At 38.9% G+C, this 273,076-nt stretch overlaps 1 protein-coding gene across 8 annotated transcripts; it reads right to left on the reverse strand.

Annotated features, from left to right (window-relative positions):
• Positions 1–62,778: 62,778 nt before the first annotated feature.
• On the reverse strand, positions 62,779–222,542 carry DMXL2 (Dmx like 2; the record flags this gene model as incomplete). Of its 8 annotated transcripts, none has more annotated exons than XM_082647534.1 (44): positions 62,779–63,161; positions 63,888–64,105; positions 65,418–65,470; positions 66,176–66,267; positions 67,061–67,138; positions 67,693–67,820; positions 67,954–68,014; positions 68,675–68,813; positions 69,952–70,073; positions 70,158–70,244; positions 71,362–71,424; positions 74,716–74,833; positions 75,901–76,102; positions 76,533–76,618; positions 77,112–77,242; positions 80,941–81,119; positions 84,041–84,289; positions 86,128–86,255; positions 88,013–88,089; positions 90,099–90,290; positions 90,698–91,776; positions 102,406–102,670; positions 103,994–104,159; positions 104,598–104,695; positions 109,852–110,021; positions 120,485–120,595; positions 123,574–125,250; positions 127,402–127,629; positions 130,894–131,013; positions 135,368–135,485; positions 137,851–137,940; positions 154,281–154,402; positions 154,740–155,436; positions 156,076–156,347; positions 156,899–157,135; positions 158,796–158,970; positions 161,652–161,835; positions 163,569–163,747; positions 178,236–178,302; positions 178,968–179,103; positions 179,938–180,016; positions 184,393–184,464; positions 187,254–187,379; positions 222,456–222,542. In XM_082647534.1, 44 exons carry the CDS (start codon positions 222,540–222,542, stop codon positions 62,952–62,954), a joined length of 9,168 nt encoding a protein of 3,055 aa, XP_082503660.1. The 8 variants fall into 8 exon arrangements, with proteins under 8 accessions (XP_082503660.1, XP_082503659.1, XP_082503662.1 ...); XM_082647533.1 differs by having other exon boundaries at positions 86,128–86,258; XM_082647536.1 differs by lacking the exon at positions 71,362–71,424.
• Positions 222,543–273,076: the final 50,534 nt, after the last annotated feature.

Here is a 273,076-nt window from a genome sequence, read left to right on the forward strand (position 1 = left end):
GACTCCAATCTACCTGGTGAAACCTGTTTGCTGCAATTCTGCCTTGGTTTCAACTCTTCTTCGTTGCCTTACCTCAATATATTTTTCGACGAAAGTTGTCCTTTTTAACTCTGCAGGTTTGTGAACTGCAGTGCCCCTGAGCTCCATTTTTCAACTCGCTCTTTTGTGAACTGACCGCAAAACCGCAGGATTGCTTCAGGCCCTATTCTGGTTCCGGGGCGGCGGGCTGAGGCTTTGGTTAATTCTTCCTCCTGATGGGAAATTAGAGGTGCATGTGCCCGTCCGAACACCTACAGCTGTTCTCTCATCGGTTCTCCGTCATCCCGTTCATCCTCCGCACTAATTGCAGACTGTGCGAAACAGGAGGTTTAAGGCGCTGACTCTCCAAATGGGGAGATTGTTAGTAAAGCGGCTGGAATGGCGAACCCGAGCACCAGGAGAGGAAAAGTGAGGTACGTTTTAGAAACCTTTCCCGATCACACGGTGTACCATCCTCTGGGTTTCCCATGCGTGTTTTAGCTGTAGGAAGATACCCTTAAACCTGGAGAGTTGGGGCCCATGGAATGGGTAGCGCGCAGTACTGCTTTAAAGGGTCTGCATTTGCTCACCCAACCTCACCAATCCTCTCAGCCCCAAGTGTCCAGCCTCATGTGTCATCCAGCTGTAGGGGGTAGGTAAGGTCAATCCAGGGTGCATCACAGCCCCTGGACGAATTTTGTAAGAATTTCTCTCTCTTTCACTCTCTTTGTGTTTTGTTTGTTTTTCGAACTTTATTTTTATAATGGGCTTCAGCTGAATTTCACTGCAGTATTTCTGCCGCCCTACACACACTTGATTCCCTTACGGAGACATATCAATACATAGGTTTTAAGATTCTGACTTGTCACATATATTTCTCTGCGGTGCATAGCGGGTGTTGAGTCCAGTTCACTGAGCAAAGAGTAGGTCTTCTCTATTACATATTTGGTTTATGGAACGGGATCCGTGCTAAGTTTAAACTCTGGTTTTATGCATCACCCCTCCTCACCTCTCCCCTTAAGCAGGCATAAGTGCGTCTTCTACATGTGTGACTGTGTTCTGTTTTGTAATTCAGTTCATGTGTAGCCATGTTTACATTCCGTCTGTGAGTGATATCTTATGATAAGTTTCTTTTTCTGTGTGACTTCTTTCACTTAGAATCATCGTACGTAAATCCACTCATTATGCTGCTGCTGGCCTTATGACAGTGATTTCAAGGCTGAGTGACATTCCATTGTACATAAGTACCACAACTTCTTTATCCATTTTTCTCTTTCCTGGGGTGTTTAAGTTGTACCCAAGTGGAGGATTTTGTAAACAGAGGAGCCCTAAGCTTTGGGGTGGCTGTGTCTTGTTGATTTTTATATTTCCCAAGATATATGCCCACGAGTGGAAGTGCCCTATGCTCTGTAGCTCTGTTTTTCACATGTTTCCGGAAACACCGTACACTTCTCCAGAGTGGCTGTTGGCAATTAAATTCCGGCCAATCAGGGTAACAAGGCTCCCTGGTCTGCATGGCCTGTCCTGCCTCTCTGGTTCTTACACTTTTTTCGGATGGCCCTTTGGACCGGTTGAAGAGAGACTTCTTTGCTGTGCGGATTTCCATTGCCCGCTTCCTCGATTGGCCAAGAAGGGCGTATGCGTTTTTGCCTGAATATATTCAGGCAAAAACGCATACGCCCTTTTTGGGCAACTGCGTCATCGTCGAAGTTCGGCCGCTTTTCATGTGCTTTAAAGGAGACTCCAATCTACCTGGTGAAACCTGTTTGCTGCAATTCTGCCTTGGTTTCAACTCCTCTTCGTTGCCTTACCTCAATATATTTTTCGACGAAAGTTGTCCTTTTTAACTCTGCAGGTTTGTGAACTGCAGTGCCCCTGAGCTCCATTTTTCAACTCGCTCTTTTGTGAACTGACCGCAAAACCGCAGGATTGCTTCAGGCCCTACTCTGGTTCCGGGGCGGCAGGCTGAGGCTTTGGTTAATTCTTCCTCCTGATGGGAAATTAGAGGTGCATGTGCCCGTCCGAACACCTACAGCTGTTCTCTCATTGGTTCTTCGTCATCCCGTTCATCCTCCGCACTAATTGCAGACTGTGCGAAACAGGAGGTTTAAGGCCCTGACTCTCCAAATGGGGAGATTGTTAGTAAAGCGGCTGGAATGGCGAACCCGAGCACCAGGAGAGGAAAAGTGAGGTACGTTTTAGAAACCTTTCCCGATCACACGGTGTACCATCCTCTGGGTTTCCCATGCGTGTTTTAGCTGTAGGAAGATACCCTTAAACCTGGAGAGTTGGGGCCCATGGAATGGGTAGCGCGCAGTACTGCTTTAAAGGGTCTGCATTTGCTCACCCACCCTCACCAATCCTCTCAGCCCCAAGTGTCCAGCCTCATGTGTCATCCAGCTGTAGGGGGTAGCTAAGGTCAATCCAGGGTGCATCACAGCCCCTGGACGAATTTTGTAAGAATTTCTCTCTCTTTCACTCTCTTTGTATTTTTTTTGTTTTTCGAAATTTATTTTTATAATGGGCTTCAGCTGAATTTCACTGCAGTATTTCTGCCGCCCTACACACACTTGATTCCCTTACGGAGACATATCAATACATAGGTTTTAAGATTCTGACTTGTCACATATATTCCTCTGCGGTGCATAGCGGGTGTTGAGTCCAGTTCACTGAGCAAAGAGTAGGTCTTCTCTATTACATATTTGGTTTATGGAACGGGATCCGTGCTAAGTTTAAACTCTGGTTTTATGCATCACCCCTCCTCACCTCTCCCCTTAAGCAGGCATAAGTGCGTCTTCTACATGTGTGACTGTGTTCTGTTTTGTAATTCAGTTCATGTGTAGCCATGTTTACATTCCGTCTGTGAGTGATATCTTATGATAAGTTTCTTTTTCTGTGTGACTTCTTTCACTTAGAATCATCGTACCTAAATCCACTCATTATGCTGCTGCTGGCCTTATGACAGTGATTTCAAGGCTGAGTGACATTCCATTGTACATAAGTACCACAACTTCTTTATCCATTTTTCTCTTTCCTGGGGTGTTTAAGTTGTACCCAAGTGGAGGATTTTGTAAACAGAGGAGCCCTAGGCTTTGGGGTGGCTGTGTCTTGTTGATTTTTATATTTCCCAAGATATATGCCCACGAGTGGAAGTGCCCTATGCTCTGTAGCTCTGTTTTTCACATGTTTCCGGAAACACCGTACACTTCTCCAGAGTGGCTGTTGGCAATTAAATTCCGGCCAATCAGGGTAACAAGGCTCCCTGGTCTGCATGGCCTGTCCTGCCTCTCTGGTTCTTACACTTTTTTCGGATGGCCCTTTGGACCGGTTGAAGAGAGACTTCTTTGCTGTGCGGATTTCCATTGCCCGCTTCCTCGATTGGCCAAGAAGGGCGTATGCGTTTTTGCCTGAATATATTCAGGCAAAAACGCATACGCCCTTTTTGGGCAACTGCGTCATCGTCGAAGTTCGGCCGCTTTTCATGTGCTTTAAAGGAGACTCCAATCTACCTGGTGAAACCTGTTTGCTGCAATTCTGCCTTGGTTTCAACTCCTCTTCGTTGCCTTACCTCAATATATTTTTCGACGAAAGTTGTCCTTTTTAACTCTGCAGGTTTGTGAACTGCAGTGCCCCTGAGCTCCATTTTTCAACTCGCTCTTTTGTGAACTGACCGCAAAACCGCAGGATTGCTTCAGGCCCTACTCTGGTTCCGGGGCGGCAGGCTGAGGCTTTGGTTAATTCTTCCTCCTGATGGGAAATTAGAGGTGCATGTGCCCGTCCGAACACCTACAGCTGTTCTCTCATCGGTTCTCCGTCATCCCGTTCATCCTCCGCACTAATTGCAGACTGTGCGAAACAGGAGGTTTAAGGCCCTGACTCTCCAAATGGGGAGATTGTTAGTAAAGCGGCTGGAATGGCGAACCCGAGCACCAGGAGAGGAAAAGTGAGGTACGTTTTAGAAACCTTTCCCGATCACACGGTGTACCATCCTCTGGGTTTCCCATGCGTGTTTTAGCTGTAGGAAGATACCCTTAAACCTGGAGAGTTGGGGCCCATGGAATGGGTAGCGCGCAGTACTGCTTTAAAGGGTCTGCATTTGCTCACCCACCCTCACCAATCCTCTCAGCCCCAAGTGTCCAGCCTCATGTGTCATCCAGCTGTAGGGGGTAGCTAAGGTCAATCCAGGGTGCATCACAGCCCCTGGACGAATTTTGTAAGAATTTCTCTCTCTTTCACTCTCTTTGTGTTTTGTTTGTTTTTCGAACTTTATTTTTATAATGGGCTTCAGCTGAATTTCACTGCAGTATTTCTGCCGCCCTACACACACTTGATTCCCTTACGGAGACATATCAATACATAGGTTTTAAGATTCTGACTTGTCACATATATTCCTCTGCGGTGCATAGCGGGTGTTGAGTCCAGTTCACTGAGCAAAGAGTAGGTCTTCTCTATTACATATTTGGTTTATGGAACGGGATCCGTGCTAAGTTTAAACTCTGGTTTTATGCATCACCCCTCCTCACCTCTCCCCTTAAGCAGGCATAAGTGCGTCTTCTACATGTGTGACTGTGTTCTGTTTTGTAATTCAGTTCATGTGTAGCCATGTTTACATTCCGTCTGTGAGTGATATCTTATGATAAGTTTCTTTTTCTGTGTGACTTCTTTCACTTAGAATCATCGTACCTAAATCCACTCATTATGCTGCTGCTGGCCTTATGACAGTGATTTCAAGGCTGAGTGACATTCCATTGTACATAAGTACCACAACTTCTTTATCCATTTTTCTCTTTCCTGGGGTGTTTAAGTTGTACCCAAGTGGAGGATTTTGTAAACAGAGGAGCCCTAAGCTTTGGGGTGGCTGTGTCTTGTTGATTTTTATATTTCCCAAGATATATGCCCACGAGTGGAAGTGCCCTATGCTCTGTAGCTCTGTTTTTCACATGTTTCCGGAAACACCGTACACTTCTCCAGAGTGGCTGTTGGCAATTAAATTCCGGCCAATCAGGGTAACAAGGCTCCCTGGTCTGCATGGCCTGTCCTGCCTCTCTGGTTCTTACACTTTTTTCGGATGGCCCTTTGGACCGGTTGAAGAGAGACTTCTTTGCTGTGCGGATTTCCATTGCCCGCTTCCTCGATTGGCCAAGAAGGGCGTATGCGTTTTTGCCTGAATATATTCAGGCAAAAACGCATACGCCCTTTTTGGGCAACTGCGTCATCGTCGAAGTTCGGCCGCTTTTCATGTGCTTTAAAGGAGACTCCAATCTACCTGGTGAAACCTGTTTGCTGCAATTCTGCCTTGGTTTCAACTCCTCTTCGTTGCCTTACCTCAATATATTTTTCGACGAAAGTTGTCCTTTTTAACTCTGCAGGTTTGTGAACTGCAGTGCCCCTGAGCTCCATTTTTCAACTCGCTCTTTTGTGAACTGACCGCAAAACCGCAGGATTGCTTCAGGCCCTATTCTGGTTCCGGGGCGGCAGGCTGAGGCTTTGGTTAATTCTTCCTCCTGATGGGAAATTAGAGGTGCATGTGCCCGTCCGAACACCTACAGCTGTTCTCTCATTGGTTCTTCGTCATCCCGTTCATCCTCCGCACTAATTGCAGACTGTGCGAAACAGGAGGTTTAAGGCGCTGACTCTCCAAATGGGGAGATTGTTAGTAAAGCGGCTGGAATGGCGAACCCGAGCACCAGGAGAGGAAAAGTGAGGTACGTTTTAGAAACCTTTCCCGATCACACGGTGTACCATCCTCTGGGTTTCCCATGCGTGTTTTAGCTGTAGGAAGATACCCTTAAACCTGGAGAGTTGGGGCCCATGGAATGGGTAGCGCGCAGTACTGCTTTAAAGGGTCTGCATTTGCTCACCCAACCTCACCAATCCTCTCAGCCCCAAGTGTCCAGCCTCATGTGTCATCCAGCTGTAGGGGGTAGCTAAGGTCAATCCAGGGTGCATCACAGCCCCTGGACGAATTTTGTAAAAATTTCTCTCTCTTTCACTCTCTTTGTGTTTTGTTTGTTTTTCGAACTTTATTTTTATAATGGGCTTCAGCTGAATTTCACTGCAGTATTTCTGCCGCCCTACACACACTTGATTCCCTTACGGAGACATATCAATACATAGGTTTTAAGATTCTGACTTGTCACATATATTTCTCTGCGGTGCATAGCGGGTGTTGAGTCCAGTTCACTGAGCAAAGAGTAGGTCTTCTCTATTACATATTTGGTTTATGGAACGGGATCCGTGCTAAGTTTAAACTCTGGTTTTATGCATCACCCCTCCTCACCTCTCCCCTTAAGCAGGCATAAGTGCGTCTTCTACATGTGTGACTGTGTTCTGTTTTGTAATTCAGTTCATGTGTAGCCATGTTTACATTCCGTCTGTGAGTGATATCTTATGATAAGTTTCTTTTTCTGTGTGACTTCTTTCACTTAGAATCATCGTACCTAAATCCACTCATTATGCTGCTGCTGGCCTTATGACAGTGATTTCAAGGCTGAGTGACATTCCATTATACATAAGTACCACAACTTCTTTATCCATTTTTCTCTTTCCTGGGGTGTTTAAGTTGTACCCAAGTGGAGGATTTTGTAAACAGAGGAGCCCTAGGCTTTGGGGTGGCTGTGTCTTGTTGATTTTTATATTTCCCAAGATATATGCCCACGAGTGGAAGTGCCCTATGCTCTGTAGCTCTGTTTTTCACATGTTTCCGGAAACACCGTACACTTCTCCAGAGTGGCTGTTGGCAATTAAATTCCGGCCAATCAGGGTAACAAGGCTCCCTGGTCTGCATGGCCTGTCCTGCCTCTCTGGTTCTTACACTTTTTTCGGATGGCCCTTTGGACCGGTTGAAGAGAGACTTCTTTGCTGTGCGGATTTCCATTGCCCGCTTCCTCGATTGGCCAAGAAGGGCGTATGCGTTTTTGCCTGAATATATTCAGGCAAAAACGCATACGCCCTTTTTGGGCAACTGCGTCATCGTCGAAGTTCGGCCGCTTTTCATGTGCTTTAAAGGAGACTCCAATCTACCTGGTGAAACCTGTTTGCTGCAATTCTGCCTTGGTTTCAACTCTTCTTCGTTGCCTTACCTCAATATATTTTTCGACGAAAGTTGTCCTTTTTAACTCTGCAGGTTTGTGAACTGCAGTGCCCCTGAGCTCCATTTTTCAACTCGCTCTTTTGTGAACTGACCGCAAAACCGCAGGATTGCTTCAGGCCCTATTCTGGTTCCGGGGCGGCGGGCTGAGGCTTTGGTTAATTCTTCCTCCTGATGGGAAATTAGAGGTGCATGTGCCCGTCCGAACACCTACAGCTGTTCTCTCATTGGTTCTTCGTCATCCCGTTCATCCTCCGCACTAATTGCAGACTGTGCGAAACAGGAGGTTTAAGGCGCTGACTCTCCAAATGGGGAGATTGTTAGTAAAGCGGCTGGAATGGCGAACCCGAGCACCAGGAGAGGAAAAGTGAGGTACGTTTTAGAAACCTTTCCCGATCACACGGTGTACCATCCTCTGGGTTTCCCATGCGTGTTTTAGCTGTAGGAAGATACCCTTAAACCTGGAGAGTTGGGGCCCATGGAATGGGTAGCGCGCAGTACTGCTTTAAAGGGTCTGCATTTGCTCACCCACCCTCACCAATCCTCTCAGCCCCAAGTGTCCAGCCTCATGTGTCATCCAGCTGTAGGGGGTAGCTAAGGTCAATCCAGGGTGCATCACAGCCCCTGGACGAATTTTGTAAGAATTTCTCTCTCTTTCACTCTCTTTGTATTTTTTTTGTTTTTCGAAATTTATTTTTATAATGGGCTTCAGCTGAATTTCACTGCAGTATTTCTGCCGCCCTACACACACTTGATTCCCTTACGGAGACATATCAATACATAGGTTTTAAGATTCTGACTTGTCACATATATTCCTCTGCGGTGCATAGCGGGTGTTGAGTCCAGTTCACTGAGCAAAGAGTAGGTCTTCTCTATTACATATTTGGTTTATGGAACGGGATCCGTGCTAAGTTTAAACTCTGGTTTTATGCATCACCCCTCCTCACCTCTCCCCTTAAGCAGGCATAAGTGCGTCTTCTACATGTGTGACTGTGTTCTGTTTTGTAATTCAGTTCATGTGTAGCCATGTTTACATTCCGTCTGTGAGTGATATCTTATGATAAGTTTCTTTTTCTGTGTGACTTCTTTCACTTAGAATCATCGTACCTAAATCCACTCATTATGCTGCTGCTGGCCTTATGACAGTGATTTCAAGGCTGAGTGACATTCCATTGTACATAAGTACCACAACTTCTTTATCCATTTTTCTCTTTCCTGGGGTGTTTAAGTTGTACCCAAGTGGAGGATTTTGTAAACAGAGGAGCCCTAGGCTTTGGGGTGGCTGTGTCTTGTTGATTTTTATATTTCCCAAGATATATGCCCACGAGTGGAAGTGCCCTATGCTCTGTAGCTCTGTTTTTCACATGTTTCCGGAAACACCGTACACTTCTCCAGAGTGGCTGTTGGCAATTAAATTCCGGCCAATCAGGGTAACAAGGCTCCCTGGTCTGCATGGCCTGTCCTGCCTCTCTGGTTCTTACACTTTTTTCGGATGGCCCTTTGGACCGGTTGAAGAGAGACTTCTTTGCTGTGCGGATTTCCATTGCCCGCTTCCTCGATTGGCCAAGAAGGGCGTATGCGTTTTTGCCTGAATATATTCAGGCAAAAACGCATACGCCCTTTTTGGGCAACTGCGTCATCGTCGAAGTTCGGCCGCTTTTCATGTGCTTTAAAGGAGACTCCAATCTACCTGGTGAAACCTGTTTGCTGCAATTCTGCCTTGGTTTCAACTCCTCTTCGTTGCCTTACCTCAATATATTTTTCGACGAAAGTTGTCCTTTTTAACTCTGCAGGTTTGTGAACTGCAGTGCCCCTGAGCTCCATTTTTCAACTCGCTCTTTTGTGAACTGACCGCAAAACCGCAGGATTGCTTCAGGCCCTACTCTGGTTCCGGGGCGGCAGGCTGAGGCTTTGGTTAATTCTTCCTCCTGATGGGAAATTAGAGGTGCATGTGCCCGTCCGAACACCTACAGCTGTTCTCTCATCGGTTCTCCGTCATCCCGTTCATCCTCCGCACTAATTGCAGACTGTGCGAAACAGGAGGTTTAAGGCCCTGACTCTCCAAATGGGGAGATTGTTAGTAAAGCGGCTGGAATGGCGAACCCGAGCACCAGGAGAGGAAAAGTGAGGTACGTTTTAGAAACCTTTCCCGATCACACGGTGTACCATCCTCTGGGTTTCCCATGCGTGTTTTAGCTGTAGGAAGATACCCTTAAACCTGGAGAGTTGGGGCCCATGGAATGGGTAGCGCGCAGTACTGCTTTAAAGGGTCTGCATTTGCTCACCCACCCTCACCAATCCTCTCAGCCCCAAGTGTCCAGCCTCATGTGTCATCCAGCTGTAGGGGGTAGCTAAGGTCAATCCAGGGTGCATCACAGCCCCTGGACGAATTTTGTAAGAATTTCTCTCTCTTTCACTCTCTTTGTGTTTTGTTTGTTTTTCGAACTTTATTTTTATAATGGGCTTCAGCTGAATTTCACTGCAGTATTTCTGCCGCCCTACACACACTTGATTCCCTTACGGAGACATATCAATACATAGGTTTTAAGATTCTGACTTGTCACATATATTCCTCTGCGGTGCATAGCGGGTGTTGAGTCCAGTTCACTGAGCAAAGAGTAGGTCTTCTCTATTACATATTTGGTTTATGGAACGGGATCCGTGCTAAGTTTAAACTCTGGTTTTATGCATCACCCCTCCTCACCTCTCCCCTTAAGCAGGCATAAGTGCGTCTTCTACATGTGTGACTGTGTTCTGTTTTGTAATTCAGTTCATGTGTAGCCATGTTTACATTCCGTCTGTGAGTGATATCTTATGATAAGTTTCTTTTTCTGTGTGACTTCTTTCACTTAGAATCATCGTACCTAAATCCACTCATTATGCTGCTGCTGGCCTTATGACAGTGATTTCAAGGCTGAGTGACATTCCATTGTACATAAGTACCACAACTTCTTTATCCATTTTTCTCTTTCCTGGGGTGTTTAAGTTGTACCCAAGTGGAGGATTTTGTAAACAGAGGAGCCCTAAGCTTTGGGGTGGCTGTGTCTTGTTGATTTTTATATTTCCCAAGATATATGCCCACGAGTGGAAGTGCCCTATGCTCTGTAGCTCTGTTTTTCACATGTTTCCGGAAACACCGTACACTTCTCCAGAGTGGCTGTTGGCAATTAAATTCCGGCCAATCAGGGTAACAAGGCTCCCTGGTCTGCATGGCCTGTCCTGCCTCTCTGGTTCTTACACTTTTTTCGGATGGCCCTTTGGACCGGTTGAAGAGAGACTTCTTTGCTGTGCGGATTTCCATTGCCCGCTTCCTCGATTGGCCAAGAAGGGCGTATGCGTTTTTGCCTGAATATATTCAGGCAAAAACGCATACGCCCTTTTTGGGCAACTGCGTCATCGTCGAAGTTCGGCCGCTTTTCATGTGCTTTAAAGGAGACTCCAATCTACCTGGTGAAACCTGTTTGCTGCAATTCTGCCTTGGTTTCAACTCCTCTTCGTTGCCTTACCTCAATATATTTTTCGACGAAAGTTGTCCTTTTTAACTCTGCAGGTTTGTGAACTGCAGTGCCCCTGAGCTCCATTTTTCAACTCGCTCTTTTGTGAACTGACCGCAAAACCGCAGGATTGCTTCAGGCCCTACTCTGGTTCCGGGGCGGCGGGCTGAGGCTTTGGTTAATTCTTCCTCCTGATGGGAAATTAGAGGTGCATGTGCCCGTCCGAACACCTACAGCTGTTCTCTCATCGGTTCCCCGTCATCCCGTTCATCCTCCGCACTGATTGCAGACTGCGCGAAACAGGAGGTTTAAGGCGCTGACTCTCCAAATGGGGAGATTGTTAGTAAAGCGGCTGGAATGGCGAACCCGAGCACCAGGAGAGGAAAAGTGAGGTACGTTTTAGAAACCTTTCCCGATCACACGGTGTACCATCCTCTGGGTTTCCCATGCGTGTTTTAGCTGTAGGAAGATACCCTTAAACCTGGAGAGTTGGGGCCCATGGAATGGGTAGCGCGCAGTACTGCTTTAAAGGGTCTGCATTTGCTCACCCACCCTCACCAATCCTCTCAGCCCCAAGTGTCCAGCCTCATGTGTCATCCAGCTGTAGGGGGTAGCTAAGGTCAATCCAGGGTGCATCACAGCCCCTGGACGAATTTTGTAAGAATTTCTCTCTCTTTCACTCTCTTTGTATTTTGTTTGTTTTTCGAAATTTATTTTTATAATGGGCTTCAGCTGAATTTCACTGCAGTATTTCTGCCGCCCTACACACACTTGATTCCCTTACGGAGACATATCAATACATAGGTTTTAAGATTCTGACTTGTCACATATATTCCTCTGCGGTGCATAGCGGGTGTTGAGTCCAGTTCACTGAGCAAAGAGTAGGTCTTCTCTATTACATATTTGGTTTATGGAACGGGATCCGTGCTAAGTTTAAACTCTGGTTTTATGCATCACCCCTCCTCACCTCTCCCCTTAAGCAGGCATAAGTGCGTCTTCTACATGTGTGACTGTGTTCTGTTTTGTAATTCAGTTCATGTGTAGCCATGTTTACATTCCGTCTGTGAGTGATATCTTATGATAAGTTTCTTTTTCTGTGTGACTTCTTTCACTTAGAATCATCGTACCTAAATCCACTCATTATGCTGCTGCTGGCCTTATGACAGTGATTTCAAGGCTGAGTGACATTCCATTGTACATAAGTACCACAACTTCTTTATCCATTTTTCTCTTTCCTGGGGTGTTTAAGTTGTACCCAAGTGGAGGATTTTGTAAACAGAGGAGCCCTAAGCTTTGGGGTGGCTGTGTCTTGTTGATTTTTATATTTCCCAAGATATATGCCCACGAGTGGAAGTGCCCTATGCTCTGTAGCTCTGTTTTTCACATGTTTCCGGAAACACCGTACACTTCTCCAGAGTGGCTGTTGGCAATTAAATTCCGGCCAATCAGGGTAACAAGGCTCCCTGGTCTGCATGGCCTGTCCTGCCTCTCTGGTTCTTACACTTTTTTCGGATGGCCCTTTGGACCGGTTGAAGAGAGACTTCTTTGCTGTGCGGATTTCCATTGCCCGCTTCCTCGATTGGCCAAGAAGGGCGTATGCGTTTTTGCCTGAATATATTCAGGCAAAAACGCATACGCCCTTTTTGGGCAACTGCGTCATCGTCGAAGTTCGGCCGCTTTTCATGTGCTTTAAAGGAGACTCCAATCTACCTGGTGAAACCTGTTTGCTGCAATTCTGCCTTGGTTTCAACTCCTCTTCGTTGCCTTACCTCAATATATTTTTCGACGAAAGTTGTCCTTTTTAACTCTGCAGGTTTGTGAACTGCAGTGCCCCTGAGCTCCATTTTTCAACTCGCTCTTTTGTGAACTGACCGCAAAACCGCAGGATTGCTTCAGGCCCTATTCTGGTTCCGGGGCGGCGGGCTGAGGCTTTGGTTAATTCTTCCTCCTGATGGGAAATTAGAGGTGCATGTGCCCGTCCGAACACCTACAGCTGTTCTCTCATTGGTTCTCCGTCATCCCGTTCATCCTCCGCACTGATTGCAGACTGTGCGAAACAGGAGGTTTAAGGCGCTGACTCTCCAAATCGGGAGATTGTTAGTAAAGCGGCTGGAATGGCGAACCCGAGCACCAGGAGAGGAAAAGTGAGGTACGTTTTAGAAACCTTTCCCGATCACACGGTGTACCATCCTCTGGGTTTCCCATGCGTGTTTTAGCTGTAGGAAGATACCCTTAAACCTGGAGAGTTGGGGCCCATGGAATGGGTAGCGCGCAGTACTGCTTTAAAGGGTCTGCATTTGCTCACCCACCCTCACCAATCCTCTCAGCCCCAAGTGTCCAGCCTCATGTGTCATCCAGCTGTAGGGGGTAGCTAAGGTCAATCCAGGGTGCATCACAGCCCCTGGACGAATTTTGTAAGAATTTCTCTCTCTTTCACTCTCTTTGTATTTTTTTTGTTTTTCGAAATTTATTTTTATAATGGGCTTCAGCTGAATTTCACTGCAGTATTTCTGCCGCCCTACACACACTTGATTCCCTTACGGAGACATATCAATACATAGGTTTTAAGATTCTGACTTGTCACATATATTCCTCTGCGGTGCATAGCGGGTGTTGAGTCCAGTTCACTGAGCAAAGAGTAGGTCTTCTCTATTACATATTTGGTTTATGGAACGGGATCCGTGCTAAGTTTAAACTCTGGTTTTATGCATCACCCCTCCTCACCTCTCCCCTTAAGCAGGCATAAGTGCGTCTTCTACATGTGTGACTGTGTTCTGTTTTGTAATTCAGTTCATGTGTAGCCATGTTTACATTCCGTCTGTGAGTGATATCTTATGATAAGTTTCTTTTTCTGTGTGACTTCTTTCACTTAGAATCATCGTACCTAAATCCACTCATTATGCTGCTGCTGGCCTTATGACAGTGATTTCAAGGCTGAGTGACATTCCATTGTACATAAGTACCACAACTTCTTTATCCATTTTTCTCTTTCCTGGGGTGTTTAAGTTGTACCCAAGTGGAGGATTTTGTAAACAGAGGAGCCCTAGGCTTTGGGGTGGCTGTGTCTTGTTGATTTTTATATTTCCCAAGATATATGCCCACGAGTGGAAGTGCCCTATGCTCTGTAGCTCTGTTTTTCACATGTTTCCGGAAACACCGTACACTTCTCCAGAGTGGCTGTTGGCAATTAAATTCCGGCCAATCAGGGTAACAAGGCTCCCTGGTCTGCATGGCCTGTCCTGCCTCTCTGGTTCTTACACTTTTTTCGGATGGCCCTTTGGACCGGTTGAAGAGAGACTTCTTTGCTGTGCGGATTTCCATTGCCCGCTTCCTCGATTGGCCAAGAAGGGCGTATGCGTTTTTGCCTGAATATATTCAGGCAAAAACGCATACGCCCTTTTTGGGCAACTGCGTCATCGTCGAAGTTCGGCCGCTTTTCATGTGCTTTAAAGGAGACTCCAATCTACCTGGTGAAACCTGTTTGCTGCAATTCTGCCTTGGTTTCAACTCCTCTTCGTTGCCTTACCTCAATATATTTTTCGACGAAAGTTGTCCTTTTTAACTCTGCAGGTTTGTGAACTGCAGTGCCCCTGAGCTCCATTTTTCAACTCGCTCTTTTGTGAACTGACCGCAAAACCGCAGGATTGCTTCAGGCCCTATTCTGGTTCCGGGGCGGCGGGCTGAGGCTTTGGTTAATTCTTCCTCCTGATGGGAAATTAGAGGTGCATGTGCCCGTCCGAACACCTACAGCTGTTCTCTCATCGGTTCCCCGTCATCCCGTTCATCCTCCGCACTGATTGCAGACTGCGCGAAACAGGAGGTTTAAGGCGCTGACTCTCCAAATGGGGAGATTGTTAGTAAAGCGGCTGGAATGGCGAACCCGAGCACCAGGAGAGGAAAAGTGAGGTACGTTTTAGAAACCTTTCCCGATCACACGGTGTACCATCCTCTGGGTTTCCCATGCGTGTTTTAGCTGTAGGAAGATACCCTTAAACCTGGAGAGTTGGGGCCCATGGAATGGGTAGCGCGCAGTACTGCTTTAAAGGGTCTGCATTTGCTCACCCACCCTCACCAATCCTCTCAGCCCCAAGTGTCCAGCCTCATGTGTCATCCAGCTGTAGGGGGTAGCTAAGGTCAATCCAGGGTGCATCACAGCCCCTGGACGAATTTTGTAAGAATTTCTCTCTCTTTCACTCTCTTTGTGTTTTGTTTGTTTTTCGAACTTTATTTTTATAATGGGCTTCAGCTGAATTTCACTGCAGTATTTCTGCCGCCCTACACACACTTGATTCCCTTACGGAGACATATCAATACATAGGTTTTAAGATTCTGACTTGTCACATATATTTCTCTGCGGTGCATAGCGGGTGTTGAGTCCAGTTCACTGAGCAAAGAGTAGGTCTTCTCTATTACATATTTGGTTTATGGAACGGGATCCGTGCTAAGTTTAAACTCTGGTTTTATGCATCACCCCTCCTCACCTCTCCCCTTAAGCAGGCATAAGTGCGTCTTCTACATGTGTGACTGTGTTCTGTTTTGTAATTCAGTTCATGTGTAGCCATGTTTACATTCCGTCTGTGAGTGATATCTTATGATAAGTTTCTTTTTCTGTGTGACTTCTTTCACTTAGAATCATCGTACCTAAATCCACTCATTATGCTGCTGCTGGCCTTATGACAGTGATTTCAAGGCTGAGTGACATTCCATTGTACATAAGTACCACAACTTCTTTATCCATTTTTCTCTTTCCTGGGGTGTTTAAGTTGTACCCAAGTGGAGGATTTTGTAAACAGAGGAGCCCTAGGCTTTGGGGTGGCTGTGTCTTGTTGATTTTTATATTTCCCAAGATATATGCCCACGAGTGGAAGTGCCCTATGCTCTGTAGCTCTGTTTTTCACATGTTTCCGGAAACACCGTACACTTCTCCAGAGTGGCTGTTGGCAATTAAATTCCGGCCAATCAGGGTAACAAGGCTCCCTGGTCTGCATGGCCTGTCCTGCCTCTCTGGTTCTTACACTTTTTTCGGATGGCCCTTTGGACCGGTTGAAGAGAGACTTCTTTGCTGTGCGGATTTCCATTGCCCGCTTCCTCGATTGGCCAAGAAGGGCGTATGCGTTTTTGCCTGAATATATTCAGGCAAAAACGCATACGCCCTTTTTGGGCAACTGCGTCATCGTCGAAGTTCGGCCGCTTTTCATGTGCTTTAAAGGAGACTCCAATCTACCTGGTGAAACCTGTTTGCTGCAATTCTGCCTTGGTTTCAACTCTTCTTCGTTGCCTTACCTCAATATATTTTTCGACGAAAGTTGTCCTTTTTAACTCTGCAGGTTTGTGAACTGCAGTGCCCCTGAGCTCCATTTTTCAACTCGCTCTTTTGTGAACTGACCGCAAAACCGCAGGATTGCTTCAGGCCCTATTCTGGTTCCGGGGCGGCGGGCTGAGGCTTTGGTTAATTCTTCCTCCTGATGGGAAATTAGAGGTGCATGTGCCCGTCCGAACACCTACAGCTGTTCTCTCATTGGTTCTCCGTCATCCCGTTCATCCTCCGCACTGATTGCAGACTGTGCGAAACAGGAGGTTTAAGGCGCTGACTCTCCAAATGGGGAGATTGTTAGTAAAGCGGCTGGAATGGCGAACCCGAGCACCAGGAGAGGAAAAGTGAGGTACGTTTTAGAAACCTTTCCCGATCACACGGTGTACCATCCTCTGGGTTTCCCATGCGTGTTTTAGCTGTAGGAAGATACCCTTAAACCTGGAGAGTTGGGGCCCATGGAATGGGTAGCGCGCAGTACTGCTTTAAAGGGTCTGCATTTGCTCACCCACCCTCACCAATCCTCTCAGCCCCAAGTGTCCAGCCTCATGTGTCATCCAGCTGTAGGGGGTAGCTAAGGTCAATCCAGGGTGCATCACAGCCCCTGGACGAATTTTGTAAGAATTTCTCTCTCTTTCACTCTCTTTGTATTTTTTTTGTTTTTCGAAATTTATTTTTATAATGGGCTTCAGCTGAATTTCACTGCAGTATTTCTGCCGCCCTACACACACTTGATTCCCTTACGGAGACATATCAATACATAGGTTTTAAGATTCTGACTTGTCACATATATTCCTCTGCGGTGCATAGCGGGTGTTGAGTCCAGTTCACTGAGCAAAGAGTAGGTCTTCTCTATTACATATTTGGTTTATGGAACGGGATCCGTGCTAAGTTTAAACTCTGGTTTTATGCATCACCCCTCCTCACCTCTCCCCTTAAGCAGGCATAAGTGCGTCTTCTACATGTGTGACTGTGTTCTGTTTTGTAATTCAGTTCATGTGTAGCCATGTTTACATTCCGTCTGTGAGTGATATCTTATGATAAGTTTCTTTTTCTGTGTGACTTCTTTCACTTAGAATCATCGTACCTAAATCCACTCATTATGCTGCTGCTGGCCTTATGACAGTGATTTCAAGGCTGAGTGACATTCCATTGTACATAAGTACCACAACTTCTTTATCCATTTTTCTCTTTCCTGGGGTGTTTAAGTTGTACCCAAGTGGAGGATTTTGTAAACAGAGGAGCCCTAGGCTTTGGGGTGGCTGTGTCTTGTTGATTTTTATATTTCCCAAGATATATGCCCACGAGTGGAAGTGCCCTATGCTCTGTAGCTCTGTTTTTCACATGTTTCCGGAAACACCGTACACTTCTCCAGAGTGGCTGTTGGCAATTAAATTCCGGCCAATCAGGGTAACAAGGCTCCCTGGTCTGCATGGCCTGTCCTGCCTCTCTGGTTCTTACACTTTTTTCGGATGGCCCTTTGGACCGGTTGAAGAGAGACTTCTTTGCTGTGCGGATTTCCATTGCCCGCTTCCTCGATTGGCCAAGAAGGGCGTATGCGTTTTTGCCTGAATATATTCAGGCAAAAACGCATACGCCCTTTTTGGGCAACTGCGTCATCGTCGAAGTTCGGCCGCTTTTCATGTGCTTTAAAGGAGACTCCAATCTACCTGGTGAAACCTGTTTGCTGCAATTCTGCCTTGGTTTCAACTCCTCTTCGTTGCCTTACCTCAATATATTTTTCGACGAAAGTTGTCCTTTTTAACTCTGCAGGTTTGTGAACTGCAGTGCCCCTGAGCTCCATTTTTCAACTCGCTCTTTTGTGAACTGACCGCAAAACCGCAGGATTGCTTCAGGCCCTACTCTGGTTCCGGGGCGGCGGGCTGAGGCTTTGGTTAATTCTTCCTCCTGATGGGAAATTAGAGGTGCATGTGCCCGTCCGAACACCTACAGCTGTTCTCTCATCGGTTCTCCGTCATCCCGTTCATCCTCCGCACTGATTGCAGACTGTGCGAAACAGGAGGTTTAAGGCGCTGACTCTCCAAATGGGGAGATTGTTAGTAAAGCGGCTGGAATGGCGAACCCGAGCACCAGGAGAGGAAAAGTGAGGTACGTTTTAGAAACCTTTCCCGATCACACGGTGTACCATCCTCTGGGTTTCCCATGCGTGTTTTAGCTGTAGGAAGATACCCTTAAACCTGGAGAGTTGGGGCCCATGGAATGGGTAGCGCGCAGTACTGCTTTAAAGGGTCTGCATTTGCTCACCCACCCTCACCAATCCTCTCAGCCCCAAGTGTCCAGCCTCATGTGTCATCCAGCTGTAGGGGGTAGCTAAGGTCAATCCAGGGTGCATCACAGCCCCTGGACGAATTTTGTAAGAATTTCTCTCTCTTTCACTCTCTTTGTATTTTTTTTGTTTTTCGAAATTTATTTTTATAATGGGCTTCAGCTGAATTTCACTGCAGTATTTCTGCCGCCCTACACACACTTGATTCCCTTACGGAGACATATCAATACATAGGTTTTAAGATTCTGACTTGTCACATATATTCCTCTGCGGTGCATAGCGGGTGTTGAGTCCAGTTCACTGAGCAAAGAGTAGGTCTTCTCTATTACATATTTGGTTTATGGAACGGGATCCGTGCTAAGTTTAAACTCTGGTTTTATGCATCACCCCTCCTCACCTCTCCCCTTAAGCAGGCATAAGTGCGTCTTCTACATGTGTGACTGTGTTCTGTTTTGTAATTCAGTTCATGTGTAGCCATGTTTACATTCCGTCTGTGAGTGATATCTTATGATAAGTTTCTTTTTCTGTGTGACTTCTTTCACTTAGAATCATCGTACCTAAATCCACTCATTATGCTGCTGCTGGCCTTATGACAGTGATTTCAAGGCTGAGTGACATTCCATTGTACATAAGTACCACAACTTCTTTATCCATTTTTCTCTTTCCTGGGGTGTTTAAGTTGTACCCAAGTGGAGGATTTTGTAAACAGAGGAGCCCTAAGCTTTGGGGTGGCTGTGTCTTGTTGATTTTTATATTTCCCAAGATATATGCCCACGAGTGGAAGTGCCCTATGCTCTGTAGCTCTGTTTTTCACATGTTTCCGGAAACACCGTACACTTCTCCAGAGTGGCTGTTGGCAATTAAATTCCGGCCAATCAGGGTAACAAGGCTCCCTGGTCTGCATGGCCTGTCCTGCCTCTCTGGTTCTTACACTTTTTTCGGATGGCCCTTTGGACCGGTTGAAGAGAGACTTCTTTGCTGTGCGGATTTCCATTGCCCGCTTCCTCGATTGGCCAAGAAGGGCGTATGCGTTTTTGCCTGAATATATTCAGGCAAAAACGCATACGCCCTTTTTGGGCAACTGCGTCATCGTCGAAGTTCGGCCGCTTTTCATGTGCTTTAAAGGAGACTCCAATCTACCTGGTGAAACCTGTTTGCTGCAATTCTGCCTTGGTTTCAACTCCTCTTCGTTGCCTTACCTCAATATATTTTTCGACGAAAGTTGTCCTTTTTAACTCTGCAGGTTTGTGAACTGCAGTGCCCCTGAGCTCCATTTTTCAACTCGCTCTTTTGTGAACTGACCGCAAAACCGCAGGATTGCTTCAGGCCCTATTCTGGTTCCGGGGCGGCGGGCTGAGGCTTTGGTTAATTCTTCCTCCTGATGGGAAATTAGAGGTGCATGTGCCCGTCCGAACACCTACAGCTGTTCTCTCATTGGTTCTCCGTCATCCCGTTCATCCTCCGCACTAATTGCAGACTGTGCGAAACAGGAGGTTTAAGGCGCTGACTCTCCAAATGGGGAGATTGTTAGTAAAGCGGCTGGAATGGCGAACCCGAGCACCAGGAGAGGAAAAGTGAGGTACGTTTTAGAAACCTTTCCCGATCACACGGTGTACCATCCTCTGGGTTTCCCATGCGTGTTTTAGCTGTAGGAAGATACCCTTAAACCTGGAGAGTTGGGGCCCATGGAATGGGTAGCGCGCAGTACTGCTTTAAAGGGTCTGCATTTGCTCACCCACCCTCACCAATCCTCTCAGCCCCAAGTGTCCAGCCTCATGTGTCATCCAGCTGTAGGGGGTAGCTAAGGTCAATCCAGGGTGCATCACAGCCCCTGGACGAATTTTGTAAGAATTTCTCTCTCTTTCACTCTCTTTGTATTTTGTTTGTTTTTCGAAATTTATTTTTATAATGGGCTTCAGCTGAATTTCACTGCAGTATTTCTGCCGCCCTACACACACTTGATTCCCTTACGGAGACATATCAATACATAGGTTTTAAGATTCTGACTTGTCACATATATTCCTCTGCGGTGCATAGCGGGTGTTGAGTCCAGTTCACTGAGCAAAGAGTAGGTCTTCTCTATTACATATTTGGTTTATGGAACGGGATCCGTGCTAAGTTTAAACTCTGGTTTTATGCATCACCCCTCCTCACCTCTCCCCTTAAGCAGGCATAAGTGCGTCTTCTACATGTGTGACTGTGTTCTGTTTTGTAATTCAGTTCATGTGTAGCCATGTTTACATTCCGTCTGTGAGTGATATCTTATGATAAGTTTCTTTTTCTGTGTGACTTCTTTCACTTAGAATCATCGTACCTAAATCCACTCATTATGCTGCTGCTGGCCTTATGACAGTGATTTCAAGGCTGAGTGACATTCCATTGTACATAAGTACCACAACTTCTTTATCCATTTTTCTCTTTCCTGGGGTGTTTAAGTTGTACCCAAGTGGAGGATTTTGTAAACAGAGGAGCCCTAGGCTTTGGGGTGGCTGTGTCTTGTTGATTTTTATATTTCCCAAGATATATGCCCACGAGTGGAAGTGCCCTATGCTCTGTAGCTCTGTTTTTCACATGTTTCCGGAAACACCGTACACTTCTCCAGAGTGGCTGTTGGCAATTAAATTCCGGCCAATCAGGGTAACAAGGCTCCCTGGTCTGCATGGCCTGTCCTGCCTCTCTGGTTCTTACACTTTTTTCGGATGGCCCTTTGGACCGGTTGAAGAGAGACTTCTTTGCTGTGCGGATTTCCATTGCCCGCTTCCTCGATTGGCCAAGAAGGGCGTATGCGTTTTTGCCTGAATATATTCAGGCAAAAACGCATACGCCCTTTTTGGGCAACTGCGTCATCGTCGAAGTTCGGCCGCTTTTCATGTGCTTTAAAGGAGACTCCAATCTACCTGGTGAAACCTGTTTGCTGCAATTCTGCCTTGGTTTCAACTCCTCTTCGTTGCCTTACCTCAATATATTTTTCGACGAAAGTTGTCCTTTTTAACTCTGCAGGTTTGTGAACTGCAGTGCCCCTGAGCTCCATTTTTCAACTCGCTCTTTTGTGAACTGACCGCAAAACCGCAGGATTGCTTCAGGCCCTACTCTGGTTCCGGGGCGGCAGGCTGAGGCTTTGGTTAATTCTTCCTCCTGATGGGAAATTAGAGGTGCATGTGCCCGTCCGAACACCTACAGCTGTTCTCTCATCGGTTCTCCGTCATCCCGTTCATCCTCCGCACTAATTGCAGACTGTGCGAAACAGGAGGTTTAAGGCCCTGACTCTCCAAATGGGGAGATTGTTAGTAAAGCGGCTGGAATGGCGAACCCGAGCACCAGGAGAGGAAAAGTGAGGTACGTTTTAGAAACCTTTCCCGATCACACGGTGTACCATCCTCTGGGTTTCCCATGCGTGTTTTAGCTGTAGGAAGATACCCTTAAACCTGGAGAGTTGGGGCCCATGGAATGGGTAGCGCGCAGTACTGCTTTAAAGGGTCTGCATTTGCTCACCCACCCTCACCAATCCTCTCAGCCCCAAGTGTCCAGCCTCATGTGTCATCCAGCTGTAGGGGGTAGCTAAGGTCAATCCAGGGTGCATCACAGCCCCTGGACGAATTTTGTAAGAATTTCTCTCTCTTTCACTCTCTTTGTATTTTGTTTGTTTTTCGAACTTTATTTTTATAATGGGCTTCAGCTGAATTTCACTGCAGTATTTCTGCCGCCCTACACACACTTGATTCCCTTACGGAGACATATCAATACATAGGTTTTAAGATTCTGACTTGTCACATATATTCCTCTGCGGTGCATAGCGGGTGTTGAGTCCAGTTCACTGAGCAAAGAGTAGGTCTTCTCTATTACATATTTGGTTTATGGAACGGGATCCGTGCTAAGTTTAAACTCTGGTTTTATGCATCACCCCTCCTCACCTCTCCCCTTAAGCAGGCATAAGTGCGTCTTCTACATGTGTGACTGTGTTCTGTTTTGTAATTCAGTTCATGTGTAGCCATGTTTACATTCCGTCTGTGAGTGATATCTTATGATAAGTTTCTTTTTCTGTGTGACTTCTTTCACTTAGAATCATCGTACCTAAATCCACTCATTATGCTGCTGCTGGCCTTATGACAGTGATTTCAAGGCTGAGTGACATTCCATTGTACATAAGTACCACAACTTCTTTATCCATTTTTCTCTTTCCTGGGGTGTTTAAGTTGTACCCAAGTGGAGGATTTTGTAAACAGAGGAGCCCTAAGCTTTGGGGTGGCTGTGTCTTGTTGATTTTTATATTTCCCAAGATATATGCCCACGAGTGGAAGTGCCCTATGCTCTGTAGCTCTGTTTTTCACATGTTTCCGGAAACACCGTACACTTCTCCAGAGTGGCTGTTGGCAATTAAATTCCGGCCAATCAGGGTAACAAGGCTCCCTGGTCTGCATGGCCTGTCCTGCCTCTCTGGTTCTTACACTTTTTTCGGATGGCCCTTTGGACCGGTTGAAGAGAGACTTCTTTGCTGTGCGGATTTCCATTGCCCGCTTCCTCGATTGGCCAAGAAGGGCGTATGCGTTTTTGCCTGAATATATTCAGGCAAAAACGCATACGCCCTTTTTGGGCAACTGCGTCATCGTCGAAGTTCGGCCGCTTTTCATGTGCTTTAAAGGAGACTCCAATCTACCTGGTGAAACCTGTTTGCTGCAATTCTGCCTTGGTTTCAACTCCTCTTCGTTGCCTTACCTCAATATATTTTTCGACGAAAGTTGTCCTTTTTAACTCTGCAGGTTTGTGAACTGCAGTGCCCCTGAGCTCCATTTTTCAACTCGCTCTTTTGTGAACTGACCGCAAAACCGCAGGATTGCTTCAGGCCCTATTCTGGTTCCGGGGCGGCGGGCTGAGGCTTTGGTTAATTCTTCCTCCTGATGGGAAATTAGAGGTGCATGTGCCCGTCCGAACACCTACAGCTGTTCTCTCATCGGTTCCCCGTCATCCCGTTCATCCTCCGCACTGATTGCAGACTGCGCGAAACAGGAGGTTTAAGGCGCTGACTCTCCAAATGGGGAGATTGTTAGTAAAGCGGCTGGAATGGCGAACCCGAGCACCAGGAGAGGAAAAGTGAGGTACGTTTTAGAAACCTTTCCCGATCACACGGTGTACCATCCTCTGGGTTTCCCATGCGTGTTTTAGCTGTAGGAAGATACCCTTAAACCTGGAGAGTTGGGGCCCATGGAATGGGTAGCGCGCAGTACTGCTTTAAAGGGTCTGCATTTGCTCACCCACCCTCACCAATCCTCTCAGCCCCAAGTGTCCAGCCTCATGTGTCATCCAGCTGTAGGGGGTAGCTAAGGTCAATCCAGGGTGCATCACAGCCCCTGGACGAATTTTGTAAGAATTTCTCTCTCTTTCACTCTCTTTGTATTTTGTTTGTTTTTCGAAATTTATTTTTATAATGGGCTTCAGCTGAATTTCACTGCAGTATTTCTGCCGCCCTACACACACTTGATTCCCTTACGGAGACATATCAATACATAGGTTTTAAGATTCTGACTTGTCACATATATTCCTCTGCGGTGCATAGCGGGTGTTGAGTCCAGTTCACTGAGCAAAGAGTAGGTCTTCTCTATTACATATTTGGTTTATGGAACGGGATCCGTGCTAAGTTTAAACTCTGGTTTTATGCATCACCCCTCCTCACCTCTCCCCTTAAGCAGGCATAAGTGCGTCTTCTACATGTGTGACTGTGTTCTGTTTTGTAATTCAGTTCATGTGTAGCCATGTTTACATTCCGTCTGTGAGTGATATCTTATGATAAGTTTCTTTTTCTGTGTGACTTCTTTCACTTAGAATCATCGTACCTAAATCCACTCATTATGCTGCTGCTGGCCTTATGACAGTGATTTCAAGGCTGAGTGACATTCCATTGTACATAAGTACCACAACTTCTTTATCCATTTTTCTCTTTCCTGGGGTGTTTAAGTTGTACCCAAGTGGAGGATTTTGTAAACAGAGGAGCCCTAGGCTTTGGGGTGGCTGTGTCTTGTTGATTTTTATATTTCCCAAGATATATGCCCACGAGTGGAAGTGCCCTATGCTCTGTAGCTCTGTTTTTCACATGTTTCCGGAAACACCGTACACTTCTCCAGAGTGGCTGTTGGCAATTAAATTCCGGCCAATCAGGGTAACAAGGCTCCCTGGTCTGCATGGCCTGTCCTGCCTCTCTGGTTCTTACACTTTTTTCGGATGGCCCTTTGGACCGGTTGAAGAGAGACTTCTTTGCTGTGCGGATTTCCATTGCCCGCTTCCTCGATTGGCCAAGAAGGGCGTATGCGTTTTTGCCTGAATATATTCAGGCAAAAACGCATACGCCCTTTTTGGGCAACTGCGTCATCGTCGAAGTTCGGCCGCTTTTCATGTGCTTTAAAGGAGACTCCAATCTACCTGGTGAAACCTGTTTGCTGCAATTCTGCCTTGGTTTCAACTCCTCTTCGTTGCCTTACCTCAATATATTTTTCGACGAAAGTTGTCCTTTTTAACTCTGCAGGTTTGTGAACTGCAGTGCCCCTGAGCTCCATTTTTCAACTCGCTCTTTTGTGAACTGACCGCAAAACCGCAGGATTGCTTCAGGCCCTACTCTGGTTCCGGGGCGGCAGGCTGAGGCTTTGGTTAATTCTTCCTCCTGATGGGAAATTAGAGGTGCATGTGCCCGTCCGAACACCTACAGCTGTTCTCTCATCGGTTCCCCGTCATCCCGTTCATCCTCCGCACTAATTGCAGACTGTGCGAAACAGGAGGTTTAAGGCCCTGACTCTCCAAATGGGGAGATTGTTAGTAAAGCGGCTGGAATGGCGAACCCGAGCACCAGGAGAGGAAAAGTGAGGTACGTTTTAGAAACCTTTCCCGATCACACGGTGTACCATCCTCTGGGTTTCCCATGCGTGTTTTAGCTGTAGGAAGATACCCTTAAACCTGGAGAGTTGGGGCCCATGGAATGGGTAGCGCGCAGTACTGCTTTAAAGGGTCTGCATTTGCTCACCCACCCTCACCAATCCTCTCAGCCCCAAGTGTCCAGCCTCATGTGTCATCCAGCTGTAGGGGGTAGCTAAGGTCAATCCAGGGTGCATCACAGCCCCTGGACGAATTTTGTAAGAATTTCTCTCTCTTTCACTCTCTTTGTATTTTGTTTGTTTTTCGAACTTTATTTTTATAATGGGCTTCAGCTGAATTTCACTGCAGTATTTCTGCCGCCCTACACACACTTGATTCCCTTACGGAGACATATCAATACATAGGTTTTAAGATTCTGACTTGTCACATATATTCCTCTGCGGTGCATAGCGGGTGTTGAGTCCAGTTCACTGAGCAAAGAGTAGGTCTTCTCTATTACATATTTGGTTTATGGAACGGGATCCGTGCTAAGTTTAAACTCTGGTTTTATGCATCACCCCTCCTCACCTCTCCCCTTAAGCAGGCATAAGTGCGTCTTCTACATGTGTGACTGTGTTCTGTTTTGTAATTCAGTTCATGTGTAGCCATGTTTACATTCCGTCTGTGAGTGATATCTTATGATAAGTTTCTTTTTCTGTGTGACTTCTTTCACTTAGAATCATCGTACCTAAATCCACTCATTATGCTGCTGCTGGCCTTATGACAGTGATTTCAAGGCTGAGTGACATTCCATTGTACATAAGTACCACAACTTCTTTATCCATTTTTCTCTTTCCTGGGGTGTTTAAGTTGTACCCAAGTGGAGGATTTTGTAAACAGAGGAGCCCTAAGCTTTGGGGTGGCTGTGTCTTGTTGATTTTTATATTTCCCAAGATATATGCCCACGAGTGGAAGTGCCCTATGCTCTGTAGCTCTGTTTTTCACATGTTTCCGGAAACACCGTACACTTCTCCAGAGTGGCTGTTGGCAATTAAATTCCGGCCAATCAGGGTAACAAGGCTCCCTGGTCTGCATGGCCTGTCCTGCCTCTCTGGTTCTTACACTTTTTTCGGATGGCCCTTTGGACCGGTTGAAGAGAGACTTCTTTGCTGTGCGGATTTCCATTGCCCGCTTCCTCGATTGGCCAAGAAGGGCGTATGCGTTTTTGCCTGAATATATTCAGGCAAAAACGCATACGCCCTTTTTGGGCAACTGCGTCATCGTCGAAGTTCGGCCGCTTTTCATGTGCTTTAAAGGAGACTCCAATCTACCTGGTGAAACCTGTTTGCTGCAATTCTGCCTTGGTTTCAACTCCTCTTCGTTGCCTTACCTCAATATATTTTTCGACGAAAGTTGTCCTTTTTAACTCTGCAGGTTTGTGAACTGCAGTGCCCCTGAGCTCCATTTTTCAACTCGCTCTTTTGTGAACTGACCGCAAAACCGCAGGATTGCTTCAGGCCCTACTCTGGTTCCGGGGCGGCAGGCTGAGGCTTTGGTTAATTCTTCCTCCTGATGGGAAATTAGAGGTGCATGTGCCCGTCCGAACACCTACAGCTGTTCTCTCATCGGTTCTCCGTCATCCCGTTCATCCTCCGCACTAATTGCAGACTGTGCGAAACAGGAGGTTTAAGGCCCTGACTCTCCAAATGGGGAGATTGTTAGTAAAGCGGCTGGAATGGCGAACCCGAGCACCAGGAGAGGAAAAGTGAGGTACGTTTTAGAAACCTTTCCCGATCACACGGTGTACCATCCTCTGGGTTTCCCATGCGTGTTTTAGCTGTAGGAAGATACCCTTAAACCTGGAGAGTTGGGGCCCATGGAATGGGTAGCGCGCAGTACTGCTTTAAAGGGTCTGCATTTGCTCACCCACCCTCACCAATCCTCTCAGCCCCAAGTGTCCAGCCTCATGTGTCATCCAGCTGTAGGGGGTAGCTAAGGTCAATCCAGGGTGCATCACAGCCCCTGGACGAATTTTGTAAGAATTTCTCTCTCTTTCACTCTCTTTGTATTTTTTTTGTTTTTCGAAATTTATTTTTATAATGGGCTTCAGCTGAATTTCACTGCAGTATTTCTGCCGCCCTACACACACTTGATTCCCTTACGGAGACATATCAATACATAGGTTTTAAGATTCTGACTTGTCACATATATTCCTCTGCGGTGCATAGCGGGTGTTGAGTCCAGTTCACTGAGCAAAGAGTAGGTCTTCTCTATTACATATTTGGTTTATGGAACGGGATCCGTGCTAAGTTTAAACTCTGGTTTTATGCATCACCCCTCCTCACCTCTCCCCTTAAGCAGGCATAAGTGCGTCTTCTACATGTGTGACTGTGTTCTGTTTTGTAATTCAGTTCATGTGTAGCCATGTTTACATTCCGTCTGTGAGTGATATCTTATGATAAGTTTCTTTTTCTGTGTGACTTCTTTCACTTAGAATCATCGTACCTAAATCCACTCATTATGCTGCTGCTGGCCTTATGACAGTGATTTCAAGGCTGAGTGACATTCCATTGTACATAAGTACCACAACTTCTTTTTCCAGTGTTCTGTTTCCTGTGATATTTAAGGTGAACTGAAATTTAGGTTCTTCAACACGGAGCAGCCCTATACTTTGTGGTGCCTGTGTCTTGTTTATTTTTAGTCTTCCCAAGATATTCACCCTTGAGTGGAAGTGCCCTATGCTCTGTCGCTCTGTTTTTTAAATATTTTTGAAAACACCATCCACTTCTCCAGAATAGCTCTTGGCATTTTACACCGCGCACATCCCCGTAATAAGGCTCTCTGTTCTCCAATGGCCTGTCCTACATTTGTGTCTTTTACACACTTTTCTGATGGCCCTTTTGAGTGGTGGCCAATGAGATTTGTTTGTCGTGCGGATTTGCTTTGCCCGCTTGCTTGATTGGCCAAAAAGGGCGTTTGCGTTTTTTCTCCAAGTGCATCATTGTCGAAGTTCTGACACTTTTCATGTGCTTTAAAGGCTAGACCAATCTACCGCCTGAAATCTGTTTCCTGCAGTTCTGCCTTGCATTCAGAGCCTCTTCGTTGCCTTACCTCAGTATATTTTTGGACGTTAGGTGTCATTTATAACTCTGCTGCTTTGTGAATTGCACTGCCCCTGAGCTCCATTTTTCAACTCGCTCTTGTGAACTGGCTGCAAAACCGCAGGATTGCTTCAGGCCCTATTCTGGTTCCGGGCTGGCAGGTTGAGCCTTTGGTTAGTTCTTCTTCACGATGGGAAATTAAACTGACATGTGTCTTTCGAAACACCCACAGCTAGTGTCTCATTGGGTCCCCTTCTTTCTGTTCATCCTCTGCACAAATTGGAAACTGCGAAACAGGAGTTTAAAGGCTCTGATTCTGCAAGTGGGGAGATTTTTAGTAAACTGGCTGGAATGGCGTACCCGAACACCAGTAGATGAAGAATGAGGTGCATTTTAGACACATTTCCCGTTCACACGGTGTACAGTCCTCTGGATTTCCCATGTATGTTTTACCTGTAGGCAGTTCCCTTGAACCTGCAGATTTGGGACCCATGGAATGGGTACCAGGCAGTACTCCTTTAAAGGGTCTGCATTTCCTCACCCAACCTCAGTAATTCTGTTAGCGCGAACAGTTTCCAGCGTTATGTCTCATCCTGTTGTGGGTCTGTATGTGTACAGTGCATGTTGATTAACAGCCCCTGAGCAAAAGGTGTAAGAATTTTCCTGTCTCAGTGCCTTTTTCTTAAATTTATTATTATATTGATTACAGGTGATTTTCAGTGGTCTGTTTCTCGCTGTACTGTACATGCACTTGATTCACCTATAGAGAGACATCAATAAATTCTTCTTCAGATTCTTACCAGTCGTATATATTCTTTTCCGGTGACTTGAGTGTGCTGAGTGCGGTTGTTTGAGGTACCGTGTAGGCCTTTTCGATTATTAATTTGGTATTTGAAACCGTATATTTGCTAATTTCAACCTCCTGGATAATGCCTCACCCCTCCCCACCTTTCCCCTTTAGCAGCCTTATGTGTGTTTTCTACATATTTGACTATGTTTATCTTTTGTAATTTATTTCATGTGTAACCATTTTTGATTCCACCTTTAAGTGATATCTTATGATATGTGTCTTTTCCTTTTGACTTATGTCACTTAGAATGATCGTACGTAACTCCTTTGGAGTTGTTGCAAGTGGCCTTATTTCATTGATTTCCAGGCTGAGTAATATTCCACTCTACATAAGTACCACATCTCTTTTATCCATTTTTTCCTTCCAGAGACATTTAAGTTATATCCTAGTCGAGGATCTTTTAAACAGAGAGGCAGTAAACATTGGGGTGCCTGTGTCCTCTCGATTTTTGTTTTTCCCAAGATATACGCCCATGAGTGCAAGTGCCCTATGCTCTGTAGCTTATTTTTTAGATGCTTTAGTAAACACAATACACTTCTCCAGAATGGCCGTTGGCAATATACATTTCCACTATAAGCCTCACAGGGCTCCCTCTTCTCCTTGCCCTGTCCTGCATTTCTGGTGTTTACACTTTATGAGGATGGCTCTTCTGACTGATGCGAAGTGATACATTTTGTAGTATTGTTTTCCAGTGCCCACCTGTTCGGTTCGCTAAAAAGGGCGTATGCCCTTTTCTTGAATATATTCAGAAAATACGCATACGCCTTTGTTGGCCAACTGCATTGTTGGCGATGTTCAGCCCCTCGTGCTTAATGGCGAGTCCTTTCTACCTCCTCAAATCCCTTTCCTGCCATTCTCCCTTGCTTACAAGTCCTTTTCGGTGACTTACCTCAAGACATTTTTCGACGATAGATACTTTCAGCTCTTCAGTTTCGTGAATTTTAGTGCCCCTGAGTTCCATTTTTCAACTTGTGCTTTTGGGAACTGGCCACAAAACAGTGGGATTTCCTCAAGCCCTATTCTGTTTCCGTGGGTAATCTTAGCCTTTGGTCAATACGTCTTCCTGATTGGAAATTAGAGTGACATGTGCCTGTCCGAATACCTAGGACTTGTCTCTCATTGTTCCTCATCCTTCCGCTTCATCCTCTGGACAGATTCGAAACTGTGTGCAACAGGATGTTGACGGTGCTGACATCCCCAAGTGGGGAGTTGTTAGGAAAGACGCTGGAGGGGTGAACCCGACTACCAAGAGATGAGCAGATGAGATGCCTTTTCCAAACTCTTCCCGATCAGACGGTGTACCATCCTCTGGGTGTGACAGGCATATTTTAGCAGTAGCAAGGGTTCCGTGCATGTAAGGAGAACACCGGGGATTTTTTCAAATCAGTGTCTCCCCGAACCCAAAACTGGGGAATTTTTAAGCTACGGCTACACATATGTTCATTAAGGGCCTTGGGAAGTAGGCAGAGTCCAAACTTTAGATGATTGAAGTCTTCAGGGTCAGAAGCGCTCACCATCGGCTTCCCTTAGGTTACATTTTATCTGTCGTTGATAGATGATGTTGATAAAAATATCTATTCTTTTTCAGATTATTTCCCCTTATAGGTTATTGCAAAATATTGAGTGTAGTTCCCTGTGCTATACAGTAGTTCCTTGTTGATGATCTGTTTTATACATAGCAGTGTGTATGTGTTAATCCCAAACTGTTAATTTATCCCTCCTCCCACCTTTCCCCTTTAGTAATAATAAATTATAAGATTTCATACTTCTCAGAAATGGGGTAGCTGAAAGAGAGGTAGCACTTTCAGTGGAAAAGCATTTAAAACAAGATTGAAGCTTCAGCCAAGATTATTAGATGTACATCCTTGGAAAGAAATCACTTCGTTTCTCTAATATTGACCTGACAAATAGGACAAACATCTTCACTGAACTTGCTTATAATAAAGTGATGGAAATATCAAATGGAAGTGTTAGAAACATCTTATTTTACCCGAGCCTTATAAACTGTTCTATGTTAACTACAGTTTGGCTCACACATCTGTTCATTGAAGTTACAATGTTCTCAATTTCGGTTACTGATCCTCCAGAGTGGGCCCCAACAAGTGTCCCCCTGCCCAGTGTCATTGGGGCCAACAGATCGAGACTGAGTTTGGTTCACAAGCAAAGGAAACTTTATATTTTGATCAGAGAATGGAGAGGTGAGAGCATGCACTACCCCGTGGGCTGTGGGCTGGGCTGCTGTGTAGAGATCCTGTCAGAGTCAGTGGGAGGGAGGGGGCGGAGCTCTCGAGGGCCGGGTTGGCTGCAGCTCAGGCTCTATATCTCGGAGTCTGCACTGGGCCCCAGGAGCTGAGGTGTCGACCCAGCCATTCTGCACTAGGAAATCTGGTCTGAAGTGCCGGGTGTGGAACCTCTGCATGCGGGACCCTAGGAGCACGTGAAATTAGACAAAGCACAAAGGATAAAAAAGGTCAGACTTGACTTTATTGCCCAGATTCTATTTTTATCTCCCAGGGATTTTTCATGGGCTTTGCTGGAGACAAACCCCTCCTCTGCCTTTTGTCCCGTTCCTCATTCTTGGAGTGCTGAGGGTGCAGACCCTTCTTCTGTAACTGCTGAGTGCTGAGTTGGGAGCCCTCATACCCGGGGACGAGAGTCAGAACTTCTCCCCAGCAGCCTCCAGGTGACGTTGATTGTCCCCAGGCCCCCTGCCTCCGTGCTCGTCCGCCTGAGCACCAGCATTGGAAGTGTTATAGATTCTAATGACTTTTAAGGGTCCAGGAAAGAGATGTGCAGAGACGCTGTGGGGGCCGGTTTCACCCCGCCCCACATTTGTTCGGCCACCTTAGGCTGACCGTTTCTGCCAGCCTAGATGCTCTGACCAGTAGTCTGCTCTTTCTTCAATTAGGCCCCTGAATTAACGTACAAACAGCACCAGGTGTCAGAGCCCTGCCCGCTCAACTCCCAGACAGTCCAGCGTCCGTGGTGATCCAGGACCATGACGGCCACTGAGTCAACGGCCTTTTGAAGTAGCCAGGAGTCCAGCCGGTCTTATTGGCCACCATCATCACGGTGTCTGTAGGCTTTTCTATGGTGACAGCGTGATATACGGTTCCCCCGCCAAGATTATTAGCTCCCCTCCGGGTGCAGTAAGTGCTGCAAGCAGTAGTCTGCTTTTTTGGGGTACACACTTGTTTTCTGAGGGAAGCTCCAGGTCAAGTGATGTTCACACGAGTCGTCATGGTGCCCCGTTGCCCCCGGTTGTCTCTCTGGATGTTGGAGTTGGAGGGCCTCCTCACTCGAGGTCGGTGTGCCCACGGAGCGAACCCTGCAACTTCAGGGCATGGTTGGTGATTAGGATCACCACGTGGGGTCCTTTTCCCTTAGGAGAGAGGTGGCCTTTTGGGCTGCTGATTTCCAGGTTTTTAGATACCGCCAGTATCTTGGCCAGATGTGGCAGTGGGCCAAGCCCCTTGGTGACCGTAGTTTATCCTACCTGGATGGCATTCTTGCGTTGTTCCATTTCAAGTGGTCCCAGGTTTTGCACTAATTCTCCAATGGCGATTCACCTTTCACCGGGAATGTAAAGGTCAAAGGGTTTAGCTCAATTAGGGAGTTCCAGGGCAAGGGTCTGAATTGACTGCTCTTTCCATTCTTGAAAGACCACTTCTGGATTCTATTCAAAAGGATCATCATCTTTTCCTTTCAGTGTTTCATATAGAGGCCCAGCTAGTAGACTGTAGTTAGGGATCCAGAAGCAGCAAACCCTGGCCTCCCCAGGAACCCCTAAGCTGTCTTCTAGTTTTAGAAAGGGGTAAGGCTGCAAATGGTTTCTTCCCTTTCCTGGGATGGGCTTCTCCGAGCTTCTGTGAGAATGAAGCCCAGGCAGGTCACCGCAGTCTGTGATATTTGAGCTTTTTCTTGGACAACTTCTATCCTTTATTGGATTGGTAGTTCAGAGGCCTCCTTAGTAGGGCTGGCGATCAGAATGTCGTCTGCATATTGAAGGAGGGTTTCCTTTTCCAGAGGTAGAACTTTTCGGTCTTTAGCTAAGCTTTCCCCAAAGATGGTGTGGGAATTTTTGAACCCTTGGGGCAAGACGGCCCGGAAGTATTGTTTTAGTTGTATGTTGAGTCCTGCCACTCACAAGCCAAAATTTCTTGTGACTCTGGGACTAATGGAATACAAAAGAAGGCATCATTGAAGACTAATACAGAATACCATGTCCTGGTGGTTGGTAGAATGACCAGCAGGGTGTAGGAATTAGGAGCAACTGGAGGTATATCCTCGGTGGCTTCACTGACTGTCCTGACATCCTTTACCAGGTCCCCAGCAGCCCATGGGGCTCTCGTGGTCAGGCCAATCCCAGGATATGGAGCTCTCCTGGGCAGGTACGCCACCCCCAACCCAGCCCACGGGGCTCTCGTGGTCAGGCCCCTCCCAGGATACAGAGCTACCCTTGCAGGTACCGTGGCAGGGCTGGGCACACAGGAACCGTGCACATAGCCCTCATTGAAGAGCACCCCCAGCTCACCTGTCGCTCAGAGCTGACACAGAGCACCTCAGAGCAGGACTTGAACTAACAAACAGCAGCTCCGACAGGTCTGTGACCCTGGGCATCACTCTGTGTGGCCTCCCTCCACCTGGTCTTCCAGAGACTTCCACTGCACCCGGGGCACCAGGCCTCTGTCTCCAACCAACACCCACCCCTCCTCTCCCTGACTCCTGGGTTCCTCTCGTTAGGAGAGGGTTTTCTTGAAGTTGTCTCCCACTCATGGGTCAGATAAAATGATTAGAAAACAAGCCAAAGCTGCAGCCCCTTGTCTATCCTGACTCTCAGGAGCCCACATCTGTTCCTTGGACCTGGCCGGTTCAGCAAGTTCCATTTTCTGCAACTGTGAGCCCCTGAGGGGTGATGATTGGCTGACCTGGGCAGCCTTACCGTGCCGGCCAGCCCTCCCCAGGTGTGCCTGGGTTGAGATCAATATAAATACCACTCCAGGCAGCAAGAGCCCCTGCAGCTGTGCCTGACGCCATTTTCTCTGCCCTGTCAGCAGTCTCGGGGCTGGGCTGGTGGGAGGGAGTGAGAGGCCACGGCTTTGTGGGTGGCCCAGTGTGAGTGGGGCTCTGCTGGACTTTCTGCAGCAGTTGCCAGGCTGCCACCTGCTGAAGAAGAGGATGTGTCACCCATACCTGCTGCTGGAATTTCTCCCTGGGCAGAGGTGAGGAAGGAAAAAAGCAGTGGGGGCAGGGACAGGACGGGTATCTCAGGCAGGGAAATGGAAATCTTCCAGAAGAGCACCCAGGGCCAGGACCATCCTGGCTGGCCTGCAGGCACCAAGTCGGCCGGCATGCTGTCGCTGGTGTGGCTCCTCGGCCCTTCTTCTAGGCTTTCCAGTCCTTGCACACATTCAGGTGTTTTACCTGGGAAGGGTGGGAACAGTTCAGCAGCAGGTGGCCTGGGCTCAGCTCACGTTTACTCAGAGACGCCTCCTCAAGGTTCCCCAGCTTTGCAATGAGGACGCTCCTTGCAGGGGGGCTGCTGGCTGCATGGGAGACGATTCCCCACCTCTGACCAGCTTCAGAATTGTTTACCACTGGAGCAAGTGCTCTGATAGGGTTTTCCTCTGTATGACTGGTGGGTTCTGGTTTTTTTCCCCTTTTTTTTTCTTTTTTTGGTTCAAGATAGGTTTTATTCCTTTTTTTCGTATTTATAGATGTTAGCATAGAAATCATTCATATAAATATGTCTATGGCAAGGGAAGAACTTTTTCTTTCTGTTTTATTGCTTTTTAATTTTTTAATTTTATTTTTTATACAGCAGGTTCTTATTACTTATCTATTTTATACATATTAGTGTATATATGTCTATCCCAGTCTCCTAATTCATCCCACACCCCCAGCCACTTTCCCCCCTTGGTGTCCATACGTTTGTTCTCTACGTCTGTGTCTCTATTTCTGCCCTGCATACTGGTTCATCAATACCATTTTTCTCGGTTCCACATTAATGCGTTAATATACGATATTTGTTTTTCTCTTCCTGAATTACTTCAGTCTGTATGACAGTTTCTGTATACATACATGTCTCTACAAATGACCCAATTTTCCTCCTTTTTATGCCTGAGTAATATTCCATTTGTATATATGTACCACATCTTCTTTATCCATTCGTTTGTCTATGGGCATTTAGGTTGTTTCCATGACCTGGCTACTGTGAATTGTGCTGCAGTGAACATTGCGGTGAATGTGTCTTTTTGAATTATGGTGTTCTCTGGGTATATGCAGGATTGCTGGGTCACATGGTATTTATATTTTTAGTTTTTTAAGGAACCTCCATACTGTTCTCCATAGTGACTCTATCAATTTACATTCCCACCAACAGTGCAAGAGAGTTCCCTTTTCTCCACACCCTCTCCAGCATTAGTTGTTTGTAGATTTTCTAATGATGCCCATTCTAAGAGGTGCGAGGTGATACCTCATTGTAGTTTTGATTTGCATTTCTCTAATAATTAGTGATGTTGAGCAGCTTTTCATGTGCTTCTTGGCCATCAGTATGTCTTCTTTGGAGAAATGTCTATTAAGGTCTTTTGCCCATTTTTGGATGGGGTTTTTGTTTTTCTAATATTGAGCTGCATGAGCTGTTTATATATTTTGGAGATTAATCCTTTGTCCATTGATTCGTTTGCAAATATTTTCTCCCATTCTGAGGGTTGCCTTTTTGTCTTGTTTATGTTTTCCTTTGCTGTGCAAAAGCTTTTAAGTTTCATTAGGTCCCATTTGTATATTTTCATTTTTATTTCCATTACTCTATGAGGTGGATCAAAAAATATCTTGTGGGCTTCTGTGGTGGCGAAGTGGTTGAGAGTCTGCCTGCTGATGCAGGGGACACTGGTTCGTGCCCCAGTCCGGGAAGATCCCACATGCCGTGGAGCGGCTGGACCCGTGACCCATGGCCACTGAGCCTTCGTGTCCGGAGCCTGCACTCCGCAGTGAGAGAGGCCACAACAGTGAGAGGCCCACGTACCGCAAAAAAAAAAAAAAAAAAAAAATCTTGCTGTGATTTATGTCAGAGTGTTCTTCCTATGTTTTCCTCTAACAGTTTTATAGTGTCCAGTGTTACATTTAGGTCTCTAATCCATTTTGAGTTTATTTTTGTTTATGGTGTTAGAGAGTGTTCTAATTCCATTCTTTTACATGTAGTTGTGCAGTTTTACCAGCACCAATTATTGAAAAGACTATCTTTTCTCCATTGTATATCCTTGCTTCTTTTCTCATAGATTAGCTGACCTTAGGTGCATGGGTTTATCTCTGGGCTTTCTATCTTGTTCCATTGATCTATATTTCTGTTTTTGTGCCAGTACCATATTGTCTTGATTACTGTGGCTTTGTAGTATAGTCTGAAGTCAGGGAGCCTGATTCCTCCAGCTCCATTTTTCGTTCTCAAGATTTCTTTGGCTGTTCGGGGTCTTTTGTGTTTCCATACAAATTGTGAAATTTTTTATTCTAGTTCTGTGAAAAATGCCATTGGTAGTTTGATAGGGATTGCATTGAATCTGTAGATTGCTTTGGATAGTACAGTCATTTTCCCAGTATTTATTCCTCCAGTCCAAGAACATGGTATATCTCTCCACCTGTTGGTATCATTTTTAATTTTTCATCAGTGTCTTATAGTTTTCTGCGTAGAGGTCTTTTGTCTCCCTAGGTAGGATTATTCCAAGGTATTTTATTCTTTTTGTTGCAATGGTAAATGGGAGTGTTTCCTTAATTTCCCTTACAGATTTTTCATCATTAGTGTATTGGAATGCAAGAGATTTCTGTGAATTTATTTTGTATCCTGCTACTTTACCAGATCCACTGATTAGTTCTAATAGTTTTCTGGTAGCATCTTTAGGATTCTCTATGTATAGTATCATCTCATCTGCAAACAGTGAGTTTTACTTTTTCTTTTCCAATTTGTATTCCTCTTATTCCTTTTTCTTCTCTGATTGCTGTGGCTAGATCTTCAAAACTATCTTGAATAATAGAGGTAAGAGTGGACATTTTTGTCTTGTTCCTGATCTTACAGGAAATGCTTTCAGTTTCTCACCATTGAGAATGTTGTTTGCTGTGGGTTTGTTGTATATGACCTTTATTATGTTGAGGTAGTTTCCCTCTATGCCCACTTTCTGGAGAGTTTTTATCATAAATCGGTGTTGAATTTTGTCAAAAGCTTTTTCTGCATCTATTGAGATGATAATATGGTTTTTCTTCTTCAGTTTGTTAATATGGTATATCACACTGAATGATATTGCGTATATTGAAGAATCCTTGCATACCTGAGATAAATCCCACTTGATCATGGTGTATGATCCTTTTAATGTGTTGTTGAATTCTGTTTGCTAGTATTTTGTTCAGGATTTTTGCATCTATATTCATCAGTGATATTGGTCTGTAATTTTCTTTTTTTGTAGTATCTTTGTCTGGTTTTGGTATCAGGGTGATGGTGGCCTCATAGAATGAGTTTGGGAGTATTCCTTCCTCTGCAGTTTTTTGGAAGAGTTTGAGAAGGATGGGTGTTAGCTCTTCTCTAATTGTTTGATAGAATTCACCTGTGAAGCCATCCGGTCCAGGACTTTTGTTTGTTGGAATATTTTTAATCATAGTTTCCATTTCATTACTTGTGATTGGTGTGTTTGTATTTTGTATTTCTTTCTGATTTAGTCTTGGAAGGTTATACCTTTCTAGGAATTTGTCCGTTTCTTCCAGGTTGTCCATTTCATTGGCATAGAGTTGCTTGTAGTAGTCTCTTAGGATGCTTTGTATTTCTGTGGTGTCCCTTGTAACTTCTCCTTTTTCGTTTTTAACTTTTTTGATTTGAGTCCTCTCCCTCTTTTTCTTGATGAGTCTAGCTAATGGTTTTCAATATTGTTTATCTTCTCAAAGAAGCAGCTTTTAGTTTTATTGATCTTTTCTATTGTTTTCTTCATTTCTATTTCATTTATTTCTGCTGTGATTTTTATGATTTGTTTCCTTTTGCTAACTTTGGGGGTTTTTTTTATCCTCTAGTTTCTTTAGGTGTAAGGTTAGATTGTTTATTTGAGACTTTTCTTTTTTCTTGAGGTAGGCTTGTAGAGTTATAAACGTCCCTCTTAGAACTGCTTTTGCTGCATCCCATAGGTTTTGGATCATCATGTTTTCATTGTCATTTGTCTCTAGGTATTTTTTTGATTTCCTCTTTGATTTCTTCAGTTATCTCTTGGTTATCTAGTAACGTATTGTTTAGCCTCCATGTGTTTGTGTTTTTGACATTTTTTTCCCTGTAATTAATTTCTAATCTCGTAGCGTTGTGGTCAGAAAAGATGCTTGATATGATGTCGACTTTCTTAAATTTACTGAGGCTTGATTTGTGAGCCAAGATGTGATCTATACTGGAGAATGTACCGTGCGCAGTTGAGAAGATATATTATCTGCTGTTTTTGGATGGAATGTTCTATAAATATCAATTAACTCTATCTGGTCTATTGTGTCTTTTAAAGCTTCTGTTTCCTTATTTATTTTTCATTTTGAATGATATGTCCATTGGTGTAAGTGAGGTGTTAAGTTCCCCCTCTATTATTGTGTTACTGTCACTTTCTTCATTTATAGATGTTAGCAGTTGCCTTATGTATTGAGGTGCTCCTATGTTGGGTGCATATATGTTTATAATTGTTATATCTTCTTCTTGGATTGATCCCTTGATCATTATTTGGTGTCCTTCCTTGTCTATTGTAACATTCTTTATTTTAAAGTCTATTTAAATCTATTAAAATCTATATATTTAAATCTAAGTCTATTTTTAAAAATAACTTATTTATTTATTTTTGGCTGCATTGGGTCTTCGTTGGTGTGCGTGGGCCTTCTCTAGTTGTGGAGAGTGTGGGCTACTCTTTGTTGCGGTGCACATGCTTATTGTGGTGGCTTCTCTTGTTGCGGAGCACAGGCTCTAGGCTCACAGGCTTCATTAGTTGTGGCATGCGGGCTCAGTAGTTATGACACATGGGCTTAGTTGCTCTGGGTCATGTGGGATCTTCCCGGACCAGGGCTCGAACCCATGTTTCCTGCATTGGCAGGCAGATTCTTAACCACTGTGCCACCAGCGTTTAAAATCTGATGAGTATTGCTACACCAGTTTTCTTTTGATTTCCATTTGCATGGAATATCTTTTTCCATCCCCTCACTTTCAGTCTGTATGTGTCCGTACGTCTGAAGTGGGTCTCTCGTAGACAGCATATATATGGGTCTTGTTTCTGTATCAATTCCGCCAATCTGTGTCTTTTCGTTGGAGCATGTAATCTATTCACGTTTAAGGTAATATCAATATGTATGTTCCCATTACCATTTTCTTAATTGTTACAGGTTTATTTTTGTAGGTCCTTTTCCTCTCTTGTGTTTCCCACATAGAGAAGTTCTTTTAGCATGTGTTGTAGAGCTGGTTTGGTGGTGCTGAACTCTCATAGCTTTTGCTTGTCTGTAAAGCTTTTGATTTCTCTGTTGAATCTGAATGAGATCCTTGCTGGGTAGAGTACTCTTGGTGTAGGTTCTTCCCTTTCATCATTTTAAGTATAACGTGCCAGTCCCTTCTGTCTTGTAGAGTTTCTGCTGAGAAATCAGCTGTTCCCTTGTCTTTTATTTGTCATTTTTCCCTTGTTGCTTTCAGTAATTTTTCGTTGTCTTTAATTTTTGTCAATTTGATTATTATGTGTCTCAGCATGTTTCTCCTTGGGTTTATACTGTATGGGACTTGCTGTCCTTCCTGGACTTGGATGGCTATTTCCTTTCCCATGTTAGGGAAGTTTTCGAAGATAATCCCTTCAAATATTTTCTCATGTCCTTTCTCTCTCTCTTCTCTTTCTGGGACCCCTATAATGCGAATGTTATTGTGCTTAATATAGTCCCAGAGGTCTCTTAGGCTGTCTTCATTTCTTTTCATTCTTTTTTCTTTTTTCTGTTCCGTGGAAGTGAATTCCACCATTCTGCCTCCAGGTCACTTACCCATTCTTCTGCCTCAGTTATTCTGAGGTTGATTCCGTCTTGTGTATTTTTCATTTCAGTTATTGTATTCTTCATGTCTGTTTGTTTGTTCTTTAAATCTTCTAGGTGTTTCTTTCTTAATTCTTCTAGGTGTTTGTTAAACATTTCTTGCATCTTCTCGATCTTTGCCCTCATTCTTTTTCCAAGGCCCTGGATCACTGTCACTATCATTGTTCTGAATTCTGAAACGTTTCCTTCTTTTGAATTTTTGGTCGATTTTCGACCTTTGATTTTTTTTTAGGGCAGGTGTCGTTTAGGGGCCTGAAATTATTGTTAATATTAAGTGAGCATTAGCGCTGGGTTTAAAGCTGCAGTTGTGGGAATCGGTGGGAGCGTTTCTCCATTCCCAAATCTGGTTACGAGGGCAGTAGATCTTTCCTGGAAGTCGTGTTTCTAGGTTGTAAATTAGAATGGAATTTGTCAGGAAAAACCCCCATAAGTTTATGTCTCAGTGCTTATTGTTCGTTGTTTTAATGTATTTTTTCTAATCAGGGTAATGATTAGCATATTATTTGTTCTAAGTGTCCACAGTCTGGTTCATTTGTACATTATATATATCTATTCAAGTACAGATCCTCTTTTCATGTAAATTAATACAGAGTGTTCAGTAGCCCTGCCTTGATATATGGTCGGTCTTTTTGATATATGTATTTTATATGTATTGGTATAGGTATGGTAATCATAATCTTTATTTATCCTTTCCTCCCACCTTTCCTTTTAGATAACCAGATTTGTTTTCTAAGTCTGTGAGTGTCTTCTCTGTGGAAATAAGTTCATTTGTGTCAGTTGTTAGATAACACCTATAAGTGATATGATATTTGTCTTTTCCTTTCCTCATGTTCTGTGATTATCTCTATGCCCATTTTATGGTGCTGCAAAGAGCAGTGTTTCACTGTTTTCAATTGTTAATATTCCATTGTGTACATGGATCACTTCTTCTTGTGCATTCATCTGTTGAGGGACATTTTGGTTGCTTCCGTTTCTTGGCTATTGTGAATATGGTTGCAGTGCAGTTTTGCCAGCCTGTGTCTTGTCATTTCTGGTCTTCTCAGGTGATAGGCCCAGCAGTGGGCCAGATGGATCGAATGATAGCTCAATTTTTACTTTAAAACGCAGCTTCTTTCTGTTCTCATTATTGGCTGTTACCACTTTACATCTCACCAGCAGCTAGAAGGTACACAGTTCTCTAAAACCTCTTCAGCATAGTTTTTGTAGACTTTTTGCTGATGGTCATTCGACTGGTGTGTGTTGAAACCTTTTTGTAGATTAGATTTGCACAAGTCTAATAATTCCTGATGTGGAGCTTTTAGCCATTTTCCTTTTTTAATTTTAAAATAGTGAGTAAAACTTAATTTTTCATATGATTTTCTTGAAAAATTTGCACTGTTTTGAGTTTTTTTGGCCATTCCCTCCCTCAGGACATTTTTTGAGGGCAAATGTCCTTTACAGCCCTGAGTCCTTGTGAATATTAAGTGACCCTTAGCTGTGGGTTTAAAGCCGCTGTTGCTGGAAATGGCCACAAGGCGGCAGCATTTCTACATTTACAACTCTGGGTACATGGGCAAGAGAGCCTTTCTGGAAATCGTGTTAGTAGGCTGCAAATTAGAGTGGAATGTACCAAGTCAAACCTCCAACAGCTTATATCTCCTTACTTCTTGTTTGTTTTTTAAATTTAATTTTTACTTTTTGTCAGAGCAAATTTGATAAAATATTGTGTTCTTTCTGGATGTACAGAATCTGGTTCATTATATCTATGTATCTATCTATTTATCTTTGTATCCTTTACCATGTAGGTTATTACAGAGTGTTGAGTAGACCTCTCTTGGTATTCCATAGGTCTTTGGTGATTATATGTTTCATATGTATTAGTATAGGGCTGTCACCCCCATATCCTAATTTATCCATTCCTCACACCTTTCCATTTGGTTAAACGTAATTTTGTTTTCTTAATCTACGAGTGTCCTTCTCTAGGAAATAAGTTCATGGGTATCAAGTTTTAGGTAACACCTATAAGTGATATCATAGGCTATCTGTATTTCGGTTTTTTTCTTCAAGTTGTGTGATTTGACCCTTCTTTGTTGGTGAAAACGGCAGTGTTTCATTCTTTTCCATGGTTAATATTCCATTGTGTACATGGACCACTTCTTCTTTGTGCATTCATTTGTTGATGGAGATTTTGGTTGCTTCCAAGTTTTGGCTATGGTAAATATTGCTGCAGTGTAGGATTGTCAGCGTGTGTCTTTTTGATACTGGCCTTCTCAGGTGAGCCCAGCCGTGAGCTAACCAGAACATAGGGTAGCTCAATTTTTACCTTTAAACGCACGTCCATTTTGTTCTCACTACTGGCTCTTACCATTTTACATCCCACCAGCAGGTAGAGGGTACACAGTTCTCTACAACCCTTTCAGAATTTATTGTTTATAGTCTTTTTTGCTAATGATCATTTTGACTGTTGTGAGGTGTACGTTTTTGTAGATTGGATTTTCATGTCTTTATTACTTTTTGATGTTGAGCATTTTTCCCTGCCCCTTTTTGGTTAAAGAACAAAAAAAGAAAAGAAAAAATATGAGTAAAATATGCCTCTTGAAATTGTGTTCTTGAAAGTTTTCCCTCTTTTGCATTTTTTGGTGTGTTTTCGACCCCAGGAATTTTTTTGAGGGCAGGTGTGATTTACAGACCTGCAATCATTTTGACTCTTAAGTGACCATTCGCACTGGGTTTAAACCTGCTGTTGCAGGAAACGGCTAAAACAGTGCAGCATTTCTCCATTCCCAAATCTGCTTACTAGGGCAACACAGCCTTCCTGGAAGCCTTGTTCCAAGGCTGTAAGTTAGAATGCAGTGTGGAGAAAGAACCCTCATCATTTTTTGCCTCATCACTTTTTGTTTGTTTTTTTTAATTTAATTTTTATTTTTTATCACAGCATATTTGATTACAATATTTTGTTCTATGTGTGCAAGATGTATTTCTTTTACACATATACATGTATGTATTCATTCTTGGATCCATTTTCCATGTAGGTTATGAGACAATGTTGAGTAGTAATCTTCTCTTGGTATTCCGTAGGTCTTTGGTGATTGTAAATTTCACATGTGTTTGTATATCTTTGTTAACCCAAATATCCTAATGTATCCAGTCCTCACACCTTTCCATTTGGTTAACCATGTGTTTGTTTATTGAATCTGTGATTGCCTTTCTGTTTGGATATATCTTCATTGGTATCAATTCTTTGGTAATGCCTATAATTGATATCATAGGGTATGTGTCCTTCACTTTCTGACTTACTTCAAGTTGTGTGATTACCTCTAGACTCATCTGTGGTGCTGCAAACGGTATTGTTTCATTTTCTTCCTTGGCTAATATTACATCTGTACACGTACAAGTTGTTCTTTGTACATTGATTGGTTGATGGACTTTTTGGTCGGTTCAATGTCTTGGCTTTTGTAATTCTGCTGCAGTGCAGTATTGTTGCCTGTGTCTTTCCAATTCTGTCCTCTTAGGTTAAAGGGCCAAGAGTGGTACTGCTGAATCATATGGTAACTCAATTGTTTACCTTCTAAAGGCACCCCAATTCTGTTGTCCTTAGTGGCTCTTACCAGTTTACGACCCACTTAAATTTGAGGGTATGCATTTCTCTACACCCCTTCAGCATTTATTGTTTTTAATTTTTTACTGATGGTCATTCTGACCATTGTGAGCTGATACCTTTTTGTGGTTGCATTTGCATATGTCTAATAATTACTTATATCAAGCTTCTTGTCATGTCCTTTTTTTTTTAAGAGTACAACTTACCTATACAAATTGTCTTTTTGAAGTATGTGCCATATTTTGAATTTTTGGGGCCCTTACCTCTCTCAAGACATTTTGAGGGCAGGTGTCATTTATAGCCCTGCAGTAATTGTGAATATGAACTGACCTTTAGCACAGTTTTTAAAGGTGCTTTTGTGGGTAACGGCCACAGGGCATCAGCATTTCCACATTCCCCACTCTGGTGGCTAGGGAAACAGACGCTTCTTGGAAGTAGTGTTCCTTGGTTGTAAATTAGAGTGGAATGTGTCCGAATAAACCCCCAAAGCTTATGTCTCCTTACTTATGTTTGTTTTTTGTATTTAATTCATATTTTTATCAGAGTAATATTCCATTGTGTACATGGACCACTTCTTCTCTGTGGATTCATCTGTTGATGGACATTTTGGGTGTTCCAAGTCTTGCCTAGGGTAAATAGTGCTGCAGTGTAGGATTGTCAGCCTGTGGCTTTTCATTCTGGTCTTCTCAGGTGATAGGGCCAGTAGTGGGCCTGCCAGGTCATATGGTAGCTCAGTTTTACCTCTAAACGCACCTCCTTTCTGTTCTCACTACTGGCTGTTACCAGTCGACATCCCACCAGCAGCTAGAGGGTACACAGTTCACTAAAACCCCTTGAGCATTTGTTGTTTAGAGATTTTTGCTTATGATCATTCTGACTATTGTCAGGTAAAAGTTTTTGTACATTGGATTTGCATGTCTTTATTAATTCCTGACGTTGAGCTTTCTCCATGGCCTTTTTTGTTAAACAAAAAAAAAAGGAAAGAAAAAATGTGAGTTAAATATGCCTCTTGAAATTGTCTTCTTGAAAGGTTGCCCTCTTTTGAATTTTTTCGTCAATATTTGAACCCAGGTTTTTTTTTGAGGGCAGGTGTCATTTACAGAGCTGCAATTCTTGTGAATATTAAGTGACCCTTAGCAGTGTGATTAAAGCTGCTTTTTCAGGAAACGGTCAGCAGGCTGTGGCATTTCTCCATTTCTCCCCTCGCCTGTCCTTAAGTCCAGTCTCTACGTCTGCATCTTTATTCCTGTCCTGCCTCTACGTTCTTAATAAACTTTTTTTTTTTTTTTAGATTCCACATATACGTGTTAGCATACAGTATTTGTTTTACTCTTTCTGATTACTTCACTCTGTATGACAGACTCTAGGTCCATCCACCCCACTACAAATAACTCAGTTTCATTTCTTTTTATGGCTGAGTAATATTCCATTGTATATATGTGCCACATCTTCTTTCTCCGTTCATCTGTCGATGGACACTTAGGTTGCTTCCATGCCCTGGCTATTGTAAATAGAGCTGCAATGAACATTGTGGTACATGACTCTTTTTGAGTTATGGTTTTCTCCAGGTATATGTCCAGTAGTGGGATTGCTGTGTTGTACAGTAGTTCTATTTTTAGTTTTTTTTCAGGAACCTCTATACTGTTCTCCATAGTGGCTCTATCAATTTACATTTCCACCAACAGTGCAATAGGGTTCCCTTTTCTCTACACCCTCTCCAGCATTTATTGTTTGTACATTTTTTCATGATCTCCATTCTGACTGGTGTGGGGAGATACCTAGTAGTTTTGATTTGCATTTCTGTAATGGTTAGTGCTGTTGAACATCCATTCATGTGTTTGTTGGCAATCTGTATATCTTCTTTGGAGAAATGTCTATTTAGATCTTCTGCCCATTTTTGGATTGGGTTTTCTGTTTTTTTGATATTGAGCAGCATGAGCTGCTTGTAAGTTTTGGAGATTAATCCTTTGTCAGTTGCTTCATTGGCAAATATTTTATCCCATTGTGAGGGTTGTCTTTTCATCTAGTTTATGATTTCCTTTGTTGTGCAAAAGCTTTTACGTTTCATTAGGTCCCATTTGTCTATTTTTGTTTTTATTTCCATTTCTCTAGGAGGTGGGTCAAAAAGGATCTTGATGTGATTTATGTCATAGAATGATATGCCTATGTTTTCCTCTAAGAGTTTTATAGTGTCTGATCTTACATTTAGATCTTGAATCCATTTTGAGTTTATTTTTGTGTATGGTGTTATGGAGTGTTCTAATTTCACTCTTTTACATGTGGCTGTCCAGTTTTCCCAGCCCCAGTTATTGAAGAGGCTGTCTTTCTCCATTGTATATTCTTGCCTCCTTTACCAAAAATAAGGTGACCGGGCTTCCCTGGTGGCGCAGTGGTTGAGAGTCCACCTGGCCTGCCGATGCAGGGGACACGGGTTCGTGCCCCAGTCCGGTAAGATCCCACATGCCGCGGAGTGGCTGGGCCCGTGAGCCATGGCCGCTGAGCCTGTGTGTCTGGAGCCTGTGCTTCACAACAGGAGAGGCCACAACAGTGAGAGGCCCATGTGCCACAAATAATAATAATAAGGTGACTATATGTGTGTGGGTTTATCTCTGGGCTATCTATCCTGTTCCATTGATCTGCATTTCTGTTTTTGTGCCAGTACCATACTGTCTTGATTGTAGTAGCTTTGTAGTATAGTTGGAAGTCAGGGAGGCTGATTCGTCTAGTTCTGTTTTTCTTTCTCAAGATTGCTTTGGTTATTCAGGGCGTTTCTTGTTTCCATACAAATTTTTAAAAATTTTGTTCTCGTTCTGTGCACAATGTCATTGGTAATTTGATAGGGATTGCATTGAATCTGTACATTGCCTTTGGTGAAGTAGTCATTTTGACAAGATTGATTCTTTCAGTCCAAGAACATAGTATATCTTTCCATCTGTTTGTGTCGTATTTGATTTCTTTCATCAGTATCTTACAGTTTTTGGAGTACAGGTTTTTGCCTTCTTAGTTAGGTGTATTCCTAGGTATTTTATTATTTTTGATGTAATGATAAATGGCATTGTTTCTTTAATTTCTTTTCCTGATATTTCATCATTAGTGTATAGAAATACAACAGATCTCTGTACTTTTTTGTATCCTTCAACTTTACCAAATGCATTGATGAGCTGTAGCATTTCTCTGGTAGCAACTTTAGGATTTTCTATGTATAGTATCATGTCATCTATAAACAGTGACAGTTTTACTTCTTTTCTGATTTGTATTCCTTTTATTTCTTTTTCTTATCTGATTGCCAAGGATACGATTTCCAAAAATATGTTGAATAATAGTGGAAAGGGTGGACATCTATGTCTTGTTCCTGATCTTAGAGGAAATGCTTTCAGTTTTTGAGAATGATGTTAGCTGTGGGTTTGTCATACATGACCTTTATTATGTTGAGGTAGGTTCCTTCTATGCCCGCTTTCAGGAGAGTTTTTATCATAAATGGGTGTTGAATTTTGTCAAAAGCTTTTTCTGCATCTATTGAGATGATCACATGGTTTTTATTCTTCAGTTTGTTGATGTAGTGAATCATGCTGAGTGATTTGCAGGTATTGAATAATATTTGCATCCCTGGGATAAATCCCACTTGGTCATGGTGTATGATCCTTTACATGTATTATTGGATTCAGTTTCCTAGTATTTTGTTGCACATTTTTGTATTTATGTTCATCAGTGATATTGGCTGATAATTTTCTTTTTCTTGAGGAATCTTTGTCCGGTTTTGGTATCAGAGTGTTGGTGGCCTCATAGAATGAGGTTGGGAGTGTTCCTTCATCTGCGGTTTTTTAGAATAGTTTCAGAAGGACAGGTGTTAGCTCTTCTCTAAATTTTTTTTGAATTTTATTTTATTTATTTTTTTATACAGCAGGTCCTTATTAGTCATCAATTTTATACACATCAGTGTATACATGTCAATCCCAATTGCCCAATTCGTCCCACCACCACCCCTACCCCACCACCGCTTTTCCCCCTTGGTGTCCATACATTTTTTCTCTACATCTGTGTCTCAATTTCTGCCCTGCAAACCGGTTCATCTGTACCATTTTTCTAGGTTCCACACATATGTGTTAATATATGGTATTTGTTTTTTCTCTTTCTAACTTACTTCACTCTGTATGACAGTCTCTAGATCCATCCACGTCTCTACCCATGACCCAATTTTGTTCCTTTTTATGTCTGAGTAATATTCCATTGTATATACATACCACTTCTTCTTTATTCATTCATCTGTCGATGGGCGTTTTGGCTGCTTCCATGACCTGACTATTGTAAAAAGTGCTGCAATGAACATTGAGGTGCCTGTGTCTTTTTGAACTATGGTTTTCTCTGGGTATATGCCCAGTAGTGGGGTTGCTGGATCTCATATGGTTATTCAATTTTTAGTTTTTTAAGGAACCTCCTACTGTTCTCCATATTGGCTGTATCAGTTTACATTCCCACCAACAGTGCAAGAGGGTTCCCTTTTCTCCACACTCCCACCAACATTTGTTGTTTGTACAGTTTCTGATGATGCCCATTCTAACTGGTGTGAGGTGATACCTCATTGTAGTTTTGATTTGCATTTCTCTAATAATTAGTGATGTTGGGCAGCTTTTTGTGTGCTTCTTGGCCACCTATATGACTTCTTTGGAGAAATGTTTATTTAGGTCTGCCCTTTTTTGGATTCGGTTGTTTGTTTTTATAATATTGAGCTGCATGAGCTGTTTATATATTTTGGAGATTAATCCTTTGTCGGTTGATTTGTTTGCAAATATTTTCTCCCATTCTGAGGGTTGTCTTTTCATCTTGTTTATGGTTTCCTTTGCTGGGCAAAAGCTTTTAAGTTTCATTAGGTCCCATTTGTTTATTTTTGTTTTTATTTCCATTACTCTAAGAGGTGGATCAAAAAATATCTTGCTGTGATTTATGTCAAAGTGTGTTCTTCCTATGTTTTCCTCTAAGAGTTTTATAGTGTCCGGTCTTACATTTAGGTCTCGAATCCATGTTGAGTTTATTTTTGTGTATGGTGTTAGGGAGTGTTCTAATTTCATTCTTTTACATGTAGCTGTCCAGTTTTCCCAGCACCACTTATTGAAGAGACTATCTTTTCTCCATTGTATATGTTTGCCTCCTTTGTCATAGATTCATTGACCATAGGTGCGTGGGTTTAACTCTGGGCTTTCTATCTTGTTCCATTGATCTATATTTCTGTTTTTGTGCCAGTACCATATTGTCTTGATTACTGTAGCTTTTAGTGTAGTCTGAAGTCAGGGAGCCTGATTCCTCCAGCTCCGTTTTTTTCCCTTAAGACTGCTTTGTCTATTCGGGGTCTTTTGTGTCTCCATACAAATTTTAAGATGATTTGTTCTAGTTCCATAAAAAATGCCATTGGTAATTTGATAGGGATTGCATTGAACCTGTAGATTGCTTTGGGTAGTATATTCATTTTCACAATATTGATTCGTCCAATCCAGGAACATGGTATATCTCTCCATCTGTTGGTATCATCTTTAATTTCGTTCATCAGTGTCTTACAGTTTTCTTCATACAGGCCTTTTGTCTCCCTAGGTAGGTTTATTCCTAGGTATTTTATTCTTTCCATTGCAATGGTAAATGGGAATGTTTCCATAATTTCTCTTTCAGATTTTTCATCATTAGTGTATAAGAATGCAAGAGATTTCTGCGCATTAATTTTGTTCCTGCAACTTTACCAAATCCATTGATTAGCTCTAGTAGTTTTCTGGTGGCATTTTTAGGATTCTCTATGTATAGTATCATGTCATCTGCAAGCAGTGAGTTTTACTTCTTCTTTTCCAATTTGTATTCCTTTTATTCCTTTTTCTTCTCTGATTGCCATGGCTAGGACTTCCAAAACTAAGTTGAATAATAGTAGTGAGAGTGGACATCCTTGTCTCGTTCCTGATCTTGGAGGAAATGCTTTCAGTTTTTCACCATTGAGAATGTTTGCTGTGGATTTGTCCTATATGACCTTAATTATGTTGAGGTAGGTTCCTTCTATCCCACTTTCTGGAGAGTTTTTATCATAAATGGGTGTTGAATTTTGTCAAAAACTTTTTCTGTGTCTATTGAGATGAACATATGGGTTTTATTCTTCAATTTGTTAATATGGTGTATCATATTGATTGATTTGCGTATATTGAAGAATCCTTGCATCTCTGGGATAAATCCCACTTGATCATGGTGTATGATCCTTTTGATGTGTTGTTGGATTCTGTTTGCTAGTGTTTTGTTGAGGATTTTTGCATCTGTATTCATCAGTGATATTGGTCTGTAATTTTCTTTTTTGTATTATGTTTGTCTGGTTTTGGTATCAGGGTGATGGTGGCCTCATAGAATGAGTTTGGGAGTGTTCCTTCCTCTGCAATTTTTTGGAAGAGTTTGAGAAGGATGGGTGTTAGCTCTTCTCTAAATGTTTGATAGAATTCACCTGTGAAGCCATCTGGTCCAGGACTTTTGTTTCTTGGACGATTTTTAATCACAGTTTCAATTTCATTACTTGTGATTGGTCTGTTCATATTTTCTGTTTCTTCCTGGTTCAGTCTTGGAAGGTTATACCTTTCTAAGAATTTGTCCATTTCTTCCAGGCTGTCCACTTTATTGGCATAGAGTTGATTGTAGTTGTCTCTTAGTGTGCTTTTTATTTCTGCGTTTTCTGTTGTAACTTCTCCTTTTTCATTTTTAACTTTATTGATTTGAGTCCTCTCCCTCTTTTTCTTGTTGAGTCTGGCTAATGGTTTATCAATATTGTTTATCTTCTCAAAGAAGCATCTTTAATTTTATTGACCTTTGCTATTGTTTTCTTTGTTTCTATTTCATTTATTTCTGGTCTGATTTTTATGATTTCTTTCCTTCTGCTAACTTTGGGGTTTTTTTTTTGTTCTTGTTTCTCTAGTTCCTTTAGGTTTAAGGTTAGATTGTTTATTTGAGATTTTTCTTGTTTCTTGAGGTAGGCTTGTGTAGCTATAAACTTCCCTCTTAGAACTGCTTTTGCTGCATCCCATAGGTTTTGGATCATTGTGAAAAAAATTGTCATTTTTCTCTAGGTATTTTTAAATTTCCCCTTTGATTTCTTCAGTGATCCCTTGGTTATTTAGTAATGTATTGTTTACCCTCCATGTGTTTGTGTTTTTTACGTTTTTCTCCCTGTAATTCATTTCTAATCTCATAGTGTTTTGGTCAGAAAAGATGTTTGATATGATTTCCATTTTCTTAAATTTACTGAGGGTTGATTTGTGACCCAAGATGTGATCTATCATGGAGAATGTTCCGTGCACACTTGAGCAGCAAGTGTAATCTGCTGTTTTTGGATGTAATGTCCTATAAATGTCAATTAAATCTATCTGGTCTATTGTGTCATTTAAAGCTTCTGTTTCCTTATTTATTTTCATTTTGGATGTCTGTCTATTGTTGTAAGTGAGGTGTTAAAGTCCCCCACTATTATTGTGTTACTGTCCATTTCACCTTTTATGGCTGTTAGTATTTGCCTTATGTATTGAGGTGCTCCTGTGTTGGATGCATATATATTTCCAATTGTTGTATCTTCTTCTTGGATTGATCCCCTGATCGTGATGTAGGGTACTTCTTTGTCTCTTGTAACAGTCTTTATTTTAAAGTCTATTTTGTCTGATATGAGTATTGCTACTCCAGCTTTTTTTTGATTTCCATTTGTATGGAATACCTTCTTTCCATCCCCTCACTTTTAGTCTGTGTGTGTCCCTGGATCTAAAGTAGATAGCATATATACGGGTCTTATTTTTGTATCCATTTCAGCCAGTCTGTGTCTTTTGGTTGAAGCATTTAATCCATTTATGTTTAAGGAAATTATCAGTATGTATGTTCTTATTGCCATTTTGTTAATTGTTTTGGATTTGTTTTTGCAGGTGTTTTTTCCTCCCTTCCTAATTTTTTCTCTTGTTTTGTGATTTGTTGACTAACTTTAGTGTTTGGATTCCTTTTTCTTTTGTGTGTGTGTATCTCTTGTTGATTTTTGGTTTGCAGTTGCTATGAGGTTTTGATATAGCAGTGTATATATATAAACCAGATTCTTTTAAGTTGCTGGTCTTTTTATTTCAAGTGCATTTCCAGTATCCTGCATTTGCAGTCTCCTCTTCTTAAAATTGCTGGTTTTAATATCAGATTTGTGTGCAGATGATTTCCCACCTTTACTGTATGGTTGCCTTTACCAGAGAGCTTTTCCATTTGTAATTTTCTTGTTTTTAGTTGTGGCCTCTTCTTTTCCACCTAGAGAAGTTCCTTTAGCATTTGTTGGAAAGCTAGTCTGATGCTGCTGAATTCTCTTAGCTTTTGCTTCTCTGAAGCTTTTGATTTCTCCATTGAATCTGAATGAGAGCCTTGCTGGGTAGAGTATTTTTGGTTATAGTTTCTTTCCTTTCATCACTTTAAATATATTATGTATCTCCCTGCTGGCCTGCAGAGTTTCTGCTGAAAAATCAGCTGATAAACTTATGGGAGTTCCCTTGTATGTTATTTGCTATTTTTCTCTTTTTGCTTTTAATATTTTTTTTGTCTTTAATTTTTGTCAATTTGATTACTGTGTCTTGGCATGTTCTTCCTTGGATTTATCTTGCTTAGAACTCTGCACTTCCTGGACTTGGATGACTGTTTCCTTCACATATTAGGGAAATTTTCAACTATTATCTCATCACATATTTTCTCAGGTCCTTTCTCTCTTCTTCTGGGACCCCTATAATGTGAATGCTGGTGAGTTTAATGTTGTCCCAGAGGTCTCTTAGATTATCCTCATTTCTTTTCATTCTTTTTTCTTTATTCTGTTCCATGGCAGTTATTTCCAGCATTCTGTTTTTCAGTTCACTTATCTATTCTTCTGCCTCAGTTATTATGCTATTAATTACTTCTAGTGTATTTTTCATTTCAGTTATTGTATTGCTCATCTCTGTTTGTTTGTTCTTTAGTTCTTCTAGGTCTTTGTTAAACATTTCTTCTATCTTCTCCATCTGTGCCTCCATTCTTTTTCCAAGATCTTGGATCATCTTTACTATCATTACTCAGAATTCTTTTTCAGGTAGATGGCCTGTCTCCACTTCAGTTATTTATTCTTCTGGGGTTTTATCTTGTTCCTTCATCTGAGACATATTCCTCTGCCATCTCATTTTGCCTAACTTTCTGTGATTGTGATTTCTGTTCTGCAGGCTGTGGGGTTGTAGTTCTTCTTGTTTCTGCTGTCTGCCCTTTGGTGGATGAGGTGGTCTGAGAGGTTTCTGCAGGCTTCCTGGTGGGAGGGACTGGTACCTGCCCACTGGTGGGTGGAGCTAGGTCTTATCCCTCTGGTGGGCAGGGCTGTATCAGGGGGTGTCACTTATTGGGCAGCTGTGTGCTCAGGAAAACTTTAAACAGCCTGTCTACTGATGGGTGGGGCTGTGTTCCTGCCTTGTTGCTTGTTTGGCCTGAGGTGTCCCAGCACTGAGCCTACAGACTGTTGGGTGGGGCCAGGTCTTGGTGAGAAAATTGCACCCTCCCAAAGGGCTCACACCAATGACTATACCCCAGAACTGCTGCCACCAGTGTCCTTGTCCCCACAGTAAGCCATAGCTACCCCCTGCATCCATAGGACTCCCTCCAATACTAGCAGGTAGCTCTTGCCCAGTCTCTTGTGAGGTCACCACTTTTTTTCCTGGGCCCTGGTACACATGAAACCCTGTGTGCAAACTCCACGAATGGTGTTTCTGTTTCCTCCAGTCCTGTGGGATTCCTGTGATCAAACCTCACTGGCCTTCAAAGACAGATTTTCTAGGGGCTTCTCCCATTGCCAGAACCCAAGCTAGGGAGCCTGAGACAGGGCTCAGAACATTCACTTCTGTGAGAGGACTTCTGCTGTATAATTATTTTCCAGTATTGGGGTCACCCACCTGGCATGTATGGGGTTTGATTTTATTGCAGTTGTGCCCCTCCTACCATCTTGTTGTGGCTTCTTTGCCTTTGGATGTAGAGTATCCTTTTTGGTAGGTTCCAGCATTTTTTTTTGTCAGTGGTTGTTCAGCAGTTAGTTTTGATTTTGGTGTTTCCATAAGAAGTCGTGAGCTCACATCCTTCTATTCTGCCATCCTGTCTCCATTACTGTGTTGAATAAAAGTGGTGAGAGTGGCCATCCTTGTCCTGTTCCTCATCTTAGAGAAGCTTTCAGCTTTTCACCTTTGAGTATGATATTAGCTGTGGGCTTGTCATATATGGCCTTTATTTTTTGTTTTTTTATTGGTAGAATATAGTTTTCTATTGAAGTATATTTGATTTACAATATTGTGTTAGTTTCTGCTGTACAGCAAAGGGATTCACTTATATACAGACACACATATATATGTATACATATGTATATATACATATATATATGCATATATATATTCTTTTTCATATTCTTTTCCATTATGCCTTATTACAGGATATTGAATATAGTTTCCTGTGCTATACAATAGGATTTTGTTTATCCATTCTATATATAATATTTTGCATCTGCTAATCCCAAACTCCTAATCCTACCATCCCCCAGTCCCCCCTCCCCCTTGGTAACCACAAGTCTGTTCTCTGTGTGTCTGTTTCTGTTTCATAGATAAGTTCATTTGTGTCATATTTTAGATTTCAGATATAAGTGATATCATATGGTATTAGTCTTTCTCTTTCTGATTTACTTTGCTTAGCATGATAATCTCTAAGTCCATCCATGTAGCTGCAAATGGCATTATTTCATTCTTTTTTATGGCTGACTAATATTCCATTGTGTGTGGATATAAATACATACATATATATATATATATCACATCTTTATCCATTCATCATTATTCATTATTGAGAAATAATGCTGCTATGAACATCGGGGTGCAAGTATGTCTTTGAATTATACTTTTGTCCTGATATATGCCTAGGAGTGGGATTGCTGGATCATATGGCAACTATAGTTTTAGTATTTTGAGGAACCTCCATACTATTCTTTACAGTGGCTATACCAATTTACACTCCCACCCTGGTGTAGGAGGGTTCCCTTTTCTCCACACCCCCTCCAGCATTTTTAATGACTTTTTAAATGATGGCCATTCTGACAGGTGTGAGGTGGTATCTCACTGTAGTTTTGATTGCATTTCTCTAATATTTAGCAATGTTGATCATCTTTTCATGTGCCTATTTGCCATCAGTATATCTTCTTTGGAGAAATGTCTATTTATGTCTTCTGCCCATGTTTTGATTGGGTTGTTCATTTGTTTGTTTGTTGATATTGTTGTATGAGCTGTTTGTATGTTTTGGAAATTAAACCCTTGTCAGTCACATGGTTTGAAAATATTTTCTCCCAGTCTGTTTGTTGTCTTTTCATTTTGCTTATGGTCTCCTTTGCTGTGCAAAATCTTATAAGTTTGATTAGGTTCCATTTGTTTATTTTTGCTTTTATTTCCATTGTCTTTATAGACTGATCTAAGAAAACATTGGTACCGTTAACGTCAGAGAATGTTTTGCTTAAGTTCTCTTCTAGGAGTTTTATGCTCTCTTGCCTTATATTTAAGTCTTTAAGACATTTTGAGTTTATTTTTGAGCATGGTGTGAGGGTGTGTTCCAACTTCAATGATTTACATGCATCTGTCCAACTTTCCAAACACCACTTGCTGAAGAGACTGTCTTTTCCCCATTTTATATTCCTGCTTCTTTTGTCGAAGTTTAATTGACCATAGGTGTGTGGGTTTATTTCTGGGCTCTCTATTCTGTTCCTTTGATCCATATGTCTGTTTTTATGCCAATACCATGATGTTTTGATTACTGTAGCTTTGTAGTATTGTGTGAAGTCTTGGAGGTTATGCCTCTTGCTTTGTTCTTCTTCCCAGACTGCTTTGGCAAGTCTGGGTCTTATATGGTTCCATATAAATTTTAGGATTATTTGTTCTAGTTCTGTGAAAAATGTCATGGGTAATGAATGTGATAGGAATTGCAATGAAACTGTAGATTTCTTTGGGTACTGTGGCCATTTTAACAATATTAATTCTTCCAATCCAAGAGCATGGGATATTTTTTCATTTCTTTAAATCATCTTCAATTTCCTTTATCAATATTTTATACTTCTCAGCATATAAATCTTCTATCTCCTTGGTCAGGCTTATTCCTGTTTGTTTGGTTTTTTTTGATGTGACTTTATTTCTTTTACTATTTTTTTTTAATTTTTTGCTGCATCAGGTCTTAGTTGCAGCGTGTGGAATCTTTCGTTGCAGCGCAGAGGCTCTTGCGGCACATGGGCTTCTCTCTAATTGTGGCACATGGGCTCAGTAGTTGCAGCCCGTGGGCTCAGTTGCCCAATGGCACTTGGGCAGATCTTAGTTCCCTGACCAGGGATCAGTTCCCTGACCAGGGATCAAACCGACGTCCCCTGCATTGGAAGGTGGTTTGTTAACCACTGGACCACCAGGGAAATCCCTTGATGTGACTTTAAAAGGGATTGTTTTTTCTGATATTTCATTGTTAGTGTAAACAAATGCAACCAATTTCTGTATGTTAATCTTGTATCCTGCTAAGTTGCTGAATTTGTTTTTATCAGTTATAGTAGTTTTTGTGTGGAGTCTCTAAGGTTTTTTTATGTTTAATATCATGTCATGCTATAATGACAATTCTTCCCTTCCAATTTGGATACTTTTTATTTCTTCTTCCTGTCTGATTGCTGTGGCTAGGACTTCCAGTACTATGTTGAATAGAAGGGGTGAGAATTGGCATCCTTTATCTTCTTCCAGAATTAGCAGGAAGGCTTTCAGCTCTTCACTGTTGAATATTATGTTGGCTCTGGGTTTGTCATAAATAGCTTTTATTATGTTGACAGATGTTCCCTCTATGCCCACTTCAGTAAGAGTTTTTATCATGAGTGGATGTGAATTTTATCCAGTGATTTTTCTGCATCTATTGAGGTGATCATGTGATTTTTATCTTTTCTTTTGTTGATGTGATGTATCACATTGATTTGCATATGTTGAACCATCCTTGAAACCCTGCAATGAATCCAGCTTGATCATGGTATATGATCCTTTTTATGTGTCGTTGGATTTGGTTTGCTAATATTTGTTGAGGACTTTTACATAAATATTCACCAAAGATACTGGCCTGTAATTTTCTTTTTTGTCAGTGTCTTTGTCTGGTTTTGGTATCAGGGTGATGGTGGCTTCATAGAATGCCTTTGGGAGTGTTCCCTCCTCTTCAGCCTTTTGGAAGATTTTGAGAAGGATTGGTGTAAGTTCTTTGTATATTTGGTAGAATTCCCCAGTAAAGCCATCTGGTCCTGGACTTTGTTCTCAGGGAGAGTTTTTTTGTTTGTTTGTGTAAATTACAGATTCTGTTTCACTTCTAGTGATTGGTCTGTTCAAATGGTCTATTTCTTCTTGATTCAGCTTTGGTGGGCTGTATGTTTCTAGAAACTTGTCCTTTTCTACTAGGTTGTCCAATTTGTTGACATATAATTGTTCATAGTATTCTTTTATGGTTTTTTGTATTTCTGTGGTATTGGTTGTAATTTCTCCTCTGTCATTTCTTATATTGTTTATTTGGGTCCTCTCTCTCCTACTTGGTGAGCCTGGCCAGAGGTTTGTGGATATTGTTTAACCCTTTTAAAGAACCAACTCTTGGTTTTTATTGGTTTTTTAAATCTCTATCTTATTTATTTCTTCTCTGATCTTTATTATTTCCTTCCTTCTGCTGACTTTAGGGCTTGACTGTTCTCTTTTTTGTAGTTCTTTTAGGTGGCAGTTTACGTTGTTTGAGTTTTTTTCTTTCTTTTGAGGAAGGCCTGTATCTCTCTGAACTTCCCTCTTAGGACTGCTTTTGCTGTATCCCATAGATTCTGTATGGTTGTGTTTTCATTGCCATTTGTCTCAAGGTATTTTTAAAATTTCCTCTTTGATTGCATTGTTGGCCCATTGGTTGTTTGGTAGCATGTTATTTCATCTCCATGTAATCTTTTTTCCCTTCTTTTCCTTGTTTGATTTCTAGTTTCATGCTGTTTTGGTCAGAAAAGCTTGAAATAATTTCCTCTTAAATTTGTTGAGGCTTGTTTTGTGCCCTAGTATGTGGTCAATCCTAGAGAATGTTCCATGTGCACTTGAAAAGAATGTGTATTCTGCTTTAATTGGATATAATGTGCTGAAAATATCAATTAAGTCTAACTGTTCTATTGTATCCTTTAAGATTTCTGTTGACTATTGATTTTTCTGTCTAGAAGATCTGTCCATTGATGTGAGTGGAGTGTTAAAACCTCCTAATGAGTGGAGTGTTAAAGCCTCCTAATATTATTTTATTCCTGTCAATTTCTCCCTTTATATCTGTTAGTATTTATGTATTTGGGTGCTCCTATATTGGGTGCATATATATTAACAAGTGTAATATCCTCTTCTTGATCCTTTTATCATTATATAGTGTCCTTCTATATCTTTCTTTGAGGCCTTTGTTTTTAACTCTGTCTTGTCTAATATGACCATTGCTACCCCACTTTCTTGTCATTTCCATTTGCATGAAATATCTTTTTTCCATACCCTCACTTTCAGTCTGTGTGTGTCCTTTGCCCTAAAGTGGGTCTCTTGTAGGCAGCATATTGTAGGCTCTTATTTTATTATACAGTATGCAACTCTGTGTCTTTTGACTGGTGTATTTAGTCCATTGACATATAAGGTAATTCTTGATAAATATGTATTTATTGTCATCTTAAAACTTGTTTTCCAGTTGATTTTGTATTTTTTCTTTGTTCCTTTTTCTTTCTGATTTTCCTATTGTGGTTTGATGGTTTTCTTTTGTATTAGGCTTGAGTACCTTTCTTTTTGGTTTTTGTGAATGTTTTTGATTTGTGGTTACTTTGGTTTTCAAGTATATTAACCCAAAACTCTATTTGCTTTAGACTGGTAGTCATATAGACTCAAACACATTCTAAAAAGATCTGTATTTTCTTACTCTCCTCCCCCATATTTTATTATTTTGATATCCTTTTTATATCTTCATGTTTATCCTTTTGCTGTTCATTGTGGTTATCATCACTTTCACAAAAAAATTTTTTTATCTGTGTACTGGCTCTTTTAAGTGATTTACTTTCCAGTTGTGACTTTCTTTCCTATAGATTCTTGATTCATTTCTATTTAGAGAAAACATTTCTATATTTATTTCAGGATAGGTTTAGTATTGCTGTACACTTTTAGTTTTTCTTGTCTGAGATTCTTTCTCTCTCCTTCTATTCTAAATGATAATCTTGCAGGGTAGAGTATCCTAGATTGCAGGTTTTTCCCTTCCAGGACTTTGAATATATCTTGCTACTCCCTTCTGGCCTGCAGTGGTTCTGTAGAGAAATAAGCTGATAGCCTTATGGGGGTTCCCTTGTAATTAACTCTTTGCTTTTCTCTTACCGCCTTTAGAATTCTCTCTTTAACGGTTGCCATTTTAATTATGTCTTCATGTAGGTCTGTTTGGATTCATCTTCTTTGGGACCCTCTGTGCTTCCTGTATCTGGATATATGTTTCCTTCTTTAGCTTTGGGAATTTTTCAGCCATAATTTCTTCAAATGCATTTTTGATCCCCTTTTATCTTTGTTCTGCTTCTGAGATCCCTATTATGCATAGATTGGCACACTTTCTGTTATCCCATAGGTCTCTTACATTGCTTTCATTTTTTTTCTTTTGTCTTTATTTCTGCTGTTCTGATTGGTTGGTTTCCATTATTCTATCTTCCAGATTACTTATTTGTTCTTCTGCATTATTCAATCTGCTATTCATTGCCTTTAGCTCAGCTTTCATTTCAGCAAATGAGTTTTCTTATTTTTCTTGTTAGTTCTTTATAGTTTCTAGTTCCTTTTTACAGTAATCTGCATTTCTATCAATAGCCTTTCTTAATTCCTTTTTTTTTTATTTAGTTTTTATTTTGGCCACGCCACAAGGTTTGTGGAATCTCAGTTCCCCAACCAGGGATTGAACCTGGGCCATGGCAGTGAAAGTGCCAAATCCTAACAACTAGACCACCAGGGAACTCCCTCCTTGAGTATTTTCATTATCTCCTTTTTGAACTTGATGTCTATTAGACTGAAAATATCTGTTTAATTGTTTGTTCTTTCACAGAAATTCTCTTGATCTTTTAATTGGGAATGGTTCCTCTGCTTCTTCATTTTGTATCTCTTTCTCTGACTCTATGACTTTAGGAGAAAGTTATCTACTGTAGTCTTGAAGGGCTGTTATTTGTGGGAGCATCCCTGTGTAGCCTGTGTGAGTTTAATATTTTTGGTGTGAGGGCTGTTTTTAGTATGGATGCCTGCCATGTCTTTCCTCAGTGTGTGCTGGCTGTTATCCCCTTGATAGGGGGTGAGACTGCTGTTGTGATGACCAGAGACTGCACTGGCTATTGAGCAGGGACTCCTCTTTCCTCTGTGGTTATCACAGCCCTGTTGGGAGCAGGGTCTGCTCCCTAGTTGTTGGAGTAGATGCCCCTAGATCCATTTCTGAGCTTCAGTATAAGGTAGGTGGGATCACAGTGCTCATGCTGGGAGAGGAGTCACTGAGTATTCCTCATATATGGTCTTTATTATGTTGAGGTTCATTTCCTCCATACCCACTATGTTGGGAGTTTTTATCATAAATGGATGTTGAATTTTGTTAAATGATTTTTCTGTATCTATTGAGATGATCATATGGTTTTTATCCTTTATTTTGTCAATGTGCTATATCACATTGACTGATTTGTGGATGTTGAACAATCCTTGCATTCCTGAAGTAGATTCTACCTGATCATGTTGTACGATCCTTTAATGTATTGTTGAATTCAGTTTGTTAACATTTTGTTGAGGATTTTTGCAAGTAAGTTCATTAGGGATATTGACCTTTTAATATCCCTTTAATTTTCTTTTTCTTTGACATCCTTGTCTGGTTTTGGTATCAGGGTAATAATGCTGTCCTCATAAAATGAGTTTGGGAGAGTTCCTTCTTATTTTTTGCAAGAGTTTAAGAAATTGCTATTAATTCTTCCTTGGATATTTGGTGGAATTCACCCATGAAGCCATCTGGCCATAGGTTCTGGTTTGTTGTGAGGTTTCTGATAATTGATTCAACCTTGTTTCTAGTAATTGGTCTGTTCACATTTCCTAGTTCATCATAATTCAGTCTTTGTAGGTTGAATGTTTCTAGGAATTTCTCCATTTCTTCTAGGATGTCTAATTTTTCTTAGTGGTCTCTTTTGTTCCTTTGTAATTCTGTTACCAGTTGTAACTTCTCTTTTATTTCTGATTTTGAGACATTTTTTTTTCTGATGAGTCTAGCTAAAGTTTTGTTGTATTTTATTTATATTTTGAAAGAGCCAGGTTTTAGTTTCATTGATCTTCTCTACTGTCTTTTTAGTCCCTATTTCATCTATTTCTCTTCTGATTATTTCCTTTCTTCTATTAACTTGAGGCTTCATTTGTTCTTTTTTTCTACTTTCTTAAGGTGTAAAGTTAGGTTGTTTATTTGAGATTTTTTTGTTTGTTTGCTTCTTGATGTAGGCATTTATTGCTATGAAATTCTTAGAAATGCTTTTTCTATACCCCTTTTTTGTAGGTTGTATTATTACATAGAATGATGGAGAGAATGCCACATCTATAGATTACTGTATACAGAGCTGTGGTAAGTGTATATATTTACAATTTTTGTCTAACTTGTGTTCCTATGTATTCAGGCATCCTCCCTCCTCCTCTTTTCTTCACCATTCCACATAAGCACCATTCCCAGCTCAGCTCCTTCACCAGTGTGGGTGCCAAAATCCACTCTCAGTTCAATAAACAAGAAGGTACAGTGGAGTTAGTTAGTTCTTACCCAGCTAAATCCCAACATTGTGTACCTTCTGTCTGGTCACCCCTGTATCCCGTTTCCTTGAAGGGCTTCTGATACAGAAGGCACTCAAATATTTGAGTAAATGAATGAACTGCCTAATACCTTAAGAATTCTCTCACAGTTAAGCATTTTATCAAAGTTAAAATTATCTCAACTGTTAAAAATATTATCAAAGAATGCCAGACCAAACTGAGGTAAAACTCTAACAAATAACATTTATTTTTCTTTTACATATGTATTTCACAGCCCAAACATCACATTGCCTTCAGAGAAAGGTGCTCTTATGCCATTATATTTTACTATATACTGCACAGGCATTAAACATTCTCATTAACGTGATGAGACAATTTGCTGGTAAACATTTAAACACAGACATTGGTTTCAATATTTCAAGAACATATTTTTGGTCATAACCAAGAAGTACATCAAAATATGACAACACTGGCTAACACTTTTCAAGCAAATAATATTTAACTCTGCATAGTTTATACAATAGGCTGTGGTAATAAATAATATCACCAATCTCATCAACTATTAACTGGCCACAGAAAGCCTAACATTCATTTTAATTATGATATGAAATGCTCTACTGGTGTAGGTTCAACATAGCCTTAAAATATTGTGGGTGTTTAACCTTGAATACATGAAAAGAAAAAGTACTAAACTGGACTAAAAAAGAAGTACTAACTTGGTATGTTTTGGTTAACTACCAATATGTCATGTCCACATTTTACATTCCTAACATGAAGGCAAATATTTAAATAGAAAATCTAGCAGTCCAAAAAACGTGAATGTGCAAATTGTGAGGAAAACATTGCATTTAAATTTGCACTCATTTGCAAATTACAGTACTAGATCAGTATAAACACTAACAGGAAAAATATTCAGCAGGAAAGAATGGGAACGACCTCTCACAGCAGAGAACTAGTCACTATGCGCTGCTTCAAAGTGTGCTTACACGCTGCTTACAGTGTGTTTCTGGTGTCCTGAAGCTTCTAACTCCTTATGACTATTCCTCATTCAACAAAGGAGACTGCAGGCATGCTTCAATCAGTGGTAAGAATAGGAAGAAAAACCTGAAACAGCAACATTTTCTTCCTTGATTTGGTGTAAAGGTCCTTCTCATTATTATAACTAACTTACTTATATGCTAACTTCTAACCTCAAATGTTTTCTGAATCAGGTTTGCTAAATGCTGTAAAGAATAGCTACCCTTCATACAGTACTAGGTTTTGTTTTATTTAAGTATGTCGGCATGATAAAAGGTACACATGCACAGTCATTCTACCAGCCCATATACGCAAAACTCAGCCTAAAACTCAGCTTGGATCAGATTCAAATTCTACACAGAGATTCTCTGTATTGTTTTCAATGGGTTAACAACTGCTTGGAAAGCAGAAATGCCTAATAATTTCTGCAGTGTGTTTTTTAATTGAAATGTTTATAAAAATAAAGCCCCAATCTTAAGTCTATAGAATGTCACGAATGCTATGAGGGATGTTAAAAGCACTGGGCAAAACCCTCGTCTTCAGCGTCCCATCTGCCCCACAGGAGAAGATGCGGTTGCCCTGGGTGATGTCGATCTGCATGACTCCAGCCCCAAGGTTTCTGAATATGGACTGTTTAGCGTGTTCATTTTTAAATGAATGAAGTAGGCCATGGCCTGTCAACCTCCAAACCTAGTTTAAAGAAAAAGTGAAAACATAAAGTGTAAGTCATTTAAAAAATAGATAAAGAGACGAAAAACTTTTAAAAACGTGGCCTTCACCTCTGTTCTCCCAGCCCAACTGATCTCATTAAAGCCCAACTTTCCTGTCCACTACCTCTTTTCTAACAGTTTACCTAATTGGAAATAATACCATTCACAGGGCTCATTTACCATCCTTACACTTCCCTGTACCTTCTTTCAAATTCCTCTCTTCACATCCTCTTGTTTCATATTAACCATATATACCTCATCTCTAATTCAATTAAATATTTCAGTTAATTCAGTTAAATACATTCCTAACGCTAAGTTAGGTCCTGGGACAATATAAAAGGCTTCTTTGGAGACCTCAACTGTACAAAACAGAGTCAGGTACTGGAGGCAGGGGTGGGAAGAGGGGAGGGGGATGATGTGAGAAACCAAATTCATGTCATCAAAAACTCAATGCATTAATTAAAAACTCATACACTTCTCAAAGAGAGTTCTTTAAAGCTTTTTAATGACCTGAGAGTATACTGAGATTGATTATCTGGTTTTCTAGATCCTAACAATTTAGAAAGAACCACACAGAAGTAAGGGAGGAAGCAATATTTGCACGAAGAGGGTGGTGAGTTTTTTGGTCTGGTTCCCCCTCCCCGATCAATCCTGACAGCAGGTAAAGATAATATTTAGCACATTCCAGCCTCTTGTACTGACTCACCTTTATGTTACCTTCTGCTGAACCTGTAGTAAAATATTCCTCACAGGGATCAAGAGCCAGCGCCTTAACTGCAGAGTCATGTGCCTGGAATGTGTGAATTAGCTGTCTCTGCCTGATGTCAAAAATGCAGATGTAGCCTTTCCTGCCCCCAGATATTAGGAGTTGCTGTTTTGGCGCGTACTGAAGTACCGTGGCACCATGATCATGGCATGTGAAACCTGAAGAAAAACATCAAGAGCCTTTCCCAAATGATGTCTACCTTAGCACTTCTGGTAATATTTAAATGCACATTTAAGTAATACAGAAATTACTGTCACATTTTCCCTTCTAATTTCTATAATCATGATCAAAGAAGATGGCAAGCAATAACAGAAAAAAACATACATAATCTCAGTATGAAAACACACACCCATATACACAGGAAGTTTAAACTTTATGCCCAAACTAAGTTATACTGTCTCATAAGAATGTAGAAGCAAAAGTGCAGAGGAGAACAAGTTTCTCAATGATACTCAATGTCTTCATTAATACCCACCAATAACAAGTATTTACCCTTTCCCAGTTCCTGCCCATACATAAAACCTCATCAAAAGTTCTTCACAGGGAAATATATTTAATATCCTGAGATAAACCATAATGGAAAAGAATATGAAAAAGAATATATGTATAACTGAATCACTTTGCTATAAAGCAGAAATTAACACAGCATTGTAAATCAACTATACTTCAATAAAATATATATATTTTTAAAGTCTTTCTCAGCTAAGTAAATGAAACTACACTAGTGTGAAAATTACCAGCCCCAAGTTAAGGAGTTAACCTTCCCAGGACTCTCTGCATTCTAATGTGATTAACACCTTAAACTAATATATGGCAAATCTTTAAGAGATGTTAATAATTATTCGCCAAAAACAAAGAATTTTGCAATCAAAACTGGGAAATAACTACACCTTTCAAAATACACGTCAGCATAGTAAAAGACTCAAATCTGTTTTGGTTTTTTTTGTTTTTTTTGTAACAAAGTCCTCCTAGCTATGTTTAACCCAAACTTACTAGAGCTTTGAGCACTTGGTGGCATTATGTGAAAGAGTGATCTTTAGGACAGCGATGTGGAAGACACTGTCTTAAAAGGAATAATGTTTAAACGGCATTATTCAGATTTCTAATCATAAGGCTGACTTTTAGTTTACAGTCAGATTTAATTCTCTGAAATACCACCTCATTTCTGTTGAGCTCAAGGAATACTTTGCAACTGATTTCTTCAGCAGCCTTGTTAGTAGTGCCACTCTCCATACCATATTTTCTGAATGGAATACAACACAAAGATTATTCTAGGCTAGCTGGGTTTCTGTGACCATATATATTTACCTCAGCAAGGTAGCCAGATATTCTAGTTAACTTTTAGAATTTTATTCACTCTATCTCCATTTTTAACCCGTGAATAAACACGCACTGGATTTACTGGTTAAAATAAAACCAGGAAAGCATTCTTTCACAGTGTACTGAAAATCAAAGACTTAGCTCACTTACCATGAATGAGGCTGTTTCCGGGTGATATCAATGTGTCCCAGAGGCATACATTTCTAATAAAGAAACAATAACAAAAACACATCATAAACAAATTGTTCTAAGTCATCACTGGGATAAACTGTGTCTTTACATCAAATATTTTTACTGATTGAATCTTATGTTGTTTTGTTCACTCACATTTATAAAGCAGTGATTCTCAACTAGGATGAGGGTAGAGGTTGGGACTGGGGATATATCTCTTCCAAGAGTTTATCATTTTCAAACTACAGGGTCTGTCTCACATGGTCCCACCTGACTCTGCTCCATCTCATCCCCCGGCCCTATCTCTTTTCCATTATCACTCCACGGAAAATGAGACATGATTTCCTGAGTAGAAGAGATGCTTCTATATCCTTGGGGGTAAACACTGCAGGGAAATGAGAGGTGTTATTCATGGGCACATGTTGCCAATGAAAACAATCTGAGGCAAAGAAAATGTTGAGAATGATGGCTACAGAGCCTCAAAAACTTGACAGTATTAACAGCAATAAAAAAAATAGCTTTAACATAAAAATTCCACATACTTTTTAGTAGATTACATTAGGAGTAATTCTGGTCTTTCTCTTTTTGGTAAGGAAAACTACTTGAAGAATTATGTAACAAAGTTTTTGTATTCCTGAGGTGGAAAAACCTGACTAAACAGAAATCCATACTTTCTAGCAAGAATACCTTTCTGCCTAAAATATGCTTATTTCTTTTTTGCATCTCTGTTAACCTACCTATTGTCATTGGACTGTCCAGATGTGGCAACTAGACTTGAAGAGGTAACAAATGCAAAGTCACTTGTGGCTTTACTGTGGCACTGCCAACTCTATGGGAACAAAGTGCAAGCTGATGTTATCTCAAAATCCAGTAAAATGTGGTACAGTACACACACCCAGCTCTGCTAATCATATACTACATGCATGACCTAAGAACACTTTTTAAAATCTAGAATAAAGAATAAGTGATAAGAGGATTAGCTGTCATATGCATGTTACTTGGCTAATACCCAATAATTTTTTAAAACTGGAAGAGTTGGCAGAAACATGGAATTAAAGATTATGTAACAAAGGAATAAAACACGAAGTACATGAACTTAACCTTCCAGCGTCACCGTGCCCCCGACCCTCCAAGTGCAGACATGCTTTTCTGCATCACCACGTGTTCTAACATGATTTGGATTAATGGATGAAGTGGCCTATTGGGATTGGTTATTTTATAATCTAATAAGAAACATTCTGGAGCAAACTGGCATACATGGAACCTGTCTGGTTCTTAATACAGTACCTAAAACGAATCACTATAAAACTCTATCACTAAGAAGTCAGAGATTTCAAAACAGATAAAAGTGTAATAAAAATGTATCCTGAATAAGACCACACACAGAGAAGGCCCCTAAAAATTTCAAATATAATGGTCACCCTTCAAGCTGTGAAAAGCAAGTTTTTTGCGTTTTAGTCATTTCAGTCTAAAACTAGGGCAATGATGGTGCTGGGCCGTGGCTGCTGGACAGAGTGGTCCCTTTCCCAACAGATCCACCAATGGGACTCGCTGTCTGAAACAAACACTTCACAAACAAAGTGGCCTCCATATGTGCTCTGCGAATGCTGAGTGATACTTACCATGTAAGGTTTGGGATTTGATGCAGTTTGGTTTACTTGCCAGATACTCAGAAAACCCTCTCCGTCTGCGACACCACACTGTAAGAATGGCGTAAATATTAAACACAGCTTCTGAGTAGCCATATCGAAGGTAAAATCATTTATGAAATGGAGAGTCACTCAGTCCCCACTTAACCAACATTCTGCCTATACCTATGCTCCTGCTGCTGTAGTTCTCAAGAAAGCCCAAGTACTGTAAATAACCTGCCACCTTTTAAATTCTTTTCCATGCCTATTTCACTGTTTTCCTCCAAACATCTGTAGCAGAACTTAGTAAGAAATTGGAAGGTTGCTCTTAGGTGCCTGACTCTGCACACAGGCACCATCAATGCACTCAACAGAAACAGAATTCTTTACCCTCACAGAATACGTAGTATCTGTAAGTAGATGATTAATTAATCCACACAAAATTCTGTGGATTTATGCTTTTCTTGAGAGCCAAGGGGCTATATAAACAGACACCATCAGACTGCCTGCTCAACTCAAATCCAGAGCGACTGAATTTGTTTTTAAGTCTAGTTTTACTAGCTATTTACTCATAAATATCTGCAGTTCTTTTCGGACAAGTTTAGCAGTAACCCCCAGGAACTAACCTTGTTGCCTTGTGAATTGAAATATAATCTGGTAACTCTTGCATTGCCAGCTTGGCGGAAACAGACAAGCTGCTGAGGTCTTGTCCATTCAAACATTCGTACACTGCCATCCTGAGCACCTGTAAGATCTGAGACGCAAAAGGAAAAGCAAAAAATAAGAAACAAAGCTGAAGAAAGAGTTCCAACATTTCCCATTCTATAAGCCAACTTCAAAATGATAGAGATCACTTGCAGTCCTTTGATCATAAATAAAATACTCACAGTATTGATGGACTGGGTGGGAGGTCATTCTCTTAACATTATGTAGATTCCTTTTCATAAGCTTTAAAAGAAGATAAAAATGAATTTCTTTTGCATCACAGAAGACATAAGGAAGGATATGATTCAGGCCAACTCTAATTCTGATAACAGTTATTCTCTTACACTGGATTATTACTAAAATAAACCCTGTTGTGGATTTTCTGACCCACTAAATATACGGCGCTTGTCTAACAGTCTGGGAAAGCACAGTCACTTACTGGCGTGCCCTGGTCTGTGTGGACTGTGAAGATACCAAGCTGCTTCATCTAGTTGTAAAGGGAGCTCTCCTCCAAGTGCCCCTCCCTAAGGACAGTCAGGAGTATCTCCAGATTCTTCAGAGCAGAACATGAGAATGGGACCCCTTTAACTACAGTGACTAACAACAATGTTATTGATGGCATTTTTCAAACACTTAGAGTAGACATGAATTCCTCTCTAGCTCTGCTTTACCACTTTGTGCCTCTCAGTTTGCTCATCTATAAAATGAAAACCACTTAGTGTTGTTATAAGAAAAAGCATGCACCTGACATAAAGAAACCCACAGCATGCTAGCTATCGTTATTATGGTATACTAACTGGTCACTGCCTCTGATCTTCAGCATCATTCCTATGTCAAAGTGATTTCAACCTATTTTTGAGCGAGTCCATATCCAGAAACCATACCTAATAGTAAATAACATACCACACTAGCTCCAATGCTAGTCTGTCCACTGCCCAGCCACGGCAGAGATGAAGATGGATGCACCTGACTTGCTGAATGGGATGTTGCACTGGGTTGATAAAGAGTTGTAGTGGAACCACGATAATCAATATCATCTGAACTGTGGAAAACATTCATGTGTTACTGTGACAGTTCCATTTTCTCAACACATATTCCAATTACAGAGCTTTTTATCTATCTGAAGGACAGTCTTTATTTTTTAAAAAAAGTATCAATATCCATAATAAAAACGTAGGTACAAGTCCTAATCATCACCAGTTTTAGTACTGGTTAACTTTTTCCCCTTAGGCAAAATATAAGTTTAGTCTAATGTTCGGGAGAATTTTATTGCTGCACAAATTAGAACAAATGTTTGAAGTATTTAACACAGATTTTCTTTTTATCCTGTATAGAAAAAGACTGTATGTTCTCTTCAAGTACAGAGACCCCATTTATAAAATTCAAACATTTTAAAGAAACTGGAGTTAAAAGTTTTCTTAAACTTAGGTGCTAATTATCACATTAAGTGTTAAAGTAATTTTTATGATGGGCCATATCATATTACATGGTTACATCTACTCTGAAGTGTGACTGAAACCTAGTTGTATTATATACCAATGAGACAGAAACAGAAATGAGGGAGGCCATCATGGCACCACTCCCAGAACATAAAATTTCCGAGAGTCTGGAGAAAAGCAAGAGGGACGGAAAACATGGAGGAGAAACCCCCAAATAGGAAAGCATTACTGCACTCTTGGTGCAGTGTCCATAGTTTTACTGAAAAGTAAAGTTGGCTACATTTTTATCTGAAAAATAGGTGTGCTTATAGAGAGATAATCAAGAAGAAACACTGAAAATTACTCAGTAGATGTGACTCATCAATCAGTCTAATTAATATATTAGTGTATTCTGCTTTTTATGGTAATTATCCAGATCAGCTGAATTTATTGAATATTGTGTAACTTCTGACATTTCTTTGGGGTTAAATGTCAAAGTGGCAGTTGTTAGCATTAGGCTCTGGTGTCGGGGATTATTCTGACTCAAACATTATGAATAATTCAGGGTCTAATGGAAGAAGTAGGAGTAATTTGTACACTGATGTAAGCAGAGCCCTTTATTGGCAGCTAAACCAATTATGTTTGTCTCCTCACCAAAGAAATACATAGTTTTCAAGACAACTGAAATCAAGTGCATAACCACTTAATAGGTTCTTTTTGAAGAAAACTACATTTAAAATTGATTACATAAGGCAAGCAAACCTTTTGGATTCTCTGTCATATTCTTCTCCAATCCATATGTATGACTGACAGGCCAGAAGAGAAGTAATATCGAGTTCTTGTACATCATGCGTTGAAGCCAAAACAATTTCATTACAGTTTGCCTGTAAAGCAAACGCAAAGTCAATAATTTAAGCAATTTCACTAAAACAAAGTACTACATTCTTTATAATTACTGAAGATTTTACCTTATTAACAGAAAATGCCATGATCATATCTGACTCCTTATGAATGATTTTTGCCTTTCCTCCTGGATAGCCCAGATCTGCTTCAACCTACAAGACATTTGTCAGCAGTTTTAGTTGTCGCAGCACAGCTCCATACAGATATATGTACATCCCACAAAACTTAAAAGAAGAAGAAAATGTAGCAGTAGCAGCAGCAGCAAGAAAAGAAGTACCAGTAATTTTAGTGTGTTGAAAATTAGCTGTGGAATTAGCTTAGATTCTCTGATGCCCTGTAATCACCCCAATTACAAAAATTTCCATTGTGATTACAGGATACTGAGTAACTGTCACAAAAGATAGCTAACATAATTTTCATTAGTATTTATAACAGTAATGTCTCTTATCTCTTCCAAAAGTGCACAAAGATACAGCAGTAAGAATGTGAGAGAAAAAGACACAATCAGAAAGACAGGAGTCACATAAGAAGTTAAATATTTTTAAATAAGGGTGATGAGATAGGAATAAGAAGTTGGATACAAGAACAGTTAGAAAGTAATGAAAGAGGGCTTCCCTGGTGGCGCAGTGGTTAAGAATCCACCTGCCAATGCAGGGGACACGGGTTCACGCCCCAGTCCGGGAAGATCCCACACGCCGTGGAGCACCTAAGCCCGTGCACCACAACTACTAAGCTTGTGCTCTAGAGCCTGCAAGCCACAACTACTAAGCCCGCGTGCCTAGAGCCCGTTCTCTGCAACAAGAGAAGCCACCACAATGAGAAGCCTGCGCACCGCGACTAGAGAAAGCCCGCACGCAGCAACTAAGACCCAATGCAGCCATAAATAAATAAATATTTTTAATTAAAAAAAAAAAGTAATGAAGGAGATTGATGAGAGGAAGGTGTAATGCTCAGAGTTGAAGGTGATGGGGAGAAAAGAAGAGGCAGAATCAAGAAAGAGGCAAGATAAAACAATCATGTTTAAGAACAGATGGGGAAAAGGGACAGAACTGAAGATCGAAAAGGAAGCAAGAAAGAGAAGAACCAATGGCAAGAAAGATCAAGCTGGACACAGTGGAGCATCTCCTACCCTGTGCCAGTGAGGTGTGTGGGAGCAGTGAGCACTCTGACTAGTTAGCCAGCTGGGCAGGTCATGGTTAGTATCAGAGATGAGAGGTTAGCTCCTTGAATTTTAAAGAATGAGCTAAATTCGAGAGCATGGAATACTACCTTGATGTGGCAATCTTCTGCTATGCAGTTTTGTTTGACCTGCTCCACATGTTCTTCTATAAACTAAACACCACCACACCGTCACAAACACAAAACACATGCATGAAACGGAATTATAAAAGAAATGAAAGTTTTCAAACTGAAATGGTTGCTCCATCACTTAAAGATGGTAAAAATGAATTTGCAAGCTTTAAAATAAATTTAAAAGCACATCAAGAAAAAAATTAAACTGAGTAAAATGTGATGTCATCAGAAAAAACAACACAAAGCAAAACAGGCAAAATTAATGTATTACATATATAAAAGCAATTTCAAAATAAAAATTCATTATTTGTATGTCAGTTATGTAACTTGGAAGTTCTAACTTAAACTCTAGTCTCTACAAATAAAACCTACTTGTATAAGCAGATGTATCCTCTACTACATAGATTCCTAACCTATAGGGGTTTATTTCAAATAAATAAAAACTATTTTTTTCTAAACACAGATTAAAAGTACTGATAATTATTTCACTCTTACTCATAAGGAATATATCCATGAAGAGACAGTCAAGGGTTAAAATTCACATCAACCATTACACTATACATAATCTTATGATTTTCTCCTTATAAGTAAATGTTTGATGAGATGAGGCATGGGAAAGAAATCACACAAATAACTTGCTCCTGGTTCATGACAGGGCCATTAGGAATGGCTATAATCAGAAATATCATTTCTGCTGTGCTGTGGAAACCTCTGAAGGTTTGATCAGAGCAATATATTCCTACCAATACTTCCTGAAGTGCCTGCTTCTCTTTCAGCCAACAGGACCCAATTCTCCATGCCTTGTGCAACTGCTCAAGGGCTGCTGCAGCTGACACTGAAGGAATGGTACAAGTGTGCAAGGGCCAACTCAGCAAAAGCCAAACTGCAGAAGAACCTATTTGCCTTTAATCAAGTGGCTAAGTTTGCCACATTTTATCCATTTCACAAAAAGCTGTTTTGTGGAATAGTCTTCTCTAACATACTCAGTAAAAATACCTTCTTCTGAATACACCTAAAATTTCAGCATTTCTCAGAATTTTAGTTTTATTAGGTAATTTTAAAAAATTAGCCAATTTTAGCATTCTTAGGATTATTTTGCCAGTTTTGCTAATTAATCAATTCACTGAATTTACCAAATTTATTGACCACCAATATCCTATTTAACAATCTAAAAAGATAAAACACTCTTATTAGATGGGTAGTTTTAATAAATTCTGCATATTTCTGAACTAAGTGACCAATTTTACTTTGCCTCAAGAGCTTTCACATTGTTTTCATAATTTTTTTTCGTAAATGAAAACCATTTTTCAGCAGATAATGTGCTATTCAATACAGTAGCCACTAAACACATATGGCTTTAAATTTAAATTAAACAAAATAAAAAATTCAGTTCCTCAGTCACATTAGCCCACTTCAAGTGCTCAATAACCACATGTGGCTGGTGACTACTATACTGTACAGAACAGACATAAATTTCCATTATCAACAGAAAGTTTTATTGGACTGCATGCAACAAGATATTAATTTCATTCAATAATTTAAAATTCAAAGGTACAAAAGGGTACATGATAAAAATTCTTCCATCCAAACTCCCAGCCATGTACTTCCCTTCCTGGAGCCAACCAACGCTTACACAGCATTTTAAGAAATGTTCAGTTTATCTCTGTCCCACCTCCCTGTACATGGAGAGCCTCTTCGGGTAGAAAAATAGAAAAGAACACACAGCTTGGGCTGCTGATCCCAAGAGCACAGAAATGGAGGGGCATAAAGAAGGGGAGGTAAGGGGCAGAATCGGGGAGAAACTTGGTTAAGGAAGAGGGAAACGAGAAAGGAGACAACAGATCCTCAAGAGCAAGACAAGAGTCTGAGGGTCCCAGCAACCCAGACCCAGTCTTTCTATAGCACTCTGAGGCTCTGACAAGCTAACAAAACAAAACTGCTAGAAACCTTATGAATAATTAAAGCATATCACTGTGTTTAGTAATTTGAAGAACTAACAACTCAGAAAATTGATCCTTCAATGAACTCTCTTTCTGGGAATAACAGAGCCCTAAGTGAGCAAGTATCTTTTATCTTAAATCTATTTCTTAGATTTCTATATCTTATTTTATAGAACTCAGTATCACTATAGGAAATGCAGTAAGCAATGTATTAAATGAAAGAGGAAATGAATTTGGCTCTTAGTCCCCTAACAAAACCCTACATCAATAATTTCAATACCACTGGGGTCTTTTCCTATCAAATAAGCTTATAAGACACAAAAGAATCTCTACAGTTCATTCCTCTAATTCCTCACATAAGTACATAATTTTTAAATCTACAGAAAAAAATAAATGACTGTTCACAGGACTGCCCACAATGACCATCCAGGTAAGTGGGTGAGTAGTGGAAAGAAAAGAACGAATCTGGTCGGTTCTGCTGCCCTAGGTATGGAGAACATTTGAGAAGCAGTTCTATATGCAACCTTGGGAAATTGAGCCACATAGACTGTCCCTCTCGGTTTTCACTTTTCTAAGTGAAATATAATTAATTTTTCTTTTCTCATAGCTTTTGTTGCCAATCTTTAATCACATCTGACACTCTACTCTGAACACTACTCTCCAAACTGCTCATTACCTCATTAAATAGCCAAATGGACTGAAATGCTTATATATAAAACATCTGTGTACCCCTCATTTTATAATGAAGAGATCGTTTTAAGTTCTAAAGTGTGACTCTCTCAAATTCATGATTCTTCTTGAACCCTGTATGGCATTACATTATTAACTTATGTTTAGCTTAAAAATCACCATGCAATGTAGAATCTCTGCCTCACTTTGTAAATGCAATCAATCTTCCTTCATCTCATATTTGGTGTTTCTGTAGTTTAATCTGTCTCACAAAATTATTCTACAGTTTATGCTGTTCATTTCTAAATGCTAAATAAATAAAAATGCTTTTAAAGGGTTATGCTGTATTTTCATTTAAATGATATTCAGAGAATCATAACATAGAGTATACTCATTTATATACTAAATTCCCCAAACCAACCCTCACAATGTTTATTACATGTAAAGGCCCAAAGGCAAATATTATAAAGGACATAACCACTTTCACCTGACTATACAGGATTTGTCGAAAGACCTATGTTGTTTCATTGTTATGAAATAAAAATTGTACGTTTTTATCTTAAAAAAAATTCTCTGTAGTTTGATAAACTATTACCTATGATGTATGAAAGATAATAAGTTCCAACCAAAAGTAAATTTCAAATAAATCAAGCTGGCTTCATTAGAAACGTTAAAGAAAACAAATGAAAATTAAAAGAGAGAATATTTTTTTCTAAAATACCTCACTCTGCTTTCTTTTCTTAGTGAAAATATATCTAATAAATGTCTGTTGAAGTACTTCTTGTTTAACAAGGAAATGCCAAAGTCGTTTGACTGGAAGCGCAGAAGAATCCCGGGATCTAGTTTAAAAAAAAAAAAAATCAACATATCACACTATTTTAGTCTATAGAAAATGTTTCATTATTTGCAGATAATTTTTTTAAAACCTCCATTATTGCAAAGAAGATACAGCATTAAGCTCAACAAAATTTTATAATTTATTTCACTTTTAATTTTTAGTTCTACAGATCATTCCTTCATCTAGTAATTAATTCTCTACAGATTCTCTAAATGGACAGGTTGAGCTGAGAGTCAATTGAATCTCTTATTATTCTCTTTCTTTCTTTTTTTTTTTTTTTTGCGGTACGCGGGCCTCTCACTGTTGTGGCCTCTCCCATTGCGGAGCACAGGCTCCGGATGCGCAGGCTCAGCGGCCATGGCTCATGGGCCCAGCCGCTCCGTGGCATGTGGGATCTTCCCGGACCGGGGCACGAACCCGTGTCCCCTGCATCGGCAGGTGGACTCTCAACCACTGCGCCACCAGGGAAGCCCTTATCATTCTCTTTTTAAATTATACTTTAGGTTGGTTCTGTTGGTTACAGCATATCACCAATGAATATAAATGAACATAAAGTCCCACATTTCATTTTTAACAGCTAACAAGCTAAATTTAAAGCCTTGCTCTTTCAAGCTTATGAGCAATACTCTAAATCATGGCTGGCTGCCTCAAAAAAAGCATGCTGCTTATCAAAAGGGGCCTAGATGGACAGATGGAAGATCAAAACAGCAATAAAAACCTTAATGTGTTTACTATTAAATTACTGACAAAAGGTCAGTAGCACCTTGTTTGAATATGTAGATTGTTATCCCAAAACATTTCTGTTAAGAGTTCCTAAAATGGTGACAAAAATAAAGGTTTTGTCCTGATTATAAAATTAGTATGTCTATTTGAAGTACAGGTAATATGGGAAAAATAATTTTTTATCCAGGTTTCTGATAGTTTCCTTGGCATATAGTGCTAGAAACAGGATTGCAAGTTCAAAGTTATGAGTGTTTTGAAGGCTACTGGCGTATTATTTTGCCAAACTGACTTCCAAAAAGGTTAAACCAAGCTACACTCTCATTACCATTGTAAGAGAATTCTTACTTGAATGGAGTATTTTCAGGTTCTAGCATTGCTTTATTTCGAAGAATAGCTGGTCCAGCTCCTACTGAAAGGTCAGTTGGATATGTGTTGACATAGTTGGGGGGAGGACCTTCAAATTCATCCATTTTCTCTTGCAAGATCTGCTCCCAATTCTCCAAGTTTTTAATCACAGCAATACCTAATGGTGATGTTACGGGCAACTCTAAAATGTAATAGAATATGATATTTTACTTTGATTAAAAATGTTGACCATCACCACATATTTACAAGATCCAAATTCTTAGAGCCAAAACTTCTGAAAGTACAAATAAATCTGAAAATGTTAATCTAACACCATTTTGATATTTAATGCTTTGAACAAAACAGAAGACCAGCTTCCTAAAATGAGCTAAGAAAATGTTCAGCTTCTCCACGCTGGTTCCCTGGTTTTTCTTCCAACCTTCTAGGTAGTCAGTGATTCTTGCCATATGAATTAAAACCACAGACTGGAGCCTAAGATAAATAAGACCTCATAACATCTCCAATGCTGTATATTTTTAGTACCACATGTTCTTTTATATGGATTTTGTAAAGAGAAACTTGATGATAATTTGTTGTATTTAATAACATTAATTTTCAAATTCCAAACTTACCAGAGAATTCCAGTCCAGCAATGGGAAAGAAATTCTTGACATTGTGAAGTACTAGCTTAACCATTGTCAAATGTAGAAGAGCCCAGCTGTTCAAAGGGACAAATAAAAAAACTCTCCTTAATTGAAAAATAAAATCATGAGAATATAGTAATGATCCCTGTCAACTGTTTGGCCCAATCTCCCACCCAGAAAAAAAGCTGTTTTTTTCTAACAACTTACTATTAAAAAAGAGTACCTTTGTAGTCTCTGAAAATAAAAGGTATGCAACAATGTATTATACTTGCACTATCTGAAATACCTAATGGAAAGAGATTTACCACACAGCTACATGGAATTTTAATACCATATCAATAAATTATGTATTTTTTCTCACTAAAAATGTTTGTGCCAGCTATTCTTTGAAACTGCATGTGAAATACTCTACCATCTAGCAATGTACCTCAAAGGTACAGAATTCCTAACCTGAGAACATAGGTCAGTTCTTGTATAAATTCATGATAGTAATGTTGCTTAAAACTAGTAACATCAGGAACTTCTACAAAAGAAAAGACAAAAAGAAAAGAGGAAAGCTTTATTTACCTATAGGAGTTAGGGTCTTGGTGTTCCTGTATCTGTGTATCTGAAAAAAAAGCATCATCTTCTTCTTCATCACTATGAATGCTTTCATCAGAATCATATATAACTCCACTATCAGACAAAGGGAGAAATGGCTGCAATAAAATGTGAAGTTATTTTTAAATGTATAATTGGGTTATTTTTATCCTAACTTAATATTGAACATTTTAAATGGTGTCAACCTAAACTAAAATTTTCTTTTGAAAATGATACTAGACCTAGGAAAGTCAGGAAAACCAGGTTAAAACTCAGATTCAATAAAATAACTGAGTAGCTAGATACGACACAAATATTTTTTTTAAATCAATGGTCTTTTTCTTATATATCAGCAATAACTAGTTCAAAAACTCTGAAGAAAAAAGGTGTATTAAGTAACATAATACCAAAGGAAAAACTTTATGAAAACTGTGAAAGAGCTACAGTGAAGGAAATTACAAATCCCTCTAAAAGCTAAATAAGGAGACTGAAACATGTAAAGACTATCATTCTTTAATTTACAGGTTTTAGGTAATCCCCATGGGGATTTCTTTTCCTTTTTTGAAACTTGACAATGATTGTAAAGTTCATAGGGAAGAAAATAATAGGTAAGATTAGCTAAGAAATCTTTCTAAAGTGAAAGATACTATTTCTTAGTGGATATTAAAATAAATAATTAAAATAAGTGCAGTCTAGCGATTGATAAGTGGAAAAATATAGTCCAAGAAGAGTATATAAATAAGAAATTAATATATGACAAATATAACATCTTACGTCGTTGGGAGGAAAGGAAGGACAACTAGTATAAGTGTGAGAATAGAAGATAAAGAGGGTACTAAAGTCTGATCTTCACTTCATTTTAGATCAACAGGAGAGTTAGAAATTAAAAAAAAGAGAGTTAAAAAGTTAAAAAGAATTAGGAGGAAGATGGGCTTCCCTGGTGGAGCAGTGGTTAAGAATCCAGGTTCAAGCCCTGGTCTGGGAAGATCCCACATGCCGCGGAGCAACTAAACCTGTGTGCCACAACTACTGAGCCTGCACTCTAGAGTCCATGAGCCACAACTACTGAGCCCGTGTGCCGCAACTACTGAAGCCTGCGTGCCTAGAGCCCGTGCTCCACAACAAGAGAAGCCACCGCAATGAGAAGCCCGTGCACCGCAACAAAGAGTAGCCACCACTTGTAGCAACTAGAGAAAAGCCTGCACGCAGCAACAAAGACCCAACATAGCCAAAAATAAATAAATAAATTTAAAAAAAAAAAAGGATGAGGCGGAAGAGAAGGTGGAGGAAACAAAGGAGGAGAAGAACAAAAGTAAACATTTATTAGTGGAAAGGACTTTCTCTGCTTAAAAACAATGTAACAAATCATTTTTTAAAAGTATGGACAGACATGACTAAACTTTAAAACTTCCGTATGTCAAAAACAAACAAAAGGCAAATAAATCATTTTTTAAAAGTATGGATAGACATGACTAAATAAACTTTTTAAAACTTCTGTATGTCAAAAACATAAACAAAATTAAAAGGCAAAGAATCTGGAAAAGGTATCACAAGTAAGGTAAATTGTTAATATCCTTAAAAATAAAGAGTTCATTAAAAGTAAGGAAAAACATTACAATTCCAATAGATAACTTTGTTCAGAACATGAACAGTCAGTTCCTCACAGTAGAAAACCTAATGGCAATAGGTTCATTAACATTTTTTGATATCATTAATAGGAAATAAAAATTATTTAATCAAATTAACAAAAATGAAAAAGGAATACTTAATGAGGGTAAAGTCAGATGCATGCTCACTATTCTCAAGGGAGTATAAATCAGTAATCTGAAGATATATATATAAATATATATATATATTTCAGATATGTATCTGAAATAATCAGAATGTGAACAAGGCTTATCTAAAAAGATACTAATCTCAGCATTATTTATAAAAATGAAAAAATAAATACAGCAAATACTGATAGGCAAATGGTTATGTAAACTACAGTATACTCATCAAGCTGAATAGTTATTTGGTCATTAGAAATGATATGTACCTAGAAACAATGACAAACCCAGTGACAATGAGTACCCATATACCCACTTGTGGTTTCTAAATTAGAATTTCCCACAAAAAGGAACCAGGTTCTTTGGAGGTTGCTCCCACTCTGGGGCAGGAAACATGCAAAATTAGCCTAGAATGACTTAAACTAGAAAGAAAAGAAACTCAAATACTATTGGAAGAGTTCTCAAAAAGATTCAGGAGCCAACTGGAAGAGGCTCTCATTGGCAAAGATGGGACAATCTGAACATCCATAAGAATAATAACTGTACTGGATTAAAATACATAAAATACGTTTAAATCCATAATATAACAAAACTAATAACAAAACAAAGTTCACTGCTTCCTCTGAAGGATGCTAGAGAATCAACTCATCACTTTGAAAACTGGCACAAGAAGCAAAGAATAAAGCACTTATCCTGTCTTTCTCGTTCAAAATGTAATTCAGGATAACCAAATAGATTGATGGAAGAAAGTATTCCAGCAAATAAATGAAGACTACATGAGAAGATATCATTATCATAATTTTAAAACTACCCTAAATTTAAAATAATGGACTTAGGCAAAAATCATCAACTAACATCTCAAAAAGAGAGTTTCCTGATGGAAATACACAAAACCACCTATGAAGTAATCCTGTACTCCCCTTTCCCTATCCAATCAGAATGGAATCTGATAAAGCCTCTAAGTTTAACTTTCACTTTACAGAAAAACAGAAATCAGGGGAACAAGGTCAGAAGACCAAACATGGGGATGCCATCAGCAAAAGCCACTGAGAAATTTTAAAGGACAAATTTAGGGGCAAAAAATGGGGAGGGGGGTAAATTTAACAAAGAGAGATGGAGGTAGAACTTATAGATTAAAAGAAACTTAAGACATATCAACCAATTGCAATGTGTGAATCTTATTTTGGACCCTGATTTAACAAACCAACTGTTCAAAAACATTTAAGGTGTAATGGGGAAAAATGTGAACACTCTCTGGATACTTAATGATATTAAGGAATTGTGTATGTATGTGTGGTGTGTGCGGTGTGTATGGTGTGTGTGGTGTGTGTGTGATAATGCTAGTGTGGTACTGGTTCAAAATCCTTCTTTTTAAAAAATAAATGGTGAAATATTTATGAATGGAATTTCATGATGTTTGGATTTGCTTCCAACCAATCTGGGGAGTGGGAAGAAGTATAAATGAAACACATGTAAAGAGGGAACACAGGTAAAGAAGGAAACCTATCAATAGAAGGTGATGTGCTTGAAAAAACAAAGTGCAGAAAAGCACACACCCAACACGGTACAAAATGGGACTATGTTGGATCTAGTCACGATGAGTATTCTGATCCCCAGAAAAGTTTTCTCTACTTTGGAGAAACAGAGATATGTCATGGGGCCTCATGAAACCCATGGTCTCACGAAACCCTCAAATACCCATCCATCTCCTTCTGCTCTAATTTCATGCTGACCAAGGGAACTACTGATAAGCAGAAGAAGGGAAGTTAGATGGTAGATACAGGTATTCCAGTTCCTAGAAAAGGATGATGCTGATTAAAGGTTAATTAACTTTTGGTTTATACCTAAGTCCCGTATGATTTTAATTTGTCTGGTCCATTTCAAGTATCTGATCATTCCTGAATGATTATTCAGTTTCTGGAGTTGAGAGATTAATGCCTAAACTATGGTGATTCAGCCGAGAAGCTGCCCCGTCATTCCTATGTGATGCAAACATAAGAGTTAATAAAACAGACACACATAAAGCTTGCATTCCTCACGCCCCTTACCTTGGCAACAAAATAATCCCACATACTGAGTTCAGGAGGAATAAACTTTTCTTTGTAAGATGGTCTTTCTGCAGGCACTGGTGGTGGGGTAGCATCCTTTACAGGTCTTCCAGGAACCAGCATTCGCATGTTAAACCTCCTGCGGTGTTTATCTATGTCTTCAGAAGGAACAGGAGGTGCTGAATAAAGATAGAAAAAAAAAAACTGGCCTTATTTTCCATTATTAATTCAAAGAGTTAACCTTTCTTTTCATCCTACCCTTGCCATGTTTTCAGTGTAGACTAAATTACTTACATCTGTGCTTCTAAACTTTTCTAGTTACTGCATCAGTTTTCCAACAATCATGGCAGAGATGCAGATGAGGATAGAGTATAAAAGATTAACTTGCAATGAAGCAGCCTATGTGCTATATAGAATAAGAATTCAAGCGATTCTATATACAGTGTATTAAATAAATGATATATTCAACAAATAGTACAAAGAGTGCTTGAGTGATTATTTCTGGCTGTGTTGTTCAAGAAAGATTCATTGAATGAATATGTAGGATGTAAAGCATGCCTTAAAAGAAAAGCAGAAGCTCACTGTGTAAAGAGGAAGTTGACACCAGAAATGAATGACCAAAGGTTTGGCTAAATGAGGAGTAAACTTCTTTTGCTAGACAGGTGTCAGGGAGGGGAATAACGACGACAGTCTGGAGTTAGGGTGGGACAAGCCTGTGGATAGGAAGCTGGGAGCTCATCCTATGGGCAATTCTCATGCAAGTGTCTTGAACTAGGCACAGGATGAGGTATAGTCTGCAGGATCAATTAGAGAGGAAGGTGGAAGAATCTGACACAAGAAGGACCTGAACTAGTATGGTGGGTGGTAAAGACCTAGAGGAAGTATTAGATATGAGAAATACATAAAAGAAATATCAAAAGGACTCAGAACTAATTGGATATGAGAACCAGAAAGAAGTCAACCTGGCCCTCTTCTGAAGCTCCCCGTCATAGAAAATGATAATTCTATCTCAAGTTCTCTTTGATGAATATGACCACTTTTCACTCTGTCCATCACTAGGCTAAACCACTTTTATCTTTTTTTTAACTAAGGTGAAATTTACATAAAATTAACCATTTTAAAGCGTACAATTCAGTGGCATTTAGTACATTCACACTGTTGTGTGACCACCATCCCTATCTAGCTGCAAAGCATTCTCACTACCCCAAATGAAAACCCTATACCCATTAAGCAGTCACTCCCCATTCCTCCCTCCCTCTAGCCCACTGCAACCACCAGTATGCTTTCTGTCTCTATGGCTTTACCTATTCTGAATATTTCATATAAATGGAAGCATGCAATGTGTGACTTTTTGTGCCTGGCTTCTTTCACTCAGCATAATATTTTTGAGGTTCATGCTAGCTATATAGCATGTGTTAATACTTCATTCTTTTTTTACAGCTGAATCACACTCCATTGTACTTATATACCACATTTTGTTTATCCATTCACTCTTGATGGTAATCCACAATTATCTTTTAAGTGGGCTATTCCCAGAGCCTCCCACATAGCCTCCCTACTTTTATTCTTTCACAGTCTATTCTCCACATAGCAGTTAGAGTGGGTCTTTTGAAAACCTAAATCAGATTATGTCACTCCTCTGCTTAAAGCCCTCCAGTAGTTTCCTATCTTTCTTTAGAACAACAACGATAGTTTTACATGACCCATGAAACCCTCAATGACCTTGGCCCCAGTTACTTATCTTACCTCATCTCTGACCACACTCCCCTGAATCAGGATAGCCATTCTGGCCTCCACTGTAGTTCCTGGAAAAGGTCAAACTAGTCCTACCTCATGACTTTTGCACTCACTGCTCCGTCTGCCTGAAATGCTCTGGCCCCAGATATCAGCACGATCTGATTCCCAACTTCCTTAGGACTCTGCTCAAATGCTATCTAATCAGAAATGTGTCTTCTGATCACCCTAACTAAACTGTTCCCATCCCCTTTCCCTCATAATTCTCTGTCCAGTCACTCTCTTTTATTTTTATCGTAGTTCTTCCCATACCTGAAATATTATCACTTGCTAATTTATTGTGTTTACCTCTACTGGATGTAAGCTTCATGAAGGTAAGGGATTTGTCTGTTTTGCTCACTCCCATACCCCAAAAGCCTGGCATAGAGCAGGTGTAAGTAAATGCAAACATGAATACGTACTCAGAGGTTTAAGCATGATGATTTGATGAATGTATTACCTACCATGAAAAAATAATAGAAAACTCAGGAAGAGAAAAGAAGTAATTTGGGAGGAAAACTTCTAAATTTACAGTGGACTACAAGTAGGTAGGAAGATGGAAATTAAGAGTCATCCACATGCAACGGGAGTGGAGACAACGCAAGTCAATAAGACGGCCTACCTTACTCTGACTTACGTAGGAACCTATCCATCTGATGTGATCTTGGGCAGTAAAGACACAGGTTAGAACCTGTGCCATTTAAACTCTCTGTGCCACTAACTCCTCATCTGTAATATGACCATTTCTAAGGATGAATTAAGACAGACAATTTCTGTGTTTCAGCGCCAAGGTGTAAACCTTTCCCGTGGCATCAGTCTATATCTTACCATCCTACCACCTAAAAAAGTGGGCTAAAAAATCTATTTTGGTCCATAAGAAAGAAAAAAGAGGACAGAAAATGGAATTTAAAAACCATGTGCATGATTGGAACAGCCTTCTTGTCTATTACCATAAACTTAATCTGAAGCCAACTACTGGTATACTCTGTAAAGATTATGAGGATTTATTTAAATCTTTCTCTAATTAAAAACCATCCTTTTTCCATGACCTTATTCCTTAACATTGTCTCCTTGCTTACCATTACCTTTCCTTTTTTCTTTTTTATCCTCCTCAAATTTATCCTGGTTTACCAAAAAATGTTAAACTGAAACTATATTCTTTATTCTAACATAAGTTTAGTTATTTATTACCCTAACAAGAGTGATTATACCTTAAACATCAGTGATTTTCAAAATAAAAATTCTTAAAACATTAAAAAAAATCTTTTACTTTCACATTGGAAACTATTTACATTTACATACCTTATTGGTATCAAATTTATCTTACCTGAAATATTTTCGGATTGTCTTTGAGGCTTCACAACAAGTTTTATACCTCCCCCAAAAACAGCAGCCCACATTCGATTGTTTAATGGGTGGGCTGCAAGTCGAAATAATTCATTGGAGGAATTTGTGGCAAGAGCATGTATCAATAAACTTAAGTACACAGCAACAACGGCTTCACACAACAAAATGTTCAATTTTGGCTGGTCTTCATCTTGGGCTGAACTCAAGAGATTAATAAGTGAACTCACACCTGTAAGGGTATATAATATTATAAGAAGTCTATCAGCGTAAAGCTCCAGAAGGAAAAAAAATCCAAATCTGCAGTTTAACCGAAATTATGTATCTATATTATACTATATATATAGTGTGAATATATACACATGGAGATATATGTATCTCCATAATTTGAGCAACAAAATGATAGGAATGGTTTATAAGCTATAGAATAAAATAAGAATCCATTCATCCCTACTGATATAATAAATGAGTGAATAAACAAATTAAAAGAAGAGAAGAGAAAGCTCTTCCTTACAGAACAGTTTCAACTAATACATAGAAGGATGGATAGAATTAGAAAATCACCATCTCGTAATCCCCACAGTAATATCTGATTCAGTCAGGAGTCATCACTGGATGCTATAATTAGTGGGTAAAAGTATGATATTTTACACAATCTCAAACATTCTCTTCAAAAGATACTCACTAATTGCAAAGGAAAAGAAAGTAACTTTACAAAGGAGAAATCTGGCAGAAACTACCGTACGAAGTGATCACAGTTAATGGCACCAGTGATGGGACCAAGTGGCATCATGTGCCTCTTGATATTTTACACCAAGAAGGGTACAATCTCTCTTCATAACCTGAATCTAATATTAAGAAGACATCAGAAAAACCCAAATGGAGGGACACTAAAAAATAATAGGCTAGTGCTCTTCAAAAGTGTCAGTGTCATGAGAGACAAAGAAAGAAGGAGGAATACATATTAGAGGAGATTCATGAGACAATACAACTAAATGTTACATGGAAGACCTTAGTGGGACAACAGGTGAAATTGTCAAAAAATCTATAGATTAGAGGGCAGTATTGTATCAATATTAAGATGCTGAATTTGATAACAGTGCTATGGTTATGTACAATAAGAGAATGTCTGTTTTTAGGAAAGATAAACTGATATATTTAGATGTAAAGGGGCATCATGTCTGCAACTTACCCTCAAATATTTCAGAAAAAAGTATATATTCACACGGACACACAATAAGTGAGTGAGAGAGGAGGAGTGAATGACAAAGCAAGTATGGTAAAATGTCACTGTTTGGGGAATCCGGGTGAAGGTTACACAAGAATTGTTTGTACCATTTTTGAAACTTTTGTTAAGTCTGAAATTATTTCAATAAAATACCAAAACGACAACAATATGTTTTGAGAAACTTATGCATAAATGAATTTTAAATACACACTTGGAGTCCGTCACTTCCTTCTACTGCACTCTTCACAATGATCATTAACATGCAACCACAGAGTTATAAGGCAAGTAGAGCAAAAATTAAATGACGTGGCAGACGAGGAAAGTACTTTTATTAAGAGAGTGGAGAAGGTTTGAAATAACTGTTATGGAGAGTGAGAAAGAGCCAACCGGAGGAAGAGGACTGGCAGACACCATAATATATGTGCCACAGAATGGTCACTCCTTTCCTAACATACATCTACACTCTTGAGAATAACTGTATTCTGATGTATCTGTGAAAAAAAGCTCTGTGATACTGGCTCTCTAAGATTCTAATTCGGGATGTCTAAGGATAAGAAACATGACGTGCTCACCCTTGCGAAGGATGTTAAACCTTGCTTTTTTATGCTGGTCAACACAGCTGGTTTTTGAAGCCTTAACTTTCTGAGTCTTCAGACAACATTACAGTACTTAAGAATTCCTAATCCATGGCAGAAAACATCATCAAAAACAAACAAATAAAAAACTATTCACCAAATCCACAAACAACAACAATCAGGAAACCAGTTGGTAGCTTTGTAAAAAGGAGTTGCCAAATAGAAGATTAAAAAACAAACAAACAAAAACACCACTCAGATTCTCACCAGGCCATTGAGCAGGAGAAGAATTTGGTGTTGCATGTTCTTCAATGCTTTCTGTCCTTAGCCTTCGACGATCACTTAAAAGAAGTCCTTGATAAGCCATTCCTGTAAACTGGTTCCCTTCTGTCTGACTGCTAAAACAAATAGGGTTCAGTTATTTATGGTCTTAATAGAGGTAACAAGCAATTATACCCTATACGTATTTATTTTAGATAACTAAAACAAAACTCTTAAAACTGAGTTCACTGTTCTAATAAAAACTTATTTCAGAAAGTTCTTTAAATTAGTTACAAATATTTATCGATAGCTTTTTAAAACAAAATACCAAATTTTCTATTTAGGCACATGACATTTAGTCATTAAAACCTTTTCCAAATGCCACCTAATACTTAAAAATCTTTTCTATATTCACTTATTTGTATTTTTTTTAAAGTCTGCTGTAAGGAGACTACTGATGGTACTAAGATATATCAGAAAGTTTCAGGGCACTATTTTGTTGCATTTCTTAGTTCTGTAAAGTCGTGCAAGCTCAACTCTGAATTAAAACATCAACTAAAATCTGAAGAATCCTATTTTAGAAATACCTAGTCCTAAAGCCAAATGTGCCCAAATATTTACTTCCCTCATCTTTATGGAGTGGGGGAAGTACAAAAGAAGAAAATAAATCTGACTCCCTGGAGAGTCAATCACAGCCTAAAAACTAGAAAATACACATTTAAACAAAATTTATTTGGATTCTTATCTGGCGCCATTTTAAGCAGTGACTGATATCAAACAAGTTGTCTTTGATCATTAAGATGACCACAGGGCTTCCCTGGTGGCGCAGTGGTTGGGAGTCCGCCTGCCGATGCAGGGGACACGGGTTTGTGCCCCGGTCCGGGAGGGTCCCGCATGCCGCGGAGTGGCTGGGCCCGAGAGCCATGGCCGCTGAGCCTGCGCGTCCGGAGCCTGTGCTCCGCAGCGGGAGGGGCCCCAATAGTGAGAGGCCCGCGTACCGCAAAGGAAAAAAAAAAAAAAAAAAAAAGATGACCACAGTCAACCAAACAAACTCTTTTTCACTTATTTACATTTTTAAGTTTTTGTAGTTACTTAGACATGGCCTTATTAGGCTAACATCAGAGAACAGGCCATTTTGAGAGAGTAATTCCCTATGCAATAACAAATCTTCCCACAAGAGGCTGCTGAATTTATAAGAAAAAAATCTAGATATATGTGTAATATAAATTTAATGTGATTCTACTTATATTACAAACTTTTCATTTATTAATACAATCCATTTAAATCTAGGTCATCTTTCCAAGTGATTCAATTTCTTACTACTTATACTGCCCTAGTCATTAAAATACAGAGTATACACTGATGAAGGCAATTAGACATTTAACAAAAATTCAAACCATTACATATATTGATATCACTTCTAAAGACATACAGAAATGGGTAAGTAAAATAGATTTTAATAGTTCAATGATAGGAATGTACTTTCTCATTTTTCAAAAGTTCTTCCTCTTTCAACTGAAAACCAAACAAACAGAAACTAATCTAACACTAAAAGGAATAGTTCCTAAGGGGGAAAAAATAAGAAAACTTCATATCATAAATTACTTTGGATAGTGAACACTTCTTTTTTTGAAAACAAACAAAAAAAAAGATGGTGATGATAATTTTCCTTTACTATTTGTCATTTTCTATATGTCTCTTGTTACTAGGTAATAGCTAAACTAAACAAATAATTATTTTATTTCCCATTCTCATCTATTAAAGTACACATGGTGGTCATATTTGAGGATTTTTCAGTCCCTAGGAAGCAGAACTTTAATATAACTCTGGAACAGTTTAATGCTTTTGCTGTATTAATACTATTTAGGTACTTTTTTTTTTTTTTTTTTACCTGTAGCTATGACTGTCACATAATGCTTGGTAAATTGATGCAGAAAGTGATGCTGCTAGTGAATGAAGTGTGTGCACCTAAAACCAAAACAGCCACAATTACATTTTGTACTAACATTTCTACACAACAGTAGTATGTTAAAAATCAGAAAATACCCAGGAAACTAGCAATATCGTAAATAAAACTAGGTCCTACATGAGACTACTAACTCTACCTTAAAGCTTCTAAAATAAAACTCATCCAATTCAATATCCATGCTCACAACAAAGCTAACTGGTTCATATGCATCTTTATCAAATATTTATTACCGTGAGCCTGCCACTTAGCAGGCCCTAAGCAAAGTGCCAACGTTCACATTGCTGGGACTGTGTCCTAGTCTGCTAATGAATAGCCTAAGTAGTAATACTCAAAAAAAGCAGAACCAAAATCAGCTTAGAATTTTTAGAGCTTTTATTTAAAGTTGCCTTATGAAAACTTCTCCTTGATGAAACTAAAAACTTGATCTTATCAGTAAGAATGAATTAAATGTTTAGAAAGTATATCAATCACTGTCTGAAATGCTTAATTTTCCAGAAAGCAAGTAACCCACTTAGTACTTAGAAGTAATGCAGTCTTAGAATTTTAAATTTTGAAAGTTTAAAAATGATCAATATAATATAAAAACCACATCCTACAATGCCACACTGAATCAGCATTTTGAGACTCACACAATCTTAAAATTTGAAGGGATCTCAGAAATAGTTTCATACTTTTTGAAAGCTTATCCAAATTTCTAGGAACTAGAAATGTTTACTTAGAGCTTATATGCATTGAATGCATCTTCTGCATTTCCATATTCACCTATCAAATAATTTAAGTAATCTCTGCTAAAATACTGATACAGATTAATTCATGCTATGGATTAGAAGTCTCTAATAGGATGATATGACCAGTAAACCTTGGGTCCTTCAGAAGAATGTACTACCAGAGATTGAATGTGCCTTTCAAACAAAAAAATTAAAAATAAAAATATTGGGGACCTGAAATGACATCAGCCACTGGAATTGGAAAAAGTACAGTACAAATACACTTAGGCTAGCACAGTGGAAGTCTGATCATCTCTCCAGATCCTGCCACACTCCCTACTGTTTCTTAGAATCTATCCATTTTTAAGTTTTCACCATAGGATATAGTTTTAATTTGGGGTAGTAACTCTGCCAAAACTCTAATTGCCCCAAACTATTCCACAGCCTCCAACAAAACACAGTCATCAGGGAGACAGTAATGAGGGTACTTTCTCTGGGACTATTTCTAATCAATCATGGTTCTCTCAAAGATACCCCCCTGCACTTGTATTTTCATAATATCCTGGCATCTAAGCAAACAGTTATAAATATTTCTACTTAATGATTCATTTAAAGGAGATGGAGAATCCAAAGGAATATCTGGCAAGAATACTGTCTAGAAAATGAATTTTATTACCAAAAAAGTATTTGCCTGTCTTAAAGGAAGATAATAACTTTTCCACAAGTAAGAAGAAACTATCATATTAATTTCAGGTATACAGCACAGTGGTTCAATATTTTTATAGATTATCCTCCCCTTTAAAGTTATTACAAAATAATGGCTCTATTTCCCTGAGCTGTACAATATATCCTTGTTGCTTGTCTATTTTATGCTTATAGTAGTTTGTATCGCTTAACTTCCCTACCCATAATGTGCCCCCCCCCCACACACACACACACACACTTTGGTAACCACTGGTTTGTTCTCTCTGTCTGGAAGTCTGTTTCTGTTTTGTTCTATACAGTCATTTGTTTCATTTTTTAGATTCCACATCTAAGTGATAACATATGGTATTTTTCTTTCTGTCCGACTTACTTCACTTAGCTTAAACTCCATCCAAGCTGTGGCAAATGGGAGAATTTCAAGAATGCTTACTTTCAAATTACATTCATTGGACAAATGGTCTTGAACTAGTCCGACTGAGAAGGTAGCAGATAAGAGTACTGTAAAATATTTCTTCTAAGTTCAAATTGGAAGACAAGTATAACACATTTACCTTCTCAGTATGTACAATACCAAATGATCATAAACTCTGCATTACCTTCACATCTTCAATACTGGGATGAGGTGGTGTTTTCATCTGAACAATAGTGTAAAGTATATCATGGATGTGATTATTTAAGTACAATACAGGATTAGCTATGACTGTTTTTGTTGAAGCAATACTTGCTGAAAGCAGAGGTAGGGTGGTAGGCAGTGGTAGTGGAGACTGGAGCTGCTTCACTGTAGTTTCCTGTGAGTGATAGGAGATTATTTTTTCCGTAGTTAAAATGAAGGACAAAAAAAGCAATTAATAGTTATATGATAAAAATACTGGCAGTAAACATCTGAGTAAAAGCAATATGTTAATGTGCTTGCTCACTTATTCTACAAAAACTGATTGCATACCAGGTCCTATGCTTAGATGCAGAAGATGTAAAGATGAGTTTGACAACAGCTGTGCTCTCAAGCTTTTAGCCTACTCCTAATTACCAAAACTTTTGTCTAAAAAGACCCATGCAGAGTGTAAATATGTGCCTCCTATGAATAGAGGAGCTAATCACATTAACATTAACCAGTAAAAAGAGCTTTACAACTATAAATGAAAGTTACTGAAATTATTAAAATAACCAAGATTGAAAACAAAAGTAAAGTCAATACCTGCTGTGATTCTTGTAGCAAAAATTTGAGTTCCATCCTTACTGAGGCCAGACCACCACCTTGGGCCCCATGAAGGCTACAGTAACTAAGAAACACTCTGAGGAGATCTTGGTTCTTCTGCAACCACAACTTCCGTCTTTCCGCATGCTCTCGTTTAGCCTGTAGTCTCCGCCTTTCTATTTGGTGCCACTCATAGGAACCAATACCTGGTTTGTCCACCATTTCTTCCTGATGCAGAATATCACTCTCTACTGTGGAATACATTTTACTGGCATATTCTTTAATAACTGATTCATGATTACATATCTCATGCAAGGCAGCAATTTCCTTTTCAAGCCAGTTATAGAGTTGAAATCTGAGTTTTCCACCGTCTACTTCATAACCTGTAGCCAATGTTCTTAGTTCAGTCATAAGGATCTTTAAACAAGCTCTGAATTTTAGTTGTTCAGCAATCACATCAACTTCAGAATCACCTTCCAGGCAATCCTCTTCCTGAGGAGTCAATAACACATTAGGGTCTGGGGCTTCCCGATCTTCTTGTCTATCTTTTTCCCTGACATCTGTACTTTTCATTACTAAACCGACAGCATCTTCTTCCTCTTCTTCTAAGGCACCATCGTGCTCTTCACCCCAATCAAGAGTAAGAGGTTCCTCTTCAACTTTTACTATTGGCTGACTCCAGTCAATCTGTGATGAAGTTACGTTTGACCAATCAATTCCAGAACTTCTATCACCATCACTCAGAGTTTTTGATTCTGAAGGTACATCGTCCGTCTTTTTAGAAATGAAGTCAGGCTGATCTTTGTCTGAAGGTAAGGCAGACACTTTGGTAACTTTTGGAATTTTGGAGAGTACCTCCAAGGCTAAAACAGGACATCCAACTTTAAAATGAGCATTTGCTGTAGTAAAGAATAATTTTCTTTCTATGAGATTAATTTTATCAACAAAGTTCTTCTCCGTTTTGAGACCTAAGGTTGCCAAAGTTCCTTCAGGGGAGGCAAGGTTTCTTCGAATAAGCAAAGGATGAGTTCGAAGGTAGTTGTAGAAACTAAACACCACTGGGTTACAAGATTTGATAACTACAGAAATCAAACAGATACAATCACAAGGTATTATGTTAACTTGTAATTATATTACAAAAGAAGAAAATATGTCAGCATTTCCTCAAAAAAAAGGACACTTAAATATTAACCTAGGATTAGTTAAACTACGATATACCCACAAAATACAGCTAAAATAAAAAGAATTTCCCTGTTTTGCTATGGAGTGATATCCAGAATATATTAAGTAAAAGATACTAAACTACCTTTTATCTAAGAAAGTAAAGAGGGAACACATACACACACACACACACACACACACACACACACTTGTATTTTTTTAAATGGAAGGAGAACACACAATTTTTTTTTCAATTGGTCCCCTAAAAAAGGGAGGCAAGAACAGGGTAGAGAGACGAGGAAAGAAGCTAGATTTCTCTGAAAATACCTTGATTTTATTGTTTTTATTTAAAAACCACTTCAACATTTTATATAATTCTAAAAGAAAATTAATTTTAAAAAATTCACAATAAAAGCAAAATTAAACAAATTATTCTTTGTATCAAGTTGGTAGCATAACCACAAGAGAGGAACTATAAAGTGACTTAAAAATAAGTAATTTAAAAAAAATAAGTAATTTGACTGAACATCCTTAGTGGGATATACTATCAAAACAAAAAGAACTGCAAAGAGGGAGACCTTCAAGATGGTGGAGGAGTAAGACGTGGAGATCACCTTCTTCCCCACAAATACATCAAAAATACATGTGCATGTGGAACAACTCCTACAGAACACCTACTGAACGCTGGCAGAAGACCTCAGACCTCCCAAAAGGCAAGAAACTCCCCCACGTACCTGGGAAGGGCAAAAGAAAAAACAGAGACAAAAGAATAGGGATGGGACCTGCACCAGTGGGAGGGAGCTGTGAAGGAGGAAAAGTTTCCACACACTAGGAAGCCCCTTCTCGGGCGGAGACTGTGGGTGGCAGAGGGGGGAAGCTTCGGAGCCACGGAGGAGCGCGCAGCAACAGGGCTGCAGAGGGCAAAGCGGACAAATGATCGGTGCCGACCAGCACTCACCAGCCCGAGAGGCTCCTTTGCTCACCCGCCGGGGCGGGCGGGGGCTGGGACCTGAGGCTCGGGCTTCGGAGGTCAGATCCCAGGGAGAGGACTGCGGTTGGCTGCACGAACACAGCCTGAAAGGGGCTAGTGCGCCACAGCTAGCCGGGATGGAGTCCGGGGAAAAGTCTGGAACTGCCTAAGAGTCAAGAGACCACTGTTTCGGGGTGTGCGAGGAGAGGGGATTCAGAGCACTGCCTGAACGAGCTCCAGAGATGGGCACGAGCCGCAGCTATCAGCGCGGACTCCAGAGACGGGCATGAGACGCTAATGCTACTTCTGCCGCCACCAAGAAGCCTGTGTGCGAGCACAGGTCACTCTCCACACCTACCCTTCCGGGAGCCTGTGCAGCCCGCCACCGCCAGGGTCCCGTGACCCAGGGACAACTTCCCTGGGAGAACACATGGGGAGCCTCTCAGGCCGGTGCAATGTCACGCTGGCCTCTGCCGCCACAGGCTCGCCCCACATCCGTACCCCTCCCTCACCCCGGCCTGAGTGAGCCAGTACCCCCTAATCAGCTGCTACTTTAACCCCGTCCTGTCTGAGGAAAGAACAGACACCCTCAGGAGACCTCCACGCAGAGGCGGGGCCAAACCCAGAGCTGAACCCCAGGAGCTGTGCAAACAAACGAGATAAGGGAAATCTCTCCCAGCAGCCTCAGGAACAGCAGATTGTATCTCCACAGTCAACTCGATGTACCCTGCATCTGTGGAATACCTGAACAGCCAACAAATCATCCCAAAATTGAGGTGGTGGATGCTGGGAGCAACTGTAGATTTGGGGTTTGCTTTCTGCATCTAATTTGTTCCTGGCTTTATGTTTATCTTAGTTTAGTATTTAGAGTTGATTATCATTGGTAGCTTTGTTTATTGATTTGGTTGCTCTCATCCTCCTTTTTTTTCTTTTATATATATAGATTTTTTTTTTCCTTTTTCTCTTTTTGTGAGTGTGTATGTGTATGCTTCTTCGTATGATTTTGTCTGTATAGCTTTGCTTTTACCATTTGTCCTAGGGTTCTGTCTATCCATTTTTTGTTTGGGGAGTTTTTTTAGTATAGTTTTTAGCACTTGCTATCACTGGTGGATTTGTTTTTTTGGTTTGCTTGCTCTATTCTTTCTTTCATTATTACTTTTTTATTTTTTAATAATTATTTTTTATTTTAATAACTTTATATTATTTTATTTTTCTTTCTCTGTTTCATTTTTTCTCCCTTTTCTTCTGAGCTGTGTGGGTGACAGGGTATTCGTGCTCCGGCCAGGTGTCACGCCTATGCCTCTGAGGTGGGAGACCTGAGTTCAGGACACTGGTCCACCATAGACCTCCTGGCTCCACGTAATATCAAATGCAAAAGCTCTTCCAGAGATCTCCATCTCAATGCTAAGACCCAGCTCCACTCAATGACCAGCAAGTTACAGTGCTTGACATCCTATGCCAAACAGCTAGCAAGACAGTAACACAAACCCAGCCATTAGCAGAGAGGCTGCCTAAAATCATAGTAAGGTCACAGACACACCAAAATACACCCAACGGACGCAGTCCTGCACACCAGAAAGACAAGATCCAGCCTCAGCCACCAAAACACAGGCACAAGTCCCCTCCACCAAGAAGCCTACACAACCCACTGAACCAACCCTAGCCACTGGGGGCAGACATCAAAAACAACGGGAACCACGAACTTGCAGCCTGTGAAAATGAGACCTCAAACACAGTAAGTTAAGCAAAATGAGAAGACAGAAACACACAGCAGATGAAGGAACAAGGTAATAAACCCACTAGACCAAACAAATGAAGAAGAAACAGGCAGTCTACCTGGAAAAGAATTCAGAATAATGAGAGTAAAGATGATCCAAAATCTTGGAAATAGAATGGAGAAAATACAAGGAATGTTTAACAAGGACCTAGAAGAACTAAAGAGCAAACAAACAGTGATGAACAACACAATAAGTGAAATTAAAAACTCTCAAGAAGGGATCAATAGCAGAATAACTGAGGCACAAGAACGGATATGTGACCTGGAAGATAAAATAGTGGAAATAACTACTGCAGAGCAGAATAAAGAAAAACAAATGAAAAGAATTGAGGACAGTCTCAGAGACCTCTGGGACAACATTAAATGCACCAACATTCGAATTACAGGGGTCCCAGAAGAAGAGAAAAAGTAAAGGACTGAGAAAACATTTGAAGAGATTATAGTTGAAAACTTCCCTAATACGGGAAAGGAAATAGTCAATCAAGTCCAGGAAGCACAGAGAGTCCCATACAGGATAAATCCAAGGAGAAACATGCCAAGACACATATTAATCAAACTATCAAAAATGAAGTACAAAGAAAAAATATTAAAAGCAACGAGGGAAAAACGACATATAACATACAAGAGAATCCCCATAAGGTTAACAGCTGATCTTTCAGCAGAAACTCTGCAAGCCAGAAAGGAGTGGCAGGACATATTTACAGTGATGAAACGGAAAAACCTACAAGCAAGATTACCCTACCTACCAAGGATCTCATTCAGATTCAATGGAGAAATTAAAAACCTTACAGACAAGCAAAACCTAAGAGCATTCAGCACCACCAAACCAGCTTTACAACAAATGCTAAAGGAACTTTTCTAAGCAGGAAACACAAAAGAAGGAAAAGACCTACAATAACAAACCCAAAACAATTAAGAAAATGGTAATAGAAACACACATATTGATAATTACCTCAAATGTAAATGGATTAAATGCTCCCACCAAAAGACAAAGACTGGCTGAATGGATACAAAAACAGGACCCATATACATGCTGTCAAAGAAAGACCAACTTCAGACCTAGGGACACATACAGACTGAAAGTGAGGGGACAGAAAAGAGATAGTCCATGCAAATGGAAATCAAAAGAAAGCTGGAGTAGCAATTCTCATATCAGACAAAATAGACTTTAAACCAAAGACTATTACAAAAGACAAAGAAGGACACTACATATGATCAAGGGGTCAACCCAAGAAGAAGATATAACAATTGTAAACATTTATGCACCCAACATAGGAGCACCTCAATACATAAGGCAAATACTAACAGCCATAAAAGGGGAAATCAACAGTAACACAATCATAGTAGGGGACTTTAACACCCCACTTTCACCAATGGACAGATCATCCAAAATGAAAATAAACAAGGAAACACAAGCTTTAAACAATACATTAAACAAGATGGACTTAATTGATATTTATAGGACATTCCATCCAAAAATAACAGAATACACATTCTTCCAAAGTGCTCATGGAACATTCTCCAGGATAGATAATATCCTGGGTCACAAATCGAGCCTTGGTAAATATAAGGAAACTGAAATCATATCAACTATCTTTTCCAACCACAATGTTATGAGACTAGATATCAATTACAGGAAAAAAATCTGTAAAAAATAAAAACACATGGAAGCTAAACAATACACTACTTAATAACCAAGAGATCACTAAGGAAATCAAAAAATTCTTAGAAACAAATGACAATGAAAACTCAAAGACCTAAAACCTATGGGATGCAGCAAAAGCATTTCTAATAGGGAAGTTTATAGTAATACAATCCTACCTTAAGAAACAGAAACATCTAATATAAACAACCTAACCTACACCTAAAGAAATTAGAGAAAGAAGAAAAAAAAAACCCCAAAGTTAGCAGAAGGAAAGAAATCATAAAGATCAGATCAGAAATAAATGAAAAAAAAATGAAGGAAATGACAGCCAAGATCAATAAAACTAAAAGCTGGTTCTTTGAGAAGACAAAAAAAATTGATAAACCATTAGCCAGATTCATCAAGAAAAAAAGGAAGACTCAAATCAATAGAATTAGAAATGAAAAAGGAGAAGTAACAAGTGACACTGCAGAAATACAAAGGATCATGAGAGATTACTACAAGCAACTGTATGCCAATAAATGGACAACCTGGAAGAAATGAACAAATTCTTAGAAATGCACAACCTTCTGTGACTGAACCAGGAAGAAATAGGAAATATGAACAGACCAATCACAAGCACTGAAATTGAAACTGTGATTAAAAATCTTCCAACAAACAAAAGCCCAGGACCAGATGGCTTCACAGGCGAATTCTATCAAACATTTAGAGAAGAGCTAACACCTATCCTTCTCAAACTCTTCCAGATCATAGCAGAGGGAGGAACACTCCCAAACTCACTCTACAAGGCCACCATCACCCTGATTGCAAAAGCAGACAACGATGTCACAAAGAAATAAAACTACAGACCAATATTACTGATGAACACAGATGCAAAAATCCTCAACAAAATACTAGGAAATAGAATCCAGTAGCACATTAAAAGGATCATACACCATGAACAAGTGGGGTTTATCCCAGGATTGCAAGGATTCTTCAATATACGCAAATCAATCAACGTGATACACCATATTAACAAATTGAAGGAGAAAAACCATATCATCATCTCAATAGATGCAAAGAAAACTTTCGACAAAATTCAACACCTATTTATGATAAAAACCCTGCAGAAAGTAGGCATAGAGGGAACTTTCCTCAACATAATAAAGGCCATATATGACAAACCCACAGCCAACCTCGTGCTCAATGGTGAAAAACTGAAACCATTTCCACTAAGATCAGGAACAAGACAAGGTTGCCCACTCTCACCACTCTTATTCAACATAGTTTTGGAAGTTTTAGCCACAGCAATCACAGAAGAAAAAGAAATAAAAGGAATCCAAATCGGAAAAGAAGAAGTAAAGCTGTCACTGTTTGCAGTTGACATGATACTATACATAGAGAATCCTAAAGATGCTACCAGAAAACTACTAGAGCTAATCAATGAATTTGGTAAAGTAGCAGGATACAAAATTAATGCACAGAAATCTCTGGCATTCCTATACACTAATGATGAAAAATCTGAAAGTGAAATTAAGAAAACACTCCCATTTACCATTGCAACAAACAGAATAAAATATCTAGGAATAAACCTACCTAAGGAGACAAAAGACCTATATGCAGAAAATTATAAGACACTGATGAAAGAAATTAAAGATGATACAAATAGATGGAGAGATATACCATGTTCTTGGATTGGAAGAATCAACACTGTGAAAATGACTCTACTACCCAAAGCCATCTACAGATTCAATGCAATCCCTATCAAAGTACCACTGGCATTTTTCACAGACCTACAACAAAAAATTTCACAATTTGTATGGAAACACAAAAGACCCCGAATAGCCAAAGCAATCTTGAGAACGAAAAACGGAGCTGGAGGAATCAGGCTCCCTGACTTCAGACTATACTACAAAGCTACAGTAATCAAGACAGTATGGTACTGGCACAAAAACAGAAAGATAGATCAATGGAACAGGATACAAAGCCCAGAGATAAACCCATGCACATATGGTCACCTTATCTTTGATAAAAGAGGCAGGAATGTACAGTGGAGAAAGGACAGCCTCTTCAATAAGTGGTGCTGGGAAAATAGGACAGGTACATGTAAAAGTATGAGATTAGAACACTCCCTAACGTCATATACAAAAATAAGCTCAAAATGGATTAAAGACGTAAATGTAAGGCCAGACACCATCAATCTCTTAGAGGAAAACATAGGCAGAACACTCTATGACATAAATCACAGCAAGATCCTTTTTGACCCACCTCCTAGAGAAATGGAAATAAAAACAAAAATAAACAAATGGGATCGAATGAAACTTAAAAGCTTTTGCACAGGGCTTCCCTGGTGGCACAGTGGTTAAGGGCCCACCTGCTGATGCAGGGGACGCGGGTTCATGCCCCGGTCTGGGAGGATCCCAAATGCTGTGGATGGGCTGGGCCCGTGAGCCATGGCTGCTGAGCCTGTGCGTCCAGAGCCTGTGCTCCGCAACGGGAGAGGCCACAGCAGTGAGAGGCCCGCGTACCACAAAAAAAAAAAAAAAAAAGCTTTTGCACAGTAAAGGAAACCATAAACAAGACCAAAAGAAAACCCTCAGAATGGGAGAAAATATTTGCAAATGAAGCAACTGACAAAGGATTAATCTCCAAAATTTACAAGCAGCTCAAACAGCTCAATAACAAAAAAATAAACAATCCAATCCAAAAATGGGCAGAAGACCTAAATAGACATTTCTCCAAAGAAGATATACAGATTGCCAACAAACACATGAAAGAATGCTCAACATCATTAATCATTAGAGAAATGTAAATCAAAACTACAATGAGATATCATCTCAAACCGGTCAGAATGGCCATCATCAAAAAATCTAGACACGATAAATGCTGGAGAAGTTGTGGAGAAAAGGGAACCCTCTTGCACTGTTGGTGGGAATGTGAATTGGTATAGCCACTATGGAGAACAGTATGGAGGTTCCTTAAAAAACTACAAATAGAACTACCATACAACCCAGCAATCCCACTTCTGGGCATATACCCTGAGAAAACCATAATTCAATAAGAGTCATGTACCAAAATGTTCATTGCAGCTCTATTTACAATAGCCAGGAGATGGAAGCAACCTAAGTGTCCATCATCGGATGAATGTATAAAGAAGATGTGGCACATATATACAATGGAATATTACTCAGCCATAAAAAGAAACGAAATTGAGTTATTTGTAGTGAGGTGGATAGACCTAGAGTCTGTCATACAGAGTGAAGTAAGTCAGAAAGAGAGAGACAAATACCATATGCTAACACATATATATGGAACCTAAGAAAAAAAAATGTCATGAAGAACCTAGGGGTAAGACGGGAATAAAGACACAGACCTACTAGAGAATGGACTTGAGGATATGGGGAGGGGAATGGTAAGCTGTGACAAAGTGAGAGAGTGGCATGGACATATATACTCTACCAAACGTAAAATAGATAGCTAGTGGGAAGCAGCCGCATAGCACAGGGAAATCAGTTCGGTGCTTGTGACCACCTAGAGGGGTGGGATGGGGGGGTTGGAGGGAGGGAGACGTAAGAGGGAAGAGATATGGGAACATATGTATATGTATAACTGATTCACTTTGTTATAAAGCAGAAACTAACACAACACTGTAAAGCAATTATATTCCAATAAAGATGTTAAAAGAAAAGAAGAAACTACAGGACAAACAATCCGACTTCTTTAACAAATAAACTGGGGGAGGGGGAGAGGGGTAACTAAATATGGATCAAAACAGACATAAGAGTCACCTCAGCCAATCACAATATATAGGCGTCATATGGATCTTGTTTCAAATTAATCAACTGTATAAGATTTTGAGAGAACCAGGGAAATTTGAAGACTGAGTATTTAATTACTAATAAAATTGTTATGTGTTATAACAATGACATGTGTTATTGTTTTTTAAAGAGTCCTTAGTTTTTAGAGATGCATGTTGCAATATTCACAGATGAAATGATCTGTTGTGTTTGCTTCAAAATGAATCTATACAGTATTGAGAATGGGAAGGTGTGGAAAGGATGGGAATATATATATGGCTCGAGGTTGGTTATGAGTTGATAACTACTGAAACTGGATGATAGAGTCAGAGACTTTCATTATATCATTCACTCTTTTATGTATACATAAAATTTTCCCCAATAACACACAACCTTTTAAAAGTTAACCTGGAAAAGATTAAGAAATAAACAGAATCTTCCTTCTGTAAAAATGTGTACATTTTATTAAAATTACCTGGGTAGGTCAGATATTTTTCTTCTAAAGGTTTTATTTCCTTTCCTTTAAATAAATTTAAAAATATTTACAGTAGTCCCTCCTTTTCTGCAGTTTTGCTTTCCATGGATTCAGTTACCTGAGGTCAACTGAGGTCCAAAAATATTAAATGGAAAATTTCAGAAATAAACAATTTATAAGTTTTAAATTGCGAGTGGTTCTGAGTAGCACGACAAAAATCTCGCTCCATCCTGTCCAGAGTATTCCACCCATTAGTCATTTAGTAGCCACCTGGATTATCAGATCCACTGTCACGGCACCACAGTGCTTGTGTTCAAGTCACCCTCATTTTATAATACTTAATAACGGCCCCACGTGCAAAAGTAGTGATGCTGGCAGTTCATCTATGCCAAAGAGAAGCGTAAGTGCTTCCTTTAAGTGAAAATTTGAAAGTTCTCTATTTAATAAGGAAAGTAAAAAAATTTGTAAGCTGAGGGTACTAAGATCTAAGGTCAGAATGAATCTTCTGTCCGTGAAATTGTGAAGCAGGAAAAAGAAATTCATGCTAGTTTTTCTGTCACACCTCAAACTTCAAAAGTTATGGGCACAGTGCATGGTAAGTGCTTAGTTAAGATGGAAAAGGTAATAAATTTGTATGATAAGATTCTGAGTGAGAGAAACAACATCTTTCATTACAGCATATTGTTATAATTGTTCTATTTTATTTTACTATTAGTCACCGTTGTTAATCCCTTACTGTGCCTAATTTATAAATTAAACTTTATCATATATATATATATTAAAAAAACATAGTTTATATAGGATTTGGTACTACCCACAATTTCAGTCATCCACTGGGAGTCTTGGAACATAATCCCTGTGGATAAGGGGGTACTGTGTATTAAAATATTATATTTCTTTTTTGTAAAGAAGAAGTAAAAATTGAGCCTGAATCTCTTTATTCATGTAAGCTCTTTTAATGTTTAAAAATAATATGTAATAAAAATAAAAGGCTAGAAAATTATAACTATGGAAAGTACAAAATGAAAAGTAAAAGCTTGTATCTCCCCACTCCTATTCCCAAAAGATAACCAGTGCCGGTAGTTTCTTGTGATTTGTTCCAAAACACAAAAAATGGAGAGGGAGTGGGAACCAGACACAGTACGTGTGTGCACACACGTGTGTATATGTACGACATATATACATAAAGTGCAACAAGAACCATATTGTTCTATATCTTAGTTTTTCACTTAATAATACAGCACATATTAACACATCACTCTACCCCATTTTTAATAGCACACTGTTTCTATAGTACGGATATATTATAATTTATATAACTATTGTATTGATGAATATTTAAAATGTTCCATTTTCTAAATTATTGCAAACAATGCTGCTAGATACCTTCCAAATGCTTTTAAAAATCTAAATTATTTGGTATAACTAAGAGTAAAGAAAGTTCGCCACACAAGAATAAAGTTTTTGTAGGCCCATACACTAAACCAACATGTGTAACAGCCAAAATTTACACTTTTTTAGGAAACCGGCTATTATGATACATAGAAAGAGCTGTGTGATGTGGAAACATTCTGTATGCTTCAGTCTAATATATATGAAATTAGAATAGTATGGTAATCTTATATGCCTTGATATATAGCTATGAGAGTAAAAATGTGTGTGAAGTCTTCTTTTACTACTCAAATTATGATAACAAAATGCTAGATTCAATTATAGATAGTAAGTGACTAAACCTTTAGCCGCACAAGAAATTTTGATACTAATTTCTCAAAGTTGAAAAGTAAATCTGGTAATGATCGGTTGTGTGTGTGGGGGGTGTGTGTGTGTGTATTATCTAAGTGAACATCAGTTCAGAAACTGTCTTCTTTTAAAAAAGAAAAAGAGAAATCCACAAAATGTTCTACCTTGACGTTCATCATCCTCCTTTGGTGTTTGTTCCAATAACGTGTCCAAGGCTCGGGCATAATCTTTCATTACCCAGTATGCAAGACTACGTAAGAAAGGATCAGGATGTAATCTTTTGCAATCGAATCCTGAGGCATCCTTTTGGCAACCCAAAATCTTCTGATTTAGGATGGATATATAAGTGGATGAAGTCTCAAAATCAGATTCATATAAACGGGCAATTACCATGGCTAGCTGGATATCTTCCATTTTTTCAAGACATACCTATAAATTTAAATATTAAGAAATACTTATTTAATGATAATTATTTAGAGATACGAAATATCCAACTGATATCCTGAAATTATCCACTATTTATATTCTCACAGTGGAGGGAAGAGGTCCAGAGGTTGAGACAGTGAAGGGTAGTTATATGCTTGCTTGAAAGGAGATTAAGGAATAGCAGGAAGATTAAGAAACTAGAACTTAGTAGCTTCCAGCCTAGAAAGATCATTTATAAAAAATGCATAAAATGAAGTATATCAACACCATCTCAGACTTAGATCAATTCAAATAACATTCATCTTTAAATTAAATACCACTTATGACATCTAAATTTATGTACATCAGTTCCTGTTAATTTCCAAATATATTTCCATATAAACATAATTATTACTATTTTAAAAGAATCTTCTACTTACATAGCAAATAACTTAAGAAATAAAGCCACATACTCTATTCTTACTCTGAGTTTATATTCTAAAGTAGCTACTCCTCTGAGAGTCTGAGGTCATGCAGGCAATATGAGCATCTCTCACTCAATCAACATTTCTCTTCTTTGCCTGAGTATCTTCTAGGATAAGCTTCCCATTTCAAAATTATAAATATTTGTTACTTTAAAAACTCATACATCTGAGATAATTCTGAAAATATGACTAATTCTAAACATAAAGTACTTTCACTTTGTTGGATATTTCCTATTTTTTCTATGATATATCATTTCCAATTATGTTTTTCCTTCACCTGTTTGGATTATTCACTATAATAATAGGTATCCTAAAAGGAATATCTCATAAACAACAGAAATATTTGTAATTATTCTCTTAACCAGCTACCAAGATTGTGTATCAAAAAATGTGAACTTTTATCTCTTCCCATTCACCTTCCAATATCTAAGACTATATTTCAAAACAGTATAAACTGCAATCTCAGTTCCTTATCTATGAATTTCATTTAGACGAAAAAGAACTTAAAGTATCTGCCTGTCTACACAAAGTAAGGAGATTGTGACCTATACATACTTAAATAGTTCCGAATCACAAGATGGTCAGGAAAAAGATATTCATAAACCATTTTTCCATACACTTATACTTGAAATACTTATCTTGAAATGCAATATTCTCTATATAAAATTTTTCATTTATGTTTCTACATGTATTTATTTATAATTCCATTATCATTGTGCTACTATTTAAGTTAGTAATCTCTGTAGTTATTCTCTACCCTCTATCCTTACAAACGTATGACCAAACATTACAGTCTCCTCCATGATCTTCCCAGGTTTTCAAGCTCTTACAGGTATTTCATAGCATGTTTTCTTAGTTATACCTCAATGGCATCTTTCAATGAACCAGCTAACAAGAAAAAAGCAGCAGATTGTTCAAAGCGTTGTTTTCCAAGTAAAGAGAAAGCGTTTTTCAAAGCGGCTTTACGCCATCTATCTTCATTAAAATTGTGGCTGAAAAATGTTGTCATTTTTTCATCATGCTGTGACCTGGGAACCAGAGCACAAACATCAGTGGTTAAACCAAATTTAAAATAGTTTTAATCCTTTACAGAATATATGAAAATAGAAAATGAAAACCTCAAACATCCATCTAAAAGAAGAACAATAACAACTTTAGTGGTAGGTATTTGTTATTAAGCTTCTCTTTGTTTCTTCTAATAAGGAGAAAACTCAAAATACCTTAAGTATACATGAATAGGAAGCAAGTGCACTCTTTACTTTCCAAAGTGCTTTTATCAACTTATTTTTAACAATATCCCACTCTTTAGGTTAAGTTCAAATGATATTCTATTTGTTTTGCAGATAAAGGAATCAAGGCACAAAAAAGGAAACTGATTTATCTAAGTACTTTCAAAAGCATTATGTTTCTGAGTCACAGCACAATCTTCATTCCATTAAACCATATTAAGTGTTGAGGAAATTTACCTAAACAGACCCCACACTATTGCTTTCTTCTTCATTGAAAGGTAGAATAATGCAGCATCCAAGGCGTCATTGTTCCTTTGAAAAGAAGCTTTGGCAACCTAAACAGTCAATAAAAAGTTATACTGAATTAACTAGTTGATAAACAAATTACAACAATTAATGCTTCCCTACTACTTCCATGGATGACACAAACTATGCAGATGGGAAAAGCTGACTCTATTCCACAATCGCCAGTAGCTTATAATACATGCTCCTAGAAACAACCCTTTGTATACCAGTAATTACAATAAAAATAATAACAGCAACTAGTATTTACTGACTACTTACCATGTACTAGACACCTTTCACTTATCTTACTGAATCACCACGATCCAAGAGGTACTATTATTATCCCCATTTTACACATGAGGCGACTGAGACACAAAGAGGTTAACTGAATTGCCTAAGGTCACACAGTAAGTAAGGGGTGTAAAAGGGATTAGAACCCAGGTAGTAATAAAACTGTCTAAGATAGGAAACAATAAAGAATGCAGAATATTTGATAGGTAAGACCTTTTCTTTTCTTTTCTTTTTTTCTGGCTGTGCTGCACAGCTTGCAGGAAGTTAGTTCCCCAACCAGGGATCGAACCCGGGCCCCCAGCAGTGGAAGCACAGAGTCCTAACCATGGACCGCCAGGGAATTCCCAGTGAGACCTTTTCTTGAAAATTAGACATATTAAATTTCTTAATGTTTTGTAAAAGTTAAAATGCTGACTTCTATGGTATGTATATGTGATTTCACATTTTAAAGCTCTCTCAACTAATACTGATACAGACAACTGTAAATAAATATCAGTTATACTCACGCACATGCATACACACACATTTTGAAAAATACAAAAATTAATGTTTTAGTTTTTTTCTTTAAACATAATTTTCCAGTATTTTTTAAAATTAATTAATTTATTTATTTTTGGCTGTGTTGGGTCTTTGTTTCTGTGCGAGGGCTTTCTCTATTTGTGGCAAGCGGGGGCCGCTCTTCATCATGGTGCGCGGGCCTTTCAATGTCACGGCCTCTCTTATTGCGGGGCACAGGCTCCAGACGCGCAGGCTCAGTAGTTGCGGCTCATGGGCCTAGTTGCTCCACGGCATGTGGGATCTTCCCAGACCAGGGCTCGAACCCATGTCCCCTGCATTGGCAGGCAGATTCTTAACCACTGCGCCACCAGGGAAGCCCTCCAGTATTTTTCAATCAAATTCTGACAGTTCTGAAGGACTGACACATTCTTTCTGGCATGTAATTAAAATACAGGTGGTTGAAGCTCCATTATTTTGAAGGGCTTTCAAATTTTAGTTCTTAGAAATTCCATGAGAAAAAGCCTTAATGAATATATAATTCCCCTTTGTACCATAACTGATAACCTCCTTTGAGCCATATGACCAAAGTTGCTGAATTTATAAAGAACCAATCAACTCAATGTAAGTTTAAAAATTATTAAGCCAGTAACACTGTTGTACATAATCATACGGTTTTGAATACAGTACCATACAGACCACATATTTCTCAAAGATACTGATATAACCTCTGCAAATAACTAAGTTGAGAGGTATAACGATTAAAAACAATGGATGTTTTATTAATGAACACTGATGGTAGAGCAGGAAGCCACCAAGGCATGGTGAAGAGGGGTAAAGACACCTAAAATCACATCACAAAAATGCTTTTATTCCTCTTCCCCTTTTTAAGTATTTTCTCTGCCTTCAATCATTTAACTTAGTACTTCAATGTTTAATAATTCTTATAAGAATTTTTATTCATCTTCAGCTAATGAGTTTTTGGGCTGGCCAAAAAGTTCCTTTGGTTTTTAAGTAAAAATAAAATACACATTTTTCATTTTCACCAAGAATTTTATTGAACAACGTATTCACTGTTTTGTTCTACTACCTTCTGCCAGTTTTCAAGCAACTTCATAATTCCATCTTCCCAAAACTTTTTATCTTTTTGAGCAAAGAACTGTTCCAGGTGCCTTTTACAGTCTTCCAGGGAATGGAAATATTTTCCATTAAGAGAACTTTGTAAAGACCAAAATACATGGAAATCCGAAGGTGCAATGTCTGATGAATACAGCAGATGAATCAGAATTTCCCAGCCAAGCTCTAACAGTTTTTGCCTGGTCATCAAAGAAACATGTGGTCTTACATTATCCTGATGGAAGATTATGTGCTTTCTGTTGACTAATTCCAGATGCTTTTTGTCTGTTGACTAATTCCAGTGCTTTTCCACTTGACAAAAAGCACTGGTGGTCCAGTGGCTTTCAGTTGGTCTAACTGGGAGCAGTACTTGTTGGGATTAATCGTTTGGTTTTCCAGAAGGAGCTCATCATAGAGGACTCCCTTCCAATCCCGCCATATAAATAACATCACCTTTCTTGGATGAAGACCGGCCTTTGGTGTGGTTGGCGGTGGTTCATTTCGCTTGCCCCATGATCTCTTCCATTCCACATTATTGTACAGTATCCACTTTTCATTACCCATCACAATTCGTTTTAGAAACGGAACGTTTTTGGTACCTTTCAGTAGAGAATCCCATGAGGAAATACGGTCAGGAAGGTTTTTTTCGCTTAACTTACGTGGAACCCAAACATCAAAGCGATTAACATAACCAAGCTGGTGCAAATGATTTTCAATGCTTGATTTGGACATTTTGAGTATGCCGGCTATCTCCCGCGTGGTATAACGTTGACTGTTCTCAGTTAATGTCTTGAGTTGATCCCTATCAACTTCAACTGGTCTACCCGACCGTGGAGCATCATCCAGCTTCTCGAGAAATCTCCAGCACAAAACTTCGCAAACCACTTTTGACATGTTTGATTAGTCACAGCGCCTTCTCCATACACTGCACAAATCTTCTTTTGCGTTTCAGTTGTGTTTTTACGTTTCTTGAAATAATAAAGCATAATATGCCGAAAGTGTTGCTTTTTTCCTTCTATCTTCAATATTAAAATGGCTACACAAAAATTCACCAATTCTGATAAGCGTTTTTTAAATCCGTGCTGATAATGACAGCTGTCACAATACAATCTAAAAATTTGTTTCGAATGAAGTTGAAGACAACTAAGTGCTACTAGAGCCATCCTACAGAAAAAAACGAATGAACCTTTTGGCCAACCCAATATAACATATATTTCAAGGGAAAAAATTTTACATTTCCTTTTGATTTAATTTTAAGAGATAAATTACTTGTGGAAATAAATCATACGCATATATGAGAAATACTCAATTATAATGACACAACACACTGATGACAAGAAACTGAAGAGACTTTGTAGAACATTTCAGATAAAATATGTCCTCCTCTTTTTCCATTGCTTTGGGATATGAAAAAAATTTAATGGGGACTTCCTGGTGGTCCAGTGGTTAGGACTCGAGTGGTGCTTTCACTGCCGAGGGCAAAGGTTCAATCCCCGGTCTGGGAACTATCTTAAGATCCCACAAGCCATGTGGCGTGGCCAAAAAAAAAAAAAAGTTAACGTAGATATTGTGTAATTTATATGCTATAACAATTAATTTCCCTGTACATCAGAAACTACATCTCTTGGTTGGTATGAGAACAAATTCCTTCTTACATCTGCCTATTTTGAGAAGAGAAATACTTACATATTATTGGCAGCCTTACATGTAGCAGGAAAATGACACTTTTACACTTACATTTCAAACTGTGATGTGAGGACCATGAACACCAGAATCACAGGATGCTAATTCAGATGAAGATGCCACAGCCCTACCACCTCCAACCCACTAAATGAAAACTTTTGAGAGTGGAAGTGAGGGATGTATGTTTCAAACAAGTTTGCCAGGTGATTCTTCAAACACTAAAATTTAGAAACTACTACTGTAGAGGAATAAATTCCTCTTGGGGGAAATGAACTCATAGTCCACAAATGTAGTATCATTAATCGTACTTCCGAGAATTTCAATGGACTCCTAAAAGTAAACAAAACAATGACAATCCCACTCTCCTAATCACGACAGAGTAGAAAGGGCACAGACTAAATCTAACACTTTTAAATGATGGGAGTTTGGGCTGGTTACCCAACCTCTCTGAGTCGTAGTTCTACCAGGTGGAAAATCGAGATGGTAACATACAGCTGACGAGAAGATTATATGAAATAATTTATGAAAAGCAACTAGAACCAAACCTGGTACACAAAAGGTGCTCAATAATGGTTAGTTTCTGCAACACTGAAAGAATTTTCAGCTTCTACTAAAAATTTTTTAACAATTTTATTTTCTACTAGAAAACTGATTCCAAAAACCCATTTTAAAATTTATAGCATGAGGGGACTTCCCTGTTGGCGCAGTGGTTAAGAATTCGCCTGCCAATGCAGGGGACACAGGTTCAATCCCTTGTCCAGGAAAATCCCACATGCCGCAGAGCAACTAAGCCCATGCGCCACAACTACTGAGCCCACGTGCCACAACTACTGAAGCCCTAGCGCCTAGAGCCCGTGCTCTGCAACAAGAGAAGCCGCTACAATGAGAAGCCCACGCACCGCAACAAAGAGTAGCCCTTGCATGCCGCAGCTGGAGAAAGCCCGCACACAGCAACAAAGACCCAACGTAGCAAAAACAAAATTAATTAAATAAGTTAAAAAAGAAATTTATAGTATGTGTCATTTGCTGCCATAGATATATTCTTCAAGTGCACACAAATCAAAAATTTTTGAATGGTATTTTAAAAGTGCACAGGAAGTTTGGTATTTATTAACCTAGCCATGCAGAGAATCTTTTATATAAAAAGAATGATTTGGGACTTCCCTGGCGGTCCAGAGGTTAAGACTCCACATTTCTGTGCTTCCACTGCAGGGGGTGTGGGTTCCATCCTGGTTGGGGAACTATGATCCCGCAAGCCATGCAGTGCAGCATGCATAAATGAATGAATGAATGAATGAAGAGAACTTTTTTTCTATGTAATGTATGTAACTGACATACAGTTTGTATTTTCTTAAACTAGGATGCACCTCAACTGATAGCAGAAAATATCTGTTCCATAAATATTATATACTTAGTATATATGGCAAAAGACAATTGATATACTGCTTGGACATTTTATAAAGGTCAAATTTTAGTTTTAAAGGTCCAAAAATTTTTATTTAAGAAGTTCTCAAGATCTCAAGATGTACATACTAATCCCTCACCACAGGTTTTCTGGAAGATAATATCTTTTATGCTTTAAGAAAAGACTTAACTTCAAAATCCAATGAAGTAAAGTTACCTTTTCAATGCATCTTCGAAGAGTGTTAATATTCCTCACCCACCAACCTATTCCCATAGCTCTTAACTCAGACCACTGAGGGTCCCCTCTCTGAATTGCCGGAATCATATTAATCAGCTCTTCCTCAGCCTCAGAATGAAAAGCCCAGGCAAAATGGCAAGTAGACACACCTAAATTAGAAATACAAAATAATAAGTTCCAGAACTATACCAAAACAAAAACAAAACCAATTTTTTACATAATCATGTATTTATTCATTCTGGAAAGAATTTTCAAGCTGAAAAAAAGTATCAAAAGATTTCATCATTCAGGATTTTATAGTATAAGCTTCTACATACGAGATCACCGACAGGATACACAAAACCAAAATCTTTCTGAAACGTATTCGCTGCAAGAATAGAGACACTAAAACTTAATTGCTGGAAAGAAAGATATTTGAATATCAAGCCGTTCATATGTACGTACACACACCAAACTGATCAAGAGTAAAAGCTCTGGTCAAGTCAAAATAGGTTGGTCCATGTACGTGGATGTTGTTTCACAGTGCCACTTGCTTGCAGACCATATCCTTCAGTACTGGATATGGAAAACTGCCCCATTCATCCCTCAGGCCAAGGAGCTACATATCACTTCAAAGCAAGCTTTAAACTTGATGAGAGTTCTGGGGAAGAACAGTCAGGAGGCACATTCCTCTGTCTTTGGTGCCTCAGTTAAAAAGAGTTTAAAGCTGCCTAATTACTGATGGCAAACACTTTTATGCCCTGGTAAAAGACTGACAGGGATCTAGGCTGTATTTAGAGGCAACAAATACGGTTTAGTGACACCCTCAGTGAGTCTGTCAACAGTTGAACAACTGATAACACTTTACTCCACTTAGAGCAGGTAAAGAAGAAACATGAGAGAAGTGAACCAAGGAGTGATGTTAGATAGTGGGAATGCCACTGGGAAGAACCCCAAGGATCCCAGGAAAGAAGCCAGGCTAGTCGAATCAGCCATCTATTAGAATCCCTTTGGAAACAAAGAAATGTCGGAGGTCAATGACGGTCTGATAGCCACATTACAAAGGACTCCCAATGCTGTAAGGCTATCAATATTACCACATATAATTTTTTTCATTAACAACTACTATATAGATTTTCCATATAGTTTAAAGCTTTTCTAACAATTACTGCTTCCCAACAGTTCCTTCGGAAATTATTAAAAAAACTATTAGGACCATTTTAAATAATAATCTTAAGCCTTTTAAATTCCTCATTGCTAACATTTATATACTGTGTTTGAAATCATATCACAAAATCAATGCAACAAGCCTTAACTGTCACTATAAATTTAGGAGGAAAATGGACAAAACTTAAAAACATCAACTTGTATTTTTTCAGAACCTAAAAAGCAAATTAATTCTCTATTTAAATCTGTCTGATTCAAGAAATAATCACTGAATGAAATAACTATAAAAAAACTAACACTTTGCTTTAGGAATTGCTATTATAAGGCAATGCAAAATGCACACTTTTGCTGATATAAAAATTTTAATATAAAGTAACAATATAAAGTATATTCTATACCCTTAAATGAAATTTGGTTGATGACATTTTTGGTATGACTAAAAGGAAACAAAAATATACACAGACATGTCAGAGGAACTTGGTTCAGAAAGAAGATGAAGAGATCAGTAACTCTATTTGGAAATCTAACTACTAGAAGTGAAAAAAGGTATTAGGAAGAAAAAACAAGGGGCACCAGCAGGCACTTATTTTTATTTGCCTACCAATGGCAGGCTATTCTTTGCAATATATCTCTGTTCTTCTTAGCTTGTCTACTAGCTACTTAAGTTTTTCCCCGGACCATCACCTACAATAGCAGTCACTTTTCTCATCTCCAATGTTTTAACTGTATCAAAGGGAAAATGGAATTTGACAAAGCTTTAGAAATTTGAGGTGTTTTAGGTCTCCCTAGGCAATATACACAATTGTCATTAAGTGATTCAGTACCATATGACCATCATTTAAAACTAAAATTTTAAATTTTAAAACTAAAATTTGAGATGCCACTTTTTAAACCTATTCCAAATGCCATAGATTGTTTTAAATGATAATATCAAGTGTTGCAATGAGTTGAGTTTTGGCATCGTCAAATACTGGTTCTGGGACTGTAAATGAGCCTTGTCTTTCTGAAAGTCACAATATTTATCAAGAGTTAAGAATTTTCAGGGGAGAGGGGGAAGATGGCCGAAGAGTAAGATGTGGAGATCACACGTGGAACAACTCCTACAGAACACCCACTGAACGCTGGCAGAAGACCTCAGACCTCCCAAAAGGCAAGAAACTCTCCACGTACCTGGGTAGGGCAAAAGAAAAAAGAATAAACAGAGACAAAAGAATAGTGACAGGACCTGCACCAGGGGGAGGGAGCTGTGAAGGAGGAAAGGTTTCCACACACTAGGAAGCCCCTTCCTGGGCGGAGACTGCGGGTGGCGGAGGGGGGAAGCTTCGGAGCCACGGAGGAGACCAGAGCAACAGGGGTGCGGAGGGCAAAGCGGAGAGATTCCCGCACAGAGGATCGGTGCCAACCAGCACTCACCAGCCCCAGAGGCTTGTCTGCTTACCCGCCGGGACGGGCGGGGGCTGGGAGCTAAGGCTCGGGCTTTGGTCAGAGCACAGGGAGAGGACTGGGGGCGTGAACACAGCCTGAAGGGGTTAGTGCACCACAGCTAGCCGGGAGGGAGTCCGGGGAAAAGTCTGGACCTGACGAAGAGGCAAGAGACTTTTTCTTCCCTGTTTGTTTCCTGGTGCGCGAGGAGAGGGGGTTAAGAGCACTGCGTAAAGGAGACGGGCGCGAGACGCGGTTATCAGCATGGACCCCAGAGACGGGCCTGAGAAGCTAAGGCCGCTGCAGCCGCCACCAAGAAGCCTGTGTGCGAGCACAGGTCACTATCCACACCTCCCCTCCCAGAGCCTGTGCAGCCCGCCACTGCCAGGGTCCCGTGATCCGGGGACAACTTCCCCGGGAGAACGGATGGCACGCCTCAGGCTGGTGCAACGTCATGCTGGCCTCTGCAGCCGCAGGCTCACCCTGCACTCCGTGCCCCTGCCTCAGTGAGCCAGAGCCCCCGAATCAGCTGCTCCTTTAACCCTGTCCTGTCTGAGCGAAGAACAGACACCCTCCGGTGACCTACACGCAGAGGCAGGGCCAAATCCAAAGCTTAACCTCGGAGCTGTGCGAACAAAGAGGAGAAAGGGAAATTTCTCCCAGCAGCCTCAGGAACAGCAGATTTTATCTCCACAGTCAACTCGATGTACCCTGCATCTGTGGAATACCTGAATAGACAACGAATCATCCCAAATTGAGGAGGTGGACTTTGAGAGCAAGATATATTATTTTTTCCCCTTTTCCTCTTTTTGTGAGTGTGTATGTGTATGCTTCTGTGTGAGACTGTCTGTATAGCTTTGCTTTCACCATTTGTCCTAGAGTTCTGTCCATCCATTTTTGTTTGTTCTTTTGTTTTTTTACTTAAAAAATTTTTTTCCTTAATAATTATCTTTTATTTTAATAACTTTTATTTTATCTTTATTTTTTCTTCCTTCCTCCCTTCCTTTCTCTTCCTCCCTGCCTCCCTCCCTCCCCCTCCCTCCCTCTCCCTCCCTCCCCCTCCCTCCCTCTCTCTCTCTCTCTCTCTCTCTCTCTCTCTTTCTTTCTTTCTACCTTTTCTCCATTTTATTCTGAGCCGTGTGGATGAAAGGCTCTTGGTGCTGCAGCCAGGAGTCACTGGTGTGCCTCTGATGTGGGAGAGCCAACTTCAGGACACTGGTCCACAAGAGACCTCCCAGCTCCACATAATACAAAAAGGTGCAAAAACGACCAGCAAGCTACAGTGCTGGACATCCTATGCCAAACAACTAGCAAGACAGGAACACAGCCCCATCCATTAGCAGAGTGGCTGCCTAAAATCATAATAAGACCACAGACACCCCCAAACACACCACCAGACGTGGACCTGCCCACCAGAAAGACAAGATCCAGCCTCATCCACCAGAACACAGGCACTAGTCCCCTCCACCAGGAAACCTAAACAACCCACTGAACCAACCTTAGCCACTGGGGACAGACACCAAAAACAACGGGAACTACAAACCTGCAGCCTGCGAAAAGGAGACCCCAAACACAGTAAGATAAGCAAAACGAAAAGACAGAAAAACACACAGCAGATGAAGGAGCAAGGTAAAAATCCACCAAAAGGAGACCCCAAACACAGTAAGATAAGCAAAACGAAAAGAGAGACCCCAAACACAGTAAGATAAGCAAAACGAAAAGACAGAAAAACACACAGCAGATGAAGGAGCAAGGTAAAAATCCACCATACCTAACAAATGAAGAGGAAATAGGCAGTCTACCTGAAAAAGAATTCAGGATAATGAGAGTAAAGATGATCCAAAATATTGGAAATAGAATAGAGAAAACGCAAGAAACATTTAACAAGGACCAAGAAGAAACAAGTAACAATGAACAACACAATAAATGAAATTAAAAATACTCTAGAAGGGATCAATAGCAGAATAACTGAGGCACAAGAACGGATAAGTGACCTGGAAGATAAAATAGTGGAAATAACTACTGCAGAGCACAATAAAGAAAAAAGAATGAAAAGAACTGAGGACAGTCTCAGAGACCTCTGGGACAACATTAACCGCACCAACATTCGAATTATAGGGGTCCCAGAAGAAGAAGAGAAAAAGAAAGGCACTGAGAAAATATTTGAAGAGATTATAGTTGAAAACTTCCCTAATATGGGAAAGGAAATAGTTAATCAAGTCCAGGAAGCACAGAGAGTCCCATACAGGATAAATCCAAGGAGAAACATGCCAAGACACATATTAATCAAACTATCAAAAATTAAATACAAAGAAAACATATTAAAAGCAGCAAGGGAAAAACAACAAATAACACACAAGGGAATCCCCATAAGGTTAACTGCTGATCTTTCAGCAGAAACTCTGCAAGCCACAAGGGAGTGGCACGACATATGTAAAGTGATGAAGGAGAAAAACCTACAACCAAGATTACTATACCCAGCAAGGATCTCATTCAGATTTGATGGAGAAATTAAAATCTTCACAGACAAGGAAAAGCTGAGAGAGTTCAGCACCACCAAACCAGCTTTACAACAAATGCTAAAGGAACTTCTCTAGGCAAGCAACACAAGAGAAGGAAAACACCTACAATAACAAACCCAAAACAATGAAGAAAATGGGAATAGGAACATATATATCGATAATTACCTTAAATGTAAATGGATTAAATGCTCCCACCAAAAGACACAGACTGGCTGAATGGATACAAAAACAGGACCCATATATATGCTGTCTACAAGAGACCCACTTCAGATCTAGGGACACATACAGACTGAAAGTGAGGGGATGGAAAAAGATATTCCATGCAAATGGAAATCAAAAGAAAGCTGGAGTAGCAATTCTCATATCAGACAAAATAGACTTTAAAATAAAGACTATTAACAAGAGAGAAAGAAGGACACTACATAATGATCAAGGGATCAATCCAAGAAGAAGATATAACAATTGTAAATATTTATGCACCCAACATAGGAGCACCTCAATACATAAGGCAAATACTAACAGCCACAAAAGGGGAAATCAATAGTAACACATTCATAGTAGGGGACTTTAACAGCCCACTTTCATCAATGGACAGATCATCCAAAATGAAAATAAATAAGGAAACACAGGCTTTAAATGATACGTTAAACAAGATGGACTTAATTGATATTTATAGGACATTCCATCCAAAAACAACAGAATACACATTTTTCTCAAGTGCTCATGGAACATTCTCCATGATAGATTATATCTTCAGTCACAAATCAAGCCTTGGTAAATTTAAGAAAACTGAAATTGTATCAAGTATCTTTTCCAACCACAACGCTATGAGACTAGATATCATTATAGGAAAAGATCTGTAAAAAATACAAATACATGGAGGCTAAACAATACACTACTCAATAACGAAGTGATCACTGAAGAAATCAAGGAGGAAATCAAAAAATACCTAGAAACAAACGAAAATGGAGACACGACGACCCAAAATCAATGGGATGCAGCAAAAGCAGTTCTAAGAGGGAAGTTTATAGCAATACAATCCAACCTTAAGAAACAGGAAACACCTCGAATAAACAACCTAACCTTGCACCTAAGGCAATTAGAGAAAGAAGAACAAAAAAACCCCAAAGTTAGCAGAAGGAAAGAAATCATAAAGATCAGATCAGATATAAAAGAAAAAGAAATGAAGGAAATGACAGCCAAGATCAATAAAACTACAACATGGTTCTTTGAGAAGATAAACGAAATTGATAAACCATTAGCCAGATTCATCAAGAAAAAAAGGGAGAAGACTCAAATCAATAGAATTACCAATGAAGGAGAAGTAACAACTGACACTGCAGAAATACAAAAGATGATGAGAGATTACTACAAGCAACTCTATGCCAATAAAATGGACAACCTGGAAGAAATGAACAAATTTTTAGAAATGCACAAGCTGCCAAGACTGAATCAGGAAGAAATAGAAAATATGAACAGACCAGTCACAAGCACTGAAATTAAAACTGTGATTAAAAATCTTCCAACAAACAAAAGCCCAGGACCAAATAGCTTCACAGGGGAATTCTATCAAACATTTAGAGAAGAGCTAACACCTATCCTTCTCAAACTCTTCCAAAATACAGCAGAAGGAGGAACACTCAAAACAGTCTACGAGGCCAACATCACCCTGATACCAAAACCAAACAAAGATGTCACAAAGAAAGAAAACTACAGGCCAATATCACTGATGAACATAGATGCAAATATCCTCAACAAAATACTAGCAAACAGAATCCAACAGCACATTAAAAGGATCATACACCATGATCAAGTGGGGTTTATTCAAGGTATGCAAGGATTCTTCAATATATGCAAATCAATCAACATGATACACCGTATTAACAAATTGAAGGAGAAAAACCATATGATCATCTCAATAGATGCAGAGAAAGCTTTCGACAAAATTCCACACCCATTTATGATAAAAACCCTGCAGAACGTAGGCATAGAGGGAATTTTCCTCAACATAATAAAGGCCATATATGACAAACCCACAGCCAACATTGTCCTCAATGGTGAAAAACTGAAACCATTTCCGCTAAGATCAGGAACAAGACAAGGTTGCCCACTCTAACCACTCTTATTCAACATAGTTTTGGAAGTTTTAGCCACAGCAATCACAGAAGAAAAGGAAATAAAAGGAATCCAAATCAGAAAAGAAGAAGTAAAGCTGTCACTGTTTGCAGCTGACATGATACTATACATAGAGAATCCTAAAGATGCTACCAGAAAACTACTAGAGCTAATCAATGAATCTGGTAAAGTAGCAGGATACAAATTTAATCCACAGAAATCTCTGGCATTCCTATACACTTATGATGAAAAATCTGAAAGTGAAATTAAGAAAACACTCCCATTTACCACTGCAACAAACAGAATAAAATATCTAGGAATAAACCCACCTAAGGAGACAAAAGACCTGTATGCAGAAAATTATAAGACACTGATGAAAGCAATTAAAGATGATACAAATAGATGGAGAGATATACCATGTTCTTGGATTGGAAGAATCAACATTATGAAAATGACTCTACTACCCAAAGCAATCTACAGATTCAATGCAATCCCTATCAAAGTACCACTGGCATTTTTCACAGAACTACAACAAAAAATTTCACAATTTGTATGGAAACACAAAAGACCCCGAATAGCCAAAGCAATCTTGAGAACGAAAAACGGAGCTGGAGGAATCAGGCATCCTGACTTCAGACTATACCACAAAGCTACAGTAATCAAGACAGTATGGTACTGGCACAAAAACAGAAAGATAGTTCAATGGAACAGGATACAAAGCCCAGAGATAAACCCACGCACATATGGTCACCTTATCTTTGATAAAGGAGGCAGGAATGTACAGTGGAGAAAGGACAGCCTCTTCAATAAGTGGTGCTTATTGGGAAAACTGCACAGGTACATGTAAAAGTATGAGATTAGAACACTCCCTAACACCATACACAAAAATAAGCTCAAAATGGATTAAAGACCTAAATGTAAGGCCAGACACCATCAAACTCTTAGAGGAAAACATAGGCAGAACACTCTATGACATAAATCACAGCAAGATCCTTTTTGACCCACCTCCTAGAGAAATGGAAATAAAAACAAAAATAAACAAATGGGATTGAATGAAACTTAAAAGCTTTTGCACAGGACTTCCCTGGTGGCACAGCAGTTGAGGGTCCGCCTGCCAATGCAGGGGACACGGGTTCATGCCCCGGTCTGGGAGGATCCCAAATGCCGTGCACAGGCTGGGCCCGTGAGCCATGGCTGCTAAGCCTGTGCGTCCAGAGCCTGTGCTCCGCAACGGAAGAGGCCACGGCAGTGAGAGGCCCGCGTACTGCAAAAAAAAAAAAGCTTTTGCACAGCAAAGGAAACCATGAACAAGACCAAAAGAAAACCCTCAGAATGGGAGAAAATATTTGCAAATGAAGCAACTGACAAAGGATTAATCTCCAAAATTTACAAGCAGCTCATGCAGCTCAATAACAAAAAAACAAACAACCCAATCCAAACATGGGCAGAAGACCTAAATAGACATTTCTCCAAAGGAGATATACAGATTGCCAACAAACACATGAAAGAATGCTCAACATCATTAATCATTAGAGAAATGCAAATCAAAACTACAATGAGATCTCATCTCACACCAGTCAGAATGGCCATCCTCAAAAAATCTAGAAACAATAAATGCTGGAGAGGGTGTGGAGAAAAGGGAACACTCTTGCACTGCTGGTGGGAATGTGAATTGGTACAGCCACTATGGAGAACAGTATGGAGGTTCCTTAAAAAACTACAAATAGGACTACCATATGACCCAGCAATCCCACTACTGGGCATATACCCTGAGAAAACCATAATTCAATAAGAGTCATGTACTGAATGAAAATGTTCATTGCAGCTCTATTTACAATAGCCAGGACATGGAAGAAACCAAAGTGTCCATCATCGGATGAATGGTTAAAGATGTGGCACATATATACAATGGAATATTACTCAGCCATAAAAAGAAACGAAATTGAGTTATTTGTAGTGAGGTGGATGGACCTAGAGTCTGTCAACAGAGTGAAGTAAGTCAGAAAGAGAAAGACAAATACCGTAGCTAACAGATATATATGGAATCTATGGGGGAAAAAATGTCATAAAGAACCTAGGGGTAAGATGGCAATAAAGACACAGACCTACTAGAGAATGGACTTGAAGATATGGGGAGGGGGAAGGGTAAGCTGTGACAAAGTGAGAGAGTGGCATGGACATATATACACTACCAAACATAAAATAGATAGCTAGTGGGAAGCAGCCGCATAGCATAGGAAGATCAGCTCAGTGCTTTGTGACCACCTAGAGGGGTGGGATAGGGAGGGTGGGAGGGAGGGAGACGCAAGAGGGAAGAGATATGGGAACATATGTATATGTATCTAATTCACTTTGTTATAAAGCAGAAAGTAACACACCATTGTAAAGCAACAATACTCCAATAAAGATGTTAAAAAAAAAAAGAAGAATTTTCAAGCCCTTTGATTCAGTAATTTCACTACTAGAAAACAAACATGAGGAAGTAATCAGATATATACATAAATATTTATATGCAAGGTTATAAGGTCACTCATTAACAGTGATAATTCAAATAGGAAAAAAAACAGCTAAATTTGTATTTTTAGAAAAAAATAAAAGACTATATAGATGAATTATAGTTTAAAAACACGACAGAATATGACATATGTTTGTAATCATATTTTCAAAGAACATTTACTGAGGGTAAAGGGTAAGTACTGTGGGTAAGAGTAACAAACTATAAAGCCTGGTATTCCAGGTCCTACAATACTAAAGCATATTTTATGGGGCTGTATCCAGGATGCTGGTTTCAAAAGGAACACAGCCCACTGCACTGGAATTCTCTATTAACAAATAGCCCTGTATCTTGGCAGGTCACTTTAAACTCTATAGTTTTGATTTTTTAATCTATTAAGTTAGGGGGCTGATATAAACCTATACATCGCAAATCAGGGTATGTGGCAGTGTGCTAGAAGTACACAAATCTACTGGATTACTGTACGGCAGATATTCATGAAACATCAGCTTTACTTGTAAGTAAATAACTTAGAACATAATGCTTATATTAAAATAAACACAAATAATAATGCATAGGACAAAATTTACATAATTTTTAAAGAAAAGGTATCAGGCGTCATAGAAATTCAGGGCCACTTTAGGTTACAACCTCAGGCATACCAGTTTACTTAAACTACTATGACTTTAGTGACTGAAGTCTGAGAAACTGAGACAGATGAGCAAAAGTCACAGAATACAGTTGAAAAATAACACAGAAAAAAGGTAAGTGGGTACCTTATTTTCCTGTGACAGGAAGATCTTAAGGCTGGTGATAGGTATGCATATGTTGATTTACTAATGCTCAGACACAAATATGAATATACTAACCACTTCAGTACGAAATAAAAGTTGCACGAAGGTTCAAACAATACCTTGATGAAGCAGCTGTACTCGGTATAAAGGAGGCAGCGATGTCAAAAGGCAAGTGTGCAAGCGCATAGCTAGTAAGTACCGCAAACCACACTCATCTAATGTGTCTCTTCCTGCAAAGAGGAAATATGTTTAAGGAAAAAGGAATGCAACAAATCACAAACCAGTAAAAAGTTAGAAAATAAACATTAAATTCAATAATTTACACAAAAAATATATATTTTTTGAGTGTATTCCTTTCTGAACACTTCAGTATCTTTATTTATACAGCTTTACAAAAAGCATATGTATATATTAAAACTGCCAAATGAAAAATAATTGGGAAAAATATAAGTACCTATTAGTACAGGTAATAATAGTACTTAGAGCTACTCATAATAAATGAAAAGGAAAGAAATCTTGAAATCCAATAAAAATAGATTAGCTATAGTAAGTTAGGTATAATTTTTTTAAATATTTCCTGTGCAAATTCAGATGAGATTTAAAAACAGGAATTACATAATAAAGTAAAATTATTTATTATATGATTAAATAGGTAATATTTTCTAGGTTGGTTAGCTCCAATGAAATACAGAAGATTCATTATTCAAAGATTTCAAATTTGACTCCCCAGGCTACTGTTACCAAGTTAAGGCTGAACTCTAACCTTGATTCCACAAATTTACTCTTAGTCAAAAGTTGAGCAGAGGTATCAAAGCATGGCAAGTTTACTCAAAATTATAGCCACTGTTGGATAAAAGAAACAGAAAAATACTAACAGTGCCTAGCCTGGTAACTGCCACTTAGGAAATACTCAAGAGTATTGAATCAAATATTTTCTTGAAGAAAATAAAACGTTTTAAATTGTCAAAGTTCCACCTCTACTTCCCATCAGCTATATTTGTTCATCCACTCACTCATGTATTCATTCACAAAGTAAGCATCCGCTACATTGGAGGCACAGTTAAGGTACTGGGGGTTTGGCAGGGATAAGGCAAAGTCCCCACTCTCAGGGTGCTTACATCTTAGGAGACAGAGACAAACAATGAAGAGGTAATGTGTCTAGTGGAAATTAATGCTATTGAGAGAAATAAAGCAGGACTGAGAGAAAGGGAGTGCTGGGGTAAGAGGGTTCTATTTGATATGAGGCCAGGGAAGAACATTCCAATAAGATGACATTTCAGCAGAAATCTGAGGAGGTAAGGGAATGAGGCACGCCTAAATCTGGAAGACAAGTATTCTATGCAGAGGAAACAATATGCGCAAAGACTCTGAGACAGGAATGGGCCTAGTGTGTTTGTGGGACAGCAAGGAAGACAATGCAGTAGAATGGAAGTGAGCACAGATCACAAAGAGCCTTGTAGATCACTGAAGCATTTGGCTTTTTGTTCTAAAGTGAGATGGGAAGCCACAGTGTTTGTTGAGCAGAGAAGAGATTTAATGTGATTTTGTTTTAAAATAATCACTAGTTCCTATGCGAAGAGCAGACTGGGGTAACAAGAACGAAACAGTTTAGTAGGAGACTTTGTCAATAATTAGGCAGGATGTGACGTGACTTGGACCAGAGTGGTAACAGGAGAGGTGATGAGAAATGACTGGAGTCTCCATACAGTAGAACTAATAGCATTCGCCAATGGACTGGATTAGGGCGGGAGAGAAAGCAAGAGTCAGGAATACCTCTAAATTGTCTTACTTGAACAAATGGAAGGATTCATTTACTTAGAAGCCATTCACTGAGATGGCAACTATTTAATCTCTGAGCTTCGGTTTGCTACCTGTGAAATGGAGACATTCATTCCTGCCTTATCTACCTAATGAAAACCCACTGTGACCAGGAGGAACGATTTTTATATTGCCTAACTAAGGATACAGTTCTGTATCCGAAAATTTAAACTATGTTTCATGGATTATGATGTATCTATTTTCTGAATGTCTCAAGTAAAAACTCTTAACATATATTAAGTTTGCAACAAAGGCTTAAGGCTGTTCTGGGGAGAATCTTGCTCAACTGCACACAACCTCATAATGATTCAAATTTTTTTTAATTAATATGGTTAGAAAATAACTCATAGGCAAAATCCTCTAGAGGTCACTAGTTATTTTAATCTACAGAAAACCTTGGAGATATATTATAAAGACATAAACCTATACGAAGAGATATATTCCAGGTAGCTTTGAGGAACAGTCTTTTTCCCTCACACTTGGAAATCTCGTGAAATAATTAAAAGAGTATAGGATTGGAGGCAACGATTTACCCACATCTGAACCCCAGTTCTGCCATTTACTACCTATGTGACCTTATGTGTCACTTAATCTCCCTAAGGATCAGAGTCTTCGTCTATAAAATTAAGTATAATAGTGGCTACCTACTAGAAGACTGTTGTAATAATTAAATACAATAAAGTACATGAAGCACCTGGCACATAGCAATTGTTCACTCCTCCACAATATTTACTGAATGAATGAATGATCAATCATTTTCGGTTTCCTTTGCTAATGTCATCATTTAGAATCAACACCATTACCTTCAACTATCTGCATAAAAAAGAATGAAATCTAGTTTCAGGAGGCAGCCAAAATTTTTCCAGTTACAGAATGAATTAAGCAAGACACATGTTACATTAAAATGTATGAAAACCCCTTTCTCAAGAGACTTTTTGGAGAAAATTAGGTAATTATAAAAATTATTTATACCTAGAAATGTGAAGATGAACAAGTTGAGCCCAGGGGGTCCTTACAACCTGGTGGTTCAATAGTAAAATTAACAAATGGGCCATTATTATCACTAAAATTAAAATAAACCATAGGAATCAATCTGTTCCAAAAAAACAAAAGACTATATGTCCAAAATGATATGAAGGTTTCAGGGTAAAAATTCATGTGAGGATGCACACAGATATCACAAATACGTAAAGTCCCATGCACAAGTCAGAGCCTACCCCAATCACCTTTCCTTTTACAACTAATCATTAAATAGTAACTATCAACTAGAGAGGTCATCTCCCTGCAAGGTTTAAAGAAAGACTGCAATTTAATATGTGAGTCATTATATAGATAAATACAAACAGTTCTATTAATGATAACTTTATAAATTTTTAGTTAGAGTATTTACCTGAATAACTCTTATCTCTGTTTTCATCAAGCTCAGTACTGGTGGTAGCCACTGTATCAGCCAAAGCTACAAGGAACATCTGCTCCAAACGGGTAAGGCCTGGTAGACTTGAGTGCATAAGATGACTTGAAAGTACCCTAGCATGTTCTTGGCCAAAGTAAGCTGGTCCGTATTGAGAAAGATTTATTACTTTTGATTTGTTTTCTCTTTTTTCTGGCTCTAAGTCAATATCATCTGTTGTTATATCCTGGATTTGGAACAGCTCTGAATATTGATCCTCTGGTTGACTTTCCATATGATCTTCATAGCTCTGTGGTATTTTTGTACTTTCTTCTGAAATTCTGTAGGTTGTATCTTGATCGGCAGCAAGCAATGCATATAACGGTAGTGGGGGAATAGAATCTATCTCAGTATAATCTCGAGTACCATCTTTCCCTATGGTGACTGTATCCTTTGCTGTACTGCCACTTACACTAATGGTTCGAGAAAGATGTCGCTTAGTTCCTTCTCCAGCATCAGCATCTCTAACTATTGCAACTTCTCCTGCAATGCATTTTACTAAATGAGAGAGAATAGCTTTAGCCCTGCGAACTTTCCCTAAATCCATCAATTCTAACAGCTGGGTTGGATGATACTGCGGGAGAGTAGGGGAAAGTACATGTGCAGCCTCAAATAAGCCACCATCTTGAGCTACAGTTGGTGAACAAAAAATATCATCAGCAATGGCTGCTCCCTCAACAATACTTTTTCTTGACAACATATTAGATTTAAAGGCAAAATGATCTTGTACTGCTGTCTCTTCTGCATCAGGACCATCAGCGTCAACGTCTCCAAATTTGACAGCATGCTTCCACTGTGCATATACATGCATTTCACAATCCATTCCTACCACCAATATCCCATCTCTTACCCAAGAGAGAGAAACAGGCAGTGAAGGTGTACCATCAACAGAAGACACTAAGTCTATAGATCTAAGAAGAACCCATCTTGACCTAACTCCTTGCTTGATACTTCCACCTAGTGGTAAAGTAATGACAGCTACTCCATCCTTACTATTGATTTGCTCAGTCACAATTCCTGAAAGCCGCCCATACATGAAGATATTAGCACCGACCCCTACTGTGAGAATGTGGGAGCCATCTTCTTTTGATACCCAGTCCAAATGTACTAAATGTTTGATATTCGGAATAAGATATCTATCCTTGCTCAAAAGTGCATCTGATTTGCTGTACACAAAGAGATTACTGTCGACACTGACCCTTGAATCAAGTACACTCCCAACTTTGACCAAATCATCAAGATGAATTGTTTGTTCTAAAACCCATTCTGACCCTCCTGTAGATTCACATTCAAATATGCAAACATGCATGGAAAATTCTTTAGAAACAAAACCATTGTGGTGGATAGGTTGTTTGTAAGCCACTGCAAGGCGACCCGTGTATGAACAGCTAACAGCAACTGGTCTTCCCACAATGCTCACTGTACTGCTGTTATCTTCTCCTTCATCATTCATCAAGGGCCATCTCCTCCAATGATAGGTTTCCTTCTCATCACTTTTACATTGTAGATTGGTTTCCATACTACATTTCCAGAAGCGTACTTTATTGTCAGAACAAGTTGTAACCACTAAATAAGGTGCCAGGCACACTGGATAAATTGAAGAGGAACTCAGGTGGCCTTAAAAAAGAAAAAGCAGATCGTCATAATAATAGAAACACAAAATAATATGCTAATAATCAAATTCTAGAATGTGATTAATCCAAATCCACTATGAGCTTCTTCAGAGTAACTCTGCAGTCCCCTGCTAAACCAAATATTTCATTAAAATAAAACTCAAAAGCAATGAAACAAGTCAATGCTTAATCAATAAACCTGTCACCTGCTGTAATTTATATGTCTTTACCACACATGCCTCACTGGACTTTCATTCTATATCTTTTATCACTTTCATCATAAATACTTAAGTAGTCATTAAAATTTGCCTTTCAAATTCCCCTAACTAGCCCTCAAATAATCCAGACACTAGATCTACCCCCACCACAAAATGTTTTCAGTCAGCTAAACAGACACTAGATCTCACCTTCTTAACCAGGTTTAATTCATGCTCTCCTAACACTGAACCAGAACCCTCATATTTATTCCTGACTGCCAAAGACTAACACTTCCCATCTATTGTCAACTATAACATGAGGGGAGGGACTTCCCTGGTGGTGCAGTGGTTGAAAGTCCGCCTGCCAATGCAGGGGACACAGGTTCGAGCCCTGGCCCTGGAAGATCCCACATGCTGTGGAGCAACTACGCCCGTGCGCCACAACTACTGAGCCCACATGCTGCAACTACTAAGGCCCGCACCTAGAGCCCGTGCTCCACAACAAGAGAAGCCACCGCAACGAGAAGCCCGCGTACCACAGCAAAGAGTAGCCCCCGCTTGCCACAACGAGAGAAAGCCCGCACGCAGCAACAAAGACCCAACGCAGCCAAAAATAAATAAATTAAATAAATTAATTTTAAAAAAAAACAACTATAAGATGAGGGGTAACAGTGATTAAGGTTGGGATCAGAAGGCCTGGATTCAAGTTCCATTCTATCAATGCCTTCCTAACAGTGGGAAAGGCACTTAAACGTCCGAGCCTGTTCTATCTAAATAATAGGGAGGGGCTTCCCTGGTGGTGCAGTGGTTGAGAATCTGCCTGCCAATGCAGGGGACACGGGTTCGAGCACTGGTCTGGGAAGATCCCACATGCCACGGAGCAACTAGGCCCGTGAGCCACAACTACTGAGCCTGTGCGTCTGGAGCCTGTGCTCTACAACAAGAGAGGCCGCGACAGTGAGAGGCCTGCGCACCGTGATGAAGAGTGGCCCCCGCTTGCCGCAAATAGAGAAAGCCCTCGCACAGAAATGAAGACCCGACACAGCCAAAAATAATAAATAAATAAATATTTAAATAAATAAATAATAGGGATCATGTTACTACTTCCCTTGGAGTTTTACTGTCCAACAAGACATTTGAAAGCATTTTACAGAGTCCCCGCAAAATGTAATTTATCATTATTAATTCCAATAAACTTATTTGAGTATATCCTAAACTTTCCAAATACTTTGAAAGATTCAAAAGCTGACCTAAATCTGCACCTGCCACAAAAGCCCAGAGTAAACTCTTAATGTGGTCTTTCCAACTCTGATTCCAAACCTGTGTTAGGGATGAGTAAGAGAACCTCATACTCAAAATCATTCACCAGTAATTGGAATAGTCTTGAACCTCCAATTCTGGTTCCCCAAAAACACTATTCGAGGAACTCCTCAATTCAAATTCCACAATGACAGAACATTTTAAAATACAGATGCCAGTCCTGCTCTTTAAACTATTTTACCAACCTTGCTAATGTCAGTATCGCTCTAGGCAAACCAAACTCTAATCCTGTATCCTATATTTTTCCCCCAAAGCATCTGCCAACTCTTAGTCAAACATACTTAATAACAGCAATACTGTGGATGAAAAGCCTTAATTAAAAAAAAAAAGCTTCAATAATTCACATACGACCATATTTTTCTTTGCAATTTCACTATCACAGTATTCCTATTTATAGGAAATCACAGCATAGGCAAGAAACCTTGCATTAAAACATTCACACTATTTTCTGTCAAGCTGATTACATTTATCACAGGAAATTATTTCTAAAATAGACATGTTTCTAAATAGAGGTATCGTTAGTAGAAAACAAATCTTTATTTCAGTGTCAACTCTGCACATATTTCAGAAGAGTTCACCCATTTTATGCACTGAAGATTGCTCCGAGCTACAACTGTCCGGTCTTAAAGTTACGTTACCTGCTGAAGGCGTTGCTCTTATTACTTCAACTCCTACCGGAAGATCAAGAGGTCGGCTATATACCCGTCTAGAACTCAGAATCAGTTTACTAGCAGTTTGAAGGTTGGCGATTGATGAAGAATGTGGTATGGGGCTCACACTAGGAGAGGTTTCTGGAGAAGAGTCTATGTTCTTCTGTCCAGGGACTGAAAGTAGACTCTCTGATGAAACACCTTCTGCAGCTTTAGCTTTGAAAATAAATTAAGAAATTAAGAAATATATTAGTATCATCACTATCTACATGAGCTAGATAGTATTTTGTGATGATTTAAGAAACATGATTTCTTAAAAGTGCTCTGGAGACAAGATCAATTTTCAAACTTTTGCTCAGTTACCTTGATAGAATTTTTTTTTTAAAACTATTTTACTCTTTCTTAGCATCAACAATTGCATCACAGGGATATTGTCAGTGAAGAATCACAACATGTAAGATCTAGGAAAAAAACAAGTTCTCTAGCCCAGTGTTCTCAACCTTTAAAACACATCAAAAGCTTGAGGAACTTTTAACATGAAGGTTCTCAGGCCTAACCACAGAAACACTGACTCAGTTGTTTTGGGGTAGATCCCATAAATCTGCATTAATAAGCAGCCCAGGTGTTTCTGAAACAGATGGGTCATAAATCAAACTTTGAGAAATAACAAGGTACAGCCTCACTTAATAGATGAAGAAATTTAAACTTGGAAAGCTTACTGATTTTCCTTAGGTCATAAAATTAGCTAGCGGTAAAGAAGACATTAAAATACCAGCCTACTAACTATCAAGTGCTGAAACAAGATAATAAACAAGAACATATAAAAGTTCCAAGAACATATAAAAGTTCCAAACAAATTTAAGATAGTATTAGTTGAATGGCTTTGTAAGCATATTGACCTTGATCTTTGTCCAAAAAGCTTCCAGCTTTCACATTCAGGTGGAGTGTAAATCTCTAAGCAGATTTAGTTATCTGTGCTTCTGCTACATGTAAGAGATACTTGCATCACATTTATTTATTTGTATGTCCATCTCCCTCCCCGCCATTAGACTATAAATTCATCAAGGGCAAGGATGAGGTCTTATTAGCTTTATACATCCCGAGTAGCACCAGAATACGGAGAGATAATAATCAATCCCCTTTTGCTTCTGGTGGATTTTAAATATGCCAATCTCTTTTATAATGGCAGACCACTAAATAAGAAATGTGAGAACATTTTTTGTAAAATAGAATAAGACGACAAACTTGAATCAGTAGTCAGAAGACAGAAATACTACTTCTACTCTAAAACTAACTAGATATGTTCCCTTAAGCAAGGTACTTCATCATCTCTAGCTATTTTCTCACCTGCAAAATAAGGCTGAACTGAGTCATTTCTCTTTCTGTAAACCAGGCAATTTTCTAATGCATATATCTCATGCAAAGAAAGAAAATAAGAGCAGGGGGAAAAAGCAAAAGAAAGGCTTTAAAGCCAGAAGACCTAATTTTGAAACTTAGTCTGTGACAAACTAGATGTGTCATTTGGTCAAGTTACTTAATATTATTCCATTAGTAAACTGAAGGTAACATCTATCTCACATATATAAAGTACCTATCTCAGTGCCTGGTACCTAGAAGGTACTCCAAATGTTCCTTCCCCACCTAAATGTAAGTCTAGTCTATCGCTTCACCCTTTGCCAGGATTTTCAACACACTGCTAAATTCACGTATCAGCTTTAATGGCAATGTACACCATGTTAAATCTGCTGCACATTTTAGAACCACAAGATAGATGCTTTATGTCAAAGCTAAAGATAGCATATGATTTGTTTGCTTCTACTGTAATCTTACTGTTTGTGACCTTTTACTGCTGTCACAAACAGAGTAAGCAAGGCAACTCTATACTAGCCCAGACCTGAGGGGGAGAGCAGTGGGATACTTCCTTCATAAGCAGGGGGACAGAAGGCATCACATGATTCCTATCCTACCACAAGGATCTGTTGCTACCTCTATTAATCTCTTCAGAACCATTCCTGGCTCTGTGCTCAACTCTAGAAAATACTATACTCTCTGGTGGGTTAAGAATTCTCTTCCCGGAGGGTATTATGCTAAATGAAATAAGTCAGACGGAGAAAGACAAATACTGCATGGTTTCACTCATATGTGGAATAGTTTTTTAAAGTAGTAAGTGAACAAACAAAACAAAACAAAGACTAACACATAGATACAGAGAACAGATTGGTGGTTACCAGAGGGGAAAGGGGTTGGGGAAGGGCAGAATGGGTAAAGGGAGTCAACTCTATGGTGACAGATGGAAACTATACTTTTGGTGGTGAGCACACTGTAATGTATACAGAAGTCAAATTAGAATGCTATACACATGAAACTTATATAATTTTATAAACCAATGTTACCTCAATTTAAAAAAATAAAAATAAAATTCTCTTCCTGACAAGCTTTTATCAATAGATCACTCTACTCTTGCATTCCTGTGGAACAACATGTAACGCCAAGAATTAACGCCAAAGGCTTTGAAAATTTTTTTGGATTCCTCCTACCACAAGATGATTAGGCTCAACTAGGCACAGGTAAAGGTTCTATTGAATCATTTGGCTTTTCCAGTCCCAGTTCATGGCCCAGTTAGAACTGCTATTTACACAGTTATGTGATAATGTGGATTAGGAAGAGAACAAAACACATATACATTATTATTTCTCTGTATTAAATGTTTAGTGTGTATAAAATCATTAAAATTATGTAACCATCAGAAATAATAAAATATTTTCAAAACTCAAATATTTTGGGTTAATCAGTTTAAAGTAGATTCAGTTTGATATGGCTAACTATGCAATTCTTCATTTAAACAAGTATCTCTCAAAAAGTAAGTTTGTTTTAAAAAGAAAGATTTATAATCAATTTCTGTACTTCATATTACAGATCTTCTAATTTGCTAAGACATCAATATGAATATGTATAGCAAAAGCACGGCTGAAATAATTTTTTTTAATCACTGCTGCATTTCCTAATACTCTACAAAACCAGTTCCCCTTTTGAACATCAGATGCTCAATCACATTTTCTAAATAGCAAATCTCCTTCTTTTAGTGATGCTAAAGCTAATGTGCATGGTATCAGATGGCAATGTGTATTAACCAACAAAAAAATACAGTATTAATTCTATGGGCAAAACTGATTTATAGGACATGGTATCTAGAACAGAGTCATAATAGGCATTTAATAAATATTAATTAAAAAATAATCAAACTTTTTTTTTTCAATATGTCTAATGTGCCCGTTGACTGGTTTGCTTTTAGATTAACCTGTTTCATTAATGATTTATGGCCTTGTAATTAAAAGTTTGGCCTATACATACTTCAGTTCAGCAACTCAATTTACAGTTCACTGGATCTTCATTTTAAAGAATTAACCAACCTAAAGCATATCCAATAAAATGAATTTATTTCATATCATATCTACATAAAACTGTAATATAATTACTTACCTAAACATGCCTGTACAGATTTAAGATGAAGGTGCCACATGTGGAGAACAGAGCAATTATTGCTGTCCTTTTCAATTACTACTAGAAAGAACTTTTCTGAAAATGGTGGTGGTCGATATCCTATTGTTAAAGGAAAAGAATATTTAAGTTAACGTGTTTCTATAGGGTTAAGAGAAAGACATTTTAAACAAAATCTCTTGATATGTATAGAAGTTGGGAGGAAAGGGAAGAATAGGTGTATAGAAGCAGTTTTATATAACTTTTGTGCTAAAAGTTAGGTGGCTATCAAAGACTAACACGGCTACATCAAAAGTACAAAAGCGAACATGAAGGGATACCTATTGGTCAAAGATGGGACAATTTGAGCATCAAAGAATAAAAATGAATACAATTTATTAAAACACATTGAGTTCATAAGAATACCAAAAGAGAGAGGGCACATAAGAAAAAAAGGAAAGGAAGGACAAGAGGACCAGAAGGAAGAACTGAAAGGAAGAGAGAAAAGAAGAGAAAGACACAGAGAGAGAATGCAAGAGCAAGAGAGGGAGAAAAAGAACAGGAGCAAGTCAGCCTCACTGGATGCCCCCTGAAGTAACTGGGGCACTAACTCCTTAACTGGAAAATTGGCAAGTAAATGGAAAGAATGAAGTAAACATGTATCCTGCTTTCTCTATATGTAAAATAGCATTTTTTTAAAAAATTAATAGTTATGGGTGGAGGGCCAATGATGGTGGTGCAGGAGAGACTTTTTAGAAATTTTATGCATTTTTCAAGAAAAGACATTATTTGTGAACATAATGTTCCCTACTGACAACTGCATTTTTCATATATGAAAATGAGATCTACAAAGGACAACAAAAACTTCCTTTAAAAATGAAAACCTATACATTATATGAAATTATGGGTGTGAAACTTTTGAAAATTGTGAACCAGTATAGAATTTAAAGACTCTTTCATTCGATAAAAAAGGAAGGAAGGAAGGGACGGAGGAGAAAAAAGAGAAGAAAACCCATAATGGCAACTCATTGGCAATGAGCATTGCTAAAACTCAAACTGTGGCCTCTAAATACCATGCTCCATTGGAAGGAACAGTCTGGAGGGATGACTCCATTCTTGCAAAGGCTATCTACAAGATAAGCCTGGCATATCTTGCTGTGCCTGAAAGAAAGGAAACTATCAAAAATAATGAGGTTGTGTCAAAAGAACTCAGGACCAACTTGAAAGGGTCTTCACTAGCCTACTACAGGACAATGTGAGAATTAGAATTATGACTGCAAACTGACTGAAATATGCTAAGTACATAAAAATTCATGAGTGATAGGAGTATATCTTTGTATGTGTATTATTCTTCAGCAGTTTTTCTAAAATGGGTTCATAATGATTCACAAAATAAAAAGAAAGACAACAACAACAATAAATTCATCCGTAACCACTAGCAGCAACCTGGGCACAAACTCCTTTGAAATCATCAATTAAAGGGAAAGAACTAAGCACTTTCCTAAAAATAACTCTATTTCAAAATAGCCAAAAAGCTGCCATGGATAAGGGAAAGCTTTTCCTTACAAATGCTTTCCAGCTAATAAATAAATGAGAACTGATAAAACTAGAAAATCACACTTGTGCAATCCTTAATGAAATAATTGATTGGAAAGCAACAGTATCAATGGAAGAAACCACAAGATAATAGATTGCTGGCAAATTTTACACTGGTGCCACCAGGTGAATTTTCTGAATCTTAGCATCACTAAAAATGAGACATCCTAACATTACGTTCTTTCTTATGACCTTCTATGATGAACAAAGCAACACCTAGGAAGTTGAATCTGGGTCAAATCAAGTCTACAGAGGTAATTTGCACTTTACAGGAAAAATTTTAAATGACGTCACAAGTAACTGGTCAGAGAAATTCCTATAAAATAACTTTCTCTAACACAAGTCTGTGGCATGGTAAGAGTATAAAGGGGGATTACTTTAGCTTAAAAGACTCTTAAAAAATGAAACACAATGTGTGGACTCTATATGGACACGGATCCAAACAAATTAAGAACAAATAACCCTGACATTTTTTTGAGACAATTAAATGAAGTAAATCTATGGACTAGTTATTACAGAATTCTGAGAAATTTTGTTATTTTATCAATGTGATAACAGCACACATGTAAGAAAGTCATTTTTAGAAATGCATAAAGTACACAGGAGCGAAACAACATGATGGCTGAGTTTGCTTTAAAATATTTCAGGAAAAAAGGAAAAGAAAAGAAAATAGGGTAGGTAAAGCAGGTGACAAAATCTTAAAGTCATCAATCTAAGTTATGGGCATAGGAAGGTTCATTTAACTATGCACGCTACTTTTGTCTGTAACTGGCACTTTTCTTAATTAAAAGAGTAATTAATTTTTAACTAAAACTTAGAAAGTACAAAATACAGCAGGGTCAGGGAAGAGGAGAAATACACATTTCAAGTCCCTTAAGAAAACAGCTATAAAATCAAGAGAAACTTTGTACAAAAACTAAAGGAAAACCAAGAAAAGCATCAGGAAATCTTTCAGCCTGATTTCACAGTGACATAAAGAAATATCTGGGATTGACATATATACACTAATATGTATAAAATAGATAACTAATGAGAACCTGCTATATAGCATAAGGAACTCTACTCAGTGCTCTGTGGTGACCTAAATGGGAAGGAAATCCAAAAAAGAGGGGATATATGTATACATATAGCTGATTCACTTCGCTGTACAGCAGAAACTAACACAACATGGTAAAGCAACTATATCCCAACAAAAAGAAAAGAAAAAAAAAGAAAAAGAAATATCAAGGGAATTCCCTGGCGGTCCAGCGGTTAGGACTTGGTGCTTTCACTGCCATGGGTCCAGGTTCGATCCCTGATTGGGGAACTAAGATCCCACAAGCCAAAAAATATAAATATATATATCTCAAAAGAGGGAAATAAAATAATATTTTTAAATGCAGGTCTTCCAATTAAAAACATTATTTAAAAAATACCAACCTTATATAAGCATTGTTTTCTAGTAGGTTGGCATGTATTCCCTGTTAGAAGTAGCATGATAATTGATAGTTAGATTTGCAGGAAAGCGTATAAAAAAGTTTAACCCAAGTAAAGGTGAAATACTATGGAAAAGCACATTTTAAATCTATACAGTACTGTTATGCTATAGTGACAGTGAAATAAAACTGAACGTGACAACTGAATAACTTAGAAAGAAGAAAAGTTCTGATCTATGAAGAAAGATGCAGGAAAGGGAAAAAATTATTAGTCTGAGGGGTGAAAAGATGTTTGAGCTAAGCCTCACAGAAGACAGAACTCATTCTGATTTTCCACTAAAGAAAACAAAATTAACTGTACAAATTCAGCAGAAATACCTTCCTTAAATGACTATACATAATTCTGTGATAAAAGCTATACTAAGAAAATTAAATATGTCCTTCTGGATACTTACAATCTATAACCAAATGAGATAAAATACCTGGAAACCCTTTGTAAACTAAAAACTATTAATCACAGAAAATGAATTCTTAAAGTAGGACATGTCTTTCCTACCTTCATACAGAAAGTATTCTACTCAGTATGCTCTATTTTCAAATTTAATTTTCAAATAGAACATGAAAGTTTTATAATTACAAAGTATAACTTCTAAAAGGAATATTTAAAGCTAAATAATAAAGTTTAAATATCATACGGTTTGTTCTTGAAAGGTCTTAGGAGAACTACTTTCTTTCACAAGAAGAAGAAATAAATACAACCCTTCAGAGAGGAAAACTATGAGATGGTACCTTTAATTCCTGGTATACCATACAACATAAAACCTAAGCGTACCTAAGCTTCCTGGTATACCATACAACATAATATCTCCCTCCTATATTTATCAGTAATCTTTAGTAAACTTATATTAATTGGCTTCCTTAAGATACCAGAAGGATACTTACTACCAACCAAAACAATTTAATTGTAGAGTTGAACAACCGAAGTTAAGTTTTTAAACAATTAAACTAGGTTTCATAAATAACATTTCTCGGCAAAAGGCTATGTCACCAGAGAACCTGTCTTTCAAAATATAATTTTTACCCTCATGTGTTCTTCACCTACAAAAAAGCAATTCTGATAGAACTAGAGTATTTGCCAAAAATCACGAGTGATGACTTTAGATATAAAGATCCACACTCAATGAAAGTTTGAAGGTTTTCTAAGATTAAGGTATTGAACTCAAGACTATTTTTTACAAACTGTGTTGTTTTTTTTTTCTTTTTTTGCGGTATGCGGGCCTCTCACTGTTGTGGCCTCTTCCGTTGCAGAGCACAGGCTCAGCGGCCATGGTTCACGGGCCCAGCCGCTCTGCGGCATGTGGGATCTTCCCGGACCGGGGCACGAACCCGTGTCCCCTGCATCGGCAGGCGGACTCTCAACCACTGCGCCACCAGGGAAGCCCCTCAAGACTATTTTTTAACAGTACCTTGTGATGGTTGAAAAAATATTTCTGTTTCCTTTTTCTCCATATCTTCTTTATGTGGTTTATATCCTCTAATGAAGTCTTCTTGAAACACATGAAGCAACTGTGTATTTGAGCCACACTACAAATATGAAACAAGTAAAGTTTTATCTTTGAAATTCTGTATCTTCCACCCACTACCTCCCCAAGAACCCTAATATAAAACAGAAGAAAAAAACTCTCTAACAATTTCTATTCTTTATAGAATGACTAATTAGAGTGGAAAAAGCAAGAGAAAAAAATCATTAGATAAATTACTTTCAAAGATGCTATAGTCAACAGCAGAACTGTGAAACTCTAGTAAAAACAAATCAACAGGTCTGCATCTCAAAAAAAAAAAAAAAACAGTTAAGTAACCTAGGCCACTCTGAGTTCAAAAATATCAGGTCTCATGACTGGCTGGAGAAGGCCATGCAGACCATATTAAGCACACTACCATAGGCTCTTTTTCTAATTCTACTTGAAAACCAAAAAAAAACCCAGAAAGGTCCTCAAAGTATTTCCAATAAGTCTGTCTAGTGGGAATTATGAAGGATCCTATAACAGCCAGTAGGAATGACACATCTCTGAAGAAATGTATTTACATTTAAGTAACTAAGATTTCTAAAAGAATAGATGAAACATCACAGTCAGCTGATGCTACAAAATCATGTTTGGGACCACACAGAGAAGAAGAGTAAAGATAATCACAAATAGCTACTTAGAATCACAAAAGTGAACTGAAATTCAAGGAAAGGCTAAATCCAAACAAAAGCTTATTACGGAAGTAGGTCAAGACAATTTGATGGCTGCCCCACAGATTTCAAGGAAGGCAAGCAGCTATGATAACCTTGGCACTGAATGTATGGGCTATAATCTTAGAGAATAAAGCAAATCAGCCTCCTTTCATAGTACTGATAGAAGGAAATAAAATGACTATGACATTAGGTTGACCCACAAAATTTTTATGAAAGTTATAAGGTACTTTTATGTCTCTCCATAAAGAAACATAAAAAAATCCCTTCACATTCATAGCATAAAAGGTCACCTTCCCCAGGGAAGAAGAATAAATGAAAGAAAAGGGAAGGGTGACGCTTTCATGGATACAGAAATCATACAGCACACGGGAAACACAGAATGATTTATAAGCCTAAGCCATTTATCAGTGCTTGCAGTTTACCAGCCCTGTGACAAAGATAGCCACAAATGGAAAGGGAAAAATCTTCAAAAAGTATGAAGTAAAAAGCAAAATGCTAGGTGAAAGAGGTCTGTAATAATATCCCATGGTACAGAGTAGAGAAGGGGCTACACTGGGGAAATGAATTTAACTCGCAGTTCATTAAAAATTAAGACATTTATGGGTTGAAGCTAATACACTCTTCTCCCATATCCCTATAGAGTGAAAAAAAGGAAATCACAAGTTAAGGGTTTCCTAGGAGGCGTTAGTAATTTGAGTCTGGCAGCCACATTTCTGTTGCCATGAGCTGATGTGGTCATTTCTCTACATTGGTGGAAATTATGACATTTTCCCTAACAGAATGTGCAAGGCATCATGGAAAAATAATGACATAACACTGTGTTTATTTTTAAATATGGTTGGCTCTTTCTTCATTTCCTTGTTTGAAAATAGTTGGTAACTTCCTCATCAAAGTAACCTTTTTTCATATTTGGAATGAATATATTACTTCTATCCCCTTCAGTCCATAAACATGATCCTGAAGAAACAAATATGAGGGCTATGATGGGATTTACAAACTCCCTGTAGAGGGAAGGGTTCTCCTTCTTTTCTAGGTAGGGGCTAGGAAAGAACACTGCCTACACGAAAGACCTGTACTTAGAAAGTAAATGCATACTTTGATCCTACTTCTATCTTCATTTTAATGGATCTCATAGAAATATCTAATACTCAGCCTAACAAAGCAAACACTCTTAAAGCTGATGTCACCATCTACTGAGTTGAAATGAGTAACAATAGAAAAAGAAAAACCACAAACCATGCCTCTATGCAGCTGTACTGTATTTTCCTTCATGGTTTCCCTGACTGAATCAAATGACCTTTAAACAGGAAATAAGGCTACAGATACAATTCAACTGGAGAAAAAGAATTCGTAAATCATTGGAGATTTTCACTAAGGAAATCAAGAGAAGTTGGCTATATTTAGTATCAAACAAGAGAACTATTCTGCAATGAAATATAGTTGACTCTTGAACGGCACAGGTCCCCTTACGTGGGAAATTTTTTCAATAGTAATTATTACAGTACTACTCAATCTGCAGTTAACTGTATATGCAGATGCAGAACTGAGGATCCAGAAAGCTGACCGTAAGTTATATGTGGATTTTCTATAGTGAGAAGGGTCAGTGCTCCTAACCCCCAAGTTGTTCAAGGTTCAACTGTGTATCTTATGCATATTAAGCACTCTGGGATAAAGTATGTTAGTAACACCAATTCACAAGCATGGTTTTACTTGGTTGGTTATTGCATTGAGCTCAATAATGCACCCAGGTCGAGCAGTAGACTGTTGGCTCACAATGTTAAACACTTCTCCAATAAGTTTCTGTAAAAAAAAAAAAAAAAAAAAAAGTTAATGATCAACAACATATGAATCTACTGTCAATATGACACAGCATCTCGGACATTAAAGGCCCTTCTAAACATTCACTGACTAACAAATGGCAATTCATACATTCAAAGAAATATTTCAACTTTCTTTACTCATTCTCATTTTAAAAATTAACTAAGGAAAAAACTCTATAGTGTTTACATAAACAGTATATAACTTCAAGGCATCTAGTTCTTTGAACATGTCTTCATTTAGCAACCTTAATGCTCCATGAGAGATCTGGCTGAGGATCTAGCCCTATGCCTATGTGTATGGTTTGCAGATCTGCAACGCCATTTAAAAGTACAACCCTGCCAGATCGAAGATAAGGGCGAAGGTTGAGAAGTGGGACTCTGTGTCTTGGGATGGGGATGTGTAAACTAAGAGGAAGCCTAACTTTGAATCCCAAAACCCCAAAACCTTTCTGCTGAAAAAAGCAGTTTTCCCTCTCCCTCCTTCCAAGCAGCCTTCTCTAGCATAAAAACTGAGATGCCGGGTTTCCCTTGTGGCGCAGTGGTTGAGAGTCTGCCTGCCGATGCAGGGGACACGGGTTCATGCCCCGGTCCGGGAAGATCCCACATGCCGCGGAGCGGCTGGGTCCGTGAGCCATGGCCGCTGAGCCTGAGCATCCGGAGCCTGTGCTCCGCAACGGGAGAGGCCACAACAGTGAGAGGCCCGCGTACCGCCAAAAAAAAAAAAAAAAAAAAACTGAGATGCCCATTCTCCTCAGCACCACCTCCACTATTTACTACCTTCAGGCCACTAAGAGGAATAAGATCCCAGCTTAGCCTAGGAGTCTAAGTACAAGGTTGGCTATGGGAGAGCAGCATATACACCAGAGCTGTAGGATCTTTCCAATTTGTATCAGCAGAATTCCAGAGTGCATGAATGGGAAGAGATTATAGGGTTATTAGACAAAGGAGGACAAAATATGTGCTTGGGTAGGGCTGAATTTATTGTTATGGGTATATTCACCCAAGATTCAGGATTTAAAATGTTGGCTGAGACACCCGGAAGTGGTGCCAACGGTCTGCTGGGTTTGTCCACTTGAAATCTGGACTCAACTGTGGCCTACAGTTGGTGAGATTAAAACACCGGAATTTCTCTAACACATCATGAATCTTAGCTACTTAAAGTGTGGTCACTAGACCAGCAGCAACAGCTTTTCATAAACGCAGACTCTCAGACCCCAAAGCTAACACATCTGCATTTTAACAAGCTCTCCAGATGATTCATGTGCCACCCCAACAGACTCCCCGTCGTCTCCATGCGTCCAGTACCCATCAACTACTCCCCATCCTGCAGATTAACCACTTTACCTCCCTGTCCAAAAATCTCTAGTGCCCCTAAATCCACAGAGTAAAATTCAAAATTCAAGATGTTTCTCATGGAATTCAAAAAAAAAAAGTTAGTCTCTACTCAGATCTACTAAAAATCTCATTTGAGGAAGAGCACAGCATGTGTCAACTTCTTGCTATACTTTAACTCAATATTAGTAGAGGAAGTAACTAGGAAAACTGCTGCTCTGACTTAAAAGGAAAAAAATGAGAATAATGGAAACCTGACAGAAAGTCATCATGTTATCTTAAGAGTTTAAGGTCAACAATAAGGGTAAGGCTCTGTAGTCTGTATTTTAAAAAGGCAAAAATCTCAGAATTAGGCAAGAATCTCAAAAATTTCAGCATGAGGCTCTGAAAGTCAAAGTGGCTCAAGGAGTCTGGAGGCTCAAGAGACTTTGAAGGTTTCTGACTATGCAACTGCAGATATAACTTATGAGGAAAACAACTTGGTCAGTTTAGTGAGTTGAATAGTATCCCCTCAAAAACTCAGGTCCACCCAGAATCTCAGAATGTAATCTTATTTGGAAATGGGATGTTTGCAAATACAATCTGTTTAAGGTAAGGTCACATGGGATCAGGGAGATAAATCAAATGGCTGGTGTCCATATAAGGAGAGGAGAGGACACTCAGAGAAAATAAAGCTGCGTGAAAACAGAGACAGAGACTACAGTGCTACAGCTTCAAGTCTAGGAGCACCAAGTATTGCCAAGAGCCACCAGAAGCTAGAAGAGGCAAGAAAGCTTCTTCCCCTAGAGCCTTCAGGAAGAACATGGACCTGCTAACACCTTGATTTCAGACTAAATGTACTGCAAATATAAATATATTTGCATACTAAATATATGCAAACAGCAGAACTGCAGAACATGTGAAACAAAAACTCATAGAACTGAAAGGAGAAATGGACAAATTCACAATTACAGTTGGAGACTTCAACACCCTTCTCACAACAGCTGATAGAGAGCTACGCAAAAAATTAGCGAAGGGGCTTCCCTGGTGGTGCAGTGGTTAGGAATCCACCTGCCAATGCAGGGGACACGGGTTCAAGCCCAGGTCTGGGAAGATCCCACATGCCGTGCAGCAACTAAGCCCACGTGCCACAACTACTGAAGCATGCACACCTAGAGCCCATGCTCCACAACAAGAGAAGCCACTGCAATGAGAAGCCCATGCACCACAACGAGCCCCTGCTCGCTGCAACTAGAGAAAGCCTGCATGCAGCAACGAAGACCCAACACAGCCAAAAGTAAAATAAATTAAAAAAAAAACTTAGCAAAGAACTAGAAGAACTCAACAATACCATCAATCAAAACAGAATCAGACATTGACAGAACACCCAATCCAACAACAGCAGAATATATACTTTTCAAGTGCCATGAAATGTATACTAAGATACACCATGTTCTGGGCCATAAAACAAACCTCAATACATGTAAAAGGAATAAAATCATAAGAGTGTGTTCTCCTACCACAATGGGATCAAACTAGAAGTCAGTAACAGGATAACAGGAAAATCTCTAAACACTTGAAACTAAATAGCGTACTTCTAAATAATCCATGGAATAGGAATTCTCAAGGAAAATCATAGTGAACTGAATGAAAATAAAAATCCTACTTATAATGCTTCTCAGGACTGAGACAAAAACTTATAGCACTAAATGCATACATTACAAAATAAGAACAGGGGAGACCCTCAAGATGGCGGAGGACTAAGACGTGGAGATCGTCTTCCTCCCCACAAATACATCAGAAATACATCTACATGTGTAACTGCTCCTACAAAACACCTACTGAATGCTGGCAGAAGACCTCAGACTTCCCAAAAGGCAAGAAACTCCACACGTATGTGAGTAGGGCAAAAGAAAAAAGAAAAAACGAGACAAAAGAATACGGTTGGAACCTGCACCTCTGGGAGGGAGCAGTGAAGGAGGAAAAGTTTCCACACACTAGGAAGCCCCTTCACTGGTAGAGATGGGGTGGGCGGGGGAGATGTTTCGGAGCCACGGAGGAGAGCTCAGCAACAAGGGTACAGAGGGCAAAGTGGACAGATTCCCGCAGAGAGGATCAGTGCTGACCAGCACTCACCAGCCTGAGAGGCTTGTCTGCTCACCCACCAGGGCAGGTAGGGGATGGGAGCTGAGGCTCAGATTTCGGAGGTCAGATCCCAGGGAGAGGACTGGGGTTGGCTGCGTGAACACAGCCTGAAGGGGGCTAGTGCGCCACGGCTAGCCGGGAGGGAGTCTGGGGGAAAGTCTGGAACTGCCTAAGAGGCAAGGGACCACTGTTTCGGTGTGCACGAGGAGAGGGGATTCAGAGCACCGCCTAGATGAGGTCCAGAGACGGGCGCAAGCCGTGCCTATCAGTGCGGACACCAGAGACGGGCATGAAACGCTAAGGCTGCTTCTGCAGCCACTAAGAAGCCTGTGTGCAAGCACAGGTCACTATCCACACCTCCCCTCCCAGAAGCCTGTGCAGCCCGCCACTGCCAGGGTCCCATGATCCAGAGGCAACTTCCCCGGGAGAATACATGGTGCACCTCAGGCTGTTGCAACGTCACACCAGCCTGTGCCACTGCAGGCTCGCCCCGCATTCCATACCCTCCCTGCCCCTGGTATGAGTGAGCCAGAGCCCCCTAATCAGCTGCTACTTTAACCCCATCCTGTCTGAGCGGAAGAATAGATGCCCTCAGGTGACCTACATGCATAGGCGGGGCCAAATCCAAAGCTGAACCCCAGGAGCTGCGCAACCAAAGAAGAGAAAGGGAAATCTCTCCCAGCAGCCTCAGGAGCAGCAGATGAAAGCTCCACAATCAACTTGATGTACCCTGCATCTGTGGAATACCGAAGTAGACAACAAATCATCCCAAAATTGAGGTGGTGGACGTTGGGAGCAACTGTAGACTTGGGGTTTGCTTTCTGCATCTAATTTTTTTCTGGTTTTATCTTTACATTAGTTTAGTATTTAGAGTTTATTATTATTGGTAGACTTGTTTATTGATTTGGTTGCTCTCTTCCTTTTTTTTTAATACATATATATTTTTTTTTCCCTTTTTCCCTTTTTGGAGTGTGCATGTGTATATTTCTTTGTGTGATTTCTGCCTGTATACCTTTGTTTTTACCATTTATCCTAGGGTTCTGTCTGTCCGTTTTCTTTGTTGTGTTCTTTTTGTTTGTTTGTCTTATTAGTATAGTTTTTAGCGCTTGCTATCATTGGTGGATTTGTATTTTGGTTTGGTTGCTCTCTTCTTTCTTTTCTTTATTACTTTTTAACGTTTTTTATTTTTAATAATTTAAAAAAATTTTATTTTAATAACCTTATTTTATTTTATTTTATTTTTTCTTTCTTTCCTTTTTTCTCCCTTTTCTTTCAGCCGTGTGGCTGGCAGGGTCTTGGTGCTCCGGCCAGAGGTCAGACCTGAGCCTGTGAAGTGGGAAAGCTGAGTTCAGGACATTGGTCCACCATAGACCTCCAAGCTCCATGTAGTATCAGATAGCAAAACCTCTCCCAGGGATCTCCATCTCAACGCTAAAACCCAGCTCCACTCAATGACCAGCAAGCTACAGTGCTGGACACCCTATGCCAAACAACTAGGAAGACGGAAGACAACACCACCCATTAGCAGAGAGGCTGTCTAAAATCATAATAAGGTCACAGACACACCAAAATACACCACCAGATGCGGTCCTGCCCACCAGAAAGACAAGATCCAGCCTCATCCACCAAAACACAGACACCAGTCCCCACCACCAGGAAGCCTACACAACCCACTGAACCAACCCTAGCCACTGGGGACAGACACCAAAAACAACGGGAACTACGAACCTGCAGCCTGCGAAAAGGAGACCCCAAACACAGTAAGTTAAGCAAAACGAGAAGACAGAGAAACACACAACAGATGAAGGAGCAAGGTAAACACCCACCAGACCAAACAAATGAAGAGGAAATAGGCAGTCTACCTGAAAAAGAATTCAGAGTAATGATAGTAAAGATGATCCCAAATCTTGGAAATGGAATGGAGAAAATACAAGAAACGTTTAACAAGGAACTAGAAGAACCAAAGAGCAAACAAACAATGATGAACAACACAATAAATGAAATTAAATATTCTCTAGAAGGAATCAATAGCAGAATAACTGAGGCAGAAGAACGGATAAGTTACCTAGAAGATAAAATAATGGAAATAACTACCGCAGAGCAGAATAAAGAAAAATGAATGAAAAGAATGGAGGACGGTCTCAGAGACCTCTGGGACAACATTAAACGCACCAACATTCAAATTATAGGAGTCCCAGAAGAAGAAGAGAAAAAGAAAGGGACTGAGAAAATATTTGAAGAGATTATAGTTGAAAACTTCACTAATATGGGAAAGGAAATAGTTAATCAAGTCCAGGAAGCACAGAGAGTCCCATACAGGATAAATCCAAGAAGAAACACGCCAAGACACATATTAATCAAAATATCAAATATTAAATACAAAGAAAAAATATTATAAGTAGCAAGGGAAAAACAACAAATAACATACAAGGGAATCCCCATAAGGTTAACAGCTGATCTTTCAGCAGAAACTCTGCAAGCCAGAAGGGAGTGGCAGGACATATTTAAAGTGATGAAAGGGAAAAACCAAGATTATTCTACCCAGCAAGGATCTCATTCAGATTCAACAGAGAAATTAAAACCTTTACATACAAGCAAAAGCTAAGAGAATTCAGCACCACCAAACCAGCTTTACAACAAATACCAAAGGAACTTCTCTAGGCAAGCAACACAAGAGAAGGAAAAGACCTACAATAACAAACCCAATTAAGAAAATGGGAATAGGAACATACATATCGATAATTACCTTAAATGTAAATGGATTAAATGCTCCCACCAAAAGACACAGACTGGCTGAATGGATACAAAAAAGACCCATATATATGCTGTTTACAAGAGACCCACTTCACACCTAGGGACACATACAGACTGAAAATGAGGGGATGGAAAAAGATATTCCATGCAAGTGGAAATCAGAAGAAAGCTGGAGCAGCAATTCTCATATCAGATAAAATATAGACTTTAAAATAAAGATTATTACAAGAGACATAGAAGGACACTACATAATGATCAAGGGATCAATCCAAGAAGAAGATATAACAATCTTAAGTATTTATGCATCCAACACAGGAGCACTTCAATACATAAGGCAAATGCTATCAGCCATAAAAGGGGAAATCAACAGTAACACAATCATAGTAGGGGACTTTAACACCCTACTTTCACCAATGGACAGATCATCCAAAAAGAAAATAAATAAGGAAACACAAGCTTTAAATGACACATTAAACACATTAATTAAACAATTAATTTGTAAATATCAAATTAATTTATATTTACAGGACATTCCATCCAAAAACAACAGAATACACTTTCTTCTCAAGTGCTCATGGAACATTCTCCACGATAGATCATATCCTGGGTCACAAATCAAGCCTCGGTAAATTTAAGAAAACTGAAATCATATCAATTATCTTTTCTGACCACAGTGTTATGAGACTAGATATCAATTACAGGAGAAAAGTCTGTAAAAAATACAAACACATGGAGACTAAACAATACACTAGTTAATAACCAAGAGACCAGTGAGGAAATCAAAAAATTCCTAGAAACAAATGACAATGAAAACTCGAAGACCCAAAACCTATGGGATGTGGCAAAAGCCGTTCTAAGAGGGAAGTTTATAGCAATACAATCCTAGCTCAAGAAACAAGAAACATCTAAGAAAACAACCTAATCTTACACCTAAAACAATTAGAGAGAGAACAAAAAAAAACCCCAAACTTAGCAGAAGGAAATAAATCATAAAGATCAGATCAGAAATAAATGAAAAAGAAATGAAGGAAATGACAGCCAAGATCAATTAAACTAAAAGCTGGTTCTTTGAGAAGATAAACAAAATTGATAAACCATTAGCCAGACTCATCAGGAAAAAAAGGGAGAAGACTCAAATCAATAGAATTACAAATGAAAAAGGAGAGGTAACAACTGACACTGCAGAAATACAAAGAATTATGAGAGATTACTACGAGCACCTATATGCCAATAAAATGGACAACCTGGAAGAAATGGACAAATTCTTAGAAAAGCACAACCTTCTGAGACTGAACCAGGAAGAAACAGAAAATATAAACAGACTGATCAGAAGCATTGAAATTGAGACTGTGATTTAAAATCTGCCAACAAACAAAAGCCCAGGACCAAATAGCTTCACAGGCAAATTCTATCAAACATTTAGAGAAGAGCTAACACCTATCCTTCTCAAACTCTTCCAAAATACAGCAGAAGGAGGAACACTCCAAAACTCATTCTACGAGGCCACCATCACCCTGATACCAAAACCAGACAAAGATGCCACAAAGAAAGAAAACTATCACTGATGAACATAGATGCAAAAATCCTCAACGAAATACTAGCAAACATTATCCAATAACACATTAAAAGGATCATACACCATGATCAAATGGGGTTTATCCCAGGAATGCAAGGATTTACCAATATACACAAATCAATCAATGTGAAAATCCATATTAACAAATTGAAGGAGAAAAACCATATCATCATCTCAATAGATGCATAAAAAGCTTTTGACAAAATTCAACACCTGTTTATGATAAAAAACCCTCCAGAAAGTAGGCACAGAGGGAACTTACCTCAACATAATAAAGGCCATATATGACAAACACACAGCCAACATCATTCTCAATGGTGAAAAACTGAAACCATTTCCTCTAAGATCAGGTACACGACAAGGATGTCCACTCTCACCACTGTTATTCAACATAGTTTTGGAAGTTTTAGCCACAGCAATCAGAGAAAAAAAAGAAATAAAAGGAATCCAAATTGGAAAAAGAAGTAAAGTTGTCACTCTTTGCAGATGACATGATACTATATATAGAGAATCCTAAAGATGCTACCAGAGAACTACTAGAGCTAATCAACGAATCTGGTAAAGTTGCAGGATACAAAATTAATGCACAGAGATCTCTGGCATTCCTATACACTAATGATGAAAAATCTGAAAGGGAAATTAAGGAAACACTTCCATTTACCACTGCAACAAAAAGAATAAAATACCTATGAATAAACCTACGTAACGAGACAAAAGACCTGTATGCAGAAATCTATAAGACACTGATGAAAGAAATTAAAGATGATACAAATAGATGGAGAGATATACCATGTTCTTGGATTGGAAGAATCAACATTGTGAAAATGACTATACTACCCAAAGCAATCTACAGATTTAGTGCAATTTCTATCAAAATACCAATGGCATTTTTCACAGAACTACAACAAAAAATTTCACAATTTGTATGGAAACACAAAAGACCCTGAATAGCCAAAGCAATCTTGAGAAAGAAAAATGGAGCTGGAGGAATCAGGCTCCTGGACTTCAGACTATAGTACAAAGCTACAGTAATCAAGACAGTATGGTACTGGCACAAAAACAGAAACATACATCAATGGAACAGGATAGAAAGCCCAGAGATAAACCTATGCACATATGGTCACCTTATCTTTGATAAAAGAGGCAAGGATATACAACGGAGAAAAGACAGCCTGTTCAATAAGTGGTGCTGGGAAAATTGGACAGCTACATGTAAAAGAATGAAATTAGAACACTCCCTAACACCATACACAAAAGTAAACTCAAAGGGGATTAAAGACCTAAATGTAAGACCAGACACTATAAAACTCTTAGAGGAAAACATAGACAGAACACTCTGACATAAATCACAGCAAGATCCTTTTTGACCCACCTCCTATGGAAATGGAAAAAAAACAAGAATAAACAAATGGGACCTAATGAAACTTCAAAGCTTTTGCACAGCAAAGGAAAACATAAACAAGACGAAAAGACAACACTCAGAATGGGAGAAAATATTTGCAAACGAAGCAACTGACAAAGGATTAATCTCCAAAATTTACAAGCAGCTCATGCAGCACAATATCCAAACAACCCACTCCAAAAATGGGCAGAAGACCTAAACAGACATTTCTCCAAAGAAGATATACAGATTGCCAACAAACACATGAAAGGATGCTCAACATCACTAATCATTAGAGAAATGCAAATCAAAACTAAAATAAGGCATCCCCTCACACCAGTCAGAATGGCCATCATTAAAAAATCTACTAACAATAAATGCTGCAGGGAGTGTAGAGAAAAGGGAACTCTCTTGCATTGTTGGTGGGAATGTAAAGTGGTACAGCCACTATGGAGAACAGTATGGAGGTTCCTTTAAAAACTAAAAATAGGACTACCATATGACCCAGCAATCCCACTACTGGGCATATACCCTGAGAAAACCAGACTTCAAAAAGAGTCATGTACCACAATGTTCATTGCAGCTCTATTTACAATAGCCAGGACATGGAAGTAACCTAAGTGTCCATCGACAGATGAATGGATAAAGAAGATGTGGCACATATATACAATGGAATATTACTCAGCCATAAAAAGAAATGAAATTGAGTTATTTGTAGTGAGTGGATGGACCTAGAGTCTCTCATACAGAGTGAAGTCAGTCAGAAAGAGAAAAACAAATACCATATGCTAATACAAAGATATGGAATCAAAAAAAAAAAAAGTGGTTCTAATGAACCTAGGGACAGGACAGGAATAAAGACACAGACGTAGAGAATAGATTTGAGGACATGGCTAGGTGGAATGGTAAGCTGGGACAAAGCGATAGAGTGGCATGTACATATATACACTACCAAATGTAAAATAGATAGGTAGTGGGAAGAAGCCGCATAGCACAGGGAGATCAGCTCGGGGCTGTGTGTCCACCTAGAGGGGTGGGATAGGGAGGGTGGGAGGGAGGGAGACACAAGAGGGAGGAGATATGGGGATATATGTGTATGTATAGCTGATTCACTTTGTTATAAAGCAGAAACTAACACACCATTGTAAAGCAATTATACTCCAGTAAAGATGTTAAAAAAATAATAATGTAAGATATTCACTACATGTTGAAATTCTGTTTTGGATATATTGGATTAATGAAAACATGCTATAAAAGTAATATCACCAGTTTCTTTTCACTTTTAAATGGTTGCTAGAAAATTTTTAAGTTACATGTATGGCTCACTTTATATTTCTATTGTACATTGCTGTTCTAGAAGCATCAAGAGAAAGAGCGAGAGAGGGAGGGGTTACTAATAAAAGAATAAGAGTATTATAGGTATAAGACCTCTTATCAAAACACTGGAGGACAGAAATAACAGTCTCTAAATTTCTGAGGGCAAAAAAAAGATCTTAAATCTAGAATTTAATATCCAGCCAAACTTATCAATTAAATATGAAGGGAAAGGGACTTCCCTCGTGGTCCAGCAGTTAAGACTCTGTGCTCCCAATGCAGGGAGCCCAGGTTCAATCCCTACTCAGGGAACTAGATCCCACATGCTGCAACTAAGAGTCTGTATGCCGCAAATAAGACCCGGGGCAGCCAAATAAATATTTTAAAAAATAAATATGAAGGTAAAATAAACACTTTTCCAGCCATGTTGGATTCAGACTGATTTCAGAATCCTTATCTACCAGGCAACCTTTCTTTTTAAAAAATTTACAGTATTTGAGGATGTAATCTATCGACAGTACAGGAGAGAAAAGCAGCTCATGGTCCAGGAAACAGTGGTGGAATTCCAGGTGTGAAACGAAGAGGATGACACATCTGCAGCAACCCGAAAAACACAGCTCAAATTAAAACACCAGCTCAAAAGACCCTAAAAGGAATTCCTCCAAGAAGAGAAAGAGGAAGATTTAACAGGCAGGACAATTAAGAAGCTGGGAGCTCTTAGCCCAGTGGGGAAGAAGACTTAGGTTTTTTTTTTTTCCTCTCAACAAGAAAAAAGAAGCCCAAGAAATTAGAAATGCCAAGAAAACAACTGAAAAATTAGAGAAAAAAAGTTTTGATTCAAATACAAGACGAGCAAAACTGTGGCCTGATCACTTGATGGAATATAATAGAGGTCATTTGACTTTAACCCTTTGGACATTCTCCGTTGAGAGAATCTGTGACAAATCAGTGACAAATAGTTGAAATGATCACATTTACATAATTGTAATTAGATGGTTACTAGTTTCAATTTTTAAAATCAAACCATAAGACCTAATTTTAGTTATAGAATAGAACATGCATGTCATAAAAGACATTGTAAAGGTAACGCTCCAGCTGGCAGAAGTCAAGTTGAGAGCAGGAGGAGGGAAGGGTGAGTGCAGGGGTGCAACTTTCTTCATTTTACTTTGGGATGATACAAGAGATACTGTGTAAAGAAGACGGAACGAAAATACAGGATTATGTATACATCACTTAAAAGTATAAAGGCAGCTAATAGAAAAACCACACACACTAATACAACTAGCAAAACTCAGTGGAGAGAGAGAGGCAAGTGGAATGTGAGCTGAATTCCCTGTCTATCAAAGAAGATGGAAATGACTTGATTTCTACTGCTGGTAAATTAAGAAACTGAAATCTAAGCATATCATTTAGAATTATGGTGGTAACTTATCAAAAGAATTAAAAACAAAAGGTTTAAAGAGGTTTCCAATAAAGTGTGGGACTTGGATAGGGGAGGTGATGCAGAGTTTTTATTTAATAACAGTACAGTATATGCTGTTTGAATTTTGAAACTGTGCACACATTTAAAAATGTTTTTGAAAATACATTTATAAAAACTTGATGTTAATAGGTATAAAGAAAGCCTCAATTAAAGAGTAATTCTTCCCTAAAAAAAAAAAAGAAAATAAGAACAGTTTCAAATCAAGAATCTAAGCTCCACCTGCTATATAAAATAAAGAAAGAAAGAAAAGAACAAAAGAAAAGGAAAAAATAAAAGAATCTAAGCTCCTAGGACTTCTCTGGCAGTCCAGTGGTTAAGACTTCATGCTTCCACCACAGGGGGCACGGGTTCGATCCCTGGTTCAGGAACTAAGATACAACATGCTGCACAACTTGGCCAAAAAAAAAAAAAAAACCAGAACCTAAGCTCCTATCTCAAGAAACCTAGTAAACGAAAACCAAAATAAATCAAGCGTAAGGAAGAAAATAATAAAGATAGGGCAGATACTAATGAAAATTAAAACAAAACCAAAGCATTCAGTGAAACAAATAGCTGGTTCTTTAAAAACATCAATAAATTAACAAACTTCCAGCTGAAAAGAAAAAAAGAGGGAAGATGCTAATAACCATATTGTTAGCATGTGCCCCTGATGTAACACAAGAAGCGTACTTCACACACCTGAGGTATTTTTCCCCAAAACTCATAACTCCAGTCTAACCATGAGAAAAACAGCAGACAAACTCAAGTCAAAGGAAAATACAATAAAATATCTCACCGGTACTACCCAAAACTGTCAAGGTCATGAGAAAAAGCTGATGAAGATGAAGAAAACTTAGAAACTGTCCAAGATCAGAGAAGACTTAGGAGACATGACAACTAAATGTAATATGGTTTTGTGGATGAAGTCCTGGAACATTAGTGGAAAAGGACATTTGTGGGAAAAAAATCAGTTAAGTCTTAATAAAGTCTGGGGTTTAATTAATCATATCACACCAATAACTGTTTCTTAGTTGTGACAAATGTATTCTGGTAATATAAGATGTTAACGATAGGGGTATATGGAAACTGCAGTATATCTCCAACTTTTCTGTAAACCTAAAACTATTCTAAAATTAAAGATTTGTTTGAAAAATTAAGTCACTGAATTAATTATTGTTTTCAGAGTACAAAGAGAAAGAGAAAGATAGGCTCATTAACAGAGGCTGATGGTTTAATGTTAATAAAGATCAGGAGAATAAAGAACTCCTAATTCCTACTTTGTCTCTGGTCTTCTATTTCAAGAATTTAGCTTGCAAAAGTAAAAAGGACCAAAAATTTTCTACAATGAATAAGTATTACTTTTTAAGTTTAAAAAAAATAATGAAAAAGGAGGGTTTAAGAAAAAAGTACATTGGTGAGTACATTGGAGCAGAAGACCAAGATAAATTTTAGAATTCCAAGAATGTATCCAACTGCTCTAAATGAATGTATACTTTCCTGGAAAAGATAATGCCCAGGTTATTGAGAAATTTTGCCAATGAGAACAATGAACTACAGAGGATGTTCTCTCTGAGAAATCATGGGGATTGCCACAGCCAAAAGACTAAAAACAGGCAAAGATTCCAGTTTTCAAAAAGGAAAATAACATACTTCTGTAAGTCAGAATAAAGAGCCTGATGTCTATCTAGTACAACGTTTTAGTCATCAAGAGACATTAGGATACACACATTCGACCTACTATACATTAAAACAATCATCTCCTACAAATCTGACTTCCTTTTTTGACTGCAAAAGATTTGGCAGACAGGGTGTATTTTACTTCAGTGAAGTACACCACAAGCTGCCTCATGCAAATCCTTGGGATAAGCTGGAGAAATATTCTAGACAATAAAAATGGAGAAACAGGGCTTCCCTTGGTGGCGCAGTGGTTGAGAGTCCACCTGCCGATGCAGGGGACACGGGTTCGTGCCCCGGTCCGGGAAGATCCCACATGCCACGGAGTGGCTGGGCCTGTGAGCTATGGCCGCTGAGCCTGCGTGTCCGGAGCCTGTGCTCTGCAACGGGAGAGGCCACAACAGTGAGAGGCCCGCGTACCGCAAAAAAAAAAAAAAAAAAAAAAATGGAGAAAGATTTCAAATGTATACTGCTAGGTTCTTTCTTCAGTCCAGTACTGTTTAACATTTCTGTAATTGACTTAGATGAAGATGTAGAACAACACTCATCAAATAGGCCAGTGATATAAGTCATAAAGCAGTAACACATAAAGCAGTAACAGAATCTGGATTCAAAAGGATACTGAAAGGATGTACTGTTGAGCTGAGCCTAGCAAGGTGAAATGTAATAGGGAAATAAGACTATATTTGGGTCCCAAATTCAAATGCACAAATACAGAATGGCTTACTAGCAAAAAAAAAAAAGACTCCGTGATATTTAATTGAAAGTCAGCTCAATATGAATCACATACAAAGAATGTGGCGTGCCTGCCCAAACATAATAGTATCTACTGAGAGACGGCACAGTACTGCTATATTCTAGTGATCCTACGATGCCCGGTGTATAAACAAACAGAAAACTGCTCAGAAGAGTAACCAGGGTCAAATATAAAAGTTAGATAAATTTATAGGCAGAGGAGCAGCAGGTTTGGCCTGAGGAAAAAAATTGAGGGGTTCCAACATAGGTGTCTGAGGTGCTCTCACATGTAAGAAATCTTAGACTTATTCTAAATGGAACTAAAGCTAACAAGTAGAATTTAAGGATTACAAGTTTAATTTCAATATAATAGTGATGGTAATTCAAAGACAGAATGAGCTGCGTTTAGAGTTGAGCTTCCCTCCTTGGGGGCCAGATGACAAATTGGCAGGAATGTGGTAGAGACAAAGTATCAGATGGCTGGTTAGACTAGGGGACCTTTAAATCTTCCAACTCTATAATTTTAAAGATGCTACTTTTCTAGACTTTCTCTATGCCGAACTTGTGGCTTCAGTCCAATTACCACTGTTTCTGGAACAAGCCTTATTTATACACGTACTTTCCTGTATCCACTCAGGCTATTCTATCACTCAGCAAAGACCAAGGATTTGTCTTCCTGCATCTATCAAAAATGAACTCAAATACTGTCCTTAATAAAAACCTCTATGCCTACCCTACTCTGATCTCTCTTGCCCCTGAATTATGAAATAGTGTTTGGCAGTTAATTACATACCAACTTCAGACACCTCTGTTTCTGTCTTAAACCGTTATTTAACCTTTTATAATAATTTCTCTCCTCTGCTAAATTTAAATCCCCTTAAAGGCAGACACTGTATTCCCTACACGTCTAGGGGTACACGGCAGACATTCAAAACCAGTCTTTGAGGGACTTCCCTGGTGGCGCAGTGGTTAAGAATCCGCCTGCCAATGCCGGGGACACGGGTTTGAGCCCTAGTCCGGGAAGATCCCACATGCCACGGAGCAACTAAGCCCATGCGCTACAACTACTGAGCCTGTGCTCTAGAGCCCACGAGTCACAACTACTGAAGCCTGTGCGCCTAGAGCCCATGCTCCGCGACAAGAGAAGCCACCGCAATGAGAAGCCTGTGCACCGCAACGAAGGGTAGATCCCGCTCGCTGAAACTAGAGAAAGTCCATGCGCAGCAATGAAGACCCAATGCAGCCATAAGTAAATAAATAAATTAATTAAAATTAAACAAAACAAAAACAGTCTTTGATTTTCAATATTGGAAACATTTTTATTAGAACAGTTATTTTATTAAAAGGCACGTTTTTATAGGTAAATGGAAAATTCACCATTCAAATCTGAGTACTGACTAATATGCATGACTTGCAGTTCAAATAGAGAACTACCAGAATGAGACATTGTCACCCACTGATAACATATTCTAACCAGAGGACTTTTAAAATAGTGAATCAAGCTCAGAAAAGTTCAAATTTTCCAACCTAAACATAGAGGTTGGTAAAGCTGCCTTTCTTGAGCAAAAAAAGATTAACAGAACCAAACTAAAGGTGAAAAATGTCAAGAAAAAAATCACATTTTAGAAAAAAAATCGTATTTATTTCTTTAAATGTAAAACGTATTGATGTGTGATGTGATATACAGACTGTAATTTTTTTTTTCTTTTTGGCCACACTGTGTGGCTTGTGGGATCTTAGTTCCTCAACAAGGGACTGAACCTGGGCCACAGCAGTGAAAGCGCCAACAGACTGTAATTTTGATTCATGTAAATTGGAACACAAGTTAAGAGAAAACAAACTAGTCACACAGAGCCCAGAACAGATGCTCACTCCCTGAACACCAACTAACAAATAAACGTCCTAGACAAATTAAAAGAGAATTCCTTATTAGCTTAGATATATTAATAAAGATTAAGAAATACTTACTGAAGATTCTGGATCTGACAGTTCATCCAATAATTTTCTTGCATCTACCACAGCTTGGTAAAGTCTCAGATTTTTGCCATCAGAAGCAACAAAGCAAGCACTCGCAGAATTGCAATATGTGCCTGAGAAAGTAAACACTTTGCATTATAATATATAGTTTATTTTTATTACTGGCTGAAGTATGAGAAAAAATATTCACACTTCTCTTTTTAGACATAACCATGGTCCAGAAACACAGATACAATTAATAGATATAAAATTATTAACCAAAAAAATTCAACAGATAGGTTATGAGAGGGAAAAGATGAAAAACAAAAGTCTAGAAACTCTAAACTTAAGTCTGATGCCTACATTCTGAATACTTATTAAAAATCTTCCTAATGACAAATACAAATCATTTTGTATATAAATAACTGTTTTAAAGCTTTTATTAATTTCACTATTAAAATGAACACTTACCAAGACAGTAACTAGGAATAAGAGTTGGAAGCCAAGCAACATTAGAGAAGGCTGAAGTATGTAAAGAGTTAATTCGTGCCAACTCCGATACTCCTCCAGTGTATGACAAAGGTCCTATTGGGTCCACGCGCCACAGAATAAGTTCACTGTAGATGGCATTCGGGTCGTGAAATGTACGTGTTGCTGCATTTCTGAGAGGTTGTTTCGAGGAACCTTTTATGTGTCTTACAGGATCCATGAATCTACCTAATTTATTGTCTGAGTCCCACTGAAAATCTGATTCAGGAGTCAGCAGAGCATTATGATGAGATGATGTCAATAATAATGGTAAAACTGAATGACATGCCAGGTCATTGAGGTGAAATCTATGACCACAATATCTAAATTTGTGAGATACAGTTAGAACAGTGGTAAAGGCAGACTTATCAGCAAAAGTGACTGCCCATTGATTTAAAGAGCCATCTATGTGTTTAGAGACCATCATTACTGTGGGAGCTAAAATGTTCATATTTGTACTGTGTGGTCCAGAATGCAGCTGTGATCCATGAGGACTGCATTCAGCCATCATGTCTTCGTGTAACAGAGTGTGGTGAGAATCTTTTGCAGCATTTATACAGGCATACATCATGATATTTTTACTAAGAGAGCTTGCATCACCAGATGGAAATGCAACAGGAATCCGAGAAGAAAAAGAAACCTGAAAAACACAATTACATGATTCAGTGCAAGCAGTCTGCCTCCTCTCAAAGTCTTCCAAAAATACTTCCATTTTCAAACTGTCAAACCTCAGCTTCCTAGCAAAATATATCATTTTCGACCTTATTATGGTCTAATCCTTTTCCTCTATTTATATAGTATCATATATTCATCGCGTATGAGAAAACTGAAGAAATAATTTCAAGTATTTGAAACCTGAAACTTGCCTGTACATCTAGATGACTACAACCATAAATCTAAACAAATACTGTTCAGAAAGATAACCGATAAAGATAGTAGATTTAATTAATAAAACTGAAGAAGTGGAGGTGATACATCCTGAGTCACATTTTTAGGGTAGTTTCTTAAGTTTATTCAAAATATTGTGAATTCCCAGAAAAAATGAATACACATACATTCAAGTACTCACTATCATATTTCAAAGCCAAATTCATTTTACTTAAATTAATCAAGTTTATAAAATCTGTGGTCATTGACCCCCTTTGGTAGCAAGTTATTCTCTTCTCAGTTGCTTATCAAAAATAAAATCATCGAGTATTTCTGAAAACCTGCTAAATCTGAATAGCAACTGTTTTACTTTTTTAAGAAGTGTAAAAATTGCTTCATCAGTAAAATATACCTGGACTTGTCTAAATATTCCAGGATTATATTCATCCAAATACTTTACATGCCACACTAGGAAGGTACCATCTACCGGGTGTATAGTAAAAAGCATGTCAGGATTCTTATTCCATTCAGTTAGCAGCATTTCGATCTTCCGATCAAGCAGGACTGTAGGCAGTGGCATTGGTACACTAGGTCGTGAACAGGTTCTAGGACTTCCCTCTCTTTCTCCATCTTCATGTTCTGATGATCCTGTACCTGCTTCAGATTCTCTATCCAGGGATAATTCTAAATCAGAAAATAAATTTATCAGTACATACTAACAGAAATACTATAAAAAATTCATTTACATACTAGACTATCAAATTCATTTACATACTAGACTATACTACAGAAAATCATTTACATACTAGACTATCAATAAATAGCATACTAACTTTAGAAATCATGAATCCCTTTTACAACTTATGGCCAGGAAAAAAAACCAAGGAAGGAAACTCTTTTCTGATCTGAACTGAAAATTACTACATTTCTTAGTTTTAGATAAATCAAAATTTCATTCACACTATCACATTATCTTTATTATTACCATTGTTAGCAAAACCTGTTACCCCCACCAAAAGCATGGCTTCCAAAGTAATACATTACTTAAAGCAATATGTTATAACAAAGCAAAGTTAGATGGTAGATGGTCCATAGTAGATGGTCAGTAAAGACCTGTGGAATGAATGGAAAAGTGAAAAGGAAGGAGGGGAGGAAGGAAAGATTACAAACCAAAGGTGGTTTCACAAAAAGCTGTCAGCCTGTAAAAAAGAAAAATCTGAACACAGGATACTAACCATGGTCTAGTTTCATATGTAAACCCCTCTCTCTTTCCTCCTGTGAACATTCATCTTCTCTATCTCCTTTGTCGTTTTCATGATCCACCTGCTTTTCAGAAAGTTTTCGTAATTGCTGCATAAATATTTCAGTAGATGATGTAAAATGAAATTCTTTGTTGTTTAACCAATGAACTACAAAGCCCCCATTTCCATCATCAATGTTAAATACAGTGCCAACCAAGACATTTGGAATATCTGTGGAATCAAAAAAGATAAAATTTCAATGTGAATTTCTAATGTCTTTTAAAATATTACATGTGCCTATAAAGACTAATTCCATTACACAGAAAATGTGATAAACAAAAAGTAAACATAACTCTAGCACGGTTTGAAATTTTTAATTGAATTTAATGGTAAATGAACTAATGGCATAGACATACGGAATTAAATTACTAATTTAAAAACGAAACACACCAAATGCACAAACTTTTATTGAATCCTGGTTTGGGGATGAGGGAACAGAAAGACAAAACAGAAAAGCAAATCTAAAAGACATTTTTGAGATGACTGAAATTTAAATATGAACTGAATATCAGAGATTATGGAATTATTTCTAATTTTCTTAGGTATGATAATGATATTGTGATTATGTAAGAAAATTTCCTTATTCTTAGGAGATACTTGCTGAAGTATGTAAGGGTGATATGCCATGATATGTGTAACTTACTTTGAAAACATTAAGAAAAAATTTCTCTCACACACACACACACATATAAACATACATATGTGTGTATATACAGAGAGAATAAAGCAACTGGCAAAATGTTAGCAATTGTTGAATCAAAGTGGGTGAAATGAGTGTTCACTGTACTATTCTTCCAACTTTTCTGACTGTTTTAAACTTTCCTCAAAAGTCGGGGAAAAATAATGCCAAGAAAGAACACAGGAAGGCAAGCAAATTTCTAAGTATAGCAGATTTTCTCCATGTGGGGTAACTGAAATTCATGCTATAGATCAGTTCACGTAAAACAGTATAATTCAAAAAAAAAAAATCTCCTTAATCCCAAATCAAATTATAAATAATCCATTCAATAGAAAGAAAAAGAGACTGGGGGGGAAGCATCCAGATAACACTCTTTTGGAACTGTATTTGCTAAATACTTATCTTTATATAAATAAACATTTAAAAATAAAATCCTCTGCACCCTGAAGCAATAGACTTCCATTTCAATAAAATGTAACTATAACTTTATACAACTATAGTTCTTCCAGCAATGTAATATGAAACTAATAGGCCTTGTCATATGTTTTTCATGCAGAAAGAAAACAATGACCTTAAATAGAAGCTTTAAATATGCTCTTGCCAACAATGAACCTGCCTCAAAATACTTCTCAATGACATAGGAGGAAAAGAGCAAAAAGAAAACATCAAGGTTAGAAGAAACACTACCTTTCCCGAAGTGTAGGACAAGAAAGTCTATGAGGGTACAAAACAAGATATGCTGAAATATAAGGAAAACTATGCAAAAATATACTTTGATAAAGTTATAAAGAAGAGTTGAGAAGAAAGAATAATAGTGAAAATACAAAAGGGTGGGAAATCACACTAATTAACCAGGCTGCCACCACTTGTGTTCATCTCCAGGTTCAACTAAAGCTCTAATTACTTAGAAACTTTGCCATATTGTAGACAAACAATGGTGCTCAAAAATACTTATTTGAAGTTATTCCCTGAGGATCACACAGTCTCAATTTAAGAAATGGCACCTTATATTTCTGTTCCAATTAAGAAGTATTTTAAAAGGAAACATGGAGTATTAGCATAAAATTAGAAACAGGTTATAAAAGTAGTCCCACTTTTCTATTTATTTATCTTATTTCAGCAGATAAGAAATAAAACTTTACTATCCTTTACCTGTGGCGGGATTGATGCTCGCTGCAATGTGAAAATGACACAGTACATTTGCGTGATGGGAAATGTGTCTTTGAACCTCATGCGTTGCCATCTGGTCATGCATTAATTCAGTGTGCGTTACAAGAATGGAAGACTTCCTTTGTCCTTTCCTTAAATTTTTCAAATGGTGTATTGTCTAAAATAGAAAAATAATTACTAAATCCAAGTCTAGGAAGTCTAATAAGTGCTGATCAAAGTACTTTTGATTATTAAGGGTTTTACAATTTTCCTCTCTGTAAAACCTGACCATCTTAAAGGAAACTTTAACTACAATAGAACAACTTAATATATTCTCCACTGGTCTTGCAAATTTTATAGTTCAAGGCAGTAGTTGCTCAAAAACACTTATTATCTGCAGAAACCCCTATAAAGATTAGGAGTCCAAAGTCTAGTTTTTACAGGATATTCCAGTACTGAGACGAAATTTACTAGTCATAAGGGTGTAAAAAAAAAAAAATTCCAAATCTTCCTACCAGGAAGAATATTCCTCCCCAAAATTCTCACTTAGAACTAAATAGCCAGCTAAATAATCTAATATATAACCTCTATTATAAAGACAAAAAGAGGGTACAAAAATACAGAATAACAAGGGGAACCTTAACTTAGATAAGAGTAGCCAGGAAAGACCCCATGAAAGTATTGACCTGTGGAATTTGTTCAAACTGAGATATGTGCCTATGATAAAAATTCTGTACTGGCATACTCCATCATCTGAACTATTCTGACACGGGACCATGTCAATTCTCAGCACAATCTTTTCTCCACACCATAACCCCACCACACAGCAATTCCTTATTCTGTCACTTAACAATACCGTGCTTAATAATAATATACCATTCTTTTCCTTTGTTCCTTGCAATCAATGAAATAAAATGTGGCATCCTCTCAGTTCTTTCTGCAGTAAAATAAAACATCTGGTCCTTCCTTTCAATTCCACAGCCCTTGTCCCTTTTCATGTGAAAAACAGTATCAGTTCTATGGCGTGTCCTCTGTCTCTGGTCTCCCCAGTTATTTCTTTGATTATACCTATCAAATTAGTTTCACTCAATCTTTGACATTTATCATTATTTTAAATTAGATTGCCAAGGCTGTGCTATATTGGTCAGTTATCTTCTCCTAGGAACAAAATGTATAATTTAAGTATATATAGAATTATATAGACCTTGCAGTTAGGGGTTTTATAGGAAAGGACATTAGAAAGCAAAATAGCTCATAAGTCAGATAATCAGGTTTTTTCTATTAAAAACAATTTTAACATTACTAATTGACAACATTTTATTAAAAGGCAGCAAAAATGTGTCAAATCACTGATTACATTTTATTTTTTCTTTTATTTTATGTAGCAGTTAATAATTCGATTTAACAAACACTTGAAAAGAAATATATTAGATAACATGGAGGATATAAAGATATCTAAAAGCCCTTAGTCTCCAAAAGCTCATATGTAATTTAAAGATAAAATGTTATACAAATATATACAAATTATTGTAAACATCTAGTAAATAAAGTACTTTTTCCCACTAATTTTCAATCAATAGCAAAACATAACTCTAACTGTTCTGACTTGTGCTTTAATTTCATTTATGCTTTAAATGTTGGAAAAAACTGTATAAATAGTGCCCAATCACAGAGAGCATCAGAGCAGGACTACTTTACATAAAACTTTAAAGGACCACATCCTTAGCCTATTAAACCCCCAAAATATTTTTGCTCGCCAAAACTGCAAAACCATTTTGGCTATGCAACCATTAAAGTGTTAATGTAAACGTGCAATGTAAAAGTATAATTAGTTATGTACAGAGATGTTTATAACACATTAAGTATAAAAAGCAAGTTATAAAACATTATTGCATAATATGATCTCAATCTTGTAAATAAAAAAAAATGTACAAACACATATTGGAATAGTTGGATTATAAACTCTACATTTTTTTCTTTTTCCTAATCTAATTTTAGAATAAGCATATACTCTTTGTGTAATAAAGTCACATGAAAAATTAAGAAAATTAGCAATCTAGGTTTACTATAATAAATTTCTGGTAATTTTTAATAATGTGTTTATCTCATTTTATTCGCTAATCATAATGGGCACAACAGTTCATACTATATTATAAATAATCTAATTTCTTAGAAAGCATTTTTGTTTTATATATAGTATTTAAAAACTAGAAAAATTATTTCACTTTCAAAATATTAAACCGTGAAAACTGTGCAATTATATAAGTTCACTTAATATCTTAACAACACCTTTATTCTTATTCATAATAGTCATTTTTAATTAGAAAAATAAATGTAAAATTTAATCCTCATGAAACAAAAGCAAAATATTTTTATTTTTAATCTGTTTATTTTTTTAAAGATTGCTGTGGTTTATTTTATTTATTTATTTATTTATTTTGCTGCGCCGCGCAGCTTGCGGGATCTTACTTCCCTGACCAGGGATCGAACCCAGGCCCCAGCAGTGAAAGCACCGAGTCCTAACCACTGGACTGCCAGGGAATTCCCCACAAAACATTTTTAATTACAACCAATTTCAAAGACTTTTACATGTTTTATTAATCAAAGTTGCCTACTCCTATAGATTTTCACACTCAACATGCAAACTGGAAGAATTAAATTTATACTATTTATCTAGACTACATATCTGAGATCATTACTGTCTATATCTGTCTTCTAAGTGACATAAAATAAGTGAGAATTCTTTGCCATTAATTTCGTCATTATGTATACCATGCACCATCTGCAACTTAGCTTATGAATTCCCACCATACTCACATTATCTTCAAGATTCATTTACCATTTTAAATAATACAGTACCTCAAGAGCATGTTGTACTCCGTCTTTGTGACTTCCAGCATGAGTAAGACTGCTGGCAGTGCTGGAAGTGGTAGTCTCGCAAATCTGCTCACCCAAAAGACAGTCTTCTGGTAATACGGTTTCTGCCCACAGCCGGCAGACACCATCATGGCATGAAGTTAATAACACATTACAGACAGAACCTCTAATGATAAAGAGAAATGAACAAAAGTTACTGTGAGTATCAATAACATGAAAAATTAAAGGCTATTAATATTTAGTTCTTCATCCTTAAAGATGACATTAATGCAAAACAGTATGATCTATGTGTAGTTATTTTTCCAATAATGATAATGGATTTCTACTGACTATTTCACACTCTTACCAAACCCCATTTATTACCTGCTCAGACCTGCAAGGTGGTAGGCTGGACATAGGGTGCAATCAGTTACCATAAAATAAGAACAACCTAACTGTCCCTGACACTCACCTTAATTCATTAAACTTATGTCTTGAACAGCTAAACTAAATGACAGTATAGTATGCTTCCAATTGCTTTAGAAATTACATTGTGTGGAGAAAGAGTATCAATGGAAGAGCTTGAAATCACGCACAGTACGGCTGTGAACATCATAAAAACTAGGAAATGGTCCTGACGAAGGAAACAGAAATTAATGCCAGATTATACATGTGCTGCTTGAAAACAAGGCTCTGGAGGATTAGTATCTCCTAAACAAAACAAAGTAAACATCAAAAGAAAACCTACATTTCTGTCATTACAACTTGCAGAATGACCATAATAAAAGATCATTAATTATAATTAAACTATGTGGTTTATGGCAGTAGTTCCAGCATTTTGTTTTATCCTTCTTATAATCTAAACAGTTATAAATAGGTAAACAAACTTATTAATAATAAAACTGTAAGGAGACTATAAATTCAAACTATAAATCAATTTCCATTAAGTTAAGCAAAAATGTCACAGCATCAAGCAGCTGAAGTGGTTTAACCACTCATCGTGAAAAAAAAAATTTTCCCATTAAAAAAATGCTTACATACAATCTGACTCAGTCAAAGGTAAAGTGTTCTGCAAATGTTTTCCATAGATGCAAATAACTTAAACAGATTTAGAGTAACCTTTTATCTAGATTCCAAAAATGTATATATTCCCCATTTTATCATTTACTGAGCACCTCCATAATAGGTGTGCTGTATTTCCCATCAAGTGCAAACAGTGCTCAGATATATTTAGCAGATGAAATAACCCTTCCTCAAGAATGAATACAGATTTCTAAGCAAGCATTTTTAGAACTGTATATATAATACAGGAATCATTGGTATGAGCTGTTTTGTAGTTTGCTTTATCTTCTAAACACTTTTAAGAGATGGCTGTAACAATGAAGAAAAACTTATAATAAATCCTTTGAGAAGTTTCTGTTGATAGCCCTAAGATAAGAAAAACTTGGCCACTTTATTCACTGTATGTATATGATATGCCTTCCCAGAATGCATATTACTGACAGTTTATTACTATGTTTTATTCTCCCTCAGTGTGTGCTTTCCTGTTACTTGCAAACGTCTCCTTCCTGGAATCTACTGCTGCTGCTGATACTGACAATACCAGCTAACGCTGCCCTGGCACACACAATGTGCAAAGGCCTGTATAAGCATTCACACTCACTCACACATTTCAGTCTCATACAACTCTCTGAGGTAGGTACTACTACGACCCCCATTCTACAGAGGCATGGAGAGCTTAAGAAATTTAGTCAAAAGCTCACGAAGCTGGTAACAACAGCAGAATCTGAAGTCAGGCAGTTGATGCCCAGAACCTCTGCTATTCATTGCCACCATGTCAATTAAAAGGACCTTTGTTTTCATTATTTTTATAAACATATAAGTAATACAAAATGAAGTTCTATGACACAGTTGTCTAACCTGGGCATATATTTGCTAGTTTTACGCCATGAAAAACCTGTCACCGCTCGCGGATGTGCCAAATAGACAAAGGAAAACTGGGTAGACGCCTGTCTCCTTTCCACTTCATGATGATCCGGAGGTATAATTGAAGACTTCCAACCAGTCATAGGGTACCACACTTTCAAAAGACAATCATCCTGTGAAAATATATAGGCCAATATAAAATTAATTTGTATCTACACATTTCAAAATTTAAGTGGTTTGAAGAAGCTTTAAAAATTAAGCTATATTGGTGTCAGTTTATTTATCTCTTGAAAAAATAAAATACAGTGTGTGTGTGAAAAAAAATTAAGCTATATATAAAAACTAAAATGTGACCTATACATAATACAAAACTAAACCTAAAATGATGTTTATTATTCTAAATAATACCATTCTTGAGAAATAAATGGTCAGTGTGCTCATTATTAATCTTCTCTACACAAAGGTACTTTTCAAACAGAGATTGAAGCCAAATTCCCCCACTTCAATACACAAGGGTCACTGTAAAGAAAGGACTCTGGAACCAGATGCTAGCCTGGATAAGAAAGAGGCCATGTTATCTGTCACTGTTATCATCTCCATTTTGAAGAGATCTGAAAGGATGAGACAAACCCTTTTTAAATATGAATTGCTTCTTACTCTAAATCAGGACTCAGCAAACTCTTCCTGTAAAAGGCCAAGTAAGTTAGGCTTTGTGGACCACACAGCCTGTGACACAGATTCTCCTTGGGTTGTTTTTTTTTTAAGAACCCTTCAAAAATGTAAAATCCATTCTTGGTTCATGGGCCATAGTGTTCTGATTCCTACTCTAAATGACCAAGCGGAGTTTATCCCAGCAAAGTGAAGTGGGTTTAACACTGGAAAAATCAGTAATTGCATTTCATCATAGTAACAGAATGAAAAAGAAAACCTAAGTAATTAACTCACTATATGCAGGAACAGCACTTGACAAAAGTAAACACTAATTCATCGGGGAGAACAACACTCTCAGCATATAGGAATAGGAAAAATAAAAGGGAACATATACAACATGATCAAGTTGAGTGACTCTACAATAAACCTACAACTTACGTCATATATAATGGTGCAAGACAATGCTTTTCCCGTAAAATTGGGAGCAATACAAGAATGTCTGCTCTCATCAGTTCTACTCAACATTGTACAAGAGGTCCTAGTACTTGCAATATATTGGGTAAGGGAAAAAAATAAAAGGTATACAGATTAGAAAGGAAGAAGTAAAATTGTCTTTTTTCACAAAATCCTAAGAAAACTACCCAAAAAGGCTGCTAGAACTGATAAGCAAGGTAATAAGACTAAGGATCAAAATTCAAAAATCAATTCTATTTCTATATTTAACAATAATTAGCAATGTAATTTCTGTAAATACTTTTTACATTAGGAAGATAAACTTAAATTGTGTACCCTGAAAACTATGAAACGCCGCTAAGAGAAAGAAAACCTAAATAAAAAGAGAAACATACCACATTCGTAGATAAGAAGACCAAACGTGGGACTTCCATAGTGGCGCAGCGGTTAAGAATCCGCCTGCCAATGCAGGGAACATGGGTCGATCCCTGGTCCGGGAAGATCCCACATGCTGTGGAGCAACTAAGCCCATGCACCACAACTACTGAGCCTGCGTTCTAGAGCCCACGAGCCACAACTACTGAAGCCCATGCGCCTAGAGCCCCCACTCTGCAACAAGAGAAGTCACCACAATAAGAAGCCTGCACACCGCAACGAAGAGTAGCCTCTACTCGTTGCAACTAGAGAAAGCCCACGTACAGCAACGAAGACCCAAAGCAGCCAAAAATTAATTATTTTAAAATTTTAAAAAAAAGACCAAATGTTACTAATGTACAATTCTTCCCAAATTGTTCTATAGAGATACAATGTATATAAATAGTATCAAAATCACAGCAGGCTTTTTTGTAGAAACTGACAAAATCTGTATGGAAATCAAAGGACTGACACCACCAAAAATATTTTAAAAGAAAAGTACAAAGAGGAAACTACTTGTTTTTGGAACTAACTATAAAGCCACAATAATCAAGACACATAATATTAGCGTAAGGGGATACACACACACACACACACACACACACATATCACAATGGAACAAAACAGAGAGGCCAGGATTAGATCCACACACGTATGGAAAGCTGATTTTCAACAAAGTTGTCTAGGAAATTCAATGAAGAGTGGATTGCCTTTTTAAAATGCCACTGAAATATCTTGATATACCTTTGCGGAAAAACTGACTTCAAATCAAATGCAAAAAAACCAAAATGTAAAAGTCAAAACTATAAAACCTCTAAAAGAAAACATAGTAAAATATCTTTGTGATTTCAAGGTAGACAAAGATTTTTTAAATCTAGGCCACAAAAAGCACAAACCAATTTTTTAAAATTGATGTTGGATTTCTTCAAAATTAAAAACTTCTGCACATCAAAAGACATCATTTAAAAAAAATTAAAAGGCAAGTTACAGACTGGGAGGAAATATATATAATAGATTTATCTTTCAATTGTACTAAATATACAAAGAACTCATAATTCTATAATAATGAGAAAACAAACCCAATTTTTTTAATGGGCAAAGGACAAATAAACACTTTACCAAAAAAAAAAGTATACAGACAGGCAATAAGCATGTGCTCAACATCATCAGAAATCAGAGAAATACATATGAAAACCACAATAAGACACCACTACCCAGACTATTAGAATGGCTAATATTAAAAAGGCTGACAATGCCAAATGTTGGCAAGAAAGTGGAGCAACTGATATTATTCAATTGTTGGTGAGTATGCAAAATGGTACAACTTTGGAAAGCGCCTGGTACTTTTTTGTAAAGTACCATGTGACCCAACAATTCCACTCATAGGTATTTTTTACCCATGAGAAGTGAAATGTTTATACAAAGACTTGCAAATGAATGGTCATAGTAGCTTTGTTCATTTTAGCCTAAAACTCCATACAACCTATATGTCAATCAACAGGTGAATGGATAAACAAATTATGATATATCCATATAACAGAATACAACTCAAATAAAAAGAACAAATTACTGATGCACACAACACAGATGAATCGCAAAACACTGTGCTAAGTGCAAGAACTCAGACACAATAGAGTATACGACACAATTTCATTTACATACAACTCTAGTGAAGACCAATCTAATCAATAGTGATAGAAAGCAGAGCAGCTATTTATTATCTGGAACTAGGAATAGGAGTAAGGATTAATTGGGAAGAAGCAAAAGGAAACCTTTTGAGATGGTGTAAGTGTCCAATAACTAGATCGTGGTGGTGATTACATAGGTCTTTAAATTTGTCAAAATATACTGAACTGCACATTTAAAAAATAATTTCATTTTATGTTAATTATACCTTTTAGGTTAATTACATATGGTTTAATTATACCATATAAAGTTAATTATAAAAAAGACATAACAAGATTTATATAAAAGGATGTTCATTTTTAATGGCAATAGAAAAAAATGAGAACTACTAAATGTTCATTAATAGTTATCTGGTTAAGTTAAACTATGGTATACATTCATTCATATAATGGCAAATTATGTTGCCTTTAAAAAGAAAAGATATATCTGTATTGACACATCAATCTATGATACAGTAAGTGAATAAATCAGCTTAAAGAATATGTACACACACACACTTCTGTGTGGTTTACGAAGGCATCAAAAAGTCTGAAAGAATATATATTAAACAGAGAACAGTGGCCATTTTTTTTTTACTGGGGGTATGGCTATTTGGCTGGAGATTTTCATTTTCTCTGCATGTTCCTCTTAATAATAAATACATATTATGTTAAAGAAGTAAAGATATTTCCATGTTAAAGGGGGAATAAAGGGCTTCCCTGGTGGCGCAGTAGTTGAGAGTCCGCCTAACGATGCAGGGGACACGGGTTCGTGGCCTGGTCTGGGAAGATCCCACATGCCGCGGAGTGGCTGGGCCCGTGAGCCATGGCCGCTGAGCCTGCACGTCCAGAGCCTGTGCTCTGCAACGAGAGAGGCCGCGGCAGTGAGAGGCCCGCGTACCGCAAAAAAAAAAAGGGGGGGGGGGATAAAGGTCAATAAGCCAATCCTTAAATAACCAAAACACTAAATCTAGGTACAGAGGCACGCTCTCAAGAGGAGGAAAAGCTTCAGGGAACATTCTGTAGCCAGCTGCTTCCCTTCCCGCCAAAATCACCCTCCTCAAAAATTCTTCTCACCTTAGCTCTTAGAAAGCCCAGTTTTTTTCTCAAAAGAGTAATCCTCTATTAAAGAAAAATGGTTTTGAAAAAAACCAAGGTATTTTAAGTTACATTCAAATTTTAAAAAATAGAAATTTTAGAAAGTGTTCAGATATAAACTTCATAAACATGAACAGTATTTTTTATTGAACAAATATAATGCTTTACAATTTTCAAAAGTTTCACACACACGATTTCATATAATCCCGTAATAACCCCCTTTTAAAATCCCCTACCCCTACACTGCCCTCTCCCACTTCCCTCTCCCCACTGGTAACCACTAGTTTGTTCTCTGTATCTGTGAGTCTGCTTTTTTGTTTTATTCACTAGTTTGTCATATTTTTTAGATTCCACATATAAGTGATATCATACAGTATTTGTCTCTCTGACTTATTTCACTTAGTGTAATGCCCTCCAAGTCCACCCATGTTGCTGCAAATGGCAAAATTTCATTCTTTTTTATGGCTGAGTTGTATTTCATTGTGTGTATATACACACACATACCATGGAGGGCCCAAATCAATAAAATCAGAAATGGAAAAGGAGAAGTTATAACTGACACCACAGAAATACAAAGGATCATAAGAGACTACTACAAGCAAATATACACCAATAAAATGAACAACCTAGAAGAAATGGACAAATTCTTAGAAAGGTACAAACTCCCAAGACTGAACCAGGAAGAAATAGAAAATATGAACAGGCCAATTACCAGTAATGAAATTGAATCAGTAATTTTAAAACTCCCAATAAACAAAAGTCCAGGACCAGATGGCTTCACTGGTGAATTCTACCAAACATTTAGAGAAGACTTAACACCTATGCTTATGAAACTATTCCAAAACACTGCAGAGGAAAGAATACTGCTGAACTCATTCTATGAGGCTGGCATCACCCTGATACAAAAACCAGACAAAGATATCACAAAAAAAGAAAATTACAGGCCATTATCACTGATGAACATAGATGCAAAAATCCTCAACAGGGCTTCCCTGGTGGCCCAGTGGTTAAGAGTCCGCCTGCCAATGCAGGGGACACGGGTTCGTGCCCTGGTCCGGGAAGATCCCACATGCCACGGAGCGGCTGGGCCCGTGAGCCATGGCCGCTGAGCCTGCGCGTCCGGAGCCTGTGCTCCACAACGGGAGAGGCCACAACAGTGAGAGAGGCCCGCGTACCGCAAAAAAAAAAAAAAAAAAAAATCCTCAACAAAATATTAGCAAACCAAATCCAACAACACATTAAAAGGATCATACACCATGATCAGGTGGGATTTATCCCAGGGAGGCAAGGGGTTTTCAATATCTGCAGATCAATGTGATATACCACATTAATGAACTGAAGAATAAAAACCATATGATCATCTCAATAGATGCAGAAAAAGCTTCTGACAAAATTCAACACCCATTAATGATAAAAACTCTCCAGAAAGTAGGCATAGAGGGAACCTACCTCAACATAATAAAGGTCATATATGACAAGCCCACAGCTAACATCATACTCAACAGTGAAAAGCTGAAAGCATTTCCTCTAAGATCAGGAACAAGACAAGGATGTCTACTCTCACCACTTTTATTCAACATAGTTTTGGAAGTCTGAGCCACAGCAATCCGTGAAGAAAAAGAAAGAAAAGAAATACAAATTGGAAAGGAAGACGTAAAACTGTCACTGTTTGCAGACATGATACTGTTCATAGAAAATCCTAAAGACACTACCAGAAAACTACTAGGGCTCGTCAGTGAATTCAGTAAAGTTGCTGGATACAAAATTAATATAAAGGACTTCCCTGGTGGTGCAGTGGTTAAGAATCCACCTGCCAATGCAGGGGACACAGGCTCAAGCCCTGGTCTGGGAAAATCTTACAGGCCGTGGAGCAACTAAGCCCATGCGCCACAACTACTGAGCCTGCACTCTAGAGCCCGCAAGCCACAACTACTGAGCCCGTGTGCCGCACCTACTGAAGCCCGTGTGCCTAGAGCCCGTGCTCTCCAACAGGAGAAGCCACCGCAATTAGAAGCCCGAGCACCGCAACAAAGAGTAGCCCCGCCTCGCCGCAACTGGAGAAAGCCCACACACAGCAACGAAAACCCAACACAGCCAAAAATAAATACATAAATAAATAAATTTTTTTTTTAAAAAAAATAGATCCTACCATCAAAAGTACTCAATGAACTATAATATTAAATATCCAGAAGGTAATTGGATTTGAATCCCCAAACACCTGAGTTGAAATTCTGTCATGTGTAGCAGAGGCTTCTGGAAAATGCCTTCTAGTGGTAGATCACAGTCACCATCTGTTTCATCAAGTCAGACAAACTTGGCTTTATTAACAGCAGCAGAACAGATTGAAGAGGAGAGGAAGCCAACATTACAAAGTTAGTTTCTGTTCATTTTATTAAGATCATCTTAATTGGATGTGGTTATCTTCTCAAAAAAGTGAAGAAATAAGTTTTTAAAATCCACGACATAATTTATTAACCCCCAAAGGCATTCTTTTTTTTCAATTAATTTTCATTGGAGTATAGTTGATTTACAATGTTGTGTTAGTTTCTGCTGTACAGCAAAGTGACTCAGTTATCCACTCTTTTCTAGATTCTATTCCCATATAAGTCATTACAGAGTATTGAGCAGAGTTCCCTGTGCTATACGGTAGGTTCTTATTAGTTATCTATTTTATATACAGTAGGATATATATATATATATCCTTGTGCTATAAAGTAGGTTCTTATTATCTATTTTATATATGTCAATCTCAAAGGCATTCTTATCTTTCCCTCAGAAATGTGAAACACTTAGCTCTTAGGAGAATTGAACATTAAAAGCTTAAGGGGGGGGGGGGTGCTTCCCTGGTGGCGCAGTGGTTGAGAGTCTGCCTGCCGATGCAGGGGACACAGGTTCATGCCCCGGTCCTGGAAGATCCTACGTGCCGTGGAGTGGCTGGGCCCGTGAGCCATGGCCGCTGAGCCTGCGCGTCCGGAGTCTGTGCTCCGCAACGGAAGAGGGCACAACAGTGAGAGGCCCGCGTACCGCAAAAAAAAAAAAAAAAAAAGCTTAACGGAACATGACTAATACAATGAAAAAACATACTCAATAATCAATTGCTAAGGCTGTGTGCAATAAAAATTCAGAGAAAAAATGTATTAGGCATTATGCAGTGCACAAACAGAATCGCCTCTGAGGAGCTTAAAATCTAGTTGCTCCATTTAAGAGGACATACTTTTAGTCTTTTTACATATTTTTGTCTGAAGCACAAAGGTATCTTTCAGATTCATTAGGGAGTTCAAATAATCAGATGTTTAGACAATGAATAAAGATCATCTTTCATGGCTCATTAATAGTTTTTAAAGCAACAAGTGACCCTGTCAAACGACCATATATCCTAAAACAGTCTCAAAGTTTAGCCAGCTGTAACACACGGCAGAGGCAAACGTCACACACTGGGTGAGCAAAAGGAGATAATCAGAAACATTAAGAATGTATGAGGGAAATCGACTACAAGCCCTGTCATTCAGCTACAAAAAAATAAATTCTGCCAACAACCTGAGTGAGCTTGGAAAAGGGTTCTGCCCTAGTCAAGTCTCCAGGTCAGAATTCATCCCAGCTGACACCTTTATTGCAGCCAAAAGTGCCCTGATCACGGCACCCAGCTATGTCCGGACACCAAACCCACGGAAGCTGAGATAATAAATGTGTGGTCTTAAGTTGCTAAGTTTGTGGCGATTTCTGTTATGCAATAACAGAAAACTAATACAAACTCCTAGTGATAGTGTTACAAGTAAAATTAGGGCAGGCAAAGGGAATAGAAAGTACAGTGGTAGGTGAGATGCAATTTAAAGGGATGCTTAGGTAAAGCCTCACTGAGACAGTGACATTTAAGAAGTTAAGGGGAAAAGCCACGCAGGTCTCTGGGGGAAGGATTTTTCTGGGTAAAGAGAATAACAATTGCAATAGAAAATGAGGAGAAAAACTTGGAGACAGCAGCTATAAGCAACCCTTTCGAGGTGTTATAAGGAGGGCACAGAATTAACAGAAACTGAGAGAGAAGGTCAAGAGATGGTTTTTGTTATTGTTGCTGTTCGTTTGTTTTAGAATGGGCAAGATTATAGCATATTCGCTATGCTGTGCTGTATTAGTCAGCTCAGGCTGCCATAACAAAATACTATAGACTGGGCGGCTTGAACAACAGAAATTTATTTTCTCACAATTCTGGAGGCCAGAAGTCTTAAGATCAGAGTGTCAGCATGGTCAGGTTCTGGTGAGACCTCTCTTCCTGGCTTTTTGACAGCAGCCTTCTTACTGTGTTTTCATGTAGTAGAGAGAGAACAAGCTCTCTGGTATCTCTTCTTATAAGGGTACTGTTCCTATCATGAGGGCCACCCTCATGACTTTATCTAACCTTAACCTCCAAAAGGTCCCATCTCCAAAGATCATCACTTTGCGGGGTTAGGGCTTCAGCATATGAATGGGGAGGGGGGACAAACATTCAGTCCATAACATATGCTAATGTGATGCCCCAATGGAGAAGGGAAAACTAATTGAGAAGAGAGGAGAGCACTGCAATACTGAGGTCCCTGAATAAGCAAGGACAAACGGAATCTAGTTTACAAGTGGAAGAACTGGCCTTGTATAAAAGCAGACCATTCATCCATGGCAACACAAGGGAAGGCAGAACATACATGCACAGATGTAGGGAGATGAACAGATACAGCTAGGTGGTGGGAGTTTATCAAAGTTCTCTTCTGATTACATCTATTTTCTCAGGTAAGAATCCATAGTACACAAATGCTAAAGTGGGAGCATGGACTGTCATATGGGACTCTACCAACACCCAGTGGCATAGAGCTTCAGTTTAAAATACAGTAGCTACATAGAGACAACACACGGTGTTCACGCAAGGTGATAAGTCAGATCAGAGGTGCCTGCATAACACCATAAAAAACAAACAAACAAAGAAAAAGACCCCTAAGGACTATCCCTAAATGAAAGGATGAAATCAAGAAAAAAACCCTCTCTGTAAAGGAATATGGTAAGGAAGGGTTCATCTGCACCTGAACTCTGAGTGAAGGAAAAAGTCTCCGCTGGGCATCTGTAACGACAAAACAGGCCTCATGAGACCCAAGCGCACACTGTGTGGCACAACTTCCAAGCTGAGAATTTAGTTTAAACTGTGTGTGCCCCCAGGTGCCTGGCAGAAACTATACGAACCTTTCCTAGAAGAATGCATACTCAACCCAGGCCTCAAAGCATCCCTACGAATGCATTTGCAATAAATATTTTCTCAATGAAATACAAAGCCAGCTGATTTTGGTGCTGTGAAATCTAAAACATCTGGGTTAAAATCCCAGCTCCACCTTCTGACTATCTCTGTATTCTCAGGGAAGTTCTTAAACTGCAGTTTCCCCTTCTGTAAAACAGTTGCCCCATAGGCTTTTGAAGGCACAGTTTCTGGTACGTAACAGTCAACAGCTACCAGTCACTATCATAACAGTATCAGTATTTATTAGTCTAAAATTACTCATAAGTTTTACTTAATAACGCAAAATAAAATTGTCACCGCCAATAAAATACTTCTGCACCATCCACCATCACCCCAAAACAACTGAGCCTGACTCTAATCCATACTCTGGACAACCCATGAATCAAAAAGTGAATCACACTGAAAATCATAAAAATTTATATTTAGAATAATAATAAAAATAATACACATCAAAAGTTATCGAATTAAAAAAAACTTATGGGATAAAGCTAAGCTTAAAGGGAAATCTATAGTGTTAAATGTATACATTAAAAACAAAAAAGGCTGAGAAAAACAAAAAAGGCTGAACATCTAAAAAAGTTTGAGAAAAACTATTAAGTGTGCAATAGCATTACATCTTTAAAAATGTACATACCTTACTATTTTAAAATACTTTATTACTAAAAATGCTAACCATCATCTGACAACACAGGGTTGAAACAAACCTTCACTGTGTTAAAAAACACATTATCTGCAAAGCACAAGAAAGCAAAGCACAATAAAACCAGGTATACCTGTACAAAAAAGGAAAAATTATTCGCCAAGCCTCACTTTAATACAGAGATCTCATAAATCCTAAATAAAATATTAGCAAAGCAAATCCAGCAAGGACAATACATTACAATCAAGTTGAGATTATTCCAGTAACACAAGATTTATTTAACACTTGAAAATAAGTCCAACATATTTCATCTTATTAAATAAGAAAATAATGATAATATCATTAGATGCAGAAAAAGTATTTGCTAAGATTCAACATCATTTATGATTTAAAAAAGAAAAATCCTAGCAATCTACAAATAAGAAGGAAACTTCCTTTACCTGAAAAACAGTATCTATAGTAAACACCTACAGTAAATATCACACTTAATGGCGACACAGTGAAAGGCATCTTTTTGATACTGGGAACAAGGAAAAGATACCTACTCTCACCACCTTTACTCAACATTATACTGGAGGTCCTAGATACTGCAGAAAAAAAGAAGACACAAAACACTTAAAAGTTAGAAAAGATGAAATAAAACTGCCATTATTCACAAATAATAGAATTATGCACATAGAAAATTCAAAAGGATCTACAGAGGACTTGTTAGAATTAATGAGTTTATTAAGATTGCTAGGTATAAACCCAATATACAAAAATTAATTGCATTTCTATATACCAGTAATAATTATAAAATGATACCATTCATATCATTTTTGACATCAAAAATATCAAATACCTAGGCATGAATCTAACAAAAGATATTTAGGACCTCTAGAAAAAATTATAAAACCTTACTGGGAGAAGTAAAAAGATCTAAATTAAAGACTATATCATGTTCATAGATGAGAAGACTCAACTGTAAAGACGTCAATTCTCCCAAAACTGATCTATAGAGTCAATGAAATATCAATCAAAATCACAAGAGGTTTTCTGTTTGTTTTATAAAATTTATTATGCTCATTCTAAAATTTATATGGAAATACAAAGGGCCAAAAATAGATAGGATAATCTTAAAGAAGGAAAACAAGATGGGAAGACTTGCTCTACCAGATATCAAGACAATTTAAAAGCTATAGCAACGAAGGTGGCATTACTACAAGGAAAGCCCAGTGGACTAGAGAAAAGAATCCAGAAACAGAGCCACACTAGTATGGACATTTGATTTTGACAAAGGTGGCAATAAAGAGCAATGGAGAAACAAGAGGCTTTTCAACAAATTGTGCTGGACAACTGGATATCCATACAGAAAAAGTGAAACCTGACCTCTTCCTCAAACCATACCTAAAAACTATTCCACGTAGGTTTTAGATCTAAATGTGGAAGGCAAAAAATTAAATGTCCAGATTTTAGGCCAGAGGTTCTGAGGTCTTCTGACCCAAGGCACCTGCAGATAGAATTCAAGATATAAAAAATATTTCTGATACCTCAACTGTATCCTCTCATGCCTTAGCATTTTAGTGAGCCAGTTCCAGTTGACAGCAGCCACATATCTTTGCCTGAGTTTTCCAGGAATTGTTTGTAAGTGCTGAGAATTAATGCTCTGCTCTCACCAGCCTTCAACCCATGTGTGTATGTGTGATGTGTCTGAAGAACAAGTGTGAGGAACATAATGTTGTGAGGACCACTAACTCCCAGAGTTAGCCAGAGATTTAATCTTGTTAATCACCTGCATGATAATACACTCTTTTTTAAGCACCTTCACTTCCCTGCCTCAAATCCAGTATATGTTTTTGTGAGCATTGCCCATATTAATTACTTGAACTCGAATGCTTGTCTGGGGGTCTGCTTCTTGAGAAACCAAGAAAACCAAGACCCAGAGTTACAATGAACTTGAGTAGGGGAAAAAAATTACTTCTCTATTTTTGTAACTGCTAATTGAAGGAAATGCTAAAGTTCAGTTATGAATATAAACATACCAAAATGATGTTAGCAGTACTTGTGACTTTGTCTCTAACAGAAATCACAGATGTTTTAATATTACACGACAGCTGCTGCAGATACCTCCAAATATTTTTTACACTCCTCACTACACTGAAACCGTTATTTATTAGTTTACTGCTAAACCGCACATGATCGCAGTCTTTCTGTCTATAATGTTATACAGTCTTCCTGTCTATAATGTCATCAACTATTGAGCAACTAACTACCTCTGTGCCAAGTAATCGTTCAACCACAAAACAGTTGAGTGTTCTACAACTAAAGATTAACTCAAAAAGCCTTGGGTGAATTCTGATGTTCTTGGAAAACCTATCCTTGCCTTGTAAAGTATAATATGGAAATTTTAATTCATACACAACAACTAAATACAATTAAACTTTAATCTGTGATTTTTAAATGTAATTTTTTCTTAATGAATACATTAAGAAGTACATAATTGATATCGTCACAAATTTATTTTTTAATATCTTAAAGGTATATTTCAATAACCATATGGTATCATTTTTATAAGTTCAAAACTATTCAAAAATAAAAATTATATTCTTTGGGAATTTACACCTGTGAAACTATTTTTTTTTTAAAGCAATGAAATAAAACATAAAATTCAGGATTCCGGTTGCATAGGTGAGAGGAAAATGAGGAGATGCAAGAGGAAAATAGTAACCCATTAGTTTTATGTCCTTTGTCTCAACTGGGTAGCAGGTACATACATGTGCACTTGTTTAATTATTATCTTATATATAAGTTTTACATATATTCATTTTATACTTAGGAAATATTATGTATTTAAAAAGGAGCATTCATAGAATCAGAAAAATATTCTTGAAACTCAAAAATGTGATAGCAGGGAAAAATTATTTCTAAGTTAGAGCTGAACACCCCACCCAGAATTTAAACAAACAAACAAAAAATTTAAAAAAATGACGAGGGGGGGAAAAAAAAGAAAATTAGAGGATCAGTATAGAAGGATCCACATCTGAATAAGGGGAGATCCAGAAAGAGAGAAAAGAGAACACGAAAGGAAGGAAATAACACAAAAGGAATAATATAAAATAGTCCCCCTGAACTGAAGGACATGAGTTTTCAGACTGAACAGGCACATCAGATTGCCTGCACAAAAAAAGTCTTTATCCCTTAGAGATACATACTAAAATATTTATAGATGACTGACCCATACCACGATATATTGAAATTTTAGAACACCGGGATAAGGGGAACATTCTTAAAACCTCTAAAAGCTAGAGCTGGGAGAGCATGGTCATAATGGCACTATACCTCTCAAACAGCAACACTGGAAGCTGGCAGGTAACAGAAGCATGATTTTTAAAATTCTGAAGGAAAGTTAGTTCCAACCCAATGCTATGCCCAATAAAATAAAGCATAACAAAGAAGAAAGAACTGTTCAGACTTGCAAGGCCTCAAAAATGCTTTTTTCCCATTCATCTTTTCTCAGGAACCTACTGGAGGGTATCTCCATCAAAACAAGGAAAGAAGATGATAAATGACGTGAAGTAACAGGGAATTTAACAAAGGAGATGGGCAAAGAGAATCTCCCGAGGCTGGTAAAAGAAAATCCTGATATGAGAGCTCTATTATTTTAGACTCAGAGAACAACTAAGCCAGATTGGAGCAAAGAGAACAGACATTTCCAGGATACCTCCTACGTGGGATTATACTGAGAGAAGATCCAAAGAATGTCAGAGGTGTGAGGGATGAATTAGGTATATAGAAAACTAAGCAAACAGTAAAACAAAGTAATTACTAACACCAAAGTAATTATTCCATGAAAAATCTTTTACACATTCTTAATAATGTGAATAATAAATAGTGATTTTCCCAAATATTATGAGATGCTTATATCAGAAAGACAGGAGGAAGGGAAGTGAATATGTGTATGTGCTAAGTGGAGAGGAGGTTGGGACATCAGCTAGAGAACTAAAGTCTCAGCCTCCATAGTAGCATGGCCAGAAATTATACATAAAACCAAAAGGAAAAGAAATAAAAAAAATTTTAAATCGGAGCATAATCAAGTTACTAAAGAATATGTAAAGAAATACTAAACTGCAATTTTATGAATCACTGCCTCTAGGACACAGGAATTAAGAGTTAGAAGAAGGGAGTGCATCTTTTCATTGTAAATCTAGTAGTAATATTTTACTTGTCAAATTATGTACATATGCTATTTTTTAAACCTAAAAATTAATTTTAAAAACCATAAATTTTCATAAGGGTCAAATAAGAATAAAAATAATAGCCATTATTTCCCAAACGCCAACTACCTATGGGAAACATAGCAGATCTTTTACAAAAACTATCACTATTCCTCAGGCCATCTTTGTAATGTAGGATTATCCTAATTTTACAGATGAAAAAACTGAAAATGAGAATGAACAAGGAACACTTTTGTTTTGTTTTTTCTGTTTATGTTTTGTTTGGTCCTTTACCTTTCCAGCAGTAGCAAAATATTCACCATCAGGGGACCACTCCATCAAATGTACAGATACTGAGGTTCTAAAAAAACAAAATTGAACAGTTAGCATTTTTAAAATCTGGAACACTATATATATAAATGGTCAAAAAAAAATTTTTTTAATTAAAAAAAAAAGATTTTCATAACATCATCAAAACAAGAGTGTTTTCACCTCTCTAAAAATAAATCTAAGTATTTCACCTCCCTAAAAATACAAATTAATTCATTAAAGCTAATCCAAAGCTCACTTTGGGGAGCCAAAAAAGAATGCAATTAACATGCATAAATGATATCGCAACCTACATGCCCCACCAACATCCTAATGTAACATTTTGAAAACTGAGCTCATCATCTTCCCTGGCTAGTTGGATCCCTTCACATACTCCATGTTGTTAATGGATCCCTTCACATAATCCTTCCACCTGAAAGAGTGTCTCACAACTTTCACTTCTTCCCTCTCCCTATCCCACCTATATCTCATGCATTAATGAATAATTCCTACATATCAACCTTCTCAACCCAAGTCCTGAGGTTATTAACTATGAAAATACTTTCATCCTTTTTTAAAACAATCAATTGTAGCACAGATTAAAGGATGATGTTATAATGGGTTTTGGTTAGAAAAAGTCTATTTTTCTAGGCTTCTAAGAACATATCTCAGGAAGCATTTTTTTAATTAATGAACATAACAGAGTTAGACACTAACTTGCACTGCCAGATGCACTTCCAATCATTTAAAACAGGAGGAATTTTATTATCGATTTCTTCCTCCTCTTCCAGAATGTCACCCCCTGGAGGAGCCCACAACTGAATAGAATCAGTTGCTGTCAACAATCTGTTATCTGAAAATTAAAGAATGTTCAGATGAATAAGCAAGGATTATCTAGAGAAATAAACGCACATGCGGGCTTCTGCTTAGGTCTATAAACTATTCTGTGAAAAATAAGCAATATTGTCTGTGAAAAACACTTGTGGAGTATATCCATTTAAAAGTTAGAATCCACTGACAAGAAAACTTGAGGGAAACTTGAGAACAAAAAAAAAAAAGCCTCCTGACAAAGAGCTATTGTCTATCAGGTAAAACTTTAAAAAAAAAAATAACAACAGAAGTAGAATAACAAAACAAACCCCAACACAGACTATTCAACACAGAATATATACAACACAGAATATTCTCAGGATATAAGACATAACTAAAGATTAATGAAATTTGTTTTTCTACATGAACTATTAAAATTACCCTCACTAGCTGTGAATGTAAAAAGGGACAACAGCCATTATCATCAAAAGTTTCTAAACTTTCAATATTAAAGACAGTAATTTCCCGAAATACAAATACCAAAGTGAGATAGGGTTTTTCTTATCTTGTTTTATTTCTGATTTTATTTCTTAATAAACACAGTAAGAGTAAAGTGCAGCACATTAATTAATGAAAGAAATCATCATTGTTTCTTGGAACAAAACATTCAAAAATAGCGGGGGAAAGCACAGAACTAACAGTAAATTAAGCACTGTACAAAGCAGTGTATATGAAAAAGAAAAAAGTATACTCATTCACTAGCAAAAAGAGAATACTACTGATCATCTTCTTATTATGGTAGACTATATCACATTGTAATCATACACTTAAAACAAATATTAACTTTTCATAATTTCTAAAGATAATTGCTCAATACCTTGAGGGTCCCATGCTAAATTGTATGTCACGGAACTCAAAAAAAACTGCCCAGTTTTAAGCCACTGACACTTGAGTTGCTGAAACATAGAGAGAGGAAGAAAAAAGAGAAAGATATGTTTTCAAAGTAATATCCACAAGCACAACCATATTATCATTTTCTTCAACTGAAGACAATGATCTGAAACAAAGATGTAAATATTTCACTATTATTTTCAAAATACTGTTTTTAAAATAATTTCCAATGATTCCACTTACTACTCTACCATATCAGGCTGTTTGCCACACCCAAACAAAGCATGTCTTCCAGGCTTCCTTCCATGTCTATAAACACAATCTTTTCTTTGGGGGGGCTGCGCGGGGTCTTCATTGCGGCATGCGGGATCTTCAATGAGGCATGTAGGCTTCTTAGTTGTGGCATGCAAACTCTTAGTTGCGGCATGCATGCAGGATCTAGTTCCCCGACCAGGGATGGAACCCAAGCCCCCTGCACTGGGAGCGCAGTCTTCCCCACTGGACCACCAGGGGAGGCCCCTATAAACACATTCTTATTCTTAGGGTATCCCTCCCTCTCTTTTCCGCCTACAAACTCCTGTGGTTACATCAGGATCTAGCTAAATCATCACCTCTGCAGTGAAGCCTCTTCTGACATCCTGGCAGCACTCAGAGCACTTTTTACTTACATTCTACCATTATAACACTGGTCACACTGAATTATTTGTTTATATATCTGACTCTCCTATTACACTGCAACTCTTCAAGGGCAGGAATTATGCCACGATGAGCTTTGTGTATTCAGTGTTGTAATGACTGGTACACAGATGCTCAATAACTTTATAAAAACAAAGTAAATGCACATTAGAAAGAAGTACAAATTAACACAATCCTATGGAGTCAATGTCTAAAATAAAACTAGATACACCTTCCAAAAAGCCAACAAATTTGAACCATATAATATATAAAACCCACAAACCTGACCTATATTTGAATAATTTCCATTCTATTTTCTTACTGTTTCCATTCTAAAGTGTAGAAAGATTTAAAATTTAAAAGTCGCAGCTTTCCCATGAAATACAGTAAGTAAAAAAGTTTAGATATCTCTTTTCAGTAGATAAACATAAAATGTCCTTTTGTAGGCTTCCCTGGTGGCGCAGTGGTTGAGAGTCCGCCTGCCGATGCAGGGGACACGGGTTCGTGCCCTGGTCCGGGAAGATTCCACATGCCACAGAGTGACTAGGCCTGTGAGCCATGGCTGCTGAGCCTGCGCGTCCGGAGCCTGTGCTCTGCAACGGGAGAGGCCACAACAGTGAGAGGCCCATGTACCGCAAAAAAAAAAAAAAAAAAGTCCTTTTGTGAAAATATAGTGCAATGTAAAGCCATGTCAAGGCTTTTTATAGGCAAGTTATACATTAATTGCTTGGCAAGTAATAATTTAATAAATGGCGATGCCCTCTCTTATTATAATACTTTTAAAATATTTAACAATAAAATAATTTATTCAAGATTTCATGACTATCTAGAAGTGGAATTTTCAAATACAACTACAAAACCTGAATTTCAGTATCCAAAAGTAATTTTATATTTATTAATCAGGGAAAAAGTTATTTTTTAAACCCTATCACTGCTGACCCAACAACAGTCACAACAGTATTTTAAATACTGCTCAACAGAACTATTTACAGTAATAATAAAATCATTCCTAAAACTAGAGCTATCCCTAACATTCTTTCCATTAGTGCTTCTCAGAGTGTAATCTGTGGACCAATTACACTGCAGAATTTCAGGGAGTGAGGTCTGGAATCTGATTTTTTTTTCCATTTTTTTAAATTTAATTTTTAATTTATATTGGAGTATAGTTATTTAAAATGTTGTGTTAGTTTCCAGTGTACAACAAGTGAATCAGTTATACATATACATACATCTATTCTTTTTCAGATTTTTTTCCCATATACGTTATTACAGAGTATTGAGTAGAGTTCCCTGGGCTATATAGTAGGTCCTTGTTGATTATCTACTTTATATATAGTAGCGTGTATATGTTAATCCCAAACTCCTCATTTATCCCTCCCACACACACCCCCACCTTTCCCCTTTGGTAACCACAAGTTTGTTTGCGAAGTCTGTAAATCTGTTTGTTTTGTAAATAAGTTCATTTGTATCATTTATTTATGGAATCTGATTTTTTTTCTATAAATTTATTTATTTTATTTATTTAGTTTTGGCTGCATTGGGTCTTCATTACTGCACATAGGCTTTCTCTATTTGTGGCGAGTCAGGACTACTCTTCGTTGCGGTGTGAGGGCTTCTCATGGAGGTGGCTTCTCTTGTTGCGGAGCATGGGCTCCAGGCACGCAGGCTTCAGTAATGGTGGCTCATGGGCTCTAGAGCACAGCCTCGGTAGTTGTGGTGCACAGCCTCTAGAGCACAGGCTCAGTAGTTGTGGCGCACGGGGCTTAGTTGCTCTGCGGCATGTGGGATCTTCCCAGATCAAGGCTCGAACCCATGTCCCCTGCATTGTCAGGCAGATTCTTAACCACTGTGCCTCCACGTAAGCCCCTGAATTTTTAAATATGTACTCTCGATGACTCTTAAGTACTCTGAAAATTTTTTTTTTTTTGCGGTACGCGGGCCTCTCACTGTTGTGGCCTCTCCCGTTGCGGAGCACAGGCTCCGGACGCGCAGGCTCAGCGGCCATGGCTCACGGGCCCAGCCGCTCCGCGGCATGTGGGATCTTCCCAGACTGGGGCACGAACCCGTGTCCCCTGCATCGGCAGGTGGACTCTCAACCACTGCGCCACCAGGGAAGTCCAGTACTCTGAAAATTTAATATGCATTTCATAATATTATCATAGGGAAGAGACTATGATATACTTCTGGGGGTAAATGTAAAAAAAAATTCATATACATACATTTAATGAAAAATATCAAAACCACTTATTTACTTTATTTACTGCAGTTAAGAATACAATTTTTTTTTAATTACTGGTAAATATGTCAAGAGGTGAAATCTTGGCGTTCAGATTTCACACTGGCAGTTTTAACTATTTGTGAGTGATGGTGGAGTTCTAATGCATGTAGTAATTTTAAAATTAAAAAATTTTTCTAACCATATTGGATTTTCTGAATATTAAGTAAGACAAAATATAATTCAGCACCCAGTGAGTTTACCTAAGCTCCTAACTCCTTCATTCAAATATTTAGAAGTACCTGTTATGTTCCAGATACTTGAGATGCATCAGTGAACAAAAGAAACAAAGCTCCCTACCCTCATGGAGCTTACATTCTAAATAGTAATCTATAAATAAATAAACAAGATAAGTGCTCTACTGAAAAAGGTTTAAAAATAGAAGGATAGGCAGGTTAGAAGGAAAGTGGGAGAATCAAGTGGCAATTTTTAAAAGGGTGTTCAAGGGACTTCCCTGGTGGTCCAGAGGTAAAGAATCCGCCTTCCAATGCAGGATGCAAATTTGATCCCTGGTCGGGGAACTAACATCCCACATGCCTCGGGGCAACTTAGCCCGCCTGCCTCAAAGAGCGAGCCCACGTTCCGAAACCTATGCGCACCCCAACTAGAGAGAGAAAACCCATACACCACAACTAGAGAGAACCCCTCACACCACAAATAGAGAGAAACCTGAGCAGACCGCACACCATAACGAAAAGATCCCGCATGCCTCAACAAAGATCCCGTGTGCCACAACTAAAACCCGACACAGCCAAAAAAAAAATTAAGGAAAATAATTATTTTTTAAAAAAAAGGGAAGGGTGGTCAAGGCATATCTCATTGAGAAGGTATTACTAAGCAAAAACTTAAAGGATCTGTAGGAACTGGCCCTGGAGCTATCTAGAGAAAGAAGGACATTCCAGACAAAAGAACAACCAATGCAAAGGCTCAAAGATGAGAGGGTAACTAGCCAAAGAACAGTGAAAATGCCAGTGTGGCTGGAGTGACCAGAGAGGACAAGAATAGTAGATGAGCTCTGAGAGGTAATAAATGGGTGCAGGTGTGGGGGGCAAGGCGGGGGTGGAGGAAGAAGGGCTGTAGTCCATTCTAAGGCTTTCTGGCTTTAAATGTGAGAGAAGTATGGAGCCATTAGAGTTTTTAGCAGAGAAATGTCATGATCTACTCTGCTGAGAACAGAGAAAGGGCAAGGGGACAGATATTAGACAGGATACTAGTCTAGTAATCTACATAAGAAACAACAGGAGTTCACCTGGGGGTAGATCCCAATTAACAAGGCAAATCTCAATAAGCAATATTCTAGGAAACTGATTTTCTAAAAGGCCTAGGAATATATTCCTAGTGAATGTAAAAGATCTTACCATAAAGCACCAGACAAACTTCACACTAATATTCCAGACCACCTTCAGCACCAGCTCCTAAGGAGCTCTTTATTGCTGTCAACTGGATTCCAAACTCAATTATAAAACTTTTCTACTACCATTTAATACTTACACAATTTCTCTTATGAGAATTTATGCCCAAGGGCTCAAAAATACAAACAGCATTACCATATGAAGCTGCAACCTAAAAAAGAATGAACAAAGCATTAATATTTAAGGAAAAGAGAAAATAAAGGTAACTTCCTTTTCACAATAATGTATAAACTGATTACATACAATCCCAATACAGTATTTATGGTTTATTCCCTTCCATAAATATAACTGGAAAAGTACTGGACTTAAGAATCTCTTCTCTTATCAAAAATTCAGCAGGCTTTATTTTCCATATCAAATACAAGGTTGACCTATTCAAAGAAATCATCCTTTCCTATAAAAATTTCATTTTTAAATACAGAAATAACTTTTATTAACGAAGACACATTTCAATGGTACATCTGTCAGAAACTTTACAATTCAGTGAAAATAATATAAAAACCATGAGAAGTAGAAAAAGACATCAAAGGGCAACAGGTTTTAAAAATATATCAAATAAAATGCCATTAACTATAAAATACCAATAAAAATAAAAAATACCAATTGGGAACACCATGTAGAAGGAGGAATAGAGAAAATGGACTAAGGAGAAACCAGAGAGACATCCACTGCAACTGGAGGAGAAACAGCTGATATAGACATCTCTAGTGGACTTAAGCTAGGAGTTTGTGGGCCAAGAGGACTTTGCTCCACGTCACATACCTGATGAGAAGAAACACAAATTCCTCTGTTCCCAGGAGCTTACCAGAGCCTGTTTTCCAATAATTCCTTGAAAGCCAGTTCCCAGTTTATCTTCCTCTTGGCAAGAGGGAAACAACTACAGGGAACAGACTAAAAACCATCTCTTCTCACACCTCTAGGTCTATGGGTTAACCTATAAAGCTAAATTAGGTATACATGTTTTTAAGGCAAGCCAAAAAGGTCTACTGTGATTTCAGGGCACTCTAATGCAAAAGAAGTGATTTCATTTATTTATTTATTTATTTATTTATTTTTAGTATCCATAGTCACTCAGAGTGTATTTATTTATTTATTTATTTTTAAATATTTATTTATTTACTTTGGCTGTGCCAGGTCTTAGTTGCACCACACAGGATCTTCGTTGAGGCATATTTAGTTGCAGGATGCAGGATCCTTAGTTGCAGTATGCGGACTGCTTAGTTGCGGCACGCATGTGGGATCTAGTTCCCCGAAAAGGGATCAAACCCGGAACCCCTGCATTGGGAGCGCGGAGTCTTACCCACTGAACCATCAGGGAAGTCCCCAAAAAAGTGATTTTAATTGTTATTTAATATCTAACTTTCTTTCCAAGAAAAAGCTGTACTCCACAATGGTAGGGGGAGAGTTACTTAAAATGCCTGGCCACGGTAACACTTAGGTAAAAAGTGTTATTAATGATCACATTCAACATGTCAATGAATGAATGAACGAATGATTATAACTGGTTAATACAAAGTCATAAATTTGAAAGTAATCATCACAAGGACTGGGGATAAATGAAATAAAAGAAGATGGCAATAAAAGACAATGAATCAGAGATGTCACAATTTGGGCTTCTTTACCTTCAACCAGGTTAGAAAAAGTAAAAACATGGTTATGAAAACCAAGGGCTTCTATATTAAAAAAAAAAAAGAAAACAAAAACAAAAATTTTGCTCCCAGAGTATCTGTTTATTGTGATCATCACCAGCACATAAATAATTTTTTAAAATGCATCTCTGACAACTATCGTAACAACTCTAAGCAGGTTTAAAGCTACCATGCTTGGAATAGGGAGATGAGCAATGAAAAATTAATGAGAGAAATCTGACACTCTGAGTGTTTTCTAAAGAGTAAGCAATACTTAGGGAGAACGACTGGGGAAAAAATTCAGAAAAGCAAGAAACAAGCATCAGAAAACACCAGAAAAGTCAGTGTTTCAATACTATGTCAATTTTATCATTGGATTGTCATATAGTGGCACATTTACCCAAATATTAAAGCTTAATACAAACAGCAGGGTAGGATAGTAGAAATGATATAATATCACAATTTATTATTTGGTATAAATTTGCATGATTACTATTTATTACCATGAATATTCCGATTTAACATATCCTTCATAAAATTTATTATTACTTAGTAAAGAACAATTTTTAGAACACTAAAACTGTTTAAATTATTACAATTATTACAGGAAAAATATCATTCTTATATTCCCATAGAAACATTTAACTCTGCTACACAACATTGGCCTTAATGAATTGCTAGAATATACAGCAACTATGCTATATTTACTTTACATATAATCAAAATTTGATGTATATTATGTGTGAAATTTGGGGGAAAGGAACATATGATGAAACTTGAATTATTTTAAAATAAATCCTCTGTTTAAAGTCTGAGTGAATGAACTTTAACATTCTTCAAACAACAAAGTTTCATTAACAGAAACTTTACAAAGCATCAGTTACATGACAAATATTATATTAGATGCTAACAACTTGCTACATTTCTTGATAAAAATTTGATGTTATTATAATTTGGGAGAGATAAGGTATGCTAGATATAGAAGATAAAAGTTTACTTCCTTGCTACTGGCTTAATAGCTGCTAGAACTATCAACTGGCAGAATATTAGTACACACAGGAATATGAAGCCTACAAATCTTTTAAGACAGTATATACAGGTTGAACAATTAATTATCACTTATCAGCTTAATGGCTCTTTAAAATTTGTACATAACCTATCATTTTACCCACTCCTATTAACATCCATCTAAGCAAGGTATAATACATAATTAGAAAGTGTAGGCAAGCCTTATATAAAAGCATAAGAATACTCTCTGAGATTGTTAAATACATTAAAAGATGACATTTAATAAAGTAAATAAATCCCTTACTCTTCCATGTTGGTTAGAACACTCCACACAGCTGACTTGGATGTTTCCATGCTTAGCACCAGGAATGATCTGCACACATTCAAAGTCATTTGCCAAAATAACAATATCACAGCCCGATCCATATGCCTAAAAAGAAAAGTTTTACATTATGTAAGGTATGTAATTTGTGAATTACTTTAGTTTATCTTAGTTTTTGCTGCTATTGCAAAGGATACTGTGACACATTTTACAAAAATAGTTAATGTAAGAATATTAAAAATGTCAATTCCCAAATCAGAACATTAAAATCACACCAAAAACATGGGGTGACGACATACCATACATTATCATTCAACAAATGCTACTAACAGGAAAAGGGTTCTTCCAGGTCTTAAACACTATAGCCTCCATCCCTCATAAATCTTTTGGTTTAGAATTTCTCTCTGAAGCTCATCTCAGTAAACCCTAAAGAATAAAACCTCCATCTGAAAGTAATGAGGTATTGAAGGCTGCAATTGCATTCCCAGGGTTCAAACCAGGCTTGAGGAAGATCAAGATAGAAATCAGATGCATTTTCCAACACAATTCCACATGGCTTAAAGAGCTAGTTAAATAGACATGAACCCCTGAGGCAGAATTACATGCACTAAGGCAAACACTAAACAAACTCAACTGCCAAAGTGAATCCATGATGAAGCCAGCCTGCCTGCCCCCTCCCCTCAACCTTACCAGGCAGGAGAGGAAGACAGAGAGACAGAGACAGAGAGAGGACACCAATCCAAAGTGGTTAAGACACACACACACACACGCTAAACAAAATAAAAAATAAACTGATTTATATAAAATGTGACAAGTATTTGGTCTGGAAAACAAAATAAAACACAAAGTCAAGTTCCTGGAAAATTCCCTTGTTCAAAAGAACTATAATGAGCAAAACTGCATATTTCTTCCTATTGCCACACTTCTTCTTGGTGTATGCTATTCCTGTTTTGCAACTTTGTGAATTTTATGATGACATAAGGGCCAGAGGGTGGGGACATTTCTCTTTTTCTTCCAAACTCAACTTATGATTAAATATTTAAAACAACCTAACAATGTAATTCTCAAATGAAAAAGCCCCATAAAAAGCAACATAAAGTTTATGAGGTGATATTTTCTTCCCACTATTTCTACAGCCTTAAGCAATATGGTCATGTCCTACAAAATAGGGCTGACATGTGATGACAGCTAAGCCAGTGAGGTCCACATATGGCTGGTAATGAAAGAGGGAACTGAAGATAAAGACCAGAGAGGAAGACAGACACTACTTCTACTGGTCACTGAAACTTCCAGTGTTGCCAAAATCCTGCTCTAACTACTATAAACTATCTTCAACTCATGTGTTTGCATATACCAGAAAGTTCCCCAAATGAAAAACAAAGATGGAATTTTAAACAAAGGAACTATGGGGGAAATAACCACTTATATACTCCCATAGACAAAGCAGATTTGCTATGCTATGCATTCAAGAAAGGTAAACTGAATGGGAATCCTGAGTATAGGTAGAAGAAATGTTTGTGTCACCATGCTAACCTTTACACTTATATTATTAAAATAACAAAAATAATCTTACCCTTAAACATTTCACAATTTCCAAAGTACTTTATAGCATTATCTCAGCAAAGCAGATTGATGGTAAGAGCAAAACTTTACCTAGTTTGGAATCACCACACGCAGGGTTTTCAGTGTTGGTTCTGCAGTACTACAGGATCTTAAGCAAGTTAACTTAAGCTCTCTGAGCAGTTCCTTGTGGTAGAATGGAAGAAATAATACTTATTTCTTAGGACAGAAAATCCATTTCCATAGTGCTTAGCACACGTCACTCATTAAAGACACAAAACAGTGCATGATGTCCCAAGTCTGGGCTAGCAACTGGGAATACAAAACACAAGATGTGGTCCCAGTGAGTCTATTGGGGAGACAACCAAGTGAATCACCAATCACAACTAAATGACAAACTGCCACGACAGAGAGAGAGATCTATAAGTTACCAGCAAAGACAAAAGGTACTCAATGAATGTTAAATCGGGACTTCCCTGGTGGCGCAGTGGTTAAGAATCCACCTGCCTATGCAGGGGACATGGCTTCGAGCCCTGGTCCGGGAAGATCCCACATGCTGCGGGGCAACTAAGCCCGTGCACCACAACTACTGAGCCTGCGTTCTAGAGCCTGCGAGCCACAACTACTGAGCTCATGCACCACAACTACTGAAGCACACATGCTGCAACTACTGAAGCCCATGCGCCTAGAGCCCGTGCTCTGCAACAAGAGAAGCCACCGCAATGAGAAACCCGCACACCGCAACCAAGAGTAGCCTCCGCTCGCCGTAACTAGAGGAAGCCCGCGCGCAGTGACGAAGACCCAAAGCAGCAAAAAAATAAGTAAATAAACATTAAATCACTCCCCCTTTCATCTTTGCAACAAACCTGAGAGGAAGAGAGTATCATTATCATTATATAAAGAAAGATTCAAGTTCATTTATTTGCCCAAGATTATACAGTTAGTAAGTGGAAAATGTTCAAACTCAGGTCCTTACAATTCTTATGTTCTTTTCCCCTACATTACATGTCAAAGAGACATAAAATATTTCAGATAAGTATTAGCACACTTGCTTCTCTAAAGATGGGCCATCCCCAGCAACAGCTGCTCTAGACATAGGCTCTTACTGCTCAGTCACTGAAGAGGATTTTTACTCCTCCCTAGATAGCCATAATTGCCTGACCTTTGCCAGAGGACATGTACCATGCTCCTTAGAAGTAGAGAATCTTGCCATTTTTCTGAAATGCAATAGTTCTCAAACCTGGCTGCATCAAAATCACCTAGGGAACTTGTTAAAAATACAAACTGAGTGGTCCCACCCCAGACTTACTAAATCAGGATCGTCATGGATAAAAGAATTTGGCAATATCTATCAAAATTTTAAATACAATATACCCTTTGATTGACAAGTCCCTATTTTACTATAAGCATACTAGCAAAGCTTGCCAAAATATATAGAGAAGGATATTCACTGCCTCATTATTTTAAGCAGCAAAAACTGAAAATAATCATACCATCTATCAGTAGGGAAGTGGTTAAATAAGTTACTGAATATCCATCGAGTAGAATACTACGCAGTTACCAAAAGTTTAGAGACCACTGGTCTAAAATGGTCTCAAATCCCTTATCAAACTAGTAATTACCATCATAACAGAACAATCATGTGTGGCACTAGCGTCCTGTGGAACCACACCTAGGCAATACCTACTCTTTTATATAATATCCATGGTCATGGCTAGAACGGAACCCCATAAACTACTGCACACAAAGAGCTGGAAAAGTACAGAAGTTGAATATTATTATTCTTCACCTTTCTCTAAAGAGTCTAAAATACACATAACCCCAAGTGTGCGAGAACAGGGGACTCATAATCAGTCAGTACTGAATCACATGCATTCTATAACTGAAGGCGCCTAAGATTTTAATGATTTATATACATGTGTGTTTGTTTGTCTGGTTCCTACTACACTGAGAGGTCCATCAGAGCAAGGACCATGTTCTTGTTTACCACTGTAGTCCTAGCACCCAGCATGTGCACAGCCCTCAATAGATACAGATATCTGTATAACAAATAAATGATTCAAAATCTTCCTAATTTCTGGCTCGTCTATGTACCTGGAAACTTGGTCAAAGAACTTGGAGTTCAGACAGTTGATATAAGCTAATAATTTAGCCAAGTTTATGATGGTAGCTATACAAAGAAAAAGAAAGATATTTTGGCTTATTTTCCAGTCTAACAGCGTCATGGATTTAGAAGACCTACCAGAAGAGAATCTATCAAAGCCTTCCTTAATAATTTACCATTTATTGAATACCTTCTATGATCAGGCAGTCTGCTAGGGTCTTTATGAATATCATATCTTCACAGGCCCCCTTGTAAAGGTGGAGAAACTGAGGTCCAGAAAGGATAAGTAACTCGCCCAAGTTCACAGAGTGAGGATTCATTTGCTTCATAGTAAAGCTCCTGCTCTTTCCATTGCATCACCCCAACTCCACTAAGATGTCTTATAAGCACTAAAAGGCCCATGTTCGTATTTGTAATCCCAAGTATAATTTCCCACAGCATCTAGCTCAGAGTAAAGACCAGCAGCTGAGAAGGTATATACAAAATCTATAATTACTCAAGAGATTTCCATTCTTTCAATTTTAGGTCAAAAGCAATTTGTTTCATTCCTCTTTTTCAGAATTCAGTTTTACCAGAGGAAAAATTTATAGTGCAGAAGGAAAAGCAGGCGCTCACTGAGACTGCAAACAAATACTACAATGATCCCAGAGAGTACGGGCTATGGGCTTCTTTGTACTAGGTAAATAAATATCTCTGACTCGGCTGAGGATAAACTAACTATTCCACATGTGGTAGAGAGGCTACAGGATCACTACAGGGAAGCAGGGAAAAGGGCACTAAGCCCTTTCTGGAACAAATGGAACCCCTTAACCAAGTTCTTCCCTTGGGTTCCTGGGAGAACCACCCCTATGCCATAGCACCACACACCAGTGTCCTGCACTAATAACAGTACTGATGTATATAAAATATTTCTCAAAGTCAAGGATATGGTATTGGCCCAAACGCAAGATTCTTTTTCTAAGAATCTTAGAAAAACATCCTTTCCTTCTCTTCACGTGGGAGTTCCTTTTATGGAAGGACTGAATTGTCCTTATGATGAAGAATTAATAACTAGCTGACAGTTTATAACTAAGAGATAATTGTGTAGCACAAGTTCTAAAGGCAAAGACATGCTCTAACCCTCACTTGTTCTAACCTTACTTTTGGAGACTGAATCCATCCTGTCAGGAAAGAGAAAACTAGTCTCTACTTTGAGCACTGAAACTAAATTTCCAACCTGACTGAAGTTTTCAACCTGAGTCTAGTGGGTGTGAATCACAGATGGTTTCAGGAGGTCTTTGAAATCCTGGAAATTATATTTAAAGCCATGTGAATGTGCTGGTTTTCACTGGGTCCATAGATTTCATTAGTTTATGTCTTAAAGAATCTCTTCCTTAGACAAAGTGTGTTATCCCAAAATTATTATATGGGAGCTAAAAACCTGAGTAGTTGTTATTACCAAGATTCTATGTTTTTATTTGTGATATCCAAAATATCATTAGGAGAGCCCTGTCAATTAGCTGAGGCTGAAAAACAAGTGACCCTCTTCTTTTACCTTATTAAAATGTTACACTTGAAAAAAATTTAAGTATCATTTTCTAAAGCCATAAAATCCTCTGAATGAACACACTATCGTGACAATAATAAAAATACTGTTGCCTTCTCTAGAGGGTTCAATGTCATTCTGAACAATGATTAAGTGTAGCTGAATAGGCATAACACACTCAGTCTTCTCTAACCTCAGTTTAATATATACTAATTGCCTTGACTACATTATTTTCATAATGTAGTATTTCAAATAAGTAATACTCATATCTCAAACACTGTTCTAATTTCTCAGACTTCCCTTAAGTCTTAGATAAATTAAAGTGTAAAGTAAAGAAATTTTTTTTGGGGGGGGGCCACGCCTTGCGGCTTATGGGATCTTAGTTTCCCTACCAGGGACTGAACCCAGGCCCTGAGCAGTGAAAGTGCCGAGTCCTAACCACTGGACCACCATGGAATTCTCAATTTTTTAAAATTTATTCTTCCTATTTTTTTAAACATCTTTATTGGAGTATAATTGCTTTACAATGTTGTGTTAGTTTCTGCTGTATAACAAAGGGAATCAGTTATACATATATCCCCATATCCCCTCCCTCTTGCGTCTCCCTCCCACCCTCCCTATCCCACTCCCCTAGGTGGTCACAAAGCACCAAGTCGGTCTCCCTATGCTATGTAGCTGCTTCCCACTAGCTATCTATTTTACATTTGGTAGTGTATATATGCTACTCTGTCACTTCATCCCAGCTTACCCCTTCCCCTCCCCGTGTCCTCAAGTCCATTCTCTACATCTGAGTTTTTATTCCTGTCTTGCCCCTAGGTTCATCAGAGGCTTTTTTTTTAGATTCCATATATATGTGTTAGCATACAGTATTTGTTTTTCTCTTTCTGACTTACTTCACTCTGTGTGACAGACTCTAGGTCGATCCACCTCATTACAAATAACTCAATTTCTTTTCTTTTTACGACTGAGTAATAAATCTTACACAAACATGACTTTTCCTATAAGAATACAGAGTATGAATACATTATACTGGCATTTTCTATGGAGTAGTTGGATGCTTTAACAACCTGGTAGTTACAGGGTCAAAGTTTGAGATCAGTGACAACTGTTGACAGATGTGTCTAAATTTTAAAAAGAATAGCACTGATGAATCAAGAGGTACTAAGCATGTTGAAAGGTTTCACTAATTTAACAACGTGTTATAGTCTAATTTAACAAGCATACTCTACCAAGAGTGTTACTGTTAAACTCCCACCTCCCCCTGAGAGTTCTGATTCATATAAATATAAGGCACATGTTATTAAAAGCTAGAAAAATAATTACAAGAAAGAGGTGCCACTTATTGAAAGCCTGCTGGGTACAAGTATTGTACTATGCATTCCACATTCCTAGTCTCTTTCAAGACTGCAGTAAACCTAGAAGTTGGTTATTAATCCCACTTTAATATAAAGAAATGGAAGTTCATATGATTTAATCAAAGTCCTAAGTCACAAGGCAAACACATACTGGCATGCAAATTTAGATCGTTTTACACTGTTTTATACACTTCAGTAATGACCATCTTCTATCATATTGTTTTCTAGTGCTTAAATTTTTGTTCATCTTATTGGTTAATTACATAAATTCATTTATATTCTTCATTTCTGCTGTGATTTCTGCTCTATAAACAAAAAACTAAAGAGAATACAGGGTTGTCTGGGCTTTCATGATTACTTGGTTGTACCAAGTCACCTTCAGGAAATAGTCTAAAGAGGTCAGTGTTGACCTATGAAAAAATTTTACAACCAAGAAAACAACGCACAGATTAACAAAAATTTCTCAAGAAAACATCCTTTCCCTCTCTTCATTTTAGTCACCTAGTTAAAACCCTAACTGCTTATGATACTCACAGAATTAAAAATTAACTTCTAAAATGGATAAATAAGTTTCCTTATTGAATGCTGAATGGATCCCTTATTAAGCTAGAACTTTCAAATAGTGCTTATCCATTAAAGCTAAATAAACCACTTAAAGTGTTTTATGCTTTCAATGACAAAATATTCTTTTTTATAGAGAGAATAACACATGTACTAAATTTTAAAACTATATAGGAAAATTAAGTCACCTTCTTAGCCTTGACCGTCCCCACTCATAGCCAAGGAGGAATCACTTAACGGTTGCCTACGAACTCTTCCTGAAATGTTTAGAGTACATACAAGTGTATCTACATATAAATCTTTCTTTTTAACATAAAGGGATTATGCTATACACAATTCTGCAACTTCTTGTCCACTTGATTAACAATATATCTTGAAAACTTTCCAAATCCCACAGAAGGAATTACTTCATTCTTCTTAATAGTTGCATAGTATTCCATTTTGTGGCTTTGCCATAATTAATTTAGGTTGTTTCCAGTCTTTTACTATTGCAAAAAAATGTTTCAATGAACATCTTCATGTATATGATACTATGCATATGTATGGAAATATACCCATAAAATAAATTCTAAGACATTATTTGCTGCGTCAGTGATTAGAATTAATAACTAAAGCAGGGCGTCCCTGGTGGCGCAGTGGTTGAGAGTCCACCTGCCGATGCAGGGGACACGGGTTCGTGCCCCGGTCCCGGAAGATCCCACATGCCACGGAGCGGCTGGGCCCGTGAGCCATGGCCACTGAGCCTGCGCATCCGGAGCCTCAACGGGAGAGGCCACAACAGTGAGAGGCCCGCGTATGGCAAAAAAAAAAAAAAAAAAAAAAAAACTAAAGCAGACCGCCCTTCAAAAAAATCATACTCCCCAGATATAAAAAAGTACCTGTTTGTCCACTTCATCACTAATCCTGATCATTATCAAATGTTTTAATCTTTCTAATCCAACAAAACCTGGCATCTACTTGTTTTAATTTGTATTTTTACTAGGAACGTCTTTTCATATATTTATCAGCCATTTATATTTCTTTCTCTTCAAACTGACTATTCCTGTTACTGGTCCACTTCTTTTTCTGTATTTTTTTTTTGCCACACAGCGCAGCTTGCGAGATCTTAGTTCCCCGACCAGGGATGGAACCTGGGCCCCTGACAGTGGAAGTGGGGAGTCCTAAGCACCGGACTGCCAGGAAACTCCCACTGGTCCATTTCTTAACTAGGTCTTTAGTCCTGTTGTTCTCAGTGATTTATAAGAGCTCTTCATAGAACTTATCCTTTGTCATACGTAGCTAACGAATTCTTTTTTTTTTTAACAAAATGCCTGAGCTGAAGACATATGAAGGTGCAAACATACCAAAGAAAACATTTTCTTAATTGAGATAGTATATTAATATAATACACAATTCCAATTTTTAAAATTTTATAAATAGATCATAAGAAGCCACTGACTTTTAAAACCTAATTTATGGCTTACCAGGAAACCATAGACTTATGCATAAAAAATACACTTTCTGGACTTAATGAGAGTTCTCAAAATGAAATTTAAGTCTACAAAATGAGTACTGTTTTTTTTTCTTTGGCTGCGCTGGGTCTTAGTTGCAGCATGCGGGATCTTAGTGGTGGCATGCATGTGGGATCCAGTTCCCCGACCAGGTATCAAACCCTGGCCCCCCTACATTGGGAGCACAGAGTCTTACCCACTGGACAACCAGGGAAGTTCCTATGAGTACTCATTACCAGCAATATATTCAATCAGCCTCACCTGTCTTCCTATAAGTTTCTACACCTAAAGTCAAACCCTTACCATTATCAATTACTGCCTACCACCACCCCCCAAAATAAATAAGCCTCCTGTCATTCAGATACAAGTCTAAACTAGAGTTAGAAAAGGGCGAGAGGGTAGTATTTGAAAAGAAGCTCTTCCTTCCACACTAGTAAGAACACATTTTACTGAGATGATTCAATCATTCTAACAGTTTGAAGTTCATTCAACAATGCTGAATGAGCAAAATAAATGAGAAACTATATATTAAAATAAACAAAACAAACAAAAACTAAATATTATGCAAAAAGCTCAGACTAAGCCAATGATGTGTGAAGCAACATTGGAAATAATCTACTATGACTACTTGTGTGGTAACCAAAGGGACTGTTCCTCTTAGAAACAACCCACACCAGGAAATGCAAAATTAGCAGGCTACTTATAAGTAACAGTAGAAGAAAGCAAAGCTGCAAGCAGTATGCTAATTGATACATAAGACAAAGATTAATAGCATGTAAAAACAAAAATTTATGGCCAGAAAAAAGGAAGAGAAGAAAATTGAAGAAAATACTACATATCTGTGATTAAGGGGTAAGAGACAAAATGATTTTTGTTTTAATTTCTTCCTAACAACCCCAGAGAAGCAAGTGATCTGAAAGTAGAACTTTCTCTAATTAAAATTAAAACTTTAAATTTAAACAAGAACTATTTTTAATATTAGTCAAAAGCTAGCCAATTTTGATAATTTACTAAGATGGACCTATAAAAAAACTTCTAAATACTAAGATAAAAAGAAACAGACACCTGTACTCCAAACTAAGCCTATTTCTATACCCTTGAACCAAGAACAAACATATGTTTTTTTAATTTACTGATACTAGTACCATCTGAAAGGAAAATGAGACCTTGAAAAGAAAAATATGCCATAATTAATTAATTAATTAATTCTAATTAACCATTACAAAACCAGCTCTATCTTCCGCTTGCCTGCATTCTCATTAAAAGGTAGGTCTGGAAATAAAACCCAAAAATTATCTTCTCTTATAAATAACTATTTTATGTCAGTGCTAAGAATAAACCATTCAAAGTATTAATTATCAAAAATGTATAAAGGAAATCATAGTAATACTGGTAACAATAAGCCCCGTGGACTGGCCAGCAGGTATAAAAACTAAGAGTCACCTTTCAGCCTCAAAGTTGTTCTCTAAAGCTTAGAGTATAAAATAATTTGCCTCATAGAAAATACTGAAGTAAGATACTACTTTTTAAAACTGCTACGTCTAAAGAAATAAAATGAGATTTTTTGGACGTTAAATTATTAGAAATAGAGAAAATAAGTACCTAATATCTTGTTCCTTAATTTGTTCTTAATACATTTTCCATCTGAAAGGATTTTAAAGTTAATAGTATATTATGTAGCAATATTAATATGTAATGTTTATGACAACTTTCAATTATTTTGTTAACTACTGGCCATTTCCAGAAAATCATTTAATCTAAATGTTGATATTTTGAGGGAGATGGTCCTGACAGTATTCAAAAAAATATTTCCCAAATAATATGATTAAACTATTAAATTGTAATTAAACTTCCAATCCTGCAGTATGATGGAAAGAGTACATTCTTGAGAATCTAGAGGTGCTAACACTGACTATAACAATGGGCAAATCACAGTCTCTCTACAGATAATTCCTTAATCAGTCAAACAAAAGATTGTGACTAGATCACTTCTGAGACCCCTTTCAACTTCTAAACTGTGATTCTGTTAAGTGTACACAAATTTGCTTCAAAAAGTCTTGATAAAAAGATTAAATAATCCAGTGTACCCTATTTTACATAGAACCCCAGCTAAATGTTTTACATCTTGTGACTCTTTCCCCTACTCAAAGCTGACAGGAGGCAAGGATGGGTCCAGAATAATGACCAGTGGCTAATAGCTGAAAAAGATGAGCTATGCCGAAGTCTATTCTGGGGAATTTAAACCAGAAAACCCAGAGTTAGCAGGGAGAGTTGAGCTGAATAGTCATACATATTCAGGGATAAGGCAGCCATTAAGAACCATGTGCAATTTGAAACTGAAATCACCAGTTTGAGAAGCAAATGGATCAGATATCCGAAAATAAGAAAGAACTCACAAGAAAACATGTATGCAAAATCTCTAAGAAAACGTGGTTTACTCTACCAGCTTTTTAGTTCTAATCACGCTGAAGCTCAGGTGCCCTTCTTTGATGATTCATTGTGTATACTGAAATAAACCTTGTTTTTACTTCAGTTCATCTGTCCCTTGCCCTGACTGGAACCAAAACTGGTACAAAGACTGGGGATATTCAGAGCAGGCCTTCAAGGAAAATATGGAATTGTCCATGATATTAGAGCAGCAGCAATGAGGACACTAGAATAGAAAGCCGGCAAAAAAAAATATGTATAATAAAGTTACAGTTACTAAAGTAGTGATCTGTGATCCCGTGGGACCCAGAATATGTACTAGAGAAAGGCTTTTGGAGCACTAAATAGCCAAATGTACTTTTTTCAGCTCTGAAGAATGAACAGCAAAAAGCAATGAGCAAGAGTATGGTGCACCCGTCACTCTCATACACTATTGCAGTATAAAAACATGTGACTTTTCTGGAAGGCAATTTGGTAATATGAATTAAAAGACTGCAAAGAGATTTAAGTACTTTCATTCATTATGTCTATTTCTAGGACTCTATCCTGAGAAAACATTCAGATGTGCAAACAAACATTACAACTAGTACCGAGATGTTTACTGCAGCATTATTTAAAGTAATAAAAAAAAAATGGAAACAACCTAAACATCCCATAATAGAAAAATTATGGTTATCATGTCAAGTGTATTGTCCATCAGACTCGCAGACGTTTCTAAGCGGAACTGCCCCACCCATAGCCTGGGCAGACAACGTGACCAACACTCACCGCATACAACTGATTGGACCAGGGTGACACCTGATTCCAAAGGCCAAGAACTTAATACCAAAAGAACCTAGGGGTAAGACAGGAATAAAGACACAGACCTACTGGAGAACGGACTTGAGGATATGGGGAGGGGGAAGGGTGAGCTGTGACAAAGAGAGAGAGAGGCATAGACATATATACACTACCAAACGTAAGGTAGATAGCTAGTGGGAAGCAGCCACATAGCACAGGGATATCAGCTCGCATAGCACAGGGATATCAGCTCGGTGCTTTGTGACCACCTAGAGGGGTGGGATAGGGAGGGTGGGAGGGAGGGAGACACAAGAGGGAAGAGGTATGGGAACATATGTATATGTATAACTGATTCACTTCGTTATAAAGCAGAAACTAACACACCATTGTAAAGCAATTATACCCCAATAAAGATGTTTAAAAAAAAAAAAAAAAGCTACAGGCTGGCCAGCAACCCATGATGTGGCCTGGCTTAAAAAAGGTGAGCTGGGCCAGATTCCACTTTCTGTATATTCAAGGAAATACCAAGAAATGTAGCAGGTAGTAATAGGCAGTAAAGGCAAAAGGACTTTATGTACAGACTTTATGTACAGACTTTATGTACACAGAGGCCAGGGCAGTCCCTGGGGTCCTCATGCAAGCCAGTTTTAATGGATCCAACACAGGGAGAGGTTGAGATATTATGACAGCCACACAGTCCAACACAGACAGAGTAACCAGTCCCCCGAGCCGACCAAGTTCCTGATATCTGAGGCCCAGTTGTACTACGTACAACTTGTGTTAGAAGATTCTTGGAAGAGTTGTCTTGTCGACTGAAAAAAATTACACAACCTAAACGGTGAGAGTTATATTTTATTTGGCGGACTTTCTGAGGACTTCAAGGCCAGGAGACAGCCTCTCAGGTAGTTCTGAGGGACTGCTCTGAAGAGGTAAGGGAGAAGCCAGGATATATAGGAGTTTTGCAACAAAGACCAGGTAGTCGCAACACAAGATTACTGTTAACCAAAGAAAACCAGACATCTCAAGTGAATGAATTTAGCACTTTCCTTCGTATGGGAAGATGCAAGAGTCTGGGCTCATTGAAAGCATTGCTTTGATATGCACCTTAGCTATCTAGGACCAGTATTCTTCCCCATCCTGAGTCTCCTCGGGGTGCACCTTTGGGGGTGGCTGCAGTGGCTGACAGCTTGACAGCAGGCAGCCCATTCACCTCTGTCCTGTGCTCCTTCAGGGCTCACGGGGTGGGGGTGGGGGGATGCAGCATCCTTTGTTTACTACAGCATCCTTTGTTTACTGATATGGCAGGCCACAGTTTTCCCTCACAGTCTTCTACTCTTCTTCTGTATTCTCATAATTCCCCATTGCTTAAGGTAATTTGTTCCTTGTACCATTTAAGTCTCAACAAATATTCACAGCGGGATGACTGTGGGGATTCAAGTCAACAAACATCTACTGAGCAGTTAGCGTAGACCAGGCACACAGGGCAGAATGTGATGGAAAAGAGGCAGGTCTCTCTCTACCACATGAAGTTTACATTTCGCCAGAGGACAGGGAGAGGTGGATGGTAAGTTTTTGTTTTTGTATTTTTTAATTTACAAAGAAGGCTTGAGATTCTCATTAAACATAGCAAACAAAAAAATAAAACAACAAAATACATCTATATCCACTCCCTCACAAAACCCCATTAAGTCGATTTTTTTTAAAAGCTAGAGGTGTACATAAAACAGACACCACAAAGAATACACTAAAATGAACGTGTGCATAACCACCACTTAAAAAAGAATACACTATTTCCAGCAACCCAAAAGACCGTGTGTCCCTTCAAAAGGACATTTCTCTCCCGCAAGCAAAGTAGCACTGCCCTGACTTTTTTGGGAAATCACTCCCTTGCTTTTCTTTGTAGTTTTTCTACTTCTGCATGCATGCCTAAATAACATGGCTTAGTTTTGCCGGCCCTCTGAACTTTGTGTACGTGAAATCATACTGCATGTATTCTTTTATCTTGCTCTTTTCATGAACATTTGGTCAGAGGTTAATTCGTGACACATATAGCTGTGATTCATTCATTTTCATTACTTATTAATATTCCCTTGTATGTACCACAATGTATCCATTCTAATGTTCCTGGACTGTTTGCATATTATTAAAAGCAATGCTGCTCTAAGAAACAAACACAAATGCTGCTCTGAACATTCTTGTAGACATATCCTGCATATTATATGTATTTATCTAGAATATAGAGAGAGAAGAACTGATAGATCATAGAGAATATGTATCTTAAATTTTGGTATATAATGATAAAGCATTTTCCAAAGTAGCTGTATGAACTAATACTCCCACTAGCAGTGTGTAAGGATTCCCATTTATGGATATTCTTGCCATCACCAGATATGTCAAATTAATCTTTTGCAAATGTGGTAGGTATGCAATGGTACTTCCTGATTTCAACTTGCATTTCTGATTACTAATAAGGAAGAGCCTCTCTTTTCATATGTTTGCTAGTCATCTAGACTTTCTTTTTTGTGAAATGCCTGTTCAAGACTTTCATCCACTTCCTATTAAGTTCTCAGTTCTTTTCTTATTGATTTATAGATATTTTTATATTCTGGATACCAATCCTTTGTCAAATATATGTGATGCAATTATCTTTTCCAAGTCCATGGCCTGCATTTTCACTGTTCCTTATAATTAGATTCCAGTTATGCATTTTGGGCAGGAACATCATAGAAATATAGCCATGTTCTCACTGCATTTTACTAAGAGGCACATTTGTCTACCTGTCCCATCTCTGGTGATGTTAATTTTGATCGGTTGTTAAAGGTGGTATCTGACAAGTTTCTCCTCTATAAAGCTATTTTTTTCCTTTGTAATTAATAAGCATTTTGTGGGAAGCTATTTTGAGGTTATATAGATATTTTGTTACTTATCAAACTTTTACCCACTAATATTAGCATCCATTGGATGATTCTTGCCTAATCAGTTATTACTATGATGGCTGCCAAATGGTAATTTTCTTCTTCTTCTTCTTTTTTTTTTTTTTGGCCTCACCATGCAGCTTGTAGGATGTTAGTTCCCTGACCAGGGATCAAACCCGGGCCCTGGGCAGTGAGAGCACAGAGTTCTAACCACTGGACCACCAGGGAAGTCCCCTCTTATTTTTTTTTAACTGAAGTATAGTTGATTTACAATGTTGTCTTAGTTTCTGGTGTACAGCAAAGTGATTTAGTTATACATATATTCTTTTTCATATTCTTTTCCATTAAAGTTTATTATAAGATATTGACTATAGTTCCCTATGCTATATATAGTAGGACCTTGCTGTTTATCTGTTTTGTATATAGTAGTGCATATATATTAATCCCAAACTCCTAATTTATCCCTCCCCCGGAGTTTTCTTATTCATTTTTGTACTTTTTATATTAAAGATCACGAGTTCTTACCTCATTCAAAGGGTGATAATCCACTACTATCACTTATTTTCATATTCCAACTGTCCCAGACTTGGCCAGTAGGAACGCTTCAAGCTAGTCCTGTCTTCTTTTGACATGTTCTCGTCATTCTTTGAACAATTCCTTACTTTCTGGCATAAGAGATTCCAGGCTTATCTAGGCTTATCATCCAACCTAGAATCAGCTATTTCTCCAAGGAATGCTGTTTCTTTTTAGTGGAGAATGGTATTTAGAAACCAAGATCTTGATGCCAGTTATGTTTCTGCTACTGGAGTACCAACTGTGTCTAGGCCCTCTCAGCTGAGCAACTAGGAAACAGACATGTGTGCGCGTGCACTTGAATACACGTGCATATGTGTGTGTGTGTATGTAGACACCCACATACAGTTTCAACTCTCCACTGAAAGGTTTAAAAGCAACGACATCCAGGACATGCATACATCCCCACCATATCTATATACCTCTATACCTATACATCATTGCTCTCTACCTTTCTCACTCTCTAAATATATATATATATATATATATATACACACAAACAGATTCACACATTAAAAACACATAACATATACATATATGGATACACATACATACATATGAAGTCATACACATGCCTCTGGTCTGATTATATCCACCATTCATTCTAGCCTTCCTACATTCCATATTTTGAACTCCCTTCTTCAATTATGAGAAACCTGGTTCACATAAATTAATTTATTTATCTATAATTGTGGTATGTTTGGTGTTTTAAGAAATATTTTGCAACCTGAAGGTCATGAATAAATTTTCTATACTGTCTTCTAAAATCTTTATTGTTCTTTCACACCTAGATCTGTAATCTACCTGCAGTTAATTTTTATGTATGGGGTGAGCTAGAGGCCAAGTTTCATTTCTTTCCTATATAAATAAGAAAATGTCCCAGCACTACTGACTGAGAAGATCAACCATTCTATACTATTCTACCATGTCATCTTTGACATAAATCAAGCATCAGGTGGGACTTCCCTGGCAGTCCAGTGGTTAAGAGTGCGCTTCCACTCCATGGGGTGTGGGTTCGAGCCTTGATCAGGGAACTGAGATCCCACATGCCACACAGTGTGGCCAAAAAAAAAAAAAATCAGGCATCAATAAATGTGTGAGTCTGTTTCTGGTGCTCTGTTTTGTTAGTTTGGTATATTTGTTCTTAGGCCACCACCACACTACCTTAATGACTACAACTTCTACAAGTCTTCAGCTGGTAGAAGTCCTCTCATCTTAATGTTCTTCAAGATAGCCTTATCTATTCTTGGCCCTATCGCTTTCCATAAAATTAGGCATCATTCTGTCAAATTTCACAAATCCTCTTTAAGTTTTTGACTGGGAACACATCAAAGCTATAAATTAGCTTGGAAAGAATTGATATCTTTATACTAGTCCATAAACATGATATTTATCTCCCTTTATTTAGGTTTCTCAATAAAGTTCTATTAATTCTGCCCACTGAAATCTTCTACATGTATTATTAGACTTATTGCTGGTCCTTGATATTTTTTGATATGAAAAATGGTATCATAGCTTTGATTCCAAGTAAGAACAACAATATCTCTCTCCCACTGAATGCAGCCATAAAACATGGACAGAATGCATGGAACAAAAATTTTAAAACTCTGAAAAGTAAATGGTAGTAGATGAACGAGGAAAGAACAGAATTTGAAATCCACTGTATTAGCAGAGAGTTTAAACTTAGGACGAAACCAAAACACACAAAAAAAAGACCTCCAGGAGAAGCCATTTATTTTTGGTTCAAAAAGTAGGAAATGAGACTCTTAATTTTCAAAGAGAGGGAGAGAATATTCCCCATTTATCCTTTTCTTTTCTTTTCTTTTCTCCATTTTCTCACATCCCAACCCCCAAGCAATCCCAGAGCTCCAATATAAAGAGCTATGATCCCAAGAGAGTGGGGGAAATCCCAGTTGCTTTTTTTTCTTTCTCTGTCCTACTGCCGCTTGGCACTGAACACAAATACAGTCACAAGAAGCACAGAGCAGGGTAACTAAAGTCTCAACTTTCCAGCCAGAGAACCACCAAGGGGAGCCCTAGCAAAACAGAAAGTACCACAGAAATCACAAAAAGGGAAGAGCTTGGAAGAACAACCCAATAAACTTTTTTATAAATTCCTGGGTGCATCCCCGGGCAGCACATGCACAGATCATACCTAAAACAGCAGCATAACCACCTTTGGGATCTGAACTACAGGAGATACCACTGCCCAGGTCTCATATTGGCCACCTGTGGCATGTACACAGGTTATATCCAACTAGCACTGCAAGGCCTTTGAAAATGGAACTCACACTGAAACTACAACCTATAGAAGGCTGGTCAGAACTTTTGGCATGAACCCAAATAAGCTGATTGCCTGCTAAAACAAAATATCAACATTCTCCATAAACTTTACACAAGACCTAGAGTTGCATAACACAGTATTTTAAACAGTCCAGGTAACAATGCAAAATTACTGAGCATAAAAAGAGCTAAGAAAATCTCAACTCACATGGGAAAAGACAATCAACAGACACAGACTTTGAAATTAACACACAAACATGTTAAAGTGACTACTATATAAATGCCATAGAAATATAAATACCCTCAGATCAGTAACCTAAGCTTCCATATTAATCAATCAGAAAAAGAGCAAAACAAATTCAAAGCATGCAGAAGTCATGAAATAATACAAATAAAAGGAGAAATCAAAGTGACAACAGGAAAACAGTATATAATGTGAACAAAATAAAAATCTGGTTCTTTGAAAAATTTCAGTAAAACTTATAAACCTCTAGAAAGACACACAGAAAGAGAGAAGACATAAATTACCAACACCAAAGAAAAAAGAAAAATTGGGACTTCCCTGGTGGCGTGGTGGTTAAGAATCCATCTGCCAATGCAGGGGACATGGTGGGTCCAAGCCCTGGTTCAGGAAGATCCCACATGCCATGGAGCAACTAAGCCCGTGCACCACAACTGAGCCTGTGCTCTAGAGCCTATGAGCCACAACTAGTGAGCATGCACAACACAACTACTGAAGCCCACACGCCCTAGAGCCCTCATGCCACAACTACTGAGCCCGTGTGCTGCAACTACTGAAGCCCACGGGCCTAGAGCCTAAGCTCCGCAACAAGAGAAGCCATGGCAATGAGAAGCCCGCGTGCTGCAACAAAGAGTAGTCCCCGCTCATCGCCAACTAGAGAAAGCCCACATGCAGCAACGAAGACCCAATGCAGCCAAAAATAAATTAATTAATTAATGAAAAATAAAAAGATAACTTAAAAATTTTTTTTCTTTTAAAAAATAAAAAAAGAATAAAAGAAAATACCAGTACTAATCTTGCAAACATTAAAAAGATAATAAAATACTATAAACAACTCTATACACATAAATATGACAGTGAAATAGAAAAAAAAAAGACTAATTCCTCCAAAACCAGAAACTACAAAAACACACCCAAAATGAAATACATTACCTTAATAGTCCTTTAATTGTTAAAGAAATTGAATGTGTAGATAAAACCCTAAAATTCTGTACAACTGAAACTAATATTGTAAATCAACTACAGCTCAATTTTTTAAAAAAAGACCTTTTGGGGCTTCCCTGGTAGCACAGTGGTTGACAGTCCGCCTGCCGATGCAGGGGACACGGATTCGTGCCCTGGTCCGGGAGGATCCCACATGCCGCGGAGCGGCTGGGCCTGTGAACCATGGCCACTGAGCCTGCACGTCCAGAGCCTGTGCTCTGCAACAGGAGAGGCCACAACAGTGAGAGGCCCACATACCGCAAAAAAAAAAAAAAAAAAAAAACTTCTAAAACAGAAAAGTCAAAACCCAGATGATTTCACTGGAAAATCCTACTAAAATTTACAGAATGAAACCATTTCTACCTGATCCGTGACAGAAAATAGAAAAGGAAGGAATACTTACAAACTCATTTTATGAAACCAGCATTACAATAATACCAAAACCAAACAAAAACAATATGAGGGGAAAAGACGATGGATCAAGAATGAACATAGATGCAAAAACACTCAACAGAATATTAGCAAATCAAATATAGCCCTATATAAAAAGGATAATACACACCATAACTAAGTGGGGCTTATACCAGTAATACAAGGCTGATTTTATTTGCAAAAAATCAATCAATGTAATCTACCACACTAACAGTTTAAAGAAGAAAAAAAATCACAAGACCATATCAATGAAAAAAACATTTGACAATATTCAAGATGACTTCATGATAAAAACTTCCAGCAAAAAAGAATATAAGGACATTTTTTCAATCTTATAAAGGGCAAACAAAACAAAATCTAGGACTAGTCAGTGCAGTAAGTACAATAGAGCAAATCAGACATGACTTAAGAGAGGATTAGCAGGACTTCCCTGGTGGTCCAGTGGTAAAGAATCTGCCTTCCAATGCAGCGAACATGGGTTCAATCCCTGGTTGGGGAACTAAGATCCCACATGCCTCGGGGCAACTAAGCCCCAGCGCCACAACTACTGAGCCTCAACTAGAGAGTCTGCATGCTGCAAACTACAGAGCCTACACACTCTGGAGCCCACGTGCCACAACTAAAGAGAGAAAACCCACACGCCACAACTAGAGAGAAGCCCTAAGCTGCAACGAAAGATCCCCAATGTCTTAACGAAGATCCTGAGTGCCACAACTAAGACCTGAAGCAGCCAAACAAACAAACAAAAAAAAGAAAGGATTAACAAATGGATTAGAAAAAACCAATTAGAATTCTAAAAAGGATGAAAAGAAAAACAGTAGAGAGGATTTTAGACATAGAACTAAAGGGAGAAGATCTAATATATATACGTATATATATATATATATATATTTTTTTTTTTTTGGTTGCATTGGGTCTCCGTTGCTGTGAGCAAGGGCTACTCTTCATTGTGGTGTGTGGGCTTCTCATTGCAGGGCTTCTCTTGCTGTAGAGCACAGGCTCTAGGCCCGCAGGCTTCAGTAGTTGCAGCACGTGGGCTCTAGGACATGCGGGCTTCAGTAATTGTGCTGCGGGAGCTCAGTAGTTGTGGCACATGGGCTTAGTTGTTCCATAGCAATGTGGGATCTTTCCAGACCAGGGCTCGAACCTGTGTCCCCTGCATTGGCAGGCGGATTCTCAACCACTGTGCCACCAGAGAAGTCCTAATATATTTAATGTATTAGTCTCCTGAGGTCAATGGGGCAGAAACAATATTTGAAGAGCTATTAGCTGAAAATTTTCCAGATTTGATGAAATACATCAACTCACAAATTCAAAAATTTCAAAAGTCCCAAACAGGATTAAAAAGAAAAAAAAAAGGACACCAAGACACAACACAGTAAAACACCAGAAAGACAAGAAAAACCTTACAAGCAGCTAGAGGGAAAAAAATTAAAATACAACTTCTAAAGAAGCAACAAGCTGGCAGCTCACTTCTCAACACAAACAGTGGAGGCAAGAAGATAAAGGAGTGATATCTTCAAGATGCTGAAAAGAAAATACTGCCATCCTCAACCTATGCAACCTAAGCAAAAATGTCTTTCAAGAATGAAACACAAAGGGACTTCCCTGGTGGCCCAGTGGTTAAGAATCCGCCTTCCAATGCAGGGGACGCTGGTTCGATCCCTGGTCGGGGAACTAAGATCCCACATGCCGTGGGGCAACTAAGCCGGCGCGCTCTAGAGCCCGCACACCACAATTAGAGAGCAGGCACACACACAATGGAATATTACTCAGCCATAAAAAAAGAATGAAATAATGCCATTTGCAGCAACATGAATGGACCTAGAGATTATCATTATCTTTGATTATCATTATCTCTGATGTAAGTCAGAGAGAGAAACACAAATATCATATGATATCACTTATATGTGGAATCTAAAAAAAAAAAGATACAAATGAACTTATTAACAAAACAGAAATAGACTCACACAGAAAACAAACTTATGGTTACCAAAGGGGGAAGGTGAGGCAGGGATGAAGTAGAAATTTTGAATTAACAGATAAAATAAACAACAAGGACCTACTCTATAGCATAGGAAAATATACTCAATATCTTGTAATAACCTATAATGGAAAAGAATCTGAAAAAGAATATACATATATGTATATGTATAACTGAATCACTTTGCTGTATACCTGAAACACTATAAATCAACTGTACTTCAATTTAAAAAAAAATTTTTAATAAATAAAAATAAATTGAAAATAGCTTTGTGGTATGCAGGTAATGTAAGTCTTAAGAATATAATACTTACATCCTTAAATGTATATATTAGAAAAAGAGGCTGGAATGTTTATCTCAAATTAAGAAGAAAACAGCAAAACTAATCCAAATAAAGCAGAAAGAAGGAAATAATAAATCAAGAATAAGAGTTAATGAAATAGAAAATAAATATATAACAGAAAGAACTAGTAAAGTTAGAAGTGGGTTATTTTAAAAGATTAATTAGGTTGATAAACCTCTACTGAAGGAAAAGAGGAGCCACAAATAACCAATGATAGTAAAGAGAAAAGAAGCAATATAACAGATGCTGCAAACCTCAAAAAGATATTAAGAGGTGGCTCTGAACAATTTTAAATTAATAAATTTGAATATCTACACAAAAGAATATATTCTTACAAAAATAACTACCCAAAACTCATTCAGGAAAAAAATACAGATAAGCATTCTGAAATCAAATAAGCCTCCTCCATGAGGCCTCCGTCCACTTTACCAAAATGGTAAGAGGGGTTATCTCTGGATTGTACAATTACAAATGATTTTATCTTTCTTCTACATTTTTCAAACTATCTACAAGGGCATGTGTTACTTTTTAAATTTTAAGGGGAGAAAAAAGAACTTGGAGCCTTAGGTTCCAGTCCTTTTTTTTCCCTCTCTCATTGAAGTATAGTTGATTTACAATATTATGTTAGTTTCAGGTGTAGAGCACAGCGATTCAGTATTTTAATGGAGTATAATTATAGATTATACTCCATCAAAAGTTATTACAAGATAATAGCTATAATTCCCTGTGTTTTACAATATATCCTTGTTGCTTACCTATTTTATATATAGTACTTTGTATCTCTTAATCCCATTCTTCTAATTTGCCCCTCCCTCCTTCCCTCTCCCCTTTGGTAACCACTAGTTTGTTTTCTATATCTGAGTCTGTTTGTTTTGCATATCATTTGTTTACATTAATTTTTAGATTCCACATATAAGTGATATACAGTATTTGTCTTTTTCTGACTTATCTCACTAAGCATAGTATTCTCTAGGTCCATCCACATTGCTACAAATGGCAGAATTTCATTCTTTTTTATGGTTGAGTACTATTCCATTGTGTATATATGTATCACATCTTCTTTATCCATTCATCTGTTGATGGACACCTGGGTTGCTTCCGTATCTTAGCTATTATAAATAGTGCTGCTGTAAACATTGGGGTGCAGGTGTCTTTTCAACTTAGTGTTTTCATTTTTTCTGGATATATACTCAGAAGTGGAACTACTGGATCATATGGTAGTTCTATTTTTAGTTTTTTGAGGAACTGTTTTCCATAGTGGCTGCATCACCATTTACATTCCTACCAACAGTGTACTAGGGTTCCCTTTTCTCTACATACTCTCCAACATGTATTTGTAGACTTTTTGATGACAGCCATTCTGACAGGTGTGAGGTGATACCTTGTTATTTTGATGTGCATTTCTCTAATAATTATCAATGTTGAGCATTTTTTTATATGCCTGTTAGCCATCTGTATGTCTTCTTTGGAAAAAAACGTCTATTCAGGTCTTCTGCCCTTTTTTTTTATTAGGTTGTTTGTTTTTTTGATTTTTTTTTTACCTATATATTTTGGAAATTATCCCCTTGTCAGTCATATCATTTGCAAATATTTTCCATTCCATAGGATGTCTTTTGGTTTTGTTGATGATTTCCTTTGCTGTGTAAAAGCTTTTAAGCTTAATTAGGTCCCATTTGTTTATTGGTTCCAGTCTTAATTCTGCCACAGGGTCTGCTGTGTAGCTTTGATTAAATTCTTTAATTCCTAGATCTAAAATTCCTATACTAGATCTAAATTGTAAAATATTTCATTTCATATACCAATTTAACATACAAGATGGATATTAATCCTTCCATTTCAAAAACAATTGTGTTTCTATATATCAACCACATGCAACTGGCACTATTAAATACTACCAGAAAGAAGGGCTGTAATTCAACTACTTTACCAATTTAACTAGTTTATACCTTAAAACAACATACACCAACAGTGTACAACACTGCATATTTAATAGCTGGTTTGCCTTAGAGGGTATGCACAATGCCTAGGCACTCAAATATTTTTTGAATCAAGGATGACCAGGAAGTTAGGCTAAACAAAATTCTACTGGGAAAAGGAAACTTTCCTTCTTACTTTCTATATTTCAACATTGTTTGAATTATGAGTTTTTCACAATGTAGATATTATATTAATAATGTTAAAACAAAAAATTGAGTTCTTTATGGTTTTTGTTTGCTTTTTGATTTTAATGGCCAAATTGGGCTTTTGATTATATAAAATTTTTCTAGCATAAAATGACAGCCATGTTTAAATGTTCCATTTGTCTATGTATTAGCACATTCTTCTTTTTTCTTTGGCTGCACCCCACGGCTTTCCCTGACCAGGGACTGCACCCTCATCCTCGGCAGTGAAAGCACAGAGTCCTAACCACTGGACCACCAAGGAATTCCCAACATTCTTAAAATTACTTTCTAAAGAAAATCTTGCTTCTAATATGGTACTGGCACAAAAACAGAACTATAGATCGATGGAACAGGATAGAAAGCCCAGAGATAAACCCACGCACATATGGTCACCTTATCTTTGATAAAGGAGGCAGGAATGTACAGTGGAGAAAGGACAGCCTCTTCAATAAGTGGTGCTGGGAAAACTGGACAGGTACATGTAAAAGTATGAGATTAGAACACTCTCTAACATCATACACAAAAATGAGCTCAAAATGGATTAAAGACCTAAATGTGAGGCCAGAAACTATCAAACTCTTAGAGGAAAATATAGGCAGGACACTCCATGACATAAATCACAGCAAGATCCTTTTTGACCCACCTCCTAGAGAAATGGAAATAAAAACAAAAATAAACAAATGGACCTAATGAAACTTCAAAGCTTTTGCACAGCAAACGAAACCATAAACAAGACCAAAAGACAACCCTCAGAATGGGAGAAAATATTTGCAAATGAAGCAGCTGACAAAGGATTAATCTCCAAAATTTACAAGCAGCTCATGCAGCTCAATAACAAAAAAACAAACAACCCAATCCAAAAATGGGCAGAAGACCTAAACAGACATTTCTCCAAATAAGATATACAGATTGCCAACAAACACATGAAAGAATGCTCAACATCATTAATCATTAGAGAAATGCAAATCAAAACTACAATGAGATATCATCTCACACCAGTCAGAATGGCCATCATCAAAAAATCTAGACACAGTAAATGCTGGAGAGGGTGTGGAGAAAAGGGAACACTTTTGCACTGCTGGTGGGAATGTAAATTGGTACAGCCACTATGGAGAACAGTATGGAGGTTCCTTAAAAAACTACAAATAGAACTACCATATGACCCAGCAATCCCACTACTGGGCATATACCCTGAGAAAACCATAATTTAAAAAGAGTCATGTACCAAAATGTTCATTGCAGCTCTATTTACAATAGCCAGGAGATGGAAGCAACCTAAGTATCCATCAACGGATGAATGTATAAAGAAGATGTGGCACATATATACGATGAAATATTACTCAGCCATAAAAAGAAACGAAATTGAGTTATTTGTAATGAGGTGGATGGACCTAAGTGTCTGTCATATAGAGTGAAGTAAGTCAGAAAGAGAAAGACAAATACCGTATGCTAACACATATATATATGGAATCTAAGAAAAAAGAAAGGTCATGAAGAACCTAGGGGTAAGATGGGAATAAAGACACAGACCTACTAGAGAATGGACTTGAGGATATGGGGAGGGGGAAGGGTGAGCTGTGACAGGGCGAGAGAGAGTCATGGACATAAACACACTAACAAACGTAAGGTACATAGCTAGTGGGAAGCAGCCGCATGGCACAGGGATATCGGCTCGGTGCTTTGTGACCGCCTGGAGGGGTGGGATAGGGAGGGTGGGAGGGAGGGAGACGCAAGAGGGAAGAGATATGGGAACATATGTATATGTATAACTGATTCACTTTGTTATAAAGCAGAAACTAACACATCATTGTAAAGCAATTATACCCCAATACAGATGTTAAAAAAAAAAAAAAGAATATTCCTTTGGCTGAGTTCAGTTTACCACCAGGTGGGGCAACCACCTCAATCTTGTCTTTGTCAGGCTCCTCAATTTTCAATTCCAGGCCCAGCTCAGCTATTTTTTAAAATCTGTAACTCTTAAAATAAAAAATCTCTACAAGGCTTCCATGGTGGCGCAGTGGTTGAGAATCTGCCTGCCAATGCAGGAGGCACGGGTTCGAGCCCTGGTCTGGGAAGATTCCACATGCCGCGGAGCAACTAGGCCCGTGAGCCACAACTACCGAGCCTGCGTCTGGAGCCTGCGCGTCTGGAGCCTGCGCTCTGCAACAAGAGAGGCTGCGACAGTGGGAGGCCCGCGCACCGCAAGGAAGAGTGGCCCCTGCTCTCCGCAACTAGAGAAAGCTCTCGCACAGAAACGAAGACCCAACACAGCCAAAAATAAATAAATAAATAAATAAATAATTTTTTTTAAATCTCTACAGTCCAGGTATTAGGTTAATCTCTAATTTTTTATGTATTAAAGTCTTTCAAAAGCAAAATTGTGAAAATTTTAGAACTGCTTAATAGGCACATAATTTGTCAATTCCTCTCAATACATTAATATGCATCCTTAGATTAAACCAGACCAGCTAAGCTTTATACCTGGATTGTATTCTCTTAGCTCTCCCTGCCTCCATCCTATAAAATTCATTTATCTAAATATGGCCTAATGCCATTGACCTATATCAAAAAGTATTGTAAAAAATAGCCTTATAAAAGTGGTCACCATATTTACTCTAAGGATGTTGTATATTACACTAAGCGTCGTTTCTATTTACTAATTTATTGGGTACTATTTTGTACCCAATAAATTTTTGTTCTAGGTGCTAATGAAATAGCAGTAAAGGGTATTGAAGGCACTCAGGTCTTTTCTCTGAGTGAAAAAAGAAGTCATTTGAAAATTTTGAACGAGAGACTAATAAGATCCGATTTATACAGTAACAGAATCATTCCACTATTATGTTGAAAATAAACTGAAGAAGTATAAGACTAAAGGCAGAGAAGGCAAGGAGACCTGTTAAGAGCCTATTGTCATAATCTTGGAAAGAGATGATGGTGCCCTGGACCAGGGTGGTAGCAGCACAGGTGATAAGTGGACAGATTCTGGATGCATTTTGAAGGTATAGCCAACAGAAGTTGCCAACATTAGATCTGGGGTGTAAATGAAAGAAAACAGTGAAAGATTCCAAGGGAACTGGAAAAAAAAAAAAAGGTAAGGTAGCCATTTACTGCTTTAGAGAAGGCTGGAGGAAGAGAATGTTATGAGACAGCTATTAGACATTCAAAAGGGAGATGTCAAAGAAAAGCTGGATACAGAAATCTGAAATCAGGTTGAGAAGGAGTACTTAAGGGAAGTAAAGGACAACCAGCAGAGCTAAGTAAAGAAACTATTTCAATGAGGAAGAAAAAGCAATTTTACAAGACAGAAAAGGAGAAACTGTTAGAGCAATGTGCTTGAGTAGATAAGAGGGGATGGGATCTGGGATATTAACTGGGGTTTCTCACAACTGCAGCAGTATTGACATTTTAGGCTGAGTAATTCTTCATTGTGGGGAGCTGTCTTGCACATAATAGGATGTTTATCAGGGTCTCTGGAGAGCAATGTGCTTGAGTAGATAAGAGGGGATGGGACCTGGGATATTAACTGGGGTTTCTCACAACTGCAGCAGTATTGACATTTTAGGCTGAGTAATTCTTCATTGTGGGGAGCTGTCTTGCACATAATAGGATGTTTATCAGGGCCTCTGGCCTCTGCCCACTAGATGCTAGTCCTTCCCTACAACCTTGTCAACAATCAAAAATGTCTCCAGACGCTGCCAAACGTCCCAGGGGGCAAAATCACTCCCAATTTAAGATCATCGGTACCAATGGAGGAACTGGCCTTTCCTGGAAACACTGACAATTCATCCATATAAAAGATGCTATGGTTACAGTACATGACAGTAATTTTAATATCTCCTTCTGATTAGATCCTCCTAAGTACAGATACAGTCAAGGCCAGAGAAGACATGAGGAAGGTGCCAGCATATAACAAAACCGAAGTCATTACTCCTAGGAAGATGTCAGCATTTTGTTATTGAAATGCAGAGACCATATAAGCTATGTGTGTCTTTGAACTTAGTCTAAGCCAAAACTTTTATGTTTTGGGGGAGAGGGGGTCCAATCTATGCCGCCTTGCATAATGCCCATATAGTTTCAGGTTTCCTGGGTTTCTTCTAAAATCACAAGAGGAAAACGTCATGACTTAGTATGAATTAAATTAAATATCATTCCTGAGAAGGCTCAATTTTTAGAGGAATAGCCCAAAAGGAACACATCTCCAATGATAATCTAAGAGGATGATATTTGTGCCTTTCAAATCACCCCACCAAATTATCATGTAGTGTTTAAAGGAGTCTGGTTCTATTCAGTGACCCCTTTATACCTAGTGACTTCTCCATCAAAGAGATATAAGTTAACCATATTTTTAGGTGTTTAGGATGGAGGCAAAGGGGAGCATTAAAGGAGCCTTTAGCAATCATGAAATGAGAAAGTTTGAGAATAAAAGCACAGTCAATTGGTTTCACATATTATACGTCAAGTGCCAGGGTTAAATGAGCTATCTCTAAGAGCAAGAAAATACAGTCACACCACCTGTGAAAGTTGCACCTGCCTCCCTGCTTCCTCAATAACAAGTCCTATCCTGTTATATCACAAATTAGGGATCCAGAGCAAAAATAAAATGAAAAAAGGATACTACAAACTCAAAAAGATTGAAAACCCTAAAACTCCTATTAAAATATTTAGTTTCCAAACTTGTTTAAAAAATAAGCCACAAAAAAATAAGCTAGAAGAGCCTTACTTGAATCTGAATTACAGATATTCTCTATTATTATCCCCTTTTAAACACTGCCTTCCTTTCTATCACAGAAGGAAATTAAATTGGTCAGGCACGACTTGTTTTTCCACTGCACCATTACTGTTGTAACCCAACATCCTATACTCTTTTTGATGATTAAATACTGAGACTCTGGGCTTCCCTGCTGGCACAGTGGTTGAGAGTCCGCCTGCCGATGCAGGGGACGCGGGTTCGTGCCGCGGAGCGGCTGGGCCCATGAGCCATGGCCACTGAACCTGCGCGTCCGGAGCCTGTACTCCGCAACGGGAGAGGCCACAGCAGTGAGAGGCCCGTGTACCGCAAAAAAAAAAAAAAATACTGAGACTCTGATTTATTCTAAAAGTTTCTCAAGATCCAAATTAAGATACTGATTATAATTTCTTCTTTTAATTGAAGTATTTACATATTTACAATGTTGTGTTAGTTTTAAGTGTACAGTTAGTTTCAAGCGATTCAGTTATACATATGTATGTATATATTCTTTTTCAGATTCTTTTCCATTATAGGTTATTACACGATATTGAGTATAGTTCCCTGTGCTCTACAGTAGGTCCTTGTTGTTTACTTATTTTATATATAGTCGTGTGTATGTTAATCCCAAACTCCTCATTTTTCTCCCCCATCCCCACTATCCCCTTTGATAACCATAAGTTTGTTTTCTATGTCTGTGAGTCTATATCTGTTTTGCAAATAAGTTCGTTTGTATCAATTTTTTAGATAATTTCTAAAGTCATCCTTCAAATACTCAAAAAGCTAAGAACAGAAAGTAAAGGAGTAAATCTATTTAGTGGGTGGTTGAATACCATCACCCTGGCCCATCTCCCACTCTGCACTGTACTCTGACAGTACCATCTACCAGATACTGAGGATACAATCATAAACAAGAGCCTCCTTCTCGACTGTGAGCCCAAAGAAGAACCACTACTTCACAAAGGCTCTGCATGGCTTAATCCCTGAGGATAAAGGAAGTCAGGCTCCCTGACTGTAGAGTCTGACCAACAGTCTTGTACATACATACAAGTGGCAGGGCACAGAGGCGCTAGACCTATATCCTCACCACAATCACTTTATGTTTCTGGTCCATCTTCTCTTTTGCCCCTTGGAAATCTCTAGAGAGGTCTGTATAAATGCCATCCAAGGTCTGAATAGTTAAAGAGAACCTAATTTAAGAACCTCATTTTACAGATGAAAAACCTAAAAAGTTTCAGCAATTTGGCCAATGTCATATAAGTAGTTGGTCTCTGACTTCCCATTTCTGAGGAGGCATTATTTGGGGTTATACCGGAGTTTCAGGGTAGCTGCTAGGAGTCTTCTCACTCTAGAAGGCAGGCTAATTAACAATCTACCTAGGGACATAAGTAAAAACTTATAGAACCTCATATTCACCTACAGGCTGACAGCAAACACAAGGCCACAAACTCTAAAAGATATCAATTTAAATAAACAAGAAGCTACTCTCCAAGAATAAATGGGCCAATTTCTCTTGGGAAATAAGCCCGTTCTAAATTCTTGACTTCTGTCCTTCCCTTTATTCTCAGCATAGACTGTCAATAGGTAAAGTCATTATACCTATTGATAACTAGCCAGTACAAAAGCATTTTTCTGTCCAACTCTCCAATTTCCCTGGCCAAAAGTGATCTCTTATTCCTTCTGAATTCCCACAAGAATTTAAGTGCCTCACAATACCACACAGCTGACCTGCTGTGGTTAAGGATACATCTTAACTCCCCTAGTAGATAGATCACCAGCTTCCTAAACTTTTTTAATAAACTCCCTGAAATCTGGACTATTTTTTTTTTGTTCTTTTTTATTATTTTTTTTAATCTCCACAGAGCCACACACATCCACGTGTTCAGCAAACATTTGTAACTGTATAAACAAGCTGATTATTTTCAAAGTTCGGTGTTGCCATAATTCTAGGACTAGAATGTTATTATGCTACAGTAGAATAAAAATATATCTAAATGCCAAAAAAAGGTCATATATGACATATATAACATGTAACATAACATTATCTTCTAACTTTTAAATAAATGTTTTTTCATTCATTTCATTCACTACTAGAAAAAACAAAAACAAAAGTCAAGAATGTCAGAATACAAATATATTTTCCTAAAAAGCTAAGGGTAATGTTTGCAAATCGTATTTTTCAAAATTCTAACAGTATTCGCTACTTAATAAAGAAGCCCTGTGGGGTGTTTTTAAAGTCCTGTGTTTTGTTTTCTTTTTTTAATCACTTTTGTGAAGGAACAGTCACCCAATAATGTATCTTTTATATCACACCACTCCTTGGCTTTTGTTGTTCTTACCATCTAGAAATGCCTAATACTACTCTGTCTTTCCAAGTGTCAATCTTTCATGAAATCTTTTATCTTCCCAACTACATGTGATCTCTTTCACCTGACTTACATTGTAATTATGTACATCATTTTTTATCTCTGCCAGTATATTATAAGCCCCCTGAAAGTGGAAATGACTTACTAATTTTTGTAAACTTTTTTCATCAATGTATTGAATTCATATCAGAATGGAGTAACATCAACTGCCCCTATATGTCTGAAAATAGTCTTACCCCTTAGGTGAAAAAAATATTTTAATTATATTAATAATCATCATGTACCATCACTATTTTAATTAATATTCTAATGCTTACAGAAAAGTAAAATAAAAAAAAACTAAGGACTATTTTCAGAAAGTAATAAACAACATAAATAAGGAGAAATTTAAACTATCTGTTGCATTAAGCCTTAAAACAGCCACTTTACCTGTAAGAAGGTAGTTGGAAATGTATCGATGGCAAAATAAACTACAACAAAGCTCATACATCAACCTTTGGACTACCTGGGACCTGACTTATTACAGGATAGCAATATTTCCCAGGACTTAGATCTTATATTGAAAAGAACAGAATGATCAAAAGGTGATATTTATACAAGTGTATTTATAAAATTACAATTGAGTGTTTTAAAAAACTCCTAACTGCCAAAACACAAGTAAAAACCATCACAGCCCACATGCTAGCACTAAAAGTACTCATCACTGGGTTTGTCCACTACCAACTGCATCACCATGTCAACACAGTAGAGATCTTGCCCTGACAACATAACCAAGCAGACATTCACTGCCCAGCCGATCACACCACCACCACCCACCACCTCCCATGCACAGTGCAATATATATATAACAGATTGTTTTTCAATTACAATGTCATGAACACTTCAAAATTCTTTTAGAACAATTCCTTTTCAAAAACTTTGCTTATATTGGGGCTTCCCTGGTGGCACAGTGGTTGAGAGTCCGCCTGCCGATGCAGGGGACACGGGTTCGTGCCCCGGTCCGGGAAGATCCCACATGCCGCAGAGCGGCTGGGCCCGTGAGCCATGGCCGCTGAGCCTGCGCGTCCGGAGCCTGTGCTCCGCAACGGGAGAGGCCACAGCAGTGAGAGGCCCGCGTACCGAAAAATTAAAAAAAAAAAAAAAAAAAAACTTTGCTTATAGACTCTGAAATAAATGATCTGCCCTATTTTGAAAAGGTCCTCAGGTTACCACTGGCTAGCTCCAAGACAGTCTTATCTTCTACACTGGCCATGTCTAGACCCTCCCCACATATACACACCCTTCAGAGCAAGAACTCTGACAGGAAAGAAACATGCTACAGAGAAAAGCCCACCAGATGAGAAGTCACAAGACCTCCATTCCAGTCCCGGCTGGTCCCCTTGTTAGTCATCTGACCCAGAACTAAAGTTTTTTCATCTGATTGCTATACAAATCAAATGGCATGCTCTACATAAAGGAGTTTTACCTTTTCTTTTAATTTCATTTTTACTATACTAACACAGGCATTGAAATAATTGTTAGCTGATTCCTGAGTACTTGAAAACAGCTTGTTCTCATTTTTTCAAGCAACTCTGTTCTTCATAGAGTCCAAAAGGTCATTTCTAGTTCAAGGCAAAATTATAACTGGATCAGTGTATTCAAAACTAAGATATTGGGCTTCCCTGGTGGCGCAGTGGTTGAGAGTCCGCCTGCCGAGGCAGGGGACATGGGTTCGTGCCCCGGTCCGGGAAGATCCCACATGCCGCAGAGCAGCTGGGCCCGTGAGCCATGGCCACTGAGCCTGCGCTTCCGGAGCCTGTGCTCCGCAACGGGAGAGGCCACAACAGTAAGAGGCCCTCGTACCGCAAAAAAAAAAAAAAAAAAAAAAGATATTGGGACTTCCCTGGTGGTCCAGTGGGTAACACTCCATGCTCCCAATGCAGGGGGCCAGGGTTTGATCCCCGGTCGGGGAACTAGATCCCACATGCATGCCACAACTAAGAGTTCACATGCCACAACTAAGAAGCCTACATGCCGCATCTGAAGATCCCACATGCCGCAACTAAGACCAGGCACAACCAAAATAAATAAATATATATATTTTAAAAAACTAAGATATTAAAATGAGATGGTGTGCAACATGGGTGTGTAAATGCCAAAGGGCCAAAATAATCAGTGTCACAGGGAGGCATCCTAAACCAGGTAAATTTTGAGTCATTATTTGGGAAAACAAAACGCAAGAATTCTCTTGTTGCAACATAAAAATGCAGGCTAGAGTGAGAAGATTGGTATGTCTAGAGCAGAGGGGCCAAGGTGAGGAGTATATATAATCAAATGTAAAGTCAAAGATGGCAGAAGAATATCTGACAAATTTAAATTTCACACCACAGCTCTTAGAAACAACTACATACTCTTGAGCCAAGAATGATATGGTGAAATGCTATTTGAAGATTATTATACCAGCAGCTGTGTGGAGGATGAATTGAAGTGATCAGAGATGTCAGGAAACCAGTTTGGAAGTTTTTAATATTAAGTAATACAAATAAGGTTCTACAATAATCTGGTAAATAAGGACATGAAAAGGGGTAAATCTGGTAGTCACTGCAGAGAGTCAGCTAGATTTGGTGACAGGTTGAAAGAGGGAGGTGGAAAAAGATTTGAAAATGATTCCAAGGACCTGGTCATGAGCAGCCTACAGCATAACCACACCTGTGCAGCACTAATGGTTCTGGCATTGGCTTTTCCAGACTGCACCTGAACCTGTTTAGCCCTATATACCAGCCTCACAATGAGACACCACTCTACCTTAGATGGAAACAGAAAACTACCACGACCATAATAGTGTGGAGATACCCCGTAAGCCAAGAGTCCAGATTCATTTCTTGATGGAGAAAGCCTGGGGAACTTCCTCCCCACATACACAACTAGAGGAGAGGGAAATTTCTTCTCTCTATGCCCCCCAAATTGTCTACACACTTGAAGCGCAAGCTCAACACTATATGGTCTTTCAGGTCACAAGTACACAAAACACAGATGACACCATTGGTAGGGATAGGTGTAACAATATAAGTCAGGCAAATTATATTTTTTAAGGGTTCATTCTAAACTGGTACAAAGCCAAGTTGATTACATTTAAAATTAAAATGGCCAGAAAACAATCTTATGGGGTTATTTCTAATGTATCACAATGTTAGATAAACTCTGCTCCTGAATGCACTGTGCTACATAATGATTCTGCAGTTTTGCAGAAGCTTTTCTTATTTCTGCAGTTTTAAAAACATGCTACTGGAAAGCAGACATCAGATCAGAGTGTTTCCCTTGTCTAAAAACATACCATTATGCTATTTCCAATTTCATCAAAGAGAATGATTATTAACAACAATGTGTATTTAATCGAGGTCTAATTGTCTACAGTTCCTTCCAAGGAGGACCATGTCTAAATTTAACACAAAAAAGAAACTCATGTTAATCCATGGGAGTCTCTCTGTGGGTAAATGAAGCTCTAGAGCTTGGTTTGAATTGGCTATACTAACAACATTCCATTCTCAAAAGGATTAATCCATCCAAGCTCCTTGAGAAACATGTCTATTTCATCCAGATTTTTAAGAGGTTCTAACACATTATCGTTTACATACACTTTAATCTCACAAACAGGAAAAACACTGTCATAAAATTTTCACATTGCCCTATCTTTGAAACAAACCAACCAGCCTACCTTGCAAACGGATTAAAATATTATCTAGGGAGGTTACCAAACCGTGATCTCGTCATAAATAAGAGCTCTCCAGACCGCTGTCACTCTAATTATTCTATTCTAAATTTCTCGGGGGCAGAGAATGAATTTTTCCATTTTCTTGTTGGAATTAAGGTTCTGCATATCAGGAGGTACGGAGGGTTGGGCTTAAAGCCACCGGCTCCAGCGGCTCCTCAATGTCCTAACACAACGGGCAGGGGGAGCCAGACGCAGCATCGCCTCCACGCTCCGCGAGGAGACAAGACCGAGTCTCTGCGCCTCCAAACCCAGAGCAGGTGCGAAACGGACGCAGGTGCGAAACGGACGCTCTGGGCTTTCAGCGGTTTCACCTTCCTCCACCACAGACCCGGGGCCATCCTAGGAGACGAACCGTCTGGTGCAGTCACCCCCGGGGCCCGTTTGCTGAGGGCGGACAGGGCGGTGGATTCCTCAACCTTTCCCCTGACTGGCAATTTCCTACAGCAGCCGCAGGAATCACAGTCCCACGGCCCGCCCCGCTAAATTGGGGTGCAAAGGGGACTCGGGTGGGGCCTACCAACACCTCGCAGCCTCCCGGGGAGGCGTGGGCCGGGGACAGGGGGTCTTGGCCCCCGCGTAGAGACTGCGGTCTCTCCCCCTCGGGCTCCCGGACACCGCTCACCGTGAAGGGGACATCTTCGACGCTGCCCACGGAATAGCAGTTGTCTCCAGGGTTGACAGCTCCGGTGAGGACCTGATGTAGATGCATCTCCAGAGCCCCGGCTGGCCAGGCGAACGCACTAGAAGACTGAACGAGCCCCGCTCCCGGCCCTCCTCCGCCCGCGAGAGCGCTTCCCGCTCCGCCTCTCTCGGGACCCACCCCGCCGCGGCTCGGGCTTAAGGCCTCGCCCCCCTTTTGCCTTCCCCCAGCCTGGTCCCAGCCATGGGAGCTCCTCGACCGCCGCCGCCGCCGCAGCTGCCGCCGCCCGGATCGCCTCTCGGCTGCGGAAGTGCCCGGATGCTCCCACTGCCTGCTGCACCGGCGCACAAATGCGGGAGGAGGGCAAGGGTGCTTGTGAAGTGGGGAGGGCGGAGGGGGAGGGGCTGGGGAGCGCGCGGCCGGGCGCGTGCTGGAAGGGACGCTCCACCCGAGGGAGATGGGCGGCGCGCGCGTCCACCCTGGGGGCAGCGCCAGTCGACTGGAAGGGTAAATCCCTCCTTCCGCTGCTAAACCCTTAGCTCAGTCCTCCCCCGCCCCGCGTTTGCGCGTGCGCGCGCAGAGGTTTCCAGGGCAATTGCGCGCGCCGCGCGCATCCTTGTCCCGGGATTGCGCGCGCAGAGGTGCGGGAATTCCCTTGGAGCCTCCAGGCTGCGGCCGCTGGGGGCGGTCGTGGGGGTGGCCGCAGGGCGGAGCGGAGGTCGCTCCGGGCCAAGCCGCAGTCCCTCTCCGGAGAAGCACCGCGAGTATGCTTCGATGAGTCTTTAATCCATTACCAAGTACACTGCATGATGGTCAGTGCAGTTGACTTCAGGAGGACACCCGTCAGCGGAAAATTCACCTCGGGAAATCTTAGATCTCTTAGGGCTTTTTTCAAGTACAGTGCATAAGATATTTTACTTTATGTAAACAATAAAAACATCTTGCAACTGTGTAGAGAAGCCGTACTCCCCTAACAGCAAATTATTTTGTTCCCACCTTTTGTAACGGTTGTTCTAGACAGCGAAAGGGCCCCTGGAATGAGTGACTCCTCTAGGCTCTTTTTTCATGCGCGATGTTATGGATTCTTGCAGAATCGCCTGAATTTTCCAGACTGTTAACCTTTGATACAGGGATCAGATCCATGCTCCAGTTCAATTCGTCACAAGGCTTTAAGCCTATACTGTGTGTGATTAAGTCACTGGGGCAAGGAAGTAGAAGGGACTAAGTTACAACTATCTATAAAAACAGGCAGAACGCAAAAAGTGTTACGATTGAGACACAAAAGTCTATGCACCACAGAAGAGGAAGAATACTTTTGACTAAGGGGATGGGTAAAGTGTTATGGAGAAACTGACATAAACGCTGCATTCAAATAGAGAAAATAGCCTAAGCTAAGGCTTAGAAGTGTAAAATGACAGGATGTGTTAGAGAAACAATGATTAGATTAATGTTTAAGGCTGAAGATATATAGGGTGAGAAAAGGAATGGTAGTTAACAAGAGATGGATACATCCAAGAGGTAGCTTGTGGCCAGCCTGAACATGTAGAGGTTTGAATGCTCCACAAAGAAGCTTAGATTTCATTCCCGTGCAGCAGTGGGGGGGGGGGGGGGGGTCCATCAAATGCTTCTGAGCAGTAATGTATAAATATTTTTTATTTTTTTATTTTTATTTTTTTTTGCTGTACGCGGGCCTCTCAGTGTTGTAGCCTCTCCCGTTGTGGAGCACAGGCTCCGGACGCACAGGTTCAGCGGCCATGGCTCACGGGCCCAGCCGCTCCGCGGCATGTGGGATCTTCGCGGACCGGGGCACGAACCCGTGTCTCCTGCATCGGCAGGCTGACTCTCAACCACTGGGCCACCAGGGAAGCCCCTGTGAACAGTAATGTATACACTCAGCTGCTTTAGGAAGGTAACTTTGTAAGGCCAACTGGCCCGAGGCAGGGGAACACAATCAGATTCACAGGTTGCATCAGACCGAAAATCTCCGGACCACCCAGTCCCAGAAACTGCCCTGGAGACATTCCGGACCACCCAGTTCCAGGAACTGACCTGGGGACTTTGAACCCCGCCCAGCCTTCCCGCCTTTCGAGGGGCGGGACTAACGGTCCCCCAGGATACCCGAAAAGACCACCAAATAAGGAATACCCTGCGCCCTCCCAGATTCACCACACCCCTTTCCCTTCTTCCCCTATAAAGTCTTGCCCAACCCTCGCCCGGGTGCGACTTCTCTGGCCGCTTTCTCTCGGACCAGTGAACCTCGCCCGGGAGCGCTCCCTAATAAAGCTCACTTGAAGCTTTCCTCTGTTTCGCGGTGCCGTTTGTTAAGATCCGACCTTACAAACTTCATATCAGTGTGAAGGATATTTAGAAGAGTGGGGAAGATTGCAGGCAAAGACCTGGCAGGAGTTGGTAATCTGTTGAGTGGAAGAAGGAATCAAAGATAATTCCCAATGACCTAGGGCATTTTCATTTGCATTTAATGGCGTAACTGTTCCCCGTCACCCAAACTAGAAACCGCAGAGCCAATTTCAGCCCCATTCTCTCTGTTGTCTATATCCAAGGATCCCTTTTCGAGGTCCCTAGTTCATGCCCTTCATCATACCTACTGCCCTTTACTTTCATTTAGACCTCATCATTTCTCATGTAATTACCCTAAAAGCCTCCTAACTGGTTTGACTGCCTTCCAACTCTGTGCTCTCCAATCCATCCACAGCTCTGCGGCCTGAGAAACCTTTTTAAGGGAAAAATTTCTCTGCTTAAAATCTCCACTCCCTACAGCTTCTGCCTAATCTTCCAGTTTTATCTCAGGCTGTTCCCTCACACCCACTATGCTCCAGCCCCACTGAGCTATTTGCTGTCTCCAGGGCATACTGTGTTCTCTTAATCTTCCCAGTCTTTGCTCTTTGCTCTGTCTGAAATGCCCTCCTTGCCCTTGTCGATCTGACAAAACACAATTTAGTTTAAAAGTCACTTACTCAGTAAAACCTTTCTTGTCTAGCCCCAAACACCTTGAGGCTTCTTCCTCTTGAAACACACATATCACATAGCAATCAAACTGTTGGTTTGTGTCTGTTTCTTCTACTAGAGTTGTAGATATTTCAAGTCAGGATCAGTATCTTATTTTCTCTGTGTCCCAGGTGCCTGAATCATAGTACTTTACTTGTACTGACCTACAAGATTTTAGGGCTTCCCTGGTGGTGCAGTGGTTGAGAGTCCAGCTGCTGATGCAGAGGACGTGGGTTCGTGCCCCAGCCCGGGAAGATCCCACATGCCACGGAGCGGCTGGGCCTGTGAGCCATGGCCGCTGAGCCTGCACGTCCGGAGCTTGTGCTCTGCAACGGGAGAGGCCACAACAGTGAGAGGCCCGCGTACCGCAAAAAAAAAAAAAAAAAAAAAGATTTTAAAGTGAATAAGATCACCCAATTTTTCATGAAAAATTTATGGGGTAAAAAAGAACCTGTTAGTATACATGTATTTATTTGTGCGTGTGAAACTGTTTAAATGATTTTCAGTGGTTTTGTGGAAGGAAGTAGTACATACTCATGTTAATGGAGTATACTATGTACAGTATATTGGGTTCTAGGAAATCACAAGTTCTGTATATTTAATTGTATACTACTAACCATGAATAAAGGTACTAAGCCACATTTTTTAAAAAATACTGAAAATATTGCAGACAACAAAATGCACACACTATGCGTGAAGTACCATAAAGGCAAATACTGGTGCTGCATCTTGGTACTAGCAACTAAACAGCATGCCACAGCATCAAATAAATTTGGGGTAATTCCTATATATACAGCATATATCAGTAAAAATTGGTATAAAGCAAGCAGTTAGATACAATAAATTTAAATAAATTCCTTTATAAGAAGGAACAGGGACTTCCCTTTTGGCGCAGTGGTTAAGAATCTGCCTGCCAATGTAGGGGACACGGGTTCAATCCCTGGGCCAGGAAGATCCCACATGCCGCGAAGCTACTGAGCCCACGCGCCTAGAACCCATGCTCCACAACAAGAGAAGCCACTGCAATGAGATGCCCACCCCCCGCAGCAAAGAATAGTCCCTGCTCACCACAACTAGAGAAAGCCCGCGCACAGCAATGAAGACCCAACGCAGCCAAAAATAAATTAAAATAAAAAACTTTTTTAAGAGAACAAAACATACAACAAATTAATAGATTTGAAGAAATTCCAACATCATGTTCATACATAAAGGCAGATATTTTACTAAACAGTAATACATGTTGAATAACAGAAAAAATGAATATGATATAGAAGCTACTGTTTTAGTGAGTAATAGCTGTATACTAAGAAATGAACCCTGGGTACTTCCCTGGTGGCGCAGTGGTTAAGAATCCACCTGCCAATACAGCGGACGGGTTCGAGCCCTGGTCCGGGAAGATCCCACATGGCGCGGAGCAACTAAGCCTGTGCACCACGGCTGCTGAGCCTGCACTCTAGAGCCCGCAAGCCACAACTGAGCCCACATGTTGCAACTACTGAAGCCTGACCGCCTAGAGCCCATGCTCCGCAACAAGAGAAGCCACGACAAGGAGAAGCCTGAGCACCGCAAAGGAGAGTAGCCCCCACTCGCTGCAGCTAGAGGGCCCGTGCGCAGCAATGAAGACGCAGACATACATACATACATACATACATAAATAGATAGTTCCCTTAAAAAAAAAATAAATGAACACTGTTTGTAAGTGTCATAAAAAATTTAATCTTCACCCTCAAAACTAGAAACCCATATTTTCAAAGCTTGAAACCCATTGCCACTACTGGATTTTAGACGAGTTTCTTAATCTTCAACTTTTGCTCCATTAGAAACTGAGTCAGGGACTTCCCTGCCGGTCCATTGGTAGCTAAGACTCTGTGCTTCCACTGCAGGGGCACGGATTCAATCCCTGGTGAGAGAACTAAGATCCCGCATGTTGTGCGGCGCGTCCAAAAAAAATAGAACCAGACTCAAGGAATTCCCTGCTGGTCCAATGGTTAGGACTCCGTGCTTTCACTGCTGAGGGCCTGGGTTCAATCTCTGGTCGGGGAACTAAGATCCCACAAGCCACATGGCAGTGCAGCCAAAAAAAAAAGAAAACTGAATCAAAACCATTACCAAACAAAAACTTATACTCAGATTGTCAATAGGATTTTTAATTTCACATTAGTTAAACCATTTTACAATTGGCTCTCATTTTACAACGTTCCATGAAGTTTTGGCCCATTCACACAGTTGTGAAATTGGAGGCCTCTTCCTTTTGGTATCAACTCAAAATCTGAAGCCTGCATGTACCTATACCTCTCTTCCCTCATGAATCCTTTAAATGACTTCTTGATAGCAACATCTCAAAGTTGTAACTGGCTGGTCAAGTCTCCTGGAATTACAGCCAAGCCTTTGTTGTCCAATCTGATCAACCAAAACTCATTCCAGACTAATATGGCAAGTTTTCTTAGTAGCCCACCCACTAGGACAGATTTACCACATTTTAACTGTCCACAGTCATTTCTTCCTTGTTCATCAACATTTTGCATGGACCTAAAAATAAAGTGGGGATTCTTTCTTCTGATCTGGAAATGACTTTCTTTTAAAAATTAGACAGGGAAGACATATGGGAACATATGTTTATGTATGACTGATTCACTTTGTTATAAAGCAGAAACTAACACACCATTGTAAAGCAATTATACCCCAATAAAGATGTTAAAAAAAAAAAATTAGAAACAGTATCAGTTTTGTATCATTAACAAAATATTCCAATACAACCGTAGGGTATGGCTTCTCATGTCCACAACTTTTTGTTTTTGATTGAGGTATAATTGTTATGTATTAGTTTCGGGTATACAACATAAAGATTTGCTATTTGTATATTTTGCAAAATGATCACCACAGTAAGTCTAGCTAACCATGACTAACATAACCATCCATGACTTCACATAGTTATGAAAAATTTTTTTCTTTTGATGAGAACTTTTAAGATCTCTTCCTTTAGCACCTTCAAATATGCAATATAGTATTATTAACTATAGTTGCCATGCTGTACCTTGCATCTCCATGACTTATTTATTTTATAACTAGAAGTCTACAAGTTTTAATAGTAACAAATATTGTACCTTTGGGGTTGGGTTTAATGGAACACTGGATGTCTGAGGTACTTAGTTTCCCAGCAGTAATCACATACTCGTGTGCACTAGTTATCAATTACTGTGTAACAAATTACCCCAAAACTTAGTGGCTAAAATCAACAATAAACACAAAGTTTCTGTGCCTCAAGGATTCAGTAGTGGCTTAGTTGGGACGTTCTGGTTCTGAGTGTCTCAAAATGTCAGCTAGATAATAAAAGAAGCTAGACACAAAAGACCACATACGGCATGATTCCATTTCAATTAAGTTTTCTGAAAAGGCAAATCTATAGACATAGAAAATAGATTAGTGGTTGCCTGGGGCTGGTAGTGGAATGGGAAGTAAATGCTAAGGGGCATGGGGTTTCTTTTGGCATGATGAAAATATCCTAAAAATAGATTGTGGTCATGGTTGCACAACTCTGTAAATTTACTAGAAATCACTGAATTATGCACTTAAAATTAGTGAATTTTATCATAAATAAACTGTAACCTCAATAAAGCTATCTAAAAAAGAAGTGTCAGCCAGGGCTGCAGTCATCTGAAGGCTTGACTGAGACTAAAGAACCCTCATCCAAGATAGCAGACTCTCTGGCTGCCAAGCTGATCCTGGTAGCTGGAGGGAGGGAGGGGAGGGGAGGCCTCAGTTCCTCGCTATGTGGTCCTCTCCATAGCACTACAAGACATAGCAGCTGGCTTCTCCAAGAGCAAGTGATCCAAGAGAGAGACCAAAGTGGAAACTGCAATGTCTTTTATAACCTGGCCTCAGAAGTCACACACCATCACTTCTACCATATTTTATTAGATACACAGGCCAGCCATGATTTAGTGTGGGAGAATATTCCCCCAAAGAGTGAATACCAGGAAATGAGAATCACTTGGTGCCACCTTGGAGGCTGACTACCACACCTAGAACTCAAGGATTTTATCTTCAAGCATTAAGGGGCATCATTTGTGTCACTCTTCTTCTTACCTTCAGAGGTAATTGGAAGTTCTACTCGTAAATCTAGAATGCTGTAATGCTGACCTTTGATATATCTGTTATCAGCTCTTTATTGGTGAACTATCTGTATGTTCTAAATATTGAATTTCCCAAGTGAGTCCATTTGTTTGATGGGTCTAATACCCACATATTTTTTTTTTCTTTGCCTTTTTTTTTTTTTTTTTTTTTGCAGTACGCGGGCCTCTCACTGTTGTGGCCTCTCCCGTTGCGGAGCACAGGCTCAGCGGCCATGGCTCACGGGCCCAGCTGCTCCGTGGCATGTGGGATCTTCCCAGACCAGGGCACGAACCCGTGTCCCCTGCATCGGCAGGCAGACTCTCAAGCACTGCGCCACCAGGGAAGCCCACATGTGTCTTTTTGAATTATGGGTTTCTCTGGGTATATGCCCAGTGGTGGGGTTGCTGGATCATATGGTAATACTATTTTTAATGTTTTAAGGAACCTCCATACTGTTCTCCATAGTGGCTGTATCAATTTACATTCCCACCAACAGTGCAAGAGGGTTCCCCTTTCTCCACACTCTGTCCAGCATTTGTTGTTTGTAGATTTTCTGATGATGCCCATTCTAACTGGTGTGAGGTGATACCTCATTGTAGTTTTGGTTTGCATTTCTCTAATAATTAGTGATGCTGAACAGCTTTTCATGTGCTTCTTGGCCATCTTTATGTCTTCTTTGGAGAAATGTATATTTAGGTCTTCTGCCTATTTTTGGATTGGGTTGTTTGTTTTCTTAATATTGAGCTGCATGCGCTGTTTATATATTTTGGAGATTAATCCTTTGTCTGTTGATTCGTTTGCAAATATTTTCTCCCATTCTGTGGGTTATCTTTTCGTCTTGTTTGTAGTTTCCTCTGCTGTGCAAAAGCTTTTAAGTTTCATTAGGTCCCATTTGTTTATTTTTGGTTTTATTTCCATTACTCTAGGAGGTGGATCAAAAAGATCTTGCTGTGATTTATGTCAAAGACTGATCTTCCTATGTTTTCCTCTAAGAGTTTTATAGTGTCCGGTCTTACATTTAGGTCTCTAATCCATTTTGAGTTTATTTTTGTGTATGGTGCTACGGAGTGTTCTAATTTCATCCTTTTATATGTAGCTGTCCAGTTTTCCCAGCACCACTTATTAAAGAGACTGTCTTTTCTCCATTGTATATCCTTGCCTCCTTTGTCGTAGACTAGTTGGCCATAGGTGCATGGGTTTATCTCTGGGCTTTCTATCCTGTTCCATTTATCTGTATTTCTGCTTTTGTGCAAGTACCATATTGTCCTGATTACTGTAGCTTTGTAGTATAGTCTGAAGTCAGGAAGTCTGATTCCTCCAGGTCCGTTTTTTTTCCCTCAGGACTGCTTTGGCTATTCGGGGTCTTTTGTATCTCCATACAAATTTTAAGATTTTCTGTTCTAGTTCTATAAAAAATGCCACTGGTAATTTTATAGGGATTGCATTGAATTGGTACATTGCTTTGGGTAGTACAGTCATCTTCACAATATTGATTCTTCCAATCCAAGAACATGGTATATCTCTCCATCTCTTTGTGTCATCTTTGATTTCTTTCATCAGTGTCTTATCGTTTTCTGAGTACAGGTCTTTTACCTCCTTAGGTAGATTTATTCCTGGGTATTTTATTCTTTTTGTTGCAATGGTGAATGGGATTGTTTCCTTAATTTCTCTTTCTGATCTTTCATTGTTAATGTATAGGAATGCAAGAGATTTCTGTGTATTCCTTTTGTATCCTGCAATGTTACCAAATTCATTAATTAGCTCTAGTAATTTTCTGGTGGCATCTTTAGGATTCTCTATGTATAGTATCATCTCATCTGCAAACAGTGACAGCTTTACTTCTTCTTTTCCAATTTCTTTTCCTTTTATTTCTTTTCCTTCTCTGATTGCCGTGGCTAGGACTTCCAAAACTCTGTTGAATAATAGTGGCAAGAGTGGACATCCTTGTCTTGTTCCTCATCTTAGAGGAAATGCTTTCAGTTTCTCACCATTGAGAATGATGTTTGCTGTGCGACTGTCATATAAGACCTTTATTATGTTGAGGTAGTTTCCCTCTATGCCCACTTTCTGGAGAGTTTTTATCATAAGTGGGTGTTGAATTTTGTCAAAAGCTTTTTCTGCATCTATTGAGATGATCATATGGGTTTTAGTCTTCAATTTGTTAATATGATGTATCACATTGATTGATTTGTGTATATTGAAGAATCCTTGAATCCCTGGGATAAATCCCACTTGATCATGGTGTATGATCCTTTTAATGTGCTGCTGGATTCTGTTTGCTAGTATTTCGTTGAGGAGTTTTGCATCTAAGTTCATCAGTGATATTGGTCTGTAATTTTCTTTTTTTGTAGTATCTTTGTCTGGTTTTGGTATCAGGGTGATGGTGGCCTCTTAGAATGAGTTTGGGAGTATTCCTTCCTCTGCAATTTTTTGGAAGAGTTTGAGGAGGATGGGTGTTAGCTCTTCTCTAAATGTTTGGTAGAATTCACCTGTGAAGCCATCTGGTCCTGGACTTTTGTTTGTTGGAAGATTTTTAATCACAGTTTCAATTCCATTACTTGTGATTGGTCTGTTAATATTTTCTAGTTCTTCCTGGTTCAGTCTTGGAAGGTTATACCTTTCTAAGAATTTGTCTCTTTCTTCCAGGTTGCCCATTTTATTGGCATACAGTTGCTTGTAACAGTCTCTTAAGATGCTTTGTATTTCTGTGGTGTCCATTGTAACTTCTCCTTTTTCATTTCTAATTTTGTTGATTTGAGTCCTCTTCCTGTATTTCTTGATAAGTCTGGCTAAAGATTTGTCAATTTTGTTTATCTTCTCAAAGAACCAGCTTTTAGTTTTATTGATCTTTGCCATTGTTTTCTTTGTTTCTATTTCATTTATTTCTGCTCTGATCTTTATGATTTCTTTCCTTCTACTAACTTTGGATTTTGTTTGTTCTTCTTTCTCTAGTTCCTTTAGGTGTAAGATTAGATTGTTTATTTGAGATTTTTCTTGTTTCTTGAGGTAGGCTGGTATTGCTATAAACTTCCTTCTTAGAACTACTTTTGCTGCATCCCATAGGTTTTGGACCATTGTATTTTCATTGTCATTTGTCTCTAGGTATTTTGTGATTTCCTCTTTGATTTCTTCAGTGATCTCTTGGTTATTTAGTAATGTATTGTTTAGCCTCCATGTGTTTGTGTTTTTTTCCCTGTAACTGATTTCTAATCTCATAGCATTGTGGTCAGAAAAGATGCTTGATATGATTTCAATTTTCTTAAATTTACCGAGGCTTGATTTGTGACCCAACATGTGATCTATCCTGGAGAATGTTCCATGTGCACTTGAGAGGAAAGTGTAATCTGCTGTTTTTGGATGGAATGTCCTATAAATATCAATTAACTCTATCTGGTCTATTGTGTCATTTAAAGCTTGTGTTTCCTTATTAATTTTCTGTCTGGATGATCTGTCCATTGGTGTAAGTGAGGTGTTAAAGTCCCCCACTCTTATTGTGTTACTGTCGATTTCCTCTTTTATAGCTGTTAGCAGTTGCCTTATGTATTGAGGTGCTCGTATGTTGGGTGCATATATATTTATAATTGTTATATCTTCTTCTTGGATTGATCCCTTGATCATTATGTAGTGTCCTTCCTTGTCTCTTGTAACATTCTTTATTTTAAAGTCTATTTTATCTGATATGAGTATTGCTCCTCCAGCTTTCTTTTGATTTCCATTTGCAAGGAATATCTTTTTCCATCTCCTCACTTTCAGTCTGTATGTGTCCCTAGGTCTGAAATACGTCTCTAGTAACCAGCATATATATGGGTCTTGTTTTTGTATCCATTCAGCAAGGCTGTGTCTTTTGGTTGGAGCATTTAATCCTTTCATGTTTAAGGTAATTATCGGTATGTATGTTCCTATTTCCATTTTCTCAATTGTTTTGGGTTTGTTTTTGTAGGTCCTTTTCTTCTCTTGTGTTTCCCACTTAGAAGAGCTCCTTTAGGATTTGTTGTAGAGCTGGTTTGGCAGTGCTGAATTCTCTTAGCTTTTGCTTGTCTGTAAAGCTCTTGATTTCTCTGTCAAATCTGAATGAGATCCTTGCTGGATACAGTAATCTTGGTTACAGGTTCTTCCCTTTCATCTCTTTAAATATATCGTGCCACTCTCTTCTGGCTTGTAGTTTCTGCTGAGAAATCAGCTGTTAACCTTATGGGTATTCCCTTGTATGTTATTTGTCATTTTTCCCTTGTTGCTTTCAATAATTTTTCTTTGTCTTTAATTTTTGCCAGTTTGATTACTATGTGTCTCAGCATGTTTCTCCTTGGGTTTATCCTGTATGGGACTCTCTGTGCTTCCTGGACTTGGGTGGCTATTTCCTTTCCCATGTTAGGGAACTTTTTGACTACGATCTCTTCAAATATTTTCTCTTGTCCTTTCTCTCTCTCTTCTCCTCTGGGATCCCTATAATGTGAATGTTGTTGCATTTAATGTTGTCCCTGAGGTGTCTTAGGCTGTCTTCATTTCTTTTCATTCTTTTTTATTTATTCTGTTCCATGGCAGTGAATTCCACCATTCTCTCTTCCAGGTCACTTATCCGTTCTTCTGCCTCAGTTATTCTGCTATTGATTCCTTCTAGTGTAGTTTTCATTTCAGTTATTGTATTGTTGATCTCTGTTTGATTGTTCTTTAATTCTTTTAGGTCTTTGTTAAACATTTCTTGCATCTTCCTGATCTTTGCCTCCGCTGTTTTCCCGAGTTACTGGATCATCTTCACTATCATTATTCTGAATTCTTTTTCTGGAAGGTTGCCTATCTCCACTCATTTAGTTGTTTTTCTGGGGTTTTATCTTGTTCCTTCATCTGGTACAAAGTCCTCTGCCTTTTCATTTTGTCTATCTTTCTGTCAATGTGGTTTTCCTTCCACAGGCTGCAGAATTTTAGTTCTTCTTGCTTCTGCTATCTGCCCTCTGCTGGATCGGCTTATGCCTCTTAAACAATGGGAGCCAAAGGGACTCCCTCTACAGACACACCACAACTAATTTCTTCTGCCTGCAGTTTTTTCTTCCCTCCCTCTTCTCCCCCAGCTATAATTTCACCTCAGTTCAACTCTTATTTTCAAACCCCAGCTTAAAAATCACCTCCTAGGTGAAATCTTAGCTCCCCAGAGATGGCAAATAAATTGATCCCACCTGTGTTCACAAAAATCTTCATGCCTCCATTATAGGACTTATCACATTATTTCTATTAAAGTATACTTTTTCAAAGAGCCGAAAGCACCACTACTATGCAAATATAAAATGAAATTGTGCCAAATATTTTATTCAGCTCACTCATTAATGAGGAAACCAGTAAGATGTTAAAACAAGTTTATCTTCACTTACAGAGATTTATATGCTCTGCCTGGCAACATTCATTTGCATTGCTATGAACATGAATTATTTGTATTGCTATTAGCTTCCTAAAATTTAACTTCTACTCTCACAGAGTTTTAAAGTAGCCTAGTCAATAGAAAATCAATCAAAAAGAATAAGATAATCCCTAAAGTTCCCCCAACACTCTACTGAAAGGACAGCCAATCATTTTTTTGCCCATTTCCAAGTCTTGGATGTTTCTTGACACTTTATCACTTGGATATCTGGCTACAATCCTGCTAGAAGATGAACTCAAAGCTAGATCTTCAGATACGGGTTCAATACTGAGCTCCTGCTTCTTTCTCTCCCTCCTCCTCTTTCTCCTCCTCCTCCTTCTCACTTACCTCTTTTTCCCTGTGCTTCCCCTCTCCCCTTCATTCCTCCTCCCCTCCCCCTCCTCCCCTTCCTTCCTTTCCCCTCTCCTTTTCCCTCCCTCCCCCTGTTCTCCTCCCCCCTCCCTCAGTTTCCTCAGCTCCTCCTCTTCCTGCCCTCTGGATCGTCCTCTTCCTTCCCAAGTGTGTCTGGGGTCTTAGAGCATGGGGCAGAGAACCGAGGCTAGCACTGTGCTGAGAGAGACAAGGTTTAGCCAGAGTCGCTTGGAAACATGTTGCCTATGACAAGGGAAACTCATCCCTAGGCCCTGCTTGGTACCAGGATTCAGTGGTCTTCTGAGGAGGAAAACAAGGTTCTTTAGCAGAAGATGAGAAGACAACATCAGAACTTCTACATCTCCTATTTAAAAAGACAAACAAACAAACAAGTGAAATCAGCCTTCACAAACAGGACAAGTGGCTGAAGAAGATTTCCACAAAGAAACCAAGATTAAAGTCAACAATGATGATGCCAGTAGAAGAAAAGAAGAACCGGGCCATTCTGTCATGTCCTCTCCTCACATAGCCTTTTGACCAGCCACCTTAGGAGATGAAAACAATGGTAATCTAATAAGATCTGAAATAAAAGGCCATTGTTTGGCCAAAACCAATTGAAATTATCAAAAAGATTTACATCCCTATTGTTGATACCAACCTATCCCTAAGGGGATATTGTGCTGTGAGATATTAGCTAATGAGAGTATGTAGCCCTCACAATTAGAAAAACATTTTATTTTTTTGCTTTGGTAACCTTGGAGAATTTATTATTCCTTGTTCACACTCTAATATTTGCTTTATTTCCTTTCCCTGCACTCTTTTTTTTGTTTGTTTACATCTTTATTGGAGTATAATTGCTTTAGAATGGTGTGTTAGTTTCTGCTGTATAACAAAGTGAATCAGCTATACATATACATATATCCCCTATCCCCTCTCCCTTGCGTCTCCCTCCCACCCGCCCTATCCCACCCCTCTAGGTGGACAAAAAGCACGGAGCTGATCTCCCTGTGCTATGCGGCAGCTTCCCAGTAGCTATCTATTTTACATTCGGTAGTGTATATATGTCCATGCCACTGTCTCACTTCGTCCCAGCTTACCCTTCCCCCTCTCCGTGTCCTCAAGTCCATTCTCTATGTCTGCGTTTTTATTCCTGTCCTACCCCTATGTTCTTCAGAACCATTTTTTTTTAGAAAAATATTTTAAAATACTGCTCATTTCATTAACTCATCATTTCAAAAATTTATGTTTTGTATATGGGCATGCTTTACAATGTGCATGTATTCATTGCTCCCCTCAACAAAGCATTGATCTGGAGACCCTGGGAATATAGTAATAAAGCAATCATGTGGCTCTCATGGAGCTTATATTCTCATGGGGAGAGGCCAACAATAAAGAAAAAGCATGAGAATATAGTGTCCACTATAGATTTTAAAAATTTGGTAACTACACACCTAGATATTTAAACATGTTCCTTTGTCGTGGATGTTATTTTGAAGGAAAAGTTTGAGAGGTACTAAGATTAAATCTAACTCCAAAATAATGATGGCTTAACACTCACCAGCCTCCCAACCCCTGCCAATGCTCACTTCTGTTCACCCTTCTTCTCTCGTATTAACCTGAATAAAATAAAATTCCAAGAAAAAAAAAAAATACTGAGCTCCTTTGTGCCAAGCTCCAAGCAAGGTTCTAGCAGACACAAATGTGACACAAAGGCAGGAAAATATCTTCCCGGATCATAGCAACCCATTTAGTGTATGTTACACGTATGTAAGCAAATAATTTATAGACAATATATAAGAGCTATATGGTTGAGGAAGATTAATCTGTGACATCAACAAAATGGAGCAGTGAGAGAACTGGGAAACAAAGGACACAGGGTTATTTTTAAGAAAGAAGTGATCCCATGGAACCCTAAGGCAAAACCCACTCATGATTTACCAACTGAGAATTCAGTTCAACCTCACACACACACATTTTTGAATGCCACTCGCTATTGGTATGTTGGGAACAGGGAAACTGAAGAAGCTACAAAGAAGAGGAGATAATATTGATAGGTAATATTTACTGAGCACATTATCTTTAAAGCTTGCAAACACCTCATGACCTAGGTACTTTTATGAATCTGTAAGTGAGGGTAAATTTTCCACCCTACCTCTCTTGAGTTCCTGTGGCTAGAGTAAGAATAAAATTGACCCAAGACAGATTAACAGGAGAAAAAGAAACAAATTTAATTTGTATGTACAGAGGTCTCATAGAAATAGGACCTAAGAACTGTTCAAAGCAGGCAGCTTTTATACTTTTTAGACAAAGAAACAATAAGTTTGTGAGGAATTGACAGGATAGATAAACTGGCTTTGGGTGCTTAATTAGCGAAGAATCTAAACAGAGTTTGGGCTCCAGATAGTAAATTAAAGAAGTAACAAGGTTTCTTTATATCCAGGCTTGCCTGCCATTTCAGTAAACAAAGGATGTTGTGGGTCCTAAAGCCATCAGCCACGGCAGCCAAGTGTGCTCTGAGGGGAATTCAGGATGGAGAAAAATAGGATACTGGCCCTAGACAGTTAAGATGCATATCAAAGGAATGATTTCAATTAAGCCCAGACTCTTGCATCTTCCTGTACATACAAAAGCACTAAAATATTTAACTTGAGATGTCTGTTTTTGGTAATTAGCAGTAATCTTTTGATGTTTGACTACATGGGTTTTTTTTTTGGTTTGTTCTTGTTGTTGTTTTGAAGCAAAAACTCCTATATATTCTGGCTCCTTCCTTGCCCCTTTACAACAGTCCCTCAGAGCTACCCAAGAGGCTGCCATCCTGGGCTATAGTTCTCAGTAAGGCCGCGGAATAAAATATAATTCCCAACCTTTAGGTTGTACATTTTTTTCAGTCAACACTCCAGATGTGGGAAGTGCACCTTCCATGTGAGAGATTTATTTCCTGCTTTCAGCAGACAGAAAGGAGGATCAAAGTCCCTCTTGCACTGACCACTTCTTAAGTAATTTTAATTCAAAAACAATCAACTTGCCGTAGAGGCATATTTGGGCGCAGCCTGTCTGCCAACAAATCCCTCTTCATAGATGAGGAAACAGAAGAACACTGAGGTCATACAATGCCAAACCTTGCCTTCTAGCAGCTGAGAGTCTAATGAAGAAAGAAAAAGAGAAAAACCACAGAGGCACACAAAAACGACAATGGTATTAGGAACTACATAGTAATAATTAATTGTGCCAAATATAACAGACATATTTTGGGATGTCAATCTAAACCATGCTCCTTCTTTGAAATTGCCTCCATCTACCTTCTCTGCTAAAAGGGAAAACTAACTGACCATGCTTGTCCCATCTGACTGCCACAAAGGCTTGCATCAGCTAGTTGGATTGGGGCTCCACACCTATTCAAGTGAGAAGCAGCGTATAGGCCGGCTGGAACAATCAGAGTCTCTGAGCTGGGAATGTGAAATTGAGACAAGGCGATCCTGAGTTGAATCGTGATGGGTATAGGACTTGAAAAGTTTTGTAAAGATAGGACTGAAGTGAGCATAAGAACAGGCCAAACTATGGAGAAGAAGAACACTAAATGAGCAGAAAACTCTGGGCCACAGAAAGAAGCAGGAAACAAAGTACAGCACAATAGGAAGCAGAGATCAGAGCCATTAGCAATGGAATGCAGAGACTCTGGCCTTGCATTTCCAAGTTCAGATCCTGCGTGGCCCAGTTGCCTTTTCTTTTCTGGATGTCCATGAGATGCCTGCTGCATCCTTTTTATAAACCCTCTCCTTGCCCTTCTGTTTTAGGTGAACAGTCCTAACTGGTCAGGCTCATGAAATATTCACCAGACAAAGAAGTGTGAAGAGCATGTGCAAAAACAGAGGCAGCAGGTCCATGGGATGCTCAAAGAAGGCCAATCACCTCACAGAGACTGAAGAGCGGGCTCCATCGTTATCTCTGTAGGCTTCTAGACTAAGGTTCTGCTCAATTAGCCTTTGTTTACTTGAGTTGGCTCCTTTTCCCACTGTACTATCCCTTACCTAGAGGTTTCTTCCCATCTCTCTACCCACTACCATGTGAGCGTGTTTCGGCACTTCTATATTCCTTTATTTCCAGCTGGCTGAATGACTTTCTCACTGATTTGAGTTGAAGGTGTGAGGAGTACCAAGTCCAAAGCTAGCAGGCCACACAATTTTATTTTAGACAGACATATGAACTGTAATTTTACTAAACATTTTTTTATAATAAAAATTGGATAGTTTTTAATTTTAAATAGCTGGCTACTTGCAGGGAGAACGCTAAATTAAGAAAGCCATAATTCCCTAAAACTCTTTCAGCTAAAGAATAAAATCACATTGCCTTTATGTAACTGAAACAGAATTATTATTTAGCCATTGGCCTGTTGCCAGTCATTCCTATGGGACACTTTCTGCCCATTTTCAAGCTACAAAATCAAACTTGGCTTCAGATTCTCCACAATTTAAACTTCTAATAAGATGTTTCCTCTGCATTATCAGCCTCTAATAGATTTTTTACATTTTGTCGTCATTTTAATTTTTGAGTGAGTTTGTGTGGTAACTGACTGCCTAGCTTTATAACCCTTTTCTTGCTTTTGTTTTGTTTTGTTTTTCAATAGTTTTCACTTAGAGTCTGGTCAATATGTCGGCAGGGGTTCATGAATTAATTGTGCATAAAAGAGCAAACTAATGTTAGTTTGAGATTATCTCACTACATAGAACTTGACAATATTAATGTGATGGGATCTTGCCTGAACCCTAAGAGGAGTCAGCCTGGTGAACTGAACACCGTGGGACAATCACACAGGCCTTACAATAAATTATCTACACCTGTGGTACATAAACTTTCAGCTCAGTCAGTTATTATTCCTACCTTCATCATCCTCCATCACCCACCCAAATCTCAAACATCTCAACCAAATTGAAATTATGTGAAAGAAAGAGGTGAAGATGAGGATTATTCTGGACTCTAACATCTATTCCTCTGGGTTCACAACATTTCTTTTCACTTTGTAATTTAAGTTCTGGTTTCTTTCCATATGAGAATCTGCTAAGGAGGTATTTACACATCTCATTCACTTATCAGGAACAAAAGGATAATTCTGGGGCTTCCCTGGTGGCGCTGTGTTTGAGAGTCTGCTTGCCGATGCAGGGGACGCGGGTTTGGGCCCCGGTCCGGGAGGATCCCGCATGCCGCGGAGCGGCTGGGCCCGTGAGCCATGGCCGCTGAGCCTGCGTGTCTGGAGCCTGTGCTCCGCAAAGGGAGAGGCCACAACAGTGAGAGGTCCGCGTACCGGAACAACAAAAAAAAGGATAATTCTGAAAGATCAAAGCAACATCGCTTGTATTTCATCTACTCTAAAACACCACCAACTCTAAGACTACCGTTATTTCATAGACCAAAGGAAAGAGCAAAAACTGTCAATTAAACCATTGACTGATGCTGGGCTAATTGCAGAAGCACCACCTGGAAAGCCTGTTAAGATCCAAGATCATGCGTGCTACTGCTAGAGATTCTGATTGAGTAGGGGTTGTAGTTCTCCCCTGGTGTTTCTAATGAACAAAATTCCAAGAGGGAGGCAATGTAGCGTGAAGAATAGTGAAATATGCTAGGTTCATATCCCAGATCTACCACTTGCTAATTATGTGACCTTGAGCAAGTTAACCATGTTTACTACACCCTAGTTTTTCTAATCTGTAAAACGGGGGTGATAGTAGTGCCTGTCTCATGGGTTGTTGCAAGAATTAATTAACACCTAGGAATTAAATTTTTTTAAAAATACATATATGTATTTAAATATGAAACACCTCAGATACTGCCTAGCACAGAATAAGTGCGATGTGTTTCAGGTCAAATTTAATAATAATAACAAAAAAATATTATTAAATTTCACCTAGCAAATACATCTGTATCACTGATGTATCACTGTAAAGCCTAAGGACAGTACCGGTGAAAGTAATCAAAAGACTACTTATTGAACATTTACTACAAACCAAGAGCTCAGAAAATGGTATCTCTCTTTTGCCTTGTGTATTTGGAGAATTCAATAGAAATTTATAATAAAGCTATTATCTGGTTCCTGTTTCCTAACTAAATCATCAGAAAAGGTGTCCCTATTACTGAGTCCTCTCAGGCAAACACTACGTATCTTTTACAATGATAAAACTTCACTTAATAAAGCATGTGATAGGAATGCATAACTTCACTTTTCTTAAATAAGTTCACTCCCCCTACTGGATTCAGTGCTGCTGAAGAGCAGGGACTGTCTTTGGCTTTGGGTTGGGATTGTTTTGTTTTTGTTTAATTCTATGTTGTTTTATTTTCATTTTATCTTGTGCTGTTTCCTTTATTTCTTCTAAATGTACCTCATAAACATCCAGAGGTATCCCTTGATTCTAATTGCCATGTTTGGGTAAATAAGCCTCCAGTCAATTTGTCTTTGTCTGTTGTGATTTTATGTGTCTTTTATTTATTCACCCATTCATTCCACAGACCTTATTTGAGCTCCTTGCTTGGCCCAGGACCTCTGTTAGCAGCTGGGTTATGCACAGTCTCTGCCCTTGCTGGGCTTGGAGCCTAGGGACACCATAAACTATATTATTATGTCTATGCCTGACACTAAAATAAGCGCTTAATAAACATTTTTGGCTGAAGCACTGAAACTTCCTTGTTTTTTCTCTCTCAAGATTTGCAAATGGAGAATTTCCTTCTGGTTCTTGAGTCACCCCTGGCTCAGGCTAACATCCAGATACTAGTGAAAAGGGCTTAGCAAACTTAAAGATGAGTTACCACTTTAAACAAATGACTAACGGAATATAATTTTATGCTTCACACTGCAAATTTGTAATAAATATTGATACCAGAAATGGAAATGTCACTCAGCTCCACTTTTCTGTGACTTAAGATGTACTCATTGAAGAACCAATGATCTTAAAAATAGGGCAGGACTTGTTTGATTGATATAATGTGGAGGTAAGAGCACAGGCTTTACTGTACATCAACTATACATCAATTGAAAATAAATAAATAGGGACTGCCCTGGTGGCACAGTGGTTAAGAATCTGCCTACAAAGCAGGGGACACGGGTTCAATCCCTGGTCTGGGAAGATCCCACATACCGCAGAGCACCTAAACCCAGGAGCCATAACTACTGAGCCTGCGCGCCTAGAGCCCCGTGCTGCACAACAAGAGAAACCACCTCAATGAGAAGCCCATGCACCACAAAGAAGAGTAGCCGCCGCTCACCGCAACTAGAGAGACCCAGTGCAGCAACAAAGACCCAGTGCAGAGGAGGAGCTTCAAGATGGCGGAAGAGTAAGACGCGGAGATCAACTTCCTCCCCACAAATACATCAGAAATACATCTATATGTGGAACAACTCCTACAGAACACCTACTGAATGCTGGCAGAAGACCTCAGACCTCCCAAAAGGCAAGAAACTCCCCATGTACCTGGGTAGGGCAAAAGAAAAAAGAATAAACAGAGACAAAAGGATAGAGACGGGACCTGCACCAGTGAGAGGGAGCTGTGAAGGAGGAAAGGTTTCCACACACTAGAAGCCCCTTCGCGGGCGGAGACTGCGGGTGGCAGAGCGGGGGAGCTTTGGCGCCGCGGAGGAGAGCGCAGCCACAGGGGTGCGGAGGGCAAAGCGGAGAGATTCCCGCATAGAGGATCGGTGCCGACCGGCACTCACCAGCCTGAGAGGCTTGTCTGCTCACCTGACGGGGCATGTGGGGCTGGGAGCTGAGGCTCGGGCTTCAGTCGGAGCGCAGGGGGCTAGCGCGCCATGGCTAGCCGGGAGGGAGTCCGGGAAAAATCTGGAGCTGTCGAAGAGACAAGAGACATTTTCTTGCCTCTTTGTTTCCTGGTGCGCGAGGAGAGGGGATTAAGAGCGCCGCTTAAAGGAGCTCCAGAGACGGGCCTGAGCTGCGGCTATCAGCAAGGACTCCAGAGACGGGCATGGGACGCTAAGGCTGCTGCTGCCGCCACCAAGAAGCCTGTGTGCGAGCACAGGTCACTATCCACACCACCCCTCCCGGGAGCCAGTGCAGCCCGCAACTGCCAGGGTCCCGTGATCCAGGGACAACTCCCCCGGGAGAACGCACGGCACACCTCAGGCTTCTGCAACGTCGTGCCGGCCTCTGCCGCCGCAGGCTCGCCCCGCATCCGTACCCCTCCCTTCCCCCGGCCTGAGTAAGCCAGAGCCCCCGAATCAGCTCCTCCTTTAACCCCGTCCTGTCTGAGTGAAGAACAGACGCCCTCAGGCGACCTACACGCAGAGGCGGGTTCAAATCCAAAGCTGAACCCTGGGAGCTGTGCGAACAAAGAAGAGAAAGGGAAATCTCTACCAGCAGCCTCAGGAGTAGCGGATTAAATCTCCACAATCAACTTGATGTACCCTGCATCTGTGGAAAACCTGAATAGACAACGAATCACCCCAAATTGAGGAGGTGGACTCTGGGAGCAACGATATATGTATTTTTCCCTTTTTCTCTTTTTGTGAGTGTGTATGTGTATGCTTCTGTGTGTGATTTTGTCTGTATAGCTTTGCTTTTACCATTTGTCCTAGGGTTCTGTTTTTCCGTTTTTTTATTATTATTATTACTACTTAAAATTTTTTTTCTTAATAATTTTTCATTTTAATAACTTTTTATTTTATTTTATCTTCTTCTTTCTTCCTTTCTTTCTTTTCTCCCTTTTATTCTGAGCCATGTGGAGGACAGGCTGTTGGTGCTCCAGCCAGGCATCAGGGCTGTGCCTCTGAGGTGGGAGAGCCAAGTTCAGGACACTGGTCCACAAGAGACCTCCCAGCTCCACGTAATATCAAACGGTGAAAATCTCCCAGAGATCTCCATCTCAATGCCAAGACCCAGCTCCACTGAACAACCAGCAAGCTACAGTGCAGGACACCCTATGCCAAACAACTAGCAAGACAGAAACACAACCCCATCCATTAGCAGAGAGGCTGCCTAAAATCATAATAAGCCCACAGACACCCCAAAACACACCACCAGACGTGGACCTGCCCACCAGAAACACAACATCCAGCCTCATCCACCAGAACACAGGCACTAGTCCCCTCCACCAGGAAGCCTACACAACCCACTGAACCAACCTTAGCCACTGGGGACAGACACCAAAAACAACGGAAATTACGAACCTGCAGCCTGCAAAAAGGAGACCCCAAACACAGTAAGTTAAGCAAAATGAGAAGACAGAGAAACACAACAGATGAAGGAGCAAGGCAAAACCCCACCAGACCAAAGAAATGAAGAGGAAATAGGCAGTCTACCTGAAAAAGAATTCAGAATAATGATAGTAAAGATGATCCAAAATCTTGGAAATAGAGAAAATGCAAGAAACATTTAACAAGGACCTAGAAGAACTAAAGAGCAAACAAACAATGATGAACAACACAATAAATGAAATTAAAAATTCTCTAGAAGGAATCAATAGCAGAATAACTGAGGCAGAAGAACGGATAAGTGACCTGGAAGATAAAATAGTGGAAATAACTACCGCAGAGCAGAATAAAGAAAGAAGAATGAAAAGAATTGAGGACAGTCTCAGCGACCTCTGGGATGACATTAAATGCACCAACATTCGAATTATAGGGGTCCCAGAAGAAGAAAAGAAAAAGAAAGGGACTGAGAAAATATTTGAAGAGATTATAATTGAAAACTTCCCTAATATGGCAAAGGAAATAGTTAATCAAGTCCAGGAAGCACAGAGAGTCCCATACAGGATAAATCCAATAAAGAAACACACCAAGACACATATTAAACTATCAAAAATAAAATACAAAGAACAAATATTAAAAGCAGCAAGGGAAAAACAACAAGTAACACATAAGGGAATCCCCATAAGGTTAACAGCTGATCTTTCAGCAGAAACTCTGCAAGCCAGAAGGGAGTGGCAGGACATATGTAAAGTGATGAAGGAGAAAAACCTACAACCAAGATTACTATACCCAGCAAGGATCTCATTCAGATTTGATGGAGAAATTAAAATCTTTACAGACAAGGAAAAGCTGAGAGTTCAGCACCACCAAACCAGCTTTACAACAAATGCTAAAGGAATTTCTCTAGGCAGGAAACACAAAAAAGCAAAAGACCTACAATAATAAACCCAAAGCAGTTAAGAAAATGGTCATAGGAACATACATATCGATAATTACCTTAAATGTAAATGGATTAAATGCTCCAACCAGAAGACATAGACTGGCTGAATGGATACAAAAATAAGACCTGTATATATGCTGTCTACAAGAGACCCACTTCAGACCTATGGACACATACAGACTGAAAGTGAGGGGATGGAAAAAGATATTCCATGCAAATGGAAATCAGAAGAAAGCTGGAATAGCAATTCTCATATCAGACAAAATAGACCTTAAAACGAAGACTATTACAAGAGACAAAGGACATTACATAATGATCAAGGGATCAATCCAAGAAGAAATAATAACAATTGTAAATATTTATGCACCCAACATAGGAGCACCTCAATACATAAGGCAGATACTAACAGCCATAAAAGGGGAAATCGACAGTAACACAATCATAGTAGGGGATTTTAACACCCCACTTTCACCAATGGACAGATCTTCCAAAATGAAAATAAATAAGGAAACAAAAGCTTTAAATGATACATTAAACAAGATGTACATAATTGATATTTATAGGACATTCCATCCAAAAACAACAGAATACACATTCTTCTCAATTGCTCATGGAACATTCTCCAGGATAGATCATATCTTGTGTCTCAAATCAAGCCTTGGTAAATTTAAGAAAATTGAAATTGTATCAAGTATCTTTTCCGACCACAGCACTATAAGACTAGATATCAATTACAGGAAAAATCTGTAAGAAATACAAACATATGGAGGCTAAACAACACACTACTTAATAACGAAGAGATCACTGAAGAAATCAAAGAGGAAATCAAAAAATACCTAGAAACGAATGACAATGAAAACACAATGACCCAAAACCTATGGGATGCAGCAAAAGCAGTTCTAAGAGGGAAGTTTATACCTATACAAGCCTACCTTAAGAAACAAGAAACATCTCAAATAAACAACCTAACCTTACACCTAAAGCAATTAGAGAAAGAAGAACAAAAAAACCCCAAAGTTAGCAGAAGGAAAGAAATCATAAAGATCAGATCAGAAATAAATGAAAAAGAAATGAAGGAAACAATAGCAAAGATCAATAAAACTAAAAGCTGGTTCTTTGAGAAGATAAAATTGATAAACCATTAGCCAGACTCATCATGATTGTAAGAATTAAATATAAAAATATATGTGTTTAGGATCTAGCACACAATAGACACTCAGTAAAAGTAGCCATGTTACCTGTTTACTCACACTACCTCTATAAAGTAGTTGGAAGTTTTTTGCTGACTTTTTTTCATTATATAAACACACAAAGAGGGACTTCCCTGGTGGTGCAGTGGTTAAGAATCCGCCTGCCAATGCAGGGGACATGGGTTTGAGCCCTTGTCCAGGAAGATCCCACATGCTGCGAAACAACTAAACCCGTGTGCCACAACTACTGTGCATGCACTCTAGAGCCTGTGAGCCACAACTACTGAGCCTGCATGCCACAACTACTGAGCCCACATGCTGTAACTACTGAAGCTCGTGCGCCTAGAGCCTGTGATCCACAACAAGAGGAGCCCTCACAAAGAGAAGCCCACGCACCAGAACAAAGAGTAGCCCCCACTCGCCGCAACAAGAGAAAGCCCGCGCACAGCAACAAAGGCCCAACGCAGACAAAAATAAATAAATAAATAATTTATTTAAAATGTTTTTAAAAAAAGACAGACATTTTGAACAGAAAAACTACAGTTATATCCTTCTACTTCCACCTCTCACCCCTCACCACCTTCGTTTTTTTAAAATATTTATTTATTTATTTTTGGCTGCGTTGGGTCTTTGTTGCTGCATGTGGGCTTTCTCTAGTTGCAGCGAGCAGGGGCTACTCTTCATTGCGGTGCACAGGCTTTTCACTGTGGTGGCTTCTCTTGTTGTGGAGCACTGGCTCTAGGCACACGGGCTTCAGTAGCTGTGGCTCGCGGGCTCAGTAGTTGTGGCTTGCAGGCTTAGTTGTTCCACGGCACGTGGGATCTTCCCGGACCAGTGCTCAAACCCATGTCTACTGCATTGGCAGGTGGATTCCCAACCACTGTGCCACAAGGGAAGCCCCTCACCACCTTCTTATTCAAGTACAGAGCATGGTATTTCAAGGCTACTCTTCAGGTAAGAAATCATTAAAAGCAGTTAAAGAAAGTATGAACAAGAACTACCACATGATCCAGAAATTTCACTTTTGGGTATTTATCAAAACAAAACAAAACACAAACAAAAACAGAAAAAACACTAGCTAGAAAAGATATCTGCACTGCTATGTTCATTACAGCATTATTTCGAACAGCCAAGATATGGAAAAAACCTAAGTGTCCATCAATGGATGAATGGATAAAGAAAATGTGATATCACACATACACACACACACACACACACACACACAAAATGGACTATTACTCAGCCGCCATAAAAAAGAAAGCAATTCTGCCATTATCAACAATATGGATGGACCTTGAGGGTGTTATGCTAAATGAAATAAGTCAGACAGAGAAATACAAATACCATATGATCTCTGTTATATGTGGAATCTAAAAATCAAAAACCGAAGCTCATAGATACAGAGAATAAATTGATGGTTGCTGGGAGAAGAAGGAGAAGGAGAAAGGAAGAAGGAGAGGGAAAGGGAGAAGGGGAAGAAGGGGGAAGAATGGGAAAAAGTAGAGGAGGAGGAGGAGAAGTGTTGGGTGCGTTTGAAGGAACCCGGAGATTCCCACGTGGAGCTGTTGAGAAGAGATCAGGGAGTGTGAAGAAATGAAGGTTGCTTGGTGTCCAGGGTAAAATGAGGGATGGATCTTAGCACCATAGCAGCAAAGTGTAGCAGCAAATACATAACAGAAAGCCAGAAGAGAGACATTTCCATCTGGATTTATTCAGAAAAGGCTGTTGGAGAACTATAACAATAAAAGCAAATAAATCACCATTGGTTATGTCGGATCAAAATGTAGGACAAATTTAAAAGGGGCTCTTCACATACATATTCTTATTTTGAGACACTCTATATGCTATAAATTATTTTGTAGATAAGGACATATTGTAGCCTTATATATTTAGTTTATTTTTTTTAAAACCCAAACACTTCTTTCCACAGAATATCATATCACTTTACTGTTAGGAATAAATATTCCTAGTTGATTTTTGGAATGAAATATAAGTATTCTGGCCTTAACACTGCTTCCCAAATTTAGTTTTAGGAGATGATACAGCAGAAACAATCATGTTGTTCTCTACATATATTGTATAGTCTGAGAAAAAAATTTTTAATTAATTTATTTATTTTGGCTCCATCGGGTCTTCATTGCTGTGCGCGGGCTTTCTCTAGCTGCAGTGGGCGGGGGCTACTCTTTGTTGCGGTGCCCGGGCTTCTCGTTGCAGTGGCTGTTCTTGTTGCGGAGCACGGGCTCTAGGCGCACGGGCTTTAGTAATTGTGGGTCGTGGGCATAGTAGTTGTGGCTCGCCGGCTCTACAGCACAGGCTCAGTAGTTGTGGCGCACGGGCTTAGTTGCTCCATGGCATGTGGGATCTTCCCGGACCAGGGCTCGAACTCGTATCCCCTGCATTGGCAGGCGGATTCTTAACCACTGTGCCATCAGGGAAGTCCCAAGTTTGAGAAATGTTGAGATAATTCAGTAACCTTTTGTACGGTAGTGATGAAATTCAAGACTGGAGGGTGATTTATAGGTCAGTAGAAATACGTTGCTGCTTATTTCTGACTGTCAAGTCCCAGTGACCTCCGTTTTTCTTTTTTCTTTTTTTGCATATCTTTTTCATGATTTAAGATTTTCAGGCATAAAAGAGAGGCAGAAGTGTCAGAGCCCAGAAAGAAGCTAAAATAGAAGCAAGGGGCAGAGGGATCCAAGGAATGTGGGCATCCTCTAGAATACAAAGAAGTCTGGAAACAGATTCTCCTCTAGAGCCCCTAGAGGCATACAGTCTTTGATTTTAGCCTCACAAGAAGCATTTCAAAGCTTAGACCCTCCGAACTTAAAAAAATAAAGTATGAACAATGAAAGACAATGATGTGCCTCCACAGCCTAAAGATAAAGTTTCCTCTAAAAATGAAATTATAAAAATGTACCTGCAATAGCTGAGATCAACGATCTGTGGAGATCATTCACACTAAGCACTAAGGTCTAAATGGGTGACCAGTGATCTCCAGCGAGCGCAGCTCTACTGGTATATCTAAAGCCTTAACCTAGTTAGGTGCCTACAGGGGAAGGGGTGTTTCCAGTGGAAGGAACAATGATCCCATACCCAGTAAACCACCTTCCTAGATAATTTGACTTCCCAATTGTATTATATAGAAGGAAAGAATACTGAAGCAGCTGTTTTTGCGTGTGTATGATTATAAATGAATACATAAATAGGCAGTTTCTTGTGAATCTTGTGTTTGTGTGAGTTCTTCCTTCTGAACTCAATCACAAAGTTGACAGAAAGAAATCAAGCTTTTGGCCCGTGAAGCACTCTATAGTGGTTCACAAGATTTTTTTGTTTTGGCTGCACCGCACTCCTTGTAGGATCTCAGTTCTCCGACCAGGGATCGAACCCACGCCCCCTGCATTGGAAATGCAGAGTCTTAACCACTGGACCGCCAGGGAAGCCCAGTTCACAGGATATTGATTGCCCTGGGAAACCAATTCATGAGGGGCTAGCTAGTATTTCCATTAACAATGATGACGACGACGATGATGATGATGATGGTAATGATGGTGATAGCTACTATGCCAGGTGTTATATTAAGCACTTTACAAGAATCTCTTCATGTAGATAACCAACAAGGACCTACCATATAGCACAGGGAACTCTACTCGATATTCTGTAATAACCTAAATGGGAAAAGAATTTGAAAAAGAATAGATATATGTGTATGTATGTCTGAATCACTTTGCTGTACACTTGAAACTAACACAACATTGTAAAATCAACTATACTCCAATATAAAGTTAAAAAAAATCTCTTCACGTAACCACCATAGCAATTCCCTTTTACAGATTAGGAAATGGGGCTTAGAGAGGTTATGGCTGCCTAAGGTGACACATATATGAGCTATGAGTCAAACCAGATCCGTCTATCTTGGAAACAAATACCTGATCATTGTTCTTCATTGCATCCCTCAAAAAACAACAAACAAATATGTGTGTGTGTGTGTGTGTGTGTGTGTGTGTGTGTATATATATATATATATATATATAGTTATCTAGATAGATATAGGTATAGATATTGATATATAGATATCTTCTTTGGATCCTTAATAAACTTCTCTAGGACACTTCTAATTCCATAAAAAGGCAAATGCATTTCATGACTCAAACTTGCTTCTTAGTGAGAGATGCCAGAAGGTTTAATGCAGGCAAATGTTACCTTAACTATCTAAAGAGGATAGTGAGATACCAAAAACTACAAACTAGTAAACCTAGAAAAGTCTTTAATAGATAATGGAACATATCTTGTGGCAATTCTTTGAAGGAATATATTTATCAGGAATCAGCCGGGGCTCACTAAGAACAAATCATGTCAAATTGACTTAATGTCTACTTTTCAGTAGCATAACTAATGCCATAAATAACTTATTTTGTTTCAGAGAGAAATTTGACAAAACCCTTACTGGCTTATCATGCCAAAATATACATGCTGATCAAGGTTCCACTTGGTCTCTGCAAAATGACAGATCTCTTGGTAAATTCACCATTGTTGAGATTCTGACCTTCAGCCTGGCCTGCTCAGAAACTCCATCTCTTCATGCTTACGAAATCCATGAGAAACTGATGATTAAAACCAAACACTTTTTATTATTTTAACAGTGCTATACTGAAATGTATTACACATAGAAAAAAAGCCCAGACAGTGGGGTCCATCATAGCAACCTATTCTCTCCCTGTGGATTTATTACACAGGAAGCTGAATCTTCAGAAAGTGTCTGTATAAGACTGGAATCAGGTAAAACAAAGGGAGTTTGTTAGGTGATCCAAATATCCAACTCTGAACAGAGGTATTGTATCAGGAGGCTTGACAAAAGTCTGGATGAGCGAGGATGATACTGGCCTCAGGGATTCTCCTCTATTTCTCCACAGCTGATGCCACACCCTTATAATTGACACATCCTCTCTTTAGACATACTGTTAATCTTAGGCATTTCCCTCTTCGAGAATATGCTTTGAGGGCTTCCCTGGTGGCTCAGTGGTTGAGAATCCGCCTACCAATGCAGGGAACACGGGTTCGTGCCCCGGTCCGGGAAGATCCCACATGCTGCGGAGCGGCTGGGCCCGTGAGCCATGGCCGCTGAGCCTGTGCGTCCGGAGCCTGTGCTCCGCAACGGGAGAGGCCACAACAGTAAGAGGCCCGCGTACCGCAAAAAAAAAAAAAAAAAAAAAGAGAATATGCTTTGAATATCTCAGCTGTTGATTTTCGGTTGAATTATCTGAAGTCCCTCCTTCCCTCCACTCTAGTTCTTGTGTGGAGGACTTCCCTGTAACCCTGGCCTAAAGGATAACCTACAAGATATATCCTGCAAGTGTGGGTTGATGGCACTCCAGCCACCTGGAAAAGTCATGTGGAGTCAGTACCCCTCTCTTCCTTACTCTGAAAGGTTTGAAGGAAGATATTAAATGTTGTCAAATTTGTACCTGGCCAGGATAGGTGGTGCAGCGGCTATCAAAGTACAAAATAATTTAAACAGACTAAAATACAAAACTAAACCAATAATATAAGTATAGGGAATTAGATAGAGGTTCAAAAAACATCAACTACAAGTACAGTTTTGGAGAAATCTGATTTGCCAAAATTCCCATTTGAATACAGTTTTACAGAAAACCACTGTATTAATAGAAGCATCATGTTATTTTACTCTGCATTGATTCAGACTGTATCTAGGGAATAATTTCCAATTCTGGCTACCACAATTTAAAAGAAATTCTAATTCTAGTAAATAACATCATAGAGAGATGACTGGCTAAGAGGTTCTGCCCCCAAATCTCTGTGTGTGTGTGTGTGTGTGTGTGTGTGTGTGTGTGTGTGTGTGTGTGTGTGTGTGTGTGTGTGTGTGTGTGTGTGTGTGTAGGGGGTTTCCCACACCACCAAGCAATTCTCCAACACCAGCTGAGTGTCCTACAATTCAACTCAGTTTTGACACTATCCACCGGAGGTAGCATCAAACCCCACAGATTAAGTGCTCAGTTTCTGAGTGCACTTCCTCGCTTCTTCAGAGGCCAATCAGAAGTCCAGGTTGTAATCAGAGGTTCCCATGACCACCTCCCTGGGTTCTATTAATTTGCTGGAACAGCTCACAGAATTTAGGAAACCAGTTTACTCACTAGATTACCAGTTTACCATAAAAGATATAACTCAGGAACAGCCAGATAAAAGAAACATAGAGCAAGGTATGGGAAAAGGGTATAGAGTTTCCATGCTCCCTTTGAGAATCACCACTCTCTGCGATCTCCACGTGTGTGCCAAACCAGAAGCTCTCAAAACTGTCCTTTTGGGGGGCTTATGGAGGCTTCATTGCATTAACACAATTGAGTAAATCATTGGCCATTGATGTTTATTCAAACTCTAGCCCCTTTCCCACCCCCATACCCTCCTACCCCCAGGTCAGGGGTGTGGGACTGAAAGTTTCAACCTTCTAATGACGTGGTTCTCTTGGCAACCAACTCCCGTATTTAGTTGTGTCCTAAAGCCACTTCATTAACATAATAAAAGACACTTTTGGTAATTCCCTGGCGGTCCAGTGGTTAGGACTCCGTGCTTCCACTGCAGAGGGCACAGGTTCCATCACTGGTCAGAGAACTAAGATCCTGCATGCCGCGTGGCATGGCCAAAAAAAAAAAAAGAGAGAGACTTTTGTCACTCTCATTACTTAAGAAATTCCAAAGGTTTTAGGAGCTGTGTGCCAGAAACAGGAAATAAAGACTAAATATTTATTTCTTATTATAAATCACAATATCACACCAGCAATAAATTATTCATTCAAGAAGTATTTGAGTATTTTATTTTGTGCCAGTTTCTGTCATACTGACAGGGGTACAGCACTGAAAAAAAAGGCCAAGGTCCTGCCTTATGGTCCTTATATTCTAGAAGGAAGATAGAAAATAAGCAAATAAAAATATATGTTGGTTCTGGAGAAGTTCAATGAATAAAAATAAAGCAAAGTAAAGGAATAGAGAGAGAAGGGGAAGGCTGTTTGGGATTAAGTGGCCAGAGAAAACCTCTCCAAAGAAGCGACATATGAACAGAGACCTGGCAGATATAAGTAAGGCAGCAGTCGGCAAACTGTGGACTGTGGCCAAATTTGACTAGCTAGCTGCCTGTTTTTGTACAGCTCAAGACCTAAGAATGCTTTTTATATTTGTAAATGATTTTAAATTTCTCGAAAGAAAAACATTACATATATGAAAATCATATGCAATTCAAATTTGTGTCCAAAAATAAAGATTTATTGGAACACATCCACACCCATGCATTTATGTATTATCTATGATTGCTTTTGTACTATCACAGCAGCGTTGAGTAGTTGCAACAGAGATGATATGGACCACAAAGCCTAAAAATATTAACTCTCTGGCCCTTTATGGAAAATGTCGACCCCTCATCTAAGGGAGCAGGTCCTGCCAATATGTAAAGGAAGAATGTTTTGCCAGAGAGAACAGCAAAAGCAAAGGCTAGGACTATGCTTGGCTTGTATTCAAAGAATTGCACAGATGACAGTGTGGCTGGAAGGCAGGGAAGGAGAAGGGGACTGGTAGGAAATGGCAGGAAATAATAGCAGAAAGGAAACTGTGGGCCACTTATTCTTAGGGTAAAGATTTTAAGTGAGATGGGAAGCCACTTAGGGGGTTTGAAAACGAACTGACATGTTCTGACAGCTGGTTGGATAATAGACTGGAGGGCCCAGAGTTCTTAACCTACATCGCATGGATAGGAAAAAGAAACTGTCTTTATTGTCACTAGGTTTTAGTTGCAATTTAACATATCCTTCAGTTATGAATATAGCCAACAAAACACAATGACTTTGTCACCAACAGAAATCACAAATATTTTCATATCAAATCACAGTTGTTTTAATTATCTTGAAATACCACATTAATATTTCCACTTAGAAATTATTACTATACCTTCTACTATATCTTATTTAGTATACTGATAAATATATATAATATAGATATATTATTTAATATATAATATATATATTATATATACATGTCAGTATATCACAAATTTGTTCTTTAGATACTTTAATAATTGTATTTCAAAGTAACTTGTTTCCTGTTTAATGCAATGTGTTTTATTTTATGCATTTAAAAACATTCTTTTGGAGTCCATATGCTTGATCAGGCTGCCAAAGAGGTCTAGGGCCCAAGAAAGGTTAGGAATGGAATCAGAGGGAAGCATTAGAAGGATTAAGTTAGAGAAGGAAAGACTAGGTGGTCCAACGTAGCTATTTTAATCTACCTGTCACCTAGTAAGCACTGAATATATGTTAATTATTGTCATTATTAAAATGTTGATGCATTTGTGGTCTTTTAGCTGTGTGTGATATATGCTGCTTTTGATCTGCATTTTTCACTAAAAAATAGATCTTAAACATCTTCCTGTCACTACACATTTTTAATATCACTTTAATGGTCAAAGCATAGTTAATTGCAGAGGTGTATTATTATTTATTCAATTAATCCTCAATTATGGGACATATACATTCTTGTCTTTCTTGTTATTAAAAAACCACGATAAACATCAACGTTAAACCTTTGCACATCGGGACTTCCCTGATGGGACAGTGGTTTAGAATCCGCCTGCCAATGCAGGGGACACGGGTTCAAGCCCTGGTCCTGGAAGATCCCACGTGCCGCGGAGCAAATAAGCCGGTGGGCCACGACTACTGAGCCTGTTCTCTAGAGCCCACGAGCCACAACTACTGAAGCCCGCCCGCCTAGAGCCCGTGCTCCACAGCAAGAGAAGCCACCGCAATGAGAAGCCCGCGCACCGCAACGAAGAGTAGCCACCGCTCTCTGCAACTAGAGAAAGCCGGCATGCAGCAGCAAAGGCCCAACGCAGCCAAAAAAAAGAAAACAAAAATGACACACACACACACACACAAAACCACACACACACACACACACAAAATCTTTGCACATCCACGATTATTTCCTTAGGATAGATTCTAACATTGGAATCAGGATGCATTACTCAGCATAGTAGATGGACAATTCAGTCCCTTGAAGATTTCCACTTCAGCCTCCCTCCTAGTTGGGATTTCATCTTTCCTCCTTGGCTCACAAATACATGAGCAACTGTCTGAGTTAACCCTCCTGGTTCAACCCAAGCCCCCAAAGTTTCCCCAGAAACACACACCCATTGCCTTGTCTATTGACTTTTTATACAGAATTAAAGCAACAGGAACCAAAACTAAGTTCCTACCATCCACTGGGTGGCAGTATTTCCTAAATGTTGGGTAGAATATCTGGGAGGAAATAAATACCTTCTGTTATTTCAAGAGTACTTTCCATGTAAACCCAATCCTATAAAGTGATGTCCAGTGTCACGTGAATGGAAAGAGGTAGGATTGTTTCAGCAAATGCTTACTAGGTCAGTACATTGGTATGGTATTTCTAGAAGTTTATTTTGAGGATTGCTTCAACAAATAGCTTCTTTTTAAAAGCTTATAATGTTAATTTTTCTCATTAAAAATATCAGATTGCAAAATTTTTTAATAGAGAAAAAAATCACATATATTTTTATTAACATAACCTGTTAGCATACTATATTCCTTTCTGGTCCATTTTTCTCTAAGTATATTTTTACAGTTGGAATCAAACTATACATAAAATTTACTCCTACTTTCCTCCTAGGATTAATCATACTGAAAATTAATATATTAAAATATTAATACTATTTATTTCTAGGAGAGGTGATTGTTATTTACTGCTTTAAAACCTTTGTATTTTCTACGTTTAAAATCAGAACAAATTTAATCCTAAAAAATTCTCTTTGGTTCCATTTGCATCCTATATAATCCACCATTTCTACCCCTAGATGTATCCACAACAGACAGGCAAAGAAATGTGTTTCCAAAGGCACATACTGAATTGTTTATAGCAACATTATTTCAACTCTCAGTTGATGACCTTGCTTCCTATCCACTGTGAAAACTTAAGCAATCACAAGATGACTTTCACAAGCCCTCTACTATCTCCCATCTCCTAGCACCTATACTCAAACACTGGGCCTTCCTCCTGTTACTATGGAGGATGAAGAGATCATGCTATGGCCAGCCTGTCTGCTTGTGCCCTAGCTAGATCTGAACCCTCTCACCTATTCAAGAGCACAGCTCCAGCAATTTTTACCTCTCTGTCCTATGTCAATTTTTTTTTTTTTTTGCTTTCTACCAGATTGTTCCCATCAACCTACAAATAAATATGCTGTATTTCCCTCATCTTTAAAAAAGCCACTCTGGACCCCAGTTCCCTCTTCAGCTCCTACTCCTTTCCCTCTTTCCTTTACAAGAAAACTCAGTGGAAGATATGTCTCTACTCATTGTTTCCCATTTCTCTCCCCGCATTCCACCTTGAACCTGTCTAGTCAGGTTTGACTCCAGTGTTCAAACAGAGACTGTTCTTAAGGTCACCAGAGCCCTCCGTGTTACTAATTCCTAGGTTAACTTCTCATCTTATCTGACCTAGCAACATTTATTAAGTGGATCACTCTCTCTTCCTTGGAATACTTTCTGCACTTGGTGTCCACTTGCTTGGCTTTCTTCCTATCATTTTGGCTGCTCCTACTGAATCTCTTTTTCTGGTTCTTCTTTATCTCACTTTTAAGTGTTTAAGAGCCTTGGAGCTTAGTTAGGTCTTGTCACACTTCAATCTACACTCACTGAGATGACGATTTCATTCTGCTTCATGGCTTTAAATACCATCCATATGCAATCAGCTTCCCAATTTACATCCCCAGGCTAGATTTCTCCTCTGAACTCAACCCGTATGTCCAGAAGCTTGCTGGACACCTCCATTTGGATACCTAGCAAGGCATCTCAAGTTTTTTTTTTTTTTTTTAATATTTATTTATTTGGCTGCATTGGGTCTTAGTTGCAGCATGTGGGCTCTTCGTGGCGGTATGTGGGGCCTTTCGTTGTGGTGGGCTTCTCTCTAGTTGTGGTGTGTGGGCTCCAGAGTGCACGGGCTCAGTAGTTGTGGCACGCAGGCTCTCTAGTTGTGGCGTGCAGGCTCTAGAGCACGCAGGGTTAGTTGCCCCGCAGCATGTGGGATCTTAGTTCCCCTACCAGGACTCAAACCTGCGTCCCCTTCATTGGAAGACGGATTCTTAACCACTGGACCACCAGGAAAGTCCCCATCTCAAGCTTATCGTGTCTAAAACTGAGTTTCTGAGAGTCACTCACCACCACCACCAAACACACACACACACACACACACACACACACACGTTTCTCTTGCAGTTTTCCCATCTCAACTGACAATTCCATCCTTCCAGTTGCTTAAGTAATCTTTGACTTCTCTCTCACACCTCACATTGTGTTAGTCACCAAATTCTGTTGGCTCTCCCTTCAAAATACATCCAGAATGTGATCATTTTTCATAACTTCCACTGCTACCACCCTGGTCCAGGCCACCACAGGCTCTCGACTAGGTTCTACAACAGCCTCACTTCTCTTCCTCTTTCTATGCTTTCCTCACTTCAGTCTGTTCTCAAAATGGCACCTGAAGTGATCCTTTTATTTTAAAATAGTGAGTCAGATTCTGTCATTTCTCTGCTCAAAACTTTGTGATGGTTCCCCTATCATTTGCAACAAAACCCCAACTCCTTACTATGACCTGCAGGATCTTGTCTTTACTAACTCTCTAACTTCATTCCATTCCCTTCTACTCCTCTCTCACTTCCTCACTCTACTGTGGCCACACTGGCCTCTTTGCCGTCCTGGAGCAGGCTGGGCACCATCCCATTCCAGACCCTTTTCATGTACTTTTTCCTCTGGAGGTGCCCCCTGTATTCCTAGGGCTAGCTTCCTCATTTCCTTCTCAAATGTTTACTCAAAAGTCACCTTGCCAGGACTTCCCTGGTGGCGCAGTGGATAAGACTCCATGCTCCCAATGCAGGGGGCCCGGATTCGATCCCTGGTCAGGGAACTAGATCCCACATGCGTGCCGCAACTAAGAATTTGCATGCCACAACTAAGGAGGCTGCATGCCACAACTAAGGAGCCTGCATGCCACAACTAAGGAGCCTGCCCACCACAACTAAGGAGCCCACATGCTGCAACTAAGGAGACCGCCTGCTGCAACTAAGACCTGGTGCAACCAAATAATAAATAAGTAAATAAATATATAAAAATTTTTTAAAGTCGCCTTCTCATTGGGGCCTTTCAATCCCGCCCCAAACATCATATCCCTCTACCTACTTTATTTTTTCTCCTAAGCACCTGTTACTTTCTAACAATATATATTTTGCTTATCTTTTTTATTTATTTTCTCTTTCCACTTGAATGTAAGCTCCAGGAAGGCAGGATCTTTGTCAGTTTTGTTCACTGATGTTCACTGACTGTTTTGCTTACTAAGACTTTGTTTCAAAGCCTAGAACATGAATGGCACATGAATGGTGTATGCTCAAAAAATACTGAATTAATCTATGTATGAATGATGGTGGCCTGAATTAGGGCAGTGCGGGAGATGGAGAGGAGGGAGATGGATTGGACAAACAGAATGAAAATGATTGGTGAGCTGTGGGGAGTTAAGATGGTGTCAGATATGACCCTCAGTGTCTCAGTGGACAGTTGGCTAACATCCTCTGAGATACAGGAGGAATGAGGGTGGAAGGGGAATGAGTAGTTCCACCTGGTACCCGAGATACTTATAGGTCATTCAGGTGCAAGTAGGCATCCAGAAATGAGGTCAAGGGATTGGTCAGGGATGGAGAGGCAGAAGATGGCCTTAAAGTCTAGAAATATAAATAAGATTATACCATGTATTATAATATCAATAAAGAGTATGTTACATATTTACCCATGTTTCCATTGTAGAATCTTAATAAATATTTGGCAAAGGAAATGACTTTCTCCTGTGAGATTTCTCAGGATGGCTAATCTTATCTTTGTATGTAGCTGTCATTAAAAACTTTCCAAGAATTCACCAAATGTAAGCTTATCTTTGTTACTTTGTCTTCTTTAATGATGATATAAAGTTTTGAAGTATAAAGAATAGCCTCAGAGACTGTAAAGCCAATTCCAGGCAGCCCCCACAAGAACACACAACATATAGAGTTCTGCATACCAACCACAGACTATAAAACTCCTTTAATTAAACTTTTCCCTATGGAATTAAAGATAATGTCCAGGAGTACTCTTCAAGGTTAGATCTTAATTTTGTAATCAGAGTTATATTACTGCTTCAGGACTACCTTATGTACTTGACCTGGTGTTCTGAAGGTCCTAAAACCTCATGAAAGCCCAAACCATCCCTTTTTCATGCCTTGGATATACCCACCCCCAACTCCCTTATTTCTTGAATTTTTCCTGCCTCCTTACCTTAGCTACTCTTCTCTCCACTAGAACAGCTAGTCCCCCCATGACGCTAAGCTCCATCAGGGCAGAAACCATATTTTCTTCACCACCATAAACTCAACACCAGCACATAGTAGGTATTCAATAAATATTCATGTATCCAATGAGGAGAGAAGTTCTATCTGAAACACAATCCAAGCTATTACACTGTGGCAGACACTGTTGCTTGCCTTCTGGCAGCCATTCTTCAACCAACCTCTTTGCTGGCAAACCCAATTTTTTTCACCCCAGGAGCTCTAATTGTGAATATTATTGGTCTAAACTGTTAGTTCTCATCTTTAACCACACATTAGAGTCACTTAAGGAGCTTTTAAATAAGACAGATGCCTGGGGTCCACCCCCAAAGATTATTTTCAGTTGGCTAAAATGGGGGTCCAGGCATCAGGTTTCTTTTTACTTTTAGAAAATTGATATACAATTCATATACCATAAGATTCATTCTTTTAAAATGTACAACTCAGTGTTTTAGTATGTTCACAAAATTGTACCACCATCAGCACTATCTAACTCCAGAACATTTTCATCACCACAAAGGAAACCTGTATCTATTAGCAATCACTCCAAATATCCCCCTCTTCCAAGTCCCTGGAAACCACTAATCTACCTTCTTTCTCTATGCATTTACCTATTCTGGACAATTCATATCAATGGAATTGTACAATATGTGGTCTTTTGGGTCTGACTTCTTTCCCTTAGCATAACATTTTCAAGGTTCATCCATGTTTTATGTCAGTACTTCACTCCTTCTTATGACTGAATAATGTACTCTTTGTAAGTTACTGTGTGCAACCCATATCTAAGGCATAAGGAGTGATGCTCCCTCTCCTTGAGGGTGGAGTATCTGCATAAATTATATTGAATTCTTCTCCAAGGGAGAACTTGTCTCTTCTCTCACGTGTATTTAGTTATTCAATCAATCATTTATTTATATCAGTATGAACTCCTGGATAGTTATTTTATACTTTGGATTATAACCCAATACTAACTTTTTTTCTCAAATTGTTTCAGTTTTGGCCATTGGGAGCTCTTTCAGTTGACTCCCATGTCCTTTTGGTGTATCCCATCAATGTAGAGTTTTTATTTATTTGTTCTGAGCATTTTCTTACTTCTTAGTGCTATGGGATGGTCCAAGCTTGTCTTGTATATTTCCTGCCCCAGTTTTAGAATCCCTACTTCTCTAGGGTGCCCTGGATCCTTTTATTAAAGAGTGGTATTAGAAACCAAGATTTGAGCATTAGGTGTGCTCATTGCTACCAGGGTGTCTTTGCTTCTAGACTCCATATATGTAATTTTAAATGTCCTAAGAGTCTCCTTTTTTTTTTTTAAGGTAAAACAAAAGAAGTGAAGTTGGTTTTAATAATATTTCTTACACAACCTATGTAATCAATACAAAATTTGATTGTGATTTTTACTTATTTTTCATATAGAGTCATTGAAATCTAGTATGTATTTTACATTTACAGCACATCTCATTTTGGACTAACCACATTTTGAGTACTCAATAGTCACATGTAGCTAGTGGCTGCTGTATTGAACAGTGCAGCTCTAAAAGCTTTATAGTTCCAGTTATTACCATGCGGTCTATTATTCATTTTGAATTAACTTTTTATGTATGAAGTGAGATAAGAGTTAAGATCTAATTTTTTTGATACTCATATCCAGTTCCAGTGCCACTTTTTAAAAAAGACTTTCGTTTTTCTATTGAATTGACTTGGCACCTTGGGTCTTTTGCTGGATTCTCTATTCTGTTCCATTGATATGTATCTATTTTTAAGTCACTATCACACTGTCTTGATTATATAACTTTATGGTAAGTCTCAAACTCAGGTAGTGTAAGAACTCCAACTTTGCTTTTTCTTCAAGATGGTTTTGATGATTCAATTCGTTTGCATTTCCAAATAAATTTTAAACTAAGCTTACTGATTTCTTCAAAAGAGCCTGCTGGGGTTCTGATTAGGACTGCATTGAATCTATTGGTCAATTTGGGGAGAATGGATACTTCAACAGTACTAATACTAATACATGAACATGGCCTTTCTCATTTATTTAGGTCATTTAAAATTTCTCTCTGCAATGTATTGAAGTTCCAGCAGAGGGATCTTGTACATTTCATTAGATATATTCCTAGACATTTGATATTTTTTTGGATGCTGTTATAAATTGTATTTAATTGTTTTTCAATTTTAAGAAGAATAAAGCTAGAGGCACGATATTCCCTGATTTCAAACTATAGCAACGAAAACAGTATGGGATTGGCATAAAAACAGACACATATCAATAGATCAGTGGAACAGAATAGAGAGCCTAGAAAAAAAAGGTACACATATATGGTCAATTAATTTTGACAACTGAGCCAATAATTAATATACAATGGAGAAAGAATATTCTCTTCAATAAATGGTGCTGGGAAAACTGGAGAGCAACATGCAAAAGAATGAAACAGAGCCACAATATTATGCCACATACAAAAATTAACTCAAAATGGATTAAAGACTTGAATGTACGACCTGAAACCATAAAACTCCTAGAAGAAAAGATAGGCAGTCAGCTCCTTGACAGCAGTCTTGGCGATGATCTTTTGGATTTGACACCAAAAGCAAAGGCAACAAAAGTAAAAAGTTTTTAGTTTTAAATTTAAAAATTTAAAAACTAAAAAGCTCTGCACAGCAAAAGGAACCATCAATAAAATTAAAAAGCAACCTACTGAATAGAAGAAAATATTTGCAAATCATGTCTGATAAGCAGTTAATATTCAAAATATGTGAAGAACTCATACAACTCAATAGCAAAGAAACAAATAATCTGATTAAAAAGTGGGCAGAGGATCTGAAGACATTTTTCCAAAGAAGACAAACAAATGGCCAACAGGCACATGAAAAATGATCAACATTACCAATCATGAGGGAAATTCAAGTCAAAACAGAAATGAGATATCACCTTACACTTGTTAGAATGGCTATTCTTTTCTTTTCTTTTATTTTTTTGCGGTACGCGGGCCTCTCACTGTTGTGGCCTCTCCCGTTGCGGAGCACAGGCTCCGGACGCGCAGGCCCAGCAACCATGGCTCACGTGCCCAGCCGCTTCGCGGCATGTGGATTCTTCCCGGACTGGGGCACGAACCCGTGTCCCCTGCATCGGCAGGCAGACTCTCAACCACTGGGCCACCAGGGAAGCCCTAGAATGGCTATTATTAAAAAGCAAGTATTGGTGAGGATGTGGAGCCAAGGGAACCCTTGTGCACTGTTGGTGGGAATGCAAACTGGTGCAGCCACTATGGAAAACAGTATGGAGGTTCCTTAAAAAATTAAAAATAGAACTACCATATGATCCAGCATTCTACTTCTGAGTATTTCTCTGAAGAAAACAGAAACACTAACTTGAAAAGATGTATTCCTTGCAGCACTGCTTACAACAGCCAAGACAATGGAAACCACCTAAGTGTCCATCGACAGATGAATGGATAAAGAAGAGGTAGTATATATATACATTGGAATATTATTCAGCCATAAAAGAAGAATTAAATCTTGCCATTTGTGATAACATGGATGGACCTTGGGGGCATTATGCTAAGGGAAGTAAGTTAGACAGAGAAAGACAAATATGGTGTGATCTCACTTATATGTGGAATCTAAAAACAACAACAACCTCAACCAAGCTCATAGATACAGAGAACAGAATGGTAGTTGCCAGAGGCAGGGGGTGGGGTGGGTAAAATGGGTGAAGGGAGTCAAAAGGTACAAACTTCCAGTTACAAAATAAATAACTCATGAGGATGTAATGTACAACATGGTGACTATAATTAATAATACTATACTGCATATTTGAAAGTTGTTAAGATAGTGAATCTTAAAAGTTCTCATTACAAGAAAAAAAAGTTCTGTAATTATGTATGGTGATGAATATTAACTAGTCTTATTGTGGTAATCATTTTGCCATGTATACAAATATTGAATCATTATATTGTACACCTGAAACTAATATAATGTTACATGTCAATTATACCATAAATAAATAAAACCAAACAAATCCTGCTGGGAGGTTACAGCTCTACTTTGAGCCAACAACCGGATATGGATTTTACTGTTTAGAATGGTCTAGGTCATTTACTACAACAACAAAAGACCTTTAATTGCTCATTTCTAGTTCCTCTGAAGAAAGTCTTTTGCAGAATAACCACCTTTTGCGGAATTATTGTAACCAAAATTGCAGCAGTATCTGGCAAGGAACACACACACATTCAGTGCTGACTTGAGTAAATGTACCCTGTCACTTCATGCTGTGAGAAAGGATGAAAGACACAGGCTTTGGTGCTTGAAAGGTCCACCTCTATATCACAGAAGTCCATGTGCAGCTGAACCCACTGTACCAGCTTCAAGCACAACAGGCTCCTCTTTCTCTAAAATGATCTTTTGGTGTAAAAGATGTCTCAGTGTTTAAAAGACCGTCTCCAAAGCTAAGAATAATATTTGGATGACTTAAGTGACTTGAATAAAGGGTATGCACAAGTATGAGAATGGCCAAAAAAAATCATTTTCTAGTTGTTGCAAGTATGTAGAAATACAATAGAGTTTTAACTATCTTAACTATTGACCTTGTATTCTACAACCTTGCTAAGTTCACTTATTCCACTTTTAAAAAGTAGAATCCTTTGGTTTTTCTATATAAACAATCATGTTATTTATGAAAGATATGGTATTATTTGCTTTCCTTTTAAGTCAGAAATGTTAGCCTAAATTAATTTGCATTTTTTGTCAAGACAGTGTACAGGTTGTCTGATGCAAACTCTTTGGAAAGAAATTTGGCAATATAAACAGGAGCCATAAAAATATTCATATTCTTTGATTCAGTAAATTCCCTCCTAGAAATCTACCAAGGAAACTAATCCTTTAAAAAATGATATACCCACCGTATGTCTACTCAATTAGTAGACATTAAAAATGAGGTTATAGGAGTTTCTGGTTTGGTGAACACATGGAGATTTGGGGACAGTGGTGCACTCACAGAGCACGAAAGCTTCACACTCTTCCCCCATATCTTGCCCTATGCATCTCTTCCATCTGGCTGTTCCTGAGTTATATCCTTTCATGACAAACCGGTAATCTACTCTTGCTCTCTGAGTAATATTCACTGTTTAGCAGTAATATTCACTGTTTAGAAGTGAATATTAATGTTACCAATGGAAGCTACAGCTGAAAGTAACCTCGGAGGACACCTGCTCTGACTCCTTCATTTTACAGAATTCATCACCCTGATGATTAAAAGCAGCTGAGAGATGTTGTAGCCAGGTCATCTCTGCACCTAGAATAAAACAGTCACACGAAGTCTGAAATAGCCCTGTGCCTCTCACAGCATGGAGTTGGAGCTGCAAAATTACTCTGAAGCTGAGCATCTCAAAGTTGAAGCCATCCTAGTGGTCATCTCCTGTAATTTTCCATTTCGCTACAATATTCCTCATAGCAAGACAACCATCCGCTGTTTGAACACCTCCAAGGACAGGGAGTTCTCTCTCTCACAAGAGCTCTTATCATTCAACAGCTCTAATCATTAAAATGCCTGCAGTTATATGGTCTCAAATTATGTCTCTGTATGACTTGGGTCATTTTGTCTTCTAGAATCTAGACAAAGTAAGTCTATGTGGCAACGCTTCCAATATTTAAATTTAGTTATTAAAGAGTAAGTCTTAAGTTAAAAAAAAATTCTCCAATCTAAAATTTCCATTTAAGTTCTTCACTATCCTTACATGAGTTCTTGTTTATCCATGTCCACTTTAAGAAGTAAGGCCAGGGCTTCCCTGGTGGCGCAGTGGTTGAGGGTCCGCCTCCCGATGCTAGGGGACACGGGTTCGTTCCCGGTCCGGGTAGATACCACATGCCGCGGAGCTGCTGGGCCCGTGAGCCACGGCCGCTGAGCCTGCGCGTCCGGAGCCTGTGCTCCGCAAAGGGAGAGGCCGCAACAGTGAGAGGCCCGCGTACCGCAAAAAAAAACAAAAACAAAAACAAAAACAAAACATACTGGGAAAATTTAAATATAGGCTGGGTATTAATCAGTGTTTCTTCAGGGGAAAAAGGTTTTTTTGCCCAATTTATTGCAGACCATTACATTTGTAAAATAAAATAATTAAATTATTTGAAAAATGAAGTGAAAGAAAGATGTACCAACAAAAAAGGTCTTTACGTATTTCTTCACAGACAGGTAGCAGTTTATGGGCCAGCATAACGATCCATGCATCACGTTTTGTGCAGCACTGTATTGGATGACATTAAGGAATTATCGATATTATTTCTTACTGAACATTAATCCGACTTCCAGAAATACCCATGACCATTGACCCAACATCCAACCTGAGGGGAAGTTTGGTGGGAAGTTGGAGTACAAAGGTCTAAACCAATTGTGTTTTAAAACTTATTTAAATTTTACAAAAATATATAGCTATATGAACAAAAGCTAGGGCTTTTCCCTGGGACTTGGAAGGGGCTTGTACAAGCTTAAGCATGCTTCATTAGCTTCACAGTGAATCTGTCCTTGAGTGTAGCTAACAATGGCTTGACTAGAAGTAGGATAAAATAGCTATTCGTTTTTGATTTGCCATTGACCCTATTGAGAGAATCTATGTACCTCTTCTTCCCCAGATCACCTGAACGATAAGAAATAGCAAAAATGGGGAATTCCTAAGCGGTGCAGTAGTTAGGACTCGGTGCTTTCACTGCCAGGATTCGGGTTCAATCCCTGGTGAGGGAACTAAGATCCCACAAGCCACTGTGCAACGTGGCCAAAACTAAAAAGTAAATTAAAAAAAAAAGAAATACCAGAAATGAGACAGAAATCTTTGGGTGGACAGCACAGGGGAGGCAACTGGACTATGGAATGCTAGATCAGCATATCAGGAAATTAACAAGTTTCTTTTTTCTTACTGTTGTCTGTTTACTTCTATTGGAATTTTAAGAATACAATGTTTCTAACTTTTAACATATGGTTAAAATTGCTGTTTTTTTGATCCCAATGTAGGGATCAAAATATGATAAAGACTTTTCCTGGTTTGTGAATTTATGTGCATGAAAGTTTTACGTAGGTATAAAAATTAAATAATTATATATATTTTAAATTCCCTTTACTTAAAAAAGAACAGCATTTTATGAAATACAATACAAAATTCCATAATATTTGTGTTGTTATTTTGTCATGCACATGTCTACTGCAGAAGTTGGTACAGCACCTGTACTTTAACATAGAACTCAGAATTGCTAAAAATTATTTATACTTCTTCATTTATTCAAATATCTCTTGGAAAAATCTTTTTTCCCTTTTTGCCATTTAATAGCTGTCCCCAAAACTACATAAACATCATTTACTTACTGCACTATACAACCTATCAAATAGTAATAAGCATTATTTTCTTTTCCTGTCTCTCTTGTCTGTCGATTTTGAGCATAATATATGAAACTGTGTGATGAGGTTATCTTTCCCATTCAGATTAGACAAGTTTCTGAACTACAACCAACTGCACACTGTTTTATAATCCATAAAGTCATAAATCCAGAATGCCTTTCAAAATTCTTACATTTGTTCATTTATGTAATTTTCTTTGCTGTTTTGAAAGATGGTGGTATAGTGCCACCATGTGGCCTTATTTTTATTAGATACATAGTTGAAAAGCTACTTTGGAGCTCTCCTTTTGGTCTACTAATAATTCATTTTTCAACATTATTATTCAAAAGGCATTTTTAAACAAAGAAGGTCTTCACTGTTTCCACCATTGATGTGACTTCACTTAGCTGTTTAAAGATGTTTAGATTGAAGACATATTTCCTAATTTTATCCTCTTAGATTAACTTTGTTAGAAGTATCACAATTCCGTTGCATTAATGATACACACTTGCATATTTCTTTCTTTTTTAAAATAAATTTATTTATTTTTGGCTGCGTTGGGTCTTCGTTGCTGCGCGCGGGCTTTCTCTAGTTGCGGTGAGCGGGGGCTACTCTTCGTTGCGGTGTGCAGGCTTCTCATTGCAGTGGCTTCTCTTGTTGTGGAGCACGGGCTCTAGGCGCGTGGCACGTGGCCTCAGTAGTTGTGGCTCGCGGGCTCTAGAGCGCAGGCTCAGTAGCTGTGGCGCACGGGCTTATTTGCTCCGCGGCATGTGGGATCTTCCCGGACCAGGGCTTGAACACGTGTCCCCTGCATTGGCAGGTGGATTCTTAACCACTGCGCCAACAGGGAAGTCCCTTTTCTGATTTTTTTAAAAAAGTAAATTACAGACATCATGACATTTCACTCCCTAAATATTACAATGGACATCTGTAAAAATTAAGTATATATAACCACAATCCCTAACAAATTTAACAATATTCTTTTATATCATAAAATACCCATTCTATTTCTAAATTTTCCAATTGTATCAAAAATGTCCTTTCTAGTTGGTTTGCTCAAAATAGCATCCAGCGAAGGCCCGCATGTTGCATTTGTTACATCTCTTAAATCTTGTGAAATCTGGAACTGTTTCCATCCACACTTTTCCTTCCATTACAATGACTTGCTGAGGAGGCTAGAAGAGTCTGGTAGAACTTTTCACCTTCTGGATTTGTCTCATTGCTTCTTCATGGAAACATAGAAGTTATTCCTAGAATTTAGGTCTAAAACCTTAATTAGATTCAAATAAACATTTTTTAATTGAGACTACTTCAGAGGTGCTTCAAATTGTATCGTAAGAGGATATTCATATGCCTGGTTGCTCCACTGTTTGTGATGCTAAGATTGATTCCTAGATTTGGATAATGACAGCCTGATTCTTTTTTTTTTTTTAATATAATAGCTTTATTGAAATATAATTCACATACCATACGGTTTATCTACTTAAAGTGTATAATTCAGTGGTTTTTAGTATATTCAGAGTTCTGGAACCATTACCATAATCACTTTTAGAAAAATTTTATTACCCCCAGAAGATAACCCATACTTAATGGTAGTCATCCCCCCAATTCCCAACCACCACCAGCCCCCAGCCCTAGGCAAACACTAATCTACTTTGTCTCTATAAATTTGTCTATTCTAGACATTTCATGTAAATAGAGTCACACAGTATGTGGTGACATCCTGATTCTTGCATTGTACAATTGCATCCTTCCTTTCCTCATGACTAGCAAGTAATCTGTCAGGTCAAAAGTTACTTAAATAGTGAAATCTCCTTATAGTAGTGTAGTAGTAGTATAGTAGTGTTCATATTAGGCAGTGAGAGGACAGACACACACATTTTTAAAATTAAAATATTATGTCAAAAATCCTTAAGTAACATTTATCTTTGATCTGTAGAATTTCTTGTTCCATCAAACTGGCAATTTCTTATTATGACATGATTTAAAGATACATATTCATTTAAAAATTTATGATAGTGTGAAACAGGAGAGAGACGACCTTTGGAAAAGATAAATTGGCTGAGAGACTGACAAAATCAGGAAGATGATTTTTCATTGCACTTGTGTTCTTCTTCAGATCATTTCATTAGGACTCTCACATGTAATTCCAAAATAATTCATAGAGGTATCGATAGTTACCTGTCAAATATTTAAATTAGTGATTCGCTCCCTAACTTAATTGCACACTAGAATTACCTAGGGAACTTTTAAACACTTACAATGCCAATGTTCAGGTTCTATTCCAGGCCAGATAAATCAGCATCTTTGGAAACAGTATGAACACTTGATAGTGATGCTTGTGTACTTAATTTTACATCCCTTCAAGAGGCACATAATGTCAAGTCCCATAATGAGTGATGCTAAGTTTCATCACCAAATTAAACTGGTGACTACCAAATAACTTCATCTTAAAGGTACATGTCTTCTTTGCATTAGCAAGTAATTTGTCGGGTAATATTTTAGAAACTTGGCAAATTTTTCACCTAATGGTTTTAGGTGAATTCATTGATAATTCTTGCAATATGAGGTTGCAAAGTGGTGGTTTTCTAGTTCTAGTATTCTTTTCTAAGGTGTTAGTTTCCATTCTTCTGTAAAGAAGAAGGATTTCAACTACCCCCACCCCTTTCTAAGTATCCATTATGGACCCATGGATTATTTTTCCTGTGTGTTACTTTCAGTTATCCTATGTCATTATTTTGATGATAAAATTGTTCTGAGTTTGTAATTGGGGATTTCTTCAAGCTGGCTCCTGTTTATGTCCTTTGCCCATTTTTCTTTTGGACTACTCTATTTTATTATTGACTATTAAGAACTTTTTATATATTATGTAAATTTATTTTTGCAAGTATTTTCCAGTTTTTCAAACTTGTTATAACATATTTTATAAAAAATAAATTTTACGTAGTTAATGTATCCTTCTTTTCCTTTATGTTTTCTGTTTTGTCTATAATATTTAGAATAGCATTTCTCTTCTCAAGTTCATAGAAGTATTCACACAATTTTTCATGTTTTCATATTTAAATCTTTGATCTATACACAACTTATTTCAATGAAGGTGTAAGGAAAACATCTATCATTTAAAAAACTGCTAGTCAGTTATCCCAAAATCATTTATGAATTATCTTTTCCCCACTGATTTTTAAGTGTCACTTTTATCATATAATAAATCACCATATTGCAGGGAAAACAGTCAGGAAGCTATTGCAGTGATTCTGTCTCTGGACTATGGTACTCCATTGCTGTGTCAGGGTCAAAATGTTCTCATTACTGTAGCTTTATAATTTAATATCTGTAAGAAATTTCCCTTTGTTTTCTTTTAGAATTTCTTGGTTATTTATCTGTTCATTCATTTAAAAAATATTTATTGAGCACCTACTAGATGCCAGACTCTGTTCCAGGTGTTGGAATTTAAAAGAAGACAAAGTTCCTGCCTTTAGAGAGCTTTCATAGCCTGGAGGAGGAGATGGACAATGAAACAAATTTATTAAAGGTTGTAATAAATGCTAAGAAAGAAAGAAATAGAATGATGCAGCAGAAGATAACTGAGTGAGGAAGGGACATCTACCAGAATGAGAAGGAGCTGGGTCTGTGAAGGAGCACTCCAGGCAGAAGCAAGTGCAAAAGTCCTGTGTTGAGGGAAATCTTGTCATATTCTGGGAATGATATAAAGGGCCATGCGAGTGGAGCAGCATGAAAGAAGAGAAAAAGTGGGTATTTTCGATCTTCTCCCCTCCCCTGCCCCTACCCCAGATTCACTGTTCACCCTGCCCTGTGTCCAAGAAGGCTAACTTCTAAGGACTGTCTCAGTGACTCCCTTGCCTTCTGGTTTCTAGTTGAGTTCAGCCACTGGGATCCACTTGTAGGAGATGACTGGAAGAGAGGAGAGTGGTAGCAGGAGATTTATTTCCTTGGCTCCCTCCTTGTTAGATTGTCTCCTGTTGGCTGCATCCTCTACTGAAGGCCACAGTCCTGAAAGCTGGCCCTCTTACACAGCTCATACCAGGCTCAGGCCTTGGGTGGTAATGTCTCCCACCTGTGACCAGGCACAGGGTACTGCACCTCTCTATGTTGCTTTGCTCAAGCTCCATCCTTACCCTTGATCAGACTTCCACTTTTTAAAGATCACTCTGGTTGCTTTAAAGTATGAACTGGGGGGATGGAGATAATAGGGCAAGAGGAAGGGAAGCAGAGAGATATTGACAGGAACAGAGTTAAAACCAGGACTGACTTGAAAATCTTGAATGTATGGTCACTGGCTGAGAAACACAGGACTCTGAGCTCCATTCGTTCATTCAGTGTCTTCAATAACTATGTTCTGGGCACTATTATCGGCACTTGGGACAGATAGATTAAAATTTACATCATATGTTGAAAGAGAAAATTGGCAAAGAATAATGAAGAAGTAGAGCAAGGTAGAAGGGTAGGGAGTACGGGGTGGCAGAAGTGATACAATTTTAAATAATCCATCATGGAGAAGGTGACACGAGCCAAGATATGGATGAGGTGAAGAAATGAGCCATGTGGAGACTGTTCCAGGCAGAGGAGGAAGTCACTGTAAAACAACCAATGCGAGGGCTAGTCTGACCATGCCTGGAAAAGCAGAGGCTGGGGTAGCTGGAGCTCAGAGGCCTGGGGGTGAGTGGAAGGGAATGAGGTCAGAGAGGCTACAGGAGTCATACCATGCAGGGCCTTTCTTAGGGATTTGTTTGGGGTAGAGGAGGCAGAGAAGAGGGTACTCCTTTTCTTTGTGGGTCAAGCTACCCTCCACTTTGTGGAGAGGTGAGCACTCTCACACAGCCTCCTCCTGTCCACTGTTCTGTGACAGATGGGAGGGGAAATCCAGCAATCATTCTTAGTTTCTCAGAATGCATCTAATTGTATCTACGCAGTGTCTAGCAAGAAATGCTGGCTTCATTCTCTGATGTCTGTAAAATGTTGACATCCTAGGAGGAGAAAACTGAAATTGTACCACTAATCCTGCAGGGGCATTGGCAGCTAAGTCATCTGGGGTCCCCATGGCAGCAGCATGCCTACAGGGATGACTGGACGACGGGTTTTGGAGCACCAGAGCAAAACTATTGATTTTCTGTTCCACTGAGAAAGTTGTTTAATTGTATTTTCGGATACACCTTAGGGAGAAAGAAGAAAGAAAAACAGTCTCTCTTACTGCTGTCTCTACTGGTGAGCAGTAAATTTAAAATAAACCTTTTCTTTTAAAGCTTTTTATTACGAAGATTTTCAAGCTTATACAAAATTACAGAGGATAGTATACTGAATCTGTGTACATGTACTCATTACCCAGATTTTCAATGATGATCAAGTAATGGCCAATCTTATTTTTTCTATTTATCTAGCTAGCTATATTTTTTTTCCTGGTTTTTTTTTTTTTTTTTTTTTTTTGGTTTTCGGTTTTTGGTTTTTTTGGTTGGGGGTGGTGCCCCAAGTGGCTTGCCGGATCTTAGGTCCCCAACCAGGGATTGAACCCAGGCCCTCAGCAGTGAAAGCACAGAGTCCTAACGACTGGACCACCAGGGAATTCCCATTCCTCGAAATTTAAAGCATAGTCTTGGGGTTTTAAAGCATATTCCAGGTAT

The sequence above is a fragment of the Grampus griseus genome (assembly GCF_964374135.1).
Source record: "Grampus griseus genome assembly, chromosome: 2".
Taxonomy (NCBI): domain Eukaryota; kingdom Metazoa; phylum Chordata; class Mammalia; order Artiodactyla; family Delphinidae; genus Grampus; species Grampus griseus.